This window comes from Lacerta agilis, chromosome 1 (genome assembly GCF_009819535.1).
Source record: "Lacerta agilis isolate rLacAgi1 chromosome 1, rLacAgi1.pri, whole genome shotgun sequence".
Classification (NCBI taxonomy): domain Eukaryota; kingdom Metazoa; phylum Chordata; class Lepidosauria; order Squamata; family Lacertidae; genus Lacerta; species Lacerta agilis.
The window spans coordinates 56,395,716-56,660,062 of record NC_046312.1 but is presented as its reverse complement, the minus strand read 5'-3'; the positions used below and the strand labels follow the sequence as shown (position 1 = coordinate 56,660,062).

General features: G+C 41.7%; 3 protein-coding genes across 12 annotated transcripts; 2 read left to right on the top strand and 1 right to left on the bottom strand.

Annotated features, from left to right (window-relative positions):
- Window positions 1-1,184: 1,184 nt before the first annotated feature.
- Window positions 1,185-1,920, bottom strand: LOC117047422 (proteasome subunit beta type-3-like). The gene is given in 2 exon segments (XM_033150567.1): window positions 1,185-1,669; window positions 1,671-1,920. Coding segments are annotated over 2 exon segments (642 nt in total). The 5' UTR covers window positions 1,862-1,920; the 3' UTR covers window positions 1,185-1,218.
- Window positions 1,921-85,409: 83,489 nt separating this feature from the next.
- Window positions 85,410-222,885, top strand: ANO1 (anoctamin 1). Of its 9 annotated transcripts, none has more exons than XM_033150495.1 (28): window positions 85,410-85,478; window positions 144,943-145,121; window positions 150,358-150,684; window positions 159,886-159,984; window positions 162,099-162,250; window positions 163,931-163,985; window positions 167,857-167,908; window positions 171,245-171,310; window positions 171,823-171,878; window positions 174,604-174,645; window positions 178,439-178,503; window positions 180,626-180,760; window positions 185,660-185,820; window positions 193,087-193,169; window positions 196,923-196,934; window positions 197,892-197,963; window positions 201,710-201,787; window positions 203,669-203,743; window positions 205,022-205,223; window positions 205,953-206,064; window positions 207,017-207,074; window positions 207,410-207,510; window positions 208,300-208,445; window positions 210,128-210,280; window positions 211,033-211,085; window positions 214,694-214,878; window positions 217,238-217,343; window positions 222,140-222,885. In XM_033150495.1, exons 1-28 carry the CDS (start codon window positions 85,454-85,456, stop codon window positions 222,398-222,400), a joined length of 3,111 nt encoding a protein of 1,036 aa, XP_033006386.1. In that variant the 5' UTR covers window positions 85,410-85,453; the 3' UTR covers window positions 222,401-222,885. The 9 variants fall into 9 exon arrangements, with proteins under 9 accessions (XP_033006386.1, XP_033006368.1, XP_033006397.1 ...); XM_033150477.1 differs by lacking the exon at window positions 85,410-85,478 and adding an exon at window positions 102,965-103,629; XM_033150506.1 differs by lacking the exons at window positions 85,410-85,478; window positions 171,245-171,310 and adding an exon at window positions 102,965-103,629.
- Window positions 222,886-237,157: 14,272 nt separating this feature from the next.
- On the top strand, window positions 237,158-240,210 carry FADD (Fas associated via death domain). 2 transcript variants are annotated; one of them, XM_033150466.1, is made up of 3 exons: window positions 237,158-237,244; window positions 237,586-237,894; window positions 239,853-240,210. In XM_033150466.1, the coding sequence occupies exons 2-3, from the start codon at window positions 237,597-237,599 to the stop codon at window positions 240,131-240,133; spliced, it is 579 nt and encodes a 192-aa protein (XP_033006357.1). In that variant the 5' UTR covers window positions 237,158-237,244; window positions 237,586-237,596; the 3' UTR covers window positions 240,134-240,210. The 2 variants fall into 2 exon arrangements, with proteins under 2 accessions (XP_033006357.1, XP_033006347.1); XM_033150456.1 differs by having other exon boundaries at window positions 237,194-237,248.
- The last annotated feature ends 24,137 nt before the right edge of the window (window positions 240,211-264,347 follow it).

The window sequence follows — 264,347 nt, the reverse complement described above, 5'->3', positions numbered from 1 at the left end:
GGCAATTTACACTAACAACTAATGTATAAACATCTAAAAATACAAATATCATATACTGTAGGATGAATCAAAATGTAGTTTCATGTTTTTGTTATTATTTGCTATCACTGCTCAAGTCTGCTCAAATAATACTAAACTGACAGATCTTTCATAGCAAAATAATGAATCTACATTATATTTGGTGCGAAAACTCCCATTTCAAAATGTTGTAAAGTGATACCATTAACTTAAAGTAGTCCCAGTCAGTTTCATTCTTTCTTGTTCACAACCACTCATGTTTGAGAGATTAGCTTTCCCCAATACCTTCCAATAATCCTACAACCTGTAATTAAGGGGGGGGGAATCAATCTCTATATCTTTAATTGGAATGACATCCTTTCCATATCCAGATAATGTCATAATACCGCCCACTTTAAGTGTGATCTTGAAAATATATTGCTCAATGCTCAACCTTAAAGGGGGAAACCCCAAATATACACAGCCCCGTCATAAATCAGACCAGTGTAAATATTATATAGGTCCAATCCACTTGCTTCAAGGTCAGATTCTGATTTTTAAAATTACCCCGCTTTTTTAATGGGAAAAAATAAAGGAATCCTTGAAATGTTTCCCATCATACCTGCTGCAATCACTGAACTCTTTTTATTTAGTTCTGTAAGGAAAAAGGGACTTTGAAGGACTAAGTACAAAATAATGGTTTCAGACTCCCTTACCTGACAATGCAGACAGGAACCTTGAACCTCTGCTGACTTGATCATTAAAACACATTAAAAAAAAACTTAAAGAAAAGCTTGGTTCCTTGCCTTGACTTACAAATGCCTCTTTACATGTCATCTGATCTGAAGGATGCCTTGATAGGTCAATGCTTCAAGAAGACCTCTCTAGATTCGTCAAATGAATACTAATATAATTTTATGCTTCTTTGGGGAGGCAATATGACCTGGAAATCCAGGCTCTTCTGGATAACACACATTGCAATCAGTTTTGAGTCAGGATTTGGTCGCAAGACTGCTTTAGCTGTCCTGGTCAACATCTAGAGAAGAACTGGGGTAGAGGGCTGGGTGGATATGACCCTTCTTTTTTCTTTTTCTTAGTGAAAACATTTATTCTGCCAACAATACCGTACATCTCATTTCCATCATATATAATTTTGAGCTCCGACAACAAAACCATATACGGTTTTCTTAACAGAAGAGCATTCCAGCCGTTAAGATAATGTCAAGTAAAATATTGAGCATCCCAAAACAACCATGCCTTTTGCTTAGTCCTACGAGCTTTCAGTGTTCGGGTAGTAATCTTGTCTTTTTCAATGACATGAACTATCACGCCCATGCCTGACACGGCATCTCTGTCCACTGCATTGAGCATGGCCTGGCCTATGGTTTCAAAGAGGTCATCTGGTTCCATGTCTGGCTCCCACAAGGACTCGCACATGCCGTACATCTGCTCTGCGCAAGTCCCGCTGACCACAAAGTCTTCCGTTGTCATTGGGCAGCCGATCAGGTCAAAGGAGCAAATGAAGGTCTCGTACATGACCGGGCCCAACCTGGCTATCACTGGCTCCGTGTAGTAAGGTCCAAACCGTCTCTCATACAGCAGGTTAGACACCATACTCATCAGGGTCTGCGGTTTGATTTGCCTGCCTTCTTTCAGCTCATAAAGATTCAGCAGCAACTGTCTGAACATCAGTGGCAAGTCCAGCCAAACCAATGAATAATCTGTCTCCCATTCGGAAAATTTTCTGGAAGTCCGTAGTCACCATCTGAGCTTGAATGCCAAACCTCCGGTAAGCAGCAATGGCAACACAGTTTTTCCCTTTCATGGCCATTACGGCCCCACCATTATAGGACATAATAGACATGATGGACGCTGGTAGGAAAACGAGCCCTTTCCCCGCGCTCCTCTCGCTTTCTGTTGCTCACTGCCACTAAGGCCCACCTCTGCTTCCCTGCCACTCGGATATGACCCTTCTTAACCTTTCAGTGGCTTTTGCTACTATTGAAAATCAAATCGTTCTGGACCATCTGGAGAATATAGCAGTAGTGTGATGCTCTGTTCTTATTTATCTGGTCGCTTTATTAACTTGTTTGCTGTTTAAGGTATTTATGCCCTGCCCTCCCGAAAACTTCAAGGTAGCTAAGTTTTAAAAGCAAGATAGAAAGATAGAGAATACAATAATAATATACTACAGATACAGCAAAACATTAAAACATCATTTCTTAAAAGAAGAAACGGGGCAGTGTACTTTCCATACATTTAAAGCACATTTCACCTATAAAGCATTTTGGAAACTGTAGTTTCTTAAGGGTGCTGAGATTTGTAGCTCTCTGAGGGGGTTCCTGGGTTTGGGGGGGTGGCTTTCAATGTATGATGTTCACTCCACCAATGGGTTGCATCAAGCTAAATTATTACATGCATGGAACACCTTCCATGAACTCAAAGGAACTTATTGTCCTCTCCTCCCCCAGGTCTGTTCTGGGGTTTTCTCCAACCCTCCAGGGAAGATGTGGAGCAGTGGGGTGTGCAGAGAGTGGTGAGCGAGCAGAAACACCATTGCATTTGTGCTAATAATAAAAGAAGACCTTAATACTCAGGAAGGAATGGTCTTCGGATAAGGATGACGTGCGCTGTCCATTATTCTGTAGTATTTCAGCTAACCACAGGAGTTCAACGGGAATTTTAACCCTGGTCAACTTCAGCTTTGAGAGCTAGCAGTCAAAAATAAATCTTCCTGTAAACTGGACCTGTTCTGAATCATACAGGCCTCTTGTTTTAATGATACATCAACATGCTTTGCATGTCTTAACATCACCATTAGAACACTACATTTCCCATTGTATAAGACAATCCAGGATGTTCTTGCGCTATTTTCATAGTGGTGTTCAGGGATACTGTGAAGCAGGGTGACCAACTTTTGCGTCACCACCAGCCTTTCCAGACATTGTGACGTGTCCTCAATGAAGCTTGCAGAGAAGGACTGAAGCCTGGGAGTTTTCTACTCTAGCCCTCACAGTGCTGCTTGCTTCCTGCCTTGGTAGGCTCGAGAAAATGAAGTTGGCAGGGAGGTGTTTCTGGAAATCCCTCTGGGAAAATCCAAGTCTCTGCAAACTGAAACGGACCCAATGGACTGGGCTTTATGAGTTCCATCCAACATGATTCCACGGTGGAGGATTGGTAGAAGCTATTGTTTCAGGAATCTGGTGTCAGAACCCTGCCTGTTTCAAATGCTACTTCATCACATTTTTTGAAAGGCAGCATTCAAACAAGCTTTTGTCTGTTCACAGTTCCATCATGATTTAGACTCTTCTTATAACCTTTGTCTTTTAAAGATCTCCGCTATAAGACTTCAAAAACTCCCTTCATGCTAGCAAAGCCAGACATTTGAATCCATCCAGAGATATTTTACCAAAGATAACACCGTAACAGAAAGATGAATCAAGAGTTCCTCTTGGTTATACTGAGATACCTGTACCATCTTAAATGTTTCTAGGCCAGACGTAAGAATTTCGTCATTCTATTATCTCTGCCTCGAAACACAATCTTGTTCTTTAGGGGACGCAGAGGGTTGAATCAGAAAATACTTTCAGGGGTTGTGTTTGTTAAGAGTTTGCAAAGATTCAGTCCTGGAAATCTTTTGAAAGACAAAGGGCAAATTCTTGCATTGGATATTCCTCAGATTCTTTACAAGAACAGTGCCACATAGAACAATTTCTGCAAGAATTTCCCCTTTCTTACCAAACTGATATAGGGATAAGGAATAAGAAGCAGTCTCCCCCAGTGTGGTTGTGGATTGGTGACAGGTATGGAGAGGTCTGGCACCCACAGTGACACATTGCAAGTCAACAAGGGAAGTATAGGGGCTGCTAGGTGAGGACGAATCTAGTGACTACCACTGTATGAGACACCACCCCTCTGAATGCCAGTTGCTGCGAATCACAGGTCCTTTCTTTTGAGCATCTCATAAACATCTGGTTGGCCACTGTGAGAACAGGATGTTGGACTAGATGGGCCATTGGCCTGATCCAGCAAGGCTCGATCTGGCCAGAAACATCTAGTATAGGTTTACCAGCATCATGTCACATGTCCCTGTTGGGAATAGCTACCCTGTCCCCCTGCATGCCTGCCCAGTGCAAACACTGAATCATAGAGTAAGAGGGAACCTTATCCCCTTGCTTGATACTAAAAATCCAGAGCTACAGCAACCTCAATGGATGAGTGTACAACCTCTGTTTGGAAACCTCCAGCAAGAGTGAGCCAACCACTTTGGGGGGTAATTGGTAACCTGAAGAATGACAAACCAGAATAGAAAACCTGTGCTAAATGAACAAGTTTGTGCAGGCACATAGTCTTCCCTGCCAACAGCAGATCTCTCCCACTGACGGAGACCAGGGGAATCTGGGACAGTAGACTAGATATGGTGTTTGTTGTGTGAATGCAATTAGTGTCCAGATCTTTTAGGTATGCAAATAGCAGTTGCAGCTTGGAGACTGTGATGATTGACAAAGTGAGGTTGAACACTTTCTGTCCCTGCCACAGTCCTACCAAACTGTCCTCTCTGAAGCTGCTATTTGCATTTTGTGGGAAGTCTCCATCAGCACCTGACAAAATTCAGCCTGATCACCCAAATTCCTCTAAGGATACATTTCCTCCATGGTTTTCTTAAATTCAGTTCAAATCTGGCATGCTTTGTTATCTCCAAAACATGGCATTGCAGATTTTTCATAAACTTTTTCATAAACCACAGCAAACCAATAATGGTAATGGGTTTTCCATTAAACACACCCACACACAGAAGCAAGGCTGATACCCAAGACAACAAACCCTTAGTCATGAAAGTTAACCCTAACTTCCATAAGCAATCCCACTGGAGAGTTGGCTATACTTGTGGTTAAGAATTACTTATAAGGGAGCAAAGACTTAGAGAAGCAGACCTTGGCTTGAACAACAGCATTTTAATTACAATCACTCAGACTGTTCAGTGTGTACAAAAGAGGGTTCCCCCACCACCCAGACAATAACAACGGTTATTAGCCTGTTCTTTCCACCCGCCCCCCACCCGCCCCGCCCCGCCCCAACTTGGTCTGTGGTTTAAAAGGAGGCACCAACAATCTAAACCAAATAAAACTGACCTTTGAACCTTTTCTGCTGTACTTTTTCTCATGCCATGATTTCTTTAGTGTGTTAGTGATCTGAAGGCTCGTTCTGGGCTACAGCCACTTTCCCAGACAAGACTGCCTTTCGTCCCCTGACAAATCACTGCTGAGCCCCTTTTGTCCTGTGCCACTTTGATCTCACCTGCCTGTCAGGAGAAAAAAGAACTCCCGTACAGTCAGAATGCATTACAAACAAATTGGCAACCATTTCATTCCCATACACACCATTTCAACAAAGATCAAGATAGAGATAGAGAATTTTTAACCCTTTCATTGACCCAGAGTGCCAGGAAGCAGTGTGGGAGTTTGATAAGGGGACTATACGAATAATATCTTATGGTGGCAAATAGGAAGAAAGTGGAGCAGCGAGGAAGTGGAAATAGAAGGTGACTGGCAACAACAACAACAACAACAACATATTAAAATATTTTGGTTCTTAATGGGTCTGCAAGCTTTGTGGAAAACAAATTCCTTCTAATTAGGTGGCTGCTTGGGCATAAACCATGGAAACATAATAGGTATTCTCCAATGTGAATGAAATTAATCCCATTGTAAATAATCATTGGTGTATTTAGTGTCCCAGCTGAATCTTTTCCAAGACTCAACCTTAGCCACTGACATATTGCTTTCCCAGTTTCTCTGTATTTTGGAGCACGGTGGGCAACAAAAGAAAATCTCAGGATTTTATTTACCATTTCAGGGAAAACAATGTTAGGCTGCAATTTCTTTTCCCCTGGAAGTTCATTTACAAAGAACAGGATGCATCCTGTTCTTAGCTGCAGTTCACAGCATGCGTACATGGAAGTAAGGTTCACTGAACTTTGTAATTGTGTTTAGGATCAGGGCATTAATCCTTTAATAGATCTACTTTTTACACAACCAGTGAAACCAATCCTATTTCTGCTGCCCGCAGTGCTTCACTAAGTGCTGAAATCAAATATAAGGCCATCAGTACTGGAGAATTCTAGTTGTTGATTTCTGCTGCCACCCCAACAATGAAGTCCAGTCCCTCAAAATAGTTGAGCTCCATGTCCTCCAGTTCTATAACGCAACATACAGAGGGCCACTGTGGTGCAATGGCACTAGAATGTTGGGTTTACACTGAGTCAAAAGCCTGCTTTACCATGCAGTTCAGCAGCTGGACTTTAGCCTGGCATTCTGTGCTGTTAGATTAAGCTGCTTCATATGGTTGCCACGATATAAAATGAACCTCAAATACATTAGAAAACCTTGATGCCTATGTGTCAAGTGGAGTAACTGTATTTATATTGAGTCTTTCTGTCACTGAGAGGGAATTTGAGACCCGTGTGGAACTAGATTGCATCAAGCAATGAGACCAGCCCATCCATGAGGCAGCTGCCTCAGGCAGCGGAAACCCCCAAAGTAGCACCCCCATGGGCTGTCCTGCTGTCTTCACCTCCAGCTTTGGTATCAATTTCCAGTGAGATCTCATGAGATCTCGCCAAATTCTCGTGAGATCTCACAAAATCTCGCTGGAACCTGCTGCTGCTGCTTCGTGCCACCACTACACAACCTAGGTAAGGGATGCTGAGGAGCCGGCAATGTGGCACTGGCTACACCATAGTGGGGCAGCCCTTGCCATTTCACTTCAAGTGGCAAAACAGGACACTCCACACCTGCCAAATAGGGTTCTCCAGAAGTTGCTTGACTACAACTCCCAGCATCCCTCAACTGCTCTGCTGGTGTTCGGGTGGGAGGGACACAATTTAATGACCACTGAAGAAGAAGAAGAGTTTGGATTTGATATCCCGCTTTATCACTACCCGAAGGAGTCTCAAAGCGGCTAACATTCTCCTTTCCCTTCCTCCCCCACAACAAACACTCTGTGAGGTGAGTGGGGCTGAGAGACTTCAGAGAAGTGTGACTAGCCCAAGGTCACCCAGCAGCCGCATGTGGAGGAGCGTAGACACAAACCCGGTTCCCCAGATTATGAGTCTGCCACTCTTAACCACTACACCACACTGTAGATACATTTTATACATATACATGGGTAAAGATACTGTACCACGCGGTTGATTTGGAAATGGAAGTCCTTGTTGAACACATGGCACAGATCACTTTGTGGGAATGTTCAGGGAGGCAGGAGAGGATATATTGTTTAATAATATCCTTCTCAACTTGTGTTAGCAAGTTCTATAATTTAGCAGAGTAACATTCCCTTCTTTAAACTCACACATCGGATTAGTTGTTGCCAGGCTTGCTTAAGCCTCTGAAATAAGTTTCCTGGTAATTCCCCTTTATTCCCTCCTAAAAAGAATAGACACAACACAGGCTTTACTCACACATTGTATAAATAGTTTACTCACACATTCTGTTCACAGATGGATCCCAGAAGGCAGACTTACGTTACAAAATACCTTAACAGATTAGAGAACTGGGCCAAAGCAAACAAGATGGATTTGAACAGGGAGAAATGTAAAGTACTACACTTGGGCAATACATTATATATATATATATATATATATATATATATATATATATATATATATATATATATATATGAAAGGCACAAATACAGGATGGGTGACACCTGGTTTGAGAGAGCAGTAGGTGTGAAAAGGATCTAGGAGTCTTGGTAGACCATAAACTTGACATGAGTCAACAGTGTAATGCAGCAGCTAAAAAAGCCAATGCAATTCTGGGCTGCATCAATAGGAGTATAGCATCTAGATCAAGGGAAGTAATAGTACCACTGTATTCCGCTCTGGTCATACCTCACCTGGAATACCGTGTCCAGTTCTGGGCACCACAGTTCAAGAAGGATACTGACAAGCTCGGACGTGTCCAGAGGAGGGCAACCAAAATGGTCAAAGGCCTGGAAACGATGCCTTATGAGGAACGGCTTAGGGAGCTGGGTATGTTTAGCCTGGAGAAGAGAAGGTTAAGGGGTGATATGATAGCCATGTTCAAATATATAATAGGATGTCATATAGAGGAGTGCTGCTCCAGAGAAGTGGACACGGAGCAATGGATTCAAACTACAAGAAGGCAGATTCCACCTAAACATTAGGAAGAACTTCCTGACAGTAAGAGCTGTTCGACAGTGGAATTTGCTGCCAAGGAGTGTGGTGGAGTCTCCTTCTTTGGAGGTCTTTAAGCAGAGGCTTGACAGCCATCTGTCAGGAATGCTTTGATGGTGTTTCCTGCTTGGCAGGGGATTGGACTGGATGGCCCTTGTGGTCTCTTCCAACTCTATGATTCTATGATTCTACGTGCACCAGCCATGCCCCTGCCTGCTCTCTGCCCCCGGTGGAGGAGCATGAAGCTCCGCCACTGCTACCAGGTCCAGTTGAAGGTTGTGGTCATGAAGGAGCACCTTTCTCCATGCTTCTCATCCTCTAGCCTGGGATGAGGAGGCCCTTCTTGCAGTAGTACTACGGCTGAGCATGACCAGAAGTGGCCATAAAACCTGGCCTGTTGGATCAAACCAAAGGCCTGCCTAGTGAGGCACTTTGTTCTCACAGTGGCCAACCTGATTCCCACAGGGAGCCCACAAGCAGGATCCAAGGTCAACAGCACTCTCCCTGCTTCAGATTCCCAGCAGAAGTATACTGCTTCCAGCAGTGGAGGTAGAACATCGCCATTGTGCCTAGTAGCCATTGATAGTCTTATCTTCCATGTCTCCTTATCCTTCTTTCTCCCTAGCAGCACCTTGCCTCTGAAACTTCCTTTCAGGGGAAAATCAGGCTGCCCTGCCACTTTCCCTGGCCACGTTTAGGAGGAATCTGAAGATACAAACCCGTGTAAAAGGCCTGTTAGGCATGGGAGTTTTATGACTGTCGTTTTAATTAACGCATGTTGGATAGTTTTTGATTTGATTTTATGTTGCCCTGGGCACCCCCCTCAGGAAGAAATGGCAGGGTATAAATTTAACTAATAAAATAAATAACAAATAAACTCTACTGAGTGCGGAAGAAGTCAGCTGTGATCAAACTGTTGGCTGCGAATGCAGAAATAAAAGGAATAATTAGAAAAGGGAAATAGTAAGACCCTTTTAAAAATACTCTTGAGAGTTTGCTTGTTTTTACAAATTTGTGATGATATGTAGCATGGTTCAAAAAAGAATATACGTGAATTCACTTAAACTTTAAAAAGTTCAATTTTATTCAGATATATACTTTCTTAGCAGGCCTCTGTTGCTTAGAGAACATACAGGGAAACCGAATTATTAATGGTTTAAATAAGGCAGAACTTCTCACAAGAAGCAGAAACAAAAATGTGGATTTTGGTACTCCATATCAAAGAGTTAATTTGGGGTATTTCACCCAGTAAGTTATTTTCACAATAAGATGTTTCAGTCGGGTGGTCCTTAAAGTGCCTGTTGAAGGCTCTAATTAGTGATCATTTAAAGTACTTAACTAATGTTAACTCCAGCACGCAAAGGATGCTCTTGAGACTGGCCCCTGTTCATTCCTTTTCATTTTGGAGCTTTGAAGATAATTGATTTTTGAAGGCTGCAGCATTCTCTCACAAACCAGAGACTAATATGGCAGAGAACTAATCATGATTCAGCCATTTATGCAACTAATGGAGAAAAACTAACTTTGTTAGTCCATACTTTAACAGAGTTTGAAGTTGATGAATAACCCAAACATAAGATGGGTTTTAAAGTTTACTTGTACCACCATGTTAAGCAAAATTAGGATTAAAGGGGGGGGGGAGGAAGGATCAAAGACAAGTATATAAACAATATTTTTTTAAATCATCTAGATCAATATAGTTATAGCCTCTATATAAATTTCAGATTTCTCATTTGATTCCATGCCTAATTCTGTTTGCATTTATTACATAGCAGTTATGACAGGTCTTCCCATACTCTTCCTCCCATACTAGAAGGACATTTTCTACATCCTCACAAAACATTATTTGGGATCACTGCATTCCTCCAATGAATGTGCTGTTATGTTTTGGTAATCTGCATCCAAGTGTCCTCTAGGTTCCCAAACTGTGGCCTATGGACCACCAGTGTTCCACGAGCTTCGTTCAGGTGCCCATGGCTTGTCTGCATTAAAATTCATATTGGTACAGCACTCCTGTGTATGTAACACTGGTGTCAGGATCCCACCTCAAACCTGTTACAACATTGCTTTTTAATTGTATTTGCATTGCTTCTTTTATTTTTTGTATTACAGTAAAATGAAACATATGAAATAAAAGAAGCGATAAGAATACAATTAAAAATCATACTGCATCTAGAATAGCACCTTCTTCTTTGCCGATCACTCGTAGCCGAGTAAGATTATCTTCCATAAACATGGTTTTTAACAATGAGTCAGTAAGTGACTATGGAGGCCAATTCTGGATCCACATGTCCTTCCACAGTGGGGACATTGGTTTCCGGGCAGGAGTTGATCACGGTGTGGATTTGCCAGGCGTGCCTTCCTCTTAGCACGTTTCCCCCTTGCGTTCTGAATTTGAGTGTCATCAAAGCCCATGACACCTTTGGTAAAGGCTGTTCTTGCAAATTTCTGAAAATGGCAGGCCACTTAATGACTTTTCTATCTGTTGTAGCAATGGCAAGGTGCTATTGTTCTGTATTATTATTATTATTGAACGGAACAATAGCACCTTACTGTTGCTACAACAGGTAGAAAAGTCATTAAGTGGCCTGCCGTTTTCAGAAATTTTCAAGTGGTCCATGGCAGAAAAAAAGTTTAGGAACCTAGATCCCCTGAATTAAAGAATAACTACAAACATATTTTGAATGTTCTGAAGTCAGAAGGAAATGGCCTTAGCTCAGTGGCAGAGCACATGTTTTGCTGGTAATTTGTCCCAGGTTCAATCCCTGGTGTCTCCAAGGTACATCTTGGCTAAGACTCTAGAGAATCCCTGCCAGGCAATGTTGACAATACTGAGGTAGCCCAATGGACTGACTTGGTATAAGGCAGCTTCCTGTGTTCCTGCTGCTGGTGAAATGCTCTTGGGACATTTTGTTGGTTTGTGCAATTGATATAAGCCCACAGGATATACTTTGAATTCCATAGAGGAAAAGTAGGATGAATAAAAATGATAATGAGTATTATCAACTGGAGCCTTGGAGTTGAGGTAGACGCTATGGAAATCTCCTGATCCCAGAGGAGAGGAGGCAGTTGATATACAGTGGCTACTTGGAGCCACCCCACATGCTACTGCCATGCAAAAGCAAACTGGGCATTCCAAAGGCACATTTGGGAGACGTGTGGAGTCTGGAAGAGAAAAGACCCATCTAAAACAGTGGTAGCCAACATGGCAACCTCCAGATGTTGTGAACTCCAACTCCCAGTGCCCCTGACAGCATTGCCAATGGTTAGGGATGGAAGTTGCAATCCACAACATCTGGAGACACCTTGTTGTGTGCCGAGTAACAGATAAAGTAGCTAACTTAGGAAACTTTGTCAAATCCTGCTCACTGCATGGCCTTGCTAGGTTACCAGCTTTTAGGCCAGGCATAGGCAAACTCGGCCCTCCAGATGTTTTGGGACTACCAAAACCACTGGTCCTGTTAGCTAGGGATGATGGGAGTTGTAGTCCCAAAACATCTGGAGGGCCGAGTTTGCCTATGCCTGTTTAGGCTAACCTACCTCAGGGTCCATGCTGCTGACAGGATAAAACAACAACCTGTATGTACAATATTCAGAATTCTTTGGTATATAAATGTCCACAATAACAATAAAGCTATGGTTCCTCAAAATAAAAAATCTCTAAGAGGATTTTCCAATAACTCTCAAACTAAATGCTATAGAACCGGGGAAAAGGAAATGCCCCCCCCCAGCATTGTATGATAATTAATTGAGCTATATATAATAACATATTTAGCTATTTAACTAAATTTGAACTTTGTGTTGAGGTTAGGATATCAGACCCTGGGGATGCAGCTGACAAATTCAGAGATGAATGATGACATGATTGTTTGTCAGTCATAGGCTAGACAGGTGTTTTGGAGATGGGGATCTCATAGTCTTAAGCTTGTGTCTCAAATTGCTCAGTTCTTTACATGGCTGATGTCTCTTGTTACAATTGGAAATGGTCTATTATGCAGAATTCTATAAAGTTAAAACAAAAGTTAGCTGAACAGACTTGGTTTTATGTATAAAAGGAGGTTTATGAGATTAATAAGAGTCCATGTAGAAACACACACACAAATACACGTTGGGTTTTGCTCACTGTAGATAATGTTAGGACTCCAAGAGAGTTTCAAAGGATCTCTTCTGACATTTTGCAATCCATCAATCAAGCTCTAGTGTTTCTGCTCTTCACACATTCTGTAGCTGGAGTCATCTGTACTGCAGAGGTTGCAAAGCCCAAAAGTGACAAGCATTTGTGCGGATGAATTGAGATGCCGCATTGCAATCCCAGCAGAGCAGTTTCTGTCACAACTTAGGGCTGGTTCCACACATACAAGCAGAGACCCTCAGCTCTTGATGCTTTAGCAGACAATGTCAGGCGGCTCAATGTGTGAACTGAACCACTGCAAAGCATTGTCTTTGGGGGGATGTGAGCCAATATGCCGATCCTTGATGCTGCATACATCAAGTGATGACATGCTCAATGTGAAACCATCTCCACTGGCTTCACCACACCAGTCACTTCACCCACTCATTCAAATCCTCCTCCTTTAGAGTATTTTGCTGGGTAGCAGCTGCTGCCTGCCCCCAAACTATTTGGCAGAGGCAGGAAAAGCTCTTTAGAAGTGTAGATGTGATTTACCAGACCCCCTCCCTCCCACCCACTCCCATTCCTTACAAGGAAAGAGACAATGTTCCAGTAATAATCATTCAGGGCAATGGACAGCAGGAAGGGCAGCAGAGAAACACTGCTCTCCTATCCCAGAAGGAAGGAAGGGAGAATATAAATATGAGGGGCTTCCAGACACAGGCTTAATGTTGAAAATACGTTGTTCAGCTATTGCAAATGGGTCACTGGTAACAGTTTTGTTATCCTAAAAAAGCATCAGCTTCTCCCCACAAAGGGTGAATCTGGATTAAGTGGGTGAAAATTATGAGCAAGCATTTTGATGCCGAGAATCTTGTGTAGATGCTGTGATAAACAGGCATGCATGAGGAGCACTGATCCTGTAATAAATACCCATCTGGAAACACTCAAAGTCTCAGATATTGCCAGGCCAACTCCCCTCTAGATGTCCTTTGGATTGTGCATTCATAATAATTTGTGCTCATGGTAGGATTTGGGCAGTTAGACATGATTCCACTTTCAATATTGTTGGGTCCTGCAACATCTACTCCATTTTGAGTTAATGCATGTTGTGTAGCTTCCTGCTGAAATGCTGTATCATACCTTAAAGGTTCCTGAGGTTTCTATTTGTCCTGTTTTTCTTGCGGTAATGTTGGGGAAGTGCCGCAGAACAACTCATAATGTTGATGTGTGGGCGGTCAAGTATGAATCCGCCACTTATGGACTGTCATGGCATCAATGGCATGTTGCAACATACACCTGCGTTGACACACCACCAGTTGGGAGGGTCCAAAGTCCATGTCAGAATGATATATGAAGTAGCTGTTTGGGTCATTCTAGGTTTCATATTGCAATCTGGAGATCAGCAAATTCAAAGAGAATTGTTACAATCAAGGAACAAATGTTGAGCATTACAATTTCTGCTCTCCCTTCCTCAGGTTGGCGGGGTTTGCGGCACTGGGCGCAATCACCTGGGCGAGTTCCTCACCCCCGGCTCAGGTTGGCCCTTGACTCGCCCCTGGCCAGGGTGGACAAAGGACAGTGGCCAGGGGTGAGGTCAAGGGCCAGGTAAAAGCGGCGGAGCCGCTCAGCCAGGCCCTTTCGGTGTTTTTCCTAACAGGTTATTCTCCCTCGTCTTGGATTCAATTTGTCATGATCATACAGGAGAGAGGCAGTGGCGGAGAAAGGATATTTTGTGTTTTTATTTTGTATTTTTATTCTGTGACCCACCCTGAGATCTTGGGGTGAAGGGTGATGTACAAAGTTAATAAATAATAATGGAAGAAGGACTGTTTTATTTTTAAAAAAATCTTTTGGGGATGCTTCAGTGACACATATGAATAGAGTCTCCAAAAACAAACAAGCCCAGCCTCAAATTGCAGTTATAAATGAAGTTTTTCTCAGTGAAACAAAGGAACTTCAGCAAGAAGAAAAGAATGCAGCTCAAGCAGGAGAAGAGGCAGCAGGTGAAATTCGCCAGGGAAACCCTTGCACTGAAATTAAATAGCACTCCTGGGAAGAGGCTCTCCTTTCAGCAGGCCTTCCCAAGCCATTCTGAGCCATTAACAGTCTGTATCTACTGCATTACCTGTCCGGGCATTTGTGGTTCCTTTTTTGTGTGCGATGCCTACTTAAAATATCAAAGCTGTGAGAGTCTCAATGAGATATTGAAAGCTGAGTAACGCAGGTTTTGTGTGACAATCCCCAAATCCCTCCCTCGGCCTTTGTCAGAGTCCTCCGCCAGTGTCACTAGATGAAAAAGAAATCAAAAGTCTATGGGTGGGACGTCAATGACTGACAAGGTATGGCCAGATCAAAAAGAGGCCTGTGTTATTAAATCAAAGAGTCCCAACAAAAGGGCAGAACAGAAAAAGTATTTTGAATCATGTAACCTAGACGTAACCTGTCACAACTTGGTGTTATTTAAAGCTCCCAGAATAATTTCTCATCCGTGGCTTTGCTAGCAGTGCACAGCTAGTTTCGATCTCTTGTTTATGGCTGCAGTCCTAAACTCACTTAGAAGGGACTAAGCTCCACTGAAGACAGTGTGACTTCCTTCCATGTAACAAACCATATTATTGCACTGTGTGCACACTGGGGTTTCCTATCCCTCTGGGGCTATTAGAAAAAATAGTAAGTTTAAAAAACAAATTTTAAAGGGAAGGGTGGAATAAGAGTTTTGCAACTACAGGTGAAGTTGCGAATTGAGCTGAGGCCCTGTGAACTTCTAAACAAGATTTCATTGTATTCTTTTTGTGTTGTCTAAAGTTGCAACTCAGAGATCAGGCTTTAAAATTTTCCATGCAGCGTTAGACAAGGCCCTTGTAGCTTCTCCCATCCATTCCGCCATCCAATCATGATAGAAAATAGGGTTGCTGTGATGGTCAGGGATGCATTCTCAGGGAAGAGGTCTTCTGTCATCAGTTACACACACACACACACCCCTCACAATCTATCCAGCCTTGAAGCTGGATACACTTCAGAGCTACAGGGTTTCCTGAGAGTAGTATTTTAAGAAGGCTTCTGGTCTGGCAAGACAAGGGGACCAATAGGCACCTTTTTCTTTACCTCTCCTTAAAATTGTCTAGCATGGACAAGTGGTTTAGGAAAATGAGTAAGTGAAATGATCCTATGGCTAGAGAGAACTCCAGCTTCTGATTTAAACTACATTTATTAAAAGTGTCAGGTAATGGACTTTGCAGAAAAGCATGACCCAAATTATCTTTTTAATGTTGTATTACAGAAACAATGTTAGACCATGGATGAAGGAGAGCAAGCAACCAATCAGCTGAGGCCTTGGGCTTCCTCAGGTTTCACATAGGTGCAGTATTTAACACATTGTTAGCAGAAGGAAATAACTTTTGAGAGGTGTAAAGGGGAAACCTCTCTTCCTACTAGACCATTGTGTCAGACAGGATGGAAACCAGGATGGAAATCTTTTTGTGTATTAGCTGAAGTGTGTGCACCCGCTTTGCTCACAGAAAATAGCTTCTGAAGAGAAAAAAAAAGTTGTTATAGCTGAAAAACCTTCATTGACAGAACAAGCAGCTAAACTGCAGCTGACTGAATAGTGGGAAGGGGCCATATTATAGAGGCAGCTCCTTTGAAAGCAACAAATACATTTATAAATAAATAAATAAATGGGCTGTTTGTTGTTTGGAAAGTGACAGGGAAAAGCACTGAAAAGCAGGAGGACTGATTAACAGAAAGATGTGTAAACACCCCACAAACTCATCAGGATGAACGCTCATTGTCATATGATCATCCCATAAATGAATCAGAATGATAAAGACCAGACATTGTCTAACCACCGTGTAAGCTTTGCGCAAGCAAATCAGGATGAATGCTGTGTAAACAGGTTGCCTGGGGAAGCCCTTATGCATTCTCTAATTTACCTGCATCAATCCGGAATTCAAGGTAAAATAATTTATTGTTCCCCTAATAATCAGGAGCCAAGTGAGCATCCAATAAAGACCTTTAGGTTGTACCAGTATCACCCATGTTTTATCTTTCTTGACATATGATAGCAAGTGACCTAGTCAAATGCCTCGGTTTTGTTTTGTTTTGTCAATTGCTTTTAAGAAAGCAGTCCCTCGGTCTCTTTGATGTGGGCATATTTCTTGTTTACCAAAGGTTCTAAGAACCTTTGCATCAATAGAACTTCATTGTGTGCAATCACTCATATTTTGAAACACGTCTGTTGAAGAATTGCCATTCATGAAGAACGTTGAACTTGGATTGGCAAGGCTGAGCTAAAATACTGTAGCTCTACCATCACAGATTCACTGGGTGACACTAAAGGCACTATTGGTCTAATCATTAGACCGTCAATGAAAAAAGATGGAAATGGGCAGGGAAAATCAGGAGGAAACACAATGATCTCCCTTTAGGAGCTGCTTTGAGAACAATGCAGATAAGGAGTGTAAAGCAGCTTAAACATCAAGAATGCCATCCCAATAAACAAAAATATTCACACATCCTAATCCACTGTCTACATTAGGCAAATTAACTGATTTAAAGGGGATGCCTTCAACCTCACATCTGGGCAGAGCAAGCCTACATTTACAGCAGTGGTGGCCAAACTCGGCCCTCCATCTGTTTTGGGACTATATTTCCCACCATCCCTGACCACTGGTCCTGTTAGCCAGGGATGATGGGAGTTGTAGTCCCCAAACAGCTGGAGGGCCGAGTTTGGCTACCACTGACTTACGGTGTAGGCAACAGATCCGTTGGTGGTGCTACCCTGTTTCTCCTAAAATAAGACATAGCCATAAAATAAGCCATAGCAGGATTTCTATGCATTTGCGAAATATAAGCCGTTCCCCAAAAATAAGCCATACCCCGAAAATAAGCCATAGTGACGTGGTACATCCCATTAAAACAGCCTGGGGAGGCGTGGCTATGCAGCGTACCGATGCGACACGGTTAAAATAAGACCTCCCCTGAAAATAAGCCATACTGTGTTTTTTTGAGCAAAAAAATATATAAGACGGTGTCTTATTTTAGGAGAAACATGGTACCACTGCATCCATAGCCCTGCCAGCTCACTTCCAGTGGGGCAGGAGATTGGAAGGGCAGATTCCTCTTCATCTGTCCCACTGCAGTCAATGGAAGGCAATTACCTACATGAGCTGCACAGGCAGTTGTAGTCTCACTTATATTTGTGAGTGTGTCAATGTAAGCAATGAAGCTTTAAGTGGAATGTTCATAGCTGACCCCAAGATGCCTTGAGAAGTCCTGCCTCCCCTCATAGCCCTGCAGATAGAACACCACTGGGGATACATCTGTGCCAGTATTATTTCTGTCTGTGTCCTGGTTGATCTCTAGGGGCTAAGTGTTCTTCCTGCAGGTAGAACTCCCTCTTCACTGGTGGAATATCCCATATGTTGCATCCTTTCAGCCTCCCTCCAGGTAAGTATATGATTGCTGTCTTAATTCTGTATGTATTTATTTATGATAAATTTCCTGTTAACAGTGGAGCTCAAAATGGATGAGATAAGGCCTGCTATAGCCACCATTTCTGGTCTTACAGAGTGAGAATATGATACACTTTGGTCTTATCTAGAATAGCAAACAAGAAGAAGTCATTCCCAGTGTTGTATAACACCAGTAGCAAATAAAACTAAGAACAGACTCCCCTTGAATCATTTATATTGCAAAAGATTCTGTGTTGGATCCAGACTTCCCCTGAGTGTAGTTCTGATCACGGACTCAGGGGAAGAAGGAGAAAGTGATCTTTGCTAATTACTCCTTCCCCCTAAAGCTAATTACTCCTTCTCCCTCTGTGTCCTATGAAAAGCTGCTCAGAGGGTTGGCTTATCAAGGCAAATCAATGGCTACCAACCATGAAGTCTATGTTCGACCATCACTGTTGGCACCTTCTCTTTTAGGAAGTGTTATCCTTAGCTGGCAAATTTATACATAGACGTAGAAGAAGAAAATTGTGAACTGTGGGATTCAGATGACAATGAAGGATCTAATCTGCCCTGGTACTTCATGGTGAAGGGTGGGGAAGAAATCTAATGAACAACAATAACAATTATGCAGACAATAGTCTGCAAAAGGATATGCCATAATAAATATTTTAGCATTTATGGGCCACAAACCCCTTGGTTTTTTTCTTAAAAAGTAAATGCTATTCTATAGAGTGTGGCTATAATAAAATAAATCCAATTTACAATGCCATGAATTACATTAGCTGTTCTTAAATTTACCATTTTAGTGGCAAACCAATCTGACCACCCATTTTCATTACTTGAAGCTTTGGATATAAAAAATAGATTCTAAGTGAACACAGCCTAAGTGCAATTTATTACTATTACTATTTATTTTATTTGAAACCATTTATGAACCACTTCCCATTCAAAGATCCTGAAGCAGTTTACATGATAAAATCCCAACCCAAATTCAATCAAATAAGTATCTACAATATATTTTGGAAAGTGGCTTGCCTATGTGTCTGTCTGTTCTATATAGGTTCCACCATCTCTTGATATATTATCACCAAAGCCAACATGCGGGTTCCCAAGGTAGAATTCTTTGTCACTGTTTGGAGATCAAGAGTCATTTTGAATCGAGATGGTCGACTGAAATGTGACACTGTTGTAATTTCAGTTCACCCTTTTTTGGCATAGGTTTGACTGTCACTCAAGATACCACCTTCAAACTCAGCATGTGGGTTCCCAAGGTGGGAGCCTTTGTTGATGTTTGGACACCAGGCCCCATTTTGAATCAAGATGGTGGATCAAAATGTGATTTGGGCATAGCTTCACCTGATTTTTGGCATGATGGGTCCAAATTCACAAATTACACTATGCATTTTTTAAAAAAATGCAATACTTTTTGGTTTCTAAAAAAATCTCTGGTCATGCTGGGTACTCCCTGCTTGTGTGTGTGTGTGTGTGTGTGTGTGTAAAATCAACAGCAAACAATAAGCAACATTCAAGACATACACAATATCTAAAATGGGCTAGTAAACTAGTTGGGGAAAGTCTGAGGAAACAAATGTCTTTTCAACAGTCTTCAGAATCACACTGCTATGGGTGTGTGATGAATAGCAGGGAAGAAAGCATTATGGAGAATGGGCACCATTACCAAGCTATAAACAAAAGATATAATAAGCAAGTATAATAACTTTGTAGTAACCTACAAAGTGTCTCTCAGTACACCCCTTCATAGACTCTGAGGGTAAAGGGGAAGCAGTGGAAGTAACTCAAGGATGATATAATCTAAAACATGCATTTTTAGAACTACTCACTCACCCTGAGCCTATCATTATGAATAATTAGAAATGTTGCATAAATATGCCATTGTATACTCAGCGATCAGACTGTAATCTCTCAGGGAGTCTCTGTGTTAAATCCATGTTAATGAAATGAAATAAATCTAAACTATTTACATAATTTCCAATGACATTACATAATTTCCATAACATGTGAACCAGTGTTAAGGTATTCTGTGTACATACAAAATTGTATATTTTGGGCAACGCTGATTAATATGCTGAATTGAGATATGAGAAGCCTCTGTGGTCTTTAATTACACTTTAATACTTCCTAATCTCTTAATATAATAGTTAGGCCTATGCTCTTGTAAATGGCCATCTTCCCATCAATTAATGTACCTTTATCATAGTTGCAGCAATGCGCTCCAAATCTTTTAATCTCCCTTCATGTCCTTTCCCCCCTGGGCTATTAGATACTCAAGAGCACCCTGATTCTATTGCAACCACCTTCCAACTCCAAACGGTTCCTCTGATCTACATAGAAAGCTGACCTATATGGAGTCTGACCAAAACCTATCTAGTTCATGTTGTTTTCATTGACTGACAACATCTCTCCAGACTTTCAGACAGGGCATTGCCTGTTCTACCTGGAGATGCTGGGGACTGAATGCTCTACCACTGAGCTAGGGACCTTCCTATTTTCATGTCCATCTCTGCATTTCCCAGCAAGGCAATTTTAAATCAGGGACTATGAAACATGATGTTTGGGACTACAGCTTCCATCATCCGTGGCTGTTGACTATGCTGGCTGTGATCCCCTGTAAACCCCTGGTTTATGTAAACCACCAAGAGATCTTAGTTGGTTGAGTGGTATGTAGAAATGAAAAAATTGGTCCTGAGATTCTGTCTCCCCTAAGCCCCAAGTCACTTTCGTTTTAGGTCTGGTTGTGTGACTTTGTCCATGGGACAACCCATATGGTCAAAAATTGCTCCTGCCTATGCAGTTAGTTCCGTTTGTGGCAAAAATTGTCTGGTTCATCACCTGATCAGACTGAATGTGGTTTGAATGTAGATACTCAGTGAAGTGTCCACGCAATTCCTTCAATGCACACCTAAGTCTTACTTCACTGCAGACTGACATTTAAACATATCACCAGAAATACGTGGTCCAGAAATGGCCTAGTAAAAAGTGAAACTACATTGTGAAACTGATACTATATATGTGTGGACGAGGAAGCCAGTAACCACTAAACTTCATATCCAAGCTCAGCCCAACTTCAATCAACTTGAAATAATATTCAGGCTAGAAATGAGGAATCAGACAATTTACAGTGAGAAGTTCTCTTGCCACAGGAGCACCATCTGGTGGCCACATACAACCTGCCAACATATTTCTAAGATTCCTTTTCTTGCAACAGTGAAGGTTGAAGCTTACTACAAAAGCAAAACATGACACATGATTCTAACAAATGTCCTCAACTGAAAAACTGAATCACAGAGGGCATGAATTTTCAAGCAAGACATGTTGGCAGCACCAGTCTAGGATTGAGCATCATCATCATCATCATCATCATCATACAAATGTATAGGAAGGGAAGGAAAAATCACCATTATCTTTGCCATAGCTAGTCCATTCTACAACATGAACATACACTGTTGAGGCTATAATTTTATGGAGCTGCAGAAGTTTTGTGGGTTGCAGTTGCAGCTGTATTGATTACAAACACAGGAAGCTGCTCAGACTATTTGCCCTTCTCTCCCCACTAGTGACGGGATCTGTGACCCTCCAGATGTTGATGGACTCCAACACCCACCAGCCCCAGCCAGCACAACCAGCAGTCCAGAGCACATGCCTTGCCTTCTGGAAAGGCCTCAGTGTCAATACTACTGAGAAGCCCTAACGGATGGCATTGTGGGACTGTGCCACTCACTTGGCTTCCCTCCAGCTTTGTCATTGCTACGTATTGGGTTGGAGGGGGAGAGGTGACAGCAACATCACCACGGCCTTGCTGCCGCCACCCCTCTCCGCAGCAGCAACAGAACAACATCTAGAGGGTTTGGGGTTCTCATTTTCTGATCTACAGTGCCTCAGGCAGTGATCTTTCATATCACCCTGCTAACTCATCCTTTTTAACTGGTTATGCCAGAAATTGAACCTGGCAATCTTGTGATCTGTCACCTGTGGCCCTTGCTTGTAACTTAACTCCACTCCAATTGCCTCGGGACATATCTGAGTGGGGTTTGGCACCGACCCAGTTAAATTCCTAGGCAGTCAGTCCAGGCACCATAAAGCAACTGCTCCCACCTTGCTAAGAGATTAGCAGGCCTATGATTGCACTGCCCATGGACCGCGGGATCTGTGCTAATGATTTTCTAGATGTGTGAAAGGCTGGGTTGCTGCCAGATGCCAATTCCCTTCCCAAAATCTGCTGCTAGGGACACAGCTATCAAAGCAGTGGTCATCAGCTGGGCAGGGAATCCTTGTGGTTCTCAAAGGGTGTGGAAGGAAGGGATGGTAAATGTGGCTAGAAGATTCAAGAACAATTAAAGATACAGTTAAACATTTCACTGTAGTATAGTACAATATAGTATGTTGTTGTTGTTCAGTCGTTCAGTCGTGTCCGACTCTTCGTGACCCCATGGACCAGAGTACGCCAGGCACGCCTATCCTTCACTGCCTCTCGCAGTTTGGCCAAACTCATGTTAGTAGCTTCAAGAACACTGTCCAACCATCTCATCCTCTGTCGTCCCCTTCTCCTTGTGCCCTCCATCTTTCCCAACATCAGGGTCTTTTCTAGGGATTCTTCTCTTCTCATGAGGTGGCCAAAGTACTGGAGCCTCAACTTCAGGATCTGTCCTTCTAGTGAGTACTCAGGGCTGATTTCTTTGAGAATGGATAGGTTTGATCTTCTTGCAGTCCACGGGACTCTCAAGAGTCTCCTCCAGCACCATAATTCAAAAGCATCAATTCTACGGCGATCAGCCTTCTTTATGGTCCAGCTCTCACTTCCGTACATTACTACTGGGAAAACCATAGCTTTAACTATACGGACTTTTGTCGGCAAGGTGATGTCTTTGCTTTTTAAGATGCTGTCTAGGTTTGTCATTGCTTTTCTCCCAAGAAGCAGGCGTCTTCTGATTTCGTGACTGCTCCCCCTTCATGGATCACTGCCTTGTCGTGGCGAAGGGGCTTGAATTACTCAGGCAAGCTATGGACAGGTCAAGATGGACAGGTCATAGCGGAGAGTTTGGACCAAACGTGATCCACCTGGAGAAGGAACTGGCAAGCCGCTCCAGTATCCCTGCCAAGAAAACTCCATGGACAAAGACAATATAGTATAGTATTGTTGAAAAAATATTTGCACAATATGGATTGATATCTTTTCAAAATGAGACTAAGGGCATCAAGTGATCCAGAGGACAATCCTAGCTGTGATCCAGAATCGCTCTTTGAACACGGTATGGGAGAAGACTCGTTTATAATTATATTTTGGGAATGTGTAGCTGCATTGTTTTATACTTTCTGGATGTCCCATGATCATAAAATAAAGTATCTGTGCTTGATGTTATAAATCAAGCCCTGCTAGGAGCTTCTTTATTGTTTTCCACGGTATTTCTTATCAATTAAAAAATGTGGTGGGAGCAAATTTTTATTCTGAGTGTGTGGCCCAGAGAAAAATGTTTGAGAGCCACTGCATTGGGGGAGTGACTGCTGGGGTTAAATGTGGATGCTGATGGGTGGAATGTGATAAGGAATAACAATTCAAGTTTTTAACTACCTAATCTAACAGTGTTAGAGAAGCTGCACTGCTTCCCATATAAAGCCTCTCTGGAGATCCATAAGGCCTCTGACCCATTTGATTGCATTATGAAATAAATCATTTGTGCACCTCAAATTAAATTTGCGCCACGATTTAAAGGCATCGCCGCAGCGCACAGTGTTGTCATTCCTTGTTAGTTGTTAGTTCCTTGTTATTAATTCTAATTCTTATTGCCTCTCAACTGTCCAAGTCGGCGAGAGAAGTGCAGGGCCCTTGTGTATTTTGTTGCTATGTAATGCGATATAAAACAACTTTGGAACCTCTCCCTGGGTGCATGCCACCAGAAGGAGAGTCAAAATCCTTCCAGCTGCAGCTGCTGTACATTAAATCATGAACCTGCTTCAGAAACCTCCTGCCCTACTGTGTCAGAGCCCAGAAGAATGCATTCATGTGACAACTAGAAAGAAATTGCCACAGTGAATGTGATTGCAGCATAACCGACTTCCGCTTTTCTTCATCTTCTAAGGCGTTAACTGAAAAGATGAGGAGGAAAGAAAGCAAAACCAAAACGATTTCCCCCTGCAGTTACAGCGTTGCAATTTTTGCAGGGACAGGGAGAGCTTACTACCGCATGAAAATGCATAAAACCAGAAGAGAATGTGTAACTGTGTTCTTCAACGGTTGAATAATAACTCTAATAAATGAGAAATATATGTATCATAATTGATTTGAGACTTCCATCAGGGAGGAAAATGCTAATTTGAAGGCAAAAGAAGTTCCTATGGAAATATTTCAATTTCTTAACTAAATAATATTCACTGCAGCTCTTTATTTGATTTTCACATGTCAAAGCTGACTGGGGCCCTTCCCAACTTTATTATGCATTCATAAGGATTTGTGCTCATGATACTATCAGGGTAGTCACACCTGAGTCAGCATTTAACACTATTTAATATTATTCATTTGCCCTTGCAAAAGTTTTGGGGCAGTCATACTGCTTCATTTCCAATCAGTGTATATTTCCCGCTGAAATCCCCTAACTTTTCATACCACATATGTTTGGGGAGTGGTGTTGTTCCACTTTCATTGCACTATGGTCCCTCTGAACATTAATAATGTGGTAGTGCTTGGGGAAGCATCACATAACTAATAAAGCAGAACAAATCCACCATAAATGCACTGTTATTGTGTCAAGAACATGCTGCAGAATACACCCACAATAAAAAAAAACACCAGTCTGGAGGTGTCTTTAAAAGTAACATTTTATGATATTTGAAACATGCACAACATCTACATTTAGAAGATACACTTTTGAATTAAAATGTGTAGTATTGACTTGAGATCATCCTGGATGTTTTATTTTTTTTGCTAAAAGTCTGTAATCCTTGTATGGTTAATTTATACAGCTGCTAAATACAGTAGTTTGTGATTAAACTACTTCCATTGAAAATATTTATGGCCACATTTGTAAAACATCTGCACATAATTGAAAATTAGGTATATTGTCCTCCTTACCCTTTGAAGAGTTCTGTGTAATTCAAAAGCTTACATAACCTTTCAGCTAGGTTTATCAAGATTAGTATTCATTATTTTCAGAAAATGATACACCAATCATGTTGTTTAAATCTTGAAATCATGGGGAAGGGGCGCGTTGTTGTGTTTTGAAAATTTTAACATTAACAACATGGATTTTTTATTATACTATGTGGTACACACACACACACACACACACAGTAGTTACAGTATATGGTTGACCAGATGCAAAAAGGATAGGGCTTCTGCATCTTTAATAGTAATGTAGAAGAGGGAATTTCTATTAAAGGTGCAAGAGCCCTATCCTCTATTTTTTTCTTTCTGCCCTATGCAAACACCTACCTTGGTTGTTTGGGGCCTATATAGACTTCACCATTCCAGCCAATGAAAAGTGACTGAATACTGTGCTTATGGAACAAGAGCTGACACCATTTTCACAGGAGAGCATTACGAGCATTTCATTCTCGATGTCTTTTGCCCCTAACATCATCCTTCAGGATATAAGCTTTGCACCCAGCATTCAAGGAAACATCTGCACCGTAGCCCCTGTCAATCACCTTTCTAGCCCCTTTCATGATACAAACAAAATGTTATCAGCAAGGCCTGTTTTCATGTAGATGAAAGGCACTGAACAAAGGCTGTTCTTCCCTTCTCCCCCCAAAAAGAGCTCACGGGAGAAGATGCATCTTCTATTTCCCCAACAGATCAGCAGATTCCTTCCTTTTGTAATGATCAACCCAAGTCGCTGCTCAGTCAGCCTCTGCCTTGTCATCAGTCTTGTCTAACAAGATGCTTGACTCATTCAAACTCCATGGGAGAATAACAGTGCTACTCTGGCATAGCCAACAAACAAAAGAAAAAGAAAAAGAAGACCCCTTTCCAATGCTGGGGGGGGGCACTCAGTCCTTTAGAGAAGGGGCATCAATTATGAAGTGGCAGATTCCTCATGTCTCTGTGTTTGTAACAATTGGGGATGTAAGATTCAGATTTTGTCCATTTTTTGTTTCTTGCACTCTGTGTGCTGCGTCACTTTTTTTCTTTCTTAGGGGCTGTTTCACATTTTACACTCCCCACCACAAAGATATATTTAAAGCCTGCTTCTGTCCCCTAGGAATGGAAGGATATGTCAATTTCAGTTCTCTTCATTTCCTCCAGTTTTAAATTCAGTTCACCATATTTCTTCAATGAATTTTTAATACATAATTCTCATGAAGATTCTTTAGAATATATGTGCAAATTTCTCCTAATATATATTTGTCTGTGCACATTTTCCTCTACTATTTGAAAACACTGGTTGAATAACTGCATCACGAAATTTGGATAAGTTCAGATAAGTGCTTCGGCTCACATAATGCAAATTTGATAAATTCAGTTTTAAAACATGTAATAATAGAACTGTAGAATTAGAAGGTTCCCCAATAATTAAATAGTCCATCCATCCATGGCAGATGGCCATCCAACCTCTGCTTGCAAACCTCCAAGGAAAGAGAGTCCACCACCTCTCATGGGAGTCTGCTCCACTGTTGAACAGCTCTTACTGTCAGAAAGTTCTTCCTGCCTAGTTGGAATTTCCTTTCTTGTATCTTGAATCCTAGCCTCCAGAACAGGAGAGAACAAGGTTTTTTTTCTTTTCTTTTTTTTCATCTTCCACAACAGAATTATCCTCTCTCTTCCTGGGCCATGACCTTCAACAGTGATGGGGAAAAAACACCTGTACCCAAGTGCCCTTCAGCTTCCTACCCCGAGTCTCATAGTCCCTTGCTAAACATTGATGGCTGTGTCTGACAGTATAATTTGTACCTACATGAATCAGAAGGAAAGAGTTGTGGTCAGTGAGCTTGGAAGACAGCACATCTCCAGGGACATTCTGTAACCTCCACACACTGCTGCTTCTGTCCCACTCAGTAGGGAGACACCTACCACCACCACACATCTCTTCCTCCTCCAGGGAGTGGCAGGAATTGTTCTGTACACTGTACCTTCCACAGTGTGTTCTGGGGCCTGCAATTGCTGTTTGGCCAATGTGAGAACAGGGTGCTGGATTAGATGGGCCATTGGTCTTGTCCAGCAGGCTCTTCTTCTATTCTTAATGCAGGACAATTTGCCTGGATTCTAGGCCTTAAGCCTACATGGGGTATGTTTGGTTGGTTGGTTGGTTGGTTGGTTGGTTGGTTGGTTGGTTGCTTGCTTGCTTGCTTGCTTGCTTGCTTGCTTAATTAAAATATTTTTATACAGTACATCTTATCTGAGTCCAAGGCAATGTATAACATAAAGCTAATATGCAAAGAGCAATTTGTCAAGGGAACCAGTGACATGGGAGAGGAGGTAGGTTCTCCTTGACTGGACGCTTTTGAGTTGAGGTTGCCCAGTCTGTCATCTCCTGAGGATGCTTGAGCTCTGGATTCCCCGCAGCAAGCAAGGGATTTGGCTAGACAGCCTACAAGATCTCTCCAACTCTATGATGCTATCATTTTGTGCGGCAATAAACAAGTCCAAGGATGGGAGATCTTTTTCAGCTCACGTGCCGTATTTCCTCATGGGCAGCCTCCAGGATCTTCATGCCAGGGGTGAGTGATGTCAGAGACAAAAGTGAGTGAAGCAACAGGTGTGATTCTTAAATTTGTACAGCAAGTCAGGTCCCACATGCTTCCCAGGCATGGCCAATCAGAGTTGCCAGGTCAAAAATGAATAACACAGAAGGTGTGTGACTCTTTGTGGAGTTCGCTTTATGAAGCAGTGGCATTTGACACACATCTCTATCCTACTCTGTGGAGCAGCTATCACCTTGTGCACTAAGAACTGGCTGTTAAAAACCCATTAAAATGACATCTGGCAATATTAGCTGAGTATAATCTCTTGTTTTTAGACAGCACCTGTCATCCTGTAGGGCTTTACAACCTTTAAATGCATGGATTCAGCTACAGAAAAACAGCCACCTCTGTAAACTGTGCTTTGTGCCGTACTCAAGCTGGGGGAGTGGAACAAAAAACAACAACCCTCAAAGCTCTGTTCTCAATGGCTTTTGCAGAAACTGTACTTTTCTTTCAGCCCTTGTCAATGGTGTCTTGTCAAAGAGAACATTTTGTCATGCATATCAGAGTTTCTTTTTAAGGCAACCTGGATTTAGCCAAGAGGTCACAATCTAACCGTCATAACAGTTTGACAGAAATTTTAAGACACTGGTGCCATCCATCAAACTGATAATGAGGTGGCAAATTGGCATCTTGCAGGAAAGCTACAAAGGCAATTACTTCAGTGGTTGTCAGTGAAACCTTCTCAGGGTTTCTCCCCTGCTGGCATATGGAGATGGGTTGGTTTGTGGAAGGTTGGGTGGTTTTTTTGGGGGGGAGGCAACATTTTTTTTGGGGGGAAAGGAATTCAGACTCCTTTATTGATCACCCAAGAAGTTGCACAGACATGTCATTACCCTAAGTCATCTGACCACCTATTTCCCTATTCATGGTAAGCTCAGCTTTTATAGGAATTCCTTGATAAAATAAATGATACTGAAATCAACATCATCTTCAGCCTTTAACTGCCTGCAGGGGAAGTCCCTAACTCATTGAGGTTTGAGACCCATCAGCTACCCTTGCCATTCCTAAGGTGGGACCGTTTATGCATGCTGACATCTTCTAGGAGCCACAGGTGAGAGCTGAGGGCAGGGTGGGGACCAGACTGCCCCAGAAAGAGCATGACATGTCCCTCTCCCCTAACACCCCATAAACCTGGGGGGGGGGGGATAAAAATGCAATAAATAATCAAATAAGCAAGCAAACCAAAGAAGCATCTATTTCCAGTGAAAGACAATAGCAAAATCCCATTGATTTCAATGGTGCTGGGCTACACACCAGCTAACATACACAGGCAGATCAGCCAAGAGTCAAGCAAGGAGAAAAGAAAGCCCTACCTCAAGTTCCTTTTGCACTCATATACATGAATTGATAGGGCTGCAGCACATTCCTTACTTATTGTCCTCCTTTCCGTGATATTTTTAGGCAAAATCCATTAGAAACTATCTTCTAGGATGGGAACAGGGAACCTATGGTCCTCTCAATGTTGATGTACTCCGGCTCCCATCAGTCCAGGCCAGCATGACCAATAGTCAGAGATGATGGAAGCTGGGGTCCAAAACCATGTGGAGGGACACATGATCTCCCTCCCTCTTATAGGATGAGAAGATCATGCAAAGGAAAACAGGGTTCCAGTCCATTACTTTGTTAAAGAAAAGAAGTCTTCTTGGCACTTTGTGCTTTTCTCACCTCTGCCTGACTAGAAGAGCCTGCCAAAATGCTCTTTCCTACAAACCTACTAAAACAACCTTTGGCTGCTCCCGCTCCCATCAGTCCCAGGCGGCATGGCCAATTATTAGGGATGATGCAAGCTGCAGGCCAGCAAGATCTGGAGGGTCCCTGGTTACACATCCCTATAATGAAGGATTCAAGAGCTACATCCTCCCTGGGCTGCATGGAAGAAAACCATTTCAAAATAATTTGCTACAAAAGATGTTCCTGCCAATCAGTTTGTCAGCTTCTTGGAAGCGAACAGAAATGAAAATAACTTGGGGGCAGTAAGGTGATTAAGATCAGGATGTAACACAGTCCTACATTCTGTTCAGTATTTCAGGAAGCACTCCATATTTGCGGCTACCCCTATTTCATCTAAAGGCTGTGTTGGTCATTTGCTTTAAAAAAATCCAGATGTGCCTGTATGATTAGTCACTGCACGATCATGGTACGATTTCCTGTGCTTTTGTGAATAATCTCCTATTTTTGGAACAGACTGCTATTTAATCTCCTGCCTCCCTCAGCCCGTTCCTCATTGTTTCTCTTTCTTTCTCTTCTTCCTCTCTTTCCAGGCGGATGTTTATTGTGGGATCGGTACTCATGCATGGAAGGGTGGTGTCCCCACCCCACCCCGAGAGTCCATGTAACATTACTGTCATCAAAATACCAGCCTGGATTTTTTCCTTCTTTAATGTAGATATACCCTTTCTCGGAAAAATCCAATTGGTTAAAAAAAATAAAAATGATGCTAACAGTTTGCAATATTAAGTCCCCATTGGGAAGCACACACAAACTCTTTCATACACACACACACACACACACACACATACACACCATCCACACAGAATTCGCAGTACAGCTGAGTATAAATTGGAAAACATTTCTATGAGTATTCAGACGTGGCAGCAAATTTGCCACCCCTATGTTCAAGTCCTTTTCTCTCTGCGTTCCAGAGCATTCCAGCCAATACCTTTGACAACAGGAATATTTACAAATGCATTTACATGTATTTGCAAATATTTACAAATGCAAATATTCCTGTTGGCATGGCAAATGAATTCCAAATGGCGAATGAGAGAAACAGTACACATAATGAAAGTTACATACGGTACACATCATGTGGGGGTGGGGGGTGGGAGACATTTAAAACTGATTTTACTAAATGTTCAAGAAACCATTATTGAAATTACAATACAGTAATTACCACACTTAAAATGTGATATCCACCTTCAAGCGCATTTGAGCCTGGCTTTCTTTACCAGTTGTCTTGAAGTGCCACTCAAGGTGTACTGAAGCAATGTTAGGAAATGGATCCCTGTGAAATAGTTTTCCTGTTTAAGGGAAAATATTTTCTAACGCTGCTGCTTTGACCCACTCAAACACCCCAGCCTGTAAAACAACCACTTCTACAGGTGCCACACAATATTCATCCAACACCTGTAAGGAATCCATTTTTCAGTGTTGCAGCAGTCTCCCTCTGAAACTCCCTGCCCCTTGACATTTGACAGGGCCTTCACTGTATTTTTTTTGGTGCCTGCTTATACATTTTTGTTTAGACAAGCTTACCCAGGTGTGTAAAACAGGTGTGTGTGATAAAATATGTGATTTTATTTTAAACTAGCTGGCCCGGCCACTCGTTGCGGTGGCTTTTTTGTGAAATGGAAAAGGAAGGTCTACATATATATATATAAATGTAAACTGTCCATGCCCACAGCTTCTCCGCCTGCCTCCTCTCCGTCTTTCCCCCCGTTTCTGACTGCCTCCACACAGCTTCTCCCGTTGAATTTCCGCCTGCCTCCTTTCCGCCCCCTCCCCCCCGTTTCTGCCTGCTACCTTCCCCTCCCCTGCACTTTCCCTGGTCACCCCAAAACTCTGTTGCTTACTGCTGTATAATTGCAAATGGAGCTCGCATTCTGGAAAGCGGCTGTCAATTGCTGTGGCCTGGGAAGGTGCGCACGCAAACGCAGACGGCTTCTTTGGGGGTTTGGTCCAGCGGTTACGGAGCAAGTTGGTAACACCCGTGCACGCAATGGGAACACACATATAGATAGATAGATAGATAGATAGATAGATAGATAGATAGATAATGCATATTTTAAACTGCTGGTTTTATTTATATTTTGAACTTGGGGGGGTCAAGGTGTTTTTGTTTCTATTGATAGTTTTGGTGTATATTTTATCTTTTTATGTGAACTGCTTAGAGGCTTCTGCAATTGAGAGGTATACAAATTATGTTAAATAAACAAAAATAAAAGCAACCATTTTCCTGCTTAAGGGAGAATATTTTCTAATGCTGCTGCTTTGATGCTTGACACAACAATGCAAGAAATAACCATATGAGGACAAAACTTCCACTTGCTAGAAAGTACAGTGGCCTCTAGTAGTTATTCGACAGGGAATGATGGGAAGATCATGTGATCAGGCCTTTCCAAGGATAATAACTAGGAGGTAGCTTAAATATTAGATTCTTCACATCAGTGGGGGAGAGGGAAACAAGAGTGATGGCTCCAAAAATGACAATCAGTTAAGACTCAGAATACAAAAGGAAAACTTGCCTGTTGTGTATTCTCAGGGAACAATATTCTTTCCCCACGTTCCTGCCAGAGTGGTACATATTTATCTACTTGCACTTTGACGTGCTTTCGAACTGCTAGGTTGGCAGGAGCTGGGACCGAGCAATGGGAGCTCACCCCGTCGCGGGAAGAAAAAAAATGTAATCATTATTTTTGTGACTGTCATTTGCTTTAAACTGCTTTAATTTGGCATTTTTTAAATTGCTGTAAACTGTCTTGTGACCTTATGGTGAAAATCAGGCAAGAAATTAGTAGTTATGATTATGATAATGATGATAAAACAACAGGAAGATAAATGTCATTCATGATTGTTAGTATTTCAGTTTTAAAACTAACAAGCTATTTCTCCTTCGTGACTTGGTCAGTTATATTCCATTGTTACTTTTCTTCTGAGGGTATTTGAAGTTGTTTCGAGATTGTGGACGCTGAAATATCACTGAATGCCTTGTTGCATTTTTATCAAGTGGATTGATCACCCCAAAGAACAGTATCAATGAATTCACAAACATGTGTCATTTAGCAAGACTGTTCTGCATACCAACTTTCAGCATGGTGCTGATTCCCAGTGCAGCGTTATTTCTATTTCTGCCCTTGCTTTGATGTCAGAAGAAGAGCAATTGTCAATTACTGCTGGGCATTTTCAACCCATAATTGCTAATGTTCCGCAATGCTAATTGTTTTAGTTTAAAGAGAACACACCATAAGATCACATATAGGGGCGGGGGTATATATTAAGAACCCACACTGGGGGATAGAATCAAAGAGAGTTGAAAGGAATATTAAAATCCATTAAATTCAACGGTTGTTTTACGCATGGATTTCGAGGAGTGGTGAATTGCACCTTTCGTTTTCTCATGGGAAAAGTCACACTTTGCTTGCTTAAAACATAATAAAGGACAACCAGCCAGAGTGATCTGATGTTTGCAGGTCTCACTTTGTTTTTGTTCAAGGCATAAACATAATTATTGAAAGAGACTGTCTTGTCTCCAAGAGCACAAAAGTCCCCTTGCTAATTGCCACATCAAATGACCAGAAAGGTCCCAGTGGAAACCTTCAAATGGCTGTGAAAAAATCCAGGTCATCAATAAATGCTGGGTAACTTTGGGGAGGGGGGGGATTTCCCATCCCAGATTAGGTTACTTGGTGGGGGCTTATCACACAGGAAGGGTCTGGACGCAGATTAGTTCTGCACCATTGCAGTTTTGCAATGCCAGTTTCATCCTCGGGCCCCAACGACACCTTTATTGTATTTTTTTTCCATGATAACCAAGAACACTGGACTGTCTAGGAGACAAAGGGGGGGGCAGAGCAGAAAAGCTAGTGTGCTCCTAAAGTGTCACTTCTCCCCCTTTGGTCATGCACCAATGACATGAGTGCCAGGTCTCGGACTCTGAACTCGCACAGAGGCAGGAAAAAAAGCCGTCCATTTCGGCTTGTTCAAAGGCGGCCCCTTTGTGAGGGGAATGCTAAAGTGGCATGGTCTATATACCTACCAAAGCATGCCAGGAGTAAAAAAAAAAAGGCTTAGTGACCTCCTTTGTAGTTATTACCATTCACATTTTCTTCCACACTTGCTGCCCAGTTGCTACTGGGGTGAATTTGTCTTTTGTCAGAAAGCCAGAAAGTTCTACCAGCATGCATCCGATTTAGGTCATGACCTGCTGCATTCAGACTCTTCAAATACAAGGGAAAAATCAGTGTCAAAGATTCTACCTTCCATTAGAAATTAAATAGGTAGGTAGACAGATTAGATGTACTTGGTAGGTATGTCCTTTTTTAGCCATGACTCATGGGATTGAGTTCTTTCGTTCACAGGTAAATACTACAGCCTTTAGGGCAGCCATCCCTGCCTGATGTTTTGGACTACAACTCCCATCATCCCTGACCTTTGGCCATGCCGGCTGGGGCTGATACGGATGGTAGTCCAAAACTGCTGCAATGCACCCACTTGGGAAAGGCTGCTTCTGGGTTAGCCGAGCCTCAACTGCTGTGACATCATGTTTCACATCAATGGGGTAGCTTTCCGAATCACTCTCTTGCCCACACATGAAACGATGCGTCAGAAATGTGTGGTCCGCACGTCAGGTTCGTCAACAATTCTGCAAGGTGGAGAATTGTTAGACAAAGGAATAGGGCTACCTCTGGAAAAGTTAAGAGGGTTATGTTTCATTTCCCCCCTGTCCCCATAATCCTATAAATAGTTGCCTAGCTGAAATTCAGGTAGTTGCTTGACTGTGTAGGGGAAAGACATATGTAATATATGAAGCAGTCCTAACCACATATATACATTTATCACTTGACTACATCATCACCAGGTTCACAGCAAGGCAAATCCAGTCAAACCTAATAGATACTGCCACATCCCAGCACCCTGGAGAGCTCACAGCAGCCACTGCTCCTGAGGGCTCACCCAAGAAGAGCTACTGCCTCAGCAGCACACTAAGCTTTTCTGGGGCCTTATGAAGGCTGACTGGCCCGAACTTCCTATTAGCTCCACCCCTGTGAAGGGCTGTCTGTTCTTTTAAAGGGACATTGACCTATTCTGTGACTACAGGCTCCTGTAGTGTGGAGATAGTGAGAGATGGATGGGAAGCAGTGGTCTCCAAGCTGGAAGAGTCTAGTAAGACCACAGCCTCTGGTCTGGGTGGTCCACGTGCAGGGGGTGCATCCTCTCTGAACCTTCCTCTGATCTGCATGGAATATTGTGACCAGAAAACTACACCATCACTGAGCACTCTCCCCCCCCCCCACCCCAATATTCAGTTAGTCACATTTCTGCATCTGCTTTGGAACATTTTCTTTTAATATGTGTAGTTTAATGCATGCTTTCCCCTAATACATGCAATTCATTTTTTTCCAGATTGAGAGAAATCTGGAAAATCTGGAGAAGCTCAGCTGCCAAAGGATAGCTGTCTTTCAGTTGGCATACCATTTCAGGAAGTGCAACTTCAGCAGATTTGCATTCACCAAATTTCTCCCCCATCCCTTGTGGCAGGTAGGCTGTTGGCCACCCCAGGGGCTCAGACTGTTGGCAACTGCCCGACAGGGCCAACCCGTTATAGTGGATGGCACCCTCTAAATATTTTGTTATGATCTGTTTTCTATGAGGTAATCATGGCTAAGTAGTGGAACCTGTACTTTGCCAGCATAAGGTCTCTGGTTTAATTCTGAGCATCTTCAGCTAAGCAGATGTCAGAAACAGCCAATACTGGGAAAGATTCTACCCTGAGATGATGCTGGGGTGCCACCACTGGTCAGACTATGCAGACTAAGCTATATAAAGCAACTTCCTAGGTGGAGGGTGAACTCCTTGAGAACAAGGACCAAGGATCTGCTGAAGTTGCACTTCCTGAAATGGTATGCCAACCTATGGAACTTTGCAAGATACCATGTGTTAATAGGAAGGAGGAGGAGAAAATATGGAGGCTGGGGGAAAGAGAAATAAATTGAGAAAGCAATCTTGTCTCTATCACAGTCTGTGATGCCTTTGTATGGATTATGTGGGTGGCCCTACTCATATATGGGCTAACCACTTACCTAGCACAAATCCCCATTGAATTCATTGGGATGGACTTCTGAGTTTGTGCTCATAGTATCCTGATATCCTTTTATTGAGAGACCATGCAACTTCATAGCAGGATATGCTACCATGAGTCTTGGGATACAGAACAACTTTCTCTAGACAACTGCAGTGATACAACCTAGGCTGTGTACACATTCCCTGCAACTCTACTTCTAGTGAGCTCCTGCATACAAGACATTGGCCACAGTCGATGTGTATCCTGTATCTGTCCTGTTGTTTCTTATGGAATGATGCATTTGCAACCAAACCAGCTTTGGCCTGAACTGAGAAAAAGATTGACCTTGCTGCATTATTTAAACTGGTGGTTGTGTGTGCAGCCCTAACCAGCCTTAGATTTGTCTTTGGATAAATACATTTGGATAAATACATGAAGGAAATGCTTTGTTCCTATAGAATTAATTTTGCACTTATTAAGAATCTAAATGAAATCTGACCCCATCATTCACAACAAATTATATTAAAGCAACGCTGGGAATAACCAAATCAGACTTTGAGCTAACTGTAGAAACTTCATTGCAAGATGCCACTTAACCTCACAAGCTGTTCTTAGTTATTTTGGATAACTGTGGGTAATTTATATGACCACTACAAACACTTCCTATCAGAATATCCCTCTTGTGCAAGTTATAATGTGCTTTAATTCTTCAAAGTGCTTAAATGCTAGCTAAGTAATAGAGGAAATAAGATGACTTATTTTAGGAAAATAAGGAACAACCTAGTACTTAGAGTGGGTCCTTTACTAATCAAAATTCTTTATTTAGCCATTTATTAACTTGGCTTAGCCAGAATTAATGGCTGGGTAGCAACCCCAGTCTATGAACACATGCAATCTGGTGGCAACAACAGCAATTTTGGCATGATTAAAGGCAGAGTCAACTTCCCACTTAAATATATGTGTGTTTATATAACAAGAAGGATGGTATTTGTTTTAAGATCTGAAATGGAGGGTGTGATCCTGTGCCTGTTTCCCAGCCAGCCAACCTCATAATGAGCTGAAAGATCAGTCTGACTGTAACTTCAATATGCCTAAAAATTCTGACATGGAAATGTAAAAGCAAGATGATGTATACAGGTCAAAGTGTTCAAACACAGAACCCAGTATTGTGTATTTTGATATTCATAGGTCAGACTTTTCAGATATCTAATGCAGTGTTATGAATTCTGACTGGCAACAGCTCTCGGAAATCTCAAGCTGAGTTCCTTTGAACAAGAGATGGTTCTTTTTGAACCTGAAGTCTTCTGCAAATGCTCTACTAGTGAAACAGGGACGCGGGTGGCACTGTGGTCTAAACCCCTCTTGGGCTTGCTGATCTTCATCAATGCGAGCAATGGGATTTTTGACACTCTTTTAAGGAACTTGAATGACGGTGGGAGGGGAGAATACAGTGGTACCTTGGGTTACATACGCTTCAGGTTACAGACTCCGCTAACCCAGAATAACGCTTCAGGTTAAGAACTTTGCTTCAGGATAAGAACAGAAATCGTGCTCTGGCGGCACAGCGGCAGTGGGAGGCCCCATTAGCTAAAGTAGTGCTTCAGGTTAAGAACAGTTTCAGGTTAAGAACGGACCTCCGGAATGAATTAAGTATGTAACCAGAGGTACCACTGTAATTTGCTGTTATAAAATGTTATGCTCTTCATTTTGTTTAGGCTCATCGTGATTTTTATTAGTCTGAAATGTTGATGTTTTATTGATTATGCTGGGATACTGTGCTCTGTAAATCACTTTAAGGACTTTGCACCTTGTGATAAGGTTATAACTCAAATAGTAACAGAACAATAACAACCATACACGTGCTGAATCATAGGCACAGAAATGAGTTATATAATCTTGATCAAAGTACCGCACCAACGGGGGTGCGCCCCCTACAGCAGTTTATTGTGGATTCAACATTGCCCACGAGTGTGAAATCTGCACAGCTACAATTCCTAGAGTTTCAGAGAAGAGGAATTGATGGTTGTTGTTGTTGTTTTAAATAGCTTTTATTGAAGATTTTCTTGTGTTATGAGACAGGACTGTTTTAACTGCTAAGGAGCAACTTTTAACCCATATATAAGAATCCTGCTGGATCACAGTCAAAGCCTTTGTAACCACTGACTGGTTTAAAGGAACAAGAAGCAGAATTAAGCATAGTTTCTGGCAAAATAATAAAGACGTGTACAGAGTACATGAGACTTACACTAAATGCAAACCAAACATGCCATGTTTGCATATCGATAGGAACTAATATTGTCTGGTGCAAAAGGCAAATGACCTGGGCACAAGCTACAATTACAGCCACCTATGGCAAATGGCCCTTATCTGTTAACAGCAGCTGACAGCAGTAACTTAGCCTGACCCTTAGGGAGAGGGATACATTATAGCAGGGGTCAGCAAACTTTTTCAGCAGGGGGCCGGTCCACTGTCCCTCAGACCTTGGACTATATTTTGTGGACTATATTTTGAAAAAAAAAAATGAACGAATTTCTATGCCCCACAAATAACCCAGAGATGCATTTTAGATAAAAGCACACATTCTACTCATGTAAAAACACCAGGCAGGCCCCACAAATAACCCAGAGATGTGTTTTAAATAAAAGGACATGTTCTACTCCATTTTACATCTGAAGGCAGCCCTGTTTAGGGAAGTTTTTAATGTTTGACAGACTGTTGTATTTTAATATTTTGTTGGAAGCCTCCTAGAGTGGCTGGGGAAACCCAGCCAGATGGGTGGGGTATAAATAAATTATTATTATTATTATTATTATTACTCATGTAAAAACACGCTGATTCCCGGACCGTCCGTGGGCCGGATTTAGAAGGTGATTGGGCTGGATTCGGCCCCCGGGTCTTAGTTTGCCTACCCATGCATTTTATCCAAATAACTCTGAATTTGGAAGAAAGCTAACTCTGGAAACCACATGTACCATGCCAACCCAAAATCTCTAGGCTTCCATTTCTTAAACCTTTTAGAAGGATATCCAATGGATTCTAAATATGGTTGTTTTAATCCAACCATAATGTTAGCTTCTTGAATTTAGACTTTGGGAAAGTAGATCAGATTATTATTATTATTCTATCGTAAAAAGACAAAAAACAGATACAAGCATAGCTTTTGAACAAATAAAAAGGCATTTGTAACATAATACAAGCAAAAGTAAAACTCATAATTGTCGTAGAAGGTATTTCACCAGGGCTCCAAGTGGAATGAACTGGGTGCAGTGACGCCCCATTTCTTTTCAGGAGAACCTAAAAACATAACAAAGAATGGCTGAATTTAAGAAACAGATCACCCCATTTCCTTTTCTGTCTTCCTTTGAGCAAGGTATTTCCATACACAGGTCCTGCACCAATATATTGAACAAGCAACCTTCATATTCACCTACTGATTGTTCCACCAAAGATGACCTCCTACATAGTTCAGTACAGAAGCAAGCCCATGTGAGTTCACAGAGAGTTATTCCCAGACAATTGTCTATAGCATTGCAAATTTAGGCTATCAACCTGACCAATTTAAATACTTATTACAACCTGAACCTCTCACTTTTGGATGGCTTTGGTTCAGCTGTTGTATGTTACCCTGATAGCCAGCAGCACACTGAGTATCAGTTCATGCAAATTTCCTAGTAAACGTTATTAATTTTAAGAGGCACAGTTATTAGTAATCACATTAGCAGGCATATCCTTTAGTATGCAAGGAGATCTCAATAGTTTTGAACTGGAGTGAAAGCCTTGTAAGACTTTGTGGAGAATAGTGTATGTCCTTCTTAACTCACAACTGATATGTAAACGAGACAAGGATTTATCTAAACAAACAACCCCCAAGTGTCAGGTGAAGGAATTGCCTGAACATTTAGTAAGGGGGTGTCAGGGTGGAGCAGCTGTACAGATTTCAACAACAGTGAATTGCTGTTCCTTTTCATCTTCCAATTTATATGACTCTCTGTGGAACCACTAGATAGGACATGCAGGTACCTACCTGCTAACTAAAAGCAGGTAATTACAATGCAAATAGAGCGGTCTCACCTGCATGTGAACCAACCCACTGGTCGATGGGAACATGTAGCATCATAAAATGATTTAAGTTGCATGAGCCGATTCTTAGCTAATTATTTTATAGTTCATTGGCATTCCCCAAATGTGGAAATTGGAAACCTTAGAACTACACACTGCCACAACAGTGCGGTAAACAAGAAAGGCTTTGATCAAGCAAATGGTGCAACAGGGCAATTCTGCAGAAGCATCACAATGGCAAAGCATCATGGAGAGTGATATACAACAAATTAGGCTTGCAAATGCTCCTTCAAGCCAGTGTACCTGGAGAATCACTTCTGTGTGAAAACACTGTGAATTCTCTCCCAGGCACTATCCTTGTCTTGCATTACTAACTGTCCCGATTAAGTGGGCATTGGTTGATGCCAAGTATGAATCAAGAGGTTACCCAGATGGGTATTGCTCTCCTCTGCTGGGATGTAACATATTCTATAACCCCATGCCTTCACAGGTGAACTTTCAAAGCATCCAAACGTGGGTTGGGATATGGCATGGTAAAATAGGACCAGAGGAAGTTGCCTTATACCAGGCGAGATCATTGATCCATCAGTCTTGGTATTGACCTACAATATCAGGCAATGGCTTGACAGGGTTACTTGCAAGGCATGTGCTCTGTCACCACCCTTCCATAAATGTGAGTGCTTCACTATGAAACCAAATAAGGTATATGGCAAAATAGTTGTACAGTGGACGCTCGGTTTGCGAACGCGATCCGCTGCCAGAGCACGATTTCTGTTCTTATCCTGAAGCAAAGTTCTTAACCTGAAGCATTATTTCTGGGATAGCGGAGTCTGTAACCTGAAGCATCTGTAACCCGAGGTACTACTGTACCTACTGTTTCACTAAAGGACCTTCGACTTTGTGCACTCATTCACAACGGCGCTGTGCACGCGAAATTAACTCTTACATCAAAATATTATGTTACATATTGTATTGAGCTGCTATGTGGCAGCGGAGGCAGCAGCACCTTTGACACAACTGATGTTTCTCCTAAGTACCGGTAGGTGCCTAAACAATACTTATAAGTTTAAGTGTGGTGGTGTTGTATACTTAAGTATGAGTGTATTGTAAATAAATGAGCAAATAAAAAAGTTTGTTTCTTTTTCCTCCCTTCTTTCGTAAACAAGAGATAAGGCGTAAATGTGGTGTCTGACATAAGGATAATAAAAGTTAATTTGGGGGCTAAACTAAATTTGGGGGTGCTGGGTGGATCTTTGCACCCTGGCAGCACATATGCTAAAGACAGAGCTGACTTCTTATCATCTAGTGACTCCCCACAGAATGCGGGCCTGTGGTGATTAGGCAGCAGGACAGCATAATGAATTGGTGCACCCAAGGTTTGGGAGCTGGCCGAGAAATTTGGTTGAGGGATGAGACAAAGGTATAGTTGAGATGCTAAGTTCAGTTCCAAGGAAACAATCCCAGCAGGCAGGGTGAGACAAAGGGAAGTCCGTAACAGACCACTGGTGCTGCAGAACAAGGAGAGGTCCAGGAAGGCTAGGCAGCAAGACAAAGCCAAGACCAGGGACCTGAGCTATTCACAAGATATACCACAAAATCTGCTGTCAAGAAGAAGGAGCATATATAGAAACAGGGGAAACAGCAACCAATCCTGTGTGGGTGGGGTGGAACAACAGAGGGTGGTTGATGAAGGTGCTTGAGGCCCAGAAAATGGGTGGCTTTTCAGCAGAGGTCCCACTTCAACTTTGAGAATACCTCAAGACCTGCTGCATCTAATGATCCTGACATCTATTCGGGGTTGGTTAATGGAGCTCTCATCCATATTTGAGAATTAATACTGAACTATATTTAAAGACCAAATTTGTACAGTGGTACCTCAGGTTACAGGTGCTTCAGGTGCTTCAGGTTACAGACGCGTCAGGTTACAGACTTCAGATTACATGCTCCGCTAACCCAGAAATAGTACCTCGGGTTAAGAACTTTGCTTCAGGTTGAGAACAGAAATTGTGGCATACCTAGGTAGGTATACATGTACAGTGGTACCTCTGGTTACGTACTTAATTCATTCCGGAGGTCCGTTCTTAACCTGCAACTGTTCTTAACCTGAAGCACCACTTTAGCTAATGGGACCTCCCGCTGTCGCTGTGCCACCGGAGCACGATTTCTGTTCTTATTCTGAAGCAAAGTTCTTAACCTGAAGCATTAGTTCTGGGTTAGCGGAGCATGTAATCTGAAGCGTATGTAACCTGAAGCGTATGTAACCTGAGGTACCACTGTATTTTGTTTTTCTAGTTTGATCAAAATTATTTATTATTTTATAACAGGTAGATAGTTAAGAGCTTAGGCAGCTTCAGCATTGGGCGCCCGGCGCCCCCCAAAATTCAGCCCCTGGGTGCCCCGCACCCCTTGCACCCCAGGTAAAGACGGCCCTGTAAGAAGTGCTATGCTCAGACACACGTCCCCTGCTCCGAGTCCTGACTGATATTCAGGGGCGGCCATCACTGACAGAACCCTCACTGACAGAATCTTGCAGGAAATCACAGTGTATGAGCCCAGCAGGTATGAATTGCTAAATCTCCTTGCTCCTTGAGCCCAATAGCTGTGCTACCTACTTCTCTTTAGTTGTGTACAGCATATGTTTCCTCCCAAAAGAATCCTGGAAATGGTAGTTTACCCTGCAAGCAGCAGCAGTTCCCAGTGCCCTTAACAAACTATAGTTCCCAGGATTCTTTGGGGAAGTCATGTGCCTTTAATTTGCTTCAAATATATGCTCTGTATATCTATTCCCTACATGCTCAGGCTGTTTTCTTGGAAGTGAACTCATAACCACCCCAATTACAGCCTCATTCCTCAGCCTGGCTCCCTCCAGATCTCCACAATAGCACCTCTACTATACACATCCCCAGTATCTGAAGTATAAAATAGCCAGTTTGATGGGGTCAGGTTATTATTATTATTATTATTATTATTATTATTACCGGTAATCAAACAGAATGGAAATATAAGAATCTAAAAGAGAAGGGGGAGGGGACAAAAAGAGGCACTTTGGGGTATGTTACATAGATGAAGTAATTTTGCCCCTAGCCTGTTCATTACACTTACGTCAATCACGTTTTTATCTTCCAGGCACCATGAGGAGTTCACAGAGAGAGATGAATGGGCAGGAAAATAGCATATAGAGAAAGGGCAGCACACAATGGCATTTGTGTGCCATGAAGAACATATTTGCAAAGAAGTAAATGAGTATCTGTTTTTCTTATCAGTGCTTTCTCTTTCATTTAAACCCGCCGTTTAGATGCTTGATACGAAATCTAGTGTCTTCCAAAGTTTTCATACTTACCTGCTGCATTTTATTCTTTCTTTCTGAAATGTTAAAACATTCATGTGAGGGGGATATAAAATATTTGTATTAATCACGCCCACGCAGCACCTTTAATTCCTCTCAGAAGAAATCCAAAATCCTCTTATACCAGCAGAAGTTGATATTATTTAAACTCTCTACTTTTAAGTTGAAATAGAAAAGGGGCTTGTCATAGCTGTTGTGGGGGGAACAAAACCAGAAATCTGTAAAGGAGATACACAGTGCCACCTTGTGGCGATGAGTTTATTCCAATAAGAACTTTATTGAGTGTTAAATGTAGTATCTTTTTCCTTAGCAGCCCTTTGACGCTCTCTATCAGGGGTCCCCAAATGAAGGCCCGGGGCCCGGATGCGGCCCAATTGCCTTCTAAATCCAGCCCGCAGATGGTCCGGGAATCAGCGTTTTTTTACATGAGTAGAATGTGTCCTTTTATTTAAAATGCATCTCTGGGTTGTTTTTGGGGCGTAGGAATTTGTTCATTTTCCCCCCCAAAATATAATCCAGCCCCCCACAAGGTCTGAGGGACAGTGCACCGGCCCCCTGCTGAAAACATTTGCTGACCCCTGTTCTATATCGTACAATAATAAAGTGACTTCTGGTCCATGAAAGTGTATGCCAGAAGACATGTGTTAGTCTCTAATGTAACACAAGACTCCCCATTGTTTTTGGACTGCTACAGACTATTCCAGTGTTTATTCTTCTGCACATCTATGGAGCAATGGAGCATTCATTTTATTAAGCCAGACCTAAATCGAATCTGTAACATCAGCTTGCACTGAGTGTAATTTTCACCTTCTCTTGAACTCAGCTCACTAGAATGTTATTTCTTTATAGGAAATTTACAACACAACAAAAACACAGTCATTCCAGGGAATGGCTTGAGGAACAAGCTTGCTAATCCTGGAATGTACATATTTCTATCATTATGGTACCTAATGATAGTTATATCATCTGTTTGCCAGGTCAACTAGCAGTAATAACATAATAAAATGTTGATATATGCTCCTGAGAGCCATGGACCGTCTGGTACAGTATCTGACAACGAGCAATAAATAATCTGAAAGTTACTCCATTAATTTGTTCAACTTAATTACTCCTGGATAAGAAAAAATATTTTGAAGATGAGAACAGTCACGGCTTGCAAGAGTGTCTGATGTTGAAGCAGGAACAAATTGTGTCCCTGCAGACATAAAGGAATATTATATCCATATGCTATTCCGGTACCTTTTTGAAGTTAATATATATATATTTATTCACAAGATTTTAGATTAATTCATAGATTTGTGTCTTTAGGTCTCAGTTCAGCAGCAGAGGAAACAGGAGTGTTTGGGTGGTGTTCTGCAGGAGGATTGGCCTTCTGGATCTGCAGAAGCCAATTGTAGAGGGAGAGGAATGCTGCACACAACATCTGGCACTGCACATCTGGGAACACCTGCCCTGTGGCACCATTCTGGTCCACCTAAGAGGGAGCCAGCACCTTCATGCCAATGCTGGTCTGCTGTTGGGGGCAAAACAAAAGCCCTTTAAATAGAACAGCTTCTGTGCACACACACGTATGGCAGAAAGTGGCAGTCTCCATCTTCTTTACTACATGTGCATTTATGGGTACATCCATCATGTTCTTCAGTGTGTATAAGCGCATATGCACAGGCAGTGCTCCACCCCACTAGGAATCATGCTTTTTCAGGGTTCTCAACTGAGTGGGGCTCCGCCTCTGCCCATAAACATGCATGCCTGCAGGCACATTGGCAGCATGCCCACAAACATTTGTCCTGCAAGGACAAAGTTTGCTGCCTCCTACGATATGTGAATTCCTTTCACGGGCTCTGGCTCATGTGCTGGGGGCAGGGAGTGTTCATGGTGAGGAAAGGGAGAGGAAGTTCCATTGTGGCTCCGGGAACACAGCGACTTTGTTGCATATTCAACTCAGAGCCATTCCAAATGATGCATAGGTTCTTGCTGTTCTCTTGACTTTCTGTCCCAGGGCCGGAGAGTGGAAAGTGATTTAAAGTACCTTATAAGGAAGATGTGATTAACTGGATTATGTATTTGCTGAGAGTACTGGTTAGAGAAAGCTTAATACTTCATGGTGAGTCAAAGCTCTGGTTTAGGCATTACCAGTAGATTCCCTCATGTATGCCACACATGTCAGAGAACAGGTAAGCCAGAGTCTCCACACCAACACCTGGTCACGCAGAGACCCTGTTCCTACAATTCCATCAATGAGGTGTATATGCCATTGTCTCACCCATACTTTGAAGTACATGCTGCCAGTAAGGAAGCTTGCCTGGCTATCTACCGATGAATGCTACCACACCAGTGGCGCTGTGGTCTAAATCACTGAGCTTCTTGGGCTTGCCGATTGGAAGGTCAGTGGTTTGAATCCCTGTGATGGGGCACACCAGTGCAAGTAGATAAACAGGTAACCACTGTGGCGGGAAGGTAAGCGGCATTTCCGTGTGCTCTGGTTTCCGTCACAGTGTTCTGTTGTACCAGAAGTGGTTTAGTCATGCTGGCCACATGACCTGGAAAGCTGTCTGTGGACAAACGCCAGCTCCCTTGGCCTCAAGCGAGATGAGCGGCACAACCCCATAGTCGTCTTTGACTGGACTTAACCGACCAGGGGTCCTTTACCTTTACCTTTTACCACTGGTAGTGAGTGAACCAAGGAAAAATAGAATGCCAACTTCATGTCTGCATTTCAGTGCAATCACTGGCAAAGTGGCCTTTGGTTTAATTTAACCACCCAACATTCTGTATGAACCTTTCTTTGCAACACAATAAATGTAGAACCCTGATATACACAGTCAGGGCACAACTCTACTTTCATCTTTGAATGTCAGCTCCCCCACACCTCCATTCAAAGGGAAGAGGATAAAGTAAAATGGAAAGGGTTGGATTCAGACTAAGCTAGTCACACTTTAAGTCCCATTGAAATAAATATGAAAAGTTAGTCACAACTTAAGTTCCACTGATTGTTCTGGATCCAGGCTGGTGCAATATTTACCTTGAACACTGTTCTGCATTTCAAGAATAAACCTCAGCCTGACACACACCCCCGCACCAATTTTCATGGGAGGAAATGAAGATGTAAACATTTTCCAAAGGTTTAGGAGTGAGTGAAACTTCTCAAAGCTTGGCGATCACTAGCATGATATAAGGCATCAATAAAAACAAGTAGCAATCTTTCTGGTAAAGACATAAAGTGACTCATTAACTAACACTTTGCTTTATAGCATCCTTTGAAAGGCATCTTTATGTTTTAGAACTTCAAAGCTTGTAATGAGGGGTGAAATGGATTTCTAATGAGTAATAAATCACAGCTTTCCAGTTCCTATAAAAGTTAATGAACTAATTAAAGATGCACAGAGGTTATGGAGGTAAATCCAGGTTATTTCAATGCTGGGTGAACAGAAAACCACACCGAAAATCAGAATACTTGCTGGGAAGCATAGGCCAAATTCTGCCACAATCTATATATATATAAATGTTCAAGCTAAGTGTTTGTTGGTGAAAGCCTTGCTCCATAACCGCTTGACCAATTCGTATCAAATTTGGACACAACACCACATTCCTATATGGGAGTGTTCCTAGCTACATGGGGTATACAAATGTCACACCTGTGCAAGGTAAAAAACCCTTTTTTGGACCTCAAAACTCAGCCAGCAGACCCTGCCAGGCATGATGGGAAAAGAACCAACAGGAAAGGTAACAAAACATCGCCCTCCAGTGGCGGCTATACTGGTACTGCAGCTCTTCATCGGACGTCACTGCCACCTTCCAATGAAAAGGCAGATCAACTGCAAATGTTGATATTGCCTGGCAACCGCGCCCGCCATTTTCTGCCTCACCTCGCCTGGCTCAACAGCTAGGGAGAACGAAAACAAACAAACAAAAAATAATTGCCTACAGAGATCCAGGGCGCAATAAAAAGCCGCGTCCATAATTTCCTCACTCACCTCGGCCGCTTTTCCGGCCTCCACCATAGCCGCCAGACCCCAACCGGCCTTAAAGGCCGCTTTCTCGGCCTCTGCCGCTGACGCAGACCCAGAAAGTTATGTATTGAAGTTCTCACCCTAGGCCACTAGGGGTGTGTGTATATAGTTCATTCTGCTGCAGTTTTCACTCGGGTCCGCATATGCAAATGAGGGATTGAAAAGTGACGTTCAGGGATTGGTTAACTACAGAAAGTTGTTACTGTTGCTTTGTAGCTGAGTTCTATATAAGCAGGCTGCTGAGGCCTTCAGCTCACTTCTGTTCCAGCCTGAGAATAAACAAGAGCTGTTTGGAAATCACTGTGTCGTCTGCTGTGTCCACCCACAACTTGACACAGAACATACAGACAATCGAGAAAAAATAACTCAAAAACTTCAATAGTACTAATGATAAGTAGTATAAAGGTAAAGGGACCCCTGACCATCAGGTCCAGTCGTGTCCGACTCTGGGGTTGCGGCGCTCATCTCGCTCTATAGGCCGAGGGAGCCGGCGTTTGTCCGCAGACAGCTTCCGGGTCATGTGGCCAGCATGACAAAGCTGCTTCTGGCTAACCAGAGCAGCACACGGAAACGCCGTTTACCTTCCCGCTGGAGTGGTCCCTATTTATCTACTTGCACTTTTGACGTGCTTTCGAACTGCTAGGTGGGCAGGAGCTAGGACCGAACAACAGGAGCTCACTCCGTCGCAGGGATTCGAACCGCCGACCTTCTGATCGGCAAGCCCTAGACTCTGTGGTTTAACCCACAGCGCCACCTGGGTCCCATAAGTAGTATACAAGAAGACAAAAACAAATGGGAAAACAGAAAAGACCCAATTTGGACTTAAACGCTTAAACCTGTACAGAAAAGTACGATTTCTCTTTTATGCTGTATCTTCCTTTCCCATTTCACTAAATCACCTACAGCAACACGTGGCTGGGTCAGCTAGTATGCTATAAGCTAAAACCTGATGTTGTCCACTTAGACCTTTCCTACATACTGTATTAAGAACAATTATATCACATTATTTCAATCAATAAAAGAACAACTTAAAATGAATCTTTAAAAGATCGTGGGAGTAGTGTCACCAGCACCCAAGCAAGGACATCTCTACCCTAAGGCTTCTGCCCCACCATGGGTTTTTAGGGATACAACAATCTCTTTTCCCTGGAAAGGGGGGGGTGAAAATTCCGCAGCGCAGATCCCCAGGAAAGACAGAAGCTGTGGTGCCCTTAACAGCCTTTAGAGGGTGAGGGGTTTTAGATGAACATATCTATTACTTTGGTTGTGAAACAATTAACATTTTTCATGTTCCCAGCCCACCTTTCCATGTTTTATGACTGCTTCTACTGTACTTTCCTGTTATGCCTCTTCATCCCAGATACTATTATTCATTATATGAAAGTAACATCAGCTGAGTGGCATTGGCTGAGTAAAGTAACAGCCATCTAATGATGGAAACTTGAGCAGGCATAACACACACAATGCAGAAAGCAATTTACTTTGCCGCAAAACCTAGCACTTCTATGTATGGTACCGTCTTCAAGCATAATTCCATGGGCTGTTGGAAACCACACTCTGCATTTGAGCATTATCTATTAATAGTTTATCAATATAATGTGTAACATTAGCCACAGGCTGATTCACTTATTTTTATCTGTTCTCCCATAAGAAGATGAGAGCTGCACTTGAATCAGAAAAAGGCAGAGAGATCCTACAGTTCGATGGACACCAGGTGAGTTATATTTTAAAAGATCAAATTGTGATTCATTATTTCATTATTCCTAACCTTTCCCCTCAAAAGATACCCAAGAGCTAAAATACAGGGAAACATTAGATGCTAAATCTTCTCACCTTGTGATTCACTGATGTAATAAGGCAATTGAATTCATCATGACTACAAATAGCCATAGGCTGAACATTAGATTTCGGATGTAGCAGATACGTAAACGAATGTGTTCTACACAAGCCAATGCCCGATAAAGTAATGACTGATAAACTAATCATTTCTTAGCTTTCTTCTTAGTTGGGGTCATGGCATATACAGCTGGCTGGTAGGTGGTGTTCTGAGTCAGATGTTAAAACATATTAACAGTGGACTCCTCTGCATTCTTGTTCAGAAGCAAATCCCAATTTGTTGAGGAGAACTGAGTCTCATGAAAGTGTGCATAGGTTTGAAGTCAAGTGCAATCCTATACATGTCTGCTTGGAAGTTCCATTGAATTCAGGTAAGCAGCTATAGGACTGTACGGTAAGGATACTTAGTGCAACTAAATAAGTCAAGTCAAGTGAAATCACTATGCAAAAATACTGATACATGAGATTCAATACAAGAGCCAGATGACAAAACACTCTTTAATTCTCTGTGTGAAAATTGCCGAAATGGTAATAAGGTTGATTAATATGTATGGGCCAAATGTAGATTCCATAGATATGTTTTATCAATGTTTTAGTCATCTGAGTCAAAGTACATATGATAAACTTATAATAGGAGGTGATTTCAATGAAATAATTGATCCTAACCTGGATAGAAACACGCCTTCATAAAAAAAGATTAATTAATTAGAGAAAATCTCAAAAAGTACATGCAAGAGATGAATCTGGTTGACCCTTGGCACTTAAAGCATCCTACCGAAAGGAAGTTTACATTTCATAGTCAAGTACATAAAAAATTGTTTTAGGTTGGATTTTTTCTTAATATCAGCATCCTTGTACCATCAAATTCAAGACTGTGATATTGATGCATGTTGTGTATCTGATCACAGTGCAATTAGCTTGGATTGGAAACATAAATAAGTGATTGACAATGAAAATATAGAAAGTTAAGCCTGGGTTTTCGAAATGTGAACCTGATCCCCAAAAGGCAGGTGTAGGGTACTCAAGGTTCTGAAGAAGTTTCAGGGTTACAGCTCCCATCATCCTTGGCCATTGGCCTCACCGATCCGGTTGGATGGGAGATGGAATCCAACAACATCTGGAGGACCACAGCTTCACATGTCCCTAAGGACATGGTGACTGTTCCTAAGCCACATGTTTTTTAGAAACAGAAAATAAAGGTAGAAGAGGTGGGTGCATGAAAAGAAGCAAGCAAGAAGAAATATACAACAAAATGAAAAAGGAACACTAAAGATGGAGAAGAACTTTTCTGAAAGCATAGGGCTGTCATTCAAAATTGTCCCCAAGATCACACAGAACCACAGACAGCAAAAATCAATGTGATGATGATGATGATGATGATGGTGATGGTAATAATAATAATAATAATAATAATAATAATAATAATAATAATAATAATTTATTTGAACCCCGCCCATCTGGCTGGGTCTCCCCAGCCACTCTGGGCTGCTTTCAACAAATATTAAAATACATTAAAACATCACCCAAACAATTGCACCAGGCACCTTCTTGTTAATGAACTGGCATTCTTCCATACCAACATAATGAGCCAGAGACACTGCAACATATCAGATGCCCCGAGGAAGGAAATTAGCTCCAAATTAACTGAAAAACAACAATAAAGACTGTTGAAATGAAAAAAGGTAAAGAACTGGACACTGGAGGAGGAAGAGGAGTGTGGGGGAGCGCACCACCCCCGGCAGCGTGATCCTGGTAGGGTGCCATCGTGACTGCCCCCCCACTTGCGCTGGGCACCACACCCATGCGGGCATGGCGTCATGCCCCCAGGACACACGCCGGCCCCTCCCCCACCTGCTCTCCGCCACCCCGGTGCCGGAGCATGAAGCTCCGCCACTGGAACTGGGCACTGACGTTCCGCATGTAGGTCTGTCCTATTTTACTTCACAAAGGTAACAAAGGAGGTAGTAGTATTTACAAATGACCTTACATAACCTGGGTGTTTGTATGGTGCCCCATGTAGCAAGAAGGCATTGTGATAGGCCAGCTGTGGAACTTCTGGCCCTGCTATGTCACACATGTTTAGAAAGGACCCCTACCCCCTCATCCTCCCCCTCTCCTGCTACTACTTTCCTTGGAAGGAGCTCAGAGGTGAAACATTTATTGTTCTTTAATTATGATGGTCGAAGCACACATGATCCAGTCACAGAATTTGTTCAGTCTTTCCCACCTGAACTTTGACGACGGGTAGGAAAGTCACACCGCTTGTCTCCTACGCCTTTAATGAGTATTTCAAGGGAGATAAGTTGGTAGCTACAGAAACAAAAACTGAACAGAAGCACAGGTGAGATATCAGTTCATCGGTTATAAACACCTAGCAATGGGCTTTATCTCTAATTTGCCTTTCACTGCCAGTTACAGTTTTAAAGCTTTATGAGAACAATCTTATTTATTGCTGATAATGGAAAGTGAGTAACAAGGGGTGGGTGGGTGGGTGTGCAGATTTACTAGGAGTCCCATAAAATTCCACTATATTGACGCGGCTATTTGTTGGGATTATTAGAGGTCAGTGAGCATCACCCACCTAATGGATAGAAATGCCCTCTGAACAGAAGTCATGGAAATATTATACATGCTGTAGAGGGAGGTGAGGGGCAGATGGGGCTCATCAACCTGGGAGGGAAGCCCATGTAGGAGAAGGAAAATTCTGATCCTAAACCTTCACCAGTACCAGATTACAAATTAGGCAGGGTAGGCTCCGGCCTATGGGCCCCATGCCTTTTAGGGGCCCTGCAACAATGGATCAATATAATATTGATTTGGTTTATTAAAAGTGTTGGTAGGTAAAAGTAATAAAATAAAAAAAATGTGTTAGGGAACAATCTGAGAGGGGGTTCTGAGATTTCCACAGGGTTTAATCCATCACTGACCTCCACTGCCTTGCAGGATATCTTCGAGAGAAGAAAAGGCTAAAGAGTAAACCCTACACAAATCTGAAGTGAAGTCCCTAAAATGATTGGATGGCGCCTTGTACATCTCCTTCTAGCAATTCCTGCAGCCAACCTGGTGCCAAGCATAGAATCATAGAATCACAGAATCATAGAGTTGGAAGAGACCACAAGGGCCATCCAGTCCAACCCCCTGCCAAGCAGGAAACACCATCAAAGCATTCCTGACAGATGGCTGTCAAGCCTCCGCTTAAAGACCTCCAAAGAAGGAGACTCCACCACACTCCTTGGCAGCAAATTCCACTGTCAAACAGCTCTTACTGTCAGGAAGAAGTGGTCTTGCTACAATTGTTTCATTCTTCTTATTTTGGACTATCTTCTTTTGCAATCTAAAAGAGAGAGTAACAGACTAGGCTGAATCAGTGAGCTACTAATATTGCCATGCTGTTGCAGTTCATTGACCATGACTGATATAAGTACCAGGCAAAGGTCACATACTGTAGTGGGAATCCAGATTTTGAAACCCTGAAAAGGGGAGCAGATGTGCTTTAATCATAATCAGATTTGCTTCTAGTGCCGTATTTATTTATGCACTTATTTATTATTGAGCTTTACTGTGCTAATAAAATCTAATCCCATTGACCTCACAAACCAAAACAGCCCAGAAGATGTTAAATGAGAAAAGAAATCACATGTGAATAATACTAGACATGTGAGCAAAAGTCCCGGGATAAAAAGCCAGTGGATTTTCATGCTGGCTAAGCTTCTTCCCAATAGCTTTTCTCCTGAAGCACCATCCCCACAGAGCGAGACAACTTGGAGACAAATGATTGTTTAATAAATTCTGGAGTTTGGGATCTCTCTACCCCCCCCACTCTGTGCCCCCACCTCTCTCACTTTCAGAGGTCATGGATGAGAAGCATCTCGGGGCAAACCCTATCCCCTAACCTATTTGGATTTTGCACAGTCCATCGTGTTTTGCTTACAAAGTGTGAGATTTACAGGAACAATAGGGAACCTAATCCTCCCCACATGTATACGATGTAACTTTGTTTGCTACCAAATGGCCTGTTTATTGAGCATTCATCCTGATTTGATTGCAGGAAAGGTAGATGATGTTGCATCAAAGCAAGTGCTATACTAAACTTTCCAGTACACATTCCCGACTCTGTTCTTATTTTGGGGGGGGGGTGATTATTTGAAGAAGCACATTTATCATTCTTGTTACTGCATTCAAATCTCACACATTAATTCTTTTTTTCCCTTACGTTATTCAACATGTTTGTTCTAGGCGCTGTGTGCAATATAATAATTCTAACCCACTGTGAGGACCTTTGCATCTCATGACTCTGCTATGCTGCAACGTTAACTTTGACATTAACACTGAACACCCACTTCCATATTTGCATTTTTGCTTGGAGTGTTGGACTATGACCAAGGAGACCAGGGTTCAAATCTCCACTCAGCTATGACGCTCCCTAGGTGATCTTGAGTCAGTAGTAGCCCAACCCAACTCAAAGGGTTGTTTTAAGGTTAAGATGAGGAGGTGCAGAATCATGTGTGCCAGCCTGAATTCTTGCAGGGAAAGAAAGGATACAAATTTAATAACAAAACAAACAAACAAACATTATCCATCAGTACAGTTGTATGAGTACCTTGGTTTTCGAACAGCCTAGTTCTCGAACATTTTGGCTCCCAAACAATCAAACCCCAGAAGTGACTGTTCCGGTCTTCGAATGTTCTTTCGGAAGCTGAACATCTGATGGGGTGTCCGTGCCTTCCAATTGACTGCAGGAGTTTCCTGCAGCCAATCAGAAGCCATGCTTTGGTAGTAGAACGCTTTGGAAGTCAAATGGACTTCCAGAACAGATTCTGTTCGACTTCCAAGGTATGACTGTAATCTTATTCAGACAATGTGGAATATAAACATAATAGAAATATATATATAAAAAAATCATCCATCAACACTTTATCACTTCCGTTGTAAGCAAATTGTCCTGAAGAGAGGGAAATCTACCATATTTTTCTGTGTATAAGACGATGTTTTTTGCTATAAAAAAAATTAGTACAAAAATGGGGGTCATCTTATACACAGATGGTGAATGCACAGGAGTTTGGGCTTGGGCTCTTGAAATAAGGGGACCCTACCTTTGACAATCCTAACTATTTTAAAATATTGATTTCTTAATTTGGGGTTTAAAAAAAATAGGGGTCATCTTATACATGGGAACGGAAAAATACGATATCTGACTCTGTGATATTGATATTATTTGAAACTATTTACATTGTTCTGGAAGGTATGACATCACCACTGGACAAGGAATTCTGCCCCTTACCTGTATATTATAATCCCTTTTACAAAAGGTGGCTGAAGGCAACATCAATTGTAGCAGACAGCAGCAGTTGGGGGTCTTGCTTGCTGTTTGACCACAGGGGGATTCGCTCTCCTATGCTCAGCCATTGCTCATATAAGGAGCTTGAAGCAAGAGTAAAGGCTGCTTGCTCATAATCTGCTATCTTTAGAAGGGGTGGCACGAACCTATCACTGTTGTGTTCAGCAGTATCAGAGATGAGCAGGCTGTGCTGACAACAGAGTGTCAGATCAATTTGCACACTTAATCCCAGAATCCAGCAGGAATACGCAATGTGCAAATGCACAAACATATTTCTTTTGGCCAAGGCAGGGCTTCAGAAATACTGTAAAGCTTTTGATAAGGTTGCGAAAGAAATACGACTCTTTAAAATGCCAAATAACAAATTGATCTCTTGGACCCTTTATCTGTTGACAGCGATAGTTTGGGTTTTGTTTCTTTCTAGCACTAAGGAATTGCACAAAGCATTATCTTACACCTGTTTACTTAAAAGTTTTAACAATACTTTCTATCCGTTTCCCTAGAACAGGGGTCAGCAAACTTTTTCAGCAGGGGGCCAGTCCACTATCCCTCAGACCTTGGGGGGGACGGACTATATTTTTTTTGGGGGGGGGGTGAATGAACAAATTCCTATGCCCCACAAATAATCCAGAGATGCATTTTAAATAAAAGCACACATTCTACTCATGTAAAAACATGCTGATTCCCGGACCGTCCGCGCACCGGATTTAGAAGGTGATTGGGCCGGATCCAGCCTCTGGGCCTTAGTTTGCCTACCCATGCCCTAGAACATTCTTTAAACTAGTTGGCCTGTAATTTCCAGGAAAAACCTGCTGGGTTCCTTTTTTAAAAAATGGAGTTACATTGATCACTTTCCAGACCTCAGTGATGAGGGCAGACCTTAGAGACAAGCTACTTATTTTAGTTAGAAAATCAGCAATTTCACATTTGAGTTCTTTAAGAGTTCTCAGGTGGATTCCATCCGGTACTGGCACTTGACAGTTTTTATTTCAACAACAAGACCTAGAACTTCATCTCTAGTTGCCATTATTTGCCTCAGTTCCTCAGACACCCTTCCTGCGAAAGTTAGTTCAGGCACAGAGATTTGTACCTGAATATACTTTTGTTTAAGGAAGACATTGCCTAATAATACATATCTACAAGTACTGTACTGGTTGGACAGTGTTCTCGAAGCGACTAGCATGAGTTTGGCCAAACTGCGGGAGGCAGTGAAGGACAGGCGTGCCTGGCGTGCTCTGGTCCATGGGGTCACGAAGAGTCGGACACGACTGAACGACTGAACAACAACAACAACACAAGTACAAAGCAAAATTGTCCCTGTAACTTTTGTAAAGGCTAAAATCACAATATATGCAATATATTCTGCCTAGCACAATCTCAGCTTTTGTTGATGGAAAGTAAGCTTCCAGCTTTCTCAGTTTTGGATAAGTCTTTTTAATTTGCAACAAATGACAAAGAAAAACTAGTCAATGACCAATTCAGTGTTGTTGTTAAAAAATCATTATGATAAGCTCCCTTAAGATATGTTTAAAATATAACATCACACAAGACAAGACTTCTAATGACTAGTTGTGATTTTAATAAAATTAAGTCATTTTAGTGATAGCTGCAGAGTAACACTAGGCTTTTTTTATGAACGAATATCCAAAGATAATTTCTTATTTTCATGGACGTGTGTAAAAGCTGCCACCTTGTGTCAGAACACAGTAAGTGGGAACTTTCATATTTTCTCTTTCTCTCTTGTACTTTGCTGTGTTCCCTTGAAAGAATTTGACCGCAGACATTTCAACGCCCATCATGTTCTCCTAAACAATTCTCAGATCTATTTTAGGAGGGGACATTCATTCAATAGTTTATCAGTAACCCTCAAATTATCCTCTCAACAGAATCCAGTTTCCAGCTGAAAACTCAAAGTTTATAAAATCCAAAATCCCTTTCATTTCCCAGTATTAGTTACTTCCCACAGTGCACATGGATACAGAGATTCCTCACTACCTACATTTTGTTTAATTAACATACTCTGAAGTATTAGGAGCCCAGTCTCCAAAGGTTTGCTCTAAAATTCATTGCAATTCCCCATTCATAAGGTACAGACACTATTCTTTTCATTCTTTTGTAGAAAAAAATTATATACAGTACAGTATAGGATATATGAGGATTCCTTTGATATGTGAGGATTTGTGAAGAATGTTGAAAGACACGCACAGAAACATTCAATAGCATATGATACCTGTTTACTTAATTTATAATTTTCAATGTTTACTGCACTGAAACCATAACATGAGCAAGAAGAAAAAGAAATGGTCACAGTCTAAGGAAGGAAGATGCAAACATGAGGAAACCAGTAAGCACAGCAAGAGGTCTGCTTGATGCTTCTGCCACAGCAGTTCCTGTTTTATTATTTATTCATTTCATTTATGAACCACGTTCCATGAAACATTCTGAAGTGATTGAGCAATATAAGCACAAAACAAAACAAAACAAAAACATTTCAAAGCTATTTCAAATCCAGTTCCTGTGGCTGAAGAAACAAAGTCTTGCTCAGTTTAAAAAGTGGCTTAACCCTTCTGCAATGGAAACTTCCATGCTGAAGACCACAGGCAAAGATGACATGCTGTGTGAGGCTCTCTCCCACATGCCCCTTTGTCTCTTGTATGGATCACAAACTACCCATCCTGATCCCACCTTCTTCCTGCCCATCAGTCATATACAGCACGGTCAGATTTCTTGTTTGGGCTTTCCCTCCTGAGGAACATGATCACACCCATGGGTCCCTGGTCTACTTATCTACTTCCACTGTTGTGCCCCTGTGATTCAGAATGGGGGATTCCAGCACATTTAGAGCAGTCTCCCCTTTACAGACCTTTCTTCAACATATGGGCAGGGCGGGGGGGGTGTGTGTGCAACTGTTTAGGCAGGGCCAGCAAGCGAGGTCCTGCTCTCTTCTCCAAGTAAATTACAGCTGCATGGAGGAAGTGCCTGAATAAATCTAGAGTCATAGCATGTACCCATTAGATCACACATTTTTCTCTACACAGGTAGAATGCACACTGGTGCTGTTGTTTGTACTGTGCAGTGAACGAGGGCCCAGTATCTGTGTTCACAACTGAACAAATCATAGATGATGTGACGATATGGTGGGACCTCTTGAACTCTGCCCTTCTAGTCTGGTTCTCCAAGTAATTAGTCACTTTACATTCCGTACATTTCCTATTAAACTGGCAGACATGAAAAGTGATAGTTACAGGTAGGTAGCCGTGTTGGTCTGCCATAGTCAAAACAAAATAAAAAATAAAAAAATTCCTTCCAGTAGCACCTTGCACATAATACCAAGAACAAACTTAGTTGGTCTCTAAGGTGCTACTGGAAGGAATTTTTTTATTTTTTATTTTGTTATGAAAAGTGATGTTCCTGAAGCTCAAGAATTTATTGAAATCTGAGGTCATACACAGTCTTAGAAAGGTTAAGAAACAAATACAGACCTATGCTTGAGAGGCTGTGTGAATGGGGATATCAGAGGGATGCTCAACAAATGCTGGGATTGGGCATATGAGTTGTGTTGGCAAAGTCACTTAAATAATGCAAACAGAGTACAGAGAGAAAACTTCTGGTAACACTTTACTGAGCAAACTGGACAAAAACAGTGTGAAATCTGAGGAGAAATAAGCAGAGAGGTTTAGTTCACGCCTTGTACATAGCAAGGCAACATTCAGCCAAACACATACAGGGAGGAAACTCCCTCAGAAGGGCACATTCAATCAGAATGAATGCTACCTCTGCAAAGATCATGCCACTCTCATTGGTTGCTAAGCAACACACACACTCTCACACACCCTTGGGTAGTTGATTAACACTGAGAACAGAATTAACTCTTAACTTGCACACTGAATGATCCTTGCTGTTGCACTTCCAACAAGTTAAAGCAGAGATACAAAGATACAAAAATAAAGAATGCTACCGCTAAGTGAGGTCAATTTCTTGTGGGCTGCAGATTGGGTTCTGATTTGCCTCTAGGGCATCTGTTATACAAGCTTGCTCTACAAATTCCTTCCTGAAGAATCACAGAAAGCAAATAGTACTGGTATGGAATTATTTTATGTATTAAAGATTAATCACATCTCAGTGTATACCTAGTTTGCAAAATGAATGTGTTGGCAATGGATCTCTGGGGATGCCTGCTCTCATATTCTTGCAAGCTGTGCATTATTAGACCACTTTCATTCAAAAAGTATGTGTTGCCTAGGGAAAAACACAGAAATGAAGAAGCTAAATGTACATAATACACCCTACAAAGCCATTTAAATGCCAGACCTAGTGGAGCAGGGAAGCAGCTTAATTATATATATTTTCTGCATTTCTTAGCAGTTCTAGCTTTTGAATTAGAGCAGGATCTGTTTCTAATGGAGCAATTTGTATTTGTCAAATGCCTCTAATATATAAAAAAATGATATAATGTACAGACACATCTTATTTCAAGCTAATGCTCTTATTGTAAAACAAAAATGGAGTGTGTATAACATAAGAAAAGGTTCAAAGTAACAGAAGACCCCAAGAACGAATTGTTTCTTTGAGAGCTTCCTGAAGGCAATATACAGTTTAGTCAACTGCTGGTGCCTTGTATTATTTAATGATTCGTTGAACATTTGTATGTCATGACAAGGGTTCATTTCCTTTCCTTAGATAAATACGTGAGGTGCCAGAGTCCTCTGAGGAATGATGAATGACTTCCTAGACATCATCGTAAGGAAGTCATTCTTCACGACTGTTCGAAAATCTGTTACACATCAAATTTCCTATGCACTGCTGCCACTGTTGTTGACATTTTCCAAGGTGTGTTTCATTCATTTTCAGTATGTCCTAAAGAAACAAGACACTCTTCAATCAGTGGGATAAATCAGTGGTAGTCCTAAACCAGTTTTTTTGAGTTAGTGTATGGCATCCCCATGCATATTTAGAATACACATAATATTGAATATATTAAGTAAGTGCTTCTTTTTCCATTTTAATTAGAAATGTATCTGCTTGTTTTCCTTGATGTAATAATGTTGTTGTTGTTTAGTCATTTAGTCATGGCCAAGGGAGAGGACGCCGCTGCTGCCAAAGACGAGGCAGCATCAGAGGAGTGAGTGGGGGGGGTCCTTTCAAGAGGGAGGGTTCGGCCCCCCACAAGGTCTGAGGGACAGTGGACCAGCTCCCTCATGAAAAAAAATTGCTGACCCCTGCCCTATGGCATTCAGTCGGTCCTCAGTAAAACTGGGATGATGCACAGATGTAAGATCTACAAGCTATCTGCTGATGTACAAATGTCTTGCTCTCAGCATTATATTCTGTGGTTGTTCTATGTGGTTGTTCAATAATGTTATAATGAATCCAACGGCCGCTTCCCAGGTATGACTCAACTCGTATTGTGTGTACTGACTAATCCCTCCTTCTACCTGGCCAATCCCCCCGGCAACACCTCCCCAGACGGGATTGGGTGGCTGCTTGCATGGGTGGAGACCACAGGTATCCAACCTGGGAAGGCGGTGCCAGACCCAACTGCCAGGAGCTGCACCGTGATCCCAGGAGGCTACTCGTGACCACGCAAAATGTGCACCCCGTTTGATGCGGGGAGCGGTCATTATGATATTGGCTTTAAACTGTATTTTTGTTGAACTTTCAGTAAAAGTGTAGCAGTGGCCCAAAGGGGCCACAATGAATATGATAATGTGAACCCCAATAAATCATTGAATATGCTTATAATAGAACTGTTATGGTAACCTGTTGCTTTAAGGAAACAGATGATTTGGCATGAGACCTTCCCTACAGGGAACGAAGGACAGCAAATACGTCAATCACATTCATAAGCTAGAACATAAGTTGATACATAGAATAAAGGCCTAACACAGATTCCCATGCACGCAAACTAACGAAAATGTAACAATCTCTGAGAATCAAGGTTTAGTTAACAATGCTTATTGCACATGCGTATTAGATTAGGTAATGTACATGCGTACATGAGGTAATGAAATATGATTGGTTAAATTGAAATGCTTTGTCTGAAATGTTATAAATACCCCTGCCCAGACCTTTGGGCGGGGTTGCAGGCTTGCGAAAATGATTCGACTGTAACCCTTATTGCTTTGCAATAAAGAAAACAAAATGGACTCCTAGCTCCTCTAGTCTCTGAGTTTTATTGGCGTAGCTCAGAAGAAGGGCCTTTTGCCCAATGCAACAAAAGCAGTACAGGGATAATTTCTTTCATAGAATAAAAATGTAAGAGTGTCATCACGCAGCCCACATTGGAGGGTTTGTAGTGCTGCATCACTGTCCTGGAATTGCATGAAGTCAGGATGGGGTAGAGGATGCAAGAGAGAAGGCTGGTTGTACAGCAGCAATTGCCCATGGCATGGGAGCAAGAAGGGAGGGACACTGAGAGGAGAAAAGAGGTGGTTTCAAACAAGGTTTGAGTGCAGCAAAAAGATTGTTGGGAGAGGCTCTGTTGTGTTAGCTTTTTGGTGGTAGCCTCTGTGTTGTACCCATTCGTGCTATTTCTCCTTGTAACCCCTCATGTGTTTCACTCCCAGTGCTACGGTGTTGTCTTCAACATGTACAAGCAACGTTAACAAGCAAGCACACACACCCCACTTTCCATCCACTGAACTAAACCTACCACTACACCCCACAGCAGTGGCAGCTGCTAATTGCTGCAAAGACCACATGTTTTGTGAGATTTTGCCAAAGTGCCCAGCACACAGCTGGAGACAGTGGGAGCCCAAGTAGGACGGCGGTGGCTGGCAAAGGAGTGCTCTTGTTTTGGGTGCACAGTGGGAGTTGTGCAGGCACAGCAGGGCAGGACTCCCATTCTGCTGCCTATTCCAATCTGCCACCTGAGGCATGTGGCTCAACAAAACTCATGATACGTCCAGCTCTGCTTAGGGTTAATAATTGAGGTGGGATGTGTGTGAAAAACACCAAATACACGCAATATAGCCAGTGTTACTCAGGCTGGAACCTGGACCCATTCAATTCCCTCTACAGTTTACGTGCTGCTGTCATTTACTGCGGATTACTAGGAAAGGCAAATTGTATATTTTTGCTGAAGAAACTAAGCGAGTGAAATTTTGCACATTTGAGCCCATTCCTATGTCTACCACTAGGGGGAGCATTTTAGTTTTCAAATATCCGTTTTGTACAGTACTCTCCTTGGTTATCTGGTTAATTCCTTTTGTTCATGTCACCTCAGATTTTGATCAGCAGCAACAACAGCAGAATAAGTCGTTTTAAGTAGTGATGGTTAGACAGGGAGAAATTGCCCCCTCCCAAACGCAGGGCAGAGTGTGACATCGCTAAACTGTGTCGGGCTGCCAGTTATTTAATTTATTACAATTTATTTACATTTGTAGTGCCATTTATCCACTGGATTGAAATATCTAGGGGTCCTTTGACACAGGCACATCATACTATGGCAAATGTGATATCGAATGAGCCTATGCTCACTTTGGGCTGCAATGCTGTGTGGCGCTGTGGCCTTGTGACTTTCTTCTGTGCAGGCTCAGAAGAGTTATAGATACACAATTTTTTACCCAGACCACTGTTCTTGGGAGTAGGGGGGCGTTAAATGTGAATTTTCAAGTAAGCACACAAAATATTTTTGGAGCAATGTTTATTCCAAACTAATGGTGGTGTTGGGAAACTGGCAACTCCCATTTGCATGTAAGTATATCTAAGATCTATTTATAGTTAGCTGATATTTTCAACATTCCAGCAAAAAAAATTGTATTCCATGAAAACAATCACACTCCGCCTGGTACTCTAGCCTGAAGCTGCAAGAAGCTGGTAACATTCTGTGACTTCCGAAGAAATCTGGGTGTTCTGTTTAATGTGCTTCATTATTTTAGTCAAGAAATATGATACAGTATTTATGAATATAAACATTCTGACTCGACGGTTCATTGCTCTTCAAATAAAAAAGCTCTTTTTTCAAAGCAGCAGCAGACATGAGCACACACTAGAATATTCTGCAAAGTGGCCTAGGCCACCCACAAAGCTTTGTGAATTTCATTTTTCATTCCTGCTCCTCTTTCTCAACACAATGTAAGGCAATACATGACTGTTTTCAAGTGAAACGACAGCCCGCTTCTCACTGGTCAACATGGATTCAGAAGACCTAACTAACTACCAGCCAGCTGCTAATCTCCCTTTCCTGACCAAAGTTCTGGAACAAGTGGTTGCAGAGCAGATCCAGGCGCTTTGGGAAGAAACTGATTTTCTGGATCCATTTCAATCATAATTTAGACCCGGTTTTGGCACAGAAACTGCTTTGGTTGCCCTGTATGATGACCTCTGTCAAGAGAGAGACAATGGAAACATATCCCTGTTAATTCTTCTTGACCTCTCAGTGGCTTTTGATGCCATCAGCCATGGTATCCTTCTGGAGTGACTGTCCAAACTAGGGTTAGGTGACACTGCTTTGCAGTGGTTTCAGTCCTACTTGGATGGTCGTTCCCAGAGAGTGTTGCTTGGGAAATGCTTTTCAGCCCTGTGGAACCTTCAATATGGGGTTCCGCGGGGCTCAATCCTATACCCTACATTGTTTAACATCTACAATGAAACCGCTGGGTGGGGTTAACCTCCATTGTCAGCAGTATGCTGGTGACACTTAGCTCTATTTCTCCTTTAGATCTGCAGGTAAGGCAGTGGAAGTGTTGGACCAGTGTCTTGCCTCAGTAATGGATTGGATGAGAGCCAACAAACTGAAGCTCAATCCAGATAAGACTGAGGCACTGTTAGTGGGTGGTTCCCTAGACCAGAAGGGTGGGAGATCGCCTGCTCTTGATGGAGTTACACTTCCTCTGAAGGAGCAGGTTCATAGCTTGGGGGTACTCCTAGATCCTTTGCTGTTGTGGACCTTATGTTTTTAGTATCTTCATATCAGAGTGAGCAATAAATCTTTACACAACTTCTTTTTTTTAAAATAGTCTTTAGTCTCTGGAGCTGTTGGCTACAGTCCATCGCAATAGTGCAATAGCAGGGTGATTTGTAGAACTTGTATGATGCATCCAAATTTGTTTTAAACTGCAACCTCAATTTGCAACTGAGAATGGGTAAGAAATACTTTAAATAAGTAAAACAAAATAAAGATGGCAATGGGGCTTCAAGGCAAAGGAAGAAGCAGAATTGCATAAACTGCTAGTGAATGTAACTTTCTGGTAAACGGGGAATGAAAGTCAAACTGCATATTTATTTTTTAAAAAGAAAAAGCTAAGAGCAAGGGGGAGAGAAGTGTGCAGCTTATAGCACTGTTGATCACTCCAGCTCTCAGCTAAAGACTGAATTTCTTCTCAGTTGAGTATCCTAAAATGTTTTCCCTGTATCCTTTGTCAATTGAAAAAGAATCCTCATAATTTGTTTTCCTTGGCTTTGTAGAATAGGTTTCTCTCCACCCCGAAACTAAAGGCTTGAGATTGTATGAAGACGTGCTAAGACACCTTACTTGCTCAAAAACCCAAACCAAAAATACTATCCTTCACTTGCCAGATATGATTAGTCATTATTTCCATGTCTATTTTAACATCCTTATCTGATGATTGGATAGATACTATGAGTCAAGACTTTCCCTAGTCAACTGTTATTCTGTTGTTTTGTCTCCCAGAAGTGCATGTGGGCTGCTAATTAATTTAGGCACGCTATGCAAGGAGTGAAATATAGTGTGTATGAAAAGTCAATGGTGGCTTTGCACTAGTAGAAAGTGATGTGGAGCACCCACTTTTCACACACACCCTTACCCACTGTCCCTGAGGATTGGGGGAACTCTACAGAACAAAAGGTAAAAAGGTAAATGACCCCTGGATGGTTAATTCCAGTCAAAGGCTACTATGGGGTGCAGCGCTCATCTAACTTCAGGCCGAAAGCAAAGCGCACAAAAACGCCCTTTATCTTCCCACCACAGCGGTACCTATTTATCTACTTGCATTGGCATGCTTTCAAACTGCTAGGTTGGCAGAAGCTGGGAGAGAGCAATTGGAGCTCACCCTGTTGCAGGGATTCAAACCGCTGACCTTCTGATTGGCAAGCCCAAGAGGCTCAGTGGTTTAGACCACAGCGCCACCCGCGTCCCTTGTCTCTACAGAATAGTATGGGATATGGCACAGAGGACTACAGGAGATATCATAGAACAAAGTCACCATTGGAGACAACCCAGGATGTTTAACATGCTTAAAGAAATCCTCACATATAGCAAATAGATTTTCAACATGCCCTGTGCTTGGAATATCCACCCAGTATTGAGTTTAATCAGAATTTCTTCTAGATGGATCTATTTTGCTGGCATGTCCAGCGTATGATTATATTTTAAGTCAAAAATAATAATCTCATTTCTGTATGATCAGTTGATATAGTCAAGTTATATTAGGATCTGAGTCTTACAGTCAAGAAATTTATGAGAGTTCATCTCCAGTGTGGTAAAAGGCAGGCTTCCAATTCCGAGTTGTGCAATTCTTTGAGGGACATGGTTTTACTACAATAGAGGGCAGTGGTGAGGTGGAAGCTTATAGTATACTTGCTCTTAATTTATATTCTGACCAAGACATCTCACTGGGGAACCAGTGGGTGCTTCAAGACTGTCAATATTTTTCGGGCAAATTGAGGCTCTGTAATTAAAGTCAATCTGCAGCTCTTGCAAAACAAACCCGCTTCCCCAAAAGAGAAGATTATTTTATTTTATTTTGCAATAAGCGATGGAAAAACACACTGGAAAGTGTGCCATATTGCTTAACACAACACCACCCTATCTCCCCGTAAACAAATCAGGATGAATGCTAATTAAATTGCCATAGTTTCCTAATCCTGATGCAAATTCGGCCGAATGCTCATTTAATAGGTCATCTGAAAATGACCCAAATCTCTTCAAGTATTGCTTTAATAAAAGAAGGGTGCGCTAACACCTGCTCAATTGCCCTTTAGCTAGATCTTTATGGAAATTTCATGCACTTCTTAAGTTCCTTAGCGTAAAGTCAAAAGCACAGGAAAAAATGTCTCCAAAAAACACTAAGCCACATTTGGTTATTCCTGCACAAATCATGCCACTAATGTTAACTAAAAAAGTTAACCTTGGTCAAAATGGACTATTATGAATTATATTAACTACTACTACTACTACTACTACATAGATTCATATAGCTGCCCAGTAAATTCCCTCTGTGGTTTACAAAAACACACACACACCTCTCACACACACCAAAAATGATATACAATGAGAATGAAAAACAACAACAATAAACAATAAATGACAGCAAAACACTTCATTGCATAAAGGCTGCACATTTACAGTCTGGGTTAAAAACAGTTTTAAAAGTCTGGGTAATTTTTTTAAATTCCCTAGCATTAAAAAAAAAGTGCATAAAAAGGAACTAGAAGGAAAAGTTGCTCCAGGCAAGGGGCCACTGCTAAAAAGGCCTCTGCTGTGGCACCCAGACCAGGGCCTCTAACGAGGATCTTAAGCTTCAGGTAACTATATGTGGAAAGATCCCACATGCAAGTGGGAGGGTTTTACATGTGGGCGGGGGTGCCAACCTGAATAAAATATTGGGGAGGCAGGTAAGGCCCGTCCCGCATAATCACATGACGTGGTGTACCCACACCATTTCAATGGCAATGCCCATCAACATTGGGGGTTCCAGCACCTTCAAATATTTCATGGGGGGGGGGCCTGAAGACCACTCGGCCCCTAGGAGTTGGCTCCTATGTGTGCAGGTGCCATGTATCTCAGATAAGCTGGTGGGGGCGGACATTCACACACCCCACTCCCCTACTCTCCAACCCCACCATACTGTGGGGGATCAGGATGCCATGTTGAAGAGGGAACCAGAGATGCTGTGACTTAGATAAGTCATGCATCTGAACTCAGGATAATTGTTCACTTGGATATGGTAGTTGTTTGTGGGGTCAGGGTTTGCCAACTCTCCATATCCAGGGAGCTGAGTTGCAAGCTTGAGGTTGTACTGTATAGTGCCATAGCCTTTTCTCCAGGCTGGTCTTTATTTCTTCAATTACGCTAATGGCAAATTGGGAAGGGGCCTGCTCTTGCACTCAGGATTCTCTGCCAAAGCATTTCTCCAGTGCACCAATTAACTTTGCACTTAAGTGAATTTCAGCAGGGCCCTGAGCACGGTTTGTGGAATAGAGCCCTTGGTAATGCTCAATGCTAATGAGGTATTTACTTCAGAGTTACAAGCCATTATTACCCTGCTTCCCTGAGTGATCAGGAGGGCTTCAGTCATTTTGTAGGGTGACCGGTTCCAATGTAAAGAAGAGGGTGGAATGTGCTACCAAATAAAAATTTAACTCGTGGGTCACCAAGACCCATTCTTCAAAGTCTTAGTTTGTGTCTGATGACAAATATAAGATGCCATCTGCAGGATTTTTTTTTCTTCTGTGCAGAGGAGATTAAAAAAAAAAGTCCTGCTGATCAGCATATTCAGAGCCTGGGTTTATGGTTGTGACCTAAGGATGTCTCTGGGCCTGGGATGTTATTGGCCGTGCTTCTGAGAGAACAGGGGAAGCAGGGAGGGTTCCCGGGGGACTTAGTCATACTCTTGAAAATAGGCACCACTGTGGTCTTCCCTTTGGATACTCTTGTGGTTTCTCGGATGTTTATTTTCCTGGGATTACCTCAACAGTGGCAATGCTTCAGTATAAAAATAGGTTAAACTTTTTTCTTTTTCTTTTTTCATCCAGCTGAATCTAGCCAAATTCGCAAGTATCAAAGATGCCCTAGGAGAGCACTTGCTTAAATTTGTGAATGCATGTCAGTCCTTCGTAGGTGCATATTTAATTTTGCAATGCGAGCTGATGCCTTCTTCGGTTTCACTATAAAAATAAAAATCCCTTTCAATCTATAGCCTCATCTGCACTATACATTTAAAGTTGTGTCGTGCCACTTTAATAGCCGTGGCTCTCTCCAAAGAATCCTGGGAGCTGTAGTCCATTAAGGGTGCTGCGAGTTGTTAGGAAACCGCTATAGCCTTCACAGAGCTACACTTCTCAAAATAATCACACACACCCTCTTCCCAGGGAACTTTCCAGGGAGTTCTGAGGGCCAGACAGCCACACACACCCCGGAAGGCCACATTCAGTCTGTGGGCCAGAGGTTCCCTGATTTACCACACTATTTGTTTTCCTATTCTATGCATAAGAATGAATATCAGGTCATTTTACTTTCAAAAGAGAAAGTATAACAGATAGCGTCAACATGACATGCAAATACAGGGAAGAAGTTCACAGTGTTCTTTTTCAACGAAAAGCAGCCTGGGAGGCTGAAACACAGGGTTCCTGTGGAGGGTTTACAAGGAGAAACATGCATCTGGAATAGTCTTCCCCAACTTTGCGCTGGCTGGGGTTGATGGGAGTTGTGGTTCAAATTATCTGAAGGGCTCTAGATTGACTGATCTAGAACCTTGGAGTGGGAGCAAACTTGGGAGTGATTTTGAGCAGAAAAAATAACCAGCAGAGGAAGTGTTTAAAAAGACTCTCACCTGTTACAGCCTCCCAAGGCTGTTTTTCATTGAAAAAGAACATAATCTGGGCTTCATCACGTGCATGTAATTACTAGTTCGACTCTCAACTTTCTTTCATGTTTATTGTTGTTGTTGAGTCGTTCAGTCGTGTCCAACTCTTCGTGACCCCATGGACCAGAGCACGCCAGGCACGCCTATCTTTCACTGCCTCCCACAGTTTGGCCAAACTCATGCTAGTCACTTCGAGAACACTGTCCAACCATCTCATCCCCTTCTCCTTGTGCCCTCCATCTTTCCCAACACCAGGGTCTTTTCTAGGGAGTCATGTCTTCTCATGAGGTGGCCAAAGTACTGGTACCTCAACTTCAGGATCTGTCCTTCCAGTGAGCACTCAGGGCTGATTTCCTTCAGAATGGATAAGTTTGATCTTTTTGCAGTCCATGGGACTCTCAAGAGTCTCCTCCAGCACCACAATTCAAAAGCATCAATTCTTCGGCGATCAGTCCTCTTTATGGTCCAGCTCTCACTTCCACACATTACTACTGGGAAAACCATAGCTTTGACTATACAGACCTTTGTCGGCAAGGTGACATCATGTTTATTATGAAGTTTTAAAAAAACCTCACAGATATTCTTAGCCTGAGGTCCAGACTTAATTTTAGAAAACAGAAGAATTGTTTCATCACCCTTAAAACAGTTTTAAAGTGCTGTAAAAGCACTGTGTAAAAACACTGTTGCTATAATATTTCAGTTAATAGAGGGAGTTGCTAGGATATTATCTTAGTCAGGAAGTAAAGCTTGTTGCCATGAAGGAAAACTGTCAGCCATTATGATACTTATATGCAAATAACATCCTGATTTCTCAACAAATTCCATTGGAGCAATGCTCCTGCTCACACTCCCTGTTTGACACACAAACTTTCTTTTACAGAGTTGAAAATCCGGACAGAAAAGTTGTTGAGCTTTTTTAGGCACAGTTATAGAGCTTGCCTGGGAGGAATGGGGGTGTCAAAGTTGTTTGTGAAATGCAGTATTCCAGATGTGTCTGGGAAATTTTAGACACCTGGCAACCCTAGAAATTCTATTTCACACAATGCACAATCAACTTAGGACATGTATTGCCATAAGTCAGGGAACCAGAGTCCCCAGAGATGACTCCAGTTCCCATCAGTCCGAGCCAGCATTCTCCATGAATAAGGATGATGGGAGTTGCATTCCACAACATCTAGCAGGCCACAGTTTCCCCATCCCTGCCATAACACATGTCAGTAACCAGAGTTGATTCCAAGTTTTGGATGGCTCTGGGGGAAGATACCCTCCATGAGTCATAATGGGGAAAGGATTATAGCTTGGTTTTAGAGAATCTGTCTTGCATGAAGAGGGTCCGCTTTTCAATCCCTGACATCTCCAGGTAGGACTGGGGGAGACTCTATGCTTCAAATCCTAGAGAGTTGATGCCAGTCAGTGTAAACAATGCTGAACTAGATGGACCAATGGTCTGACTTTGAAGAAGGAATCCTCCCACGTTCCTATGGTCTCCCATCTCTCAGGGAGTCTATGTGCAGCAGGACCAGGCTGCTCTTATCCATGTGCCCCCTGCTGGGATGTGGGCCCTTGGCAGATGCCTAAGCAACCCAATCCTTGATGCAGATCCCTGGCAAGTGCTGTTATTGGAGGAATTGGTGAAAGATAGGCCTATCAATGGCTGCTAGCCATGACAAAAACAAGGCTTCTATGTTTTGATTAACCACCTGCTGAGTCAGTGGTAGGGTTGGGCAATATATCAATATATAGTCCAAAACAGAAGTCTATATCATGATATCGGTTTCCTAGTTTTTGACTTGGAAATATATCATGAATCGTGGTGTGTGGGCGTGGGTGCGCACACTATGCTAAAATCAGAATGTGGGGGGAACTGTGAAGCCAACCAGTACTTCTATAGAGCTCTATCCTTATTTCATTCACTGTGATATATCAGTATATCATGATGTTTAGCTGATGATATATCACAAAGTTGAGAATCAGATAACACCCGGCCCTACTGTTTGCCTTTATAGTTCCATCCTTATTTTAAACATCTTGATATATTGTTTATATTGTGATATTTAGCTGGTCAGAGGCAGAGGCATTGAACTAGATGAAGCTTTGCTTTGGTCTAAGCCAGCACAGCAGTCTTTATGTTCTTAGTGCAAAAACCTCTCTTGTCAACATCTTTTTGCTGGAAATCTTCCCAAAAGCCATTTGTCCTACCTTTTCATGAGCAATTGCAATGATGATTTCATCTATACTTAATAGAATTTATTGCCAGGGGAACCACGTGGCAAAGAGCCACCAAGGCAAAAACAATGCAATGATTTTTGCCAACCAATCTCATCATGGAGACTCAAAACCATCCCCCTAACGCACACCATTCTTGCTTCCTAGGATTTAATATGTTTGCATTGTAAGAAGCACTTTTGCATCCATAAATCATCTAATCTTGATGCTTTTTGCTTAAACTGCAGACAGTGAGGGAAGTGAGGCCTCTGCATTAGTTACACAGTTCTCTACATCCTACCATTGGCTTGAAGGAGTGATACCTAACCAACTATTATCTGCCATAGATAATTGGGTGATGGGGCTAACTGGACAAGACCACCTTGTGAGAGGGACAGTGTGGCTTTCAAGGAAAAATATTCAAAGTAACATACACCAAAACCAAGCTGCCTGAGTTTGGCCAAATGCAGCATTTTACCATGACAACTTCATATAAATAAATAAGGCAAAGGAAGGAAGGAAGGAAGGAAGGAAGGAAGGAAGGAAGGAAGGAAGGAAGGGATTTGGTAGAAAAAGTTTGTGTCATTTTAATGGCGTTGAGCATGGGACAAAGTCTTCACTGAAAATGCCTTCCAGGTCCTACACCACTTTGGAACAATTTTTAAGCATGATCTACACATCCAAAAGGGGACCCCCGTGGCACTGTGGGTTAAACCACAGAGTCTAGGGCTTGCTGATCAGAAGGTCGGCGGTTCAAATCCCTGCCACGGGGTGAGCTCCCGTTGCTCGGTCCCAGCTCCTGCCCACCTAGCAGTTCGAAAGCACGTCAAAGTGCAAGTAGATAAATAGGGACCGCTCCAGTGGAAAGCTAAACGGTGTTTCGTGCGCTACTCTGGTTCGCCAGAAGCGACTTTGTCATGCTGGCCACATGACCCAGAAGCTGTCTGCAGACAAACGCCAGCTCCCTCGGCCTATAGAGAGAGATGAGCGTCGCAACCCCAGAGTCGGACACGACTGGACCTGATGATCAGGGGTCCCTTTACCTTTTACACATCCAATACAATCAGAGAACTAAAAATAATATAGATAAAGTGCTTTGAACATTAGTACTATAGCATTATTTTCCTCATCTTCAGTGGTCAGTGGACTGTATTAATTGCTTCTGATATCAAACATAAGAGGGCGTTCATTTGTTTTTTGCACAGGAGACTCCTTCTTACCCCTGGTAAATAATAAGCAGAGTGGCTTATGTGGAACCAAGTGCACACCACACGAGGGAGGAGTATTACAACATGCCACTTCTGCTTATACAGCCACTTCAGACATACCGGTAAATACCAAACTGAATAATCTCAAACCAGCCTAACTTGTTTCCCCTTCATTACCGCTGCCCTGGAGCTATAACCATTTTTAGCACCCTTTTCAATAATGGCTGAGTTTTGTTTTTCCTATGGATTTAGTTTCTGTGAATTTAATTTTAATATGGTATTGTCCTCGAGCAAAATGAACATTCATTCAGAATGATATCATGTGTTCACCCGCACCATCCCTTTCAAATTCTAAGGTGAGCTTCTAAGGCTATGGGTAGACGTGTGCATTATGTGTCGTTCTGTTACTCTTTGTGGGAGAAACCTCCTTTTTAGTACAGTACAGTCACAAAAACTGCAATTTGAAGTAGATTACTAGTGTAGGCACGGAAGTAAGGTCTTCACAATGTTTTCCCTTGTGCCACTTCTCTACTGAAACACCCTCCCAACCCACTATAGTTGTGTGAGTACTAAATATCCCCCAAGTTGCTTTCACCCACTATGAGTATATTTGTTGACTTGGGCTGATGGGAACTGTAGCTCCAAAGAGCTGGAGGCCCAGGTTAGGGGAGGGTGGTATAAAATAACAAAGTTCCTTTAATTGAAAATTAAAAATATTATAGCCAGTTTTCTCATTTCATTGAAAATATTAAATGAGTTGGCCACCCCTGAGTTATACAATATCTAGATTTCAAAGGGAAATTGTAGAGGACAATAACAAACTATTGAAGAAAATGTATAGTTTGTTATTAGAATTGGAAACAAAGAATGAAGAAGTTAAATGTGCGATAATAAAGTGGGCAAGAGATCTGGGACATAATATCCAAATGAGTGACTGGGAAAAACTTTGGAAGGTGGATTTGAAATTTACATGTACAACACTGAAAGAGAACTATATGAAAATGGTGTATTGTTGGTACATAACACCAGTAAAACTTGCAAAAATGTATAGAACAAGTTCTAATAAGTGTTGGAAATGTAAAGAAAAAGAGGGTACTTTTTACCATATGTGGTGGGAGTGTAAAATGGTTAAAATTATTGGGAAATGATATATAATGAACTGAAGATAATGTTTAAAATGACTTTAAAAAAACAGAAGCATTTTTATTAGGAATAACAGAAAATCAAATCCTGAAGGAAAAGAAAAAACTGTTTATGTACACAATAACAGCAGCCCGGATCTTACTAACCTGAAGGTGGAAGGAAGATAAGATACCAACAATAGAATGGCAATTGAAAATGATGAACTATGCAGAAATGGCAAAACTTACAGAAAAGCTCAGAGACAATGCAACTGAGAAATTAAAAAAGAATGGGAGGCATTTCTTGTATATGTACAAAAATATTGTAAACAAGTAGAAACATTGGCAGGCTTTGACTAAACACTTGCAAGTAGTTAAAATAAGATAAAGTTTATGGAAGGAAATTTGAACTGAAACAATAAAAAACTGATGGCTGGTAATTGGAGCTGAGGCTCCAATACTTTGGCCACCTCATGAGAAGAGAAGACTCCCTGGAAAAGACCCTGATGCTGGGAAAGATTGAGGGCACAAAGAGAGGGGGACGACAGAAGACAAGATGGTTGGACAGTGTTCTCGAAGCGACTGGCATGAGTTTGGCCAAACTGCGGGAGGCAGTGGAGGATAGTGGTGCCTGGCGTACTCTGGTCCATGGGGTCACGAAGAGTCAGACATGACTAAACAGCAACAACAACATGTAATTAAGATAAAATAATAAGGATAAGAAAAAAGAAGTTTAAGTATAATTATGCAGAAAATATATTTATTCAATGAATCAAGAAAGGAAATGGAGGAAAGTCAGGAGGTTAAAGAGAACCTCTGAAAAGATGTTTGTTGTTGTTGTTGTTGTTTAGTTCTTATACCTCATGTTGGATATTTTGTATTTCTCATTTTTTTAATGGAAAATAATTGTTGAAGTTGAAATTGTAAAACCAATAAAAAATTATTTACAAAAAATAAACAAAAACAACAAACTTTCCCCCTAAAAAAACCCAAAACCACAATAATTGGGAATATTGTTTTACCAATATGTGGGCTGCTGGTATTATATGAGCAACTTACAAAGGGCACCAGGACTCACCAGCTTGGAAAGAGCATAAGGATACCTGAGGCTCTTCAAGGCTCCATTTTCAATTGTTGCAAGGCATACTGGAGGCAGAATATGATCAGGCCAGACCAAAACTAATACTATGCCTCAAAGATTAAAACTGGGAGGCCTTATGGGACCCACACCATGAGACACCAATCCTGCACTTTGTAGCATCTGCTTGGGCAGTTACCAGGTTTGGGCCACTTGGCAGCTGAGCTTTAGGCAATGAAGAGCAATAAAATGCTTCCTTTTATAAAAGGCTGATAATGGTCTTCATTGTTCTGGTTTGGAGCTACTTGGCTCTGATTCCTGACCGTGATCTCATGACTTAAAACCTACAAACACCACACACACACACACACACACACACACACGTGTGTCTCTGACTCCTACAGAGCCTGTGTAGTATTTCAATGCCTGGCCAGATTTGAGATAGCATTTGCTGCTTCTCAGTGGGCTGCTGGCAAGATGAGAGTTCAGGTGATGCATCTTTTGGGTCAGTCTGAGCCCCTATGTGCACATAGCTTCATTTTACCACACACCCTCTATTTGAGGGCACTGAGTAATAGCACTTGAAGAGCTGGTATAGGATGCCTTCATTACACCCAACTCCTGCCATTCTAAGTGCTTTTCCATTATTGCCTGCTCTTGTTAGGGTCTATCAACAAGAATACTGAAGCCAAATCCAGACAAGGCTGCACTAATTAGTCTTGTAGCTTGGACCCTCAGCTTTCTTCCGCTCCTTATTGTGTTGCTCCATTGGCTGTATCCAAACCTGCTCACCCACCTGTAGTTTGGGTAGGTCTTTAGCTGACTTCTTATAGTAATATGCCCATTTTAATGTATTCTGATCAACTGGTTCAGCTCATTTGTTCTAGTCATCTGGCTATAGTATGTGGCATCTCATTGATCACAAAATTTTGCCCTTCGACCCTGCGGATGGGAATCCCTGCACTGGATTCCCATCCGCACCTTGTGAAGGTGTTTTCTGGTGGTCTAGGATAGCTAGATACGTACCCAGCCCTGATTTTCTGACTTTGGTCAAAATTCTCTTAGCCATTTTGACAACTGATTCAACTTTTCCATTGCTCTGGGGATGAGCAAGTGAAGACGTCTGCTGATCAAATTCCCACCGCTTTTGGAATGTTCTGAAATGTTCTGACACAAATTGTGGTCCATTATCACAGAATACACTACCTGCGGCTGCTATTCCATAGCAGGCAAAATATTTCTTTAATCTCTTTATTATTGTCTCAGATCTTGTATCGGGCAGTGGATCTATCTCCCAAATATTGAATTAGTAGTCTGCTGTGTGAGATGATCTTTCTCTTCCCATGTGAAAAAATCGTGTAAAGTCTCTTTTTGTTGTCTGTCTCCATGTGAGTTACAAAAATCACAGATTGTTCCATGTTTGCTTTCAGCTGGGCAGTATAACATTTCCTTGCTCTTCAGAGACAGCTCTCAATTCCCATGTGTGAGGAATATACCCATTATGTCTAAGTGTAATGCTTAGACATAAACAACTAAGTTTGTTCTTGGTATGAGCTTTCATGTGCATGCACACTTCTTCAGATACACTGAAACAGAAGTCACCAGACCCTTATAAATAGTGAGAGAGTGAGATGGTGTATTACTCAGAAGGGTGGTGGGAATGCACACGAAAGCTCATACCAAGAACAAACTTAGTTGGTCTCTAAGGTGCTACTGGAATGATTTTTTGATTTTTTGATTTTATTTTATATTTTGTTTTGACTATGGCAGACCAAAACGGCTACCTACCTGTAACTGAGAAACTGGTAAGTACTGCCCATGTGCATATTTATTGGTTCCATGTCCTTTTCTACTGAGTACTCTTCAATGAGCTTGGTGAGGTAAGCTCAGCATAAAGTGCCTGCAAGTATGAGATCTTCATCTGGGTGATAACAGATGTGCATGTCATAGTTTTGTAATTGCATCTACACGCGATGAAGCCACTTTGGGGCACTCAACAATGGCTTTTGCATAATGGTTTCCAGTGGCTTATGGTCCGATTGGACGTACAGTGTCTGGCCAAAACTGGGGATCCAGCACAGGTGGGGATCCTTCAGGCTCAAGCCCTGGCCCTGGCTCAGCTGGTTCTGGAGGCGGGGAATCTTATGTAGGCTGGGATCCCTCAGGTTCAGCATCTGAGTCTGACTCCCAGGCCATCACACGGCGGCTCCCAGCTGGTTGCCCAGGAAATTATAAATACAAGGAAAAGTTTCTTGGAGTCCTTTTTTATTTCAGACTTTACAGAGAGAGGCTATAGAACCCAGCCTCTCCGATAATGGTGTTGTCCCGAGTGAATCTCCACCCCCCCCCCCGCTCTCTCCCACTTCCTCACTCATCGTCAGCATCTCCTCTATGGATGCCACTAAGTGCCCCCTGTCTTTGAGCTCTTTGCTCTCCTACTTTTAAGGCCCGCTGGGTTCTGGGAGATGGTGGGTCTGGAATGCTTTCTAATGACAACGTGTCAACCAGCTGCACTAGCTCTCCCATGATTTTCCAACTTCCCCCCTCATCTGCCTCTGAGCCATGACCTCCCTCAAACCCCTGTTGTAAATCTATACTAACTTCATCTTCCTTCTCCTTGGAAGTGTCAAGATAGGGAGGCGGTCTCCACCATTCCTCCTATGCCCAGTCCCTGAAATATAATGACCCCAAAGTCAGGCTTAGGTCATCCTCCCAGTGCTCAGACTTGTCACTATCTTCCTGTCTTTGACTTGTGCTCAAGGAACAATTGGAAGGGCTCAACACTAATACCACCTTCCATATTTATGAATTTTGTATTTTGTATTGAATTGTATTTACTGATATGTTATTGTGACATTGTTTTTATTAGGTAACTTTGCCCATTGTTGGGCATGTTGTTTATTGTTCTGTTGTATATATTTTGGCTTGCTATTGTTGCCCATTTTCAATATCATAGTTATTTGGAAAGGAATAATTACTTTATCTTTGGCTAATTCTTCACTCTAATTGCATACTTAAAAGCAAAGTCCTGGTCAATTAGCTGATTGGTAGATCACAAATTTATTGTACTGAATTTAGTGTGAAGCAAATAGAAAAACCCTTTCCCAGACAATCCTTTTTCAGATGATTAAGGAGGAGAAATATATATTTGCATATGCTGTTGTAGGCCGAAACAGATCTAGGCAATCATAAATAAATAAAATACCTAATAAAACTATATGAAACTATTAATTGTTCATCATTCTCACCCCTGAATCTCATCATCACAGAAAGACTTGTTGCAATGTTATAAAATATGGAGTCCATAAATAGCAAATATTAGTTAATCTTGAAAGTAAATAAAATGAAAGCTCTTTATAGCTCTGGGCTTTGTAATTTATCTATGAAAAAATGGGAGAATGTTTAACTTTCCCCATTAAAGAACCTTCACTGCAACCAGAATAGATACCCTCTTTTTTATTCCCTTATAATAGCAACCTCAGCTGCTTCTTTTCTTTTGTGTACGACATCATATCCTCACCAGAAGTAAGAATGCAGCCCATCACAAGTCTTTTTTAAAAAAAGAAGAAGAAGAAAGAATCCTATTAACTACAATAAATAGATATTCTTTTGTCCCTTGGGAAATTAATTTAAACAGGATGTGAAGAGAGACTGTAAAAGTACAATCACAGCAGAAAAAGAACAATAAATAAGTTACCTGCTTGGTTACATTGTGGTGTGCAGCATTTCTTGTGTTACATTCATAAAAGTAAACTGAAGTCATGACTAATTCTCATTCCAGGAGGGAACAACACTGTTTAAATGAAGCATAGTAATACATATATATTTAAAGAACAGGGGAAACGATATTCACCCATTTATATGTGAATGGCAAGGACACATAGGTAATGAATGTATCTCATCTTGTTTGCAAGATGCATCCTCTGGAATTAGCAGCCAAAGTAGAATATTAGGGTATAAAATATATTGATCCAGTTCATACATCACAGTAAACCACAGTTAATGTTTTACCATGAACATTCCTAAGAGGGCTCTTCCTTCACACTTGTGTTAGGCAGATGTTCTTTGAGCATCTTTTAAAGACATAAGTGAGGTAAGCTCGCCCCTGATGAATGATGACTTTAGCTGGAACCCATCAGGCTAACATAATAATAAACATAAATCCTTTCCATCATCTTTCAGCTGCACATCTCTTTTTTGGTTCACATTGTTGAATATTTCCTCTTTTGCTGGTGTTTCCGGTTGGGAGAACACGACAAAGTCAGGGATTGTGGTTGCTGGAATGAAACAAACCACAACCCCTAGTCCAGATGTAACATAAAGCTATGCAATCAAGGTTTGTTTCAAGCAAAGAAAGAGCCTCCTTTGGCATTATCAGGATAAACTTTGGTTTACTGTGATGTGCAAACAGGGCCGTTTTCAGTTTATAACTAGTAACAGTGAGAACTACTAAACACACACTCTCTCTCTCTCTCACACACACACACACAAACACAAACACACCAAAAATGCTCCAAAATCTTCTGACATGGCAGATAAATAGATATGTTAAGTGTCCCATGAAGTCAGAAACTTTGAAAAACACAAGGTTTATACACTACTGCATATCAGGCTACAAGTATTGTCAAATGCTAGTACCATTGCATGATAATTGTGATATATTGTCAGATATCAGATACTGAATGTGTGTCAAGACAGATTTTTTTTTAAAAAAAATATTGCAACTTTTGATAGAATATTTTCAGAATACTCCATGGCAAAGAAGAATTTTGAGGGACATTTATTTATTTATTTATTTATTTATTTATTTATTTATTTCCAAAATAATTTTCTATAAAAGCTTAATCTTCGAACAAGGCTAGAAAATTTGAAGAGTTGTGTACCAGAGTTACAAAAGAGTAACTACATTTGCAACTGCTGTGTAAATTATGTAGTGTTAAGTAATACAAGCATCAAATTGGGCAGGCAGGACTTCAACTTTGTTCAAAAATAAAGTCCAGCTCTGAACCTCCTGTGAAATATTAGATTCTAAATTAGCAACTGAGAAAATTCAAACACAGTGCCTTCTAGGCTGTGATCTAATGCAAGCAGAATATTGTATAATTCCCAATAAAGACATTAGAAAGACTGGAATAAATGTTAAAAAGAATTAAGGAAATGAAGAAGGATCCCAAGAGACATCTAATTTACCCTAGAGTAACCTAACTGTGGGACAAACTAAAATGGTCAGAACAAAATAAAAAATAAAAAAATCCTTCCAGTAGCACCTTAGAGACCAACTAAGTTTATTAATGGTATGAGCTTTCGTGTGCATGCACACTTCTTCAGATACCAAAAATGGTCAGATTAATGCTATATGCATCAGATCACATGTGAGGGCCACATGATTTATCAAACATAAGCAAGGTCAATTGGTGTGGAGACAAGTCCTCAACAAACAAATTTGTCTATCAGGGGATTAGGCAATTTGCTTTCATGGTTGTTACTGCAAAGTTCACCCAGAAGCCTCTGATCTTGCTTCAGAACAATTGTTTTTTAATCTCTGTTCTAAATTTTCCCACTGGTGTCCCTTTTGCACAAGCAAAAATATTCCTTGGTTTATATGCAGATTTAATCTGCAAATAAAAATACCCCCCCCCCAAGGAGATAGTGGTCATTACTGCTAAAGGCTCATTTATGAGAGACAGAATAGCAGAGAAATTCTCTTTATTTCATTTCCAAAGGTACTGGTTTCTCATCAGATGCTTCCTGGCAACCAAAGATATCAACTCCACAATGGCCTACTAGACTTTAAGAGGGGACTCCCTTAGAACGGAAATATTACTTTGAAATATTTCCTCCACAGTTTTGTATCTAACTCCGTGGGAAAATATAACCATGTGATGAGATCTTCTAAACCAGTTTGGAATTATGTTTACTCTTAAATGATGTTTATTCCTGGAAACTTCAGCCAGTGACTTTATGTGCCAGGAAGATGAACCTTCAGGGGATTCTCAGAAACCACAGTCCCCAGTAGTGCTGTTTAGTTACGCTTATACATGTCTCTTTGTTGCGTAACTTTCTTCTCACCCTACCTCCAAAAGGTTGACTTCATTATTCATTAAAAGTATCCATCCAAAGACAATCGGTAATTGCTCTGAGTTTGCTGTGAGACTGCGGCAAATGAATGTTTGGACAGAAGAATGTCAACGGACCTGAATAACTGGTTCATGTCCCTTAATGGTCAATAGTTGGCCCATGTGAGTCACATATTTTGTTAGATTATGGGTGGGGAACTCATTGGACTCCAGCTCCCATCAGCCAGTCTGCACGGGCAATGGTCAGGAATGAAGGGATTTGTAGTTCAGCAACATCTGGAAGGCCACAGTTCCCCATCACTGTTAGGAGTTGCATGTTAATGGTAGAAGAGGGCCAAGGAAAACAAGACCAGTGCTTTGCTTGAGCAGACCCTTGACAGAGGGCTGCCGCCTGTGCCTACTCCTTTCTCATAAAACTACTACAGTCGTACCTTGGTTTTTCAACAACTTAGTTCTAGAATGTTTTGGCTCCCGAACACCACAAACCCAGAAGTGACTGTTCCGGTTTGCGAACTATTTTTGGAAGTCGGAACTGAAGACAGGGCTTCCATGGTTTCCGATTGGCTGCAGGCACTTTGGTTTCCGAACGTTTTGGAAGTTGAACGGACTTCCGGAATGGATTCTGTTCGACTTCCAAGGTACGACTGTATTTGGGAGCGGGAGGGCCATCTCCTGTCCACCACCACCCCACATTTCTTTGCCGCTAATAGCTTCAGTCCCCCTCACATCTATTGCTTTCAGTGGGTCTGTGACTTAGTCAAAAACAAACCACACAGTGCAACACGAATAAGGTTATCAACGCCAGTGGGAAATTACTCCAGATTTTTGCTATTCAAATGCCCAAATTAGTCCACCACCTCAAAATTACCTTTTCTTTTCTTTTCTTTCTTTTTCTAACATGGCTTCCAGTGTGCTGTGTGGTGCATACAGCACGAATTTGAAGCTGTGACACCTCCGAGTACGCCGGTTCAGGCGTACCATTTGTGAGTCACATGTAAGTGCTCAAAATATTCATTACAGGAAGAAAAGGGAGATTAAAACCTAAGTTACATGACTACGTAATAGTGTGTGTGTGTTTTTTAATGTGGCCCAGAAGAGATGAGAGGCATTTGCAAAGGCGGTAAATGTAGATGCATTCCAAACTGACGGATGCAAAAACTCCTTTAAGCCTCGTGGGAAAACACCTTTTGTATATAAGCTTTGTGTTTTGGTTTTGGCTTAAAAAAAAAGTCACTTATAAAAGCTTGTCTATACCAGGAGGGAGGGAAAAAACCCATCCAGCAGGAACCAACTCAAAGTAGTTCTCTGCAACTGCTTACAAAATGCACTAACTCTACAATCATGGCTATGAATACCTGACCGGCGAGTCATTAACTGGGTTGGGTCACATAAATGCCTTCTTTTATTTCATAAACATAGTTGTTAAAAGAGGACAAGGTTGTGCACCAGCTTCCATATAATCTTTGTCTTAGGCACTTAAGTGAGATAGACGTTATCCCTGCCGTCCCACACAAACACTGGGCAGGAGCTGGCATGCTTTCCTTAACACCAGCTATTCATTGTGTATAATAGAGCAGATTACGACACTGGCTGTTTCTGCGGGTTGATCCTTTAAATCTCAGCGCTGTCCCAACCATTGAGCAGATGTGTAATTTGTCACTGGAGTCAGTCCTGAAGGAGACGTACAGCAGCCAGGGTGTGTGAGGGAGCAGCAGGAGTAGAGCAGAAGTAGGTGAATGGGAGAAAGCAAGAGAAGATGACCTCAGAAGAAAAAGAAAAGGGCAGAAAAAGGCAGAAAAGGGCAACCAGAATGACCACAGGGCAGGGGCAATTTCCCAATGAGGAAATGTTGCAACATCTGGGGTTTTTTAGCTTAGAAAAAAAGGCAACTGGGGGAGCATGATAAGAGGTCTGTAGAAAAAAATACTTTATGTGCTGCTGAATTATTATTATTATTATTATTATTATTATTATTATTATTATTATTATTTTATTCATACCCCACCCATCTGGCTGGGTTGCTCCAGCCACTCCGGGCAGCTTCCAACACATATAAAAGTGTAACATAACATCAAACATTAAAAATTTCCCAATACAGGGCTGCCATCAGATGTCATAGAATCATAGAGTTGGAAGAGACCACAAGGGCCATCCAGTCCAACCCCCTGCCAAGCAGGAAAAACCATCAAAGCATTCCTGACAGATGGCTGTCAAGCCTCCGCTTAAAGACCTCCAAAGAAGGAGACTCCACCACACTCCTTGGCAGCAAATTCCACTGTCAGACAGCTCTTACTGTCAGGAAGTTCTTCCAAATGTTGTGCAGTTCTTTATCTCCTTGGCATTTGATGGGAGGGTGTTTCACAGGGAGGGCGCCACTGCCGAGAAACCCTCCTCCCTGATTCAGGAAGTGGATAGAGTACTTTTTCTTGTCATCATACAGGATGATGAGTGTCATCCAACACAACAGTGGGAGACAAAATGAAGTACTTGTTCACACAGCGTATAGCTGAACTACGGAATTTGCTTCCACATGATTGCCGCTAATTTAAATGGCTTCAGCAGTAGGACAGATAAATTCATGGAGGATAAGGCTAACAATGGCTGCTAGTTATGATGGTGATGTCTCTTCTATAGTATCAGAGGCGGAATGCCAGTGAGCATCAGACGGGGAACAAGGACTAGTTGCTTCCAACTCTACAATTCTATGATTCTAAGAGCAAGAGAGGGCTGCTGCACTCATGTCCTGCTTGCTGCCCTCGCTTGACATCTGGTTAGCTGCCATGGGGAATAGGGTGCTGGGCTAGATGTACTTTCTGCCTAATCCCATGGGGTTTATTTTATATTCTTAATATGGAAAGGCTGCAGTGGAGGCTGAGAATCAGAATGAAGCTGGCAATGGAATGAGGAAGTTGGCCAAAGCAGTGAGCGGTAACCCAGAGAAGACTGATCATCTAAATCAACAGGTGGTCCTCAGGTGGTGACCCATTTTTTTAATGCACAATGTTCGAATAGTCTTCTGTCTAAAAATCCTATCCATTCAAGGGGTGAAAACAGTCTAATGAAAGGCCCCATCCGCGCACTACCCTTAAAACAGTGCAGTCGTACCTTGGAAGTTGAACAGAATCCGTTCCGGAAGTCTGTTCGACTTCCAAAAGTTTGAAACCATAGCACAGCTTCTGATTGGCTGCTGGAAGCTCCTGCAGCCAATCGGAAGCCCCATCGAACATTCAGCTTCCAAAAATAGTTCGCAAACCGGAACAGTCACTTCCGAGTTTGCGGCGGTTGGGAGCCAAAACGTTTGAGAATAAAGTTGTTCAAAAACCAAGGTACGACTGTACTTTAAATAGGCTCCTCTGAAAGAATCCTGGGAACTGTAGTTTGTTAAAGGTGCTGAGTGTTAGGAGAACCCTATTCCTGACAGAGAGCTACAATCCCCACAGTTTCCTGGTAAGAGAGATTGATTGTTAAAACACTCCAGGAATTGTAACTCTGGCGGGTGAATAGGGGTCTCCTTACAGCTCTCACTTCCTAAATACAAACTAAAGTTCCCAGGATTTTTCAGGGGAAGCCGTGACTCTTTGAAGTGTTATGATTCTGCCTTAAATTTATTGTGCAGACGAGGCCAAAGTTTATACATTCATTATGTAAAAGTAAGATGGTTTCATTGCACATTTTGAATTGACTTTGGAGACATGCATCACTTTTTAACATCGTTTTTATTAAACACAACTTTTGCGCTGTAGGGATTGCACAAACTCTGGCCTCCTTTTTAATCTTAGCAGAGGTTATGAACTTTATCTCTAAACTAATTCTTTCAATATTTGCTTTCAAACACCAGTATCATCAGTCTGGTGTGAAAACCGGCGTGAAAACTTCTTACAATATAATTAATAAATATCGCAAGAATAACAAAAGCAAGGCTGGCTAACCTCTGCCTTTTAGCTCATAGTGAATGTTCTTTTTACCATATAAGGTAATACAGCTTAACTCTGCTTATAATACAGGCATGAAATATGATGTTTCAAACGGTTAGAGAAAACACATTTCATCTTTTCTTGCCCATTTCCAAGGTTCTTCCCCTAACATTTAGAAATCTGGCTATGGTTCTCGGACAGATTTATAGAGATCCCCATTTTTTTTAACTTAAAAAACACTTTAATAGAAGTCCAAGTGAAAGAACAAAATATCAACTCAACAAGAAATTATTCTAGCCAGTGACCAAAAAAGTGGAACTCGTTTAGAAATCTGTGCCTATCTTCCTTCATTTGCTTAACGATTCATCACACAGGGACTCTTGCAAAGGAGAGAAGTTACCGTACTTCTTGTGTGGGGAGAGAAACAAAACAGCCTTGCTGGGCCTCCTGTTATGATCCTTCAGGATTGTATCATCCAGAGTTTCATCCCATGGACAACTGGGGCTAACAGCATGGGCGTAGCCAGGATTTATGTTGGAGCAGAGGGCAGGACCAAGCTACCTGTGATGCGATTGGTCAGCTCGCTGAAGCCACGCCTATCACTCAGTTGGGTTGCCAGTTGGGTTGCTAGAATGCATACAAGTGACCCCAGTGACCATTTCCATTTCAAATATGCTGATTATTTCTACTTTTAGTTAAGTATTTTTATTTATTTACTCGATTTAGGGGGGGCAGCTGCCCCCGTGTATGCCCATGACTAACAGCAACCGTTTTAGTTGCAACAAGAGCTGAGAATGGGGCCTATACAAATCAAAGTAAGCTGAGGTTAAAACGTGATGCTGATATAAATATCTGCTGTAGACTACTTTGCATGAACTTGGCTCCAACTGTTTTGAGGACGATCTAGACATTTGGGGGCATTTGTAAGAAGGCCTCTCTGCCACACAAACCTGTTTAATTGCTATTGCAGCCATTCTCGCTACCCCCACCCTTAAGTTTCAGCTTTCCCAAAGAACAGGGACAATAATATAACTGTTTTTGCTCCTGCCCCAGCACCATTTGCCGCAGCACTAGTGGTCACACAAGGGGCTTTGTGGCACTGCCCTCTACTGATAAAACATGCCGAAAGAACACAACAGAGGCTGCTATTGCAAATTAACTCTGCCAGAAGTTGGACTCTTTGGGTCCAACTTTCCCTTTGGATGATCTGTCTCTGGGCCTGCCAAGGGGGAACCTCTTAATGGTTAGGCTGTGAGTGCACCAGATGAGGTGCAGCTAGCAGCCTTGAAAAAGGGGCTTGTTTTGGATTGACACACAGTATTTTGTTGCCACACCCGCTCCTGAAGTGGCTGCTTTTAAAAAAAAGAACAGCATTGCAACCTGTCTCACTGTGCAAGGTGCTTTCTTCTTGGCACAGCACCTGCAAAGGATGTTGGTCCTGGTACCAGGGGAGTGTCATGGACGCAACGCTATGACCTTTAATGCATAGATTTGTCTATGGTCTGCCCAGCCAGTGCAATGGATCACGGGACAGAAATGCATTAAAAAAATAAAATAAAAAGAAAAGCAGTTTGCTGGAATAAAGGAAAGCAAGCATATTAAGACAGAATTTAAACACTGTGTATCACAGAAGTGACATGCTAGGTCTACATTTATTGCCTTGGATTTACCAAGTTCAACAACATGCCATTTAAATGATAAAAAGCAAGTTAGCCAGCTCATGACCAGTAAGGCTGAACAAGCTGTTTTGGAGATACAGTATAGGGTCAAACCTGCATGATAGGAAAAATTCTTGGATTAGAGATTCTTTTAAAAGATGCTGGGCATTTCATGTGCTCCACAGTCTCATGGGGAGCTGCCTTGTACCACGTCAGATTTTCTGTCTATTTAATATAGTGCTGTCTCTGTACCAGGCATCTCCACCAAAGGTTGTGTACTTACATCGCCTGATCCTTTTAACTGGAAATGTCAAGACTTGAACCTGGGACCTTCTGCAAGTGAAATGTGTTATACAGACTGAGCTCTACAGATTATATTCCAGCCACACAAAAGAGCCTCTGGTTGATGTCTTTTGCATCACCTGTTACCTGAAACGTTTAACTGGAGATCTTAGGGACTGAACCTGAGACCTTATGTGTGCAAATCACTTGCTCTCCTGCTAAGGTATGACCCCACCTCAGTTAGATAGTTGAGTTAACTGCATGTTTTCAAACCCTCAATCAAACTTAATTTTAAAGCATGGTTGGGCATCTTGTGCAAATCAGGTGAAACTTATTTACAAATGTCACTGAACATTAATTGAAAGTCATTCAAAACTTACAAAGCCTCTTTTTTTAAAAAAAAACAAAAACCTCTGAGCCACACCTTAATTACCTTCATGTTTTCTGATGCAATTCCATTTTTGTCTTTCATTTCTGGAACAGTCTACTATCAGTGAGGAGTACTAGGACAGAAAGCAAACTTGCCCTTTCTGAAAAATGTATTACACTCACTTGTTAACAGGTAAGACAATTGCTCTATTGTAATATCTTCGATGACTACATGTTTTTGTATGTTTTTGTTGCGGGAGCGGGGAGAGGTTAAAGTCGGTTTCATAATTTCTATGTACATTTTATCATTAGGAATGTCTTTTAATATTAACATCACCTGAAAATACTGATGGCTACACACAGTTAACTTCCATATGTAAAATCACAATTCATTTACTGGTAAAACTATACTAACAACATGCTTTAGGACAAAATTGTTCTTTGAAGATGAAAGGTTCCATTGACATCATTGGAAGTTCCAATGTGTCAATTGAATGAAAGAAATGCATTAGAACAACATAATATAGATAAGAGCCTAACACCATGAACTGGGGAGCTCTGTCTGAAGAAAGAAGATACTGCATTTGAAACAGTTTTTGCAGGGTTTCTTAGGCAAATGGTTATTTTGCTGTACTGTTTTATTTTAATCCAGATAGCAAAACGAGTTTGGTTGGAAAACGAAGGAAACTGAATGACAGGTCATTGACAATGTGATAACTGTTTGGGCTAGTAGGAATGGCTTATTGTATATTTACATTCTCTACAAAAGCACCTTTAAAACCAACGTATTGTAGTCCTCTTTTAAAACTGGTATTATTAAGCACAAGGTTATTTAGTTTTATGGCTATTCAGATGACACCCAGATTATTTTAGTAGAACTAATCAATGCTCTGTGAAAAATAGATATAATTAAATACCAAGGGCCTTTTTCTTTAAATGTAAGGAATTGCCAAAGTCCTCGGGTTACTGTTTTTCTTTTCTGAATCATGCTGCCACATGGCTATCTCCCTAGTAAAGATAGCAGGCTTACTCCCAAACTTGAATAACAGTGACCATATTTTGAAAAGAAAAACACATCTGCCTCTTTTAAGAACTTCGAACCAAGACAACAATCAGCAAAGCAGGATTTTTCCTCTGGCTACTATGAGAAGGAGCTTCTTTCTGGCAGATCCACCATACAGTTAAAGCACAACAAATGCACATTTAAAGCACATGACTTCCCCCCAAAAATACTCTGTTGGGAAAGTTACAATTCCCAGGATTCTTTAAATGTGTGGTGTATATTTTATGTCAGAACTTTTCCAGGGATGTATGTGGGGATCCCAAACTATGGGGAACAATTGTGTTAGCCTTTTCTGGGCAGGCACTCTTGCTATTAAATGGCGATCTCTGAGGCTGTGGGGAGGAAATCTTGTCTTGAAGTGACTCTGCAGCTATGAAACCGACTTTATATATGCAAAGAACCCTGCCTGAGTGGTCTATGAAATCCTGTGCAATACATATAGATAAACATTGTAATGTAGTTTAAGTAACCCAAGACGCTCTAACAAGATATAGTCAGCAATATAAGCAAGGATTTAGAGAAACAGCAAGGAATAAAATCTCATTTTGCTTTGAAAAAGCTGAAGGTAGAAATAAAACATCTGGAATGGAAGAGAAATGGTTTGGAACGTGTTGAACCTTTTAAGAGCTAAAGTGACTTTCTACACCACCTCTGTATGTAATTCCTCTCGCTTTTGGCAGGTTTTCAGAATTCAAAATGTTGGTAGTTTAGGATTTCATGACTATTTCCACGGTGGCAAATTCAATCTCCCTTCTAGGTGTACTTAATAACTTATGGCATATAGAACTAGCAGTGGAATCTGTGGTAAAGCTGATTTAGCCATTCAATATGGAACACCTGAGATGTACCTGACAAATTTGGGGATAGTTACAGCCCTTTGCACTCCACCAATAACCACAAATACACACAGAAGTATCTTGTTTCAAACCTACGTGGCAAAAGAGGTTTTTTTTAAAAAAAAGAACAGGTGTTCATCTAGGGCAGACATGGGGAACCTGTGACCCTCCAGATGTTGCTGAACTAAAACTCCCTTCCATCCTAGCCAGCATGGCCAATGGTTAGGGACAATGAGACTGCACTTCAACAGCATCTAGAGAGTCAAAGGTTTCCTGTGTCTGATCCAGGGGAGAGGTCTTATTCCATTTTTGTGTGTAAAGTCAGCCAGAGGGCTTGATAGACAGCTATCTTGAGAATTTTAATAAGGAATCCTGCATTTAAAAAATGCCTAAGATAACAGGATATGGTTGAAGGGAAATATTACAAGTCCCATGTGATAAGTGCAAAACATGCAAACACCAAACAACAGTTTTAAAGCAGTTCACCGCCAGCAAAAAAAGATAGCTTGTCATTTCATTTAAATACTGCACTTTTCAGATAACATATCTTGCATTAGAAATACAGTCGTACCTTGGATCCCAAACGCCTTGCGAGTCAAACGTTTTGGCTTCCAAACACCGCAACCCTGGAAGTGAGTGTTCTGGTTTGCAAATGTTCTTTGGAACCTGAATGTCCGACGCGCCTTCCACAGCTTCCGATTGGCTGCAGGAGCTTCCTGCAGCCAATCGGAAGCCGCGCCTTGGTTTCTGAACTTTTTGGAAGTCGAACAGACTTCCGGAATGGATTCTGTTCAACTTCTGAGGTACCACTGAACTGGAAATAAAAATTGATATTATGGACACTTCCATGTGTAACTTTAAAGATTTTCACAGGATGAGAAAGAAAGATTGGGATGATTAGGGTAAAATCAAAGTACCCCTGGGGCATTCATTATGCAAATGACTAAGAGCACCATCAGACTCTCACAATTTTGCAGAAGGGATTCAAGTGCTTCAGCAGAACTTTTGGTATGCACAGTTGCAAGTCGAGTAAAGGGTACTGTTGTCCTAGAGCAACAAACCCACTTTTAAAAAGAATTTGACATTTTGTGGTTTGGAAAGTGTGTGGATGAATGAGCGGCTAACAAGAAGACGTATAAACGCTCTGCAAGCAAATCACGATGAATGCAGGGCAAATTCCTATTGTCATATAACCATCCCACAAACAAATCAGAACAAATGCTCAATAAAGACTGGCTATAATCTAGTAAACTTTGAACAAGCAAATCAGGATGAATGAACAGGCCATCTAGAGGGGCCCTATCGCTTCCAAACTTCCTACCTGCTGCTAGAAATAGCTATAAATGTGCTTGTGTCAGATTTTTAAATCAACTGATGACCATGCAGGAATCAGATTAAGGTTCTTCAATTGTGTGTGTCTTCTGTGAAGGAAGCTCATTTTTTGCTCTCCGCCCAGCAGTTTTTCCAGACACATCCAGAAATGACTCCACCCACTCGTTCTGGGTGTGTGTGCGCGTGTATACATGTTGTCAGTTTCACCACTGCTATTTCCATCTCCCCCTCCATTTCTGGTGAAACTGAAAAGGTCAGGTCCGCTCCCTGGGAATATTCCCTTATTTACTGAGTACAGATGAAATCACCAATCCATCTCTTTCAGTTGTTGTTGCTCCAAAGAGAAGAGGTTTCTTCTTTTTTGAGGTTTTGAAAAATAACATGTACGTGCTCCTGCCCCAACACTCATAGCACTCTATATGCCTATGGTGGTCAGTGTTTTAGGCAAGTGTGACACAAGTTAAGCCTAAAGAGTATACATAGATTTCTACTGGAATCTTGGTGTGGCTTTGCCTCTTAAGCAGAGGGCAGTGCTAGAGAGATAGTCGGGAGGGTTCACCAGACTGTGTGCAACAGCCAGTCCCCCCAGCCTTCCTCTCCCTTCTGTCCAGAAGCGCCAAACATTACTGCTGCATAGAATATGCAATATGTAGTGGGTAAAATCCAGCTACAGTCAATCATTACTAAGTCCGGTTTAAATTAATAGGAATTAAGTTAGTCTGGTGACTCAGTCGCATCCCATCACTTTTTGCTCGAGCGTGCCCAGGATGTGCAGAATTGCTTGGGGCAATTTATTCCACGCAGAGGCATTAAAAGATAAGCTCTGTGGTGTTGCTGTTATTCTATAACTGTGAATGCAGTGTCTTCAATCCAGTGTATAGTCAGCTATGCGCACGTCGTCTCATGGCTTAAACATAACTCTGGGCCGGGTTTTGGCTGGCATGCGTATCTCCATGCTGACTTTGGGGGATGCAAACTTCCTCTTTTACCAGGAAAACTGCTGGAGTGGCAATCCTCCCTCATAGTAAAAATAATCAGTCCAAGACTTCAGGTTTATTGCTCAGCCAATTGGCCATTACAAGAGAATTTGTTTCAATAAAATGTGCCACACAAGGTGGCTTTTCCAGCACTTCATACCAAATTGGTGAAAAGTTCCATGTTATGCCACCACTTTTGATGTAACTCTCACGCTCATTTTTAGAGATGTTTGAGGATCGGTCAAGCGTTTTCTAATACTGTTGAGAAGGATTAGCTTTTTAGTGCCCCCTTGTGTTTAAAACAATGCATCATATTTAGCTGTTGTTTAAGGCTCCACAAACTGCTAATAAGTAATACTGTACATCTGTGCATATATTTTGCTGAAAGGAGTTTCTTTCATCTTGAAATGTTCAAGACAGATGATTCTCTTAAGATCACATTTTATTGTTTCTTACTTATATTCTTATTAGGAAAGAAAATAATCAAGGTGAACAGAATGTTTTCAATGTAAATGGCTATAGAAAATCTGAGCTGAAGTCTAAATACTTTAGAGCCCATTTTTATTACCTCTGAGTGCATGACACCTAAGACATTTGAAGTCACTGTATGTTAACATACACATTTTAAAATCTCCTCTTGGTACTGTTTTCCTGGTGTGCATCACCCCTGTCCAAACTGCTATTAGGTTTTTGGGGGGAATTCGGGTACCCCTATTTGTTCCTCTATGGAACTAACAAAAGCTGTAGGGGGATGGCGACATTAGACTGGGAAAATATTATGGAGAGAAAGAGTTAAATAGCACCTCTGTGGCAGTGCCTTGATTAAATTGGCAGCCTCAGTCCCCTGGCACCTTTAAAGTAAAATCGAAAACATCAGGGAAATCTAGTATGGGTCTTCCACATGATGTGTGGTTTGGCACTTAATGAAACAAGGTGAAGTGAAAAGAATAAAATATTGGCAAGCAGACGGAGCTGTCCATCTTCAGTGGGTGGATGGATAGGACTCAGAAGGCCTCATATTTACTAGTACCCTCTCTAAATCAGGGGTAATCAACCTAGTGCTTCTAGATATCACAGAAATACAACTGCCATCCGCCTCAGCTGAGATGGCCAATGGTCAGGGATGATGGGAGTTGTAGCCCAACAAATATCTGGAGGGTATGGCACATTGGCTGTCCCTGCTCTAAGGGTAAAAGAGCAAGATTTTTCCTCCATGATCCTGCTCATTCAGAAGCCTTCCTCTAATTATCTTTGCCCTTGGGTTATCTTTGCCCTTGGAGGGCAGGATGGTGGTGACCAGGGATTCAGCCTCCTTCTCGGTAGTGTCCTGATCGTGGAATGCTCTCTCCAAAAATATTCTCTTTTGAATGCCTGTTAAAGGCTTTTTATTTTTTAGTTTGTTCACAGTTTTTATGAATGATGTTGATTTCTGATATTGCCACCCAATTTCTTTGAGACTGTGATTTTATAGAATGTAATTGTCAGGGCCACATTTTGGCACCTGAGGCAAACCACAAAATGGCATTCCCCCCCCCCCCCCGCCACCAGGGAACAAGGGGTGAGTGAAAATCTACATCAGAAACATGGTGAGAATCAAGTCAATCTTACCTGACAACTGAAGTAGGTATCAAAGGCTGTTGTGGGGGAGAAAGGGCGCGCTCTGAATCAGGGGCATTGCCAAGGTGGCAGATATGGCTTCCAAGAAGAGCGCCACAGCCATTGCTGTCACCGTAGCAGCAACAGATGCATTCTTTAGAGGTCAGATCTACTGCCCCTGTGGATCTTGCGCCCTGAGGCAGTTGCCTCACCTTGCCTCATGGGTGGGTCGGCCTCAGTAATTGTAGATTCCTTAAAGTTTTTTTTTAATAATGGAAAGATGGAGTATAAATATTATAGACAGGCAAATTGATAGATGGGGCAGCTATTGTAAAGGATAGTATTTAAGGTCAAAATCTTGATAGCCAGGCTGCATAACCATTCAAATAATTATGTTTGTCTGTGAAAGAATGCTCCAAGACTTTCAAAGGAAGTCCTTTTTATATATAATATGTAAAGAAATATATATTTAACTTGATGATCAGAAGCTAGAATCAAGAGCTGAAAACCAGGAGGCTGAAATTCTAAAACTTTTTTTTTTAAATGAAAGTTGAGCTATATTAATTCTGAGGCAATTTTTATGACATTCTGCAGACCAATTCTACCAAATGTTTGCCACAAATTTTATATACTCCTGAGGCATCAAAAATGGATACACCGGGAAATGCAAAGTTCAGTAAAGTAGGCAGGTGCCTCATTTGTAAGATGACCATGTGAAAGAATGTGAAAGCAGCTGGTGACTGGGTGGCAAGATTTCCATCCTCTCCTAAGGAAGGTGTCATAGTTCATTTTCTCAAAGCACCTGAGTGTGCATTAATAAACCAAGTTGTGGCCTACACAGATCTGATCCTACAGCTGGGGACATGTGGCACTCCAGTTACTACCGGTTCACAGTTCCCGTCATCCCTGACCATTAGCTATGCTCCAGCACCATCACTGCTTTGATGTTGGTCCTCTGATTGTGGCAGGGAATGAAAAGGGGTGTGTGACAGGGGAAGGCCTTGGATCCACAGGATCCAAAGTCTTCTTGTTCCCCCAACGTGGAAAAGAATAAATCAATTCACTGAAACCAATGGGAAGGTAAATAAAACAGGACAACCAAGTACCAAAAACAGGAGGGGGGAGAAGAAGTACCACAGATATAAACTTTCTGCCCTTGACAACATGAGCCTGATGGGCTTAAAAAGTGGCAGCTTCTCTACCATGGACTCTCCCCGCGACCATCTGACTTCAAAAGAATTGCTCCGTATATGGTAGTCTTCTAGGGTTGAATCACATCTATTAGCAGCATTTGCTTACAGAAGATTTTGCCTCCAGGCAGAGAGCAGTACTGTAATACGTAATAGTCAACTTTACATTTCTATTTTTAAAAAATCCAATGTTTGATACCTCAGGAACAGTTATTGTAAAACCTTGCTGCACCTTTTGTAATGTGTTTGTTATTGAGGTCCAGATTGAGACACATGCCCTCACTGAGTCCTGGCGCACAAATAGTCCCTTCTGAGCTCACTGAAACAATGTAAGGAGAGAGGAGAGAGGGAGAAAATGTGGACATAAAATATGTATTGTGCTAGCAAATCAATAAAACACTAATAGCTGCTCCAATAACCTTTCTTGACTGTATCAATTTACTGCCAAGTGGTGCATCTGCATGAACTGTTCCTTGTTTGGGGGGGGGAGAGGTATTAAATGAGCATCCGACTTCTGTGGTCCATGCTGTATCATCCCACATTGCCCCTTCATCCACGCTGTCATTAGTAGAGGAGGGTGGCATGGGGCCAGTGCTGTGGATTCATGCCAAAATGGGCACCATATTGTTAGCACATTGTGCCTTGTTTGGGGGGGGAAATGGAGGCTCTTACTCTAGTTCTAGAAGGTAATGTGGGTACACAGGAAGCCACCTATGCACACATACCTCTTGTTATATGTGCTTTCTGGCTAGCAATCACAGGTTTCAAGGGATATGTAGGATCAGGTTGTGCTAAGAAGAGTTTCAACGATCCAGAGAGCAGCCCTTCATTGGAGGTTTTTATGCAGAGGTTGAATGGCCATCTGTCATGCGTGCTTCAGTTGAGATCCTGCATTGCAGGACGGGATGACCCTCAACATCCTTTCCAAATCTATAGTTCTATGATTCTACTATCCATAAACTGAAAGTAAGTATAAGTTTTGGGCAGGAAAGGGAGTGGCATTCTTTGAAAAAATACACTGTAAGAAGGACGTTTATCAAACATGTACTAGTTTGGGAATTATATCCCCACCCCCACCCCTTCTTACATGCACACCTTCTGCTTTACCATATCAGCTATCTAACTTTTGGATATAGAAATGCAAGAACAAGGGCATGAACGTGGGTGGCAGCTGCAGAAAATAGGATTGTTTTCACCTAATGAGCCAGTGCAGCTTAGGGTAGGATAAAGATTCTTCCCTGGAATCAAGGAGGGATCTAAGAGACTATGACTCAGTAGTGTCTAGAGTCATTGTGCTTCCTGTGGTTATCCCTGTGGTGGGTGATTTTTATTTTTATTTTTTACCTTGGGCATGAGTCTACTAAAAATCAGAAACCTTTTCTTTAGAATACTATCTAAACCACAGATTGCCGGGACTGATTACAACCTGTGAGTGTGACTCACAAAGGCTTTCTAAACCATCTTGCATAACAATACTTACATTCAGGGCTTGCCCAATACATTTTGCCACCTGGGGATAGGGACAAGGTGCACTTCCTCCCCTCCCCGAGCAATTCCACATACACAAGCCAACTGGGCTGGGAACTGATACATCAATAAAGGCTGCCTCAACTGCATCTCAAGAGAGCAGACTAATTTTGGGTAGGAAAACATATCACCTCACTGCATCCTCCCCCCTCTCAATCTGCCAGCCTCATTGAAGACAGAAGGGTAATCATGCTTTAATGCTTTTGGGTCATTGGACTGAGAAGAATATGCCTTTCTTTCTTTAAAGATGCTAGGAGCATTGGTGCAATCTCAAGGGATATCCCTTTGTCATGTAGCATGCACCGTCTCCAAACAGTCTCCCAAACCTTGTATGATGTCTGTAGCAGGGGTGAGGAACCTCAGGCCTGCTGTCCAAATGTAGCCCTCCAGGCTTCTCTAGTCAGCACTTGGGGCTCTGTCCAGGCCACATACACAGATCACAATCCTTACTTATCCTGCTCAGTGCCCACCTCCTGTAATTTTACCTAGCTAGAATGAGTCCTTCAGCTGGGATATTTCTTGCTTGCCTGGGTGGAGGAGAGTGGTGTGTGTCTGGCCTCATCTGCTTTTGCCATGCTCACCACTGATGTGTGGCTCCAGGAAGGTTGCCCATGAGGGAACGTGGCCCTTGGACTCCAGAAAGTCTCCCATCCTAGGACTATGGCTTATATACCCAGTCTATCCATAATATATTGCTGTATGGCTGGCTCAAGATGCTGGCTCAAGTCAGACACCTTTAAACCATGGTTTAAAGGAAGCTAAAGTATGGTTTAGTGTGAGGTCTGAATGGAAAAAAAACATAGTTTGTGATCCATGAGCAGACCAGAATAGAAAACCAGAATATAGTTTGGTGTGCTGTCTGAATTAACAGACCATCACTTTGCCTAGATGGAAGGTAAAAGCAGACAAGCTACTCTAAAACATGGTTCGCCTGTAGCTAAAATTATGGCTTAGGTTCTAAACTACTGTCGGCACAAAACATCTTGGTAGAACAGAACCATTTTGTGAAACTAGCCTGATATATAATAAATAGGTGAAGCTGTAAATACTTTCAAGAATGAATGGGTTTGATTTTGTGTCCTACAAAGTTCAGTGTCAATTAAGTGCCTTCTTCGGAAACAATTATAATACTTGCCCCTTCTTGTACCTGTACTGTTGTTTTCCAAAACTCTTGTTGGAACGTTATCAGCATTGCACATTGTACCCATTAATCCAGAACACGGATGTTCTTTTTAGTGGTGTTGGGTTTATTACTCATTTTTGCCCATAAAACAAATCTTACACTGCAGATGAAATGTTTCAAAGGCAGTTTTAAAACAATGTAATTATCAAAACGCCTGTGTCAGAAAAGCAGAAAGGGAGTGATTTGGAAGGACTAGATTTCTGACAAAGAAACATGTTCTGGTGATTTACATAACTCTTTGTTTTGTAGTACAGTGGTACCTCTGGTTAAGTACATAATTCGTTCCGGAGGTCCGTTCCTAACCTGAAACTGTTATTAACCTGAAGCACCACTTTTGCTAATGGGACCTCCCGCTGCCGCTGTGCCGGCAGAGCACAATTTCTGTTCTTATCCTGAAGCGTTATTTCTGGGTTAGGGGAGTTCTTAACCTGAAGCGTATGTAACCCGAGGGACCACTGTACTATAGATGCAGTTTGTCTACTTGGAAGATTCATTTTCTTCTAAAAGAAGCTATTATACAGCTATTATATATTAGGCTGGGAAATGAATTAAATTGGTTTATATATTTCTTCATAAGTGCATAGGCCCTCCATGGTTTTTTTTTTAAAAGAGTACTCCAGAAATGTACCCAACCATGTTATGCTACACAATGTCATTTCATTTTCTAACCATTTTAGATGGTTCTTTAAGAACCAGCCATCTATGCATGATTCAGTACAATTACAGTACCAGTCTAGACCCTTATAATGCTCAGAACAGTTTATATAGGACTTAGCAGTCTGCTGTTAAGGCTGGTTCACAGTTCTCCAACTTTACCAGTGTTGTAAGGATTGGGGACTCCCTTACCATACTCTGTGCTGCCCTGTATGACTGGAAATGACAATTCTGCTTCTTCCATGTGAGCTTGATTTTTGCTAATTCGCCCTTTGTGGTAGTCCCCTATGCTTTTTCTGGAAGATCTCCTAATCTTCTGAAGCAGATTTTCAGAAGTGCGCCATGGGAAGGGGTCAGTCCTTTTCTGCAAGACGAATACTGATTGTGGAACTTAGGAACGGCACACAATTTCCCCAAAGGACAGGGGCAGGCAACCTTTTTTTTCTCTTATGGGCTGCATCTTATGGGTAATCCGACAGGGGGCACAAACTGGAGCTGGAGTCCAAGCCAAAAGTGGGCCATCACCTTCTCTCTCCCTCCCCACCTCTCACCCACTTCTCTCTTTCAGTTACCTATTTTTCTCCCTCTGTCACCCACAGGAAATTGGGCCAAGGGCCACAAGCAACACAAAAGCTAGTACAGGTTGCCCACCAGGTCACAGAAAGTAGGCATTGCAGTTAGCTTCTGTGATGTTTTGCTTTGCCAGCGCAATTATTTTTTTGAAAGTTATTAAGATCTATAAAAAAAAAATCTTATGAACTTTTTCACCATATCAAAATAATATGAAATATCCTTCCCAAAATATTTTTATCTACTGAACATCATATTGCACCTGCTGTGCCTCTTCATCAAGCATGAAGTTAGGACAAAGGTCGTTCATTCTCTCTTTGGTACAGAGGTCGTGATTTTGCCTCGGCTCACATATGAAGGAGTAAAATGCAGCAACGCTAGGCTTCAATTTATCACAAATCTAGAACATCACATACTGTACTGTGGCTCTAATAAAGTAAATAATGTGCATTTTTCAAAGTTATCTAAATCCATATTTGCACAGTGAACCATAAAAGTTACAATGAACTGAATAATGGGTATTAAAAATAAACCCAAGCTCATTTTACTTTTTTGCTAAGTCTTTGAGGATTACATTTTGTTCAAAAAAGCCTATATTTTAAAATGACCATGATTTATATATTTATAGGAACAGACTTTTATATGCAATCATGTCAACTATCAAATTCCTTTTGAAAAAGATTGTTTTAAATACCACTGTGAACATGAAAGCAAAGTGAATCAAACTTAAAAGTGAATGTAAGACCACTCAAGACCTTTCTTTCAAAATAGAATTAACAGTGCCAGCAGTGGCAATCGAAAATTTATGCCAAGTCTTTCTAATGCTAATTATGATAGCAGCTTCTAACCGCCCCTGCTTTGGCCCATTTCTCACAGTGGTGGTAAACCTGTGCCTCAGCTGAACCACCTATTTTTTCAAGGAGATTCAAGACAGTCAACAGACAGTAATGAAAGCAGAAAAAACCCCAAGCTGAATCACTAAAATGGATATTCAGTACATACTGAAATCAATAAATTAACAATATCCAATGCCAACACCACAACAGTAACAGACCTAAGACTGTGAAAGATGACTTAATAAATGGAAGGACTTTCTTAAAAGTGCCAGGCCTTCACCAACCACCTAAAGCAGTATACTGATGAGGCCTGACAGACTTCACTCAGCAAGGTTAGGTGCCGTAGCAGAAAACGGCCCACCCAATTTGACACCATCCTCACTTCACCAAGGCGAGGGATTTGAAGCAGAGCCCCCCAATGATGATTCAAGTGGGTGGGGTGGCGAGGGACAAATTGGACAGGGCAATTTTGGAGGTACCCAGGTCCCAAGCTTTAAAGGTTAAGACTAGTACCTTGAGTTGAACCCCAAAACTGATTGGTAGCCAGTGCAAGTTTCGTAGAACCAGCACAATAAAATCAGAACACTTAGTTCCCACCAGCATTCTGGCTGTCACATACAGGGAAGGAATGTGAAGGGAAAAGGTAAAGGAGAAGACTGAAACTATGGTAGTAGTAATACTATACATGGTATACTTTAAGATGTAGTAACAACAGAATATTCTTGTTCTAAGGCTAAGACAAAGCAAGGGTTTCCCCTTACAGTTCACATACCATCACGTTTTCATGATGTTTGGTAGCTTTTCTTAATTATGTGATACGATTTGCTTTGAAATCTACAGTTGTGGCCTCTGTAGAAACTGGAGAAGGGAAATGAACTAAAATATTCTTAAATAGAAAGATCTACTCTGTGGCAGCCCAAAGAATTAAGAAATGCCCTGGAAATGTTAAGGCTTGTAGTTCATTGCGAAATACAGTAATAAAAAAACTGAGCAAGACCATTGGTCTTTTAAACCACTGATATGTGGCTAAAATAAAATAAAATTCTGGAGTGCAGTTAGACATACTAAATACTCTATTACACCATAGTTGCCTTACTCCAGCTGTGGTCAATTGTCATCCATGGACAAGATGTTTATGGGGGTTGACATCAACCTGTGGTGTTTTCACTTTCTACCCTGGAAATCTTTTTATGCCACTCTGCTTACCTGCAGATGATTACATCACATGCAGTTTCGCAATGCTAGTTGTGAATTACCGTACTATAAGAGAAGCACACTTTAAAACTTGCTTGTTTGGCTTCTGTACTGCTAGTGTTGGTAGAAACTACTTTAGAGCTCTTCGAATGCTCTTTGAATGCCCTGACTTTCAAGCAGATGGATCACAGGCAAGAGGACCACTGGAGGTTTATATCCTGGCCAGCTCTGCCTCACTGCATCACCTGACACCGTGTTAGCAAATCCTGTGTGTGAGAACGTTGCTAACATTCTGGCTAGACCTTGAGCTCATGAACTGCTAATGTGTTTATAAATAATAAGACCTCCTGCAAAGTGGCTCAGCTATTTATGAAAACTGATATGGTATAGAAAATAATTAAACTTAGGCTAGATAGAGGATTAAATAATCACAATGACATGGGGGGAGGGGGTGAAGACAGGAAGAATTTACATTTCATCAAAATGCACTGTCATTTTTTAAAAAAATCAATATCAATCAATAAATGATCTATTTCTAAGTGGCATTTCACTTTGCAGATACCAAGATGAACCCTCTTAACAGGACCTCTTAATTATCTTTCACCCAACAGTCCTTAGTGGCATAATGCACACCAGGATCTCTCAGCTCCCTTCACTTGGGGAGGATGTGGTCTCAAAGCCCACCTCTTTCCCCTCCTAGGCTAGAAGCCTGTGGTCTCCAGTAGCTGCCTGTTCTCCTGCAGCCTGCTGGCAAAGTATGTTAGTGACCTTTAAAGAGGAATCCTCCCTGCACATGTCAGCTGCTGCTATCATTCAGGGGCACTGTTGCTCAAATGCCCAAGGTCAGTTCCCCCCTGCAAACTGCTTTGTTTAAGGTAGACTTGGCTGAATTTATTATATTTATCTGTGGATGTCACTCGCCAAGTTTTATGGATACACAAGAAGGCGCCATCAACCTTCCTTTAATGTTCTTGCAGCCAAGCTCGGGTGGGGGAGTCTCTTCTTGGCATCCGCAGAAGAGCCTTTCATATTTCAGTTAGAAATTAGCAATTCCCTGCAGTGAGGGAAAAGAATGAAGAAAACCAGGTCTGTGCTTAGGACACATATTTGAGATAGGTACAGACTAGGATGCCAGTGTGGAGTGGTAAAGAAACAGACATGGTCTGGGGTTCAACACAAAAACACACAACAGCACCATAAAGTTCACCGGCTCATCTTGGGCAAGTCACTGTCTCTCAGTCTAATCTATCTCACAGATCTGTTGTGATGGCGTAACAGTGTAGAAAAAGACAGCATCCTTTATTCCCAGTTGAAGCTGAGAGTCTGTTTCAGTAATTTTCAACTGGGTTTGGGCAGAGGTCTACTCCCTTTATGAAACACACTATCAAAACAGTATTAAGATTCAGGTCCCTCATTTTGATTGTAAAAGCTACACCCCGACAAAGCACTGTGTAGACACACAATACAGGTCTCTACACAGCCATTTGCTATTTTTTACACACAACTATTTGATTCTTTTTATCGCTTTGATAAAGTGAGGTAAAACCCATATATGCCACACTCAACTCCTTGGAGGAAGGACAAAATGCAAATGTGCAAAGTAAGACTACTCAGTGGAATATTGTTCAGCTTGTGGCAAAAGCAGTATGGATTTTTGAATTAGTTGAATGCTTGTTTTGAAAGCTCTTGCAGCATTCCTGTTCCATAGGCAAGTGTCTCCAGACTGTCAGCATTTTGCAGGAGGGATTCAAGTGCATACCGGAAATTTGGGCTTATGGAATTAGATTTATTGCCCTAGTGTAACAAATCAACTTTTTTTTTTAAAGGGGGCTGATTGCAGTTTGGAAAGTGACAGGGAAATGAAAAATAAAAGTGTGGGATGAACAAATGAAGAATGGGAAGATGTCTAAATACCCTGCTAGGTGCAAGCACACAAATAAGGATGAATGCAGAATAAACGCTCACTGTTATGCAACTACTCACCCCTTTAAACAAATAAGAATGACTACTCGGTTAAAAAATAATAATAATAAAAGACCGGACATAGTCTGACAACCAAGTAAGTTTTGTGCAAATCAGGATGAATGCTAAATAAGCAGGTCATCTGGAGGAGCCCTAAATTGATAATATTGCCCACATTGCCTTATGATGTCTTGTCTTTGAAACTAGATACAGGAGATGCCTCATTCCCCCCCCCCCAGACCTCCAAGTTCACTGTGTTCCAACTCCAGTAGGAGAAACACAGGTAGGATCGTCATAGATCATGCATTTTGAAGAGTAACCATTATTTGAAACATTTGGTATTTCAGAAGAGTGAATCTCCATAAATTATAATAGATTCCATTTAAGGGATGCGGGGAGTCAGGAGACATAAATCCACATATCCAAGATTTCTATGGAGCTGCAGAATTGTGAAATAAAGCAGCAGTGTTGCGACTGACAGCTCAGGTGAACAGTGCCCCCCCATCCTACTGTAGGGGACAACAGTTGCTGGGGTGGACATTTTTGGGAGGAAAATAGCACAAGGAGGAAAGACTTTCGCTTCCTACTTCATGTGCCATGGTTATGGTCCACATGAGGCCCCTCCACAGCCTCTTATTCTGAAAAAGAAAAAGTGGCTGGTGCTTCTCCCACACCTCTAAAAGCAGGTACTGTCCAGCAGCAGAACTCATCCCAGGCTCAATCCCTGGCATCTTCAGCTAGGGCTGGGAATGTCCGCTGCTCAAGAACCTGGAAAGCTGTTTCAATCAATGCAAATGATATTGAGCTGGATGGTCCAATGAAGTCTAAAGCATGCAAGGAACCCAAAAGGCACTCGCAAATGTGACTGAAATGGAAACAGGTGTGTATGTGGAGCTAATGTGTCTTTGCTTGCCCCTCCCCATGTTTCGTTAGTCTAAAACACCTCAAGAGGGCTTCACTCTCTATAACGGTTCACACTACAAAGTGGGATGCCTGCAAGGCCCCTATCTGTCTATAGTGTAATTCTGTGTGTTGTCAATGGAGAGAATCCTCCTGCTTCAGTTTCCTACACCTCTGAGTTAGTGCTTGAGAATGAAAACAGCCTGACACTGTTGGCATCCGAAACCACCTGAGATTTGTGCCAAAGCACATTGCTCTGTAGCTGAGGAAGTAACTGAGACACAGCAATGTAGATGGAAATAGGTACTGTAGTTCTAGATGGGATCTCGTCTTTATTCAAATTACTCTGCTCTAGGCCTTTGGGTGTTTTACAAGGAAGCTACAATGAGATAGCATCACCCTTGTAGAATTATGTGTAACACCACCTGGGGGAAGTTCTAATAGGAGCTGGGATTCCACCCCACCCTGTTCTTTATTTTAGTTACTGAATTTTAGTTACTAGGCTATGAGATGAGCAGCAGTTTTGGTGGTGCCGACAGGATGGTGGATGGAGTGTGGAAAATTGCTCCAAATGACAGCACATCATCAGGGTCACTGGGGAAGGAATAAAAAGATGGCTTCTTCCCTCACATACTTATAAGCACACAAGAAGGAGCCGGATGAATCAGATCAAAGGCCCTCCTAGCCAAGCATCTCCTGCTTTCACAATGTCCAATCTGATGTTTCCGGGAAGCCTGCAAGGAGGGCCCCTGTGCAACATCACTCTCCCCATTGGTGACTTCCATCAACTGGCATTCAGTTTCAAATGACTCCAACAGCAGAGGCAGACATAGGCACTGCTAATATCCACTGATAACCTAATCCTCCATATTGGAAGCTACCATTACATCTTGCAGTACGGAATAGGGTAACTATGTGCATTCCCCTTTTGTTTTTCCAGAATACTCCTTTGCACAATGCACCTACCTGGCATTCTCTGGCATTTTTGTTTGTTTTAAGGGCTCGCCCAGTTAAGTGTGCAGGTGGGTGTCAGCTATGGTGCGTCATGCTGGGTCCCTGGCATGTCTGACCAATACTGAGGCCAGGCTCCTGCAGACCATGCTTGAGTAAGTCAACACAGAAAAGCAGGCAGAGGAAAAAAAAGGCATGCAAAACAGCAGAATAAAAAGGAATGTGGGACAAGAGACCATAATTCTTAACTATGGAGCAGCACATGATGGCTGAGGTGCAGGCATATTAAAAATGTGTGTGTGTGTGTGTGTGTGTGTGTCTTCAAGGTGTCTCTTAAGTTGCAACTGAGGTGTGTGCCTGTCTCTCCTCACAGAATAAAGAGCCCATTCCTAAGCACTGTGGGATTCCCAAACTGCTGCGAGCTCTTGCCTGCCTTTCATTTCCCACATGAAGCACTGGCATAGGGTGGGTGAGCGACACCCGTAGAAGCAGCCCTTTCTATCCTCGGTGGTTCTCCATGCAAATGCAGAGCCTTGAAGAAACAGAAAACAGGCCCTGCGCCGGGCGCTGCGCTCCCCCACGCTATGTGCAGGTGACGCAGGCGAAGGCGACCCAAAGTCACCAAAAGGCGTTGTCCAACCGCCCAACTCCACTCGCACAGCCTAGGTGGTGGCTGGAGGCCGTTAAGGCTGGGCTTGGGTGGTAATGGAAACTCGGGCTGGAGCCGCCGCCGCCTCCACCCTTCCCTTTCCCGCCCTCCCGTCTTAAGCAAAGAGTTCGCGACGCTGGCCTTGGCGAGCGTCCTATAAGAAGCGCTCCTCGCGCCCCTGGCCGGGGAAGAAGGCAGCAGCCCCGCCGCTTCCACCTCCAGCTTGGCGCTCACCCGGCGCTGCTGCTGTTGCCGCCGCTGCTCTTCCTCGCCGGCAGGAGTCACGTGGCGGACTGCCTCTTTCCCGCTGCCTTTGGTCTCAGCGGCGGCAAGAGCGGGGAGAGCCCGGCTGGGAGATCAAGCGGCGTTGCTATTTTAAAGTCGGTTCCTCTCCCCGCCTCTCCCTTTGCCAGGGAGTTCCTCAAACCCCGGGATCAGCATGAGTGCCGGAGCTCTGTGCGCCAGGCAAAGGTTGCACCCTTGACTTTTGTGCGTGCCCGGGAAAGCAGCGAGCGAGGTTTTGTGTGTGTCTGTGGTTTGTTTGTTTTTCCTCCCCTGAGGTGGGGGAATTTCTGCTGCCAAGGTGGGACGCTTCCTCAGTGCACACCCCACGCGCCGCTCTTTTGCATCGCTGAGGCTGCTTTCGGTTGGTGGCATCCCTGCCGTGATGAAACAGCATGGGTCGGGCTAAGTAGGAGCTGCTGCTGCTGCTGCTACTTGGACAACTATGCTTGCTGTTCCCCAGACGTGGCTGCTGCAGCAATAGTTGGGTTGCCTTCTTGAATGAAACTCCTCAGGGGAGAGAAGGAAGGAAGGAAGGAAAAGATTCCCCCAAGCATTTCTTTCGCCAGGCTCAGCCTCCCAGACTTGGCTCAGAAATGGAGACGGATGGCATTGATCTTCACAGAATTCCCCGCGAGTCATGTAAGTGTGCTAGTTGGAATGGGGAAGGATCCGCACCGAGCTTGGGACCTCAGGGGTGGCATTGGAATTTATTTCTGGAAAGCAAGTTATTCTAAAGCTCTCTCTGCCCTCCCATTGAAGAGGAAGGACCTCCGTAATAAATGGGAAATGACTGCACTGTTGGCAAAAGTATACGACTGTCTTGACAGTCCTGCTAAGATAAAAGCACTAGCCTTCTTTTCTTTTAAAATAAAGGCAAGGGATCTTAGCACGGATGTAGGAGCTCATCTGTGTTTATTATCCCTGACTAAGGTTTGGAAACCGTTGTTTCTGTCGTACTTCTGAGCTGCGGAAGAAACAACGTTTTCATCAGAATGTCTTTCTGTTCGTGCAGAAACATACAGATTAAATGCTGAAATGTGTATAATGCAACTTTGCAAAGAGAAATGCACAATGTTATCAATATAAATGGAAGAAGCTACATTGGTGTTGCTCATATGGTATTGTCATGGTATTTACTTTTGGGGTGATTGTGAAGTGGGATCCTTAGTGTTTGGGGTAGCGTTTAATGTTTTAAGGAGCTGTGTTCGAGTTTTCTTTACAATTGTTCTGTCTTGAGTATGTGTGCAACTTAATGAGGTCCAGAAAGGTTTTTGTGGAAGCTATCAAGGACACTTGTTGTGAGTATGGTACCTGGTATAATGTTGTTGTTCAGTCGTTCAGTCGTGTCCGACTCTTCGTGACCCCATGGACCAGAGCACGCCAGGCATGCCTATCCTTCACTGCCTCTCTGGTATAATATAGATTGGTAACTACTTAAAGGAGTCAGTAGTGTGGAAATTTCATTAACCCATAAGAAGGCAAAATGCTTCAATGTTAACACAGCTGTGAAGCATCACTAGACATTAAAAGTGGAATAGTTTGAAGAAGAGGGTTTGGAAGTTTCTCCAGTTTCCCCTTAAAAATAAATCAAGGGCATGTTGGATGCACACATATACATTTTTAATGCACATCTTTCAATGACCATTTCCCATACAACTTCCAGTTGCTGGACAACACATGACATAACCAGCATCCACTGTGTGGCTCAATTTTCCTTTTGATTTTGTGGGTGTTACAGAACTACACTGCTAAACCGGAATATGTTGCAACACATGACCGTCCAACTGAACTGTATACAAATGAAGTAATTTTAGAATGGCACAGTTTATAAATTCCATGCTTTGTAATCAAGTTGCCAAATCTGACTGTTTGCTTCTAAGAATAGTATAGGGAGCCCTTCTCTCTACTCCCTTCTTTAAATTCCCATGAAGTAGCAGTATCCTGAAGCTGCTTATTAAAACAGCCAGATATTGAACTGGAGTTCAGCCCAAAGTGTTCATCAAATTTCTCACCAGCCAGAGTGTCTGAGGCTGGGGGGAGCAGGGGGCGGAGGAAGGAACACTTAGGAAATTAGCCTGATATGAATCTGCTGAGCTGTAGACCAAAATACTGCTTATTCGCTTGATATTAAGTATTCACCGCTAACATATTATGATCTGTATAGAAGAGGAGGCCAGCTTCATACTAAGGTTCAACATAAAGGAGAGCTTCTAAATCAGAAAAGATCAGGCAACACACAGGAAGCTGGCTATCATAGGTTAATTAATCAGTTTGAAGGGTCAGTTGATAAATGTACTGAACAATCATTACTCATGGGGCATGTTATTTGTCTGTGGTACATAGCTCTCCACTAGAGAATGAGCAAGTAAGGAACAGGTATTTAACTTATCATTAAGCACTAGACTTGGCATCTACCTGATAAAATTAAGGGCTAGTGTCCATATAGAGCTGCCTGCAAATGTTATTTGCATTTTCTTCCTCTTTTGGTAAATTACCTATCTAAATGTATACCTACAGATCTATAGATACATGAATAATTAGATAAAATATATATCATGCAAATAATGGAATATCAATATCAAAATGTCTCTACAAATGTTGATTATTTCTTCTGTTCACCAGAGAATCAAAATCAGAACTGTACACATATAGTTAATCTGTGGAACATACTGCCATGGGAGGTTGTTGATGAGATAAAACTAATTATACATGTGTGCATTTTGAAAGGGCTACTGATATTCCTTCATGATAGGTTATATATCAGTGCATATTATACTGGTATCATGGCATGCATTCTTATTACTGGGCTGCACTAAAATCTTAAGAAATTCATATGCTTTATTCACCTTTGGACTAATAGAGCTAGGTCAGACTATCGCTATTCTTCTCTAAAGCTCTGCTTCTCTTAAAATATTTAGAAATTCTAAATAATGGCTTAGATCCAGACTTAGTAATGCTTAGGCTCATCTCACTGAAATGAATGGGACAGACTTAAGTCCCATTGATTTTAGTGGGTCTAGTCTAAGCATGACCAAATCTGGATCCAACCCAATGTTTTGTTATTACCTCTATATTTTAATTATACTGGGAGTAGAGATATCCTGGCCTTTTTTTGTGCTGCGGCTGCTGCCTCCTTTAAGCTCCTGTTCTTATATGGCTACAGCAAACCTGGGATTTGGCAAAGATAGAGGGAAACTGGGGTGGGGAGACTTTGTGCACTCCAGCAAAGGCAAACAAACTTTCCCAACCATAATTCTAGCACTATATTTCCTTTTATTTGAACTCCATAACTTGTTATCTGGGTAGCCAGAATTAGTATGCAGAAGGGTAATTTTTGCAAAAGTAAGCAAAAGTAAGAAAGAAGCTAACTGTATTTTGTTTCAAACATTTGTTGCCTTGCAAGCAACAAATGCCTCTGGGGCCATTTCCTCCAAGTGCATCAGACCAATGCATGGTAAAGAATGACATGGTCCCTGGTTTTCTACTAAGTCCTTGGCTACTTTTGACTGTGGTGTCCTGCCTTCTAGGGAGACCTTTAATCTGAAATGTGCAGCAGTTCTGCTGCCCATTAAAAGCCTTGAAGAGGTTGGTATTTAGCAGGTGCTGGTCAGCAGCTCTTTTCCGTTTACTCCATTACTAGGAAGAGAGAAGTTGCATCTTGTGGATTTTTTTTCTGGGCTACTCAGATTTCTTAAAGGGACAGGATTTCCCTTTTTGGAATACGGTCAGCTTCTCCCTCTGAGTCATTGGCATTCTCCTTTGTGAGTTTGTGGTTTCATTAAGGGAAAGGGTGAATGAGATGACTGATTGCCTGCTCTGTCATGGACCTTCAAATTCAGACATGTTGTCCTATGAGGCAAGCGGTACTGATATTTCCAGCAGTGGCTTTTGTTGACTTCCCTTTTGTTTTGGTTCCCCACCCCCAAATCTTGAGCTTGAGTTTGTGTGAACCACCAAGTGGTGGCAGGGCAGAGTCAGCTTTGAAACGGGCAGCATGTTTTGTTTCTGTGGGAGCTGCGTTATCCCACCAGTTGGTATACAGGTAATTCTAAGACTTTTTAAAAGCCCCACTGACTTTTCATGGGACTAGGTGAGATGGGCAGCATGAGGAGCCTCATGCTCCTCTCACTACCTCTGCAGACATGTGCTGATGAAGAGGAGAATCTGTTTTACTACAGTGTTCTCCAAGGCTGTTAATAAACCTAGTCAAATGACCATCATTGAGATGGATAAGGTACTTGTGGAGCAAGGGCCCATATATTGCATTTCCATGAATGCTGGGACCAGGGCCGTCTTTACCTGGCGGTGCAAGGGGTGCAGGGCGAATTCTGGTGTGTGTGTGTGTGTGTGTGTGTGTGCCAGGCACCAAAGCTCTTAACTATCTACCTGTTATGAAATAATAAATAAATAATTTTGATCAAGTTAGAAAAACAAAATACATATATACCTAGGTATTACCGAAATGTATACCTACTTTTTCACTAAAGGACTTTTGACTTTGTCACACTCAACGATGGCACTTGTCATTCACAACAAGAGATAAGGCGTAAGCGTGGTGTCTGACATAAGCATAATAAAAGTTAATTTGGGGGCTAAACTAAATCTGGGGGCGCTGGGCAGATCTCTGCACCCCGGCAGCGCATATGCTAAAGACAAGGCTGGCTGGGACACAAACTTCCAGCTGCTGCAGTGTTCCCAGGTGCAGCATTTCCCCTAGCAGTTATTCACTTATATTGGGGAAAGGAAAGGGGTGCCCTCATTCTCTTTTCTTGGCTTTCAGCCACTGAGAACTCTACCTCTGGGTGTGGAGCTCCGTACTAGCCTAGTTCTTTGGTGAGGAAAATCTATAAGGAGCTTCTGATGGCAGCCTCAGAGCATTGAAAGAACATGTAAGAAGAATTTGTGGGTTTCGTGTGGGCTAGCCACACCACTGCCATGCACAATGGCCACACTCCTTGCCATCCATGCATTGCTTGCACAGATGTTGCCACATAGTGGTCTTGCTGATTGGTCCAGGATCCTTCTTCATGTGGAGGAGCTCTCACGCCAGCAGAAGACACTGACAGTATGGGTGTGGACATGGCTGATGCTGAAGGTGGGGCTAAATCCCACAGCCTCCTTCACATGTTCTTACAGTGGGTGCGAGGGAGGGTTGCCTAAATCTCCTTTGTGTCTGGGCTGTAACCGTTTCATATTGCAAATATGAGTTCACATATTGGAATGTCCGTGTATTATATGTATTAAAGGCTGTCACTCCTGCTCACTCTGCTCGCCAATCCCACCTACCTCTCTTATGGGATAGCGAGTCTCATATCACTAATAAGCTTAAGTCTAATTAATGTATGAAGGGGTTAAGACTATAGAGTAAGCTGTCCTTGCCAGGCTTACCTCACTGTGAGGAACTATGTAATGAGGCCTATTGTTCTCTCCCAAGCTCAGACCACATGGCTCTTAGAAGCCACTATTCAGTTCCTATACCAATAATTTAGGAAACTTCACCACTTTGGAACTAAACTAAGTTTTGCTGCCTGTGAAACTTTTCAGACTGATGTATGGAGAAGCACATGAACTTAACCTTTGAAGAGTTTGTAAGTAAATCATTTTTTAACTTACCAAATGTGTAGTCTTTTTCCTGTGCCGGAGGAAGAGGGAAACTTTGGAAATAAAAGTTTTTAAGAGGATAGTTTTGGAACTCTCAAGGGCACATATTTTAAAGCTCTTCCACTCTTTACTTTGCTGTATATTTTGTGATTTTAAAACACTGCTGAGGTTCTCTCACCAAAGAGTACTTGCCCCAAACTTGGATCTTGCCATACAGGAAATTCTCATATTAAACCTATTTTTTCCTTGAACCACACAACCTGTTAAACCTCACTGCAGGCATGTTTAATGAAGAGGTAGAGTCATTTCACAGCACCATCTTCATTAAATAACTCACCTGGGGCATTCTGCTGTTCCTTATGCGGCACTTGCCATAGCTGCCTAGTAGCTCAGCTATTCAAACTGTAGAGCATGATCACACCTTACATTTGTATGTATATAGGAAGAGATATAAACTGTGCTCCACTTGGGAAAAGAGCCCTTGCCTACCCTTCTCCCTGGCTTTCTAGTTTTCTGTGTGCAGATGTCTGTTTTCCCCCCAAATATGGAGGAACTTCAATTAACTGCACCTTCAATCTGAAGTGGTATGACTTCCCTCAGCTTTGATAGGTTTGGTATAGGATCTGTTGATAGCAGAAGGCTCTTTTGGTTCATGGTGAACAGTCCTTGAAGGCATCACATTCTTTTCCCCTACCTTACTCTATAATGGGATATTTCCTGGGCAAAAACAATGATATGCCAGTTCTGGATTAGAGCTTTCAAGACCAAGCCTGTAGTTTTATCTCCATTTCCCCCATTTCTGCACTTGGTAACACCGTACCTATTTCCATTGCAAATTAACGTGATGAAGTATCTCGTGCTAATAATTAATCAATAGTGACAAGAGACTAATAACCACTTTGATTTAATTAGGCCTCCTCTCCCGACCCTGAAGCTAACAGGCATGCACGTCATTAACGTTATATATATTCATTTCAAATAATAACCTATTCATTTATGGAGATTGATACATGTTCAACACAGCACTACTGAGGAAGAACTTGCCTGCATTTTGTTCCGTAGGGTTTATTTATCAAACTTTTCACAGGAATGTAAGGAGAGCCCTGCTGGAACAGACCAAAGGCCCATCTAATTCAGCATCCTGTTCTCATAGTGACCAACCAGATGCCTATGAGCAGCCTTCAAGCAGGACATGAGCACAATAGCACCGCTTCCCATTTGTTCTCTCCAGCAACTGGTATTCAGAGGTCTACTGCCACTGGTCCTGTAGGTAGCATATCTATCCAGCATGACTAGTAGGCATTGGTAGCCTTATCTTCCATTCATTCGTCTAATCCCCATTAAAACCCTCTAAACTCCTTCCACCACAACTTGCGGGGACAAATTCCGTACTTTAATTATGTACTCTGTGAAGAAGTGATACATTTTTGTTTGCCCTGAACCTTCCAAGATCCAACTTCTTTGGATGACCTGGTTTCTAGTACCATGGGGTCTTATTATGGTTGGGTAGGTTATTAGCAGAGCTGGAAACTTAAAAAACCTGAGGGGTCAACTAAAATACATTGTTCTAGGGTGTGGGAAGTAGAAATATTTTGGATATTTGTGCAGGCATAGCATCTAAAAAATATATATGACCATGATAGTGAGGAATTGTGAGTGGGGGGGGGGAAGTAGTCCTCATTACAAGAACAAGAAAGCATCAACTGGCCCACTAATAACATTGGGAGAACTGCCCAGTGAAAACATTGATAAGCTGAAGAGGGAGAGAAGTGTTTTTTTCTGTTTTTATCTCTGGATCTTGGAAATTTAAGAAAACAAGCACACTGTGGCTTAGTGTTAGCTGGGGAAAAATATGATTCATTCACCATATTCGCTTTTATTGGTCCTCGGAAACTGATCTTCAGGAAACAAACAAATGGGAAGGGGCTGGGGAAACTGTCCAAAGGTTATAATAGACCGCTATTTTTAACCGACTTTGCAAAGAACAGATTCTAATTAGTGCTGTTCTGAAATAGTAAGATACATTTCATGAACTTATTTTTAATGCAAAACTTTTTTGGTATTTCCCATCCTCTTGCAAAAGAAAAAGAAAAAAAGAAACTGTTTGGGGGGGGGGGTTGGTGTCAGAAGAATTAATGACTTCCCTGTCACCAAGGTAACAAAGTCAGGGCTTCTTCATCATGATTCAGTCATGCATAGTTGATGAGTTGGGGCAGAACATGGATGAGTTTGGGTATTTGGATGTGCATCTGAATTTACATTCCATTATTAGTAACGTTGCACTGTTAGACAACATCCACATTTTGGCTGCAGATGTGGGTGCCAATGTCATACACCTGCAATGCATTTATTTCTATGGGATGTTCATTGAAACGGGTATCACCAACATTAAGAATATAGGAAGAGCCTGCTGGATCAGGCCAATGGTACATCTTCTCCTGCATCTTGTTGTCACAGTGGCTAACTACCAAGTAAACACCAAGTGTGTGATGCTTGGGAGTAAGTTCCACAACTATGGAGTCGTATCCCAGAAGGCCCTATCACTAATGGATCTTGATGTCGAGTCCATGAGCAAGGCCCCTGAAGACAATTCTCCCCTCTTGTAAAGAGCAACTTTCACACCGAAAAATCAAACTCGATGATGCAATAATAGAGCATTGTCAGCGGTTTTTGTTTTATAATCCTTATTATCCATATATTAGGCAGCTTGCAGATTTGCGTGCACATGCGCGTTCGTTCAGATACACATGCATTGGCATGATCTCTGTGGATTTTAAAAGATCATTCCTGGTGTGGTTTCAATTGATACATAACATCAGTTATGGCCATCTAGAGAGCCTTCCTTTTCATAAGACATAAACAAACAATTTAATTTAGAATCCCTTAATATATTTTGATTCTCTCCTGGGAATCATGGACAAAAGTCCCATGGACAGATGTGGGAACAGGTTGCCAGTGATCTGGGAAAGGGAAACTCTGGCCTTGCAGTTGTTGCACGTTGACTTTAAATAACATCTGCAGGCTGCATAAGTTTAGAGGGACCGGGAGAGCAAGTATTTCACCTATGTTGTGATGCCTAAATGTTTATCAGTGTAAGATTTGTTTTTAAAAATATATATATTATATAATTCTCTTTTAATGTTCATTTTTTATTTGTATTTTTAATGAATAATGTCTACTGTAAACTGCTTTGAGGTCTTTTGTCCTGGTAAGCGGTATATATATGTGTGTTAAATGATCCAGAAACATGTGCCTCCTATTCAGTCAGTTCTAGCTTTTTACAGTATTCCCATTTCTTCGGAGTACAAATGTTGTTTCATACACAGGGTAGAATGAAATAAACATATTGTGAAGATACAGAAAACTGAGAGAAAGTTTTCCAGTTCACAGTGGTGGATATTGGTTATCTACAATAAAGTAGGTCAAAAAAATGGACTAGTTTCCCTTCCTCTTATGGAGGAATCTGCCTACAGTGAAATGTGTTCTTCTACCTGTAGAAAGACTCATTTCATCAGAAAAAGACTCCTTCCTCACAAGGAGGAAATGTCTGGATCCAAGCCAATATAATTCAGGAATAAAATATAGGCAAAGTAGTCTCTAAATATAAAGACAACCTCTCAGTAGAGGAACAAGCTTTCTCGGGAAGTTGTGGATTTGGCAATCTGGTTTAGATATTACAGGCCCCACATGGAAACCACTGAAAACCACTTCCATGTGGTGATATTCCACCTTTGTGGGAGTGGTGTTTGAATGTCTGTTATCAATTACATTCTGATTAACCCATTTCTAAGAAGAGCCTCCATGCCAATGTTGCAGATACATGAGGAGGCTGGCATTGCATAATGACTGTGTTTGGTCTGACACATTTGGTGTTTTGCATTCAGACATCATGCACTTCTCCTTCCCATGGTGAAAAGATACAGGGATGCTCTTCCCAATAGCCTCCCTGCAGAAGCTATCGCGCTTGGACAGTGCAATCGTCTACATGTCTATTCAGAAGGGGCTGCCGCTGGATATGTATTGCCCAGGTGGGGAACCTGTGGCCCCCCCAGAGTTGCTGGACTCCAACTGCCCTTAACGCTTGACTATTAGCCATGTTGGTGGGCCTGATGGGAGTTGTAGTCCAACAACATCTCGAGGGCCACAGGCTCCTTATCCTTGATGTATAGGATTTCAACCTTGACCTTTGTTTCTGTCTTTTCTTGGAGGATCCCATCACTGAAAGATGGAGTAAGTATGTTTCAGTAGATTATTCTGAGATCCTTTCTTTTGTAATTTTATTATTCTGTTTATCTTAATTTCCTGGGCAGCCTCTTTTACATTGGCACCTTCAATTGTGTTTTGCAGTGGGGGCGGGGAGGCATCCTGCATTAACAGGTCTCTGAGAAACTGTTGCTGCCTACTATGCTTGAAAGAGAAAGGAGTCATTAGGGTGAATCTCTTTGAACAGATGATAAACATGGATCTTTTAGCTAGCACTCTAACAAGTGGCTTGTTTCCTAGTTTTTAATCACATGAAGTGTGTCTTGAGTACCACTATGCAAATACTGCTGCTAACATTAGCAGTCATAAAAAGTGAGAAGGTAACCACACGTAACACTGTTTTCCTCTTTCTTCAGAAGTGCATCCTTCAGAGCCACAGTTCTCAAAGAGGAAATTCATAGGGCAACCCATGTTTATTCCTATTGACATTACTTTCAAAAGGCTATTTAGGATTATAACTGGAAGACATTTACTTTAAAAACATCTTTCCTTCTGCCCTGACAGGTTTCCTATAAATACTGTTTTGGATCCAGTTAGTTGTGTTTAGTTAATATGGGAATAGACATTTCATATTGATTTCAATGGGACTAAATTAATCTGGACCCAACCCATTATTTGTTTATGTTTCTTAGAGCACTCTTATTTTGAGTGGACATTGTGGGATTAGGATGATTCTATGCATTGAATAAGGGATGCGGGTGGTGCTGTTGGTTAAACCACAGAGCCTAGGGCTTCCCGATCAGAAGGTCGGCGGTTCGAATCCCTGCGACGGGGTGAGCTCCCGTTGCTCAGTCCCTGCTCCTGCCAACCTAGCAGTTCAAAAGCACATCAAAGTGCAAGTAAATAAATAGGTACCACTCCAGGTGGGAAGGTAAACGGCGTTTCCATGCGCTGCTCTGGTTCGCCAAAAGCATCTTAGTCATGCTAGCCACATGACCCGGAAGCTTTACCGGCTCCCTCAGCCAGTAAAGCGAGATGAGCGCCGCAACCCCAGAGTCGTCCGCGACTGGATCTAATGGTCAGGGGTCCCTTTGCCTTTTTATGCATTGAATAAATGAATGAATGAGTAAGTGAGTGAGTGAATAATTTTTTGGGGAAAGGAAGGCTTGTCTTTTTCTCACAGCAAGATGCCAAGGTAGCCTGGGAGAATCCAGCCTTCTGCGAGGCTTTCAAAACACAAGCTTGCTTTTGTGTCAGGTTATTGCACCCATTCTGCTGGCTGTATTGCTGGGCCCTAGCTGTTTATATGTTTGCTGCCACCTGCAGCGTAGATGGATAAGAACAGGTAGGGAATCAAATTCAGGTGAAATATCTTTTACATGTGCACCATAACAAATGTACATCTATCTGTGGGAATGTTTTGGGATGCAGGAGAGGATATATTGTTTAAATATCCTATTCCAACTTGTCTTTACAAGTCCCAGAAATTAGCAGAGTTCTCATTCCCCTTTTAAACACACATGCAGCAGATAGCTTGCTCAGGTTTGTTAAAACCTCTGTAATAAATGTCCTGGTATTTTTCCCATTAATCCCTCTCAAAATAAGACACTACACAGTCTTCTGTAAAAGCATAAAACGTTTACTCACGAGAAATCATCTGTTCACAATTGGATCCCAGACGGCAGACTTAAACTTAGTAAAAGTAACATTTACTCAGGAGACTGTTCCATAAGGAAAAACAGTTCCTTTGTGGTCTCTTGGCTGGAAGCCAAGAGAGCATCTCAGTGGTACTCCTTGCTCGAGAGTGTGGTCCAAAAGAGAGAAAGATGGAGTCTCGCCCCTGTGGTTTTGTGTTAACCTGGCCAGGTGAGACCACACCCATCTCCAGTTACACAGAGGAAGTCCATCACAGCCTAGGGGAAACAGCGAGTTCCAACTAGCTGGCCTAGAGTTCCCTTTCTATGTCCACTCTAGCAATGTTTTTGACTGCTCCTGCATTTTACATCCCACACTATCTCCTTTCAAAACTACATCAGGGGGAGGCATTCATTCAGCTTCTTTTCTTAGAACCGAGAACCCTTCTTTAATGTCTGTTTCCATCTGGTTAAACTCCACTTGAAGCCTGTTTTCCTAAATCTTCCTCTAAATTTGCATTCATGTACTATGCCAGCTCCGCTCTCATTGCTGCCTTCTTTCAAAAGTGACTCTTTTTTTCATTTATCACATCTTTCTTGTCAGTGGGCCAGATAACCCAGTGCTACCTAAAACTCCTCCTTATACACACATTACGTCAGCCTTTCACTATATATGATTTACAAGTATGCACATGGATTACAGCTATTTATTCTCTCTGTGTGTGTTTTAAAGAAATCTTAATTCTAAAAAGTAATATAAAATGTGAAGGATCCTCTGCAACAATGCAGGATCTATTCATGGTAATATTTATTGTTTAGCCCCAATCTGAAGAAAGTCACACCAAATTCCATTGAAGCTTATATTAGTTGTGATTACTATATTTGTATAGGCCAACCTATAACATTAGTTCTCTGAGCAGCTCTCCAAAACAAAAACAAAAACATTAAAATACAATATCCTAAAAATAAATTGCAGCACATTTGTTGTTATCAGCAGAGGAAGAGAATAAAATCAGTTTAAAAGCACAAGTATACAGTGAAACAGAGTAGCCATTGAGACCCCAGATTTCAAGATCACACGTTATTTAAAAGGCCTGGGCAGCCGGGGGGGGGGAACCCCTGAAAAAGAAATACAGTAGAAGGTTGAATCCACTCCCTGGCTTCTAATGATCCATGCCTTTGAAAATGAACCCTACTCCTAATAGTGATTAAGCTGCCTTGATCTATCTATAGCACCATCTATTAATATTAGCAGTCTTAGCCAAAGTCCATTGTCCAGCTGAAGGAGGAGGGCGACTGGTGTGAACAGTGTTACCTGCCACCCCCAGTCTCTGCTAAGTGGTAGCAAGATTCCAGGGGGTTCCAAGTGCTAACCAAGGGTTGTGTTTCCATTGGAAAATCAAGGCACAGCAGGGTCTGCAATGTCTTAGAAATATAGTTTAGTCACACATATTTACACCTGGAGCTCTCACTGGAGAACATTACATCCCAAGACAGTCTCTCATTGCTCCCCTCATAGCTTCAGCAAGCTTGGGTCCAGAGCAGCAGCCAGTAATGGCCACTGGTGTCTCAGTGCAGCCTCCTAACCCAGCACCATGTGGAATTCTCCTCACTTCCTCCTTCTGGTTCCCAAAATGTCTTGCCAAAAAACCTCTGTGCGAAAGGATGCCCACTGCAGTGACACCACACACACACACACACACACACCCCATTACCCTGGCAACCTCCCTCTGTGCCTGGCAGAGGCTTCTGCCTGGTTGATGACGTCCATTGAGGGGCTAATGACTGGCCACCAATATCATTGTTTCTTCAGTGACCCACCATCACCAAGCTGGCCTGATGATGGAAGTTAGGTGCTATTCCCAGGCCTTGTTAAACTCAGAAATCAATGAGTTTGTTCAAACTCTGACAACTTCACTGAATATAGAGATTATTTTCCCCTTTCCAATTCATAACAATAGATTTACAAAGGAAAGTGTTGATAGGTCGCTTGCTAATGACAGCATGACTTATGGTGGCCAGGTATTAGAAGCACATGTATGAGGCAACGACTGAATACTGGTATCTTAAGATGTGGTGTGAAACTAACACAGAAACTGCAGATTGTTTGGGAGCCAGTAAAGGCCAATCGTTTTGTTGCAGTATGTAACAGATGCAGTTTGTTTTTATTGCATAGAGATAGACAGAGTTTCTAATGATGGTTTCATTCTCATGTCTAGCTTGGCCCTTCGTTTGTTAGTGAAAATTGCTTTATTGCTTAATATAGCTGTTGGCAGAGAATCTTCTATCTGGCAAAGAGAAAGCAGAGGATTCTCTGCATTCTGCACTTGAGTCTGAAGCTAAAAATAAAATTATGAGTTGCTGATCAATGGCAAGCTTCCCCCCCCCCCCGTAAAGCAAATGTGGATAACCTTTCACTCCCCAGATGTTGCTAAACTACAGTATCCCTGGCCATTGGCCATGCTTGCTGGGGCTGGTGGCAGTTCTAGTTCAGCAATGCTTCTGAGATGGCTCAGTCGGTAGAACATGAGACTCTTATTCTCAGGGTTGTGGGTTCAAGCTCCATGCTGGACAAAAGATTCTTGCACTGCAGGGAGTTGGACTAGATGATCCTCGTGGTCCCTTCCAATGATATGATTCTGTGAATACCTGAAGGGCCAAAGGTTCGCACACCTGCTGTAAAGTCATGTTGACTGCTTGTGTTCATAGGTAATGTTTAAGGCATTTTTCATCCATGTAGCATGGTTTAGATGTGCCAGGAAAATACCAAATAAAAATCATAGAATCATAGAGTTGGAAGAGACCACAAGGGCCATCCAGTCCAACCCCCTGCCAAGCAGGAAACACCATCAAAGCATTCCTGACAGATGGCTGTCAATCCTGTATTCCACACCCTACTTCCAAGCATTGAGATTCAAATATTCGGTGGCTTTCAGGACGATTTATAATGAGGGTCAGAATAAGGACTGGAGAAACATTTTGTTCCTGCCTTATTAAAAGTTTCCCTTTATTAGAGACATATGGAGTGTCCTGTCAGTTGGTCAATTTAAAAACAAAAACACTGCTCACACAGTGGGGGCATGTTTGCTATCCATGTCGTGGGCTACAGGGCCTAGCCTCAGACTTGCACTTTATCTCCAAAGTATAAATCAAGGATAGGGAACATATGGCCTTCTTGATGCTGGTGGTTTGTTTGTTTGTTTGTTTGTTTGTTTGTTTGAGGCAGTTCTCACCCATTTTTTATTAAATTCAATCCCAGAGCAGAATGCACCATAACAAATGTAATACATAAAACATGATTAAGCTGCATAACATTTAGTCTTTCATCAAATGGTGTTAGACTGCAACTTCCATCAGCCCTAGCCAGCTTGGCCAGCAGTCAGGGATGACTACAATTGCCCCAACCATTGGCCAAGCTGTCTTGGGTGGATGATGTGGATTGTGGTCTAACTAAATCTGGAGGATGGTGCATTCCACATCCTTGGTATAAATTGTAATGGGAATTGGTAGGCCCATCTTCCCAGTATAGGTTATTAATTTGGGTGGCAAGGATGTTCCAAGTCTACTAATTATCACACTCCACTGCTTGGATAACCTTGAATTCCAGGCTGTGAATGAGCTCTGAGTTGCAAGAAAATTTGAGTTCTTAAGGGCATTCCCTTGCTAAAGCAATAAAATGAAATCATATTTTATTAATTGTTGTAGCCAATAGACTGACAATACAATGCAAAAATTGCACTAATGGCATTGATTCCAAAGCCAAGCCAATAAAATGCCCATAAATGAGAAACAGATAATCACTCATAAAAAGATAAAATTTAAATATGCATAAAGGAGAGGTCCTTAACCTCAAGGTAGGTCATACTAAATATATTAAATGTGACGGAGTTCCCTGTTAAATATCATGTCGCATAAAATTGTGTTAAGGCTGTTATCCAAAGCAAGATACACTCCACTTTTGTTCAACGGCACAAGAAAATTGAACAGTGGGTGCTCTCAAAGGCTTGCCCTGTAAGAGCAGGATCAAAATAAATGACAGCTCACTCCAGCTTACAACCTTTAGTAGTGATTGCACACTCTTAATGCTTTCATCCATAATACTTCTAGTAAAGAATAAGATTGGTTAGTTGTGGAGGAGAGGAAGAGATTTGTTTAAAGAATGTGTAGATTTATCACATTAAGTAACAGCTTAAGTCCCTACATATACATGACAGAGGACTGGGTTTTGGAGGCTGGGTACCAGTGCTAACTCGTAACAGCTGTGGCCATGCTTGACTTATGACACCTATTAAGTCATGCTTTGTGAATCTTGGCAGGGCCACTTTGTTCAGTGTTCAGCTAGCCTTCGTCACTCAATGCAACAGTCGCTGGATGGACAGACATCAGTTATTTGGTTGTGCCTATCTAGTACTGTGTGACCCAAGTACCATGGTAGCAGAAACAAAAAATAAATCCATACCTAGAACAAAGTATTAGAAAACTAAACAACAGACTACCGGTAAATGAAAGATGAATGCTAACATATGTAAACACCACCAAAGTGGAACTTCATTTTTTATGGCCACACGTAGAAGTGTGATGGGTGAGATTTGCTGTGAACAAAATACACACCTTCATTCTTTTACAACACTTCTTGGTGTACGTAATTAAAAACCCCTCAAATGTCATTTCTTTATTATTATATTTTACGCCCATTATTAATAATGACATTAAACAAACTGCACAATATGTCCTAAATATCATTGTTGTCATAATTTTCACCAACGATGCCTTTTATTTTCTCCCATCCCTTGCTGTGGAAATCGCCACACATTGCTACTCACATGTTTGTGACTCGATCAAATTCCTGTACCACAAGGATAGCACATGGATTACCTTAATTATATCACTAGGAGCAAGTGTTTGATACGATAGGAATGAATGACTCGTTTTCAACTTTCCCACGTTCTACTTACCACACTGTTTGCTGTCCTCCAGACAGTCCGTAACCATGGGGAAGAGGGAAGTGCTATTACAATGTTGAAAACCAGCTACCGTGTTCCTTAAGAGGAGGGTCTGAAACAATATTTGCAGGGTGCACATCTTTCAGATGATGTCATTGAGTGAAATGAGCATGTATATCTGGTGAGGGGAGCAGCATTGTGGAGACAACCCCTCAAATTTATGTGCATTTATTAGAACATGTAGCCATATGCATAGGTGTAGGGCACAGTAGCTGTGGAACAAAGATGGGAAGGCCATGCAACCCTCAGTGCTTTGAGACCCGAGACCTCCCTTCCCTTAAGAGAAGAGAACTTTAGAAGTACAGCTTCAGTTGGATCCAGACTTGGAAAAGCCTTTTGTGTCTAGTCCCCCACTGATCCTGCCTTCTCATTCAACACTAATATCTGAAAATAGTCTCCATGGATAGGACACCTCCTTACAGAGCATATAATTGCTGAAGATGATTGTAACCTGCACCAAGCTCTCATCATAATATTCACTAGAATATCTGTATATGTGTGGGTTGGTAATGGAACCTATTGCCACACACCCACTGCCCTGTTTTCATTTACCGTAATGCAACAGTAACATCTGAAAACAGTTCGTGAGTCTCAGTGGAAAGAACACCTCAATACAGGGCGTGTAATTGCTGAAGGTGGTTGTAACCTGTGCTAAGCTTGCGCAATAATCCTGATGGAAAGGTTTGCCATGTGAATGTTTTGCATGAAAGAAAGTATAATATACCTATCACTGGCTAAAAAGAAGGCTTACAAAATCCCTTGAACACAATAGTGAATTGCAACACAACTCACTGGTGCAAAATGCAACCTTTGAATTGTCTGGAGACATGACTTCCTGTCTGTTTTGAAATATCTACATCCTATGATAGAAGGCGCGCAGCACTCTTATGTGTACAGACAAGGGATTAAAGAAATTTAGACCCTCTCTCCTAGAAGTATATACAGCACTGCTGCATACCCTCTGACCTTGTGTGTCTTGCAAGATAAATAAGAGTTCTCATCCCTTCTATCCATGCATTCCTTCTGTTGGCTTTCCACAATGCAGACTCTTCAGGTTATCTGGTACGAATGGTATGTACTGTGTCTGTGCAATTTACTCTGCTACAATCTCCTGTTCGGGAATCTGTTTCTTAAGAAAATGTCACATTCTCCTTTCCCACATAAGAGCCATAACTTTGGCCATGGCCTTATGGCTGGATTACCATATTTTCTGATGATTCAGTAGTATGAATTACGCTCCTGAGCAGAGTATGCTCATTTCAAGATGACACATCAAAAGGAAAGGGTGGAGATTAGATTTGTCTGCCTTGGTTTAGTGACTTGTACTGATAGTTTTGTTCTCTGTATTCTGTGGCTGTGTATTTTCCACTTTCCCAAGTGGTGAAAAGTTCCAGGGGCAGCACTATTCCAGGCTTTGGTTTCCTTTTGATGAGAGAGAACTGAAAAGTTACAAATTATTATTTATTGTATTTATTGAATTATTTATATGTCATTTTTCCATACAAGGCAGCTCACAACATTAAAAAATCTTTTTTTTTAAACAACAACAACACTGAAATAAAATAACATTAAAACACCATCTGAAGAAGTGTGCATGCACACGAAAGCTCATACCAAGAACAAACTTAGTTGGTCTCTAAGGTGCTACTGGAAGGAATTTTTTTTATTTTGTTTTGTTTTGAATGCTCCAAATATCAAGCTTCAAGATACGTGAAAGTAAGAACAACATCTCATGGTCCGTAACCAAATTTACAGCAATTGAGGTCAAAAGAGAGTGTAGAAATGAACTTCTTGAGATAAGAAGATCCACCATCTGGATAGCACTACTGAGTAGATCCTGTCCTGATGGTGGAACACATAAGAGTTTCTCACCAGAAGGTCTCTGTGGACTGGCGGGTTCATTCAGGGCTAGATGGTCCTTTAAATCTGACGTTCCAAACCATTTGAGACTTCATTAACTCGGTGTTTTTGTAATATTTTTTTGACTTACAAAAATACAAGTAGAACATAAGTAGTGGCAAAGAGGTACTCGGATCCACCACCCCACTACACACATACAGGATCTCCAGAGGGAGGTCCTGCATCCCCAAGAAGCCTTCCTATCGCTGCCAAACTGAGAACTACTGTTTCTCTTTGGCATCTTGGTTCTGCTAGTATTCCCAAGCTGCCCTAACCTCATTGCTGCCCTGCCGCACTCCCTCAACCAAAATATTATCATACTGCTTAGGAATGAGCATTCAGCTGTCAATTTAAAAAGATTTTGCAAAAAGAAAGAAAGAAAGAAAGAAAAAATCTGAATCACCATAAATAAATAGCATGGTGTACTGTCAGCATAAAAGGCATGAATAAACCCTTTGGAACAAGTTTGCAAATACCTTTGATTTCAGTGACAGATGGTATAGAAATAATCTCTAGGCCAATATATTTAATAATGTCTTGCCCTGTGGCTGCAGGTAAATGTAGCATGTGAAAGAAAAGTGACTTATTGGTATGCAAGCAGAATGTCTAACCAGTTTTCTGGGGTTTTGTGCTGATGTTAGCACAGAAGAAGATTTGCAGCATTATTTTACATTTGCTGCCATTATCAGTAATGATATTTGGCAAGTGGCCAGGCCTAAGCTTAAATGCATTTTGCCATGTAAGCTGAGTCAAAGGCACTTCATTCAGAGGATGATGTAAGCTAAAGACTTTTATTTTCTTTTACAGCTGTACTGTTGGATTGGATTTTTATTCCACTCAACTCTGACAAAATGTTTTATTGCGAAGAGTTGCATGCAGAAAAGTTAGACTATAACATAAAGGCTAAAATTATCTATATTGTGCATTCGCCAAAGTAATTCTGCAAATTCCGCAGTCCTGCCCATGGTGACATGGAATACCAAAAGGGTTCTTGTACTATGGGCATGCTATTTTAGCTCTAGAAAACCACACTGCAGGGCAACAGGTGAACACTGTCATTTGCTGTAGCAGCACACATTGAACAAACTTAAGGCTGCAGTCCTAGGCATTGAGCATAATGTGACTTATTTCAGAGTAATAACACATAAGATTACACTGTGAGTCTTTATTCCAGTAGTAATGTCTTATTTAAGTGTTATCATCTCAGCAGCATTAATGATAATTGGAAAATCTACAGGTATCTTTATTGGGAGTTCACTTGTATTCACAGTAAGCAAAGTGCCTCTTTGTATGTATCTACCGATTGAGTACCTTAAGAGCTAAAATTATCACCCAAACCATTGTACTCAATTTATAATGCAAATACTGGTTAATAAGGGTTTACATTATAGACTAGAAAGAAATACATGTGAAGATTAGGAAGTACATTGCAAACCTTAACTAGCCTTTCGTAGAAGTTCTCTATTTCATTTCTTGTACAGCGCTTAGAGATGTTTGTAACAGGTGAGTTTTGCACCATTCTAAAAGAGAGGAGCACTTGCCATCTTAGTCAGAAAAGGTCACCACCCCACAGCCTTGGGCCAATTACAGTAAACAGCCTTGTTCTTTTTTTATAGCTCTCCTCATGCATGTAGCATAGGTTCCTGGCACAAAGCTAATCTGTAGAATGCAAACAACAGTGAGGCTGCTATGGGGAAAGGCATTCTCTTAAGATATGTTGGCCTCCAAACTATGAAGGTCTTTGGCTTGGAGCTAGAAGTTTGTGTCAGCCTGTGCAGTAGCCACAAAATATGTCATTTAATTGCAGGTGTATGGGGTAAGGCAGCCCCTTAGGTACTGGATCTCAAGTAGTTTAGGGCTTTAAATGCTAAAATGTTGAACTGTGCCTGGACCACCCCTTCCAGAGCCCTGGGCTTTCACACCAGTTTTACTTGCTTCTTGTGTTTATTCAATTTCAGATGTGAGATAATTCAATACTCATTTCCTCTGCTATACTCCTTCTTCATTTTAGTGACATTATGTCCACCCTCAAGAGTAGGGATATAAGAAAGCATCATTTTGCTTTCCACCATGTATTCATTCCCTGCAGCACTGTTTCCATTCTGCTGCAGTTCATCTTCCACCAAAAATGACAATATTCACTTCAATGTATTCTGTGATGATATTACGTAACTTGTGTAATTTATATATCTAATTACATAAATAAATGTACAGTGGTACCTTGGTTTATGAACTTAATCCGTTCCTGAAGTCCGTTCTTAAACCAAAGCATTCTTAAACCAAGGCATGCTTTCCCATAGCAGTGAGGGACTCAATTTACAAATGGAACACACTCAACAGGAAGCAAAATATGTTCTGCTTCCAAGGCAAAGTTCACAAACCAAAACACCAACTTCTGGGTTTGCAGCGTTCTTAATCCAATTTGTTCATAAACTAAGCTGTTCTTAAACCAAGGTACCACTGTAAATTATGTTGTCATTACATTGTTCTTCCCCATTTGTTTTGTTGTAAAGGAAATGTAATGCAGATGAGAAGGAGGATGTAATCGGTTACATACGTATTGTTTGCAGACTAAAGTGACAATAGCAAAACCTATCGTATTTGCTGGATAGATTTCCATTTTGGATATGGGATGAATAAGTGAACACCTGCAATTTCCACTCCAATTTCTTTTTCCATCAGAAATCTCTGACATCCCTAATCAAGGGTAAGGTTTAGCAACTGGTGACTATTGACTATGAGGAAATCCAGGATGGGAGCGGGTATTTGACAACAGAACTTCTTAGCAGGCCACTTCGATGGGTAGAAGAGAGTCCCCCTGTTCCCACAAAGGCCCCTCTCTCTACCACAGAAGTAATCAGTGTGGAATTTTGACACTCCTCCCTCAGCTTTGTTTCCAGAGTGGCCTTCCAAGAAAAGTAATTGCTGACCAGGTCTATATGCTGCTAAATATATATTAGACTTCTGCTACTGATGCAGTGGTAGTGATCAGCTAATATTCTAAAGTATGCTTTTCCCCATGTAAAAGCATTGACTCTATTTATATGCAAATGCAATCCATAAATTAATTAAAGCTCATACAATTAATTGTCCAGGATTTCTTCATTTAGCTAAAAGGCCTATTCCATAACAGTTTAAAAGGTGTCATAGCTTTTTTCCTCCAAAGAATTGTGACAACAGAAGCATGCAGACGAATTTCCTGTTTGCTGTTCCTTGTCATAGACTTTAGTTCCCAGTTTAAGTCTGTGGTGAAGATATGGATTAAAACATGAATGAGTGGAAAGAAACTGATGAGCTAAGCCTGAATTACTTGCTAGAGACTGAACTGGGAATTAATTGCTCTCATCAACTTCCAGGAATTTTTAGTATGCTCAGGGGAATGGCAAAGGCCTAGAATGAAATGTAGGATGCTTATTGTTGCAGTATATAGTTTAGCTGAGTGGTTTTTAATCCATATCCATCCTTATTCCAGGAATATGTTCCTGTATTCTTATCTGACTTCATTCATGAATCCCTAGGCTGGGTGCCCAAATTTTGGTCAAATATTTTCACTGACTTTTCACTCTCCCTGTAATTTATTTCCATTGTGTCGTCAAATATATTCACCTTTGCCCAAATTTACACGACCAATATCTTTTATTTCTCTCTCTTAGTATTCCAGTTGCAGACATTGTAATTCATGTTATCCTCATGATGACTAACAGCAGCTTCCTTCTCCCCTGAGAAAATATTTTTATTGCACTTTGATCTCTTCACTTTCGTTTGAGCTACTAGTTTGGTTAGCACAGAAACACCTCAGATCCTCTCAGCTTTTTTCTCCATTTTATTTATTTATTCAATTCATTGAAAATATTTTTACTTGTCCTCTCAGTCTAAGACCACCAAAGTGGCTAGCAGCGTTTTAAAACTATGGATGAGTAAAGTAACAAAAACAAGGGCAACAAATAATACTGAAATGGACTCATTTGGGAGCCAGATAGCAATAAAATCAAATACCACTGATCATGGGCATAGCCGGGGGGGGGGGCAGGGAGAGCACCTGCTTCCCTAAATCAATACAAATCTAAGGTTGTGCACCCCCTAACAAAAGCCTCCCCCCCCAACAAAAATCCTGGCTACACCCATGCCACTAATAATAATACCATGTCCTGTCAGTTAAACACAGTGAAGGTGAGTGCTGGAAGGATTCCCACTGGGAGGAAATCCCAAAGGTGAGGTGCCACAGCTGAAAAAAATTAGCCTCTCCCTGTTACCTCAGAAAGTATGACCACATGTCTTCTCATGACAAGAACAGCATAGGAAGCTGCTTTAAACCAAGTCAGACAATTGGTCCATCTGCCACATTATTCTTTACACACGAGTCTCCCTTCCCCCCCAACAACAAGAGATTGAACAAGGAACCTTCTTAACAAAGCATATGCCCTACTAGTGAGCTACGGCCCTTCCTCAATGACCCATCTCCACTCTGAGCTTTTAGCCATTATCTCTTGCAAGAGCTGTGCCCCCACCACCTGACACATCGCCTGGACGCATATTCAGGTACCTGCAGTTTCTGTTTTAATGCATCAGGCTAACTTGAGCCTTCATCGTGTGCATGAACCCCTGGCCTTTTTAGAACCAGAGATTTTTGATTAAACGTTTTGTACCATGCAAGCACACACCCCTCCACATTTGATCTCCTTTTTATTAGTAATGTCACTGGAGAAATAACACTTTGTTTTAAAAAGGAACAGAGATAAAGCAGGGACACAAATCCGAAAAGGATATGTGTGTTAATATAAACAGGGGAGTGGAAGTTTGTAGTCTATCCGGAACATGAATAAAGTTTGGAGGAGTTTCAGTATTTGCAACACATCTGTTCCCCTGCTTGGTCCTAATGAGTTCCTGTAAAAGGAAACTAAGGAAACCAAGCATTTAAAAGTATAAGATGAATGAGAGCAACTTTCATTTATTCATTTGTGTGTTCTGTAGGAATGCGTATCTTTGGACAGAAACAGATAGCATACAGGTAAAACCAGGAATGAAATGCTATATTGTGAAGTGGTGCTGTTCAGGATTCTAGACATCCAACTGTGTCCTATCCTCAGATGCTCCATTCAGTTCCCCTCTCTTTCTCAGCTCTTCTTCTCCACCCCCCAAATAAATTCTAGACAAGATAGTTCAGTTGGTAGAGCATGAGACTCTTCATCCTAGAGCCATTGGTTCGAGTCTCATGTCAGGCAAAAGATTCCTGTGCTGCAGGGGCTTGGACTAGACGACCCTCGCGGTCCCTTCCAGCTCTACAGTTCTATGATTCTGTGAACATGATTTGCTCGCTGAGCCTACTCAGTCCTCACTGGGCTGTTTTGGCGCTCTTCCCTGCCTCAAGGTTTTGGGGTTGTTGGTTTTTGTGAAAGCATTTTCTGCTTCTGCGCATCTTGGGGGGTCTCCCATGCCTTCTCATATCTCTGTCTTGCAGAGTATCCCTGACGTTTCTGTGTGTGTTATCTGAGTCCCTGGCTGAGGGGCCAGGAGCCTCTGCAGTAACTTACTTCATGTCTACAAATTTATCTGAACATTTAAAAGTACAAATAGTTTGCATACAAGTCAGTAGAGCATAAGGCTTCTGCATGCAACAGAGGAGGTACATATGAGGGGGTCAGTTTAAGTACCCCCAACTCTGGCCTGCAGTGTTAACAATGGATTATTACATTGCATGACTGCTGTAAGCTGCTCTCTGTCAGAGCAGACCTCCGACTTGCCATCAAGTATAACTAAAGCACACTGCGGGGTTCTTTATTACTCTCAGCCTAACCAGCATTATGGGGGATAAAAGCAATGGATAGCACTGCAGGGATGCTGCAAACTGTTTGCAACCTGACCTGCAGAATTCAGTGTGTACTACTTTGCAGGAGTGTCATGAATTACACCCTCTCAGCCACAACTGCAATATGGGGACAATACACTGCATTTGCTTTGGAATTGCATTAACATTTAAAAAATGTTCTACACTAAATAAGAATGGAATTTGCACATTTTGAGTATGTTTTTTTGCAGGGGAAGGGGGCAGGGGAACGGACTCATTGTTGTCCATTTGCAGCTACGTTAAAACTCCCATTGATTTCTATGGGCAGCTTTCACCTTTGTCCTGAGGGTCATTTAAAAATAACTTCTTGGTTATTCTTCTACAGAAAATGAGTTAGCTAGACAATGGGAGAGTTCTCTCTATCCTTTTTGTAGCAATGTGTCTCTTCCTCAAGCCCCTTCCCCAACTTTAAGGAATTTCTTGTCTCGTTAGGTTACATTTCATAAAATTTGTACTTTTGAAAAACTTTGAGATCCTTGGCCCTTCTAACATCTTCTTCTTGTGCATGCCTGTTGCTGTCTTGGTCTGAAGATTAAAATAAGATGGTACAATATATACCCCTCATGTGTGATGCTGAATTTACAGCTAGGGTATGTTAGGGCAAAACGGGATGTAAGAATGTTTCCAGTCAGAATGTAGAAACGTGTGCTCTGTGCATCTCCTTAAAAATAATATACTGCTGGGTGGGTCTGGAAGCAATTGTGGTATATCTGACTCACAATGACTGTACCCTATTTAAAAATGTGCAGTCAAATTCTGGCAATTAGTTACATAGGCAATTTCACTTATGTAATTGCCTGAGTTTTGTTGACTTAGGAACACTGAATAAATAGTTTGGCAGTGTTTTAAAGTGGCTGAAAGGACCTTATGCAAAATACTAAAACAAGGTGACAATGGAATTCTTGCCTTGGAGCCAACCTTTCTAGAAAGGTGCTGCTTTTGCACTGATGTTTATGTTAATCCAAGTCCTGAGACTCAGCACTTAACTTACATGGCTGCATCAGAACATCACAAACCACAGTTGACATTATATGAATGAACCTTTATGGATTCTTGAGCTCATATGTTGCCTTCCCTACTTCTTCATTTGCAGAAAACCATAGTTTGAAATTTTATCTGAACCAACAAACTCTGGTTTGCTTTTGCTCTGGAAACCAGAGTTGGAAACCACTACAGCTCGATCCTGCTTTTCAATCCTGATTTGCAGGGCAAGCACAAACCATTGTTTTCTGGTTCAGCCAAAATGGCAAGCTTTGGTTTGCTGTATACGTTGCAAGGAGCAAGAGAACAATTGCGCACAAGAGGAAGAGGGAATGCAAGAAGAGAGCGTTCAGACCTGAAGGCCCTTAGAGGATTGTTCACAAAGTACCAAACCATGGTTCAGTGTAACATTTGAATCATCTCCCAAACACTGTGAATGATGACATGAATGTATCCCAGAGGAACTGCGAGTCCAGCTGACTTCCTAGCCTCTATGTTACTCACATGATATAGTAAAACAAGATATGCCCTTCTTGACTTGGCTAACTACCCTCCACCCTCCCTACAAGATTGACTTCAGTATTTAAAAAAGAGGGAAGGAGTAAGGGAACACACTTTTCTTCAAAATCTTGTCGAACAAAATCTTTATGGAAGGTTATTTTCTTCTAATTCCCTTTTTGGCCCTTGGTGCACTTCCCCACTGGGAAGTCCTTTTTTGTGCTCGTTACTTGCTTGTTTTTAAATAAAATTTCTCTACCAGTTCTCATGAATTCATTTGCACTGAGCTATCTGCACAGTTATTCCATTTTAACTCATTTTAAAAAAAACAAAAAACGATTTTTTTAAAAAAGAAAAAACACTTGTCCTTTGGTAGCCGGTTGCCAGAGCTTTGTAATAAAATCCTCCCAGTTGAATGCAGTCCCATGTGGGATTTCAAAGGTTCCCCCCCCTCCAATAACTTTCACATTTGGCACAAGCTCTGTTTTAATTATAGTACTGAAGAGCCTCATCTACATACTCTTCCCATGGTTGATCTTTCCATTTACCATAAATGCAGTGCAGCTTACTTAAAGATATTATTCTCCCCTGACTCTAGCACATCCTGGGGACATCCTTCAAATACTGCCAGCAGTAGGTTCAGAACAAATAAAAGTAACTTAAAGAAATTGTCGCCATGAGATCAGTTGGCTGTACCCTGTGTCCACCTTCTCATTGCTGGACTACAACTCCCATCAACCAACCTCCACCACTGGCCATACTGACTGGGGCTGATGAGTCCCACGATATCTGGAGTGCCACAGGTTAGCCACATCTGCTGATAGTCAGTTTGCATTTACCAATAGTATGCTTCTGATTGCCTCAATATTTTTAAACCTCAAAAAAATTAAAACTAGTTGGCAATGGTTGGGACTTGCTGGGTTCTTCAAAGTACCCAAATCTTTCCCCCCAAAAAGTTGATGGGAGCAATCAAATAATGCTTTTTAATTGACAAATAACAAAATTGATGTGCAAAAGTGAATACATTCCATATAACAGCACAGTCCCCACCCTCTTCCTTTCACACTATGCATTTGCTTATTGAAATATACTCAGAGTTAAGTGTGAATTTCATGCTCTTTATTCAGCTCATAGTAGCAATGAATGGATCTTTCCCCAAAACATCTGCTATATATACATTATTTACACAATGGGCCTCGGGTGATTGGCTAATTCTGGGCTACTCCTGTAGGCCAATCAGGTCGCTGATTCACTTCCACCTGGAGCTGGATTGGGTAGCTCCTGCGGACCAATCAGACTGCTGCATTCTGGATCCTATTGTTCTAGGACCAATCAGACTGCTGCATTCTGGATCCTATTGTTCTAGGATTCAGCTCAGTACATAACACTAATCTTCAACACTTTTCATCCTGCAATGTCACATTTCACATGCCTCTATGGGTCGAATTGCATTGTGGTAGAAGCTTTGCGTACCCACTTATACAATTCATTTAAAGTTACCAGCATCTATTCAAACTCACTGGTTTGAGTCCTACCCTTCTCCCACCTCTGATCCTCTGGATGTTTTGAACTACAACTTCCATCAGCTCCAAGCAGCATAGCCAAGGAGTGATGGGAGTTGTAGTCCAAAACATCTGGAGGGCATAAGGTTTCAGGAGAACAAATTCACTCTGACTACATGACAGTTCTTAGACAATGCAAGCTGATCCAGTGGATTGAAAGGATAAAGAAGCTTGTATAGTTTGTTTCACTGCTCTATAAGACCTTACATGCAAATCCTGAAGATAGCTTAGGTTTTTCCCTTGCAAAGTGAGGGCAGTATGCATTGCACCTGTTCTGATAGAACAAGGATTTATGTTTCTCCAATGGAACTTTCCCCCCATCTCCTCACCTGGCACACCTTGTACCCTCCCCAAATCTGCTCCAGAGGGTTGAGGGAACTGAGCGTTGAATATGATACAACTCTTGGTGTTTGTGTTGGAAGACACTTTTATTTCTTTAGCATTCAGCCATCTGTATTACATGGTTCCCTCTTTTACCGCATGTGTACAACCTGCTGATCACCATTGTTCCTTGTGTACTTTAAGGATACTTGCTTTAGAAATATCAGTCAGTCAGAATGTGACTTTTGGATGAAACAATTCCGTTTTTGTTTGCGTTTGCCTGCCCTTGTTGACTTTAGTCATTATGCAGAAGGAAGAAGAATTCAAAGAACCTGGGTTTTAGCCTAAGACTTTCCTCTTTTGTAATCCAGGTAAACAAAGGCTGTAATCTCGAGGGGCTCAAAATTAGGTGGTGGAAAGCAATGTTCTTTCCTTCAGCAAATAAATCTGTTCCCTGGACAATGCATGGGCTTCATGCGAATATAAAAGGATGTGTACGTTAAGGATAAGCAGACCTATCAACAGAGGGAAATCACTGACAGGCCTTAAGTATGCCCTATGTACAAGTGATGTCTCTTTGCAGACAAATCTGTCACATTTGTTCCCTAATAACGTTTGACAAGAGGCAGGCCTCCTTACTGCCTTCTCAGTAGTTTATCTTAACAGAGATTGTTTAATTTTGTTTTCTTTTTCTTCTTCTTTTTCTTCTTTTTTCTTTTATGGTTACTTTATCATGTTTAAAACAAAGAAAATCTTGGGTTTGTGAGGAGAGTTGCATTTGAATACTGTAGCTCCGAGGAAAGTATCTGGTTGTATCAGGGAAGGAAGAGGACAGCTGGATTGTGTTCAGTTCTCTGACCTTAAGGAAAGTAACTGCTGCTGAACAAATTAGGAGCACTGTGTACTACATAACTGCGGGTCGTATTCTATACCCTAGAATGTGCATTATACTCTTGTATGCTAGTTGGAGGGGGGGGCACTTTCTTTGATGCTTGTATATAACTGTAGCCCTTATCTATTGTATTCCTTAAGGCCAGGAGTCTCTTCAGATTCCATCACAAATCCTTCACTCACACAGCGATCTTGCTGTTCCATCCCCCAGACTCATTGTAGTGAAAATGGGCTGCAAGCTTAAATCAAGCAATTAATTAGATCAATTAATCAAGATTGATTAAGCAATTAGAGCAATTAATCAAGACAAATGGCATCAACTGTAAAAAGGGGGGGGGAGTGAAAAGAAGAAAATGAGAATATTTAAAAATGACAAGGTGATGAGAAAACCAAAAAGGAACTCCATAACCACAACCAAGGTCAAGGTGGATGTATAAAAAAGAACATCAGACTAACTCTTTGAAAAGAACATTATCATGTTCCTATTAAAGCAAGAAAATAGTTTTCTTAGTGGTGGGGGGAGAGATCAGGAATAATGGCAAGTTTATTAGACACACCACACAGAAGTGCAGCTATAGACTGAGTAGAATAGACAAGTAATTAGAATTAAAGTGAAATGCAAATTAAACTCTAGGCAAGGAGGACCAGAATTAGCAGAACTGTCACCAGATGACAAAAGCATTGCCCCAAAAGCAAACTAGGAAAGACAGGTGATAGGCAAAGTGGGGAGAAAGCAATGCCCAAAATGGAATAGTCTCAACTTCAGGGGTCTGGTGAAGGTCCTTTGGTACCAGCCTTTGATAACCGTGGCTTAGAGTTGGGACATGAGGGAGCTCCACAACCCTTGTTTTTTTTCTGGATGTTCGTGCTTAAGGACTGCTAAGAGTCTATGTGGCTACCACACAGAGTATAAATTTGGGTTAAAGAGTCAAGTTCAAAGAATACTCACAGGCTTTGCTTCTGCGAATGGCTTGGTGCTGAGGAGTCTATGTAGCACTATTCAAGGTCCCCAGGAATAGAAATACAGGACTAAAAAGTTATATTTGATATTTGGAAAAAGGAAAAGAAGCCAGCGGTGGCTCTTGGGGAAAGATTAACTCATCTAGCCCATGGTGCCCTCCAGGTATTGTTGAACTACAGCTCCCAGAATCCTTCACTATTGGTCATACTGGCTGGGACTGATGGTAGTTGGAGTTCAACAACGTCAGGAGAGCACCACATTTGCTTCCTTCAATATATCCTCTATTTCTGTTCTGTACTGACAGATTCTCTTGATAGAGAATGTAAAGTTTGCATTGCAGAAGGATCTTGATTCTCCAGCATTTTTGCCTCTGTGGGGCCTTACACCGGCTTTCTCATTTTTTAAATACATTTTACCACACCGGAAATATTCGTGGAGAAATCAAGGCCACACTCTTCTGATCATTCCATCAGCACAAGCATTTCAGCTAGCCAGATGGATTACCGGTAATCCCCGCTTCTCTCCCCCCCCCCATCACAATATTCTGGGGGTTCTCTTGGCACATGTAACTGAACACTCGGGGGATAAATCGGGCTTTGTATCCAGGAGGTCCAAAGCCATCCTTGCTCCTGCCCTATCTCGAAATGTTGCATTTTGTGGCTTTCCACTGGCTAGAATACTGCTGTGATAGTCCACTGCCCTGACTGGAACTGTGGTCTCTGACACAGTGGAGCTACCCTCACCAGGGTAACTCCACCAATGGAGGCCAGTAGAGAGGTGATTACACTCTATCCTAAACCATCCAAAGGCATCACCACTGGTGGGTTAGGATCAATTGTTACAGCAAGAACACTCTGGTTTCTCTTCAGATCGTATAAATCTTTCGCCTTTTACTAAAGAACACAGGTCTCATTATAAACTGGGGGTGGGTGGGGAGAAACAAGGCCAACAGTCAAAGGGTTGGTTGAATGGGGTTTGGTGTACGTTGCACATAGTAAAACTCATGCATCTAGCGCAATTCAAAGAAGATAAGAAAAAGTAGAAGAGATTTTGTATCAAGCTAGTTTTCATTTTTGAATATTGATATGTATGTCTTCAAGATCATCTAGCAAAGGGCCTCTATACTTTTTAATTTCTTGATGTAACTATGTAATTTGGTAATTATTGTTGGTTGGAGTATTTTCTGTACTCCCTACAATTTATGTCTCATAATTATAGAGCAAACAAACAACTTTAAAAGTTAAAAGCAGAAGAATAAATATGCAGAAAAAGAATTGTGGATTTACCCATAAAGCGTGGCTTCACCCAAAGATACCAGGAGTTATTAAATGAAAAATGAATGATACCTATACTGATATCATACAACTTATATACTTTATAAACAGAGGCATGATTTCCCTCTGTTTATTGCAATACTAACATTTGGATTCTTAGACAAGTCACCAGAATTTTTATTGGGCCAACAAGTTATATGCCATCCTGTTAAGCAGGGATAATATAATAAATGACTTGGATGCAGCAATATGCATAAGGAAAGGAGCCAATCTGGTCATTATCATAGTCGGAAACTCCCCATAAAGAGTCATTCATCTGGATGGAGTAAGCAGTATAGCTACGCTTGAGTGCAGAATAAGCTGAGTTTCAATTTTAAGTCTTTCCAGAGGCTTTGCCTGTAAAAGCCGTAATGTCCCAAAATGCTGTGGTCAGCAAAGCAAAGCACAAGCAAAGCAGGATACTGGTCCACAGTAGAACAATTTTTCAAAAGAACTGGTGATTTAAACATTTAGGATGTCAGTGTTACAACACCAAACTATTTCAAAGGAGCGTGGGAGTCTCCCCTAATAGAAAAGGGGCTGGCCGTTAACTCATTTGGCATGTTTCTGCTTTTGATGAAACTGGCTTTTGGAGCCCATGATACCCTAGCATTTTGAAATACATTTTAAAGAAAGCAAAGGATGGTTCAACACTGACTACTCCTCCTGCTCCCTGTAGGCATTACTGCAATACAGGAAGCAATAATAATGAAATTAGAGAATTACTAATGAAAACAAGAAAGTTCATTTTCCGTACAGTAGCTAGCACTGATTGTAACCCAGGGAAGAACTGGAGTTCAGTGAGAAATCTGAATGAGGAAATGTGTTCATGTGGCATGCAAAACAAGGGAGGTTATTTTAGGCACAGGAAAATTTTATTTATTCATTAATCCAACTATCTTATCCTCCTCATTCCAAATGCTTGGGGTGGGTGAAAGTACAATATACAAAATATCAAAAATAGATCACAGTCTCTGCTAAACACCAGTTCTCCAGTTGGTTTAGCTGCAGCTTCTGGAAGCAAGCCCATGTAAAAAGGCCCCACAGTGTTTTCAAAAGATGATCTGGCCCGTCCTTTTTGAATCCTCAGTGCAAGGACATTCCACATAATGGAGCAACAATCAAGAACATCTCTGTACTTGTCCCTTTATTTAAAAAGAATGCCTTGGTTGAGCTATGTGCTTTAACACTCTGCCTCTGCCACATTTAATTGGAACCCACTGATTCCTGTTGAGCTTTAAGTGTTATTATGAGACCAGGCATGCAGCTCAGTCCTATGCATGCCTATTCTGAAGTAAGTCTCACTGAATTGTTTGGGACTTACTCTCAAGTAACTCCTACAGGAATGCTGCTTTAGTTGGATTGATTGCTGTGGGTCTTCAACAGACTTATTTTTATCTGCATCATATCACAAATAAAATTGCTTCAGGCACTGAAAATTTATTCCTTTGAGCAGATGGGAGACCTACAGACTTGAATATAAAGTCGTCTGACCATCAGTTGCTTTTTGTGGTAATGGAGGAGGTTTAAGTGCCCTTTGATTCAAATTAAATAATGTAATGTGAGGATCCTTCCTTCCATCCTTCCTTCCTTCCTTCCTTCCTTCCTTCCTTCTTTCCTTCCTCTCTTTCCTGAGAATTGCTTAAATTTGGCTTAGGTTCATACAAATGTAAACACAAAGTTCTTTCATCAGATTATTTTAGATGCATGATATGTGTTTATACCCATTGCCACTTGAATGGGATAAACTGTTTGCTGGGTAAGGCTGCTGTCCTAATCCCACTCACCTGGAAGTAAGCCCCATTGAATTCAGTGGGACATACATCTGAGTAGACATGGTTACAATTGTGCTGTAAGTGGACCGTCCCGATAAGTCAAAAACACTTAGAGTTCAATGGAAGTTACACACACGCACACACACGCGCGTCAATGAATTGGGACTCAGAATACACACACACACACACACAATATTGGCAGTAGAATCTGTTGGCAGGATGGCATGGGTATCTGAAACAGAAGGAAAGGACAGTCTGTCAGGTGTACCTGGGCCTACTGTTTATCCTCATACCTTTGAGTCATGATACGTTACAAACAGCTGCTGCCCACCCATACTGCTTAAGTTTTCATTGGAGACAGGGAGAACTGTAGGTTTCCTGATTTCACTGTGTAGGCAGTAATGGTGCCAATGTCACATCAGCTAAAGCTAGAAGGCAAGCATGTGCATGAAAAATAATTTCCTTAAATCATTAATCCCCTTCAGCAAGTGTCAGTTTTTACTATTTGCTCTAGGGCAACTCAATCCCCCAAACGTCTGTAACTGAATCCATTTTCTGTCCTGATGGCAACAAAGTTGTCGCGCGGGGAGGGGGGTGGGAAGAAAAAATCTAGCACCTACAGCCTGTCACAGGGCAAAGTCCAAATAGTGGAGATGTAAGAAGAAACCACCTGCTGTTCAGCCACCTTCTATGCCAGAGGATAAACTTTGCTCATAGCAGACGTTTAGTGCTGCTGTGCTGTTTTCAGACTAGCACACACATTTTCAGCATTATCCAAACAAACAACAGCTGGGGAGCAGGGAGATGAAAAATGTAGGTACAGTATTGCTATAGCAGGAAATGATCCGAGGGCTATTTTGCATTTCCAAAAACAGCAGTAAGAAAACAATGCATTGTATAAAGTAGTTGTCTATATGAACTAGCACAAGACCTGCAGTGACTCAAAATGTCTTAGGTGTTTGTCTTCCTAAAGTTGTGGGTACAGAGAGGCAAAGTTGACAGTCTGTGACATAACTTCCAAGTACTTCAGCAGAGTGAGGAATACAGTGGTACCTCGGGTTAAGTACGCTTCAGGTTAAGAACTCCGCTTAAGAACAGAAATCGTGCTTTGGCAGCGCAGCGGCAGCAGGAGGTCCCATTAGCTAAAGTGGTGCTTCAGGTTAACTACGCTTCAGGATAAGAACGGACCTCCGGAACGAATTAAGTACTTAACCCGAGGTACCACTGTACTGGGAATAGTGAGGACAGGCCTCTACCACACTCTTTGCCCTAAGAACACAGGAAGCTGCCTTGAATCAGACCATTGGTCCATTCAGCAATATTGGTCTTGTCTGCACTTCCACTTGTGCCATGCCACGAAAGCACAGGCCCAAGTGGTTTTCCACTTGACTCATGCTTTTGAGGCATGGTTCCAAGTGGTTTCCCCCTTGTCCCATGCCTTCCCCAGGGAAAACTCACTCTTTAATGCTAAATTGGAACAAACATTTTATCAGGGAACTCTGGGAATTGTAGCTGTGTGAAAGGAATGGAGATATCCTACCAACTCTCAGTACTCTTCACAAACAACAGTTCCCAAGATTCTTCGTGGGAAGCAATGCCTGTTTAAAGTGGTATGGTGATGCTTTAATTGTATAGTGCAGATGGGGCCTTAGCCATGGAACTGAATTTTAGATTTCATCTTAGCCACTTGGACATATCAAGTGAAAGATATCTAGCATGAAATGTTGTACTGTTAGAAGCAGACTGGCATATAAATAAAAATTAATTTCAACCGTGTACATGCCACTTAACAATGTAATTTTTGTGTAACAACATCTGCACTCACAGATGCATATCCCATCCAGATTGATGGATGCACCATTGATGGTGTCTTGTCATCCATAGCAACAGTGGGATCTAGTATGATCTAGTATGACCCTCAAGGCAGATAAAAATAGGTGTGTGTGGAAAACCAGCCAGGAAGTCCAACACAGTCATATTTAATTTCAAAGGAAAGAGTTTCACAACAATTAGTTTATCATTAGTTAAAAGAAAATTGAAATGCGCAGGTAGGATTATCTTGACATTCCTTTCAGGGAGTTTGTGGACTTATAAACTGCTTGGCAGGGAGGTATATTTGTTACAGAAATGACAACTCAGCTTTTATTCAGAAGGATTTGAGAGTGAGGGAAATCACACAGCCGTGAATTCATTTTCTGTATGAACATTGGTGTGGAATTTTAAAACTGAAAACTATTGTAGACCTCATGCTTCTATCCCCTAAACACAAGAATGCTGCTTTTCTTGGATTTAACATTGTACTAGCAAGCTTTTCAGGAGGAAGCTCAGGGCATGTTGAAAACAACTCCATTTTCAAAGGTGAATGTCCTTTTCAATACTTTGTTCAGGCATCTTTTTTTTTTTAAAGCAGAATCTTTACAGTGAGAACAAATGCTGCTTAGATAGGAGAAGCCAGCTTTCTCTATAGCCATAATGTGAGCAAAGGTTTCTGTTAGTGGTCTGTTCTGAAATTGTTTACATACAGCAGACTGACTCTGTCTGGAGTATTGTTTTTGATCTGGTTACAAGGCGTGCATGCTTGCTCTGTGTGCTTCCTTGTCTCTGAATTTAGTGTGAATGCCATATGTGTCCAGAGTACATTAAAATGAAGGCTGATTTTGCAACATGTATTTCATGGAAGGGCTTCCGGACCTAATCCCTACCCTCTTCCTGTTACAACAGCATTTCAGGTAGCAAAACTGAGAAAGTGCTGGAGATTTGCTGCCAACCAGAGAAAGCCATGCTTAGCTACGTAAGCCAATGGCCTCCCATGTAAAGTAGCTTCTTTATAAAATGTCTGAATATAGGACCCACCCAGCTGTGGTTTGAGACTACAGGTAATATCCTTCTTGCTCTTTTTGAGTTCAAGGTTGGCTAAATGGAGTGGAGAAAGCCGACCTAGAATAGAGATGGTGAGAACTTGTGGGGTGGGGGAGGCTGAGGAAAGCAGGTTTTTCTGGGCCTTGTGGATAAGAGTGGAAAGGAAGAAGTAACAGACAAGCAGGAGACTTGTGAGTGAGTGAAGTGGGAATATGAAGAGTTCCCAAGGAGCAGCAAGAGGAAGGGAGGCAGTGACAGCTACTGAGAAGGCAGAAGTGGTTGGGGATATTTTGAAATAGAATGTGGTTCCAGCAGAGCAGGTCTTTGGTCCAGGACCTCAGTGGATTGAGCAAAGAAGGCCCCACCAAACACAGAGGGCCTGATTTCATTGTGAAGTAATGCTACTATATTGGGGAGAGGCATTTTAAAGTAATACACATCACAACCTAAACAGCTCCCCTCCCTGTAAGACTCTTCAGTCTTAAAATTACTAACTGTACCACTGGAAATGTAAGAAAATTGTTAGCAACAGCAGCTGTAGTTTTCAGCCATATGGATATTTTTTGAATGCAGCAACTAAACCTAGGAATGCTAGTTGCTATAACAACAACAACAAATAATAATAATAATAATAATAATAATAATAATAATAATAATAATAATTTATTATTTATACCCCGCCCATCTGGCTGGGTTTCCCCAGCCACTCTGGGCGGCTTCCAACAGAATATTATATACTAATTGAACCAAGCAGTGGTCATGAAAAACAAAAACAAAACCACCCTTTCAAGCAGATTCAGTATTTGAATTTGAGTATTAGGCGTTGGTTAGAATAAACTAGCTGTGCTTATATCTTGGTATCAGATCTCAGTTAGGTTTAAAGGTAATGACTGATTATTTTCTTGCAAATATCCATTGCCTGATTGAGCTTGCCATCACACAAACATCATTCTTTCCCACAGTCTGCTTAGCATATATAAAAAATGTGCCCTTGGGCAGGTTATGGCTAGATTTAAGATATAACTAGGGAACCCCAATTCCTTAAAAAGGCAGGAGAACAGAAAACAGGGGTATTTTACATACTGTCATTTACAGTTACTTCTGTTGTATTCCGTGGTCCATTTGTTAACACAGCATTAGCCTGTTCCTGTATAACCATGGATTTGTAGTCACTGAATTAATATGTAACCAAGGCACAACCAGCTCATGCTATCTTCACTGTGCTATACACCTATCCTATGTGCATCACAGGCAGCTCTGATTGTGTACGCACCTGCCAACATGGGAGCAGGTCCCACCTGCAAACCATTCTTCTGCATCAGACTCTCAGGACGTGACAGTAGAGGCATCACATATCCTTGCAATGAAATCCACAAATGTTACTAGACCCCAAAAGAAAGAAAGAAAGAAAGAAAGAAAGAAAGAAAGAAAGAAAGAAGTTTTCTAACTTGCCTGGCTACCACACAGCAACAGCCTGGAAGGAAAACAGAGACAGCCCTTTCCCAGTTGCACCTTTCTTGGTCATCTGGTCATGATGTCACCTAGACATTATTCTTACTCTCCCACAGGTGACCAGGTGAGTGGCTGTTGACAAGCCTGACAGTCCATATAAATGGAAGGGATCCTTATGTGAGGGAGCTTTTGAATGTCGTTGGTCATGGACTTGACCCATATTAGCAACATATGTGCTTCATATTCCAAGAAACATTCCAGGAGGTAACTAAGGATCCTTCCAGACTGGTGGTGTTTTTTTTGTGGGTGTGATCTGCAACACATTATTGTCCCTATAATGGTGCATTAGTGATGTAGTTATACTGGACATACTGTCTATAAATCATTGGAGAACTTCATTTATTGTTCTCCAATACTTCTTCAATATTACTACATTATTGCCATCTAGATGGATACTGTCACACTATAGTGCAACAAAAGTGGGACAAAAACAAAAACACCACCCCTCAGGAAGTGACTTATAGTGGGGGATAGTACAGTTGCCAGGAATGGAACCTTGCCATTGTATTTTCAGACTTTCCCCCATATGTTCTATACAAGCAGAAATGAAGTTCAGATCTTTTCAGATTATGACTCTTAAGAAACCCAGCTAGATGGGCGGGGTATAAATAAAAAAAGAAAAATAAATGAAGGACCTTTTTATTATATTAGTCAGTGCTTGGTATACCACCACAGGAAAAGGATAGGAAAAATTAATCATCTAAGATGATATCTGATGCTTTGCCAGTTTCTCTTTGTGTCAGTTAAGCTTTTCTTTTTCACAATCCAAATGTAGGTGACTTGCTGTCTTCTTCCACTGGGCATGCCATGCCACTCTTGAACCACCAGTACTAATTCTCTCAGGACAGACATGTTAAAGGATTATAATGTAGGACCTTAGTTCAACGGTTGAGCGCAGGTTTTGCATCTGAAAGCCCTCAGGTTCAATCCCCAGCATCTCCAGCTAGGACTAGGGAAGGCTCTAGTTTAAAACCTTGGAGAGCTACTACCAGTCCAAGCTGGTGTCCAAGCTGGTGTCCTCCAGGTGTTTCAGACTACTAAGAACACAAGAAGGGCCCTGCTTGATCATGCCAGTGGCTCATCTGGTCCAGCATCCTATTCTCACACTGGCCAACCAGGTGCATGTGGGAAGCCTGCAAGAAGTACTGGAGTGTATCAGCACTCTCCTCGCCTGCAGCTAGATGGATCAATAGTTCAGTATAAAAGTTTCCTATTTTCACTGTGTTCCTATGTGCAATCCTTGAAGAAATAGTTAAAAGTCTCTTATTATGAGTCCATTTCCTATGACTGAACATAGGCGTCCAGCTTGGCCAAATTTGTGTTCCATTTTATCCTTTCATGGACAAAACTCAGAATATATGATCTGTCAGGGAGACACAGTATCACTGTAGATTTTCTTAACTTTTCTCCTTCTGCTTACCTCTCCTCCCACTGCCGCACTGGCATAAAAGACAGCTTTTTGGAAGGGAGAGTTATTAATAGTGATCATTTATTCACTGGAACTGGAATCCTTAATGGAAGTTCTCACTAAAGACACAAGGACCAGGAAATGCCCCTTCTTCTTTAATCATAGTGAAACTCAGTTAATGTTATTAAATAATTGGATTTGGCTGGCAGTCATCCATAACTTGTGTTTCATGGAGGGAAAGACATTTGAGAGGCAAGTTATGCATGTCTAATCTGGACTGGGATCTTTTCAGACACCACCCTCATTAGACTATCTCATTCTGTACATATCATTCAGGACTGTACCGTCTAAGAGGTGTTCTGTTGGATGCTGAAAAAATATAATCAACCTTCCTTGTTAGATGAGGTATCCTTAAAAGCAACCTCCATGCTCACAGTCATAACAGCTGAAGGGAGATTTGTTTATCAGGATTATTAGAAGTTGTGTCTGACTCTTCGTGACCCCATGGACCAGAGCACGTCAGGCACTCCTGTCTTCCACTGCCTCCAGCAGTTTGGTCAGACTCATGTTGGTAGCTTCGAGAACACTGTCCAACCATCTGGTCCTCTGTCGTCCCCTTCTCCTTGTGCCCTCTATCAGGGTCTTTTCCAGGGAGTCTTCTCTTCTCATGAGGTGGCCAAAGTATTGGAGCCTCAGCTTCAGAATCTGTCCTTCCAGTGAGCACTCGGGGCTGATTTCCTTCAGAATGGATACGTTTGATCTTCTTGCAGTCCATGGGACTCTCAAGAGTCTCCTCCAGCACCAGAATTCAAAAGCATCAATTAGTAGTCTTGAAAAGTTCACCCTGAGCCAGAAGGAATCTTAGGTGGTCAGATCACGTGGGTGGACCACAGGATTGGTAGGGTGGAACCATCTACCCCTAGTAGTTGTTGTTTTAAAATACATTTTTTGATTCTAAAATCCTCTCATTCTTTAATGGAAAAGTTAATGTCACAAATTGGAACTCCTGCCTTAGGAGGAAAATCTTAGGTAAGGTGAACAAAGGTTGGGTGGTTTACTTATTGATCTTATCCTGCCTGCATTTCTGATTCTGATAAAACAAAGACCAGAGAAACAGAAGGGCATAAGGACATTTACAGTGGTACTTTGCATTTTGTATTCTCAAAACACAGTGGACCTAGGAAACAAAGAGAGCAGGAATGAAAGTGCTTCACTTCAGTCTTCCATATGAGGCCAGTAACTATATAAGACACTGCTTATAGAAATCTTGGGATTTGCATTCACCTACTGTTTGTGGGCACTCTCCTCATATTAAACTCACTTGAAGTGGTGCTTCTGCTTAATACAGTATTGTATTATGAGAGATATTTACATTTCACATCTCTTCTACTATCCATAACAAAGAGAATTCATGGTTCCCTGCCTATTATGCTGCTATATTTGTTCTGCCTTACGTCATGTATTGCCAAAGGTGATGGCACTATGGGCTCAGGTGTACACACCGGCAGATGGACAGTTGTTTGGGATTCTACAATAGAACTGACTCATCTGAACAGAGTTCCAGACAATTCCCAAACTTCCCCAAACTGGGCTTAGACAAATTCCCAAAATGCAGTTAGTTGGGAACACTTCATTTGAAGTTTTCAATATATAAATCTATCTCCCCACATTTTAGGGATTTGGTTTTGGCTTGTAAGGAATTTTGTACAAGTCAGTTCTTTATTAATAGGGGAGCCAATCCATGTATTAACATTTTTCTGCAGAAAGGACTGAAGTCTTTTGTAATGTCAGAATGACTCCTTTAGCATGAATTTTCAGCTGAAGCTGATACAGAATTTCCAGGTACTTTAAAATTGAGGCACTTACCTGTGAATCCCATTCAATTCAGAGTAGAAATGTACAGGACGGTGTTACAAGGCATATTTAGCTTTACTGAGTACTGAGGTATCTTTGAAAGCTACTGCCTACTTCCTATGATCCAGCAAATGGATCAGCATGCAGTAGTCCACACATGCGAAAGGATATCGGATGTGCTTTTAAGGAATGTGCATCCATCACCCAGGGCAGGGCATTCAGGGCCCCTTGCTGGAGTGGAATGACACACAAACAAAAAGTTGGACAAGTTTTGACAACTCTAACCACCTGTTTACAGGCTAGGTGAGTGAGCTAAATCTTTTGAGGGGAGGGGACTTTCACCTAAAGTGGTCAGTTTCGTCAAATTGACAGTGCATGTTCTCCCTCATAGAGAGCACGGGTTGCGGTGGGGGCCAGAAAATCCACCCTTCCAGTGTGGGTTGGTTCTGAGTTAGTCGCTGTTCTGATTGGGGCATTTCTTGTTGTTGGGGAGAAATTAATGTTGCAATTTTGGTTGTTAGTCAGTTAGAGGATTTAAATCCTTGGCACGCCCCATATTATTTCTCTTTGCTGCTTGCAACGGATCGCCCGCCCTCCCCTCCCTCGTTTTAGGCCTCTGCGTTGACCTTGCTATGCCTGTCATGGGGTCGTCTGCCGTTGGTGCAGGGGCCTGGTAGGAATTTTTCCAGTTGGCTGATTGGCTGGTGCCTTCTGGTTTTCGCCTACTGCGTAGCAACTAGTCACAACTTGTAAGGTTGGCGGTTAGGCATTGGTTTCGTGTTCGTTGCTGGAGGGGTAAAGATTGGCTGTGTCTGCCCCTCCAATGCTGCTGCTGCTGCGTGGGAATTCCGTTAAAGGAATCCAGGGGCTCGCAATGCTTTTGTCCGTATCCCCCGGTCGGGGCCCAGGGCCACGCAAGAGCCCCTGGGAGCATTTGGGGAGAGTCGTAGTGTCTGATCCCCCAGCTCCTATTCTCTCCCCAAAAATGCTTTCCCTTGCTGACGGTCGTCAGTTCTGACCCCAGTGGGTCAGATAGTCTAAACCAATGCCTACACAACCACTCACATATCTTGTATTTTAATAAAGTTGTGGCCAAAATTTATGCCAAAAACCCAAACCAAAATTAATGTTTCTGGTGTGAGTTATTTTACTGGAGGGTGGTTGGGGACCTCAACACACAACAGTGCCAACATGTTGGTCTCTAGGGTGCTACTGGAAGGATTTTTTAATTTTTATTTTGTTTCAACATGTTTGGTTGTGAGGATTCTGTTTCCATTACATATATTTAGAATTCACGTAAATAATGGTAATGCTAATAGGTCAGCATGCTATGTGTTTTGTGGGTGTGTCTTACTCTGGCGTTTGTTTGTTTTAAATGCTTATGCTATTTATTTATTTATTTATTTATTTATTTGAACCCAATTAATTTGCAATGGCTGTTGCTAAAAACAATCAGTTAAAAATCCAGTTCTCTCAGCTGCCACTACAGATTGGAATAGTTCGTTGGTGGTGCCTATATCCTGAAACACAGAATCCTTTCTACGGTGCTGCTGATTAGGGAAGCCGGTGTCAAGAAGAAACCTGGAGGAAGCTCAGAAGTGCTCTGAGTAGAGCCAGGGGAGAGCATAAGGCAAAGCTGGCAGGGGAGGTACTTTTTTGTCTCTCTTCCCACAAAGGGGTGGGAAGAGAGACAAAAGACAGGGGCAGATGCGGACTGGAACAAGACAAGTTCCAGCTGGATGGTGGAGAGAGAGAGAGAGAGAGAGAGAGAGAGAGACTGTGGATGAGAAGTGATGAAAGGCTTTAAAACAACCTGTTTCTCTTTCCTCTAGACACTGATGGTTCATTTCATGGGGTGGAGTTTCTGCCAGAAGATTTCAGAGACTCTCCTAATGAAAGAACAATGAGGGTGAATGAGAAATACTCCACGCTACCTGCTGACGAGAAAGGGATCCACATTATCAACATCAGAGCTATTGAAGATATAGGATATGTTCGCACCGAGAGTACGGTGAGTGGAGGAGGCATCTTCTCACCTATTTGTTGACATATCTAGCTGCTAACAACATAATCCTGTCTGTGATCTCTGTCCTTTTGCCCCTTATAACCCCAGGGTTGTGACTGTGCAGTATTCCTTCCAAAAGTAAGACTGTTTCAGGTGTCTGACGCTAAAAAGCATCACTGCCTAATGAGGGCTTAAATGAGAAGGTTTCGTTTTAATCAGTGCATTTTTAAGCAGGTATTTCAGTCCAGATAGCAGAACCACACACACACAAACAGGCTCCTACATGCATTGCTGAATGTAAATTTTGTGGGAAGTTTTTGTGCTGCCTTCAGCTGCCCTTTGCAATACTATACGAAGAAATTGTTGAAATAGTACATCTTTATTTTATTAAAATAATTTATATTACCATCAAAATGACCCTCAAGGCAGCTATTCCCAAATATGCTTTGAGATTAAAATGTTAACGATATTATCACACACAAACGATTAGCCTCTGTCCCTTTAATATCACATTTCATGCCTTTTGCAGAGGGCAAAACTTTCCTTGGCATAGAAATGCTGTGATGAGGGAGGGGGGAAATTTACCTGTTGGCATTTGCATATTATGCAGCCATAAAAAAGTGAAAACTCTAAACTAATAGGATCCCAAGTGTATGACCGATGTCCAGGAAGGGAGCCATGTGAGCCTTCTGTTACAAAAACAAGACACTTGCAGCATCTTAAAAGCTAATACATGTATTATGTCATGTTCTTTTGTAAAGGGGAATTAAATTCAAAAAGTATAGACAGTGAAGTATAGAGTGAAGGCTGCAGTCTTTTTTACCCACTTTCCTTATTGAACTCAGTGTTACTTCCTTCTCAGTAGACATGCACAGGATTGTGTTGCAAATGTATGTAAAAGAATTGCAATGACCACAAACAGTGTTGATTATTTCTTGGCACTAGTAAGCAAGTGAAAAAACTTAGAATGAAGGGATAACTAGAACTCTGTCATTGTTCTCGAGCAATGTCCTACAAGCAGAACATTATTTCTCCATTAGGCAACAGGTTAATAAATACTGAGTTGCCTTTTGAGGTATGGCTTTTCAGATTGTGGTGAGAAAATATTCACCACGCCCTCCCATCAGATGTCAGGGAGATAAATAACTATACAAGTTTTAGAAGACATCTAAAGGCAGTCCTGCATGAGGAAGTTTTTAATGTTTGATGTTTTATTATATTTTTAAATCTGCTGGAAGCTGCCAACAGTGGCTGGGGCAACCCAGTCAGATGGGTGGGGTACAAATAGTAGAAGAAGAAGAAAAAGAAGAAGAAGACGACTTTTTATTCAAAATCACATGGTGGTAATTATGTGTATAAATGGGATCAGTTACTGAATACAGATTTATTGGTATTTATCTCCTTCAGGTTTATTCAAATCTTTCACCTTTGGAACTTCTTTAGATGGGCACAGTTTCAAAAATGGGCTGCTTATAAAATTCAATGCAGCAGGCAACTAGACCTGCAGAGGCATAATGGCTTGGGACTATCATGGAAACAATCTTAGGGGTGTATGCCATATTGCAGTTAGTTTTTTTATTATTAATTCTTTCACACGATGAAAACTCTACAGTGGAAAGAATTTATTCCTGTGTCTACTTGTGAGTTAGTTGGATACAGGGCAAGAATCTGGGAGTGGCTCAGTGTGCCTATGTCAGAGCAAGAAGGTGAATGTTTGTTTCTTCCCAAGCACAAGTATAAACACTGGGAAGACTTATAGGATGACTCCATTGAATGAGCACACAGTGTGCAAAGAGGGTTGTAGAGCTGTATATATACAAGCAGAAGTCAGAGACATCATCTCTCAACTTGGAAAATGCTACATATTTGTTTATTCTTACTTAACAAAATTTATATACCACGTGTGTATAAGAAAACCTCGAAGCAGTTTACAAAAACATACAATAAAACATTAAAATTATTGTTTTTAAAAAAGCTAAAAACAACTATTTAAAGACATTTAAAAGATGATTCAAATCATCTGTAGATATGGGTGGTTGGGAGCAGAAATTTGTCAAGATTTGAACTATGGCACCCAAGACAGGGCTTCGAATTTCAGATACTGCCACTGAAAGGGGCATTAGGTTCTAGCGACTAGGAGGGCTTCGTGAAAATGCACCATTTGAAAATGAAACTATGAATAGTGTCAACTTATTGGTTAAATCCATGCTGTATATATGGGCTGCATAAAAAGGTTGGGTATTTATTCACCACTCATCATTAGGCCAGTATTGTCTGTCTAAGTGTCTTCAGTCAGATATGCTCAGATGTCACATTCAGACTCTCAATGTGTAAAGGTCTGAGAGAAGCCTTATGGGAAATTGGGGGGGGGGTAGCTTGTGCGTGCACATCCATGCCCCTGCACTTCTTTAAGTCTCATGTGATCAGCACAGTGATGTCATATCGGACATTACATTTATAATATACGTTACAAAGAAAACAGAGTGAAGAGACACAGGGTGGTGGCATCCCTGTGTGCCTCTTGTAATGTCTAGTTTGGCCTTTCATGTAGTTCTCATGCTTCTTCAGCAGCCTGGCGCAGTTTTAAAACTTAAACTAATTACATCTCTCCACATTATGAAAGCATTTAGTCACTTCAGCTAAGACTAGAATTTATTAAAAGCCCTTGAACAAAACACTTTGCAGATCAGGAGGCCAAGACATCTTTGAGAAATGGCACAAAAATATGTTTTTTCTTTCTCAAAAGGAAGCATCTGTTTTTTATACTACAGCCAAATTTATATAAAAGTGGTCTCTTGAGAGAGACCACACATGCAAACTTGGAAGCATCAATGACTTTCTTTCCTCTTACAGCCTAATAAAGGAATAATTCTGAGTACTTTGTTTAATTAAGAAAAAGTGGGTGTAATACATGAAGATCCTGATCTGGAACATCCATATTGTCTTTACCACCCAAGCCATACAAATCCATCTTGCATTCTAGTTCCTTTGTTCTGTTCTGGTGGTCTTAAGGTGTCAACTTTACCCAGCTGGGAAACTGTGTTTGAGGCACAGCTAGCATCTGCTAACTTAGCCTGGGAATGGCTGAAGCACTAAGTGCTATACTCCTTTCAAAGAACAGGTGTGTCCCCACTGGCCTGTCTTCTGGTGGTTGTTTGAAGGGACCAAAACAACAGGCTTATATGTTATTTAAAACAGCTGGAACTGAATTATCAGTGCATCTGCACTTAATCTTGGGTCTGCCTCTTCTGCTTTAGGATTTGCACTTAATTAGCAAGAGTGTGGCACTAATGTTTCAAGTACACAGTACAACAACATTTTTATCCTGTGAACCGCCTGGGATCTTTGGATGATACTCTATTATAACAACAACAACAACAACAACAACAACAACAACAACAACAACAACAACAACACCTGCCCTTGGCAGATATAGGGTCTGAGGCTGACATTCCATTTAGTGGCATGGGAGAAGCTGTATGCCTCATTGCTTTAGCCATTGTCCAAAGTGATGGGAGGAGTCCATGCCACAGTTCCTTTCTGTGCAATAATTTCCTATCCTTGTAACTAAAGCAGCAGTGCCATGGGGAAGGAGCCACAGAATGGATTCTCCTCACATAATTGCTTCCTTCGAACATTACTTACTGGCGCAAGGAGGTACCATGCTGTAGAAGTTAGCACACCATTAGAGACGACATTGGAAGTGGCCTATGGTTGGACAGAGTGTCTTTTTCAAAAGCAGAGTTTGCATATGTCCCCTTGCACAAAACAAGACAATATGAGATAACATCTATTTTTGTTCTCAAAGCAAGGAAGAACAGCAGTCAAGCATTATCAAAGCGCCCTTGGAATGGCGTGGAATGGAAGGAATTCCCTTTCAAGCCTAATTTCTCCTTCCTCCTAAAAGAGCCTTTAGATTGCAATGGAGGCAGCGCCTTCTTAAAGGACAACATGTAAATCAGATATACAGCCAAATGCACATCTGGGTGTAAGCGTGGTTTATCTGTACCACATTGCTTTAAATGGAGTATGCACTTGGATGCACAACCAAATGTTACCTTTTCATCTAGAGATGCATCTTTCAGGAATTTCATATTCATTTAACAATGCAAGTTTTAATTGCACTATCCACATTTTGTTATCATGGAGTTGCAGGGGGCAGGACTGGTAAATGCATTTCCATTTTAATTTTCCATGAGAAAGAGTAATGAATGAAAAAAACTGAACCCTGGCTGTGGTCCACTGGCCTTTTTGGCTGAGCTATATGACCAGCTGGCTCCTTTCAATCTCTGTTAAAATGATCTCTTTTTCACATGATGCAGAGAAGTGACAAATGTTTGAGCATATTATTAATCCGTTTGTCAGTAGTAAAACACAGATGCCTTCAGTGAAGAAGGGCAAAGGATCTCAGCCGGGTTTAAAGCACAAAAAGTTAGAGAACTCACAAACTGGTTGAAGGATAAAACTGGTGATAAAATTAAAGTTGATCTACACAAGTATTTCTGAGTTGGAAAGGTCAGATTATGAAGGTTAGGATGTAGTAAATTGAGATCTGGCCCCATGAGGATGAGTTCACGTCCAGTTCACTGTGCAAAGCTGAAGAGGCAAGTCACTTTGTGTTGATCATTTACCTCAGATTGGTTGTCTTGAGTTATCTTGAGTGGCACCCAAGATATAGTCTGAAGGCACATGAAGCTACCATCTTGCTGAGGCTTAGGCTACACATGCACTTTCTGTTTTAAGAGCCTCAGGATCATGTGACCTGTAGTTTCCCCCTCTCAGAGCTACAGTTCCCAGCACCCTGATCAAAGTACAGCTCCCAAGATTCTTAGATAGCCTTATCAAACTTGGGGCTTGTCACTGCCTAGATAGGTGACCACCAGGGAGACACATGGTAGGCTGCCTTGGGATTCATCACATAATAAAGCTGGGGTATAAATGTATATTTAAAAAGTTGCTTATTTTATTAATCCATTTAACACATTTTTGCCCACTGTTCATTGCAAAAGGCAGTACTAGCACAGGTTACAAGAAAACACACACACACACACACACACACATATCTGATAACTGAACTTACTGACTAATCAACCAGCAAACCTTTTAACTTGTAACATTTTGTTGAGTAAATTCATAATCTGATAGCACAGGCTATTTCTGCTGTGGCTGAAAAGAAATACTTGATTATTTTAATGTTTAATCAAATTGATGGTTGAACACGTTTCCTTTCCTTTCATTGCAGTTATTAAATTCATTCTCACAAGATCCTGATGCCAACTGCAAGTATGGACTTTATTTCAGAGATGGGAAAAGGAAAGTGGATTATATCCTGGTTTACCACTACAAGAAGTCCTCCTTCAGCAGAACGCTCACCCGGCGGATCCATTTCAATGACCTGGGGCCTCGGAGCCTCAAACAGGACCAGCCGCTTCCTGGGAAAGCAGGGCAGGTTAATATGCACGACAGTGAGCCCCACATGGATTACCATGAAGATGACAAGAGAGTCCGCAGAGAAGAGTACGAAAACAACCTTATGCAGGCCGGCCTTGAGTTGGAAAGAGATGAAGACGTAATTACTCCCTCATTCTTTTTAAAAATTAGCTGCGCTATGTATTTGCCAAGACTGGTAGGTGAGGCACTGGAAGGTTCCTGAGGTCCAGAAACCTTAGTATGTAAGTTAGAGCTGGTCCAGCTATGACCTTGCTATGTATGTTCAACAGGAGGGGTAGCGCCACACACCTGGCCTTGCGTCAGCTGTGTCACTATGCTTACTGGGAGACGGAGAGGCAGCAGTGAGGTCAGTGTGCTGCAGCTATGGTGGTGGAAGAACCCGCCATATTGGCTCTACCGTTCTGCTCACACTTGGAGTCCAACAACATCCAGAGTGCCAGAGGTTCCCCATCCATGCTATAGGTGTAGAAAGCCAGATTTCCAGAGCCGTACCTTATTTAGCACTGGGCCTTGGGCATATTCCGATGACAGGTGTACAAGTACAGTATATTCTGGCATATAAGAGTTTTTAATCCAGGAAAATCTTCTCAAAAGTCAGGGGTCGTCTTATACACCGGGTGGAGAATCTGTGGTCAAGTATATCTCAAACTCTATATTTTAACTGGAAAAGTTGGGGGTTGTCTTATACGCCCAGTCGTCTTATACGCCGAAAAATACGGTATGTGGAGTGAGAAACAAAAGAGATGCAGATTTCCCTTCTCCTACTGAGACACCTTTGGCTGTCTGCGTACACGCTGCAGAACTGACTGGGAGGACACGTTAGCATTTCCTACTACTGGGATGGGGTTGGGGTATCACTTTTCAGTGCTCTCCCATGATAAAAAGAAAAACCTCTGCAAATAGAAACAATCAAATCCAGCCTTTCCCCCGCAGTGCTACTTTTTGATTCATAAGATTGGGTTTGTGTCCTCCCCTCACCCCAAAAATGTTTAAAAATATCACCCATAGTGGAGCTATGGCATATATGCCACATTTATTCTGAGGTGGTGTGTCTGTGTGTATAAATGCAAGCAGACTTTGCTGTATTGTATTAAATACTGCTGATAGTGCATGCATTGGGAAAGAGAACTATTCTTACCAGCAGAATGAAAATTACCTGTTTTTTCTTATGCAGATTCTCCCCCCCCCCAGCTGTGTTAAGGATTATATTCTAGTGATAAAAATGTGAATATTTCCAGGGCTCAAACTAGACAGGCTAAAAATACTAAACATCATCCTGACAAAAGAACTGTTAGTATAGGATCATTTGCAATCTTGTTCTTACTTATCTGGGAGTAAGACCAGCACACACTCCTGTCTACTCTGCACCCAGCATGCTCCCACTGCTGGTTTGGGAAATAGTATACACATGTCATGAAATGCTGCATTTTGAAGTGCTTTCCCCCAAGCCACCTAATTTTCTGAATTGAGAAAAAGAACGATCTTGCTTTGTTTTAAACTGGTAATGTGCTGACAGGCTGAGTTTCATTGCACACAGTGGGGCTTACTTTTGAATAGACATGCAAAAGATTGCACAGAGTAAACTCTAAAGGTCTATATCCATGCCTCTAGGGCAGGCATAGGCAACCTTCGGCTCTCCAGATGTTTTGGACTACAATTCCCATCATCCCTGACCACTGGTCCTGTTAGCTAGGGATCATGGGAGTTGTAGGCCAAAACATCTGGAGAGCCGAAGGTTGCCTATGCCTGCTCTAGGGGAAGGTGTTTGATCCAGAGAAAAGGTCTACACAAACAGTGGACATGGCTATGAGCTTTTAAACATTACAGCAGTATGATAATACAGTAAAAACCTAAGTTTCACCTTACATATGAACAGCATAGTGTCAGGAATTTGTATGGTAGAGGAGACAGATAGGTGGAAGATATAGTTTCAGTTATGGGGATTGGGGCATGGTTCCAAGGCAAAGAGAGTTTCCCACGGAAGTATATTTTGACCTTGTCAGCATTATCTCCCACAAGGATGTGTCCCTTTCTGCTAGTGGCCTCTTAGAAGGATAGTCGTGCAAGGGTGAAGATGAGCAACAGAAAAGCAAAATAAATTTTAAAAAGAATCTTATTTACTGAAATAAAGAGAAAGGCCTGTGGTTTTGCACAAAGATCCCAGTGCTTTCTAATCCCAGCAGAGTTCTTTGTAGACATCCACACTTCTGTAAGCAGATCTCTGCAGATCTGGGAATATTCTTACTTAATCTTGCCAGGTCTGCTTCCTTTCCCTCAGGACCCCAGCTGTACTTTGAGAACTGTAGGTCTTGCCCTCCAGTAGATTTTTCTAACCTTACATAAACCTTTTAAATTTAATCAGAACAAGGGTCCATTCACATACAGGGGTGTGTATTGGCAGAAAGTCTGAAGTATTGCAAAATGTTTGTGTGATTTGTTCACCACACTTTCCAACTCACATCTCATAACCCAAATTTGCCACACTACTGGTGGCTGTGGGAACTCAGTATATATTGGTAAAGTTGTCCATCCTTTCACGTAGGCCCTATGCCTTTAGGAGCTGCATTGCAGGCAGAAGTCCAACAGATGCAATGATGGGGAAAGCTGGATCTGCTTTCTTTTGTTCAGCATTTGATGACCACTTCAGCATGTTTTAAACTCTGCACCATTTTCCTCAGCTCATATACCAAGGTTTAATAATGTGACCTAGCAAAAAAAACCCTGGAATGAATAAGATGAACCCCATTAAATTGGCTATCTAGCATGCCACTGATTTAACCCTCATATATAGGAAACTGAGTAGAGTTTTATACACCAGTGCTGAAAAACCCCATTTTCATAGGATTATTACAATGCCTTTATTAGATCTAGAAGATATTACGGTATTTATAATTAAAATAATTTTTCTTTTAAAAGTGCTTTAAGAAACTGATGATGATAGCAGATCCAGAGCAAGTCTTTTGTTCCCATCTGAAGAACTGAGGGGGGGACCATTAAATTAACAGACAGACCCAAAGCAACTTAGAATCAAGTCTCAAATTCCACCAAGTTTGGAACAAGACAATCACCCCAGTTCCTTCCACATCAATCTGGTGGCCTTTGTTGTAGGGCAGAGAGGGAGAGAGGGCTCCAAATAAATCTCCCCCACCCCACCAACAAGTGATTGGTGTTATGAAAAGAACTCTAACATTAAAATGTCCTGCAGTATTACCTTTGCACAGATAAGGATGCAGAATGGAGTGGGGTGGGATTCTGTGCTGTTTTAGTTTCACAGATCACATACATGCAAGAGGGCATTTGCGCACATTTAAGTCCATTGGACTTAAAACTGAAGCCTGAAGCAAAAAAATTTGCATTTAGAATTTCATGCTCAAGCTTTCTTCCACACAAGGCCTGAAGCAGTATTTAAAAGATCCACATATTTCTCTGTCTAACGGCTGTAGGAATTCCAACTCTCCGTCAAAAAGAAGTATTGATACTGCTATTTTAACCTCCATTTGTTCAAGGGAACCTTTTAGCAAAAGTTCCAAATTGAACACTGGGATCCAAGATGCAATTACGTTGTGATTAAAGAGGAGTGGTACAGTATAGCTCCTTTCACCTGCTTAGCCAAAGCAAAGTGTTCTATTAAAAGAGTGCCTATCTCAAATAATAATTGTGGCATGAGTGAACTAATGCCAGCATGATTAACAGAGAAAATCCCAGACATACTAATTTCAAAGAGAGAGGCTCAATTTCAATTGGCTGCTGAAATCAGTTTCCTTCAGACTCCACGTTAAAGGTTGCCAGAGTCAACATGGAACCAGAACTCTTTTGTGTACAATAGTTCGTAGAACAGAAAATCCAAGCAGTTCATATTTTCTCTCTCTCTCTCTCATTTTCATGCTATATTAAAGGTACAGGAATATTATCATAAACTGAGTCCAACACATCAGCTGAAGAGGAAAGTGGAATATGCATTTGTATGTGCATTTACAGGACTGAGGAGCTGTGTTTGAACTTCAGTGCCTGAATCTAAACCAGGGCAGAGAAACCATTTTCTGCATGAGAACTGCATTCCTTCACAGGCAACCTTTTGGGGGGGCTGGAGGCACAGGTGGATGGGGGAATGGATAAGACACTTCCCTTTATTCAGTAAGCTACATGCAAAAGGACACCCACACATCTCTCCAAACTTTGTCCAAACAATCAAGAAGCGTTGTTGTTCAGGGACACATTCCAGCCAGGCAAAAGAGCTTGAGGAAAGTCTGAAGCAGGGCCAGTGAAAAAGTGTGGCCTAGTGACAATTCTAAGGACCAGGTTAGAGAAGCTTGGAAGGTTATATTCAGCCCCTGGGCCTGAGGTTGCTAACCCCTCCTCAGATTGTGAAAACAGCAAATAATCAACTTTCTCTTCAAATATATCTGAGAATAAGCAGTAGGAGCTAGGGCAGTTTAGTGATACCCTGTCCTCAGTCCTCCTGATCTTTCACACTGTGGACTACTTCTACAAATGTGCTTGTATTGCTTTGTACAGATGAACAGAACAATCCAACCCACCTAACTCCCCTAATACTAGGCTGACAGGGAGGTGGAATGGAATGAGTGGAGGTGTCTCTCCATCCACCTCTCCCAGCTAAGCTGCCAATACCCTGGAAGCATCACTTGGGTAATGCCAACCTCCCTCTTCTGCCTGCCAGGCAAGTGGGAGTGCCATGGGCAAGATGTGCACCAGCAGAAGGGCCCATAACCAGTATCAGGGCCATTGAGCAACACATATGGTCCGATTTGTACCTAATTACTATGTCACCTGCAAGCAATCTTACTGCCTTTTTTGACCCTGGCAGTGGAGCACTGCCAGGATAGTGGGCAGGTTTGGATTGCACCCTAAGGCACTATTTTTGGTCATTAGTCTTGCACTTTTTTGTTTTAAGTTACACATCTAAAATACAATAAAATTGAAGCAATTCTTACTAACATTTTACAATAATTTCTTTGCTGTTGGCAATATTTGCAAGTAATTGTATAGGTTAATATCAGCATTATGCTTTTCATTTCCAAAAATCAATAGCTAGTTCTGTTAAAAAAAAAGTCTTAGATTTAACTCCATGAATTTAGCAGTTACCTTAGACATTAGTTTAGACATACCAGACTTTAGAGAGCCATTCTTTTTCGGAGAGTGAATCAGGTTTAGGCTGCCATGAATAAATTTGTAATTAGTGACTGACGTACCATCTACCAAACACAAGGTAGAAAAATGGTTAGTTGAATCTAAAGCAGACAACAACTTATCATTCAATGGTGTGTTTTACAGTTTGAAGTCAAATATATCTGGATTGATGAACATTTTCACCCATATATAGAAAGTTGGTGAAGGTTGAATGACATTTTCAGTATTTAAATTAATTATACTTTAAGAGTCATATGTCTAATTTAAATGTTGGAGATGCCATTCAACTATGGTCAATTCAGTTATACAGTATAAGGTCTTTTAATATTACTTACTCAAGTTAACAAACCCCAGTGTTCCAGTTACACCCAAATCATCAAGTTATGGTTTACACTTGATTTGAATGTAATTTCCAGTTTTGGTTTGGATGCCATGAACAAGCCATAGTTTGCCAGTATGGATGCAACAGCGAACTATGGCTTGAACTAAATTAGAAATAACTAAGTGAACTGGATCATGGAGGAGTAAGGAATAGGGGAGAGAGCATGCAATCTGTAATCTGGTATTATGTGTTAAACAACCTACAAAGTTAGCAGCACGTTCTAATAAAATTTGTTTCCATCAAGACTTAATAATATTTGCTGTGCTCTAATTTTCTCCTGTGTTCCCACCCACCCACCAGTGCCCATAAGTTGAAGGGGAAAGAAATGGCATTTGAAAATTATCGGAGGGGAGATAAAAATCTCGGTAATGAATGACGTTTAGGGGTATTTTTTTGCACTTACCTTACTTTTTAAGTGGCTGAGGGATGCTTGGGAGTGTCCCTTAGCTTCTACAAATCATCTCACCAGTGGTCTGTACTCTGTAGCCTTCCCAAGTGCCCACAGTTTAACCAAAATCCAGGAGAAGACTTCATACGGTAACATCTCCATGGTGCTTTTCATATCAGGAAGTGTGGGCAGCTAGGAATGCTGCAGGGTGTGTGCTGGGTTGGTGGATGGCGGGGCACAAACACCCCCCTTGACCACCTTGCAATGGAAGAGGTAAGCTCAAAACCCCACAGCCAAAAAATAAAATGAAACCACTTTTGAAGAGGAATAAATTGGAATCTAAAGATGATATTAAAGGTATGTTTGATACACCATTATTTTAACTCTCTGTAATCCCCAGAGTGGCGGGGTGGTCTAAACCACAGAGCCTAGGGCTTGCTGATCAGAAACTCAGCAGTCTGAATCCCCGCGATGGGGTGAGCTCCCGCTGCTCGGTCCCAGCTCCTGCCAACCTAGCAGCTCGAAAGCACATCAAAGTGCAAGTAGATAAATAGGTACCGCTCCAGCGGGAATGTAAATGGAGTTTCTGTGTGCTGCTCTGGTTTCGCCAGAAGCGCTTAGTCATGCTGGCCACATGACCCGGAAAAACTGTCTGCGGACAAATGCCAGCTCCCTCGTCCAGTAAAGCAAGATGAGAGCTGCAACCCCAGAGTTGCTCGTGACTGGACTAAATGGTCAGGGGTCCTTTACCTTTACCTTTAATCCCCAGAGTATAACCATGATACATGTGTGGATGTTGCTGTGCAGTTATCCTGAAAGAGGCACATTAACATGTTCCTGGACAGACAGTATTCTTCACTTGATCATTTTTACCAAATACAATTTTTACAGTAATAGTAGTATTTCAAGGCAGCAAAATTCTATGTATGTCTGCTCTGAAGTAGGTCCCACTGACTTTGAGGGAACTTACTCCCAGCCAAGTGGATATATTCTCCAGAGGTTATGGGACTCCAACTCCCAGCAGCACCAGCTGGCCTTGTTGAGTAGTCAGAGATTATGTAAATTTTTGTTCAACAACATCTGGAGGGCCACAGGATTGCAGCATAAGCTTGTGATTCTATACCCATTTACTTGAGAGTAAGTCCTGCTAAGCTCAAAGGGGCTTACTTCTGAGTAGACACACATGGTGATTGTGCTGCAGCTGCACATATCTCTACCCATCCGCATATAATATCAAAAATAAGCAAGTGTTTGAAGATGAGAGAGAGATCAGTTCTAGAAATAGGGCAAAATGGAGTCCTGCAGTCATTTGATTGGCTGTCATTGAGAGTTCCCTGAAGCCTTACTGCTGACTTTAATATTGGTTAAAAGTAAAAGCTTGTTTCAAGGAAGGCATATATTAAGTTGATTAAATTCTGCTCTGTGAAGTAAGCTAATACATGTTTTTGAAGCTTTGCCATATTGGAGATTGGCAGCTATTTATGTCCCTTGAGTAATGTATTTCTAGTAAGCAGGTGCACAGGATGGCAGGATGAAAACAGGCTTTTGTGCCTGTGCAAACTAGTACAGCAGCGAAACAAAAGGCTGAGAGGAGATGCTCTTCACCTTTGAGCTGGTGTTCACAAACTGGTTGTAGATTACTTACTAGACTGGAAACGATTTTAAAACTAAAATTCAAATCTGTAGTATTGCCTGATCCAACAGCTACTTAATGCAAGCAAAACTGACATTGTAGAGGAGCAGACTTTTAAACACCCAGATTTATGCTAGGCAATCAATCAGACATTAAAGTGACCATCCTATAGACAAAACATTTCTGTTTATCAGCAGTTCAGTGAAATGGACTACTGTGAAGTAAATGAGTAATGAATTTTAACCCAGTATTTCTAATGCATTGCCACTTTCCATTTCAATCTTTACCTGGTAGATATAGCAAGGATTTCTTATTCCTTTTTTTAGTGGGACTCTTGTGTCTGCAACAAGTGTGGAAGAAACAGAAACTCAGTAGAAAATGCTTTTCTTGGTAGATACAGTGATGCAGGAAATGCGTTCATTGATCATTCTTTGCTTGGGAACACTGGATAGAACACAGGGTTGTTGTTTTCTTAGTTTAAATATATATGCTGCCTTATTAGCCCCTTGAAATATATAATTATTCTATAATAAAATTCAATAAAACCTAAACTTGAGATTGAATTTTTTTTTAAGCATCATTGTAAACCTCAGACTTCTGGAGAAAGGCTTGAAATTCCACTTGCAGAAAACTGATAAAAGTCGGGGGAGGAACTCTGTATACACCCATTCTTCGAATTGCTTTCTGTACAGAGCTGTCCTTTGAAGTTTTCTGCAATGTTCTTGACATCGTTTGTCAATTATGTGGACTAACTTGCACGAAAGCTTCTGTTGTTTATTTGCTGATGAGACAAATACGTTGGTCACGCCAGGAAACGTAATATATGTGCAGATTCAAATATTGCTATTTAAAAACAGGTATCACTGTGCCTTCCTCTTGAGACTAATTACATTCAGAGATTGCCAGCAGCAGACCTTGAATCAAGCACTGCTGCCTTAAACATGTCAGTTGCGCTGATGTGATCTGCTTTGCGCAGCAGGCAGCACTTGGCAGTGTCATTGAGCCTTTCAGCATCTACACTTGCTACAGAAGGAACTGTGCTGGGTGCAGAGCAAGCCTTTAAAAAGAGAAGATGTGAAATAGTGGTTAGTCTTGGCTCAACAGCTGTTCTAATGATTCATCCCAACCCCTGTGTTGGTTCTTGTCCAAAGGGGATAGGAACATTGGGAGCCTTATACTGAGCCTTATTCTGATTCAGACCATCAGTCTGTCCAACACTGTGTTGACTACACCGACTGACAGCAGCTGTCTGGGAGATGCCAGGAATTGAACCTGTGACCTTCTGCATTCAACCAGGTGCTCTACAACTTCCCCCAAGATACAAAAGAGCTCCCCAAAAAATCGCATAGCTGAAGTGTTTCCTCTCTTGGCCACTATAGTTTTAGAGCCCTTCTGCCCTTGTAAAGAAAACTTCAGCCACTGTGGAAAGGCAACCGATTCCACTTCCTTTATAAAATGTCTTTATTATTTAATCTTAAATCTGGGCTGTTTAATATCAGTGCTGTGCTCACAAACTATTTTTATGGGATATTGACTTACCCTTTAAATGGTCGTTCACTTGTTTATGTCTTACATGAATCAGTGTTATTTCTCTTGCACCCCTCCATTGTTTTCTGCTAAATGTAGTAATTAGTTTCATCCACATATCAGATAAACTAGCTCATGCGGGGGGGGGGGGGCCTTCCAGGCCTGTGTGAAATTGAGCAGATTTGTGTTTCAGGTTATTTGATAAAAGGTTTTCCCTTTCTCTCCCTCCAAATGTTTTTAGACAAAAATACACGGGCTTGGATTTGTAAAAATACATGCACCCTGGAATGTTTTGTGCCGGGAAGCAGAATTTATGAAACTGAAGATGCCCACAAAAAAGGTTAGTTTAAATATTATTTTATACTAGGAAACATAAAACAGTTATTTATGGTTTAGGTTCCCCCCAAAAAAATGTTGATTAATTTACATTTCCTTATGAACAATTTTTGTCTTTAAATACAAGAAGTGGAGAAATTAGCTTTCTACTTAATATAATTTGCTATACAATTTATAATGTAATGCTGTGAGCTGTGAGTATGAATGCATATTCTGTGCACAGTGACATAAAAATGTGTGGGTTGAGATGCACGTGGGGAAATTGGTACCATTTTGCAGTTTGTTCATTAACATTTATTTCCATTTTCCCATGACTCACCCAAGCAGCTTACCCAGGTTTGCATTTCATACGGCTGCACCTTAGTCTATTGCTAACATCCACCCATTCTAGAGCTGACCTCCCACACTCAGTCAAGAGACTGCTTATTATGTTTTCCTTGACTGCCTCACAACACCAATGAGGCCACCACAGCCTTTTACAGGCAGACTGATAACCAAGTACAGAATGCCAAGTTCCATGGCATGTCCAAACAACCTCAGGACCAACAAGGGAATATTCTCTTCATAAAGGAACATCACTCTGCACATACTTGAGGCATTTTGTTTAAGAAAAGAAACAAACAAACAAAAACCTTTCTCTCAAGAAAAGAAACAGTCTGCATGATCAGGTAAACCAACATAGGGTTAGGTGGCAACCCTAACAAGAACAACGGACATCTGCTCTGCAAACCTAAAATGGTTGTGTATCCTTTTGGATGCCATTGCTTCTCCTCTTATAGGGTAACTTTGCTGACTTATAAAGAAATTGTTCTCTGTTAGACGCAACTGCATGGATCCCAACAGGAGTGAAGTTCTAAATATCCTCTGAGGGGAAGCCTTGTAACCAAGTCACAAGGTGAATGACATTTCTTCGCTATCAGTGCTAGAGGTCTTGTAATTGAATCCGATGTCTTCTTGTCTATGACAAGGCCACCCTTGCTCCCTGTGCTGTGCGACATTGCAGCTGCAACGCTTGGGTGATAGAAAAGACCCAGGGAAAGAGTTCCTTTCTCTGTGTATGATTTCCCCCCGCTCTGATGTGAAAGTGCAAATACAAATAAGGTGGGTTCTGTGTCCTTCACTCCAGCGCTGCCTATCACCACCAGCAACATTACAACAAGGTCTTGGTTCCATATATAGATTTATGCATGTGAAGAGTCCCATGTCTGTGCCCAACATTTGGTGAGCATGAAAGGATTGGTTGGACCTAGTCCTGCCTTCCCAATGAATCTTTGAATTGTCATTATAAAAGTGACAGCACATTGTCACCAGATGACAGGATGGTGTGATGAATGTGAAGCTTCTGAGGGAAGTATCTGTACCTGTTCAGGGTGCAAAACTGAGAAATGGATCAATATTTAATGACATGCTAAGTGCAGAAAGCAGACTCTGCAGGGAAATTTCTTTAATGGAACAGGAGACAGCCTGAGAGTACATAGTAATTTATTGCAAGTAAAACTAAAATTAAACTTTGGGATTTCAGTTTTAGATTAGGAGCTGATCCATTCCCATTTATCATGCTACTTGTTTTAATTATGTTTCTAAATTTTACAATAGCCTGCCATTATACTGAAGAATGTTAAATTATGGAGGTGTAGGGTTGAAAGGGATCAGATCTTGTCCAACTGCATAGAAGTAGGATTGTTCTTTTCCCAAAATAGATGGGAGCATCATGATCCAAAGCAGGAAGTACTATTATACCGTAACTAAAGCTATGTATACTCGTTGCTAAAAAGGGGGATGGGAGATAAAGAAAATTCTGCAATCTGTATAAATTGTTCTAATTTACTTAATCCTTTATTTGGGATCATTTATTGTATATTATTATTTTAAACATTAACAGGGTTCAATTCAGAGTTCCCCAGAGCAGAACTTCACTAACTAGACTCTCCCACTGGCAGAAAGCATGCAAAGGGTGTGCTTATCACCTATTTCCAATTTTCACTGCCCCTTGTACTGTACAGATTTTTATTTTTATTTTCTTTTGAAGAATGTTCTGTTCTTGAAGCCTTGGTATCCTTTGTCAGTGACTTGAAATAAATAATGGATTGTTTGTTTGTTTGTTTGTTTGGTCCTCAGGTATATCAAATTCATCAACCTCATGGCCTATTGAAAAAAATCAATTCCGTAATTCAAAAAATAACGGAGCCCATCCAACCTAAAGTGGCAGAACATAAACATCAGACAGTGAAACGCCTCTCCTACCCCTTCTCCAGGGAGAAACAACACTTGTAAGTCAAAGTTCGTCATCCTTAATGTCATTTTCAGCAAACTCGGCCTCTGGGAATACAACTTGAAGATAAATCATGAGAATATTAATAGAAATACGTAGGCCAGTGTTTAGATGCAACTAGCACTAAAATGATCATTTTTTCCAAATAAACAAGATCTCGTATGACTCGAAGAAGAGCCTTGGTCTTAGTCAGCTTCCCTAAGAAAGCCTTAAACAATGAAATATTTGTGCCTCTTCGAAGTTAGCAACATCAGTGAAGAAAGACAGCTCATATAGCTATAATTGTTCTCATCCGAAAGCTAAAAACAATTGGGTTATGTCACTTGCATGCCAAAGCGGCCCAAACAATAGAGTGGCCATCCTGTGTTTCAGTCTTCATGTTTGCCAGGAGCAAAGTATAATCAAGGGGGGGGGGGGACAGTCTGTTAAATGCTCAGTGTTTGCCCAAAGCAGGCATGAGAGGGAATGAGTAGGGGTGGTAATTCTACTAACAAGTCCTGTCAGTGCAAGGATTTCTACTTGCACAATGGGACTCTGACTCCTCACATACCTTGCACTCCCCCTCCAAATCTTTTGGGGAACCCCAGAATAGATTTAGGAGATGCAAGAGACAGGAAAGGGGGGATAATGTTCTGCTGTGCAAGCAACAGTCCTTGTCCTGACACATAGCAGTACAACCCCAGGTCTCTTGTGTCCTTTAAGGTTCCCCATTGGTATCACCCACTGCGGCAAATGAAACGGCATATTTCAGTGACATGGGCTAATCAGCACACTGCAGGGATAAAAATCAGCTTTCAACGTGATCAAAACTTTTTTAAAAAACCTATCATGTATTGTCTGGAGATGAAGGGCTTCTTTTGTTGCCAGTGGTAACGCATGAACCAAGAAGTAATGCTTAGGAATGACCGGAAGCTGCAAATGACCATCTTTCCACATTGCTGAGTGTTGGTCGACATAGTTCCCCCCCCTTAACTATTGCATGCTAAGTGGCTGTATGGATTTGCTCCAAATGTAGGTTAAGCAGGAGATAAGAGAGAAGCTTTTGCTGTCTTAGGGACCCCATCCTCATAGCTGGGAAACTGTGTGACAGTTAGTGCAGATTTTAGCTATTGTTAAAGGATAGATAGTGATTCTCCGCAGAGTAACGAATGTGCCTTTTGTTTTGTAGAGACACACTTGTACTGTACCTATTGTGTGCTTACTGCACCATTTATTTTGTGTAAAAGAGAGGGGGAGAGAGAGAGATTTGCAGATAGAAGTATATGAAATCAACAGACAACCACTTTAATATTGCAAGAGCAGCAACAGGTGCTACACATTGTCTAGGAAACAGAGTTTATTATTCTTCCCATCAGAGCGTACATTCAGTTTGGCTACAGAATATTTGGGGGCTTCTGAGATTTCTAGAGAGGAATGGCTGCTGTCTAAAGATCTGGAACTGGAAGCAAAAAAAGCAATGCATAGGAGATATTTATTATTCCAACACATTTAAGATGCTACTGGTCCTTTTTCAGGGAAATTAAGAGAAATAAAGAGTCAGCATTTAGATGTGCCATCTCTTCTTTCAACATAGCCCTTTGAAAGACACACACAGCCAGAAAATAAAGTTGACTTGTTTGAAATCCATATTATACAACTACATATTTAATCGTCCCCCCCCTTTTCAATGTTTTGACAGATTTGACCTCTCTGACAGAGATTCCTTTTTTGACAGCAAGACCAGAAGTACCATAGTAAGTATTACAATAAAGTATCTATCATCTATCTATCTATCATCTATCCAATTCAATAGAACTTCCTCCCAGTTAATTTCTTATTTATTTATTTTATTTAACAAAAATTATATGCTACTTGCTTGTAAGAAAGCCTTAAGCAGTTTATAAAATGCAAAATCAAAATCCTTCTTAAAAACGGGTGTTTAAAAGCATTCAAATGCTAATAAAGATGTACAGTAACTTAGTGCTTTCTTTTTTTTCTTGCTAGTGGAGCTCACTTCCCCCTATCACATGAGTCATCTCCATGTCACAGAAAATGTCAGTGGCAGTGTTGTATGAATCTCAAGCCAGGTCATCCTGAATTGAATTCCTGTCCTCTGTGAAATTACTATGAAATATAGGAAGAGAAAATAATGACAACAAGTGCTCCTAAAACATTTCATAAATGGACCACTTGACCACAGTGATCCACGCGACGGTCACCTCCAGGCTTGACTACTGTAACTTGCTCTACGCAGGGCTGCCTTTGAAACTGTCCCAGAAACTCCAGCAGGTGCAGAACACTGCAGCGAGGCTCCTCACGGGGACCTTGCCATGGGAGCATATTCACCCAGTGCTTTACCAGCTGCACTGGCTCCTGGTGGAGTACTGGATCAGGTTCAAGGTGCTGGTTCTGACCTTTAAAATTCTATGCGACTTACTCATACTTACAGGACCACTTCTCCTGGTATGCCCCACAGAGGACCTTAAGGTCCACAAATAACAATAGCTTAAGGGTCCTGGGCCCAAAAGAAGCCAGATTATCCTCCACAAGGGCAAGGGCTTTTTCAGTGTTGGTACTGACCTAGTGGAATGCTCTATCTCACGAGACTAGGACCCTGCAGGACCTGACCTCCTTCCGCAGGGCATGTAAGACAGAGTTATTCCACCTGGCCTTCAATCTCGCCTGATCACCTATTCCTTTTCCCCTTCCCTTTTTTCTGAAGAAACCCTTCTGGGTCCACACATTAAAATTCCTCCCTGGTCTCCCTACTGGCCTAGCAAAACTAACCTGGCCAGTTAGTCTTGGTGATCCCAGTGATGTTTGTTTTTTTATGCTGTTTTTAGCTGTTTTTTTAAGTTGTTTTAATCGTTGTCTTATATTTGTTGTTAGCTGCCCTGAGCCCGGTTTTTTTGGATCAGGAAGGGTGGGGTATAAATAAAATTATTATTATTATTATTATTATTATTATTATTATTATTATATGTCCCCCCCTACACACACACACACACACACACACACACACACACACACAGTGTAATATAGAATACCTGTGAGCTGGCTCTTGGGCAACAAAGAGATTCTCCACCACAAACACATGTTCCAGAGTGGCCCCAGACAACAGCTCTCTTTTTGAATTTGAAATAAAAAAAATTCAGTGAACACTGGGCAACCATGTGAACCACTGATCCATTAAAATCAACTGTGAGCCACTGATCCATTAAAATAGGAAGAAATCACCCATACCCAGGCCTAGTCATTCACTGCTGACAAATAAGGGCTGAGGATGAGTAGAACCATGCCTTTCTTTCCAGAACGTGTTTACTCTCATCAAGTGGAAAGACAACCATAGAAAGAATCCGTGGGAAAGAGATAACATTTTCTGTGCTTCCTTTTGCATTTATCAATAAACAATACATAACTGTAAGTGAAGCGTATAATTTTTTATATGCTTATGTAAAGACATTCTCTTCAGCAGGGGATAACAACTGGCCAGCCCTCCCCCTTTTTATTCACTTGTTTTCCTTCTTCCCTAAAGTTGTCATCCAGCGTTCATTTCTAAGCTCTCTTATAATATTAACTAAATAGGTCAATACTTAGTCACTCCCATCCCTAGCATTGTGTGACAGACAGTTCAGAAACATTCATTTAGTTTTCTCATTTAAAAGTCTTTTCTTCTCAGCTCCTCATCTGACAAGTGAGGGGAATATTTTCTTACCTCCCAGGACTTCATGATTTTGCAGTGGTGACGGGTGACGTTCCATAGCAAACTTAAGCATGGAGGAAGGGTCCTTTGTTGTCTTCCCCATTTCTTAGAAACAAGAGAATGCTCCAATTTCCAGCTGCTCTTGTCTACTCTTGAGTGGACTATTAGCATAGTGAAGAAGCTCTATGAGAGAGGAATAACTGTTCAGTGATTTATTTATTTATTTTTTAAAAAAACAACCCTGCTGGTTTAAAGCCATGAGTTAAGGCCAACACATGTTGGCTCCACAAATCAAGGAAGCTGGAAGCTAAGGCTGATACCTTAATAGACATGAACCATGATGTGCAATGGATTTCGGGGGGTGCTCATGATCAGGAGAAAAGCTTTCATTCTTTGCTATGTTAGGATTTCCACCGGCAGGCATGTTGCAAGGCATTTAGAATTGCTTTAGAACCTGAGGTTCTTGATCTCCATAAAACATGCAGGATCAAGAGTATATGAGACATGTTTGTTGGTCCCCATCACTGCATCCTCCCCATCTGGATTTCTGTCGTGCCCACGGGAGTTTCTCATTTCCAAATGTGCCCATGTTATATTTGAATAGACATTGCACATATCATCTGCAATATGGTTCCCTTCACAGTCATTGTATTCTTGGTCAAAAAAATAAACTTCAAAAATTGATCTATGCACGCATCACCTTACTGTACTAGAAGTTGTCATAGACTTGAATGAAATAAATAGCAAAATTCACTTACTGCTGTTTTCTCTATATCTGTATTTTAAAATGTTAACATTTATAAAATATAAATAACCCTTTTTTAGTTTTCATTTTACAAAACTCTTTAAGTATCAATTCTGCCAGAAATATTATCCTTAAAGGTGTTTTTTTTGGGGGGGGGGGGTTTGCAAAGGAAGAATAGTTAGTAAGTATAGTTCTTTATTGTTTGTTTCCAGCTGCAATCCACTAATTATATGACTTCTATTTTTGGCACACAAAAATCTATCTAAAATGCAAGCATGGCCACAATGCTAAAACGGTACGTGTTTAAACAAAACAGTGCATAGCAAAACAGAAAGAATGACTTCAGCATAATTCCAAATGTATACCTAGAGCTGAAGGTAATAAGTACGCCACTTTGGGGCTCATTAGAGTGGGGAAAGAGCCTGTTGTTTTGGAATGTTTTAATTGGCATGAACCTGCACCTTGGAAGTCAAGGAACCACAAACATGGATGAATCATGCAACTCAATTGGGCAGATGGCAGTTGCGAGTGAACCATTGTTGTTGTTGTTCAGGGAACTCCTGAATAATAGGAGTAATGCGATAGAAATAATACAATATATGTATGGTAACTGTCTGGCATACATGGCAATGGCTACAGTTTATAGGGTGGTGACCAGAAGTGAACATTTGCAGTGATTTTTAACTCATGGAGCAGAATGTACACATATGAGAAGGTATGTCATCAACATTAGGGGAGAAAAGAGCAATGAAGGGTCAGTAAAAGCAAGAGACATTGGGAGGTATTCACCTACCATGCTCCATTAGTGCAAGGATCTCTGCTTGCATAGCAAGACTTCCCTCCCTCCCCCTGCTTGCATCCTGCGCCTTCAGCAAATCTGGTCCAGAGGGTTGGGAGATCCCCTAGAAAAGATTTGGGGCAGCCAGCAGGGAAAGGAGAAGGAATGCTCAACCTTATCACTACATTGAATTCTACCCATACTGTTCAAAGCTACTAATTCCTGTGTGCTGAAATAATCGCCAATTCTTAATATTCGATGCTGGTGTTAATAATAGTGCTCAAGAACTTAAACGTGCCAGTGCTTAAATTTGATCTGTATTCAATCAAAATCCTACTGCTAATTTCCCAAGGGCTACAGGTGACCTGGTATTTATAAAACCATTTTTTTCCCATGTAGGTTTATGAAGTATTGAAAAGAACTACATGCACCAAAGCCAAATATAGCATGGGTAAGAAAGTTTATTTAGCTTGCAGATCAGCATATTTTTCGGATTCCAGAATATTTGAAACTTACGTTTGAAGAGTCTGCAAGTTTTTTATTCTCTTGTCTAATATAGTTCATGTAACCGAGAGTAACTTGCGTGATATTTTAACTTGCAGGGATTATTAACTGCTTAAATTGATTTTGTGGAGAGAGACTCAGCTGATATAATATACCTATACATATATGATAAACCAAAATATTGCATACACTCACATTGTTTATGCATCTCTCTGTTTTTAGGCCATCAACCTTTTATGGATACATGCCATATTTCCCATGTTCTTTGGATATAATTCTGCCAGGTCTCAAAACAAGACATGTGCAGTGCAGTCCTATGCATGTTTACTTGGAAGTAAGTCCTACTGTGTTTAATATGACTTACTCCCTAGTAAGTGTGTTTAGGCTTTTAGCCTTTGTGTGAATCTCTCACTGCGCTACTCTAATCAAAGCTAACCTTTTAAATTTATTGTAATTTCTATTCTGGCAAGCCATTCACCCACAGGGTGTTAAAAACAAGTATGGGAAACCAGATTACTGCTATGCATGTGCAAATATTGGCACAAAGACTGATTAAACAACTTTTGAATAATAGAAGACTAAGCTTTGATTATTTATCAATCCCTGGCTTAAACTGGGCTTTTTGATCAACATTTCCCATAGCACTCTTATACATTTTATTTATTTATTTATTTATTTATTTAATAAAATAATTTATGTCCTGCTTTTTTCTATTTTTCTTTTTGCTTTTAAAAGGCCTCTCAAGGCAGCTTACAAAGTACAAATCAAATCAGAATGCAAGCTGTGGTTTCTGTTGTGCCTTTAAGACACTGTAATGTAGGGTTTTCAGTGGTGGTTCTTCCTTCAGTGGTATGTTATTGAGAAACTTGTTGGAGGAAATATCTTACAGCCTGTATTGGAATATACAGACATATGCCTGAGTCTTGGCACTGTGTTAGAGGAAACTGTAGAGTTTGATGCAGTAGGTGGCATGTGCAAATCTGGCCTTGTTTCTCTGTGGTTTGTACATGCTTTATAGTATACAACAACAACAGTAATCAATTGGTTGATTTTGTAACCAACCAGGAATATTCATGGAATCAACCATTGCTTAAAAGCTTGTGTGTTGTTTTAAGAAAGTAAGCGTGACTTTTTTTCTTTCAGGAGAAATCAGGTTTCAAGAAATCATTTCCTTCACCTGTGTCTGATCATAGCATTTACAAATCAATTTGCCGTTGTGGTCACAAAGTGGCCTAAAAATCATGACTACATTAACAGAGAAAGTGGTCTGATAAATTATATATTCCTTCCATCAGAAGTGGATGTGGGGGTGGGGAACACTTGATTAGCTTGATTAAAAAATAATGGTTGGGCACTTTCTTCAAATGATGTAAAGTGATGTAATGCCGTATGGGACTGCATTTTATATAATCCTAACAATATATCAAAGTGTGAAGTTGGTTAGGATCAACAGCCAATCTGAAATGAATTTCCAAGATGTCACTAACTCCAAAATCTGACAAGACACTTCCACATTTCTCAGTTTTCAGGTGACTGACACCCAGAGCACTTTTCAGCAGATTTCATCCTCAGAACCTTCATTGGAAACATAAGAGCCTCCCAATGAGGAAAGGCCATAGCCTAATAATAGAACATCAGCTTTGCATGCAGAAGATTCAATGTTGAGTCCCTGACATCTCCATTTAGGGCTGGGAGAGAATCCTGGAAAGCCACTGCCATGCAGCATAGACAGTGGTAGATGTAGATGACCAATGGTCTGATTCAGTATGAGGCAGCTTCCTATATTCCTATGTGATCCTCATTTGAATGTATTGACTAGCAGCATCAGTGTAGTGTGAGGGCTTGTCAAACCAGGAAAAATCACTTAAATGAAGTGATTTCTTGTGGGGTTGCAGCAATAGATTTTCCACTCTAATAAAACTAGCCTAAGCCTGCCACTTGAGTAGGTCATCCATTTGACATTTTGTCAAATCTTTTGTCAAGGTGTGGGCTTGTTGCTTCCCAACCCTTTAATGCTTAACAGAAACACTTACTGATTTGTTTCCTGTGGGCGCTGGGAGGGGCGGGGAGCCATTGTGCAAATAATTAATGGTGCTAGACAAATGAGCAGTGTTGGCATTTTATTTCTTCTTCAGAGCATGATCGAAGCTTCTGATGAACTGGGAGCTTTTAGTAACAACTGCACAGATGGTATTTGGCATTTAATAGACTCAGCCCTTCATTTGCCATCTACAGCCATAAACACAACAATGTGCCAGCAGTGCTAAGGCAATAAAACTTGATTATATAATTTTCCTTATGGTCAGGTATTCACCTACACCTTCATTCTTTTAAGTACTCTAAACAAACAATAGCAAAAGACTTGCTTGGCCAAAGAAATTAACTTCGGTTGAAGTTTCACTGCTGATAAATTCACGTGCATGTGTATGTTACTCTTTGTAAAACAAACACAACAAATTCACCCTCAAGTGAATTCCATGCTTTAGTCTTCTAAGTACCGGTAAATTGGTTCAGGGTATCCCAGGTTCCATGTTATTGAGCATGAATGCTCTAAATGGTTTGCAGAAGGTTTAAGCAGCAATGCAGAATTGGATGAAATCTCAGGATGCAACTGGAAATAGTGTTTGTTGCAAGAGGCAACAAATAACTTTCATAGACTGTGGCATTAGTATTTATTCTTGATGCAAAATATCCTATCAGTGAAATAACTCTGAGGGTAAAAAATGGGCTTAATGAACCCAGGGGTGCAAAACTGAAAATATTTACCCTCACAGAATATACCAGGCTGTATGTTTTCGTATTCCTGTCGAATGCCTTGTTATCACGTCAGTATCCACACTGCTGTTTTCATATTGCTTTTTAATACTGGTTTTGCTGACTAGATCCAAGCCATTGTAGATAGGGTATCAGAAACAGCATGCATGTTTTCTGAGGTAACATGACCCTTTCAAAGTCTGTCAGGTATCCCGTATTTGGAAGCAGCTATATTAATGCCAGCAGCTGTAATGAAAAACACATCCAGAAATCAAATACTGCAGTCTCCAAGAGTCTGTAAGTAAGCAGTCACTGGAATTCTGTGGCAAGCTAAAATTTCTAAGCGCATTCTTCACCCATTGCAAAATCCCAGCTATACTTACAGGAGCGCCAGATATATACTCTCCTATTCAACTTCAAATTTTAAAGATGATTCCCCTAAAGAAATAATATGCATTCCCCCGGATTCCCCATCGCACAAACATTGTAACTGCTCAATCATATAACTAATAGACAAATGTGTAAACAGGGCAAGGAGAGGGAAGAAAGAAGGAAACTACCCTTTTAAATAAAAGACGAAAATGTGGTAAATATGGTAAGTATAATACCAAGGTCTTTCCAAAGGCTTTCCAAACAGCTTCTCTAATCAAGCTTAAATCTGATTTTTAAAACTCTTTTCTGTGGATGTGTGTGTAAGAGAGTGGGGGAGGGATGGCTATTATTGACACACCCCGCCCCCGGTGGTCAGTCCCAGCTGAACTCTCCTCTTTCTGATAACCTTGCCTTTTGCTACTTCCAAACCTATGGGCTTGCTTTCCAAATCCAACTTGAAGCTTCAGGTTGTGTAATTTATTGCAATGACTAAACTCTTGACTCCGCAGCATATGACTTCCTCTTGATTCTCCACAGCTTTCCGTTTCTTAAAACGAATCATGTTTAAAAATCTATACATTCAAAAAGCTGTGAAGGCAAATTAATGGGTGCAGATTCATTCTCTAACAAAATTACTGATGTTTTGAGAGAGAAATCTCCAGAACTGAAAAGTGGGTTTATGTGAGGGAATTCAGACTTGGAAGCATAAATAGATATCCTCTGTTGTTTTTCCAGGGATCACCAGTCTGCTTGCCAATGGCGTTTACAGTGCTGCATATCCCTTGCATGATGTAAGTGGTCTTGGAATATATTTTATGTTTCTAGAAGCTGATACCAAGAATCCTTAACATGTTAGGTATGAATGACACTATCCTAAACATCTTCAGCCTTTCATGAGCCAAGTATCCTCCTGCTCTGCTTGCATATTACATTTTAGCAATTTCTTCAGGCCAACTTTTTACGGGTGTTGTAACACAAATAATAACTTACTTTAGTTGTATATGAATCAGAGCTGTAAAAATGACTCAGCAAATGACCTGCTCAGCAAATAACCACGCTTTTGACCTTCTTCTGCCAAGGACACTGGAATTGCTGATACATATTTATATCCATGGCACCATGTAGCTGGTTTCCTGATCTAAATCTCCTTGACATACTCCTAATAAATGCAGCACGTGCTCTCAATGGACAGTTTCTGTTGTAAAGGTGGATTGCTTATATATGACTTGAAACACAGGCTACATATTAAATCACCCTGTTGCTGCATTGTTAAAAACTCTCTAAAGGCTACAGATTGTATACTCATATTTCACAATATAATTAATTACTTTGGGTGCTTGATGATGATGATGATGATGATAACAATAACAACCACAACATGCATTCATTACATGTGAATGTGATGTGTTTACCCAGCAATATGTTTAAATATTAACACTAAAGTAAAAATAATGCATTCCCAAAGAGGACTGAGACCTGCTTCTCAGTGATCCTGGGGCTATACCTGGACCCCTATTTTAGGTTGTCCAGCTTTATATTAAAAAGGAATGCATTTCAAAGCGTTGGGTATAAATATTTTTTATTATTAATGTGGAAATCTGCCTCTGGTCCTATTCTTTCATTCCTTTCTGCACTTAAAAAAGAATCGCCTTATATTGCTACTGCCCCCCTTTTTCCTGTACCAGTTCTCCCTGTGACTGCTCTTTCGTGGCTTTTTCAAACCAAGCCAGAGAAACCTGTAGCAGCTTAGGTACTCTGTGGAGTTACTGTAGGAGGAGGTCTCATAAGCAGCAGCTTACTTTCATGCATGTGTCAACTGACAATGTAGACACTCCTATCTACAGAAACTTTAGGTGGTGATCTCCAGCATTGCTGTGTTACAGCTGTCATTGGGTGACTTTAAAACCTAAGGCCCGGGGGCCGGATGCGGCCCAATCGCCTTCTAAATCCGGCCCGCGGACGGTCTGGGAATCAACATGTTTTTACATGAGTAGAATGTGTCCTTTTATTTAAAATGCATCTCTGGGTTATTTGTGGGGCCTGCCTTGTGTTTTTACATGAGTAGAATGTGTGCTTTTATTTAAAATGCAACTCTGGGTTATTTGTGGGGCATAGGAATTCGTTCATATATTTTTTTCAAAATATAGTCCGGCCCACCACATGTTCTGAGGGATGGTGGACTGGCCCACAGCTGAAAAAGGTTGCTGACCCCTGCTTTAAAGGATAAAGGAATGAAATCCTCTTAACAGTGTGCATTCTTTAGGCTTCTTGTTCCTTTGAATCACTTCCAGCATGCAGTGGGAAAATTCATGCTCAAACAATAGAAATCCATTTCTGGATAGGGATAGCCTGACCACTGTAGCTCAGGCATTGGTAACCTCAAGACAGGATAATTGCAGTGCTCTCTATGTGGGGCTGCCCTTGGGTCTGGTCTAGAAATTTCAGCCAATGCGGAATGCTGCAGCTATACTGATGATGGGAACAGACTACCGCCAACACATAACACCGCTGCACTGGCCTCCTGTCTGCTACTGGGCCAGGTTAGAGGCTCTTGTACTAGAGTACAAATCCTTGAATACCTTAAGGACCACTTTACCCTGAACACCCCAGATCTGTCACTGAGATTGTGGTGGGCATACTATTACAGTGGTACCCCGGGTTACGTACTTAATCCGTTCCGGGTTACAGTACGTAACCCGAAAAGGACATAACCCGAACAATTCGTTCTGCACATGCACAGACCGAAAAAACCGCGAGAAACGCTCTGCGGATGCACGAAGCGCGTGCCTGTTTGCACTTCCGGGTTAGCGGAGTTCGTAACCCAAAAAGTACGCAACCTGAAGCGTATGTAACCCGAGGTACAACTGTAGTGGTTCCCTGTGGGCTAGAAGCCAACAAAGGAACATGCCTTCAGTGTTGTGGGTTCAGTTCTATGAAACCCCCTCCCACAAGAAGTCAGACAGGCACCATCCCTCTTTAGTTTAGTTGCCTGGTCAATATTGTGTTCTTTCAGGAGCCCTTTGCACCCGGAATGCTTCTCAGATGTTTTACTTCTTCTTTTCCTTCTTTTTTGAGTTTGTAAATTTTGGAGGTTTTAAATTTTGGAGATTTGATTCATGTTTTTAATTTTGTATTTTATTTGAGACCTACATGGTGAAAAGTGGAACATACTTTTTTAAAATAGATGAATAGAAATGTTATTTCCCCTAGAGCAGCCGCCCAGTCTGCAAAGGGAGGAGGGCCTTAGCCCTTGCCAACCTGGTGTCCTCTAGATGTTTTGAACAGCTCCCTTCAGTCCCAGCCTTAGCTGTGCTAGCTGGGGCTGATGGGAGTTTCCACTGAAAAAAATGGATGACATGAGATTAGCAAAGGCTTGCCTAGGACATGATTTGCTAATTCGGAAGCAGTGTGTTTCTCTGTCATAATTACTGTTCTGGTGTGTATACAAGAAGAAAGGAACACATGCCATATTTGATTTGTTGCATAATATGTCTTTTCTTTTCTTTTTTAAAAAAGGGGGATTATGAAGGTGAACACATTGAGCACAATGACAGAAAAGTAAGTTGATACAAGAGGACTCACCTCTCAGAGTGTCAGCTTTATGGGTCACCTCTTGAAGTATGGATCATATGGATACATGTCAAGTTTCAGGCCCAGCCAACCCACCCAACTGATTGCTTGGGGTAGCAAATGAGAGAGAACAGTATTCTGGAAGCATATTCCAGAATCACAGAGTCTGGGTGAGGATGTTGCAGCAGCAGGGACATTGTGGCAGATGGTTCCTGTGCATGTGTGAGACTCCACAGGCTTTTCTAAACAGACTGTGGAGCTGCAATTTTTGTGCAGATTTTATTGCAAGCAAATCTCGTTAAAATTTGTTTTAAGCAAGTCTTGTTAAAATTATTTCCCAACAAGTCTTCATAGAACAAGGATGTTAACAGCCTTTCAAATGTAAAGAGAAATGAGTGAGGTATCTGAAGAAATATGCTTAGGATATCAGGCTGAAAACAAGGTTCTTAGTTCCCATGAAACTCTGATTCAGCTACAGATTCCATTGCTGACCTGTTCCCCATTCCTGAGTAACCTTTCTGTTGGTGTTGGATGTTTCCCCCGCTCTTGTTTGTTAGCCAAAAGGAAGCCAGAAAGCAATGTATACACTTTAATGAGTCTGCACAGTCCACCAATTGTAACTTTCAATAACTTGAGCAAGTATGTGTGTCTAATAATACCAGACATTATATGTTATTCAGGAATTGAGTGGCATGTGCTACCTTGAGTAATGTAAATAATATAGTTGTACTAGATTGCTAACAATCTATTTTAAAATTGTGGTCTTTTGCTGTTCAGGCATTGAACATGATGGTCAAAGGGTTGGGGTGAGAACAAATGACAAAATCTTACTCCAAAATTGCTTGAGCAAGCCCTGCCAATTGTCCCAAATGTCATAGGAAATGTTACCCCTTAAGGGCACATGCCATATAGTTTTCCAGTTGCAATTGTAGGGTGGTTCTTGCTAATTTCAGAATTCCATTTATGTAGGGGACATTTTCACATACTGCTTATTTCTCATTGCTAATTGCTGCGTTATTCATCTGAAAGCTAAATATAACTGAACTGCTGCTCCTTCAGACAGAGGAAGGTATTGTTGTGATTCCTCTGTTCCATTGACACTTTCTCTTCCCTGCATAAATAGCAGAGGGATTCTCATGAAGGAGATGCTATTAACTGAGCACGCCAGTTGTCACTTTGTGCTATCTGGACATTCAGTCAGAGAGAAAAATGTACTACCTGGCCAAGGATTTGATGCATGCCTTTTCCCAATGCCATCTTTACTTCTTTTTCCGGTAGGGCTTAGGCCTGGATCCTCTGGCCTATTTTCAGTGCCCGGGCTCATTGCCGACACGTGAAACAAATAGTAGCAAAGAGAGTTTCTTTAAGAACTATCCTTACCACTGAAGGTAGCTTCACATGCTCAATTTTATCCTCAGGTGTAGGTCACCTGTGTGCCAAATATTCACACTTCTGGTTAAATGTGAAGGGCACACATGTACAAAAATGTGCCTTTAAAATATTCAGAAACAGATGATCACCATATTCTCTCAAGTAATTAAAAGAGAAACATGCCAAATTTAACAGGCACATACTCTTCCTGCTTTAACGGCACTGGCCTCTCTGTGGAATGATGCTGTTGCTTTAGGCAGCTGATTCTGGGTGCCCTGAAAGGACAGCACATTTTTAGCTATTTAATTTATCATTGTTGTATTTTTACTTCCAAGCTTGCGTAGTCTCTTGTTTAATGTTATGTGTGAATGCAGCCAAAGAGACTTGCCACGCAGCTGTTTAAGAGCACATAACTTGAGAGGAATATGGTAGTGCTTTCCAAACGGCATGAGTGAACATGCAAAGCATTTTAGGAATCAAAACTTTGGCTAAATTTGGGTTGTGGTTTATTTTTTTAAAAAATGCTGGTGGATGATAGGAGATTTACATAACAGCTTCAGATTAGATCATTCTGCTCAGAGGAAATCTCAGTCTTGCAAAGATCCCTGGTATCTTTGTTATTACTTGGCTCCAGTAAGGGTTCAAAGCCTCTTTTAAGCTGAAGGCCAGAACATACTGGCCTCCCCCAGTAACTGAAGAGCATCACAAAAGGTGGATCATGTAGGGTGAGGGCTTCCCAACATTTTAAATCCATTTTGTGATTCCATAATAAATAATTGAGAGTTTAATTAGCTGTAGCGTCAAGCGCTAGACACACTTGCATCTGTTTATTAACGCTCTTTGCTGTTATCGGCCCTTGTGATATTTTGCACATACCCCACAGTGGTGTAAATCCAGATGAACTCTGTGACCTTCAATATCCATGTTGGCATTCACCCTCAGTGCACTTTGATTTAAGAACAGAGGTTAAAATGTACTGTTGCTCCACGTTGTGAATTATAGTCAGGAAGTTGCTCTGATGTGTCCAAGTCAGCATTACTACTTCCAAGAAATATACAAAATGCAACTCCTTTATCTGCAACCCAGCAATTCGGAAGAAAAGCAGTGCTCTGCTAAGTGTTCGCTTGCATAGACAGGGAGGAGGAGAGTCACAAAACAGATGTGGTGGAACATCTCTTCCATTCGGGCCATTTTCCCACACTACTGAACAAGGATGTCTTCATTGCCACCTCATTCAGCTACAATTTTTCACTCTGCAGATTGCAGTATAAAACCTTCAATTATGAACTATGAATCAAGTGGTCAGTCCAAAAGTCCTAAATGAAAAAAGTGTTACACACAAAAAAATAACTGAAACACTTTCCTTGACATTTGGAGAATTTGGTTATTTCAGAAGTTTAATTTAAGAATTGAGATTAACTGCATGCCCAAGCATAACAAATTCATGATGGATCACTGATTTTCATAAATGCTGCAATGGCGAGATCTCCAGAGTCTCACCTCTCCCGCAACATGAAGGGTTGTGTCTGCACGTTCTACTGTCAAAGCTTTGGCCCAACACGCAGCCAGTGTAAAACTGACCTCCAGACTTATCCCTGTGTCCTGATGAGTTTGGATGTAAATTCAGGGAGGTAGTGTTTGGTTGTGAAATGCATACCTCTGTGGAATATTAAAACTCACTGGCTTTAATCCAATGAACTTGCACAAATCAAAATCAATAGCCATCATTTAAAGGGGGCGTTGAACAAAATTGAGGGTGGGGCAGAATTGGAGCAATCAACAATAACACAACAAGCACAAATATTATTTTTCTCCCTGTCATTACACAGTGACAAGAATAATCAATCTTTTAAAAAATAGAAAGAAAATTGCCAGCTCAGTTTTCTCTAATTTTATGTTTATACTAATAGTGGTCTTTATTTGGTTTGGCTAACATCGTGGTAAAAAAAAAGGAAAGAATAATTAAGAAAGATCATTTTGTCCTACTCTTAGGTTCAGTGTGCATCTTTCATATAGTGCATAATAATATTAGTTCAGAGACGGTAAGCCAGGTTCTTCCGTCTTAACCCACACTAATAACTCAAAGAACACACATCCTCCAGATCTATTAAGAGCCTTTCTAGTATGTGCATTGCTACAAATCATACATCAAGGCCGCTCTTGCCACCCGCCCTCCCCCCAGCACCTTTATATCTGTCTGTTAGTTCTCTTGTAGATTAATACAAGAAGCTGTCAGTGAGCCAAACCATCAAACATGTTCAATACTTAATGCAAATTATATGTATTGGTGGATTAAAGAACATAAACCCACAAGATGGTGACACCAGAGGACAATGTGAACTCTGTAGTGGAAGCAAGGAAGGAACTGCTTGCTTGCAGTTTTAGTTTTAATTTTAAATTTCTTTTACAGCTCCTGTGTGAGGAATGGGCAAGTTATGGAGTCTTTTATAAGTACCAACCAATTGACCTAGTGAGGTAAGGAGAATGTGGTCCCTCATTAAACCTAAAATATTGCCTTGCCCCTTTCCTCCAAATGTTTGTTTACAGCTTGAGGCTCAAGAGAAAAGTCAAACTGCCCAGGCCATATGTTCATCCTCTCTCTGTATTCAGTTTGACAACCAAGAGTGGTTCTAGACGCAGGTGGCACTGTGGTCTAAACGACTGAGCTTCTTGGGCTTGCCGATCTGAAGGTTGGTGGTTTGAATCCCCGTGACGGAGTAAGCTCCTGTTGCTCTGTCCCAGCTCCTGCCAACCTAGCAGTTCAAAAGTACACCTGTGCAAGTAGGTGCCGCTGCGGTGGGAAGGTAAACGGCATTTCCATGCACTCTGGCTTCTGTCAGTGTTCCATTGCGCCAGAAGCAGTTTAGTCATGCTGACCACATGACCCGGAAGGCTGTCTGTGGACAAACACTGGCTCCCTTGGCCTGAAGCGAGATGAGCACTGCACCCCATAGCCGTCTTTGACTGGACTTAATCATCCAGGGGTCCTTTACCTTTTACCTGGAGATGCCTGGGACTGAAGTTTCTGTATGCAATAATGTTCTCTATTACTGCACCATGACCCTTCCGCAAACATAAGATCATGCTTATTTTGTTTTAATTCAATTTATATCCTACCTTTTTTCGAAGAACATGCATGGTTATTCTCCCACACTCACATTTTATCCTCACAACAACTCTGTGGCATAGATTAGACCAAGAGATAGAGACTGGCCCATAGTTACCCAGTGAGCTTCATAACTGTGTGGGGATTTGAACTCTAGCCCTAAAGGTCCAAATCCAACAATCAAACCACTACACCATACTGTGTCCAACAACAGGAGTGGAGAAAATGGGATCATGGCTGGGGAGGAGTGGCCTAAACTTCCACAAATTGATGCCAAACTGATACTCCCCCCCCTTCCCACATTCCTAGTATTTAATTTTATTTTTAAAAATGACATACCGGGTAACTGCTAATCACATTTTTAACACAACGTATAGCAAGGCCCCAAAGGTAACAAAGCAGGCGGCAGGTACTACCTTGCAACTCCACCCTTTTTAGCATTTCCCAGGGAGATGCAGCTTGGGAAAAACCTGAATGCTCTGCTACCACCACCAAATTCAAGTGACACCACCTTACTACAAAAGCAGTAATTACGGCTAGATGGAACAGTATCCATTAGCAATATACTTGGACTTAATGAAAGCTTCACTGGAAAGAATCAGCAAGGGAAGATGTTTTTCTCTCGTAACTTCCTACTTCATTTTTTTCTACTTTTGGCCAGACACTTCAATATATTGTGCAGCTCCATTTATCACATTCATCTGCACAAAATAAAGGAAGACTTTGTTAAATTAATACTCTACACTTAGAATCTGGGTTTCATTTATTGCTTTTGGAAGAGGAGAGTCTGTGCACTAAAAGGAAAGCACATTTCAGACATGTGTGAGGGAAGGAAATTGAAGGCTTTTGTTTCTACTTAATGGCGCAAACCACAGTTTGCTATGGTGTCTGGATTTTGCAAACCATGCTTTGCTTAAAGCAGGCATGGCCAAACTTGACCCTCCAGATGTTTTGGGACTACAGTTCCCATCATCTCTGACCTCTGGTCCTGTTAGCTAGGGATGATGTGAGTTGTAGTCCCAAAACAGCTGGAGGGCTAAGTTTGGCCATGCCTGGCTTAAAGGAAACTGTGTACTGTGGTTTGCCACCAAGTAGAAGCTGAGCCTCCCCTTTCCCTTGCCTTGCACTTGGGGCAGGGAGGAAAGACATACCTTATTGTCCTCATAACAATCAACCATGGTTTATCATTGTGTCTGAACTGAGTGTGAGGAGATCCTCGCCAAGCCTGTGGTGACCAAGATAGCTATAGAAACAGATCAGCAAAGCTGCTTGATAAGCAGGAATGGATGACTTACTTGGTGCCTCCAGTCCTGGATCTGTTCCAAGCAGCATGCAGACAAGAATCCTCCAAGGGGAAATGCATTCCAGCTAATCAACAGGGCTTATTTTCTCCTTCAAAGTCAACCCTGCTGTGTGATTCATAAGCTTAACCATGGTACAATTTAAGAAATAGTAAACATTGCACAATGTTTCCCCTTCAATGTATTTCAGAAAGTACTTTGGTGAAAAGATTGGACTGTATTTTGCCTGGCTTGGCGTTTATACACAAATGCTTATTCCAGCTTCCATTGTGGGGATTATCGTGTTCCTGTATGGCTGTGCAACAGTGGACGAGAACATACCAAGGTAACATACACATTTGTGGGTTTCCATCTTCCACGTGTTCAAAACGTCCTCATTTCCTCTTATGGCATAGGGAATGTACAGTCTGCTCAGTCATGCTTGCTTTATCTTCATAAAAGAAAATGGGAAACATTAGAATTAGAATCACTGACAGTCTTGTACGACCAATACTACAAAAATTATTTCAGAATTCATATTATTAGTGTTAGCACTTGTATGCGTTACCGGTAATTGTCTTTTTAAACAAAGGTAACTCACAGTGAGTTACATCAAACCAATTAAAACCAATGAAACAACAAAAACCTAAAAATATGAAAATTTAAAGAAAAGACTAAAAAACACAATTAATAAAAAGCAGGACTACAGATCCCACCGCACTAAAAAAAGGGGGGGAGGCCACAGTAACCTTCCAACTGCTGGCCAAAATCCTGGGGGGGAGAAAACGTTTGCCTGGCATCTAAAACTACATAAGGGTGGTGCCAGATGTGCCTCCCTGAGGAGAACAGTCCACAAGCAAAGGGCCACCACTGAAAAGGCCCGTTCTCATGTTGCCACCCTCTGAACCGCCCATGGAAGGGGCACCGGAAGAAAGAATAAAACAATAAAAATGTTTTAAAAGCAAAGATAACACCCTCCCTCAACATGAAGAGATCCATTCCTGCTCCTTTCACTGCACGAGGCAGTGACCGCGACAGACCAGCTATGTGCTTCTAATTTCAGGAGTGTGCAGATATTTCGATACTCAAAATTAATTCATCTCCCATCTATGAAACGGTCAAGTACTCAATAGTTTTTTGTATATAAGCATCTCTGGGATTTGGGGCAGTACTTGCCCCTTATGTCACGGTCCAGTCTATGGGTGAACAAAGTCCCAGCAGAGGACGTCAGGACCAGGAGCAAGATGGCAAGGTGGGAGCAGGAATGTGAGTCCAGAAACCAGGGGTCCAAGGGTCAGGAAGCAGAAAATCTCGAAGTCAATGGTCCGGGGGTCGAGAAGCAAGGAGTCACAAATGTGAGGGTCGAGAAGCAAGGAGTCCAAAAGCCAAGGTTCAGGGATCAGGAGGCAGGGATCAGCAGACCAGATGCAGCAAGGCAGGAAGCGTGTTGCTGTGGCAAAGAGCCGAAGGGAAATGCTGACCTTATATCCCTTCCCGGCTCTTGCCACCAGGTGCAGTGAGTTACCAAGCGGCCTCACCTGTGCGGCTGCGCCTTGCCTCTCCAGAACAAACTTAGGAAGGCCCCAGTCCTGCGAAGCCCTGCTGGTCACGGGACCTGGCTCCTGCACACACTCCTGACACTTACATGTACAAGACTCATCAACAGGCATGAAATAAGTTTATCATCTGATTACAGCTGTATGAACTGTGCAGGTATATTAACTTCTCGCATGTAGCTAACACTGCTGAACTCAAGATAAATGCATAAATAACATTAGATGAAAATAGTAGCAAATAGATACATATATTATGAGAGACTGCCAAAGTTTTAAAATCAAACTTTTAAAATTAACCAGCATTGTCTGATTTAACATAGATAAACAAACATAATTTTAAAATTAAAGCTTATACCAAGAACAAACTTAGTTGGTCTCTAAGGTGCTACTGGACAATTTTTTTATTTAGCTTGTTATATACAGTGATATTCTCTAAGAATGAGGCTGCAATGCTCTGTACGCATTTACCTGGGAGTAAGTTCCATTGAAGTCAATGGGACTTCTGAATACATGTACAGAACTATACTGCATGAGGTCCAAAGCTGATAAGATGGGAGTTTTACTAACTTCACTTAATGATCAATTATATGTAACTTGTTGTCATCGGTCTTGAAAGCTTGCATATTCTGACACCAACAGGTTTTATTCAGGAAAAAGATATCAGCTTACTTGCCTTATATCTCTCAAGAGTCACATTTTCTGTGGCTGCTTTTTAAAGCTTTCAGATCTTTAATTGAAAGTAGATCAATATAGGGTACAGGAAATAGAAGGATGCTAATAATGTATATTAGTTAAGTGCTGCAACTTGCAACACTTATTTTTTTTTTTTTTTTTTTTTTTTATTAGAGATTTTCTTGGTTTACAAGTGTACAAAGTCTCTTGCATTTTCCCATGTAACATTTTTACAGATCAATTTTGGTTGTTGAGACATTAGGCAGAAAAAAATCTACCGGCAGCATACAAATCAATATGGCTGACCTGATCCAGAGCACCCACCCACCCCACTCACAAAGAAAACCAAAGATCACCACAGCCAACCACAAAGGAACAAGCACACCCTACGCCAACCACGACCTCTCACCGCCAAGGAAATACAAGCGAACAACAGAGAACCAACACAAACAATGCTTGCAACACTTATTTATGGGAAATGTCTGTTTTTCCTCAACGTTTTTGTTTCCTTGTGGTATTTGGCTGATGGAATCGCTACAAAGATTAGACCTAAGGGGTTCAGAACTTAGTGTGGCATGTGGGAGGAAAGAGTTTCCTTAGTATAGACCAGGCATAGCCAATGTGATGCTCTCCAGATGTTATTGGCCTACAAACCCCATCAGTAAGAATGGCCAATGGTCAGGAATAATAGGAGTCCAGAAACATCTACACTGGCATCCCTGGAACTAGTCTTCTGAAATGTCACTCTCTGAAGTCATCCAGTCCAGAATTCTAAAAGGTGTCCAAATGCATAGCAAACAAACAAATTTCCAAATTACATAGTAGATCACCACTTAACCCTTTCCCCCATGACTTCTCATATTCCTTGAAGCATGAGTTTGATTCTAATGATCATTTTTATTATTAAGCATCATAGTTCAAGAAAATGGTTACACATTGGGAGGAGTTCTGGAGAGGCTATGAGCTTATCCACACTTGCTCTTGTCCTGCTGCTCTTCCTTAAGGAAAACTGCTCTCTAGTGCTCACTCAGAACAAACGGCAACCCAATTTCCCATGGATTGCTGTTTGTTCTGAGTTAAAGCTAAAGAGCATGTTTTCTTTGGGAAAGGAGCAGGGAAAGGAGAAAACTGCCCGGACCCATGCCTAGAAAATGCTGGTCAAGTGGAAAACTGCTTGGACACATGCTAAAAGGTTGAAGGAAGTGGGTGTCAAAAAAACCCTCAACCAGCCTGGAAATGCTTTTCTCCTTCTTCAAATTGAAGAGGACTAATGGGGTGGGGAATGCATTTTGCACATGCTCCACAGCATTCTGTTACTTACACATGTTTAAAGGATGGCACTGAAAGCAGGTCTTCAGAGAGCGGTGTTGCAAATTAAGCTCTGAGTCCATGTTTTCTTTGTACATTTGTACATAGTGAGAGTTCCTCTGAAGTCTGTTTCCAGAGAAGGCTCACCCTTGCTCTGTCTTCCTCACTCCTATAGAAATGCCTGCCTAAACAAGTTCTTTGTGCCATGAAGGTACCAGGAGGTAGGAGTCAACCTGGGGCAAATTCCACTGAAATGCCTAAACTGCCTTGACTTGTTTACTTGCTATAATTCCTAGACTGGGGGAAATTTAGTGATAGGCAATGGTCTGGTACAGAAATAATTTATGGAACATGTACATAAATAGAATGAGAACAGGTTACAGAGTTGATGTTTCCTCCCTAGCTGCAATGTGAATTTCTTCCTTCCCTTTTCAAAGGTTACCATCTTATGGCTTTCTATCCGCACTGTGCTAGCCAAAGTTAACATTAACCACAATTATCTTTAACTGGTGTCTGGAGACCAGATTTGTACCCTGGTTTCAAGCTCTAGTTAAAAGCAAACACTGGCCAGTATTAAGCAGGGTTAATTGTCAGGGATGCAGGTGGCGCTGTGGTCTAAACCACTGAGCCTCTTGGGCTTGCCGATCAGAAGGTCAGCGGTTCGAATCCCCGCAACGGGGTGAGCTCCCGTTGCTCATTCCCAGCTCCTGCCAACCTAGCAGTTCGAAAGCATGCCAAAAATGTGCAAGTAGATAAATGGGTACCGCTCCGGTGGGAAGGTAAACAGCGTTTCCGTGTGCTGCTCTGGTTTCTCCGGAAGCGGCTTTGTCATGCTAGCCACATGACCTGGAAAAACTGTGGACAAACGCCAGCTCCCTCAGCCCGTAAAGCGAGATGAGCGCTGCAACCCCAGAGTCATCTATGACTGGCCTTAACTGTCAGGAGTCCTTTACCTTTAATGTCAGTGCAGCAGTAGTTAATGCTGAAAAGGGGAGGAAAAAGAGAATGTTGAGGGTGAACACATTTCTGTGGCCTGTCCCAGTTTCCTTAACTGTTGCTACATGTTAGATTATATTGGCCACTTTACATTGACACTTGGCCAGTATAGCTCAGTAACTACAACAACACTAGTTGCGTCTCAGGAGAATGGAGTAGAATATCTTAGGGCACTGGTGTTCTGTAGACTCCTAGATGTCCAGGCAAGACATTTCATGCCCTAAGCATACAATATTGTACCAACACAAAAATACTTGCACCAGTATGACATCACAAAATGCAGCAATAGCAGAGCTACACCAGCATAATAGATACAAACATTTAAGGACAGAGTCTCTATAAAGGAATCAGTGTTACTTCCGTTCTTCCTTTTTTTGTACTGTAATTTCATGCAACTAATATTGTCATACAGGCTGCATATACACTATATATTTAAAGTGTAAAAAGCTATAGCTTCCAGAACTCTTAGCAAACTGCAGTTCTCAGGATTTGGGATGCATGCTTTCAATGTATGGTGTATAAACAACCATAGGTAAGTCTGAAATTGGCGGGGGAGGGCGGAATGCATGAAAAGAGTTTTTGACAGGTCAGTCAGGTGAATATACAATCTGTATAAATTACAGATTGGGACCAGGGGAGAAGCAGGACAAGAAAAGACCAAGTTTGAAGAATGCTTTGTATTTACCTGACATGCACTGTTTTCTTTCCCTCAGCATGGAGATGTGTGACCAGAGGAACAATATTACTATGTGTCCCTTATGCGATAGAACCTGTAGCTATTGGAAGCTGAGCTCCGCTTGTGCCACATCTCGGGCAAGCCATCTCTTTGATAACCCAGCAACTGTCTTCTTCTCAGTCTTCATGGCTCTGTGGGGTAAGAATGTCCACATGACTTTGGCTGGCCCGGGCATTGGCTGTGGTTTTTAATCTGCTTACTTGCGGAAGGAAACAAGCAGGAGGATAAATCAGTGTTTGTACAATTCAACAGTTAATTATCTGTAGATCCCCCCCCCTTTTTTCCCTTCTCCCATAAAACTGCCACCCTTATATTTATGTTTTGAACTGAAGGTTAAAATAGAAAGCTGCTTGGATGAATATAAAATGAAGCATTTGTCATAAAACTGCTGCATGGCATGTATAGATAGCATTAAGGGGATTGCAGAGCATGCCAACAAAATCTATTTGCAGACTTGGCTTCCAAATTAGACCATTGAAGCAAAGATTTATTGGGGGGGGTGGTTCTTATAGAAATGGCCTTTAACAAAGTACGGTTGAATAATGACCAAGCTGCTAAGTGCATTAGTGTTATCAATAGGATACTGTTTGTACCTCTCAAGGTGTCCTTTTATTTTTGAGGGGCATCCCACTTTTGCAAAGAGCCTTCCAGGTACAGTGTATTGAGTTGCTGTAGCAATTGAAAGCTATGCACCAAGCTGATTGTATAAAATGGCAAAAAAAAAACAACCCTGAGATCTAGCTGTTAAAATTCAAAAAGAGTAAGGATTTGCCTTCATAGTGTGACATGATCCTGAATGTGCAATGGGGGATCTTGCACATGCATTCTCACACATGCAGCACATACCTGGGATAATGTGATATGAATGTTTGCACATAATGAAATCTATCACACCTATTCCAGTTTGGAGGTGGTGTTGAATGCAGTCCATAAGCAAGATGCTTCCATAGAACTGTATCACCATTATTGCCTGGGTGGGTTTCAGTTGTTGCAACCTGAGGATATAGACAAGGTACTCAGAGACATGTGGGCCACTAGCACTTGTTTGCATGATCCTTGCCTGTCTTGGCTGATAGTATTTAGCCATTTGACTAATGCCATCTCCACCCCCTTCCTCGTGTGTTTTTGCCTGGCTAAATTGTATCCTTGGACGATTGTTCCTGCTTGCCTGCATGCACCATGGACAGATGTGTGTCTGAAAACCTCTGGCTTTTGTATGGCCGAAATATAGACTTGTGTACAAAAGTAAGAGTCACATCCATTGGCTGTGGTCATAACTCAGATTCCCTCCCCACCCCCGGCACACACACACCTGGTTAGGACCCCAGATCACCTGGTCTGGGCTTACGAGCTGTAGCTGTAGAAAAAGTGAGATGGCAGGGTGGCAAGGCATGATAGTGCGACTGATTTCCACTGTTGAAAAAGGGGAGTGGATTGTGTAGATGGAAACAGTGGCCTGGGAGGACTCAAGAAAAACCAGTGTGGAGTCAGTAATGTAGGAATATTGAAGAACATGTATGTAGCAACAGGAGGAGGAGCAGATGGTCCAGTAGAAATCCGTTATAAATGCACATTAAAAGTGTCAAACACTTGTTGCTGTGTATGCTTGCAGCAAGGCACTTGTCTAAGATGTCTGCACCCTGTTGCCCCGCTTTCATATATTAGTTATATGGAGAGTAAAGTACAGAAGCTTAGACAACAGAATTTGCAGCAATTATTCTTACCCTGCATGAAATTGTAGTATGGTGCTTGTGTTTGTTTTTAAATTAAGATAATTGCCTGCCATGTAGAAAACTTTTTCATTATTGATGACATGTATTATGCCATTTGATATGAGAAATACGGTTCAAGTTTCCATTTGCTCAGCTGTACAGGGAATCAATTTTTCCCCGATTAAAATGCATTTCGGTCAAGTTAGCTCTGTAAGAGATCAGGACCTGGCTTCTTCCACCACCACCCCTTTTGACTAAATCATAAAAAAAAAAAATTATAAGCTGTACTGCTAACATACACAACTGTATATTTTACTTAATAAGAGTGGGGTGGTAAGGGGTGGCCGTGTGATAATGGCAAGCTGAAATATGGAGTGGTTGAGTTTAGATTTAATTTTATACTGCAGTCAGCAAGAGGGAAGCCAAAAAGGAAGGAAGATGAATCTGAACAAAACAACCTATGCCACAGAGATCGATGATTTGTTATCATGTAGAGTGGCTTGTCACATTACATGTATTGAGAAATGTGATATATAAGCCAAAGCAGAATGTCATGTCTTTAAATAGTCTTATCCCTTCATCCAGGCAATCAAATATCCATTCTCTCCCTTTCACCTTTCCCTCCCTTTCCAATACATTTGAAAGTCCCTCAGTCTAATCTCCAGGTACTCAGAATATATGATACACTGAAAACAGCACTCCTCTAATCAGAAGTGGCCATTGCCTAGTCTATTAGTCAAAACAGTCCTATAGACCAGAGTGGGGAAACTTTAGCCCGCCCCCCACCCCCCATGTTGTTGGTTTGAAATCCCATCAGCTGCAGCTGTTGAGTTCAATAAGAAGCTGGACTGGGTCTATGGTTATTAAATAAAGATGCTTATTTTAGAGTACTTTCCATGTCCACACTTGCATACAAACTGGTGTTCTACCTTCCAGAATTGTCTCTATACCCTGTGGTGGACTAGTCTAGGCTTAGGCCAGAGAGCATTCTGGAATCCTGGGTTGCAGGGATGATTGTAGGGACAACCCTGATACGTTTCCTGTTTTTAAAGCAGATTTTGATCTCATGCTATGCTACTTTTCTCCACAACCGTAAGTGCTAAAAATATTTCCTGCTGTTATTTTTGTTTGTTTAAGGAAATAAGAGACTATGCTATCAAATTTTATGTGGCTTGGCATGAATTATACAGCCAGGCATCACTTTGACCCTTCTCTCCTTCTCCAGTGACAGTGGAGAGCAGTATCTCAAAATCACTATGTTTTCAATTTATAAGTTATCGTTTTGGAGCTTCTTCATTTTTTTTATTTTTTTTATTTTTTTACAGAGATGGATTGTTCAACTTTGTGTTTAATTTTTTTTTTACCATTGGTTACATTGGCAAGTCTGTATGTACATACCCATACAGGCATTGCATTGCTAAGCTGGATATTTCTAGCACTGGGCAGTCCAACATGTGGCCTGAGAGTAAGCAAGGCTCTGGGTTTTGGAAAGGAGACGTGAGGGGGCTAAAGTCGCGTGTGGCCCACAGGTCTCATGTCAAAGTACTGTTGTTGCGGCCCACTTTGTATGAAAAGTTTGACCACCCTGCTCTTGCATAAAAGAGGACCCAAATAGTTTTCTGTGTTTTTATGTCATTTTAAGAATGGTGGTTCAGCTGCAAACTAAGCATTGTAAACTAGTGCAAAGGGAAGTCAGATTTTTAGGGAGTGTATTTGAATAGAATGTCAAGCTCAGTAGCTAACTGACTAAATTGCAGTTCGTAATCTAGTCATGAAAATCCTAGTCCTTGTTATTGCCCCACACTTCCTCTCTGATAATTTGCTCTCTAAAGCCTTTCAAAAAATTACGTTGCTATCACTGTGACAAATGCAAGTCTTCCACATCCAACTTGAAGAGACCAATCTCACAAGAATAAAATGGGAAGGGAAACGTGTGTGTTGTTTTGAGCTCCTTGGCATAGGGCAAGATTTTATCTTATTTTTAAAGGGGTATGGATGTCTCCCTGGGTCTCTCTAGTCTAGTACTATCCATTCTGACTTGCAGCTCTGCACGGTCTAAGGTGGAGGCTCCCATTTTCCCCATGAGCCAGCTTTTAACTGAAGCTGTGCAGGGAGCGTAGTTGGGGCATTCTGCACTCAAGCACGCGCTCTCCCCCTGAGCTATGGTTTCAAATGGCAGCCTGATGGTTTGTGGCTGCACTCTGTTCCCTGAGGCCAAGGTTGCATGACATCATGACAAAAATGCATGCACAACCAGTGGTCTGGAGAGTAGGCTTTTAAAAAATGTTTTACTGCATGCTTCAAGTGTGGTCCACACACAAGCACAGACACCCAGCTACAAAGACACATTCTGGTCATCTCCTTGGACCTAGCATATCAGCATGTTAGAGAGTGATACAGTTCCTTTATGGCTTTGTAAGCTAATGCTGTAAAAGAGGGGTTCCTGGTAGCAAAAGGGGGTGGGGTGGGGGAGAGAAGACTTTCATTATCCATAATTCTCACTATATATGCAGGTACCATTCAGCAAGTATACCAAGCATCCAAAAAAGAGCTAGCAACAAGCTACAGAAAGCCAAAAGCACCATTTTAAGGATTATAATATTTTATTATATATAATTATGATGCCAATGTGCAATGAGTGTCTAAGATTTATGCACAGGAGATACAGAACAGATTAACGGAACTGAATAAAACATGATTAATGCTAAAATATGTTGGCAAATTCCCATTGTTGCTACATAATTAAGATATGTGGAGACCTTGCCTAGTTCCTCCCATTTTCCTTTTCTCCAGGGTTTTACTGGGAGCTCAGTACAGCTTGTTGATCACATCTGTTAGCAGTCACTTCGGAGCAATTCCCCTGGGGTTAGGCTTTCTCAGCACGCTTGCTTCTTTCACAATTACTTATTTACTGTGCAGTGCTGGTCTTTTCCCAGTATTCAAATCCATGTCCCCGGGGCCTCCCACAACCTCAGTGGCACATAAATTGATGTACACAAGCTATATTTGCTGCAGCTTAAGAGTTGTTGCTGTGCCCCTCCTTTATAGTAGCGTCCCCATTGAAAATGAAATTATAGCCACTCTCTAGGTTCTAGAGCAATTACTGGTTTACATTTCCTTCTTTACATATTTTCTTGTAAGTCATTTGTCCAGTTAAGCTGAAGTGCTTGGATTTAAGATGATTTCACCTTAAGCAAATCTGCGTAAGTCCCAAATAGTGCTGCCGCTGAAATTTGCTAGTAATGGAACTGAGGATTGATGCAGAGGTTCCAGCAGCCCCAAATATATTATTGCAGCTTCGGGCTGACAATTACTTTATCGGGAAGGTTGATATGAGGAAATGAACTTTCCCCTGTGATCACTCATTGCAAATGCTTAACAAAAATTCAAAGTTTTATTAATATTTTCAAAGAATAGATAATAGATTGCCCCTGCAGTCTTATTTTCGTGAATGGTGGAGCTAACCTGCAACAGATGGGTGCTCCAATTCATGTATGTATGTCTTATATTTACATCTTGCCTTTCCTCCAAGGAGTTTGAGGCAAGGAGTCATCCAGAGTTTGGGTGTGTGTTGTCAGCAGTATGCTGGTGACACACAGCTCTATTTCTCCTTTACATCTGCAGTATGCAGTATGCTGGACCAGTGTCTTGCCTCGGTAATGGATGAGAGCCAGTAAACTGAAGCTCAGTCCAGATAAGACTGAGGCACTGTTACTGGTTGGTTCTCTAGGCTAGATGGGTGGAAGATTGCCTGCTCTTGAGGAGGTTATACTCTCTCTGAAGGAACAGGTACATAGCTTGGGGGTGCTCCTGGATCCCCATTGTCACCTGAGGCCCAAGTGGCCTCAGTGGTGTGGAGTGCCTTCTGCCAGCTTCGGTTGGTGTCCCAGCTATGCCCCTATCTGGACAGGGAAAGCCTAACTTCTATAGCCTACGCTCCAACAACCTCTAGGTTGAATTACTGCAATGCATCATACGCAGGGCTGCCTCTGAAGACAATTCGGAAACTTCAGCTGGTGCAGAATGCAATAGCCAGATTGCTCACTAGAACAAGACGGTTTGAGCATATAACACCAAACCTGGCACAACTGCACTGGCTGCTGATTAGTTTCCAATTCAAAGTGCTGGTGTTGACCTATAAAGGCTTACAGGGCTCAAAGCCTCAATACCTTAAGGACTGCCTCTCCTCATGCAAACTAATCCGGACCATGCGCTTGTCATCTGAGGCCCTTCTCTATGTCTCCACTCCCAGAGAGGTTCAGAGGGTGGCAACAAGGGAATGTAATGTAATGTGTTTCTAAGGTTGTACACCTCCTGAGGTCTTTTGATAAGTGTGTGTGTGTGTGTGTGTGTGTGTGTGTGTGTGTGTAATAAATAATTTATTGCTCCTACTATTTACCCACCCTTCACCCTAAGGTCCCAATACAGGTTATAACAATTTAAAATATAACATGCCAAACAGTTTAAAGCAAATTACTATCACAAAAGTAAAGTAGGTTTCAAAAATATACATCTCAGGTGTCAGAGAGCAGGTTCTTCCACTCCCCAACATTGTTCTCACAAGAAATGATGCTTCAATTGAAATGCTTAGAAGCGTATAAAGGTTTATAGGTTTCTGAGCATTCCCACAAGCATCATGTCAAATTCTAGAGTTAACCCAGGCATAGGCAAACACGGCCCTCCATATGTTTTGGGACTTCAATTCCCATCATCCCTGACCACTGGTTCCGTTAGCTAGGGGTGGTGGGAGTTGTAGTCCCAAAGAGCCAAGTTTGCCTATGCCTGAGTTATCCAGTCAATCAGTCAACCTGCCTATTAGTGAGCTAGACTCCCTGAAGTCTCCCCATCCCTTTGCCTATGGAGGGAGAACTGGCATAGGAGACAAAGAAGGGGTCTGTGACCCATTTCAAGCATGAATCCAGATTTGGGAAACATGGGTCTTGGTTGACAAAAAAATGGTCCACAACTTCGGTTGCAAGTGGGGGCATTTCAATTTTGAGTCATCCTCACCTTTTGCACAGCTTGAATATTAAATCCCTCTTGAAAATTGTGGGTTAATAGCCCAGCATAGTTGCTTGAGCCTCCGTGGATGCTAATCATTCAGGAATAATTGGAGACACCTGTGTTTAAATGAGATCCCCATCAGAGCTTGAGACAGGTGAAACACACATACACAGCCATGGGGAGAGGAAGGCAGATTCTGTGGAACTGGCAAAAGGAAAAAGAGTGGTAAGTTGGCTGAAGGCATATTGGGAGCTGAGGCATTTGTCTGCGGATCTATCTTCTGCCTTGTAGGAGTGGCTCATCTTATGTACTTCTTATATATTTATAAATAAAGTCAAGGCAACTTTTATTTTGTATTATTTCTACATTATTTGTAAATGAAAATTGCAAAACAGAATTGCAAAAACAGCATTAAGTGTCCTCTCTTGTGTTTAGACTTACTAGTAACCCAGTGTTATCAGATCAGTTACAATTATTTATAATCATCAGTCTTAAAGGCAATAGGGTGTTCCATTCTACTATGGGCTTTTAAAGAAATATTTTAATTTATCTTTGGAGAGGAAAGAAAGTAGTGTGCTGTATAGCATATGTAACCATCTCTGGTTTTGTTAATGGAAACCATAACAAATAGCAAGTGGTAGAATTAGCCTGCTCTTCTAAGTATTTTTTCTTTCTTTTAACCACCCAGCTGCTACATTCATGGAACACTGGAAGAGAAAACAGATGCGTCTGAACTACAGATGGGATCTGACTGGGTTTGAAGAAGAGGAAGTAAGTTAATTTTGTTACGTGCTATTTCATTGGTTGTTACATCTGCCAAATGGTCTCTCGTTTTTAGTTGTTGACCCATTGGAAAGGAAAATCCTGCACATATACTGTTTCTAAGTTTGGGAAGGGTGTGGTAGTACGGTAGCATGTCTTGTTACCATGGAAGCATAACGTTAGAGCTACAAAATGAGGGTCACGCCTAGTGTTGTGGGCATTAAAACATATATAGCTTGCAAATGACTCCCTTGATACAGGAAACATATTAAGTGAGCACACTCATGAAGAAGGACGGGAGGGGGAGTGTAAGAAAGAATTGTGTAATTTGCTCTGTTTTGAGAATAATGCTGTTCTAAATTCAGGGTGACAAATACTCCAGTTGTCTTTTCTGTGTGAGCCTAGATTTTTTAAACTATAGCTTGTATTCAACATAACTAGCATTGATTGAAAGGTAAATTAATTCAAGACACCAAATTATGTAGAAAATATTAGAGAGCACTGGCATTATTCAAGAACTGCAAAAAGGGAAATGTTGATTGTTTTGAAAGAGTATTTTCTGCTGTTGTGCTTTTGTTATGTTTTAAAGTTTAGTTTTTTCAGTTTTTTTCCCTGAAATGTAAATTTCCCTAGAAATAGTTTGTGAATCAATCCAGTGTTTGTATAATCCATCCCTTACTGTTCCATTTTCAAAAAGTCACTAAATACTGCTTAAAATTCCGCTTTAAAAGTTTAATAAGGAAATCAAGTAGCCTTTTGGTGTTAGTTGTGAGCTTCTATTTATAAAATAACTACCGGGCTTCCAAATTAGAATTGAGTGTGTTACTGGTTTCATTCGCATGTCATGATGAACCCTACAATCTAGGTTCATGCTGAAAGGAAACAAACCATAACCCCTAGTTTAGGGATTTGAACCAGGGATTGTTCATTTTACTCCTAACAAACCACTATCATCATCATCATCCTTTATTCGACCGTCATTTATCCATACAGAATTAAAACATCTAAAACATCTAAAGGAACTTTAGAATAAAGCATAGCCAGCACTAAGATGAAGCTATACAGATAAACCCATGTCAATGCAAAACCACTATCTGTAGCTTACTAATCGGGGTTTGCTGGATTAAAACAAACCATGGTCCCTTGTTCCTACATAAAAGCTGAGCTAGGGATCATGATTTGTTTCCTCGGCATGCAAGCGGGAAGGACATAAGCACCTAGGAAAAGTGTCTCACCAGCAGCATTTACCTACAGCATGTTTGCTGTGACATGCAAACTGGGCCACAGTGGGTGAAGTTACTACACTAAATTAGGTTCAAGACAGAGTTGCATAAATTTTTGAGGTGTTTAGTAGCCTAAACGAGAGCAAAATGTGTATAGGGAGCTTGGGGCATACACTTGAGCCCTCCCACCCACACCCCTGCATGCCCTGCCCCACTCCTTCACTCCCACCATTTGCTCATTTAGCATGTCTGGAGGGAGTTTTGGAGCACATTCAGCTTGACCAGGCATAGTCAAACTTGGCCCTCCAGATGTTTTGGGACTACAATTCCCATAATCCCCGACCACTGGTCCTGTTAGCTAGGGGTGATGGGAGTTGTAATCCCAAAACGTCTGGAGGGCTGAGTTTCCCTATGCCTGAGCTTGACTGTACTTAGAAGCCTCCCTCTGAATTATTACCTGCCTTATTAATGCAGGAAAATTGGCCGTTGTTTTTGCCATTGCCTGTTCAGGCTGAATGCCTGAAGACTTCTGTGATTTCTGTTTGGATGTCTCAATCACTGCCTCTTGCAGTTAGGAAAGGCTCGTGAACCTAAAGGCTTTCTCTTTTTCTGACTTGCCACAACTTCCCTCAAATTTATTTTTGGAAGGTTCAGTTGGTGGCTTTTGCTCACACTCAGTGTTAGATTAGAACCACACCAAGTATTTTAACCAAAACCAGGTCATTGAAGTCAGGAGCAGAATGGGTGTGATTAAGGAGAGGCTACTTAATCGTTTACCCTGAGGCTACTCCCTTCTCTCCAACAAACATTCCCATTTTGCAGTCCACTTTCCTTTTTAAAATTTATTTTTGCACTGTGTGCTCTACCTTTCCAGGGTTAGAGTTCATATCTCTCATATTTTAAAACTCTGGTAAGCAGACAAGGTTCCATTGAACTGTTGTGAGGATCTTCTACTACCATAAATCACAGCTAGTTTTGGCATAACATAGCATAGTATACAGCAAACCCACAACCTATGAGCATTTAACTTGTGCACATTCAGCTTTACGCACTTGGCAAATATATATATATATATATATATATATATATATATATATATATATATATATATATATATATATGGTGCAGATGTCTGTGGGGAAACACTTTGGCAATTGTACACATTGTGTTTGGACTATATGCAATTTCAGTTTTAGGTGCGATCCTAAACCCCTTTGTAAGTTGAGGGCTTACTTTACAGTTAAACAAATCTGAGCTGAGTAAACCAACTGAATTTGCATTTGAATAAAAATGATAGTTCTGAAGCAAATGCATACTTTGTTTTTAGGTTGTGCATATGTCACCTTTGTCGCCCTAGGCATCATCTTAGAAGAGGCATTTCCTCTTTTATGAGAGAGAACAAGGAAAACCTCTTTTAAGATAATGTTTGCCAACTGCAGTGCATACATTCAAATGTTTAAAATGCTGTACAATTAATCAGAGGCACAATTTTGTCCGTCAAACTAAATAATTACTTTAGTGCAATCATTAATTTAGGGGAGGGATAACGGAATTTAGGGTGGGCCATCTGCTTCCTGCAGGTGTCAACATGTACCACCCAGTAGACACCCAAACGTGACAGTGATTACACTGTCAGCTGATCTTTATCAAGCTTCTACACTCAATGTCAAAGGTGATACACATTGAAATGAATAAATATAAATTACAGTACAGCCTTAATATTTTTTTGCCCGTTGTGTTGAAAGGTCTTCAGTGACATCAAAGTGTTCTAAGGCCCTGATCCTGTTTCTGCATGCAAACATGTCGCTGGGCTAACATGAACTCCACATGCATACCTAGGGTTGAGACGTAACCTATTGGATAACAATGGGAGGATGTTTTTTATGGATACCATAAGACAACTGTTCTTTTATTTTTGGTACCTTGTTGTTAGCTTACATGAAAGTGGAGAGGATTAACTGTATCCTTCTAGTGGCAAATATCTTTCAGGGTTATGTTCAGTGTTCTCTGCAATGGTAACAGCCTGTGACCTGAGATAACTGCTGTTAATAGAATGTATTTTACTTTTCACTTAACACACTCCAGTCCCACTAATTCAGCCCTATGAGCCAAGCTCTTGAGCATGCATTTAAATCCTGCTGAAGACTGAAGAGGTTAAATAGTGTGAGACAAAATCCCCAGGAGCTTCTCGTCCCATTGAAATGAACACGGGCTGGAACTCCAGCGCACAACTGTTCTTTCATGTAGTTGTTGTTTATTCCATTGAGGGTTTAATCACATGACACCACCCAGACTGTATACCACCATGTTACTTAAACTCATTCATCTTGATGTAATAATATGCTTCCTTTCATGCTACCAGTATAACATTAATACAAATACAAAAGAAGACAGTTTCCCCAAAGATGCAAACATGTCTCTTCTGATTCCTTCAGCCACATTCACATGAATAAAAACAGTTGTATCCAGTGCAGAATTGTGCAACAGTGAAGTAATTTTAATTTTTATGTTTGTTTGTGTTTTTTATGGTTTCCTGAAGGAGGCAGTCAAGGTTTGGATTTATTTTTATTTTTATTTATTTTTTTGAACTTTCTCTACCTTTTTGATCTGTCGAGTGGTGAAAGATGCCTTCTGATCTCACCTCATTCTTTTTTCCTAGCATCTGATTTCCTTCCACTGCAATGATTCTTTCTTCCTATACTGTATATATATATGCCTGTTGGGACTTTTTCATATCCATTCCCATATCCATCTAATGCATTTTTAAGGCACTTTCTGAATCTTTTGCCTGTCTCATTCCTTCAATTTCTGATTATTTTCCACATAGTTTTCCAGTGTGTTTGGCAAATCTGAAATGCATTCTTTTGGCAAGACCGGTCAGGTTAACTGATAAGAAAGAGCATCTCAGGTATCCATGAACTGAATGCTTAAACTCAAACCAGCTTATTGCTGTCCCAGCCCCTTCTTGGGTAATTTATGGTAACATCATCTCAGATGAACAGTCTTACAAATGGCCTCTGTGCAATGACTGAAATGAAAGGTTCCAGTTTAAAATGAATTGCAAGGCTGCAAATCAGCACATTATGCAATATAAACTGTTGGCTGCTAGAGAAGTTGTTGCAGGGTTGTACTTGATTTGCATTGCTGCTGGCCGTAATCCTGCCTCTGTCCCATCCCTAACAGTGTGAGGCAGCTGCTGTGTCATATGAGAGAGGAGAGCAGCCAATCTCACAGCAGCAGTGTCACCATCAAGGCAAGGACATCAGCTGAGCCAGCAGCATTGCAGATTATAGCTTAAGGTCTTTAGCTACAATGGAATACCAACAGAGAGCAATGACAAGAGCAAGCATTTTAAATTAAATCTTAAAATTTTATTTTTCAAATAAGATTAACATTTAATTTTTAAAAAATTAAATTACACTGGAACCTTTATTTGTATTTGTTCTTGAACATTTGAACGGGTAGGCAATGGGTTTCATGGCTCACTAGCCTATTGACTTATTTGCAGGATCATCCCAGGGCTGAATATGAAGCTAAAGTGTTAGAAAAATCACTAAGGAAAGAATCCAAAAATAAAGAGGTAAGCTAACAATGTAGATTTTTTTTTATTCATAGTTAAGGTTTCCCCTTTTACCATGACATACAGTAACAAACAGCAAATCTCCACCTCCATTACCATTCTTTAACTTCACATATAAAGAAAGACAGATAGAGATGGACACCCAAAAAGAGAGAGCAAGGATAGGTGAGCAAGAGAGGGTAGCTACACAAACAGGGAGAACCTGTGACCTTCTAGATCAGGCATAGGCAAACTCCGGCCCTCCAGACGTTTGGGACTACAATTCCCATCATCCCTAGCTAGCAGGACCAGTGGTCAGCGATGATGGGAATTGTAGTCCCAAACATCTGGAGGGCCAGAGTTTGCCTATGCCTGTTCTAGATGTTGTGGGACTACAATTGCCATCACCCCTGACTATTGGCCATGCTGGCTGGCGCTGGTGAGAGTTGGGGTCCGACAATGTTTAGACGGTCGTTGCTTCAGTAAAATAATCTGAGCTCTGTAGGGTTGATACAGGTGTGGGTTCATCACAGGCCTAGTGACCATAGGAATTGTTTTAAGATTCCAATAATTCCTTAGAGCCCCTGCAGCCTTATTCTGTGCACGTTCTCACACTTAAATCATGGTGCGTGAATAGAATCTCTGCAACAACAGCAGTTTATTCAAAGCCAGAACAATTACGGAAGCCTGTGAAAATAGCATTAATATATGTGCCCAGAACTCAACGCACTATACAGTATTGGTGCTTCTCAAAGTTCTGATAACTGGGTCTTTCCCCCTGGAATGAAAATTGGAGGTATACTTTAAAAGATCTACTTTTAGAATGTAAAAGAATAAGAATTGCTTTTTCTTGACGAGCTCACTCCAGGGAACCCTGCCTTAAATCTATTATTAGAGGAAAATTGACTACATGGAGGAATACAGTGGCCAGCCTCCTTCATAGCTAAGTTCTTAAGGACACAGAAAAACATACTATGACTAGAGCGAAGGATATATTGTACAGGGACACATGTAAGAAAGCTGTGATCGGCTGCAGCTGTCTGTTGAATATATACTCCGTGCCAAATCCAAGCTTACCTCTGCATAATATGTGAAATGGCCCAAACACACCTGGGCAGATTACACTGTAAAGTTGCCTAGTGGATCTGCATCTGGTTAATTTCCATTTTTTCTCCCTCCCACCCGCTGGCCAATATCCAGCCCAGTTATTTCCAAGGAAGCCACAAACTTCCCCCTCCCTGACCATTTCTATTTAGTAATTATTTTCTCTTGCTTCGTTTCCCATTGAATTTCTTCATTTTCCAGGTTCAAGTCTACATGAGATGCCATTTTCAATAGTTTTGCATATGTTGGACGGGTGTTGTGAATGGGTTATCATGTGTCTGGACTGTAATACCAGAATCAGCATCTTAATTTCTGGGGTTTTCCAAACAGTTTCATTAACGCTTGCAAGGCTCAGTTATTTGAGCCACTGCTCCAGAAAAGGAACACTCATCTTGCTGTACGGCATTGCCCTGATTTCCTGTGAAGATAGACTAGTGAAGCAGCCTCATCAACACTGGAATTGTGCTGCACTGGAAACAACCATCACCAGACATAAATATTACTTGCTGTAGAACTGGGTGAAGTTGAAGTAGGTTGAGGTCAACTTTGGGGATAATTTGTTAAACATGAAGGCACTTCTGCTGCGACTGAACCAATTACATTTGTGTCTATACATGCAATATTTTGACAATAAGGTTTTATCATGGGTGGGTATGGGTATGGCCCATTTGTGAGGCCATTATATATCAGTGCTGTGTGTACCATTGCAGATATTTGTCACTTCAGGATCAGAAAGTAAGCATGTAATTCACATTCTAATTCACCATGGGTTTAAAACAGTTTAGTTCCATTAATTTCAGCATGATCCTAGTTTAAAACCAGCGGGGCAGAAAGCCAAACTGGTTTATGGAATGATTTACCTAATTTTCAAGTCCTTAATTTTACATTTTAAGTGCTTCCCCTTTCTAACATCTCCAAGCTCCTTTGTAACCAAAGTCCTGTACAACAACTACAGTCCTGGTTTTCTAGAAGAAGAACAGACATTTGACACACTTTGACTGATACAGATTTCTAAGTGCCACATAGTATGTAGTGGTCTGTAAAGGTGTAGATCTGGAACTAAAAAAAAAAGTTCAACTACTGCAGAATTTGTGAGTGCCAGAGAACTTGCTCACCAAATGCTCCTGTGTAAAGTTGTTATTATTTATTAAATTTCTATACCACCCTTCATCTGAGGATCACAAAGTTTACAATATAAAAAAACAAAAATACATACCATAGTACCAAACAAAAACAATACCCCCAGCCCACAGTTTAAAAGGCCATAGATGGTTTAATTAGCCAGAGGCCTGAGAGAAGAAGACTGTTTTTGCCTGGCACCTGAAGATATGTAACAAAGGTGCCAGGCGAGCTACCCTGGGGAGAGCATTCCACAAGCAGGCCCCACCACAGAAAAGGCCCCTTTCTTAGGTTGCCACCCTCCAGTCTTCTCACGGAGGAGTCACACAATGATGGGCCTTGGATGATGATCACAGGGTCTGAGTTGGTTCATATGGGAAGAATAAAAGTTAGCAGGCATGGAATAAGAGGACAGGTGTTATAAATTTATAACCATATGGTCCAACAGCAGAGAGGAGTAAACTGCTCAAGTTTGCAAACAACACCAAACTGCTTAAGCTAGTGGGCCACAAATTGGCAGCTAAATTTCATTGTTAAGTATGTATGCAGTGATGCAGATTGGAACAAGAGCAAAAGTAATTTTTAACCTCATATGTACTAATGGGAGCTTGACTGGTACTACCGGTACTAGCCAAGCAAGAAACTTACAGTTTATGATTAATAGCTCGATGAAAACTTTTATTCAGTATGCAACATTAGTGGTGGTGGTGCTAAGGGGGAATTAAATTGTAGTTAACATGGATGTGGGGGCAGGAACTGCCAATGTTCTTAATGTACATCTATGGTGTGAACATGTTTGAAATACTGTATTCCATTCCAGTCACCCTATCTCAAAAATGAACTAAAAAAGCGAAGATCTTACAGGTAGATCCTTCTTGGTTTCTCCACAATCTCCTTTGGGTTCCACCATTCTGAATAAGTTCATTCTATCTGCAAACTCACTACTCATTCCTGACTCCAGATCATCTAACTAACCTTGTGCCAATAAATAGGGGAGTACGCCAGGGTTGCATTTTAGCGCCATTTCTTTTTAACTTATTCATCAGTGACATGAGGAAGCCTCTAGCCGACTCACACAAATTCATCCACGCTCCGCGCATAGCAGATTATCGTTGCCCACTACTTCTCTACGCAGGGTTAGTTAAATGACTCTAGTCATCCCACTACAAAATATTGTGGGATTTTGCTGATAACTTTCATTATGAAGGAGATCAGACTCTTGTCTGACACATATTGTGACACCTTAAAATAACACAGATCCTTTTTTATCCTTTGCATTGTTGTTTTTGTTATTGTTGTTGTTTTACTAGATAACACTGGTCATTTTCCTGTGGTTTTATTTTGTACTTTCTTCCTTATAGCAATTTACTTCATTTCAGAAGACATAGCATTGGCCCATAACAAGTAAAGGCAGCTTCTATTTGTTTTTAAGCTGTAGCGTGTCCATATTTTGCTGAGGGTATTGATTTATTTGCCTATATGAGTCAATGCTTTGTAACAACCATATTGCATGACCCTTTTCTGTTTCCTTCAAATGCCATCAGAAGGGCCCGCAATTGCCGGAAGAGGCAGCCAACAAATGGCGACAAAGAGTTAAGAGAGTCATGGCTGGGGTGAAATTGGTACATTTCATTCAAATTTGTGGAAACTTTCTGAACTATGAATAACTATAGAAAACACAAATTGATTTGTTTTCCAAACTTTGTCTGTTTATTGTCTAATATACACATATACGTATTTTCCCCCTCCCCCTGCCCCCTTCTTCAGCACTCTTGTTGGGACTGGTTTTCCTCTGTTTGGAATGGCACTGCATGGTTAATCCTTACATATTGACTGGTATGGCACTTCTGCACGTGCCAGATGCTTGGCAGAGTTGCCTGCGGCTGTTTGTTTTTCCTCAGACAGCATGCGTGTGACATGCATGTAACATTAAATGCTTGTTCTTGAAGTGGCCTTCTGTAATTATATATGACATCGCAATATTAACACACCATTCCCTGTTTTCAGGCTTTAAAAATCAAATAATCTCCATGACACTGTGTAATGAAATACAACGGTGATCACTCAACAGACCATGAAAATAAACAAGATATGATCAGATATTAATGTTACTATATCTGAACCCAAAGATATTGCCCAAACCTTTAAAGGCCCTGTAACATCAGGAGAAGGTGCTGCCACTTTGCTTCCCATTCTGTTTCTCCACCGTTTCTTTTTGTCACCTTTCTTCCTCGCCAAATGTAGGGGACAACAACTAGACTCCTAGGTGAAAAGGCCCAGGACAGAAACTCTTCTATATAGCAGCATCTGGCTTGTGGAACGCCTTCCCTAGGGAAGCCACAAGGTTGTCCCTATCTTTGCCTAGCTTTGAAAAACTATTTTGTTCCACCTACTCTTGGTGGGTTTTCAATCCCACATTCTGGTTTGGTTTTGTTAATTGGTGTTTTTTAAATCTGTGCTGTTTCTAGTTGTTGTATATTGCCTTGGGGGCAGAAAAGGCAATTCATGAATACTTTTAATAAATAAAATAAACAAAAGGATGGAAGAAGGGAGCCAGTGGATGGATAGGATGGGAGATGCAGTGGTTCCATTCTGTCCTTCTGCTATGGGACTCTTAAAGGAACTACAGCATATCTTGGCTGAGACTGAGCAGCTGTAAACCAATGCAGGCAAGTCTGGTTTGACAAGTGTCAAGGCACCATGTCACCGAGATTCCACATCATTGACCATGTTATTGACCATATTTTTCTTGGCAAACGCATATCCACACACACATCATGTTTCATGTTGGCCCAGTTCATGCTGTCTTGCCCTTGAGATCATCTGCAGTATATCTGTATATTGTTCCATATGCTTGGCTCAGTACCAGTTTCCTAAATTTTACCATATTCAGGAAAGTAGCTGCTGTTCCTCTGACTTGGAACAGAAAAGACATGCCAAATGAGCATACTCCTCGTTTGCATCCTTTAATCAACTTGCTTAGTATCACATTCATCTATTCCCATGAACAATGGATTTTCGTAAAAATCACACACACACACACACACACAATGGATTTTCGTGAGTGATGGAACTTTCACAAAGTACCTTAACTTTTCTGCATTGTTATAAACACATAGCAATGTTCTGAAGAGGAAAAAAACAATTTGCATAATGGCCAATATAAAATAGACTAAAATAGGAAACCAGATAGAGATAAATGTGCTTGGCCTCATAACACTGATAAAAAACTAGCTCAATTTGAAATAAATATTGTGATATACTGACCCCTTTATATAGTTGTAGTTAACTGAATTGACTCCACACTGTTCTGATGTTTGCCTCCTAAAATGTTTACTTCCATTCCTGTGTCTTTGCACTACTATCAAGTTATGCATTTGATTGCTTTCCTACACATCAAAGTTTGGATGACCGGCACAAATTAAAAACAAAATGCTATCGCCGCTACAGTATATGTGGCTGTATTACATCGTAGGGTCATTGTGTTTTCTTTCATGCCATAGACTGAAAAAGAAAAACTGACGTGGAAAGATCGTTTTCCAGCATACTTCACAAATTTCGTGAGCATCATTTTCATGGTATGTATTACTTAGTAAATGTTTATGGTTAAGTGTAATGCAAGATTTTTCAAAGGGTGAGCAAAGCTTCTGTAACATATTGGAGAAGGACCAAGCTTCTCGCTGACTTCTCTCAAGTCTATTTTTTGGGGTGCACTTTCCTTAGTCAGTTTTTTTTTCGGTTCATATGCTGTGATTTTATAGTTGATAGTCATGACTACTGTATCATCCCCATTATGAGAACATAAGAAGAGTTCTGCAGGATCATACCAAAGACCTCTGTGGTGCAGCATTCTGTCCTTGCAATGACCAGCCAGATGCTACCTGAACTCCTGCATTATTATTTTTTTACAAATAAACATTTGAAGAGGATCGAAACAAATACCACACACGAACACACAGACCAATACCTCCCCCCTCCCCCAATCTATGAAATTTCACAAGCCTTTAAGCTAATTATCAGTCACCTCCAGTGGAGTTGTATATGCTTGCTGTTCTTTCCATTCCACAGTTTATCATGTAGTGTAACTGTGGACATGCTTCTCAGGCATGATTTAGTTACAGTGGTACCTCTGGTTACGTACTTAATTCGTTCTGGAGGTCCTTTCTAAAGCTGAAATCGTTCTTAACCTGAAGCACCACTTTAGCTAATGGGGCCTCCCGCTGCCGCCACACCGCTACTGCCAGATTTCTGTTCTCACCCTGAAGCAAAGTTCTTAACCCGAGGTACTATTTCTGGGTTAGCGGAGTCTGTAACCTGAAGCGTCTGTAACCTGAGGTACCACTGTATTTCCTTGGCAGTTCAGAATTCCTCTATAGCTTACATGGCCTTTAGGTTCACTGTTGATTGAATTACACCACCTTCTGAGAAAAGTGATACAGTAGCATTCAGAAATGGCCTAGATAATCTCAGTTAGGAGCAGAAATTTTCCTTAAAACCACAGACTGGTTCACACTACCTGCACCACTGACAAACCATGACCCACAAGTAGGGTTGCAGCAAGGCAGTGCTTCTCTATACGCACACCTGTGTGAACTGGTTCCTTTACATGAGAGCTGAATGTTGCCACTGCAATTTTTGCAGTGGAGGCAAGTTGAAAAAATGCTACAGCATAGACACACAAAGGACAAATATGGTACATGAATTGGGCCCTAGGACAGAACCATTCCTCTAGTACGTTTCACTGTTAAACATTTCCTTTCAATCCAGATCTGGCCACCCTTTTAACAGTTACTGACATCTAGAAATTTTTACTGACATCTGCATATTTTTATGACATGTTACTTTTGTCTTTCCAGATTGGGCTGACATTTGCCATTGTTTTTGGAGTCATAATATACCGAATCTCTACTGCAGCAGCTTTAGCCATCAGCTCCACTCCCGGTGGCCGGTCTAATGTTAGAGTAACTGTCACAGCAACTGCAGTGATTATTAATCTGGTGGTGATAATAATCTTGGATGAAGTATATGGCTGCATAGCCAGATGGCTGACCCAGATTGGTAGGTATAAATCTTAAAAGTTATTTTGACTTAAAGCTACAGTTTCTTTAAATGGCCTGTCTTAAAAGAGCACAATTATTTCACTTTGGCCACACAGCCAAGAACAAAGCATGTCTAGCCAATGATATATATAAAATAATCACTTGGTATTATTACATGAACTTCTTTCAGCAACTAGCATTGGTTTGATTATAAAATGGGGAAATGGACTTAGATTAAACAAGAGCCTCTTCACTTGCTATGGAGAACCAAACCATTTTTAGAAGCTGAGTAATGCAATTCATCTTCATTTACAGTCATTGCTTTCTTCATAGGGACAATAAATCAAGAACTGGAAAAATGAGGTGTCCAGTTATTGCTGAGCATGAACTTCTTAGGGTTTCATCAAACACAGAAAGAATTTTCCCTGAGATACATTTCTTGTGATCAGACCAGCCTGGTGGTTCCGATGAATGTAGTCCATACCTAGGCATGACAATGCATGCAGCTCCAGACATGGAGAGGGTTGCTGGAAGCTGGGAGTTTTCTAGTTCCATCATCACCATACAGACAGGTCCATCTGTACAGACAACAAATGTACCATCAGGATGTACCCTTTCTTTTTAAAAAAACAACAACTACTAAACAGATCAAGAGAAGTCTTCCAAAATCTTAAAACTTAGCAGGCTCTAAAATTTAGCTATTTGAATGCTTTTTTCAAGCACTCTTACATTAATCTTATTTACACAGAGGTTCCAAAAACAGACAAGAGTTTTGAAGAACGTCTTATCTTCAAGGCCTTCCTTTTGAAATTTGTCAATGCCTACACGCCTATTTTCTATGTGGCTTTCTTCAAGGGCCGGTGAGTTATAGAAGCAGTGAATTCAATACCTTTTTCAAGGACCAGTAAGTTGCATAAGGTGAATTAAATGTTTAACTTCAAGTGTTGTAACTACTACTTCAAGCTGACTCTGAGACCTTATTCAAGAACCAATGAGTAGCAGGAAAAATTGATTAAATTTGTAATTGTTACCTAGGCTGACTCTGAACATTTGTTGAGATAAAGTCATGGCCCAGGCATGGGAGTGGAAAGGGTACTGGGGCCCAGAGAGCCAGGGGAGCCTGCCAATAATATGTACAAAAATGCATATATTGGCATAATATGTGTGTAGAATTGCATATAGTACTGAAAATAACAGAAAAATGCATTGTTTTTAAGCAAAATTTATTTGCAAAAAAGTGTATATTATCAGAAATTTGCAACAAAATGCTGATTAATTTCCATGAATCTACAAAAAATCACAAACTGATGCAGAAATATGAAGAACCAAACACAAGATTACAAAAATGAAAAATTGAGAGAAACAAAAATTGATAAGTTCACCCATTTATATCAGGATCCCTACTCAATGAGAACTAGGAGCCCATGCCCTGCAGATTATATAACAGAATCAACTAATAAGTCCCACTGGTGGATGCCCATTCAAGAATATCCACTTGTGCAATGTTGCTCCCCCCCCCCGTGCGCCACACACACAATAGTGAAAAGTGACTCTGGGATGGGGCAGGAGAACCCCTCAGAACAGCACATGGAGGATAGAGAAGGATTATTATTATTTAATAACAATCTATAAACAAACAGACTAACAATGCTGAAATTCTTGCCCCGAGAGAATGATTGGCATACCACCACACTAAATTCCTCCCAAAGATTCTATCTGGATGCATGGGAGATGTCGCAGGAGGAGTGTGACAGCTTGTTCCTCTAAAATAGGCAGAACAAAAGACCAGTAATTGTTTCTGGATTTTCCTAGATTCGTTGGACGCCCAGGAGATTATGTCTACATTTTTCATTCTTTTCGCATGGAAGAGGTAACTGCAGTTCATTTTGTGCATGCTTCTTTCAGATCTAGAAAACAACCATGGTGTGGATTCAAATTTAACCATCTGCACACAGAAGGGCAACATCATTCCACGGAAGGCTTTTGATCCAGCAGAGGGATCCCACTGACAGAAGTGGGGAGAAAGCAGTTTTCACTAATTTTACCCCCACCCCCTGTAGTCACTACTCACACTGTTCCATAGGGTCCCCCAGCTTTCAGGAACAAAGTTTAAGAGGCACAAGGAGAATGAACCAAAGTCTTGATATAAGCCTGTGTTACGTTATCTAGAACCCCCTAATCTATGTATCTCTATTTCTCCTTTAGTGTGCTCCCGGTGGTTGCCTAATGGAATTGTGTATACAACTTAGCATTATTATGTTGGGCAAACAGCTGATTCAGAACAATCTTTTTGAAATTGGCATTCCGTAAGTAGCCAAGGAATGAGACCATCTGCTGTAAAATGCTTGCGTATCAACTGGAAAGTAGAAATGCTATGTTGGTTTTTTTGTTTGTCCGAAAGGCAAAAGGCAAGAAGAGAGCTATGCTACATACTATAAAATAACATGCATTTGCTTTATTATACCATTTTCAATATTTATTATTTTGCTTTTCAATCATATGGTTTCTAGAGTGGTATACAACAGAACTTGGACAATAAAAAAAGAATTCTGACTCTACAGTGAAAACAAATTAAATTAAATTTGTTTGTTAACAGGTAATAGCAGAAGCTGAAAATAATCCTAAGTACTAAAAGAAATGAAGGCCTAGTTCTTACAAAATAGCCTATTAATAATACCAATCTTTGCCATCCTTAGGGACTAGTGTGAGAAAGTATATTGACCTCATCCCATTTACTTTTTCTGATGCCTTGCAAATATTTAGACTGAATCCAAGGAGTAGCCCTACTTACAGTAAGGTTTCTGAGGTCTACCCTTCCAATGTGCCTCTCAGACAAGGCATCTCTGAAGGTCAAATAAATTTCAGGAAGAGCCCTTGTTGCAACTGTAGGCTGGGAGATGAAGCACAGAAGCCTCAGAAGGCACTCATGGAAAGTCTTGTGCACATCTGAGGGACCCTTTCGTTCCCCACCACAGTCCCCATATAACTAATTTCACAATCAGCAAATTCACAATTTTTTTGTTTGGTTGGGTTTTGTTTTTTTCGCTCTTACAAAACTACTAAGACTTTTAAAAGTTTTTAATGTTTCCTCTTAGAAAAATGAAAAAATTCATAAGATACTTGAAATCGAAACGACGGCGTCCTGGAGACCACGAGGAATATTTGAAGAAAAAACAACGTTATGAAGTAGACTATAATCTGGAGCCTTTTGCTGGTCTTACGCCAGAATACATGGAAATGAGTGAGTGAGATTTCAGGTGTTTAAACTAGGGTTTCAGTTTTTTTAATAGCTTAGAGTGCTACCCTATACAAGTCTACTCCATTCAGTTCAATAGTCTTAAAAGAGTAAGTGAGCATAGAATCACACCCCTAATCAGTGACAAATGAGTAATGGTCAGTTTTAATAGGTGAATGTATTTTTTTCAATAAATGGACTCAGTCTCAAGGGCAGGATTCTTTACTTATAAACTATTTTGGATATGATTTGTTAGCATAAGATGGAATATGTAAGAAAAATGTTGGAGAGCCTCTTTCTAAGAGCTGAGCAGTCATTCCTTCTACTTGGAATCGTAAATTCTCACGTGTTCCTTGATATCTCAAAGTGACACCCATAATGAAGTTCTGATACTATGCAGAATTGTGTACATCTGAACTGCAGTCTAAACACCCTTTGCCGTGGGCTGGTGGAGGTATGATTTGGATTGAGCAAAGGCTTCCTGCCACTCAGTGCAGCCAGCTTCGGCCCAACAGCATTGCAGGGAGAGGTAGAGGTTGAGGCAATTGCCTTGCAGAACTATATCCTGTGCTTTATATTTGTGATAATAGCAGATCATGGTGAAACCATGTGAAACATGGATGCTGCAGGTTCAGAACAAAGAGCCATTTAGTACAACACTTTGTCTTCAAGATTACAAACAGATGCTTTTGGAAGGCTTCTAAGCAAAGCATGGTGAATCTAGTCATCTCCATATTATCCACTCACTGAACTCCTTATATTGGTACCTCATTCTCTCCAAAAGTTATTCCAAAGCGGCTGACAACATCATACAGAAACAAATACAGTGGTACCTCTGGTTGCGAACTTAATTTGTTCCGGAGGCCCGTTCTTAACCTGAAACTGTTCTTAACCTGAGGTACCACTTTAGCTAATGGGACCTCCCGCTGCCGGCTCACAACCAGCATGCAATTTCTGTTCTCATCCTGAGGTAAAGTTCTTAACCCGAGGTACTACTACCGGGTTAGCGGAGTCTGTAACCCAAAGTGTTTGTAACCAAGGTGTATGTAACCCGAGGTACCACTGTACAATAAAAAGGCAAAAATGTGAACAATTACCTGACAATAAAAATGCCTTCAATAAAATTTCAAGAGATCACCAGTTCAGTTAACAGTATATAACTCATAAATATGTCAACAAACAAGTTATTTGCATGGGGTTGGTACGGCATTTGACCATGACCAAAGGGACTGATGTAGGCCAGTGCAAATAGATACCATGTGAGATTTTTAAAAGTGTAAATCCCTGGTTTGGAAGATCATTTTCGCTCCATAATTAGCCTGACCTCTTTCCATTCCAAACTAAACTAATTAACCTAGAGCTTTTGTAGTTTTCATGTACCAGTTGCTGGTTTTCTAAAAACTGCCTGCCATTTTAACTTTGAAGTCCATTTTTATACAATATGTGATTCTGTTTTTCGCTGAAAGAAAAGAGATTATAACCCCCTACAAAGAAAGTTGCTATCTCATGAAGTTCTAGGTTAACATTACAGGGTCAGCACCTACCTACATTCATATGCATATTATCTGTGAGTATTGTAGTTTCAGTAGTTAGCACTGGCTGTTTGTGGGGAGCTGTTTCCAAAAATACGTTCCATCTAGAACAGTATAATATGCAAACTACTCTGTGCTTTCTTTTTTAATTTTCAGTCATCCAGTTTGGGTTTGTAACCCTGTTTGTTGCGTCTTTCCCACTGGCTCCCTTGTTTGCACTCCTGAACAACATCATTGAAATACGTCTGGATGCAAAGAAGTTTGTTACTGAGCTTAGAAGGCCAGTTGCAGTAAGAGCAAAAGATATAGGTAAGCAGTTCACTAACAGGACAGTAACTAGTTAACATCATTCCATATTTATGTCACTTTGCCATCTGTGATGGAGGAGGCAGGACTCTTGTTTTAGTTTCGTCTTTTAAATTTCAATCCTCCTTTATTCTACTAGGGAAATTCAGGTCTACTAACTGCATAAGGTGATGAGATGATGACACTGGTGGTGAAGATGATACTTTAGTCAGCATTTCAATGCCAGAGCAGGGATCAAATAAATAAAATAATAGAAATATATCTATATGGGGGAAATTATCTATCTATATATGCACGCACAAACACACAAATGGACAAAGTGTAACTGCTGGGTGACCTTGGGCTAGTCACACTTCTCTGAAGTCTCTCAGCCCCACTCACCTCACAGAGTGTTTGTTGTGGGGGAGGAAGGGAAAGGAGAACGTTAGCCGCTTTGAGACTCCTTCGGGTAGTGATAAAGTGGGATATCAAATATCAAATCCAAACAAATGGACAACTCCATCACTAAACTAAACTAAATAGCAATAGGAACAACAATTAGGGGATTGAAGCAGGATATCACATATGGAGCAGAGAGTACGAGACAATACATACGGAAGAAGATAGTACCAGTATTTAGAATACTTGAGCCCCAAGCTGTTTAGGCTATGAAGATAAAAACCAGCACCTTGAATTTGCACAGTGATGTTATTTATAGTTTTCCATTCTTATGGGTAGCCATTTTAAAGTCTTTTAACCTTGTCTTTTCCCTCCAGGAATATGGTATAATATCCTCAGAGGTGTAGGAAAACTTGCTGTGATCATAAATGTAAGTAAGTCTTTGCAAATAGTGATTGATCACGCTGATTCTTAATTTCCTTTCAATTACTTGGAAATGTTAACATCATAGACATCTAGTGTGGTGTGGCGTCTGGAGTGAATCCTTGGTTCAAATTCCCTCTCAGCAATTAAGCTCACTGGGCAGCCATGGGCAAATCACTGTCAAAGTTTTGTTGTGAGTCTAATATCTTGCTCTGATTTATTTAATTAACTCGCCCTACCCTATTTCAGCTTTCATGGAACAAAAACAAAGAAACTTTTATTCTCAATTTCACAAGCTTTCTTTTAAAGCTCAAATAATAGTCACTTTTATAACTTTTATTAGCAAAGGACTACTTGTCAGTAAAGAATGGTAACGATTTTCCTGACACTGCTGTTGTTTAGTCTTCCCACTCAGGCAGATAGTTTTTCATGTGAAGCAAGTTCTATAGGGCAAGTGGAAAGCTGATAGAGAAAGTGTGAGCTGCTCTTTAGCACACGTCAGCCCAATTTTTATACTTCTTGACTGTTGAGTGCTATCTGGAGGCTTTCAAGTCAGTGGAATTTAGAGAACGTATGTCTTCTCCATTTAAAATAACAATAATAAATCCCATTTTCCTCTTTGAGGACACTTTTCCTGCTTTTTCATAATTCTTATAGCAAACTCTTCAACAATGACAAATGTCATTTTTTTTGTTGTCGTTCCTCTGACTCACACTACCCTATTTCAGCTTTCATGGAACAAAGCAAACATGTATTGTTCTGCATATTGTCTCATACTCCCCTTTCCCAAGGGACAGGGCAGAGTTTCAGTTTCCTTTGCAAAAGACAGTGAGCTCGTCTTGTTGCAGTATTCTATTTGCACTTTTTACAAATGTATAGTTGTACATTGCAAATGTGAGTAGGCCTTACAGAAGCATATAAGCAACCACATAGGTGGGCGGTGTGACCCACCTGCCTGCTCCCTGAGACTGCCTCCCCTCACAAACTTCTTAGACCCTGTACCAAATCTGACAAAACTTCTTTCCACTCCTATCCTACCAGGGGAGTGCAGCTCTCATTCCAGATACCTGCAGCAACCAGTTTCCCAAAAGAGATGACTCTTTTCATCTCATATCTAACATGTGCTTCTTAAAGGCAATAGCTCAGGGGTCAGCAAAAGGATCTGGCCTGTGGACTGTCCGTGGATCGGCATGAGGATTCTGTTCATTCAGGCTGCGCCATTCTTTTTCTGCACCATTCCATTTCCCCCCCCCACACACACACACACACCGCAGCAGCGCCTCCTCCCTCCCCCCTCCTGGCTTCTCCCCGCCCTGCCTAGAGGAGGAAGGGGTCTGGGCTAAGCTGGCTGAGCGCCATTTTAAGCAGCCCCTCTCCGGAGCCAGCTCTTTCGCGTCACTCTTCTTTCCTCCGCCACCACCGCCCTGGTGCTCCTGTGGGCCAGAGAACAGAGTGGACGAGCTCACTCTGCCTACCCACGAGAATAAGCGGCAGTGGCGGTGGCAGCGGCAGCCCCAGGGAAGGTAAGCGCAGTGGCTGGGGGTGGGGAGGAGGACTACTTGCCCCCCTTGTATCTTCTTCCAGCTCCACCCCCTGGTGCCGCTTCTCCGGCCCACCACAAGGTGTGAGGGATAGCAGACCGGTCCACAGCTATAAAAATTTGCCGACTCCTACAATAGCTGTTAAAAGGGGTGGGGAGGAGTTGTTGAAAACATAACTGACCTAGGTTGTATGTGCTGTATTATGTGTTTTACTTCTTTTAAAACATCTCAACAAAACTGGTTACAATCATTAGGCATATCATGTTTAGAAAAAGCCATATGGCCCAGTGGGCCAGTCCGTTTTATCTTGACGCATTTAGTAGCCCTGTTAAAATGGATCGTTTATTTCTAGAGTTGGTTTGTCTTCAGTTCTTTGCCATGCTTTAAAGTGCATTCCAAGAGTCTTTAGAAGCTCACATAATTCAATTGGCATTTGTTGTAGTTGGAGTACAGGAAAACACTGCAATGTGAAAAAACTTAAGAGATCACCAAATAATGATTTCATAACATACTAGCAGGATGTCCACCAAATAATTAGGAATATATTTGGGAAGCCAACCATAAAGATGAGCTGAAGCTAAAGCAAGTGCCATGCTCAACTTCTATTTCCAGCTGGCTTTGCCCACCTTTTTCTCTCTGGGTGCCTGCTTCCTCTGTCTTTCTGGTCCTTCAACAAGTCACGACCATATTTGCATCTTTGTGAGGCCCTTACCTCCTTCCCTTTTCCCCTTCAGATGTGGCCCATCCCTGTAGCCATGTGTGTAAGAAGCTCATCCAGTGATGGAAAAATATCTGAAACTGAAATAGAAATAGGCGAGAAAGTCTCCCCACTTCGGTCACTCTTGCACTGTCTCCCAGTTGTGCTCAGGCCGAAGCTGCACCGGTTGATGCTCACCTCTGTGTGTCCACATTCATTCTTGACTTTTTGCTTCCAAGCTTGTTAAGCACGACATTCTTTGTCCTTTTCCTTAATGTGATATGTATCAGTTATTAAGCTTCCAAATGGGTATGAGTGTGGAATCAGTACATTGGATTCGGAAGCCACTGGTGGAGAAAGCTAGGAGAAAACAGCAATATTCCCCTGAGATAAAAATGGGGAACCTGTGGCCCTCTAGGTGTTGCTTGGCTACAACTCTTCTTGTCCCTGTCCATTGGCTATGCTGGCTGTGGGTTTAGTCCTCCAGATGTCCAAGAACATCTGGAGGACCACAAATTCCCCACTCCTGCTTTATAAGAATCCTTTGGAGAAGGATCATTTGGGCCCCGAGCAAATGATTATATGTTCCCCAAGTGCTTTCCCCCCCCCCTCAATTTTCTGGTGGTCCCTCTTGTGCTCACAACAGCAAATCTAATTATATAAGATTTATTAATATTATAAAGGACCAAAAATGTTGGTACATTTTTGAATGTTTGAGTCTTCCCGGGTGGAGTGTTTTCTGGTCTTTGTAAACAACTATTGTGTGTCATCCCCTTTATGGTATGGACATTCATTATTGTTTGACAAGATTATAATAAATTTGGGTGTCCTTGATTTGTAGCATCTGCCTAGGCAGACCCAAACTGCTTTTACTTTCAGACCACATCAATGCAAAGTGGTTCAAATGGCTCACGGCACACAACAACAAAAGCAAGAGGGGATTCTTAAACATACACTCCCCTTAATGCCTTAGTAAATAATAATAATAATAATAATAATAATTAATAATAAATAAGTGGATATAGAACCAGAGAGAGCAGAACACTGCAAATGTTGCACTTATACTGAAAGCAGAACCATATTGAAATTAGAAAACAATGAAGGACCTGTTTGTTTTTTTATTGTCCACATGATGTTATGTCCTCAGCCACCCTCAATTGCTCATTCTCAATTTGCTGCAGTTCTAGAGTTCGAATATCAAAACTTCTATGGAGTGAAGAAAATCATTAATCTGCGGATTATGGCCTGAAACCAGCCTGATTTATAGCAATCCATCTGCACATAAGCCCAACTGGGGGAGGAGACAGTTGAGTTTGGTTATGAAATCAGTCAAGCATTGCCTGAATATTGCGCTCATTGTTTACTCTTATGGCTTAGGCATTTGTGATCTCATTCACATCTGACTTCATTCCACGCCTCGTGTACCTGTATATGTACAGTGAAAGTGGCACCATGCATGGCTTCGTGAACCATACGCTATCCTATTTTAATGTCAGCGATTTTCAAGATGGAACAGCTCCAAATGACGCTATGGAGCTTGGCTACCCAGTCCAAATATGCAGGTACATACTGTTATTTCTTTAAAAGAAATTTTCCCCTGGGATGTTGACCCATTCATGCATCTCAGAAGGACTCATATTTAAGTTTCCATGTACTTAGGTTGTATGTATTTGAACATGGATTTGTGGCTACCACCTTCCATCCGCATACAAATCTTCCTTCTGTGTACATCCACTATCTCGTCTCAGTCGTCATGGTCTGGGCCATACCATTTCTTTTCCTTGGCACCTTTTTCAAAGCTTGAAAACTGTCGACTTCAGAGTTTCTCCAGCTCTCCCCGAAGCTATGACTAATAATAATAATAATAATAATAATAATAATAATAATTTATTATTTATACCCCACCCATCTGGCTGGGTTTCCCCAGCCACTCTGGGCGGCTTCCAACAAAATATTAAAATACAGTGGTCAGTTAAACCAAGAGTGCACCTGAGGCCTTGATGTGATCTCATTTCCTCCCATTGCACTGCTACCCAAGGAAGAAGAACAAAGCCGTCTAAAACTACCCCCCTTCACTGTGAAGCATTTCTAGTTAGTAGTGTCCACACTAACAACCCCAGCCTGTTAGGGGACACATGCCAGAACAGGGCTCCTCCATTTGTCTAACACCCACCAAACACACAGGCCCACTTTCCCACAGCCTTTGCATGAAAAGCTATGGCTGCTGCTTACTCCCCTTTGTCTTAATGGCTGTTTTATTGCTCAGCCTTTCAAATACACAGTACAGCTCAGCTACGCGAGGCTCTACTTGCTACTGCAGCATCTAGTCCTGTAATCAAAGAACACCCAGAAAGCATGCTAGCTTGCATGGTCAAAGCTTTAAAAGACTACTGAACAGGCCCGGTCAACCTCAGAACGTATATCCATAAGCCTATTACTGTTGGATATGCTTTTTGCCTCTGTTCCAAAGACTGGAATCTGAAGATCTAAACCAGAGACTAGGCTGTTCTGTCTTGTTAGTTATCCCAGTAACATGCATTGTTGAAAATATAATGGTCAGCTCCACCTGTGCTAGAACAAATTCATGAACACATAAGCTTCGCCCATTCCCTGTGCCAATCTGAACTTCTAAACCACAGTGCTCCTTTTCATTAGGTCCCAAACCCAAATGTAATCTCCTGCCGTAAGCATCCACATAATCTCTCCAGGATTGTGTGCAAGCCACTCAGGGCTACCAAAGCTAGCAACCCTTCCTTCCTTTCACCAAAATATATCTTCCACCCCACACACCCTGCTATCTCTGGTGTCACTCATCTCCTAGGACAGGGGTGAGGAGCCTATGGTCCATGAGATGCTGCTGGACTCCCAACATCCAGACCATTGGCTGTGCTAGCTAAGGATGGTGGGAGTTGGAGTCCAGAAAATCTAGAGTGCAAAAATCTGCACTCCTGTGCCTCAAGGCTTCATTGTACCTCCATGCTCATGGCATAGGAGGTCTGAGAACACCTTCCAATATACTGCACAACTCCCGGCCAATATACTGTATTAAATTCCTAGTAAGCTTCTCCCTGGCCTCCAGCCCAATCATTTAAAAAAGTCGTGTTAACCCTTCTGCCCCACAGCAAATCTTTTCCTGGATAAGATTTCCATTTGGAGCCAGCTCTTCCTATTTTAAAATGGGAGACGGTTTATTTGTTTTATTACATATTTTGCTTCAGTCCATCCAATGAGGCAGCACTCTATGCCTTCCCCAACTGGTGGCTGGAGAAGGCAGGAATGGGTCCAAAAGAGTCTCTGCCTTCTTTCCTATTGCAAGTCTCATAGAACTTCGGGTGATAAGGGCTCCATCTCATTTCTTCACTTCCCCGTCAACCTGCGTCCTTTCCCCCTTCCCTAATTTGTACTTACAGTAGATGGAATATGCAGGGGAGGGGCTAATGGCAAAGTTAGGTCTATTACCAACATGATAACATCACTTAATAGGCATCAGCCTACTTTTAGTTTTAAAAAACAGCTCAAAATTCTCTTTTTGAAGGATCCGATTGTGATTGGTTTTCTCACAAATCCACCTGGACTATTACATAGATAACTGGTGATAATAACATGTATTTTGAGGCTTGTGTGGAATAAGCCCTTTCTGTTCAAGAAATGCCTATGCTCGCTCTCTCGCTCTCTCTCTCTCTCTCTCTCTCTCACACACACACACACACACACACACGTATGCAAAACATACATGCACACACTTTCTCTCAGCATCTCTAAGAAGGCTACAACTGAAAGATTAAGCAACACCAACAGGTGGATATGATAAGGGTACAACAAAGCAACAAAACTTTTTCGTGCTTTTTGCAAGAGCCATACTGTGTATATTCAGTCAAGATTCCCAGCTTGAACATACTGACTCTCAGTTCTGCTTTTCAGATACAAAGATTACCGAGATCCCCCATGGTCTGAAACTAAATATGATATTGCAAAGGATTTCTGGGCTGTGCTAGCAGCAAGACTAGCATTTGTAATAGTGTTTCAGGTAAAGTATATCCCAAAATTATTTAAGGTGGCTCTGTATTAACAGACAGAGCTTGGAAAAGAGAATACTTCGTTAATATATAATATAACCTAATACAGTGGTACCTCGACTTACGAATTTAATCCGTTCCGAATGCACATTTGTAAGTCGAAAAAAGCGATTTCCCCATAGGAATGCATTGGAAACGAAGAATTCGGAAAAAATCGTAAGTCGAGTAAACCGCATCTAAAATTTGTAAGTCGAGTAAACCCCATCTAAAACTGCCAACAGATGTCCTTCGGATGTCGAAAAATTCATAGGCGTGCGAGCACTTTTTTCATTCATAGGTAAAAAAATTCGTATGCCAAGTAATTCGTAAGTCGAGGTACCACTGCACACATATCTTAGACACAAGGGTTTGGTGTGCCATTTTCACAAGCCAGTTCTAATTAAATCCTAACATTTATTAAACCCAAGCATTTAGCACCCACATATCGATAACAATATTATCTGGACCCATTTTACTCTGGCTCCAGGTCTGGTTTTGTCACCAAAATAGCCTTAGTCATGTTTATCAGGAGAGAAATTGGGATAATGAAACCCTGTTAGGTCCCTTTGAGCTCTCAGCAACTTTCAACACCATTGGCCATGGTGCCATTTTGAAGTAACTTAGTGGGTTGGGGGTTGGAGGCGCTGTATTGCAGCATTGGAAAACTGCTACTCAGCTCTATGGCAGTCACATTATGGGTTCCTGTAGGGGTCACTCTTGTCTGCCATGCTATCCAACATCTATATCAGGGGTCTGCAACCTTTAAGACAAAAAGAGCCACTTGGACCCGTTTCCGAAGAAAAAAAAAGAATCTGGGAGCCGCAAAAACATTGCAACATTTAAAACAAATATAACACTGCATTTTATTTTAAAAAATCCAATTTAAATTTAAAAAATCCGATTTAAATAAAAAAAATCTGATTTAAATAAGAAAAAAAAATGATTTTTTTTTAATCATTCATTTTTATCCACCCTGGGGACCACTACCAGGTCACAGCCTGATCCAAGGTGGGTTGCAACAGCATACAAATATTTGATTTGTTGTTTTTTTTATAAAAAAAATGAGTCCTCAACTGCACACTTGTGTTAAATGTTTGTCCCATGTCTAATTGAAGACTGCTGGCTTTTACAATAATGTTAGTGTCTTTTACCCTTAATATTCCAGACCAGAGGCTATGCTCACCTCTTCCAACCTCCTATCTTGCTAAATAAAGCACAGAATTGCACCAGAGAAGCCTGTGATGTTTGTGCTGACTTGCATACAGGTGGCTGTAGTAGTTCGTAGTGTTCAAACCTTTTTAGGGGAGTTCCCTGCCCCCTTAATGACAATGGCGATAGATTTTGCACATGAACACAGATCCAAGTTAGGACTCCTCTCTTCCACGCCAACAGGTGCTTTGTCAAGGCTCCCCTAATACACACTCAGGACAGAGGAAAAACTGCAACCTTTTGGGGCGTCATTTTCCTACCCATGTCTCTGTGAGAACCAGCCCTTTATTCTGCCTCCCGTAGTACATCCTCCCACTTCAAGAATTCATTTGCTTTGGACTTTCGGCCCATCTCCACCCCTATTACTCCTTGTCCTTGCGAAGGAAGCATTTTCACAAGTTTTCTTTTTGGTGGGCTGTCCGTGCTTCTAAACGCCTGGAAGTCACGACAGGGGCTTCTCCCCCACCTAGTAAATTCTGCCTCTGCATAAGTTACTCAGGTTTGGTTTTCTTTACCAGCCCACCCCCCCACCCCCCCGGTCGAAGCAGAGCAATAAGTCATTTACCTCAGCAGGGGACAAGCTCAGCTCCAATAATGAAACCCTTCCAAGGAGTGGGGGGGGGTCGAAACTCGTGACAAGCAGGTAGGTGGTTGGAGAGCAGCATCGGAGGGGGAGGGGGGAAGGAAATGAGAGGGGGAGGGGGGAAGGAAGCGAGAGAAAGCTTTCCCAGTTTTTATGCAAGCCGGAGCCTGAAAAGTTGCCAGAGCGCGTGCGGCAAGGAGACTAAAGAAGTGTTATTGTGGGTCAAGTGACCTAGACCTGGGAGAAAAGAAAGCGCGGGAGAACAAGCCCCTCTTTCAGCCGCCGAGGAGGAATCCCCCGGATCTCCTCCAGCCACAGGCTGCCCAACCAAACCGGGGCAAAGCCAGGGCGCCGCTCTTTGCGCCGCGTGTTTGGAGAGGCCACTTTGGAGAGGCCACAGCCGGAGGGCGCGGTGCAGGTGGCCAACTTGCGCTCCCGCGCTCCGCCCGGCAGCCTAAGCAACACACCTGAGGAAGCAGCGGCAGAGGACTCCCCCTCCCCAGTCCCAGTCCCCCACCCCAAGGGACTCTTTGGGGGGTTGCAAAGCCCCCCGCCCGCGGCAGGCAGAGAGCTTGACGGTGGTTTCTGCCCAGCCAGCCCAGCTTTGCGCCCTGGAAGGTGGGGGCGACACGACTAACCTTGCCTGGTGAGGTCCGGCGGCAGCTCTGCTCGGCGCTGCTGCGGAAGAACGCACAACTGCCTTTTTCTCCATGCAGCCTTTTTAAGCAGCCACGTCCCTGCTGTGCGTGCTCGGGCTCCTAGGCGCCTCCAAGCCCCCTCGCGACACGTGCACCCATTGGCTCCTGAGATGCGGGTCCCGGGCAAGGGCGAGTCCCAGCCTTGCTCCAGGGCGGAGAGAGACGCGCACCCGCGAGAGCGCGGTTTGAGGCTGCGAGCGGAACCAGGAGCGAAGGAGGCAGCGGCAGGGAAACAGGCGCTGCTTCCTCGACCATTTTTAAAAAGAGGGCTTCCACCCCCGCCCTCGCCCACCACCCACTGCCCCGGCCCAGCCCGCAGCTGCCTACCTCGTCGTAGCCTCGACGCAGCAGCCAGCAGCAGCTCCACACCACCAGCAGCAGCAGCCACACCTCCGGAGGGAAACTGCTGCTGTCTGCTGCTGCACCTGCGCTGGCAGAAACGAGGCACGATGCATGAGCAGAGCAGCACAGCAGCAGCGCCCTCAGCCTCTGGAGGGTGGGCCGCCGGCCAGCTGGAGGGCGGCCGCTGCCACTGGCCAGCTGGAAAAGTGGACAGGCGTATCCGCCCCGGAGCCGCGGCAAAGGTGTAAAAGAGCCGCATGCGGCTCCGGAGCCGCAGGTTGCAGACCCCCGATCTATATGAAGCTGCTGAGAACTGTCATTGAGGATCTGGAGCATGGTGTCATCTGTAGGCTGACAGCACATAGCTCTATGTCTCCAATCCGTTTGAATTGGGAGAGGCTGTGCAGGTGTTGAACTGGTGCCTAGAGGCTGTGATGGGCTGGATGGGGAGCCAGTTAACAGAGACCAAGAGAGAATCACAAAAGGATAGAGGTGCTGTAGGCAGACAATTCTTACATCCTAAACAACCTTTTCTGGACAACTCACCCAGAAGAAAAAGGTACTCCAAGAGTACTCATTGATACAAGGAGTCACTGTATAGTTAGTTGACATCTGGGCCAGCTTATGCCCAACTTTGACTGTTGTGCCAGCAACAACTGTTCTTGAACCAAGATACCCTGGTGCCAGTAACTCATGCTCTGGTGACCTGTTTGTACTAGGTCAAGTGTTCCACATGGGACTTCCCTTGAAGATGGTAAAAAAAAGTCTGTGACTGCCAGACTGGGTCATGTGTCACCTGTCCTAGCATTGCCTTGGCTTCCTGTAAAGCCACTAGTTCCGATTCAGTGTGTTGGTAATCACAAAGCCCTTAATAGCTCAGTGTCTATGTACGTAAAAGACCAATTCCTCCAATACCAACCAGACAAGGCCTTAAGATCAATGGTTGAGGCCTTGCTTGTAGTGCCACCAATGGAGATAGATGGGGGGGGATGCGGTAGCCCACAGCATGACCTTGCTCTTTGGCAGCACCCCTACTATCAAATCCCCCCCATGAAAGATGATTGTTACATACATTGCTATCATTTTAAAACATTTTCGTTGGCCAGGCATTTTGTACTTGAATGAATTTTGTACTTGAAGCAGCTAGAATTATGTATTGTTTGAAATGTGCTTTGATAGTTTTGACTTTAGTAGTGTTTGAATTATGTTGTTTTATTTGTGGATATTGGGTGGCTGCCCTGGGCTCCTTTTGGTGGGATGGGGGAGGATGGGATAAAAAATAGAGTAAATAAATAAATTCTCTGAACCAATATTTGTTGAATTTGACTCTATGAGTTGAGGGCCTAAGTATTACCACTTCCCACCAGGAAATTCATTTTTGAGAAAGAAAAGGTACATGTGTTGTAACATACGAAGCGTGTTACATGTGTCTTCTGCTACAGATGTATTAGATCAGGCAGGTGTTGGCCATGTGACCAGAGAAGCCAGGGAGGAAAACCGTGTGTGTCCTTAATGTGTCACAAAACAGACTTTTTACTTTTTCTTTCTTAATCTTCATGTATAAAAAGTGACATTTAGAAAAGGAGAGTTGCAGGCAGGCAGGCATTTTATTCATGACAGGCTGGTTTTGTTTGGGAGTGGGCCTTAAATATCTGTGGTCATGTATGCCAGAGAGTTGTAAACTAATTTTACATAACTCTGGTTTCTAAATAAAAAAATGAAAAATATATGCCTAGCATATCGGTCCTAATCGTAGAAGTAATTCCCATTGATTTCAATCAAGGTTGCTTCTAGTCCAAGTTTAAGCAATGTTTATGTTCTGCAGACTTCCATGGGACAAATTTTTGCAAATACTGAGCTCTCCGTTGTAATAATTGGGACTTCAAAGTGCTTTGTTTTGTATGCTAACATTGGCTCTGAAATTCTTATTTTTCAGAACTTGGTCATGTTTATGAGTGACTTTGTAGACTGGATTATCCCAGACATTCCCAAGGACATCAGTCAGCAAATTCATAAGGAGAAAGTTCTGATGGTGGAAGTCTTCATGAAAGAAGAACAGGGGAAGCTGCAGCTGCTGGAAAACTGGGGGGGCAAGGAGAAAAGGAAAGGTGAAAACTGTAACAACCATAGCCCCAGGTCGTCAATGAGCCATAGAGGGAGTGCGTCTTCCATTCATTCATGCCATGTTGAAGTGTAGAAGAGGAAGTGGTTTTATTCCGGGGCATTCCACTCATAAGCAAGCCATTATTTAAAGGATAGGACTTGATTCTTTAACAGCCTGGTGCATGTTTAAGCATATGCAACCATTTTGCTTATATCTATGTGAGAAATTACGTTCTTACAAAAATGGAGGACCATATTCTGTTTCTGACAAGGATCTTTTGGGGGTTTTATTTGCACAAAAAGCAATGCAGGGATTTTTTGATTTTTTTAAAAAAACATATATCGATATTTCATTGTTAGCTTATAACTATCACTGTTTTTATATTTAAAAAAGAATAGAACAGGTAGGCTATTCTCTTGGGAATTTTACTTTAGCTTATTTATTGAAAAATGGCTGAGGGTTTTGAATAATTAGAGGCTCCCCATTCCCGAGAAGCTGTATGGGAGCTTTACAGTGTGCAAAGCAAATAAAGAGCATCCTGTGGAGTTCTTCCTTGCAAGACGAAGGAAGAAAAACTGCGCTTCAATCTGCTGACCTTTTTGCAAGCAGAAATCTTGTTGTGTTTCCTGGGCTCTATGCTGAACATGCAATATTTTCTCTTAAGCCAAAGCAGTGGCAAGAAGATTTTGTTTCCCACCTGGGGCTCACGCCTTGGGTAGAATCCAATTCATCACTTCACTCACGCCAGTGAACAAAATGGTGGGGCCATCAGCCCAGCACTACTGAGAGCAGTTTGTTTGAATATCTTTCATTCCTTCCAATGTGAAAGATGAAGGATTTGTGAAAAGGGCATTTATGTTTAGTAATCCAGAGTGTCTAAGTGCACATTCCAGAGGGGGTCCAGAGGACAAGAAAGAATATTAGCAACAGCACAATTTCCCCAAGCACTGAGGGGCCTTTTTTCAAAAGTGCCCTGAATTAAAGAGCACAGACAGAGCTGCTAGCAAATTGCACTGCCCTCCAAAAACCTAGGAACCTAGTTGCTGAAGGAATATGTTAAACGAACTTACCGGTATTCCCCAAGCAATTACGTTCACAGGTCATCCTGCTCAGTGTAGCTGGACATCCCATCTTTGATTACATCCCATACTTCCAGATATCACAGCCCCCTATCATTTCACTGACCAGAGCATCGTAACTCAAAGCACCCTTCAGTTCAGCAGTTGTGATGACTCAGCTGCCCAGTTCCCTGACAAAGGTATCCAAATATTGTTCTCTGGCACTTTCCAGCTTCTCTGCTGCTTTCAACTCTCTCGCTCTTATCAAAGGGTTGGAGCATCTTCTCTAGAACATTTGAGGCTTTTTTAAAAACTAAATTGGGATATCTTATACAATTATGACTGGCACAAGGAGAGAGAGAGAGAGAGAGAGATTTCTCATAATATTCAGGGGGGAGGAGAAAAGGGGAGGGAGTGTGGAAGGAGTGGAAATGAATGGCAGAAAGGGGGAATCAGCAAGTGAAATGCAAGAGGAAGAGTGCATAGCACGCAGGCTGAGTTGAGGGAAGAAGAGCCTATCAGAGCATGCGCTGGGCCAAGGGTGTCCCTCTGCAAATATAGTATGGATTCTGGTATTAAATCAAGTTTAAGATCAACAGTGCAATCCTATGCATGTTACCTGGGAAGTAAATTTTCCCAGGTAAGTACATATAGGACTGCAACTTAATATTACCTTTGGCGTTTTGGTGAAGTGGGGATAATTGAACTCAAGTTCTAAGCTGTGTTTTGGACCAGATATTTCCACCTACAATGATTCTGTCGATGAAAATAGTCCTTTTAATTTTTCTAGCTTTTGGGACTCGTATGTTCATTTTTGACATTCAGAGGAACGCTACCCCAAATACACTCTTCCCTGAGCTTACTAGAAAGCTTATAGTATGATGATGTTCCACCTATTCTGTCCATTCCAGAATATCTCGGATGTGCCTACTATTTATTTATTTTAACATCAGGCTCTCCAGTTCCCTCATCTTGTGTCAGAGGCTTCTAGCATCAGCATATAAATAATTCCATGTTGCATCTCCTGCCAAATCCCCTTTTTGTGTGCAGTTCTCCCTATGACCCTATCGAGTGCCATGCAGAAAGAAATAAGCCCGGGTTGCCTTTGCAAGTCTACCATGCACAAATTGTTCTGGACACTTCAAAGTCGAACAAATCCTTCTACGAACACCTAGCTAGCCCTCGATTGCAATTGTCACTTTACAGTTTGTACTGGCATACGGACAGCCAAGCGCAAGATATGCATGCCTCTCATCACATCTGAAGGGCATGTATGTGTAAAATTTAGTGCATGCCTCTTTAAAATAACAGCAACTGGGAGCAGATCACATGGACGTCCTTCAGATTTGATAGTAACGGTTAGCATTTATATGGCACTTTCCAGAGTACAAAAAATCTTCAGGTGCATTATGTTGTGGAAAATGGGATGAGTAGCAAGTGTACTTTTTGTATGCCATCTGCAAAATGTAAAGGGATTTAAAAAACAAAAGCCTGTTGCTCATCCCCAACAAGTAACACTTGCTACTTTCCTACAGGCTGAGGGCCCAACAGCCTCCTTTGGGTCTTTTTGGCAACATATCTCCATCTCCTGGGATGGAGGAGGGAAAGAACTGGGAAAATCTGTTTAGTGGCTGCTAGGCAACCATCACATACCCTCCCTACAATTTGCAAACATTTGGCAACAAATGGCACTGGTGACAGGGTTTGGGCAGCCAAGGCACATGACAACATTCCTTCCAATGTCAGTCTCCAGGGAAAGTAACCCAAGAGGAAGCTCCAGATAACAAGTCTGAGAGCTAGAACATACCTGCCAGGTCCATCTGCTCCACAGTTATATCTAGTGTCAGGCCTAGTGCTTAGCATAGGATTGCTCCAAAAATATGGCATCCTAGATAGATAGCCCCAGTGATGCAGGTGGACACAATGATGAAAGTAGAATCAAAAGGGCAAGCACCCTGAGCAGGAAAATCCCCCCCCCTTAATTTTGCCCCATATACATGAAAAGTCTTTAAATTTATTTATTGTGTGTGTTCCTGGCAGGGCACCAGCTCCCTCTTAATCTACACTTTCTACGCATATCCTGAGCAAAACCAACAAAGCAAAATATAGAATGTTTGCTTCATGTTATGTACAATATGAAATGTTCAGATAACAGTCTTCCTAGTTATGAACTGCAGCGCATCATATCATATATACCAAAAAATAAATAAATCCTATGCTGGGTAAGTTGAGGATGAAATTTAGTTTTAATGGAGAACAAAAATCAATTTCATCCACAACTGCCAAAGCCTGGCATTATATTGCAAATTAACTTACTGTATGGTTTGTTGCAAAACCAAATGTCCAAGAGTGTTATATTTCAATTAAAAGAGCATTGTTGCGAAATAATAGAAAATAAAAGCAAAATCATCACATAGTTTTGTAGTACTTATTAGTTTTTATACAAAGTATGCAGCAAACTCATTCTTAAGTATAATTTGTCCAAAACACTCTTTACGTGGAAGTTAACAAAGTGTTGTCCAACATGTTTAAAATACCAATCTAACCAAAGATTGTTTTTAATAAAGGGCTTGTTTTTGTTTATAATTGCTTCTTATATATTGAATTGCAGGAATGTCACCTTTTTATATATATAAAAAAACTTGCTTAAAAGTCTGTTACCAGTGTAGTCAGCCTTGTCTGCCTTTATTGATACAGGATTCACAGAAGACAATAGAAAATTTCTCTCACTTTTACCCTGATCCAACAATGGCCTTTGGCAGTGGTAAGAGCTTTTTACAACATGGAAAAGCATCTGTACATGTTTATTGGCTATGGATCCTGCTGCCAACCTATAGGTATGGGTTTTGGTGTAAATATGCAGGGAAGATGCACATGAGATGCAGAGGTGTTACCCATTCATGGACATTGCATGTATAACGTGAATGCAAGTTGACATTCCCATATGTCCCTTGAAACTGATGGGAGTGTTTCGCCAGATGCCATTTGGGCGCTGCATTTTCATTGCATATTACTAGTTGCACACAGCATCTAGCATCCAGGTGAAAATGTTATCTATTAGGCTAGAAAGTCTTGTGTGTGATCGCCAGAACTGCTCTGTTCTTGGCCTGTAAACTTGAATTACTACATTTTAAAATGTAGTTAAGACACGACCCAGACTACATACCCCAGGTTATGCTAGGACTGGCCAGATGCACAGAGTGATATCCATTATTTGCCACAACCAGAGTAGACTCATTGAAATCAGTGGATTTTATTCCATTGGGTCTATCTAGCATTGGATACCATCCCCAATCCAGAGATCCCTACACATAGTAGCATTCCACCAAACCAGTAGCCAGCTCTTTCAGCTTTTAATGTTCATCATCTACTCCAAGGGTGAGTAACCTTTGGCCCTCCAGGTGTTGCTGGAGTAAAACTCCCATCAGCCCCAGCAAGCATGGCCGATGGCCAGGGACACTGAGAGTGATAGTTCAGCAAAACCTGGAGGGGGGGGCAAGGTTTCCACATTCATGATCTACTGGACAGACAGAGAGGGAATGTCTGAAAATCAGTTCCATCAAAAAAAAAACAACCCAACCAATGATAAGTATTTTTAGTATGCAAACCGATGCACAAAATATCAGTGATGAGCCAGCCAGGATAGCACATTCAGTGGTTGTTTTTTTGTTTTTGCCAAATGCACAATCTTTCCCCCTGGATCAAACTCTTCTGTTTTTTTCAGCAGAAGTTGGATTTGCACAGCTCTGATTGGCTAACACCCCTGTGTCGACCATGAAGCCAACTCCAATGATTTCTTGGAGCAGTTTTTAAAGCCTTAAAAAGATGTGCCCCTTTTAGATATGCAGGAGATATAAATAATTACGCTGCCAAGCAGATGTGTGAGCAGATAAATATGAATGAAAATGTGTGTGGCGTTACCGGTAGATCTGGAGGTTGTATGTGTGTTCTTTGAAGAGCAAAATCGAAGCAGCAGAACTCACCTCAGAGGTGAGCAACCTGTACCCAATTCCGTCTGCAGGTGCATCTGTATGCAACCTTAGAGCTGTTAGCATTGACCATCTGTTCAAAGTTCACACAGAGTGCAGGCGCCAGGTGGATATTTCCTTCTGCATTGATGGAACAATATTCAAAAGAGCAATCTGCATGAAGGAGGCTGCAGCCCTTTGCACACTTACATGGGAGTTAGTCACATTGAACTCATGGCATAGATATGATTCCAGAAGCCTATTTGCATGTGCAGATTATGCTTGTTGGATTGGGGTGAATATGAGGGAATCAAGGCAGCAGCAACAGAATGCCAGGAGGTGCCAGCCTCTTCTTCTCATGAGCAAAAATCGATCCCTTTGTGACTTCCATCTTACTGTTTTTCCTCTCTAGGTAGCCTACATTCATGTAAAATGTATCCTGAGCTATTAGTTTAACTAGAAACCAGGATGAATGTACACACCCATAGAAAATGTATATTCCATTTCACGCTCTATCAGCTTGTAATTTTATAAGTACTGTAGATGGATTGCCCAGTTTAGAATTATATGCTGAATACAAGCGATGGGAAATAAAGAAATTGTAAAGAGTTATCTTAAAATGTTGTCCTAATACATTCCTGTAAATATTAAGACTATATACTTATAAACATTCATTATTTTGAGATCATTAAATAACAATAAATGCTTTTACTTGTTTTATAGTTCTTTACTATTTTTAATGCGGTTTGTATATAATATTGTATTACTACCTAGAAAATTATATAATGCTTCCTTTTTTTAAAAGAAAAGAAAAGTAAATGCATATAAAGCTGCTTTAGTTTTTTGTTGAATATTTCTTTGTATAGTTAATATTCCTTCATTGGCTCCTTCAGGAAAATGCCATTTCACAGTACTCTGTAGACCTCTAATAGGGAAAAACCCAAAACAAAGGGTTGTTGGACTTGTAATGTCACTATAAAGTGACTGTTAAATTTGGGGAGGATTTGACACTATTGCTATATTCCTCTAAAGTCTGAAATTTTAGGAGATCCCGACCACATAGTGTGATCTTTCTGTTGCTCTCTGAACAAAAGTTGGACCTGTTCAAAAATCTGAAGATTATTCTCTAGCTATGTCTGTACCGAAATATAATTGATAGAATTCAACTAACTAATGAATCCCACCAATGAAAGCTCTCACAAGGACTTCTGCTTGTGCAGCAGGACTTTCCCCCCTACCCTGTGTGCCACCTGTGCCCCCACAATTTGCTCGGGGGGGGGGGAGGAGTCAGGAGAATGCCCAGAACCATACATGGAGGAGAAAAGAGGAATCATTCTATTTGTCAAGCTGAAATGCTTGCTCTGATGAAACTGTCAACATGGCACAACATGGAATTCTTCCCAATATTTATTGCATTTTTCATTTTTGCCCCATGTTGTGGTGGTGCTAAGTTTCTTGAACACGTGTGCTTTCTGCTCCCAGAATCACAGACTTCAATCTTACTGCCCCTCCAATAATGCTGAAATTTACCCATGAATCCCTGATGTCATTGGCAACAGTACAGACCAGTAAAGACTGCTCTTACCACGGATGCTGAGACTAATTTCTCAGGGACTGAGAAGCACTTAAAGACTTTACGACTCTGAATTTGTAACAGGGGGGAATCCTGGAAATTACAGGTTGGTTAGCTTAATGTCTATCCTGGGAAAACTGGTGGAAAGTATTGTTAAAGATAAAATAACCAAGCTTTTTAGAAGAACCAGCTAAAGCAGAGCCCAGTGTGTGGCAGCTATTAAAAAAAATACAAATTGCATGCTAGGGATCAATGAGGAAAAGAAATGAAAATAAACTGCTAATATAATGCTGTTATACAAGTCTATGGATTTGGCTACCTCAACTCAAAAAGAAGGTTGTAGAGTTGGAAAAGATGAGTAAGCTCCTTCATTAAGTTGTCCACTATGACCTCAAGGGGTAGCAAGGTAAGGACATTGGAAATGGGAGCAGTCTATTATTATGAGATTTCACTTTCTTGGGTTCCATGATCACTGCAGATGGTGACAGCAGTCACAAAATTAGAAGACGCCTGCTTCTTGGGAGAAAAGCAATGACAAACCTAGACAGCATCTTAAAAAGCAAAGACATCACCTTGCAGACAAAGGTCCATATAGTTAAAGCTATGGTTTTCCCAGTAGTAATGTACGGAAGTGAGAGCTGGACCATCAAGAAGGCTGATCGCCGAAGAATTGATGCTTTTGAATTATGGTGCTGGAGGAGACTCATGAGAGTCCCATGGACTGCAAGAAGATCAAACCTATCCATTCTCTAGGAAATCGGCCCTGAGTGCTCACTAGAAGGACAGATCCTGAAGTTGAGGCTCCAGTACTTTGGCCACCTCATGAGAAGAGAAGACTCCCTGGAAAAGACCCTGATGTTGGGAAAGATGGAGGGCACAAGGAGAAGGGGACAACAGAGGATGAGATGGTTGGACAGTGTTCTCGAAGCTACTAACATGAGTTTGGCCAAACTGCGGGAGGCAGTGAAGGATAGGCGTGCCTGGCGTGCTCTGGTCCATGGGGTCACGAAGAGTCGGACACGACTGAATGACTAAACAACAAGAACAAATTATTATTATTATTATTATTATTATTATTATTATTATTATTATTATCATACTCGATCCATGTCCCTATATTGTCCCAGCCACTGGGCAGCTTCCAAAAAACTACAGGAACAACAACAAACATTAAAAGCTAAAAGAACTCAGTGTAGGTTAGCTTCCTGTGTTCTCAGTCAGTCAATACTTTATTATGACCCATTCAGGTTAAAATACAGAGTGCAAATACAGCACACAAAAAGTGCACTTCCTCCAGCTTAACTAAAACAATCAACCTATATGTTATTAGAATTCAAAGTGTTGGTGCTGACCTTTATAGCCCTAAACAGCCTTGGCCCTATATACCTGAAGGAGTGTCTCCACTCCCATTGTTCATCCCAGACACAGGTCCATCTCTGAGAGTCTTCTGCTGGTTCCCTCACTGCGAGAAGCAAGGTTACAGGGAGCCAGGCAGACGGCCTTCTCGGTGGTGGAGCCCAATCTGTGGAACTCCCTCCCATCAGATGTCAAGGAAATATACAACTATCTTGACTTTTAGAAGACATCTGAAGGCAGCCCTGTTTAGGGAAGTTTTTAATGTTTGAAGTTTTATTCTGTTTTTCATGTTCTGTTGAAAGCCGCCCAGAGTGCCTGGGGAAACCCAGCCAGATGGGCGGGGTAGAAATAATAAATTATTATTATAGAAAAGCATCCACGAATCAGTATAGTTACATTTATGTTGGTAGCGCTGTGGGCTGCTAAGTGTTCAAAGCTTCTGTTTGCGAAATGTGCATTATCAAGATGGCAACTGACCTTAGTTCCAATCTCAAGCAAGAGGAACAGCTCACTATGGGCACCTTTTCAAAGCATCAGATAAAGCTCAGATAAGCTGGTGGCTGTGCCGACTGTGGCTATCATAGTGAAAAGTTCTTCAGATATGAGGCTTCAGCTAATATTCCCTTTGGCAAGTGGAGGCAAGTTTTGTCGTTGTGCCTTCCAAGGGCTAGTTTGAAGAAGGATTTGTTTTATTAAAGACTAGCCCACATAATCCATGGAAATAAATTCACCTTTAAAGGAGGAGCACAACTTTAACCGGCATGCAGGCAAGAGGCTGAATATGACAGTGTCCCGAATAGTGAACCCTCTACTCAGTATTGAAAGGGTGTTGTCTGCATGCAAGGACACCAAATTCCATGCAACAGCTATAATGCAAAAACCACACAATCTGAGTGGAAATTAAGAACTATCCTGGTATGAATTACGCTGGTTTCTTTGGTAAGTCGCTTGTGCCAAGCAGGACTTGAAAGTGGATGAAAATACTAGGCTTACACACACACACACACACACACACACACACACACACACTTGTTTGCCAACCTAAGCCAGTATTGTGGGAAAGGCGCTGACTTCTGTTTGTATGTTTGAACCAGAAATTACTCACACCCTGTTCTGTTAGCATTGCTTGACCAGCCCTATTTGATTTCCATAGCAGTGTGTTTCTAAGATACAGCACACAAATTATTGGCAGCCTTACTTTGTTTGAGGGTGAATAAATCCCAAGTCAACACAACTACGCCTCAGCTTTTTAAAAACTTATCTGCAGCACAACATAGAATAATATACGTGGGGGGGGGGTTGTGTGTGTGATCAATCCAATGGGCTTCCATCACAGTTGATCAACTCAATGGGCTTCCTCGCCATCTTACAGTCCAGAAAAGAAAGGGAAAACACACAGCAGGAAACCATCTAAAATAGCTTTAAACTGCAACGAGATTGCTAACTGTTGCATGATGCTTATCCCAATTCCAGTTAAAAAAGGATTGTGAAACTCCCACATACTCTAGGAACCAGGAATAAACAAACTGATTAAATTCCTCCTAGTATGAGGAAGTGGGAGCACTAGAGTATTTTTAGATGTTTTCCCTCAGAGTTCACATCTTCCCAATGGAGCTTTCAAAGAAAACCTCTCCCCTTTGTCTTTCACCCTTGAAAACCATTTATATCACTTCATGTCTGCTTACAAATTCACATGTATCCTTGTTATTCTGATTCTATTATTTCCATATGCAACACTTGGGGGATTTTTTTTTCTTTCTTTCTCATGATGGCTTGCCAATTTTAACAAAGTTTTGATGGAAGAGTAATCTTTATAGTAAATAAATAAATAAATAAATTTTAGGCAAAACATCCACGAGAGGGGAAAGTTGTAAGGACCTTTAAAAATGTATCTCTAGGTCATCCTTGGAATATTAATTACAACTTTCAAGATCCACTCACATATTCTTGGGTAGACTCAAGACCCTGATATGTCCATTTCCCTGAAAAGTAGGGTTGAAGCAGGTGAGAAACATGTCCTGGTGGCTGAAAAGGGGTGGTGGATCTTCTGGCACCCTACCATTTTCTCAAGTGTTGTCGGTGTTGGGCTGGGATGTAGCCACCTCATATTTTCTGGTTCCTTCCAATTCTATGGGAGATTACATATTATTTCCTAGTACGATAAAAGTATAATGTGGAGAACTCAGTTTCAGATTGGAAAAAATGAAGAAGAAAAACTGGAAGAACTGAAACGGACGCATTCTTCCATCCCTGCTGTCAGCCTAACCTACCTCACAGAGTTGTGAGGATAAAAAGTGGGAGGTAGGAAGCCATGTACACTATCCTGGGCTTCTTGGAGGAAGAACCATAGAATTATAGAGTTGAATGGGACCCCCAGGGGTCATCCAATCCATCCCCTGCAATGCATGGATCTCAACACTGGGTGGGTTATAAAGGTCATAAAGGTAAGGCATACAACAAAATGCCATTTCTGGCTCAGGCACTGCTGCTGTTTCTCTCTATCAACACATTCCCTAGGCTAAGCTGATGCCCTCAGATGTTTCAGACCAGGCATAGGCAGACTCAGCCCTCCAGATGTTTTGGGACTACAACTCCCAGCATCCCTAGCTAACAAGACCAGTGTTCAGGGATGGTGGGAATTACAGTCTTAAAACATCTGGAGGGCCGAGTACTTTGCCTATGCCTGTTTTAGACTATCCCTCCTATAGACATGCAGGCTGAGGTTGATGGGAGTTGTAGTCCAAAACATCTGGAAGGCACCAGATGGGAGAAAGCTGCCCTAGGCCAATGGCCATGCATGCATGCACTTCAAGTTACAATGACAATCTTTGTTGTGCTAAAGATGTGGGGATTAGTGTGTAATTACGTCTGCTTGAACCATAACACAGGTTTGGCTACTTGCACAACTTTGAATACAAGTTTGTGGGGAAAGACTGGGATTCTTACTTCCAGGGCTTCAAAATCAGTTTGAAGTTGGTGGCAAAATAAATTATAAAAACAATTTCCTCTTAAAAAAAAAAAGATTGAATGCAACCTATGCAATGAAAAAGGAATTCCTTTCTTATTCATTCTTTCTGAACTGGTATGAGTAACCAGCCTAGTCATATCCTGTACTGCTTATTGACAGGACTGAAGATAATCTGCTCCCTGTGAATAGAAGGGGCAACACCCTTTCTAACAGAATATTAACAAACCTTTCCTTTTCCTGGGAAGGAGAAGTGATGACTCATGAAAAAGGCAAAGGAAAGATCAGGGTATCTACTTACATTAGGATCGTATCCAGACAGTGTAAAATATGCACCCTAACCATTTTTTTAAAAAATCAGAATTAGAGACTTTTCATACTCTCATTCAGCAAATAGCTCTGGCTCCTGACAGGTACAGCTGCTTTTGCTGCAGGTCCCAGGATTCCTTGGGGGAAGAAGCCATAACTGTTAAAGTGGTGCTTTAAATGTGCAGTGCAGAATGATTTGGGGGTTGTCGTTTTTGATTCACACACACATATGTTGAAAACAAGTGACGCAAATAATGTAGTTAGCATGCCTGCCTGCCTTCCTTTCTATATCTTGACTGGAATTTGCAAGAGGTATTGGAACCTATTCAAAAAGAAAAGGGGCCAATTTAATCTTCCTTTGAGATTTTTCAAGGCAAGACTGGCTCCGCTTCTGCTAGGCCTGCTTTAGGTCAAAGAGCAGGTCTCCTAGCGGGAAGGAGCTACAGCAACTGCCTTACCGCTGCTTACCAGGAGGGGGAGACATGGCTGGGGCAGTGCAGGTGCACCAGGAGAAACACTGGATTGGCTGGCCTGGTGTGGCCACTGTTTTCCCCTACTAATAAGAGGGAATGATTGGGAGATGAAGGCTGCTCCTCTGCCCCACCATACAAAACACTCCTGCTTTAGATGTAGGATTTAAAGAGCTAACAAATGAAATATTTAAAACAAAATAAAAATAAAAATCCTTCCAGTAGCACCTTAGAAACCAACTAAGTTTGTTCTTGGTATGAGCTTTTGTGTGCACGCACACTTGCTATTTTTAAGATACTTGTTATATTTGTTAAGGAGAGATTACTGGTATTTCTCTTGTGATGAAGGTAATGCCTATGGTGACTGGATAGTAACTCTTCAGATGGGGGCTCTACACAGTTGAATATTTCATTTCATTTCGCAGGATTTATATACCACGTAATCGTCATAACCTAAATTTATATAACCCTTAAATCAAAAGGGATTTCCCTATACCAGGGTTTTTCAAGTTGTAGTCAGCAGATCAAGATTCATAAGGTCATCTGCAGCAATACAACACTTGCAATCTGAATTCTATAGAATACAACAAGGGTCAGCAAACATTTTCAGCAGGGGGCCGGTCCATTGTCCCTCAGACCTTGTGCGGGGCCGGACTTTAATTTGGGGGGGGGGGATGAACGAATTCCTATGCCCCACAAATAACCCAGAGATTTTAAATAAAAGCACACATTCTACTCATGTAAAAACACAAGGCAGGCCCCACAAATAACCCAGAGGTGCATTTTAAATAAATGGACACATTCTCCTCATGTAAAAACATGCTGATTCCTGGACCGTCCGCAGGCCGGATTTAGAAGGCGATCGGGCGGGATCCAGTCCCAGGGCCTTAGTTTGCCTACCCATGGAACACAATAATATTCAACATAAGAAATAAAAGAAGCAAGAAAAAGGCAATTAAAAATCATATAGCTTCTGACACAGCACACTACAATTGCTGCAAGAGGAAGAAAAATAAGTGTGTGTGAACTGTTGGTCTTTTTAATGGTTATTCCAAAGAAAGGAATATATTTTCTGTGGTTTCCATTTCTTTGAGCTCCCTCTGCTGGACTTGAACAGATATTGCTAGCTGAAAACTAGACTTTTGAGTGCTAGACCATGAAGCACAGAATTAAAGTGGATTTAAAGTGCTGTCTCCCTACATAGCTGTCAAGTCTCCCTTTTTTGTGGGAAACTCCCTTATTCCAAGCCGTTTCCCGCTGCTATCCCTGATTTTTTATATCCCTTAAATTTCCCTTATTTCAAAGGGAATATTCCTCTCCCCAGGCACGTTTCTACCCTGTGGCGCCAGTGGCACGGGGAACCAGGGCCGGGCGGCAAGCTGAGTGTCCGGGAAGGAGAGTTGGAGCCTGGGGAGAGCAGAGCTTCTCCCCCTCCGCAATCCTAGAGCGCCACTGAGGGAGGAGGAGGAGCAGGAGAGTCCACCACCCACCCACCGCACAGCTGAAGGACCATGCTAGGGAAAGAGGCCACGCTTCCCAAACTTCCTGCCCCATGTTCCTCAACATCCGGCTGCCGAGCGCGCGCCAAGTGTGAGGAGCGAGGAGAGAGCCACGTCAGAGACCCTTAAAAGTTCTCCTGGATCTGAAAGCGAGCTATCATGCAGTGCAGGAGAAAAACACTGAGAGGTGGGCTCCATGGGTTGCCCGTGAAGCCGCCTGGACCTTTAACTCCCATCCCACCCCACCAGTGTGCCCCTATTTCTCGCTCTATCGCCCCCCATCATCTTCACAGGGACAGCAAGAGCAGCGTGGCTCGTCCGGGGAAGGAGGGGGGGCAAAGCCAGGCCGGGAGCCACCTTAACTTGAGGCTGCATAGGCCTTGTGGTGCATGTGATTCAGATTCTATTCAGTTGAACCTCTGGTTACAAAGTTGACTTTTTTTTTTTTAGCAATGCCCCCCCCCTAGTGAGCCTTCTTTTGTTGTGGGGGGGGGGAATTACCACGGCGTGGACTGTCCCTGAGAACCATAGACGGGTGAGGGTGCTGATCCCTTATTTTCAAATCCGAAACTTGACAGCTATGTCTCCCTAGTGCAACAAACCCACGTTCTTTCTTAAAACTGACTTTTAAACTATGATTTAGAATGGAAGGCAAGAAGCGTGTGGGGGGGGGGTGTCACTGCTGGAATTTGAGGCCCCAAGATCCGCCTCTGGTTGTATTTTTATGTACTGAAACCCCATTGAAAACAGTGTGATTTACTTCCCTAGAAACATAGGAGTGAGTCAGAACATTGCTCCATCTAGCTCACTATTGTCTACATTGGCAGCAGCTCTCCAGGAACTCAAGGGACATTTCTAGCCCTATCTAGGTATTGTGGGAATTGAGCCTGGCACCTAATACTGAGCCATGGACCTTGCCCCCCAAAATATGCACTCACCTGCACACATTGCACTCTAAATATCTCCCCTGGAAAGCAATATGACTTTAGAGTGTTTGGCTTTGACTGCCCAAAGCATTTTTATCCATTGTATTTATTTACATAAATTGGAATGTGCAATATATTTTTTTTAAAAAAAAAATTAAGCATGTAATAAAGGACATAAACTTCAATAACATACAAGAAGGAAGGAAAGAAGACTATACAACTGAATTAAAATTAAATATATCCACAAAATACAAATCCCTGAAAAGAATTGTTATTATTGGTACCGGGAGGGGGTTAGTGGTTAATCAATCAATCAATCAATTAATAATTTTGATTGTTTTCTTTTATTACATATAACAATACAAATGTTTGAGAAGTGCAGAAATAAAACGACTTTGCCCATTTGACATCATGTGGTCCACAACTTAGAAAAGTAAACGAGGCAGAGCGGAGAACTGGTTGTTGCAGAAATACATAAACAATGTTTCTGCAACGGAGCAGCCAGAACAATTTTAATGCAGTGTGTAACAACACCTCCATTTTTTAAGTGAAACGCTTAACTAGAAAAACCGTACATTTATTTCTGAGCTTTCTCCTCTGGCTGGCTTGGGTCTTTAACAGCGGCGCTAGTTGCAAAAGCTGTGCCAATGCTGCCCCCTGGCGTCCGCGGAGCGCCCTGCGATTCTCTCCCTTGCCTCTGATTTCCGGAGAGAGGCAAGTTGCGCGGAGTGGGCGGAGGGCCCCGAAAGGGAAGCGACCTTGCTTCGGATGACGCCGGAGCCTGCTGATCGACAACAAAATTTCAACCAGGAAGTAAGTAAAACTTTCTAAAAACTTAAAATTGTTTCCCATTCTTTCCAACCTCCTATCGAGATTTCAGCGCCGCGCAAAAAGTTTCCTAGCGTTTGTTTTGGGAGGAAAAGTTTAGAAAACAAAGTGAAAGAGAAAGTCGGAGTTTTAAAAGTTGTGTTTTCTGCCCGATGATCGCGCTGGGGTTCACTTCAAATGCATGTTTGCTAGATGTTTCTCTGCCCGTTAAAAAAAAAAAATCTGCATTAAAGCAGTATTGTATTTAAAAAGGGGAAAGGTTTACTGAATACTGTACTGATGCCTTTAATACGGACACCTTAACTTCCCCGCATTGCTCTTTCTAGGTTCCCCAGAAATGGATCCGTTTTTGGATCTGCTGAATTTATTCTCGAGGAGCCTTTCTCCAAAGGAGCTTGCCGATCTCAAGTTCCTTTGCCGGGATCGCATCGGCAAAAAAAAGCTCGAGGCCGTGCAAACTGGCCTCGACCTATTCGGCATTTTCTTGGAACAGGAAATAGTTACGAGGACCAAGGTTGAGTTCTTGGAACACGCTTTCAAAAGCCTGCAAAGAGAAGATCTGCTGACTTTGCTCAGGCAGTTTGAAGAAGGCGCAAGTGGTGACCCGGAAGAACAGCTGGATGCACAAGAAAAACGTAGGTGGAAATGGCTTTTTTTGTTTAATCTAAGGAAGTGGGCTTTGGCATATGAAAAAATTGTTTCTTTATTATCGTGTTTGTAGCCTGTAAGGAGCTAAAGGTGTTCTACACCGTTACTCTGGCTTTTGACACTTGAGGTGAATATTTTCAGGACCCACCTTAGTTTTGCAATTTTAAGTTGTTTTGCACAGTTTTTAAAATTGTGTTTTAATATTGATTATGTCATTTAATTGTTGTAACTTGACCATAGGGCTTGGGGTAAATTCTTAATATTGCTACTACTACTAATAGTAAGAATAATGCTGCCTGAAGCAGCTCAGTTCACCTTTTTGCATTGCATAACCTTCTACTTTATCTTCATCTTGATCAAACGGCTATTAAACCTGATCAAGCTGTCTTGTCTAGGGTTGCCACCTTTTTCTTGCTTTTAACAACTTGAAACAATTTGCTTAGCCCACTCGCCTTACTTAGGTGTTTGCACACCTGTACGCGTGAGGCCTTAGAGCAGCTTTCACCAGCCTGGTGTCCAACAGACATGTTGAACTGCAACTCCCATCAGCCCCTGCCAGTGTGGCCATTTTGACTGGGGCTGATGGGAGTTGTAGTTGGAAACAACTGGAGGCCCCAGACTGGCAGAGGGTGACTTAGAGTGAGGAGGAAGTGCATTGGCAAGCCCACCCTCCAGTGTTCCCCTGTGCACAGGCTCACCTTTAGGCCTTCGCATGTTCAACGTAAAGGACTTATGGGGGCTTCTGCACACATTTGGCTGAATATGTAAAGAAGCATCCCCATGATTGAGAGTTCTAATAATGCAGGCATTATCATGTGATGCTTCCAACACACTCAAACATCCCCTCCAGCCCTTCACACTGAACACTTTCATCAGAAGAGGAGCCTCTATGTAAATATTGGGGACAGGATTTGAATGTGCACCTCTGCCTCCCTGCTTTAAGGCTTTGTGTGAATCCCTGAATAGGGCTAATGTCATCTGCATTCGAGAACTCCTCTTAAACTTTTTTTGCTTTCAGGTATCCTGTAAGGAAAAAAGATGGTAACTCTTTTCCTGTTTCCCAATATAGAAATAAACAGACACTTCCTGTGTTCTTGCAGGAAATGATGTTTGCAAGCATCGCCAAGCTGCTGATCAGTGGTGCCTGGAAAGCATTGGGCCCAGGGATTCCCAGTATTCGACAATCAGCTGATCGCTGCTGGCGGAAGGCGGTTAGAAACTCCTGAGCTATGGCCTTTTCTGAGCTTCTCAAACCCGACCAATGGGCCTGATTGTTCTCTCTCCCCCCACCCCTTCACCATTAGCCAAGTTTGACAGATGAGTGAGACTGCTCACTTGGCCATCACCTGATGTCACAATGACAGGTGGTACACACACATGGAAGCCTGGTTTGAAATCGGAGTCTGTGGGCAAATGCACTGTGCACAAAGTACCAGCGATCAGCTGATTGTCAAGTACTGGGAATCCCTGGGCCCAGTGCTTTGCATGGGGTTTTGCAGGCAGCACCGATCAAACTGCTTGGCAATGCCTGCAAACCTCATTTCATCACAGTCAAGTAACTGCATGTTCCACTCCACATCTGGCATCATGTATGATGTCAGGTGTGGGGCATGTGGCCGAAAACACCTCATGGGCCAAATGGGGAGGCCTGCTGGGCTTATTTGGGCCCCAGGGCTGGAGGCTCCTTACTCCTTAAGTACAGTCAAAGGTTGGCCAGTCAACTTCTCAAGGTGAAGAATGGGGTTGGCTGGGTGGCGAATATGGGCAGTACCACCCAGATTGGAGTCCTGTTCCATCTCTTGAGTGTTACGCCATAACCCCAAGTGTTTCACAGTAGGATAAGTAGGAGAGTCAAGACAGAGTATTCTCTGGAGTATGGCAGGAGGAGTGTTAAATGGTCCATTGTGAATCAGCAAGTTGACACAAACTATGATTTTGTTTTTAGGTAAGCTGGAGAGAGCATTTGAGATCATATGTGATCATGTTGGGAAAAACTGGAAAATGCTCGTTCGAAAACTTGGCATCCCAGAAGTCAAAATCGATAGAATCGTAACCGCCAATCCATATAACATGCATGAACAAATGATGCAATCGCTTCTAGAGTGGCGGAGATCAAGGGGGAAGGAAGCAAAGGTTGACGATGTAATAAAAGCCCTCAAGAACTGTCATATGAAACTTGCGGCAGACTGTGTTGAAGAAGCTTTGCAACTGGAAACTGGACAATGAAATCAATGGGAAAAGATGACATGAAATGGAAAATTAAAGACACAGTTGAGCTGTCATTAAAAAAAAAAAACATTGGTTGGGGGCTGTGGCTGCTATAGACAAACCACTTACAGAACTGCATTTGCACTTAACCTTGCTTATTTCTTTCTCTTCTTGCTCTCTGCTTTGCTCCAAGACTGATTTATGGGTACATCTGAGGGTCTCGCCCAGCAAGCTGGGAGGTTGGCTTATGCCAGCTAGCATCATGTAGTCAGGGTGTTATACATTCCCAGCACAAAAGCTGAGGAGGAGAAAACACAAGCACTCCAAAACACACAGACCATAGCAAATAGACAACCCCTCCCTGAAGCATCCAAAACTGGGATGGGAAATGGTCCAGACTGCAGGCTGGATTTCTTAATCTTCCACCTTCTGTTGGCCACCTTTGACAGGTGGAACTACCCACCAGCCAAGTCAGCTGACATTACAGAGATAGCAAATGGCGGGCACCACACCTGTCAGAGTTCACCTGAGCAGGGGCTACAGTAACCTCCTTTGAAGATGGGTTTTCAGAGCCAATCCCCTGAATTCCAGAGCAATATTGCACGCTCTCACCAATTGCTGAGCAGCAAGTAGGCTCCTACATCGGCCAGGCATATAGGGAGCCAATCAGTTTCCAGAAACAGGAAAATACCCCCATAGCATCAGCCTTCCCCACTACATGCAATGTATGGGATACCATGAAGCTCTAATCATGCAGAACAGTGGTTCTCAAACCTTCTCTGGGCCACACATTGAGAATAAAGATTGGCTTGCGCCACACCACATTTTTATTGATAAGAAATCCATTGGAAGACAAAAAAGAATTAACAATTAGCAATCCTTGATTTATAACATAGAACACATATGATCATGGGGCATCCAGAAAGTATAAAACAATGCAGCTACATAAGAACATGAATCATTCCCAAAATATCATACTGGTTCTTGAATCTCCCCGCCCCACTTGCCATCCTCTCCTGCCACACCCTTTAAGAACCACTGCTGTAGAGAAACCCGGGTTTCTTGTGTGAGAGATCCCAAGTTTAGGCCTGGATGGGAACTCTCACTGGGTGCAGCTGGGAAGAGTACAAACAGGCACACTGAGGAGAATGTTGTGGCAGCCAATTGGGCGAGTTCTGCATAGGCCAGCATCCCATTTAGTGAATTGCCTGCCTCCAGGTTTGTTTCACCATCAACCATTGCATCTCCCTGGCCCCTGCACCTCTCTCCTCATGCCACAGCGTTCACCACAGTACTCTTGACCACCTCAGAGGGTGCCACCATCCCTTTAACCTAAACCAGAGTAGCCAATGTGGGGTATTCCTGATGTTGTTAGACTTCAGTTCCCATCAGCCACAGCCTGCCTGGCCAATGTTCAAGGATGATGGGAGTTGTAGTCTAGCAGCATCTGGAGAGCCACAGGTTTCCCCATTCATGTCATTGGAGCTCCTGCTCTTGTCCAAGCTTACCACATGAACCCAGATTGCCTGTGCTGTTTGTAGCACCTGTGTCACAAATTGGCTACCCAGGTGACTTTCTAAGTACTTTGTGGTTGCTTCCACCAGCAGAGGTCCACCATATTGTTACTTCTGTATAGATGGAAAAACAGCTATTGAATAGATTGGGGGGGGGGCATAGCCATTCAGTGAACATTTGAGTGGAGTGGTGGGACTGTATGTACTAGCCCTGTACCCAATGCCATCTTGCCCCTCTGACAGCCACACATACAGAATTAGTCAGAAAACACCCAGCATGTGTACTGTTGTACACACAAAGTTCTTGATTGTGAAGGAAAATGGTGTCTGTACATGTTGGGCCCCAGCTTTGGCTGGTGCACAAGACAGCGGCTAGACTGCCGATGGGGCAGAAGGACTGCCTGAGCTCATGTATCCCCGCTTGATCATTGAGATCATCTGGAAGATCACAGTTAGTTGTCCCCCATGTTACAGAGGCCCCACTGGCCTCGACCAGAAGTTGAACATTTAAGGTTAGCCCATCCCAAGCGGAGAGTCTGCAGGCTTTCACACTTTTGACTTTCAGGCATTCCTTGAAGACTTTATGCTGACAGGCCTATGCAGTTGTTTAACATTTTCTGGAGTAGCCAATCATTTTAATGATTGTTCTGTTCTGTTCTGAAGTACATAACAGTAATACAATGGCACCCTGGTTCTCAAACTCAATCTGTTCCGGGAGTCCGTTCAACTCCCGAAACGGTTCAGAAACCAAGGCGCGGCTTCCGACTGGCTGCAGTAACTTCCTGCAATCAAGCGGAAGCCGCATTGGAGATTCGGCTTCCGAAAAAGTTTGCAAACTGGAACACTTACTTCTGGGTTTGCGGTGTTCGGGAGCCAAAACGTGAGAGTATCAAGGCATTTGAGAACCAAGGTACGACTGTAATAGATAATATGTTGGTTATATCAAGGGAAGTAATAGTACTACTGTATTCCGCTCTGGTCAGACCTCACCTGCAATACTGTGTCCAGTTCTGGGCACCACAGTTCAAGAAGGATACTGACAAGCTGGAACGTGTCCAGAGGAGGGCAACCAAAATGGTCAAAGGCCTGGAAACAATGCCTTATGAGGAACGGCTTAGGGAGCTGGGTATGTTTAGCCTGGAGAAGAGAAGGTTAAGGGGTGATATGATAGCCATGTTCAAATATATCAAAGGATGTCATATAGAGGAGGGTGAAAGGTTGTTTTCTGCTGCTCCAGAGAAGCGGACACGGGGCAATGGATTCAAACTACAAGAAAGAAGATTCCACCTAAACATTAGGAAGAACTTCCCAACAGTAAGAGCTGTCCGACAGTGAAATTTGCTGCCAAGGAGTGTGGTGGAGTCTCCTTCTTTGGAGGTCTTTAAGCGGAGGCTTGACAGCCATCTGTCAGGAATGCTTTGATGGTGTTTCCTGCTTGGCAGGGGGTTGGACTGGATGGCCCTTGTGGTCTCTTCCAACTCTATGATTCTATGATTCTATATAGGCTTATCCACAGTGTTCAAAATCAGCCAGGCACATTTTACACCTGGCTATTAGCCACTTGCGACCAATTGAAGATGCCCGGGCAGCAGGATGGATCTGGACTGTTTTCACACACTAGCAGCACATCCTGTAGAATTCTATCCATTGCATTTTATCTGCACAATCAGAATGAGTTTCAGGAACCAAAAAGCGGTATTGAAAAGTACAACTTACGAGCTGCCTGGCCCCAAAATGGCAACTAGGCATTTCTATTTGGCAACTGTAACCCCGGTTCAAGGAGCCATTTGGCACCTAGCTTATATACTGTATTTGAGTTTCTATCACTGCTTATCCATGTGCCTGGTGTTTCTGCAAAGGGGATCTGCCCTTGCCCCAAGGTGCTACATTTCACGCTTGTGCAGCTTGAAAGATTGCCGATTAACTGGAGCATTCTTTGTGTTTGGCACTAGGAAGGAATTGGCAGACCCTGAATCTAGCGCTGAATTTACAAAATAACGTTACAAGACAGCAACATGTAGCTGACATGCTTTCCACTAACATCTCACACACGGCTGGCTTTGTTGCTTGTAAAATTGGCAAGTTAATACTTGAACTTCAGCTGCAATAAACTTTCTCAGGGACTCTCTACCATAATTTTAATTACTATATTTCTGAGCTACAGAAAGTGAATCTCGCATGAATTTCACATGAGTGCTATGGGCATTCTCAAGTACACAAGTGAGGAAGCAATCCATGGCTTTTCCTTTGATGTTCTGCACATACAATTTTCAGTAATTGAACCGTAGCTGAACAACTTTTGGACAGGGGCGATCTGTGTGATTAAAAGACTCCCATCGTACAGAAGAATGAATGAAAGAGGAACAAGCATTGTGATCTGTCATTTTGTGGTGTTTGGGTGCCGAATTTGAATGCCTGGAAAAATTCCAAAAGTCAAGCACCTTATCTTTATTTTTTAAAGATTGTGAAAACTATAGTGACAGTTATGTAAGTAGGCTTTGACTCCCCTGTTCTGAACCACCAGCATCATGCAGTCAGAAAGGCCCTCAAAGGTCACAGTCACCTGCCATTGCCTGCAATCCACTACTACACTATCCCTGATAGGTGGCCATCCAGCCTCTACCACACTACAACTACAGTGAAAGCTGTGTGCTTCTGAATACCAGTTTCTGGAAACCACAGGAAGGGAGAGCTCCCTAGTGCTCAGGTCCTGCTTGTGAGCTTCCCATGAACATCTGGTTGGCCATTGTGAGAACAGGATGCTGGATTAGATGAGCCGTTCGCCTGATCCAGCAAGGACTCTTGTGATCTTATGACCAGCCAAGGAAAAGGGGAATCGGTTGGAACCGACATACCAGTTGTCTGTGCCCAGGGCACATTCCTGTATGTGCCTGTGCCATTCCTAAGCAAGAAGGCTGGGTGGCTTCTTTTCTTCTGGCTGGGCTTCTGTGACACTTAAAAGGCAACATGAGGCAATTCAGCGAGGGTAGTGCTAATCTTTGTTCATCTTCAGGCCAGAAAACGCTGAACTTGATGCGCGGCTGTTCAAGAGGGAGTTATAGTAAAAATAAAATAAAAGATAGTGATTTTAATAGTAAGGCTAGATAGAAGGGACTTGGGGGGGGGGGGGGAGCTTCTGTTACAGGATTCAGTTGTAGAAATTCCCTCTAATGGGTTGCCACCATATTTCCTAATTGTTAGTTACTGGTACTTATTTTGGTCGCGCACGCACTTAAACTGCTGACTTTCCCTTTTATTCTCTGTAAGTCACTGGGGAGAATTTCTCCTCCCCTTTTTTTCATCCTGTTAGAGCAGCCTTTTATATAATTGAAAACAATTAACATACCTTGACTCTTTACTCATCCTGCTCCTTCCTTTTCTGAAGGCGTTTTCTCAAAGCAAAGATTTTGCTGTAAGCGAAGAACACCGGAAAGAAATCTAGGCAAGCATCCTTTTGTGTTTTGTTGCAATAGAGTTTAGAAATGACCCATTTCTAGGGGCACACCTGTTGGTTTACCTACATTCTGCAAATATGTCTCTTAAGATTATTAATTTTTATTAATATTAAAATAATATTTCCAATTCTGTTGTTTGTTTGTTAGTTTGTTTGCAGCTTCGGTAGCAGCATCTAAAAAACATAGATATGCAGTATGCCAAAACTGTTTTTCAGTGTCATTATTAAAGGTCATTGGGACATGGGTGGCGCTTTGGTCTAAACCACTGAGCCTAGGGCTTGCTGATCAGAAGGTCGGCAGTTTGAATTCCAGCGACGGGGTGAGCTCCCATTGCTTGGTCCCTGCTCCTGCCAACATAGCAGTTCGAAAGCATGTCAAAGTGCAAGTAGATAAATAGGTACTGCTCCGGCGGGAAGGTCAACGGCGTTTCCGTGCACTGCTCTGGTTCACCAGAAGCAGCTTAGTCATGCTGGCCACATGACCCAGAAGCTGTACGCCGGCTCCCTCGGCCAGTAAAGCAAGATGAGCGCCGCAACCCCAGAGTCGTTCGCGACTGGACCTAATGCTCAGGGGTCCCTTTACCTTTTTAAGCCCCTTCACAACACCCAAACGAGCCCTCAAGCTGTACCAGCCCTGGAATTAGCAGTGGAGGGGCAGTGGAGAAAATAAAATGGAATCATCTCCCATCCACCTCTGATCAGATTAAGCCAGAGGCCAATGTCTCTTCCATATTAAATGCTAACTTGCATCTTCCCTGTGTGAAGCCAAATACATACTCTTAAGTTTACTTTGTAAATCTGTTTCAGAGTAATCCTCCTAAAAAGGAGAAGGAAATACGCTGACACAAGATCCTTGCAGGAAACGTGGAATATAAATTAATAATCTGATTATTTGAACAAGCTACCTAGTGCCTTTTGGGCTCATTCAAAGGTACTGATGTTGACCTATCAACCCTGAAGAGCAAATCCTGTGTATACTCAGAAATAAGCCCCATTGACTTCGGTAACGGGTAACTGCTTTTGCCAATGGTCTCTGACTCCAACTTGAATGCCCTCTTCACATGCTCAGTGCTGTGCCTGATCTGTTAAGCAAAGGTATTCTTAATCGCTACATCGCCACTTTAAATATCCTTTCCTTTTAAAACTCACCAATGTCAGATTTTTAATGAATATTTATTTATTTATTTATTTAGCCTTAGGTTTTCTGTTTTGAGAATGTAAGACTTCTTAATTTGGGCTGGGATTAAGGTTGGGGATTTATTCAAAATATTTTTTAATGTATTTTGATTGATTGCCAAGCTTAAAATTTATTGCTATTCACCTCAAGCATCTGGGAGAGGGAAGAAGGAAATGTCAGTAACTTACAAAATCTCTGCAGCATTCCTTTAAAAAGATCTTTGTAGAAAAGACTCTTTTCAGCCCATTGGAGTGAGACATTTCACTTGCCTCGATTCTCTGAATCACCCACGTGCTTCGTTTTTCTTCTAGGATTTCTGCCATCACCCTGAAACAACAACTTATCGCATGCATGACAACTGCTCATGCAATCTTTTCACTGACTCTAATTGCAGCACCGTCTTGCACTCTTGCTGAATTTGAGCTGAGGTATTCGTGCTCGTCACAATACCTCTCCTTTCCCTGAGTGTGGCCAAAAATAAATCTGAGCCTTAAAATGACTGAACTTTAAAAACAACAACACACAATTCCTCTTGCAATGTTTGCGAGTGCATCTGAATGTGACACCCAAATGCTATGCATATACTAATGTACACTTTGTTTTGTGTATTAAAACTGCATGTTTGTGCATGTGAATACTACTGTAGATGCATGTCTACAAAAATTGGCACCAAACACTATGTGCTGTTAAGCGTAGGGTATGCCTTAAGGCTGTTTGCAGCGCTGTATATCACATTGTTAATTACACAAGATAATTCTTGGCCATAGTACCTTATTTTCATATAAACACTTTAATGAGAAGTAGGCAACCTGGATTAGAATTCCATGCATCATCTCTTCAAAGGCAAGGGAAAAAATCAATGCAATTTACACATTATTAATTTTTTAACTGATGTTAAGCTTGAAGTCTGATGATCTATTGCAGTCTTTCCAAACACAGTCAGAGCAAAAAGTCACACTGAGGAAGAAGCTTGGAAACTTTTTTCCACCTTTCGCCGAAGAATTGATGCTTTTGAATTATGGTGCTGGAGGAGACTCTTGAGAGTCCCATGGACTGCAAGAAGATCAAACCTATCCATTCTTAAAGAAATCAGCCCTGAGTGCTCACTAGAAGGACAGATCCTGAAGTTGAGGTTCCAGTACTTTGGCCACCTCATGCGAAGAGAAGACTCCCTGGAAAAGACCCTGATGTTGGGAAAGATGGAGGGCACAAGGAGAAGGGGACGACAGAGGATGAGATGGTTGGACAGTGTTCTCGAAGCTACTAACATGAGTTTGGCCAAACTGCGAGAGGCAGTGAAGGATAGGCGTGCCTGGCGTGCTCTGGTCCATGGGCTCAAGAAGAGTCGGACATGACTGAACGACTGAACAACAACAACAGAAAGTTCTGCAGAGCAATCCTATGCACATCTACCAAAAAAAATGGATCCCATGATGTTGTTGGTGTTTAATGTTTGAATTTTAATTTGCAATGTAAAACTTAATAAAAAAAAGGTTTGACAAGAAAAACATAATAGAACATTAAACTTTTTTTTTAAAAGGATCCCATGGAGTTCAGTGGTGTTTACAGCCAAGCGAGCACACATAGGACTGCAGCTTTACATTAAGATTCCCAGATTTTTTTCAATGAATCCGGACACACTTTTCAATTTCCTACTAAATAGATTGATTTTGTCAGGGGACTGATTTGTAAATCTGGGGACTGTCCCCGGGAAACAGGGACGTCTGGTAACCTTACTTTACAGCACAATGCAATCTTGCACATGTTTATTGAGCAATACTGTAATTCCTTGTGTTCAGCAGGGCTTGTTCTATGGTAAATGCATTTAACATTGCAGCCTGAGGATTGCTTTGTTAGTCTGGTGGGAAACCCGTTATCAGTAATGGCCAAGTAAGAACCTCTGGCATGAACATCAGCAGAATTTGAGGGGTAAACTCAAGTTAAGGACTCAGGTTGCTGTTTACATATAATAAAGCTGTTACCTCTGGTTTTAGAAGTCACAGCCTCTGGAACTCCAGCATACTGTATAATAGCAGCATTTTCTAGAGCAGGCCAATAGTGGCAATAGTAGACAGGCGCACTACAGATACCAAATATAATGTAATACAAGAGTGGGCAATTTGTGGAGTTCCGGATGTTGCTGGACTACAACTCCCATCATCATTAACCATTGATCATGCTGGCTATTGGGTTGTTGTTTTTATTTTTATTATGTATTTTGTGGTTTTATATCTTGATTTTATTCTGTGAACCACCCTGAGACCCCCAGGTATAGGGTGGTATATAAATTCAAAATGATGATGATGATGATGATGATGATAATAATAATAATAATAATAATAATAATAATAATAATAATAATAATAATAATAATAATAATATCAGGCACATGGGAAATTGATGACATAACAGGTCAAACGCCAGCTGGAAAAAATGTATTGCTCCGGTAGCACACATGCATTGGAGAGGGTATAAAATGGGCCTCCATGAGCAGGAAGTTTCAAGGTCTAAGTTGCTTCCCAACCAAACACAACTTGGATGTATGAAATGAGTTGATAGGACCAGATAAGGGACTATAGGAAAAGCAAAGAATGCAAATATTTTAGGAAGAATCTGTATCAGAATTATATCCGGCTTATATCTGATTTCATAATGGGTCTCCCTGAAGTCAAAAGTCATAACTGGGGTTTTTTTGGAATTGTTCCCTGTTGTTTGCAGTTTAAGAGAAAGCAAACTGAGAGATGAAGGCAGTCATTGGGCCCAAGCCAAAATTTCAAAAGGCTTTGGGAAAACAGGCCTGTGATTCATTTAGTTCCCTAGCCTCAAGGACTGGCAACAAAGAAGATGGGGAATCATAGCCTTCTGAATTGCTTTTATTTGAGGAGGTGAAGTGGAACAGCCTATTCTCTAATCCAGGGGTGGGAAGCTGGTGAATCTGAACCCACTCGTCCTTTTCTGGATCATTTGCTTGTGGACTCCCAACCACTGGCGTAGGAAGGGTGGGGCGCCCCAAGCAGCGGGATCCCGATAGGGTTCCATCTCGGTGCACCCCGCCCCCAGAACATGTGCCACGCCCCTGCGGGCGGCACACCACGCCCCCAGAACGCACACCAGCCCTGCCCCCACCTGCTTCCCGCCCCCGGTGCCAGAGCATGAAGCTCCGCCACTGCTCCCAGCCACAGAGCAACAACAAAATAACTTTCCCCTTCTAATTAATTTGCTGAAATTAAGAAAGCTAACCAGGAGTGGACTTTTTTGTGAAAGGCATATGAGCTCAGTTCAGTTCTGGTGTTGATAACAAAGGCTCAGAATGGGCTCAGAAGCACCTTACTCATTCTAACCAGATGTCTTGTCCGCATCTGACTTTGGTTGATAGATCTTGGAGTTCTAATGAAAAACAAAATAGATTTGACAAGCCTGAAGTCTGCCCACCCTGGTCTGATCCAATCAAGGTGCATGTAGAAATGTTTACAGGTGGAACGTGGAACTCCCTAATGAGACTTGCCTCACAGTTTGAGACCCAAGCATGTAAATTGAATTATTCTCCAGACATATTGAAAAGCCTGTTGATGGTTTGTTTCTTCAATTTATATACTAATAGGATTAAAAAAAAAAAGCGAATACACCCCCCCCCCCCCGAGAATTTCCATGATCCACTAAATAAAGCATCATCTTAAATGTAACATTACACATAAAAATCAGCGACAAAAATACAAGGGAAATGTGTAGTAAACGCAGCAAACAACTAAACGAAATATCCTCTAAACATCAGAAAGTAAAATATTACTAATGGAAATCTACTGAAAGCTATCAATTCCACCTTCTCCATGAACTGTGAACTACTCACAAAGTCTACTGAAGCGTCACATGAATGATCATGACATTGCTAATTTAACCAGGAATAATATGCAAAGTTGTCCTGTTTCCTTCAGCGGCTGTTAAAAGACTGAGATGAACTTCAGGGCAATGATCTGAGCCCCCTGCAATCGAGCTTATGGCTTTGCTAGAGTTCTCAGTTCCAGCAGTGCATTAGAAGCATGTTTAAAACTAAGAGTTGCATTATTTTGCTATTCATAACTTGGAGCATAACCACAGTTATCAAAATAGCTGCTTTCAGGACATAGTACATCTTGTTTTGGAAACTTCGCTGTAGCACTACAAATAACAGTAACCTCCCTCCCCCCCCCCTTTCCTACCCAGGAAATTGGATTGGAAAATTTTGGAAATGACACAGAGATTGGAAATAATTATAGTTCTGTGTATCATGACATGGAGGCATATTAATGCCTGCGGAGGGAAATCAAATCATACATCTAAAAGGAACCTCAATGGATTAATAAGAAAGTTTCCCTGGAAAGAGTAAAGAACCAACTCTAATGCACACCTCTAAAGGTTACTCTATTGCCTGACAGATGCTTGTGGAATGAGCACCTTCCACATTGTCTAGGGATGAAGATGTAGCTGTTACACACTTCTGTCTCTGCAATCATATGTTAAAGTAGCTGGTCTTCAGGATCCCAAATACGGTACTTGTATCTCTACACACAATGTCACTATGAATAATAGCCCTAAAATCTGTCAAAAGCATGTTACTAGCATTTTTTTTTTTAAAAAAAACCTAGCCTCTTAGGCTGGGGGTGGGGGAGCTTTCTACCAGGTGGGTGACTGACTACAGACTGCTGTTGACATCTGTCTGTCTCAGGAAACAATGGAGTGTGCCTTTGCAGGTGAAGTCAAACTATTGAAGCACCTCCTGTAGCTGTAGAGACCGATGTGGGAAAGACACATTTTGTTGTTCATACAGGAAGGTTGTATTATTATGTTCTTCATCTGACAGCTGGCTTGGTTTCTGTGATCTTCCTCCCTAGCCAGCATAGAAACACAAGTGGGCTGGAGCAGAAGGAACAGATTGATCTATACCTCTGTCTCCTCCACCAGCCCACTATGTTTCCATGGTGACCAGGGAGAAAAAGACTTCATGGCCAGCATGGAAACTAAGCGAGTTGGCAGAGGAAAGATGGACCAATCTATCCTTCTCCTGCCAGCCTGTTTACTCACCTGGGTGGAATTCCATGTACTCACCAGCATGGAATTCCTTGATGTCTATGATGACTAGGTGAGCTGTTCAGTGCAAGGGTGATTTGAGATGTTGCATTGGTGTGTGTTGTTGTAGCCAGTCCTAAGCTTGGTCATAAGTTGGCCCATAAGTTTCACCAGCACCGAAGAATAAACTAATGTTGGTGATCATCATTATTAATATATTTCAATGGATAAATTATAGCCCAGTTTAAAAAAACAAAATCAGAAATCTACTGATACATAGAAGGGAAGTATATATGTTATTAAGTTGCAGTTGTCTATTGTTACTGCTAACAGCACTGGTTCTTCCTTCTTCTGCTTCTTCTTCTCGCAAAATGTTTACAGTGGCATGTCTGTTTGAAGGTCAAGTGCTGAGATCTAGTACATGCAGGGATTTCCCATGGCTGCCAGGTTAGTAGGTTATGACATTTCTACCTTGCAAAATATGCATTTCCTTCATGTCTTTCGTTTCATATTCAGTTAAAGGTTCACATAGGTAAATGTTCCCAGAGTGCTCATTCTCATTTTCTGATGAAGTTGTTTCTGCAACTTCGGTTGCTGTCTCTACAAGTTTGAACCTGGTTTTAACTCTTTAAAAGGTATACCTTTCCGCTCCAGGCAACAGTTGGATATAGCTAGCTGTTTATTTCACACAGCTGTCATTCATGTTCATCCTTCATGTCGGATCCTGACATATTGCCATCCTTTCTTTTCTTCCTCTTTCACCCACAGTGCTGGAGGGAAAGTACAGATTTAAAGGCAATAGCTGGAACTTAGCCTTTCCAAAACAGAATTGCTATTGATCTGTCCAAAACAATAATGTGAGGAAAGGAGTAAATATACTAAGTAATGTAATCGGATAAATCATTTTTGGCAGCTCATTGTGTTGGGGGCATGCTTTACCTACAAGCAAGCGCATTACTGCTGTCGCAAATTAGGCCGTTTGTTTTCATTGGGATACTTTCATTCTTATTATTCACAGACTGAGATCAGGGAAAAGTTATTATGCCAGCTGCCCTTAAACTGTTTGAGTTTCATTGAAATCAATGGGGCTAAGCTAGTTTGAGTATACATAGAACATAAGAATAACCCTACTGGATCAAGCCAAAAGCATATCTAGCCCAGCACAGGCAAGGACAATGGACAGCCAGACGCCTGCCAGATGCCTGCAGCCACAATCTGCTCACTTGTGCTACACAGCTACTGATCTATTCTGCCAGGGAAGGCAGAACATAAGCATCATGGCTAATGACCATCAAGAGCCTTGTCCTCCATACATTTATTTAATTCTTTTTTTCAGACGACAATGGAGCCAAAATTGTTGAAACCTTTTGGGGGAAATGTATTTCTGAGGTTTGATGGCTCATAACACCACTTTTTTTTTTGGAGTAATACCATAAAATTATATATCAATGGAAAGATAATTTAATGAAGAATGTAATGCAACAAAGTATGTTCAATTATCTGCATTCTATCAAAAGGTATAGCCAAATAACCAGAAAAAGGAAGCACAACTTGCTTAGGTTGATATGCAGTAGCTTTCCTTCATTTGAGTGTAGCCAATGAGCATGAGTGTTTTTAGAGAGCCAGTCAGGGGTTTTGAGCCATCAAACCTCGGAAATATACTTTCCCCAAAAGGTTTCCACAATTTTGGCCGCTAGTGTATGTGCTGTATGCAGTCTCAACCTGAACCTGTGTGTATTTATTCAAAAGTAAATCTTATTGAGCTCCACAGGGCTTTCTCCCATGTAAGCTGCCCCAAGCTTATTTTATTTTATTTTTTAAATGAATTATAGGATATAAACATATTAAATAAAAGATAAGTGTCAGAAAAGAATGCGGGAGATGGAAGTCAACTATCCAGTCATTCAATGGGTGAACAGAGGCCAATTTTTAGGCTATTTAGAAGTTTACCACTCCCCACCACCAGACACCCAATGGGTAGATAGGGGAGTAGAAACCCACCCACTTGCCACAGTCAAGGCAATACACAATAAAGCCACAGTAACACAATGACAAATGCAGAAGAGAAGTTGAAAGGTCATCATACGTTTCACTGAAGCAGTGGCAACAATCACATGCAATGCTTGGGCTACAAACGTCATTCAGAACTTTAGAGCATTAACCACAACAAAAAATGAGGACTTTTGCTGGAAAATTATCACTAAGTCACAAGCTCCTGGTGGGGGGAGGAATCACATTTAATATAAACCAGTTGCTTGCATATGTTTGCAGAATGGATACAAGAGAAATGTCCTAAGTGTGAACTATGGGTGTTCATTTTTAATAAATAATTTTAAACAGCTGTCTTTTTCTCTTTTATCCTTATCTAAAAAAAAGTAACATTAACCCAGCTTAATAATGTGTTAGGCTGCAATTCTGTCCCCACCTTCCTTGAAATAAGTCCCAGGGAATTCAATGTGAGATGTATTTCTGAGTAGATGTGGTTAGGATTGTGCTGTTAGATGCTAATCCTTAAATGGCAAAACCTGAGCACTGAGGCTGAAATCCTTTGCACATTTACCAGGGGGTTAAGCTCTGGTGAACACAGGGGGGCTTACACCTGAGTGACCATGAATAGGACTGTGCTGCAGCTCTACTATCTTCCGCAGAAAACTGAGGAGAGGGTTCGTGCTTCTAGAAATCTTCACTTCTATAATCAAGGGGATGGCACACATTTGAATGCACACACATAAAATAAATGGGCATTTCCTTAAATATATCTAGCCTCTTGTCTGTGGCTTAGCCTCAGGGTTTTCTTCTGTCTCTGTAGAGGATAATCTTTCTTTTAACCTGCATCTTCTAAGGGGAAAGGCAGCATTTAGGTCACATCATTGTACAAACAAAATAAAAACAAGTGCCGTTGGCAAAAAACAAAAATAAAATACTCTCTTCCATTGCTTCTCAAATCATTCAAGTTTGCATGCAATGGACACTTTGCAGAATACATGTTTACTCACGAGGCAAAGTCATCTAGCCCAATGAGAGAGTGGAAATAAGGTGCTTGAAGTATGGGAGCAGAAAGGGAGAGAGCTGTGCAAGCCAGCTATTTTTCCAGTAAGGGTGTAAACTGGTTAGGGTAGCTCTGAGGGAGAATGTTGGGCGATATCAAACAAAACAGTATAGAGGATTCATCTGAAATAAGAATGTGAATGTACAATATACAATATTACAATATACAATATTGTACAATGTACAATATCACTGTACAATGTACAGTAATATTTAGAATGTATAATATATTGTGTATACAGTGCAGGGTGAGAGGTGTGACTCTCCAGATGTTGTTGACCTCCAGCTCCCATTATCTGTGACCAATGGCCATAATGTCAGGAGATGTCCTACTCACAAGTAGAACCCTGGCAGAGACACATACGTGACTGGCATGTTCCCTCCCTCCTGGGCGATCGTTTGGGAGCTTCTCGAGCATTCTTCAGCCTGAACATCAAAGCGACTGATGCCAGAAGACATCAGCATACTTACAAATCCACAGAGTTTGCTCACCTTGCGTGACAGACCTCAGCAACTCAGCATTTTGGCTAATCTACTTTATTTACATATAAACATACATAGAGCACTGCAGCATGGCTCCCTCTCTTTCTAGCATCAGACAGCAAAGAGAAAGAACAAAGGACAATAGTCCCACTTCAGGAAAAACAGTAACACAAACATCCTGTCTTCGTCACATCCCATTCCTGTGGAATCAAAACACATACCCAGTCATGTGATAGACAACAAACCCATGACTGCACACGGGGAATGGCTGGAGTGGATGGGAGCTGGAGTCCAACTTCATCTGTGGGGCAAAAAAATGCAGAACCTACAGACATTAGGGATGGGAGAGAATTCACACTTCCCAAATATGTGAATCACAACACAGAACCCAAAGTTTGCACTTTTCCAAAATTCTGAATTCGTGCTGTAGTTTCCCAACCAGAATATACTATACATACAGGAAAGGGCATTTTAGGGGAAAGTGCACAATAAATATGTGTGTTAATGAAAAATATATTATATTGAGGAAAACTGCTTTAAACAAAATCACATACAACATTTTCTCTATTAAGAGACATGTGAATGAAAATGTTTGCAAATTTTCATTTGGACTTCTTTTTTTAAATGCTAAGAGGTGTAGAAATGGGGTGAACTTAAGACTAGCAAAGAAAGAAACCAAGAGGAACCAAAATGAACACATTTGTCCCTCCCTAGCAGAGAGTATTGTTATTCTTATGGTTTTTTTGGGGGGGGGGGGACTGAGAGATTAGTAACTTGCTAATGGCTACCTATAAGGCAATCTCTGTACAGGGGTTAGCCCAGCTCATTGCATATACTGTTAGCTGCCATACTATATTTTTCTCAAATGTATACTGACACAAAATAAGCCTACTTAAGAACCTAGATTAATATCAGAATTAAAACTCTGCTTCTATCAAGAGCCTGTCCTCATATGCCAAGATTGTCAAGAGGAAACAAAACAGGTGTGTGTGTGTGTGTGTGTGCTTGTTTGAAAAGGAAGAAGCAAAAACGCTAACCCCTTTTCCTAATCTTTAGGCTCTAACATGTCAACAGCTAAAGAAAAGGAGCTTTTGTATCCTTCAGTTCATTTGAACTTGATTCTATGATTGGGTTTTTGTCTTAGATATTTATCCAATGGACCTTGGATGAATCATCCCATGCTGATGATTTGCTGTCAGTGACACAGAATGGGGTTACATGTGATTGCAGCTAAAAATATCATATTATCTTATAAACCGTATACAAAGTACAATCTGTATACAAGTGCAATCTGTTAATGAACTTGCACAGCAGAAATGAGAACAATGACAAAACATGGTAAAACCTCTTATCAGCCAGGAAGCTATTACGAAGGCATCCTTCTTTGTATTGTGTAATACCACCAAAGAGAGAGGGCGGGTTTTTCCCCTCTCTTTCAAAAGATTAAGTGAAATAACCTGTTCTTAAACTGCCTTTCTGAAATGCTGAGCAGATTCAAAGCATAAAGTAATCATTCCATGCATGCATGAGTCCCTATAATGATCCTCTGAGCACCACTGGAAATATTTCCCTTATTCCAAGAGTGCTACAACAACAACCCCCAGGGGTAGGTGGAAGGCAGATTGGGATGTACTAAGTGAGTTGCAGTAGACTGGCAAGGGCTTCCAACTTCCAGTTGTCTAACAATTGGAACAGTTAAAAGGTTCCCTTCACCCCTCCATTTCTAAAATAGGCTACTGAAATAAAGAAAGTTTGGGAAGAAACCAGAAGTGGGTGTTTGCTCTGGCATGAGCAAGTAGTTAGATACATCCTATCCTTTTTTCTTTTAAAAAAAGATTTTATTCATATTTTTCAAGTTTATACATTTCATTAATTTTACATTCATTATAACATTTCAAAGTTTTACTTCCTTCCCCCTCTTTCTGCGGATCCTTACATTTATTAATTATCTTCTGCATATCCAAATTCATTTAATTATCTACTTTAAATATATACTCTTATGAAACTGCAGGTTATTACAATAATCCTGCCAATGTTTTTCTCTGTTTGCAATTTATCTGTAAATATTCAACAAACCAGTTCCATTCTTTTATAAAAAGTTTTTTTTATCTTGATTTCTTATTCTTCCGGTAAGTTTTGCCATTTCTGCATATTCCATAAGTTTTTGTATCCATTCTTCCTTTGCTGGGACTTCTGCTTCTTTCCATTTTTGGGTGAGTAGCATTCTTGCTGCTGTAGTAGCATACATAAATAAATTTCTATATAATTTAGGTAGTTCTGTCCCTATGATTCCCTAAAGGAAAGCTTCTGGGGTTGGTTTGTTTTTACAAAGGTTATTTTGAACATCCTTTTCAATTCATTATATATCATTTCCCAGTAAGCTTTAACCTTACTACCATAGCTGTCAACTTTTCCCCCTTTTTAAGGGAAATTCCCTTATTCCAAATAGGATTCCTCGTAAGAAAAGGGAAAAGTTGACAGCTATGCTTACTACAAGACCACCATATATGATAAAAAAAAAACTTCTTTCTCTTTACATTTCCAACATTTGTTTTATTTTACATTTATACACTTTTGCCACTTTACTCAGTGTTGGATACCAATGATATATCATTTTCATATAATTTTCTCTTAAACCATAACATGCTGTAAATTTTATATCCATGAGATACATCCTATCCTTAATTCTTAGGGCAATGTTCACTTTCTTGTGCCTTGCTCTGGCTGGTGGGTCTTATGGTTCTAGTAAACGTAAGTTAAAGCAGATCTCACAAGCCTAATACTGTACCTGTGTACCCCCAACCTATCCTTCCCTATGTCATTCACACAAGACAGGCAGCACTTCCAGGATCTGCCTGCTTCCGTTGAGCTGTTGGGAGTTGTGGCAACTGATGCCTAGGAAGGAGGTACCACTGCCTGCCTGTTCACATCTGCCCAAGCATCTACAGCTAAAAACAGTAGTTGGGCCAGGATACACAGCTCCTTAGGGATGTGGGTGGCGCTATGGTCTAAATCACAGAGCCTAGGGCTTGACGATCAGAAGGTCGGTGGTTCGAATCCCCGTGACGGGGTGAGCTCCCGTTGCTAGGTCCCTGCTCCTGCCCACCTAGCAGTTCAAAAGCATGTCAAGTGCAAGTAGATAAATAGGCACCGCTCTGGCGGGAAGGTAAACGGCATTTCTGTGCGCTGCTCTGGTTCGCCAGAAGCGGCTTAGTCATGCTGGCCACATGACCCGGAAAAACTGTCTGCAGACAAACGTCAGCTCCCTCAGCCAGTAAAGCGAGATGAGCGCCACAACCCCGGAGTCATCTGCAACTGGACCTAATGGTCAGGGGTACCTTTACCTTTACACAGCTCCTTGAAGGCCAAAAGACTTCAAGACGCTACCATGCAGAGCCTTTGGTAGTCCCATGGCAGTTTCTTTCCCACCCACAGGCCATTGTTATGTCCTGCTGCTGTGTCATAGCAGAGAACCGGCTGATGCAATATCACTAGTAGGCATTTATAAAATGCACACAAAGTACTTAGTATATTTATATTCATTTATTTTTTTGTGCTGGGACATAGTAAATGTTATGTCCACATGACCACTGTTGCATGGGCAGCTGTTGCGCACCAAGTCAGAGCACTGGCGCATCCAGCTCAGCACTGACTGGCAGCAGCTCTCCAGGACTTTGGCAGGAATGTTTCCCTACCCTATTCAGCAGAGATGTGTGTGTGTGTGGGGGGGGGGGTTTGAACCTGGGACCTTCTGTGTGCAAGGCATGCGCCGTCCCATAAGAGTAACATTACATTAATATGGTATGTATGGACTTATGCACTGAGCTACTGCATCATCTCTGGAGCTCTGACTGGCTTCTGTCCAGCAGAATGCTGCAATGTTATAGGAAAATGTAGGGAATACAGCACAGTATGGGCATTATGTATGTCAGGAGAATCTTCTGGTCCAGACACAAAAGGAAAATAGCCTTAAGACACACCAGAATGAGTCAGGCATGAAATGATAAAAGCTGTCTCACATCTGTCTCACATGTTAGAGAAGAATTATTTTTACCCATTTAGGACCTACTTTTAGCAATTGTTAAGTACAAAGAACTTGTGCAGTGCACAAACCCTAGACCATGGGCAAGGCAGCAGAAAGCCAGTGCACCAGAACAAAATGTAAGGAGAAAATCTTACTGTGATCTCAGTCATTCCTACTCGAGCTCAACTCATGACAGCGATCAATTATAATCCACAAATCCTCTCAGCCGTGTTAGAGACTAGCTACCCACTTCCCTCTAGTATTTATAAACATTTTTCTTTCTTTCTTTCTTTCACATAGTGCTTTATCTTTTTATTCATTAAATTTCATTTTTAAATTTCCAGTTAAGTGTTTTGAGATCTAAATGGCATTTTTAACAGATACACCCATCCACCTGTGTAGCTTAAGTTTAATCACAGGTAAAAGTTACATTAGGGCATGGGAATGAGGATGTGGATAATACACCAATCAACTTTGCATATTATTCACATCCTCATACAACACTCACCTGTAACCAAACTTAAATATGTGCAAGGGGAGGAGAAAATTGCATATGCCTTCTCTATTTATGCCTGCCTGCACTCCCTTCCCATTCCTCTGTGTGCCACATAAATAATTTTAAATTATAAGCGCCTCTTGTACTCTATAAAATGCCACAAACACTGGTGGTGCTAAATAATCAGTGCAAATGCTGAAAGAAAAGAACCATGTAGAATTCCCTTTGATTATTCCTGTGATAAATTCATTTATGATTCATTAAGCCCACCAGAGGAGCTCCTTCATACATGCAGATATTCTAATATGCACTCACTAACTCACATTTCCCCACCTACACAAGATCTTCCCAATTTGCTTCAACATCGGAGCAGCTCCAAATGCACATCTCCCAATGAACATAAATCAAGAGCAGGCTATGATGTTCATTGGGGATGTGAAGTTGGAATGCTATGGTCTATAGTAAGTCTCATTTGTGTGAGCAACGAGGACGCAACTAACTTTGGATCAATCCAGTAGTGTGTTTCCAATCAGCTGGGCAACATAATATCTGTTATTTACCAAAAGGAATTTCAACTGGAACTGTGACAAAAGCCTTTCTTTATATACTTTGGTAATCGTGTGTCCTGCTGTTTCCTGTATGTTTCCTTTCTGGTTTTCAGGACATCCGACAGCTCCTTATTCATCCAGCTGGTTCTCTTATGAGCCCTTATCTTTCCTTTGCATCAAGTAGCCTGAAGTTATGGATCTGATAAAATCTCCTTCTAAAGCAACTATCAGTTTAGACACGTTTCCCTCGTTAGTTGTTGGGTTGTTGTTTTTTAAATACTATGGACCATGAACATCTCTGCAAAGCCCCAGTTGAAATCTTCTGGGGTTTTGTTTTTTTTGTATAACTTTTTGTTCTGCTGCCTTCAACTTTTCTTAACGTGGATAGTTCCATTTTCATGTGGGCAAACTAATTCTTTACTTGTCATATCAAAACCAAACCAATATATCCATTCACTTTCCTTCCTTTCTAGGTGTCCTATTCAAAATTGTATTTTAGGAATGTGTGAAGAACCTAGGGAACCATGGACATAATCCAGCATGTTAATTTACATACATTCAAAAACGAAGGATATATTTGGAATTTTTTAAGGAATGCCATAAGGACTGCTTCCCCTGGATAGTTCTCTCTCACAGATGGAAAAAGTGTGTGCATCACACACATTTTGTGCGTTTTCCTATGAGGTCTGGTAAAAGTCATATCCAGTAGAATTCAGACAGCTCCTCTTGAAATTGAAGAATTTTAGACACTCCCCACAAACACCATCAAATTAGAACCTACACACAAATCTTCATTATTTTTCCACTGGCAATAAAACCACCCACAAATGATCCCTTAAAAAAAAAGAGAAGCAAAAGAACCCATCTGTTGCATCCATTAGTGGTATACAGCAGGCACGTCCAACAGGTAGATCGTGATCTACCAGTAGATCACTGGATGTCTGTGGTAGATCACTGGTAGATCACTGGCTCCCCCCCAAAGAAGCTCAACAACTTTGGCTCCCCTAAAAAAAGCTCTTTTTGTCTTGCACCCCCCAAAAATGGGGCTTTCCTTCTCTGTAAAACAAGAGAAGGGGCTGACCTGAGCCCCTAAAAAATCAGCCTTCCTCCTTCCCAAAAAAAGCTCAATAACTTTGACCTGAACTCCCCCAAAAGGGGTAGATCACTGCCAGTTTTTAACTCTGTGAGTACCAGTATATCGTAGTCTCTTGGGAGTTAGCTACCCCTGGTATACAGCTAACGTTTACTCAGAGTAGACCCATAGAAATCAATGAGCATGACTGAGTTAGGCCCATTACTTTCAATGAGTCTACTCTGAGTGTAGCTCAGTGGAATACCACCTCATGTTTTTGTGCCATGCCAGCATTGGAAAGTACCAGATCTGTGATCTGTATGGTTCAGTCAATGGAAACAGATGTAAGATGTGATTTGATAGCCGGGGTGGGTGGTGGGTAACTGAAAATATTGTGCAATTTCAACAGCATCCATTTTTCTAATGCCTTCTCACTCTCTGGCACTCTCTCCACCTCTAATCTGACTCCTGCAGTGTTTTGGAGGGAGGTGACTAAAAATCAGTTCTCCTGTCAGGGAATTATTTTCTTACTCACCCAGTGTTAAGATATTCCACCCTCTCCTTCTTTAGCAGAGATTGTATTTTCATGCACTGAAGTACAGTCATACCTCATGTTACGGCCGCTGCAGGTTATGTCTTTTCAGGTTGCACTCCGTGCCGAACCCAGAAGTACCGGAACGGGTTAGTTCTGGGTTTCGGCGCTCACACATGCACAGAAGCACTAAGTTGTGCTTCGTGCATGAGTGCCAAAATACGTCATGCGCATGTGCGTGATATGAACGCTGCGGGTTGCGGACGTGCCTCCGTCACGGATTACATCCACAACCCGAGCGTCCACTGTAAACAGCTCACGTACATACATGAAACAAAGCTTTAACAGTAGAAAAATGTAACTGATGACCTGAATGAAGGGGCCGAGTCTAGAGTACAGCATAAAAGCCCCACACCCTAGAGGTCAAGTATTCTATTAATCAAATTAGGCTTCAGTGCTTTTCCTATATGCAGCACCGACATGCTCACCGCTGGTCACCCCAATCTTCTCCCCTTGCAGTCTCCCAGATTGTTCCTCTTTCCCACCCACTCTCAGTTCATCTGTGCAGGGGCCAGTCCGAGCTGTGGAAAGTGCATGGAGCTAGAAGAGGAAGTGGGAAGAACAGCATTGCTCTTCTGATTTCCTCCTTTGGTTCTCTGTACATTTCGAGAGGGCAGTAACTGACGTCACATGACAAAGGAGGCAATGCAAGGTGGGGTTTATGGGTATCAGGGGACTCCTCAAGGGCACCATGTTGCTGACATCGGTATGAAGAATGACCACCATTTCCCCAGGTGGTGTGAATAGGATATTCTTGACATCTTTCTGTTCATTTATCTCAGCGGCTTTCAAATAATCCACCCTTATAAAACCCTTTCCATAGCAACTTCTCTGTTTTTATAGACACCAGCGCCAGCTCCAGAATGTTGTTGTTTGGTGGGGGGCCTTGGGCAGGATGCTGTCGGCAGAAAAACCTTGTCTCACTGTGGAACAGGCCACTAGTACTATTTTGTCACTGCTCTCTCCCAAGAGAATGGACAAAGAAGTGAACAGTGATTGCTGCAAAGAGGAGCTCCTACTTGTTTGCTGTTTCCTCTTCTTTGGGATAGTGATGGGAACTTGGTTTCACTGCCATCCAGAGAGGGAGGGAGAGAGGTCAGACAATCAAATGAGTATGTCCGTCTCACATGCTCCTTAAACCTATGAATGCTCCTATGATGCAAGTGTGAAGGTCTCTTTTTCCTTTTACAATTGTCCTTCTTTCACGAAATAGGTAAAGAATAATGTTTCTATAGAGGGGAAAGGTTCTCAAATGTGAAGGCACAGAAAAATACAGTATTGGCATCTGAGATGAGGTGCTGCTGTGCTGTCCTCCTGGCTTTGACAGTGCTGCAGCTGCTCCCTGGGGCTGGGGTAAGATGAGGCAGAAGAAATAATGGGGGTGGGGGGCAGCCTCAAGTGCAGCGTGTGCTTGGTTGTGGCATGTGTGCGGTGCCCCAACAGTTTATCTGGTTTGCATTTGTGCCCATGGGCCCAAGAAGGTTGATGAGTCCTGAGCTGCCATAAACTACTGGTTGCAGTAAAAAAGTAAAGGTAAAGGACCCCCAGTCAAAGGTGACTATGGGGTTGCAGCGCTCATCTCATCAGGTCGAGGGAGCTGGTGTTTGCCCACAGACAGCTTTTTGGGTCATGTGGCCATGACTAAACCCCTTCTGGTGCAACAGAACACCGTGACATAAACCAGAGTGCACAGAAACACTGTTTACCTTCCCGCTGCAGCAGTACCTATTTATCTACTTGCACTAGTGTGCTTCTGAACTGCTAGGTTGCTCACCCTGCTGCAGGGATTCGAACCACTGATCTTCTGATCGGCAAGCCCAAGAAGCTCAGTGTGTTGGAGTACAACACACAGGCCGATCCCATGTGTATTTATTCAGAAGTCTCACTAAATTCAGTGGGCTTTACTTCCAAAGAGGTGTGCTTTTCTCACCCCACTTCCAGTTAGGAACGCCTAATCGTTATTTCTGAACTCTTCTTAAGATTGTTGCAAATGCACATGTAACAGCTGCAGACGTTACATATTAAAATCCAGGATCCGGGAAACGACCCCCGGCCGGATTGGAGTTCGTGCCCAAGGAACACGACGGAAAGAGAAGCAGCTGAGTATTGCTCACCGTGTAACTCATTAACCGGGGCAGATCCCTTCCCCCACCCTCTTCACCCTTCACAAAAATGTTAATCCCCTGCAGCTAAGCCCTCAGAAACCCCCGCTAGGAGGTATGTTTTCTTTTCCATCCTTGTACCAGATGCCTGCCAGCGAGTCCCTCCTCCCCCCCCCCACCCCCGGGGCCTGCCTTACGCCTCCAACTCACAAGGGGAATAACATTGCTGGCAGGACGAGCGTGCAGATCTCCAACAACGAATGGCAAGAGGCAACGGAAAGCAGCCCCAGAGCCCCCCAGATGATGATCGCAGACCGCCCGCTGGTGGAACCTTATTTGGGTGAAGAGGCAGCGCAGCCAAACGCCCCTTCATTTAGGAAGCAAGACAGCACTGCGTTCCACGGGGCTTACTCCCGGGTAAACTTGCCCAGGATTTGCAGCCTTGGTCTCCCCCTTCCCCCGCGGGAGAGAGAGAGAGAGAGAGAGAGAGAGAAAAGTTCTTCTCCACAATCCCACTTGTAGCCCCCATAAACATCCATCACAGCAGTATAAAACCGCGCCCCCATCGCGAGGCTCCCCGCAGCAGAGTCTCGAACCCGCGGCCCCGAGCCTCCGGGTCGGGAGAGAAGGACGCGAGGCAGCGGCCCAGTCCTTGACGCGCGCGGTGCATTGTGGGCCA

Coding starts and splice junctions, on each gene's coding strand:
- ANO1 (XM_033150477.1), top strand. CDS start 103,584: ATGGAGACGGATGGCATTGATCTTCACAGAATTCCCCGCGAGTCAT. Junction 197,964..201,709: donor AAGAATCCAAAAATAAAGAG/GTAAGCTAACAA, acceptor AAATGCCATCAG/AAGGGCCCGCAATTGCCGGA. Junction 207,075..207,409: donor ATTCTTTTCGCATGGAAGAG/GTAACTGCAGTT, acceptor TTTCTCCTTTAG/TGTGCTCCCGGTGGTTGCCT.
- FADD (XM_033150456.1), top strand. CDS start 237,200: ATGACGCCGGAGCCTGCTGATCGACAACAAAATTTCAACCAGGAAGTA. Junction 237,249..237,585: donor AAATTTCAACCAGGAAGTAA/GTAAAACTTTCT, acceptor TGCTCTTTCTAG/GTTCCCCAGAAATGGATCCG. Junction 237,895..239,852: donor GCTGGATGCACAAGAAAAAC/GTAGGTGGAAAT, acceptor TTTTGTTTTTAG/GTAAGCTGGAGAGAGCATTT.